The sequence below is a fragment of the Fistularia commersonii genome, chromosome 16 (genome assembly GCF_037954325.1).
Source record: "Fistularia commersonii isolate RoL2024-O1a breed Wild chromosome 16, RoL_Fcom_v1.0, whole genome shotgun sequence".
In the NCBI taxonomy this organism is placed as follows: Eukaryota; Metazoa; Chordata; class Actinopteri; order Syngnathiformes; family Fistulariidae; genus Fistularia; species Fistularia commersonii.
Genome location: NC_141299.1, coordinates 261,345 through 496,916, shown reverse-complemented (window position 1 = coordinate 496,916; position 235,572 = coordinate 261,345). Strand labels below are relative to the sequence as shown.

General features: G+C 45.1%; 1 protein-coding gene and 1 long non-coding RNA gene across 4 annotated transcripts; both read right to left on the bottom strand.

Moving 5' to 3' along the window:
- Positions 1-3,713: 3,713 nt before the first annotated feature.
- On the bottom strand, positions 3,714-130,763 carry pde4ba (phosphodiesterase 4B, cAMP-specific a). Of its 3 annotated transcripts, XM_086161397.1 has the most exons (15): positions 112,969-114,549; positions 106,250-106,367; positions 75,095-75,289; positions 74,471-74,507; positions 73,988-74,058; positions 71,730-71,782; positions 20,498-20,610; positions 13,467-13,560; positions 8,713-8,996; positions 8,432-8,596; positions 8,189-8,288; positions 7,940-8,094; positions 7,722-7,844; positions 7,251-7,433; positions 3,714-7,173 (listed from the first exon to the last, which is right to left on the bottom strand). In XM_086161397.1, exons 3-15 carry the CDS (start codon positions 75,124-75,126, stop codon positions 6,727-6,729), a joined length of 1,857 nt encoding a protein of 618 aa, XP_086017523.1. In that variant the 5' UTR covers positions 75,127-75,289; positions 106,250-106,367; positions 112,969-114,549; the 3' UTR covers positions 3,714-6,726. The 3 variants fall into 3 exon arrangements, with proteins under 3 accessions (XP_086017523.1, XP_086017522.1, XP_086017521.1); XM_086161396.1 differs by lacking the exons at positions 106,250-106,367; positions 112,969-114,549 and adding an exon at positions 130,640-130,763; XM_086161395.1 differs by lacking the exons at positions 106,250-106,367; positions 112,969-114,549 and adding an exon at positions 82,631-83,162.
- An 8,678-nt stretch (positions 130,764-139,441) lies between these two features.
- LOC147225465 (uncharacterized) lies at positions 139,442-193,447 on the bottom strand. The gene is made up of 4 exons (XR_015107255.1): positions 193,230-193,447; positions 176,455-176,549; positions 148,000-148,238; positions 139,442-139,921 (listed from the first exon to the last, which is right to left on the bottom strand). It is a non-coding gene; the product is annotated as an uncharacterized LOC147225465 (long non-coding RNA).
- Between the last annotated feature and the right edge of the window lie 42,125 nt (positions 193,448-235,572).

Here is a 235,572-nt window from a genome sequence, read left to right as displayed (position 1 = left end):
TGTCGTCAAATCCTAATTCATTCATTCATCCATCCATGACGTTTATCACACCCATTGCTCTAATTGTCTCTGACCCCTCAGGGCGGCATGGGAGGGATCTTAAGTGGTGTCATTTATCTCGATCTCATGGGAAATGCTTGGCTCTGTTTTTAGTATTATCAGATAACCGCTACCCCAAACGCCCCCCCCCTCACCCCTCACTCTTCATGCCCATCTATCTTTCTTTCGTCATTTGCACGCAAGTAGCTCCGTCCAGCCTGCTGCCTTTTTGTGGGTTACATTAGCGTGAGACGAGACGAGGCCCCCATGAGTGGGAAACTCAAGGATAGAAGGCGAGAGCTAGAAATGGAAAAGAAGAGGAGGCTGAAGAGAGGATGGATGGGGAATGAAAGACATAATATAATTGTGATATAAATGTGATATAATTCACCCATGATTTGGTTCTCAAGCAAAAGATTAAGTGGATCTGAAGACCTTGCGCCTCAGGGCTCCTCTCGGGGGTCAGTGCCGAATTAGTAATGAAGGGTCCTGGTTTGGATTTACTCTCGGCATGTGGTGTTTTTATATCGGGTTTAAGTTGGAGCTCCACTAACAGAAGTTTGAAAATAGGACAAGAAAAACGGCCTTCAGGGCCTGGTCGTCCGGGCTTGGTCGTTTGCCTGCACTTTGGTTTTTAGATTCGGAAAAAAGATGTGTCCGCTTGCAGGGCCGGCAATAACTCATTTGTTTTCACGGGATGGGATCACCAGTGAACTGAGGGGATAATTGTAAAATTGCCCCCTCTCCAAAAAAAGCAAAATAAATGTGGAAAAGTCCATAAACCCTTCAGTTATTTGTGCGAAACGACGGTCTAATGGCGCATTCCTGGAAACATGACTTCAGCCTCTCACACCGCTGGCATGTATACATCCCCAAATGTTGAATAAAACTTAATAATGCGGCTGTAAAACGCTAACAATCCACATCCTCTATCTAAAGATGTGGGGGGGAGGTCTACAGAGTCGGGCGTTAAATTCTTTATTAAGGATTAAAAGGTTACGGGGGGATATATGAATGTTACGAGGCAGAAAGGAGCCAGATATCAGCATGGAGTCCCAAGGAAACCTGGAAAGCGTGCAGAAAAGCCAAAAACCAGAGGAACACATTTCCTTTCCTTGTGTTTCTAATCACCAAGATTTTGGTTTACAGACCCAAGCTGGGACGTACGGGCTCACTTTTTCCACACTACATGCTCGTCAAAGGCGTCTGGTGTCCATGCTGCAGGGCCCAATGTCATGTCAGGACAATGCTGTCAAACGGCGTGTGGGCTGCAGCGTTGAGCTGCTGTCAGGTTGTGTTGTGGTCCGACCTCGACCAGGACATCCATCCATCCATCCATCCATCCATCCATCCATCCATCCATCCATCCATCTATCCGTCCATCTGTCCTTCTGCCTATCTGACCATCCGTCCATCCGTCCATCCGTCCATCTGTGTCTGTCTATCCATCAATCCATGGCTTTTTTGTACGGGGCAGAATCAGCAGGTGACACACACCTTGCTCCAGCTGCAATGTCAACCTCAACGTAGATTGCACAATGACGACTGACTGCTGGCATGCTCTACACTAAGACCATATTGCTGTCTCTGTATGATGCTGTTAAAATGTTGAAACACTTTGCTATATGAACAACATTTTGTCAACAACTGCATGTGTGTAGCTAGTGTCTTGTGCTGAGCTATCCCGAGCAATCGTAAAATGGTTGCAAAGAGACACGCAGTTCTCCTGCCTCATGGTAGGGGGCGCTCGTGATTCCAGGGATTCTTCTTGTGAATCCTGCAGAATACATTGCCTCAACAGCCATGAACCTCGCCGCATGTCACTGATTTCTTGTGACCCCTGTCAGGGTACCGTAGTGCCCTTGGGTAAGGCAGCAAGCCCAACTCTTAATTGTTAGCGGCTTGTATCGTTACGCGAATGGGTGAACATGACAACCGACCATTAGCAGTGCTGTAAAAAGAACAATGAGAGTTCATGGCTATCAATTTGCTTCACTGTGGATGACAAATCAAGACTTCCATTATATGTATGATGAAACGTGTTTCAAGACTTTACATATGACAATGAACTTGTAGAATCTTGAATGGATGCCCCATCAGACTCAACATAAGATGAGAGTTGAAATGTCTTCAAGTCGAGAAATTCAAGTCCAATTGCCAAGACAATAAGATTTTCACAAGAATTCCCCATGACCTGGATGACCAAGAACCTCCACAGATGTGTTGCTGCACAATTTGGGATTGCCACCCTTTACCTTCCCACATTCCAATCCAGATGAACCCACTAAATTGCTCTTTTGTTCCAATGAACACTACCATCAGCATAACAACCCCCTTAGACCTAGTTTCTGCCCATCAACTCCACCATTTACCTTATCTTTCAGATCAGACTTGGCTCCGGATTATAAATCTCAACAGACAAAATTGCATAACAAAGAACAAAAAAAAGTCGCACTGGGGCATAAGTCGCATTTTTGGGGAAATTTATTTGATAAAGTCCAACACCAAGAATAGACATTCCATCTTAAAGGCAATTTGAAATAAAAATAGAATGGAGAACAACAGGCTGAAGAAGTATAGCCTAGTATGGCCTTTATGATGCATAAACAATGAACTGAGCACATGCCTGGTAGGCTATGTTAATGTAACATATTACGGTGACAGTCATTCAAATAACTATAGCATATAGCACATGCTACAACCAAATAATCAGTGTCACACTTAATCACTAAATCCCACAAAATCTTCCTATTTGGTGTCAGTTCTGAACAACTCCGCCAACTTTGACGGCAGGCAATGCGCCGCTTCCTCTTCTACCGGTACGTCGTTTACGTCAGTCATTGTCAGTTGCAGTTCCAATTATTCCAGCCTTTCTGAATCCTGACAGGATGGTGTCCTTGCTCTGACAGAGAGGCAATTGCGTTGCATGAAGCGGTAACACCAGGAAGGTCCTCCCGCAAAGTCATTTATATTTATCTCCTTGGCAGCTACCTGGGTGTGAAGATGCAACTGTACTTTTGACAAGCCTCTCCTGGCAGCACGTTGTTCAAGCACCCATGTGTGAACTCGTTCCTCTCGCTGTGGCCACTGAGCTTTTAGCCCGCAAGTAGCTTTTTTAGTTTTCTTCATTTCTGTAAGAGTAAGCTTGGCTTTTCGCCAGTTTCTCCCTAACTTCAAACTTTCTTTCTGCTGCTCGATTGCTATTTTCGGCTGTATATTTCACTACTTCCTGCTTGTAACCTGCAGAATATGATTTTCTTTTTGGTGCCATTTTTGTTCAGCCCTTCTCAATTGTTTTTACAGCGAATGTTAAAATGATCAATTTTCATAGGTACAGAAGTGGCAGGCAGCCTCTTTTTTTCACGACGCACTTCTTCCATGACCCACCCCTGCTGAATTTTGATTGGTTGCCGTATGTGTGTGTGTGTGTGTGTGTGTGTGTGTGTGTGTGAGACAATCACTGATATATTAAAAACACACACGCAGACACAGAGAGACACACATTGAGCAAGAGAGCTCAATAATTTCACACTTCAGCCGCTCCAGAGTATAAGTCGCACCCCCGGCCAAACTATGAAAAAAACTGTGATTTATAATCCGAAAAATACAGTTATTATGTGACCCTCCACGCACCCCTCAACCTGAAGGAAAAAAGAGCAAGCAGATGAAATATATCCATGCTTTGCATTTAATCACGTCATAGAAAAAGTATCTCAGTTGTATGTTTGAACACAATATACAATATAATACCATACATTGTGTGAAACATTTATGAACCCAACTGCAGTGACCAGTGGACATGAACATATTGACAGTTGAAGGAAAAAAAAAAAGAACCCATCGCTCATGCAGATAGTGCTAAATCAGGCTATTTAACTATTAGGACACAACTAGGACCAAAAGAAGAGATCATGTTAATACCGACACGTTTGAATTTCAAAACTGCTAATAAGTTTTGGTCAGAAATAATTCACAAATTAGCACAATCAGCTACGTGGGATGTTCCGTGGGACGTCAGTGCCGGCGGGAGGGATGGAAAGGATGTATTGCATGCTACCAATTCTGGCCCCCCTCCAACCCTTTGTCGTCTACTTTTACATGAAGTGCCAAAGTGCTCATCACCTGGTGTCAGGCCTCGCATATCAGCAATCTGCATTCAAGTGCCTGATGTCGGAGCTGCTGAGAGAAAACAAGCTCTACATGTGTATGTGTGGGTGTGTGTGTGTGTCGCTCACATATATGTGTGAGTGTGTCCAGGTCGCTCACATGTATCCTGTAATCCGAGCCTGTGGAGTCCTCAACGTTGCCTCTGGGTCGCGAAATAGCTGCTGTCAGATGGAAACCTTGTACCTTTCATAAGACTTTACTTGGTCTAGTTTAGTTTGGATAATGATGCCCCCTCCCCCTCGAAAAAATCTTAATAAACGAGGAAAACATGCAGCAAGTAATTTGATTAATGCAAATCTATAAAAGAAAAACAAAAAATCTCTTACATCAATTCATATTTCAAAGCAACGCCACAACCACTTTTTGGTTTATATATCCATGCATAAGATAAAGTGTGCCGTTTCCTCCAATGTGGTGTTGCACCAATATTTTGGAGCCGCAAGGTTTCTCATGTGACAACATGTTTCTTTAGCCGCTTCTCCGCAGGACACTCAAAACATTGTGCGTGTACGCACACAACATTATATTGTGTGTTGTGTGTTTATATATATCTATATATAACAATATATAATACATATATAAAAAGACTCGAACCCCAGCCTCCTACACATTAAACACCACCACTTTCAGGTAATGCGAGTGCATATAAATTAAATTTTACACTGAACCAGTATTTCTTATTTACAGGCTTATAGAATAAATACACACTGTTATAAACAGCAAAAAGGACCGACTTGAGCTCCTAGCAACAAACAGTGAGGGAGACAAAGGTGTGGAGTGGGGTGGAGTTGGGGGGAATAAGGCCTGCTGGCAAAAGTCTACCCATCCAGACACACACACACAAACCTTCCATGCCCCACATACACACTGCGCAAAAGTGATTGCCATGTCATTTGGATAAGCGCAGGCAGACTGAAGAAGTATCTTTCTGAGCGTATCTGAGAATGGAGAAGGTGTGACCACAAGGTTTGGAAGTCACGGGAGGAGAAAGGCGAGGTCTGCAACCTCCCTCCTAAAAAAGTCAGATACGTTACGATGTTTTCCACTCGCAGTCTGCCATCTTGTTTACTGCAATCCCATCTGTGCCAAATCCTAATAACCCAACTGTCCTGGAAACGCGATGCTGGAGAGGGGGAGGAAATTCAATTGACGTCAAAGAGAAGAAGCGGCCCTTCTGGGATTTTTTTCCTTTTTTTTTTTCTCTCATCGTGAGGAAGAAATAGCTGGCCTGATTGTTTTTGGGGTCGTGTCCGTGACTTCCTGGAGGGGTTTGTAAACCCGGTGAATGGCGGCACTGATGAGGGTCTGAGAACGCCTTTCACATGGGCAGTTGCAAGGGCACCTTTAATCATCTGGTCTGGGCCTGATTGCGGCGGGTTCGGAGGGATTCGGGGGGGGTCACATCATACGAGCCGGGGTCAGGTCTGGTTCTGGCTAATGGGATTATTTGGACTTTGACATGCAAGACCAAATCACAATCGCTGCCGCCGTGCATTTTCCATCTCTGATTTTAAGGAGCAGATTGGATGCTGGCAATATGGTTTGTTTTCCCTGAAAAAAATGGCATGATTTCAGCTCACCTTACATTTGCACGAAAGGGGGCTGTGATGTCAGCCGGCGGAGAACCAAGGAGGAGCCATGAGCCAATGGGGGCTGGAATCCAGCATTTATGCTCAGAGTGGGGAAAAAGTGAAAGTGACAAACAAGTGTGTGTGTGTTTGTGTGGGTGTGTGTGTGTGTGTGTGTGTGAATGTGTGTGTGTGTGTGTGTGTGTGTGTGTGTGTGTGTGTGTGTGCGTTGGCATTTCCCCCGTCTTCTGACCGCTTTGTTCACAGGGGCTTTTTGTCGACGCTTGTTTGGATTTCTCTATTGCCCATTACATGGAAGACCGTTCTGTTTTTTTTTTTTTAAACATACAAATATGATTTTTACTCTCTCAGATTAGAAAAAAAACATTTGACAGACATACTAGCGTGTTCAATAAATAAAAAACTATATAAAGACATTAGTAAAAAAGGCACACAAAGTCATTTGACAAATGGTACAGGAAAAAAGTAAACACTTTCTCTTGCTATACAAATGTGTCTCCATCAGTAGATCTTACTCTATGCTACTTCTAGATCAGATATTTGTAAAAAAGTCTGAAGGTACAAAACTTCTCTCAGTAGTGTTGATGTCCATTTAATGCAAGTCCAGAAAAAGTAAAGCAACCATTCCTCTACCTTCCGCCAATCAAAAAAAAAAACTGGCCTTATCCTTCCAAAGTTCCACCTCGAGTCTCGCCCGTTCTGCCAGGACCGGAACATTTGCAGAAAAAATGATTTCCTGAGAACTCTGAAGCTGCGTCGCCACACAAAAAACCCTTCTCTGATCCGTCTTCTCCAGCTCCAAACATCCAAGTGCAAGACGCCCTACGTGCGGGCAAAAAAGCGAGCCCCTGCTTCTGTGGGCTTGTTAAAAAGCACAGCTGCAAGAGGATCTCCCCTCTTTCGAAATCATGTGAGCCAGATGGTGGAAGCCCTATGTGTCCGTCGGCGACGCCTCGTGTGTCACAATCTCTATTGCCGACGTCGGCTCCATCGCGCCCCCGTCCTCATTCTCCCGATCATCCGAATAGTCCAGGGGAGGAGAACGGGAGTCCCCGAAACTGTCCTCCTCTTCTTCTAATGCGTCCTCCTCGTCTTCGTCATCCTCCTCGCCATCTGCGTCTTTCTCTATTCCATCCAAGTCCTCCTCCTCCAGCGTCAGCTCAAACTGAAACTTCTCCCCGCCTCCCTGCCCCCCAGTGCCTCCACTGTGTCCATGGCTGCCCTGGTCATAGAAGGGTGGGGAGGGACTCTGCGGGATCATGCTCTGGTACCAGTTTCTGTTGTCCTCTAGCGTGTCCAGGATGTCCTGGGCGTCGGGGTGGACCAGATCGGCCCAGGTCTCCCACAGCGGGTGCACAATGTAGTCGATGAAACCAACCTGGAGAAGACAAGCCAAGATCAGAAAAGAACAAAAGCTTTTCTGTTGACGACTTTTTGTGGACACTTGGGGTCTACCTGGCTCTTCTCCACTGAGGCAGTGTGTTTGTCGCACATGGGGCTGATCTCCATTCCCCTCTCACGTTCCCGGTCACCCTGGTGGAAGAACTCCTCCATGATCCTGTCGGTCCACTGCCGATACAGCTCCAGGGACTTGGTGGGGTTGCTCAGGTCGGCGCAGTGCACCATGTTCCGCAGCACCTGCACATCATTGGGGAATGTTGAATTTTTGGGGCCACTAAAATCACCCGTCCAAAGAAATTACGTCAGGCCCAATGATGGAATTTGTTCTTTTGGTCCTTTTCTGAACATCACATTGCAGGTATGTGGGAGATTTGCTAGCTATTGTTAGCCGAGTAGCCTTCACCAACACTAGCTACTGGTTGGAGCCTCTTCGAGGTCGAGGTCTTCAAGGGTGTTCAACCCCACGGTTTGTGAAGACACCACCTCTTATTTTAGACCCTAATCGACATAAACCTCTATTCTCACTTGTATTCTGTCCGTGTAGTTGTCCAGGAGGAGCACGCCGGAGCTTGTCACCTTCTTGGTTTCTACCATTGTCTTCAAATCCGCCAGCAGACTCATGTGTTTGGACATGTCAGTCGCCAAAACCTGGAAGGAGGACGTTGGCATCAGGACAATTTTATACAGCTTGATTGATTTACACCAGGAGGGGTTGCAGAAGAATGCCGTTCCAGGTTCCTCACCATGTCGATGACCATCTTGCGCAGGGACTGCCGCTGCTTTTTCGTGAGGTTCTGGAAGATGTCGCAGCTGTCCTCCTGGAGGAGCTTGAACCCCACGGCCAAGTGATGGTTCTCCAGCACGGACTCATCATTGTACATCAGGGCAAGCTCGGAGTCTGGGCGGAAATCATATGCGAGGACGTTAATCACATCCGTTTTTTGCTTTGCTGAGCCAATCAATCTGTCCCCTGATGAAATATCTCCACTCACTTGTATTGATTAAGAACTGATTTGACACGCCAGGATGGTCGACATCATGGATGGCCGCAGCGAAGATGGCTGCAAGGATCTCGAGGTCTGTGAAGACCGCCTGTAGAATGATGAGAAGAAATGAATACCTAAAACCCAAGTGGTTCAGGAAGAACTCGGGGATGAGAAGATGACGCAAGAGCACACTGGCATGTATGGATATTATCGAACTATCTATGGACCGACGATTCTCTGGTGGCTTACATCCAGGGCAGGAGTGGAGAGGAGGATGTGCGTGGACTGGGCAACGTCAGCAGCATGCAAGCTATTATGGTAGGCCACGTCTGAATGGTAGTGATCTTCAAGCGTCATCATGTAGGCCACAAACGTATCCACTGGGATCTTGAATGTCTTCAACAGGTCTCGTTCCTAAGAAGAGAACATTGGGACACGGTGAGGAGCTGAAGTTGTACCTCCATGGAGTATGCAAGCAAAACCATTAAAAAACAAATAAAAAATAAAAAACAAAAACAAACCCTCTGTACCTGAAAGATGGCGTACATAATACAAGTAAGCGGTCGGTTGTTGGAATACTCCGACACCGTGAAGATGTTCAGCCCCCACTTGTTGAGGTCCTCCAGCTCCTTGGACAGCATTTCCTCCTTATCGGTCTTCACACCGAAGCGATAGATGCTGCTGCTGGAGACCGAGGATCCATGTGACACCTTCTTGACCCCACTGATCTGTGTCATCAGCTGCTGCTTCTGCTGCTTCTTCTTCTCCCGCGTCTTGGTGGTCGGCGACGGGATCTCCACCTCATTCTGCTTGTCTGAAGGTTGGAGAGAAGAGATAGTGAGTGAACTGTGCGCCAGAGAGAAACGGCTAAAATGATGGTTTAACCTCACACAGAGAGCCTTTGTCCGAATGGACTCGCAGGTGCGCCGCAGAAGCACCGTCCATTCATTTGGTGCCCCCAACCCTCCTCCAGCTGCAGCTTCTCTGAGCTCCTACTGTTCATTCATCTCCGCCCCACTTCCTCCCCTCGCAGCGCCTTCTTTCTTCACGTCTAGGCAGGTGGCTCATATTCTATCCTTTGTTCTTTTTGCTCCCACAGGTCGGAGTATTGACCAACGACAGCTTGGGGATTCTGTGCAGCTGATGCCGATCAGCGTCACATCTCTCACAACTTCCTTCAGGATTACTGAAAAAATTCTTGAAATCCTGGGCATATGTACGATGTCCACCCATGTGTGTGTTCCTGGTCTGAACTCTAGTGGAACTCCAAAGTCTGACTGAAGTCTAGTTTTTTGGTTGAGATACCTCGAAATCTAGTTGTATGCTCATCTATGACATGAATGAGTGAATGTGGCCCTGTGATTGATTGGAAATGGGTCCAGGATGGAGTGTATGATGAGAGCACCTGGATAGATAACGAATGAATTAATTAATGTACAACATTATATATAATTATTATATACTCGGTGTTTATGTATGATCCAAAAAAAAAAAAAACTGGAATCTTAAAATTAATGTTAAAAATTTGCTGTGGAGACCCCAAAGTAGCCAACTTTAATAAATCATCCCTTTGGCTCCCGTGGAAAAAACAAGAAAGAAAAAAAGCAAGTGATCCCCAAATAAACACACGAAACACAGTTTTTGTGCTTTTTTTTCCACTTCTCACTTAAAACAAGTAGCAGTTGTGAGCATGCAGAGGGCAAGCAGGTCCTCGCCTTTGCAAGAAAATCCCTGGACGGGAGCCACGCAGCCCGGACCATGGCCTTCACCTGCGGGGGTTATTATATTACCAGCAGTAATTCAAATAATCACTTTCAGTACCATGCTCTCCTTCTCCTCACTGTTTTCCTGTCCTGTCTCTCCTTTTTTTCTCTCTCTCTTCAGTCCTTCCAGTGGTAATTGATAATGGGCAATGACGCTCTCTCAGAAATGTGCTGAGTGGGAAATGAGAGGAAGAGCCATATATCCGTCTTTAATTTATTTATTTAATCTATTTAATTTATTATCATTATCACTGCTGGCATTTGTTTGGGGCTTGAATATGAGTGTGTGTGTGTGTGGAGATCAGATTGTTAGGTCGATGAGAGTCCTTGTTAACAGCCATTTCTGGTGATGCCATGCACTTGGCGCCGTGATAAAACTAATAAACTGCTCCAGAGGTTTTCAGATCCCACAGCTCTGCAGACAATAATATGCAGAGGTGTCATGTGAGCTGTGGTTTTAATATAAAACAGTAACGCGCGACAAACTCACCACCCGACATTATTGGAGGTATGATGATGCTGGGATTTAAAACAGGGTCAAAATTAATACAAAAACATACTCTGGGGAGACAGGGAGATACAGTCTGATCACTGATCGATAAGACAAAGGGAAGCAGAGCCTTTACTAGTTGTCATTGGACGAGAGGCAGCGTTCACCCTGGACTGGGCGATCAGAGGGCTACGTATAGACGTGCAACCTTTCACCCTCTCATTCACAAGTCAAATAAAGACAGCAGCAATTCACCCTCTCATGCACGCGTCATACAGAGACATACAACCCTTCCCTCACCCATTCACAAGTCAGGTAGAGGCATCCAGTCTTGTACTGACTCACTCACTCACTCATTCACATGTTATAATAAAGACAATAAAGACAAGCACAAATTCACCCTTTCATTCACGAGTCATACAGAGACATGCAACATTTGCCCTCTCATTCACATTACACACGAGACATACAACCATTCACTCATTCACAAGTCATATATAAACAAACAGCAATTCACCCTCTCATTCAGGTGTCATATAGACATCAAGCCATTTACTCACTCACTTATTCACATGTCAAATAAAGACAAGCACCAATTCACCCTTTCATCCACAAGTCATAGAGACATACAACCATTCCTTTACTCATTCACAGATCAGGTAGAGATATCCAGCCATTCACTTACTCATTCACATATCATCTAGTGACATAAAACTGTTCACTCTCTCATTCACTCAGTCATCTGGACATTTCATGGTCTCCAATCAGGGATCGTAGAAGGTTGCACTGTGCTGCTTGGAAACCAGGAAAGGCCTGATTCTTTCCCTCGTTCCAGTTTCTTTTCTCTTTTTTTCATCAAACCGGTTGCCTGGTCGGCGGGTTCTCCAGGGCGCAAAGGAACCCCGCAGGAGAAGAGGTGGGGATACAATAATTCTGACCTCAGGTAGGGCGGCTGCCCCGTGCACTTTGCAATCTAGTGATTAGCATGAATGGATAATGAATATATTTTGGTTTTAACTGCTACGATTACGGTTCCTGTTTTTAATCCTAGGAGGCCAATGTTTGTTTTTTTTTTGTCTTCTGCGTTTTCAGCAGATATCTCCAGATATTGTTGCATCTCCTCTACCAGCTCTCCCCTCAATCAACTCCATGTTTCCTCTGATCTTGTCTATTTTCCTTTTTTCCTCCGCTGGGTGATGCAGATGCAGAGGGGAAAGAAGGAAGGGAAGAGGGCTTTTTCTTTTTTACTGGCAACTTCTTTCACCCCTATGGTGCACATCCAGGACGGTGCACGTTGGCAGTCCCCCTCCACTTCCCCCTTGCAACGATGCTGATGGTAAAGTCAGAAATTGCTCAGGGATGAGCGACTCTCGGGTTTTTGTATCTATCCGGGGAATTATCTAGATTCCATGTGCGCATTTTTGTTGGTTTCGCCAACAGGCTGCCCTGAATTGCAGCTAGAAATGTCCAGTTGCACTGGCTACCAGTAGCTGCTAGGATCAAGCACAAGGCCCTGACCCTGGCATTCAAAACCACCTCAGGAACAGGTCCAGCATATCTGACCGAAATGATAAGACCTTATGTTCCCGGCAGAGAGCTGCGTTCCTCTAATTCAAACCTATTAGCAGTACCTTTTGCTCGCTGTAAGCGATCTCAGGCAAAACTGTTCTCAGTTCTACTACCTCAGTGGTGGAACAAACTCCCAGAAGCAACAAGACTAGCATCATCTCTCTCAACCTTCAAGAGACAGGTAAAAACGTTTCTCTTTCAGGACTTTTTACTGCACTGATGCCCCAGATCACGTTGGCAGCAAGTTAGGCTATGCAGTGTGTGTGTACGTTTGTACACACAAAACCCTCACTAACCCAAGCTTACTGTTCTGTATATTTCCTGTGCATCGTGTATTTGCAAGTGTATTTGCAGTCCCTATGTCCTCTATTGTAAGTCGCTTTGGATAAAAGCGTCTGCCAAATGTAATGTAATGTAATGTAATGTAATGTTAAAAAAAAACAGTAAACAAACACACAGGCCACAATAAAGTAATGGGGCTTTGGGGTGGGGGTGTGACCTCCGGCGGTGGAATGTCGGTTTTCAGACAAAATAAATGCTTTCATTAAGATTAAAAATAACAGAGATGTGAGGATTATGGACACGAAGCTTATCTAGTCAAGAACCTGAGCTGATGCAGACATTTTCTGCTCCAAACTGAAGACCCCGACCATCTCTCCAGGCATCTCTGCTGGGATTCACTGGGCAACAGAGGTGTCCCGTCAACCCACACCCCGCCAACAGCGGCACAATGAAGATGGAGATGAGTCACCCATATGGTGGATGCCGTTGAAGTGGGGGGGTTCCTCTGTATCACTATTCCCTCTCTCCCTGATGCTCCCTCGCTCTGCATGCCACCCTGGATCAAGTAGTCAATTGATCAGCGGCGGCAGATGCAGCTATAAATAGCCCCTGCCGCCGCACTGTGAATTCCGTCTTGCACCTCGTGAAAGCTTTCCTTACATCAGAGTTCCCCCATTACCACCTTGACTTCATGCAGGAGCATTCACTTTGGACGCCTGGACCGGGAAAGCGTCCTCATCCAGGTCGTCCACATAACACGCCGCCCGCCCAGATACATGTTTTTTCCTCCTCCCAAATTAATATTTTAAATGAAATTATTTGAGCCAGGTGTGTGGACAAACCTTAATGGCGCTGTGTTTTATGGAACGCCCCCGCAGAAAAGCCTGCCGGAGCCCCCTGCAGAACTTAGCATGGTGCAGCAGAATACGTCTGTGTACGACCGCTGCAAAATGCCCTCACGGAAGCGTTCATGTAAATATTTTTGGGCTCGTTTTCAAGAGGGGAAGCATTGGTTTAGAGGAAACCAACATGGAGGACGGGGAATCAGATGCACATATGTGTGTGTGTGTGTGTGTGTGTGTGAGAGAGAGAGAGAGAGAGAGAGAGAGAGAGAGAGAGAGAGAGAGAGAGAGAGAGAGAGAGAGAGAGAGAGAGAGAGAGAGAGAGACTCCTTTTTTACCTAGGAAGGTGTTGGAGATGAACTCGGACACTTGGTTCCCGGACCGGCTCATCTCAGATAGGTGCGTCAACTCCCGATTCAACATTCTCTTGAACTGCAAAAAAAAAGATAGGGGGAGAGAGTTAAGGAGAAAACAACGTCATCAGTTTCCAGGGAAAGCCCCCGGGGGAAATAATGCTGCAACATTCCACGGAAAATCCGGCACAACTTTTTATTCCACAAGTATATTATCTAATTAAAGAATTATAAGGAACCCCCTTCCGCTCAGCCCCCCTTTCCCTGCAGGTTTTCATTCCTGCCACCACCCTTGGAGACCGAAGCAATGTCTCCGTTTGCACGTCAGTGCCAAAGAATCCCGGCGACATTTTTTGAGGGGAAAATCCGCTCGGACGATATCCATGCGCTCGTGTCATTAACAACAGTTTGTTATGGGCGGATCAGGCGGGGGGGGGTTGCATCTGACAAGCACACGGACACCCAGGCACTGCAGCAGCAGCTGTTGTCAGACTGATGCACGCGCGTGCATGAGCGCGCACACACACACACATACACACATTGCTCTGCAGATGGGACTCAAGATGGAGCCTGGACCACATAAAAACATCCTCCTCCTCCTTCCACCAATATGATATCGTCTCATGGTGAATGTACACGTGAAAATGTGAAATCAGGCGGTGAGCAGGATGCATCAGAAGCGACACACACCTTGATGTAACCCCAAGACACGGACAGCAGGTAATTGGCTTCAGGCATTTTGGACCCCGTTTTCTCGTTCCTGCACAAAGCCAGAACTGTAATCCAGGAGGGAAAAAAATCAAAAAAATCTCTCGCTGTCAGCGCAGAACAACAACAAAAAAAAAAATAAATAAAATCCCCTCCTTAGCGGCGAAGGGAGCAGCTCGACGACGGCCCGGCCTCGCTTCCGGCAGCGCAAAGGGGCCAGCTCTCGGTCTCCATGTCCGAGGCAGGGGGGGCAAAGAAGATAGATGGAGGGATGGAAAAATACAAGCGAGAAGGCGAGGAGATCCGAGGAGATTCCGCGGATTGGCCAGAGCGGCGAGCTGGAGGAGGAGGAGGGGGGCTCGGCGTGCTGATGAATAACAGAGAAGACGAAGGAGGAGGAGGCAATGGAGACAAGAGGAGAAGGAGGGAGCGATGCTCATCTGACTGGAGGGGGGGGGGGGGGTTCCTCCGCTGGATTTGTCTTGCTTCGCTGCTCTCGCTGCTGTAGCGCCCCCCCCCCGGCTCCTCGCTTCAAGCTTCCTCCCTTCCTCCCGTGGTCTGCCAGCCCCAGCAACACCGTCTATTCAGAACACATAACTCCATGGGGTGAGTGGGTTGGGAGGTAATTAGGCTACAGCTCGGTAAATATGGGCCCCATAAGGACTGACTGACATTGCAATCCAGATGTTTACAACAGCAGCCCCCCATCTCTCGGTGCATAGCTTTAAATCGCATTAAACGCCTCCTCACAACTTCGTTTTTGGATTGTGAGGCTCTCTGGAAGAGGAAACCGGAGTTCCGCACTTTACCTGGCATGCAGCGAAAGATCCGGCTGTATTCTTTAAATCAGTCCTGGGTCTAATATTTTACCATAAGGTTATTCAATTTCTTACATTATAATTATTGCCATCATTATCAAAACAAACTAATATCATCATCATCATTATTAAAATGATTTCTTCTTCTTCTTCTTCTTCTTCTTCTTCTTCTTCTTCTTCTTCTTCTTCTTCTTATTATTATTATTATTATTATTATTATTATTATTATTATCACCACATCATCACAATATCATTATTATTATTAATAATTTATTATTATTTATTTTTATATTTATTTCTATTCATATTTATTATTATTATCATTATTGTCATTTTATTATACGGGTAAATACGTTTCCACACTATATATATGACAATAAATGCTTTGAATCTTGAATTACATTTAGTTTTTTTATTCTTATTATGTAACCATGCTCCTCCATTGTTGAGCACTGCATTGCATTTGAGCCTCTTCAGAAAAGGGGGGGGATTCCCTCATCGCTGATTCAGCTTTTCCTTCATTTTCTCTATGCGTCTGCAGATGGTCACCACCAAATTCCCTCTGCAACAGCTTGTCCACTGTGACGGAATGTCGCCTCCCCGTCTCTATCCAGGCTCGGGTTTTGTCTTCTGCCATCTGAAAAATGCAGCATCGGCTTCAGAGAACCCTCCACCCCTGTCATTGTCTGCATCCACCATATTGGGTGTTCTCAGGGTGTCTGAGAGGGGGGCAGGACTACTTTTATTGGGAGATAGATAATTGTATCCTTTGTTTGTGTTTTAGTCGATGGTCTTCGTCCATTCGCCTGAGAGCGAGTTCCCGTACCCTGAGAACAACCCAACGCAATGGCAACAGCATCCGGCAGGGAGGGAAGAGGAGGAGGAGGAGAGGCGAGGCGAGGTATCCCTGCCCAGTGGGATCAGTGGGCTGTAAAGGGAGAACCACTTGGCAGATTCAGGAGCATCTGCCTCACTGAGAGGATTCCTGGATTATCCTCCCACCGATGGAGTCGACTGGAGGCAGGGAGGAATGGAGTCAGCCCTTTATGTAACAGCTTGCCGCATCATATACAAAGAAAGCATGAATAGGAGCTGGGACATGTCCCTGCAATGTGCGGAGGAGCCGAGCTTCCCCCACCTTGGAGGTGTGGGGAAAACACCAGAGATAACACGGTTATCTGCGCAGTCCACGAGGCCAACCGCGTGTTTTCCGGATAGCAGGGAAGCCTCCTCGCCTCCCACCGCTGGAGGAAGACGAGCCTCTCCTGGTTGTTCCTCACACACTCCTCTCCTACGGTTTCCACATTTTTGCATTTCAATCATCTTGCTGTGAGGCCCGCATCTACACGTCCACCCTCCCTCTCTCCGTCCTGATTCAACAGAGTGGCTGAGAAGCTGAATGGAGCCCGTGGCATTTCATTGTGAGAGGGAAGAGGGAGGAGGAGGAGGGAGGACATAACGTTGCAGCTCTCCATTCAGATGTGATCCCCTCAGGCGCAGACAGGTAGGCAGGCCGTGATGGGTCCTCCTGTCCTATTTCAGTCCAAATTGGACTGAATTTGGACTGAATTTGGTGAGTAAAATAATAAAGTAATACGCCATCAGGGCCTTTTGTTGCAGCTGTCCTCCATTCATACTCACAACTAAACATCTTTTGCGTAATTTAATCTTATGTGCTTCTACTTGTAGTGGCCCTCTTGGGCCACTGGTGGGGGCTGTGTGCTCAAACTACTGCACAGCAGCCCCAAACTGCGTTTTTTTCACGGAACAAGGCCTTTCACCCTTGCAGCGGTGCATCTTTGAACCCACTAAAAGTGAGAGAAGGTGAAAAATCAGTGAAGAAATCCTGGATTTTATGCTTTTCCAGGTTTTCCCCTCCATGCCATAAACTCTCCAGCTTATGGCTGTTCAGCTCTCAGCTGAACAGCCAGTCCAACAGCAAGCACCTGCGCAGGGATGCCGCACATCAAAACCCAACAAATACAAGCCTTTGGTGGACGACCCTTCAGGTCGCTCTGGTTCACACACTCTTATCTGAAGAAAGGCATCCATATGCACAGAGATGTTAACTAGATGTTCAGCGGGGAAGCAGCCAAGCTCCGAAAGGTAGAGAGCAACAGATATCTGAGTCTGAGGCCAGTGCAATGGAGTACACAAACACAAACACAAACACAAACACACACACACACACACACACACACACACACACACAGACACACACATACACACACACATACACACGCACTGCAATGACGAAACTGTCAACACAAAAACCCCTCCAGAAAAACTTTTCTGCAAGATGCTCTCGCCTCCTGATAATTTCCTTCTATCCAGAGGCAGGAGCCCATGATTTTAATCATCTCCGGAGGTCAGATCTTCTCCAGCAACCAGTGGAGAGAAGTCCAAGCCTGACCCCCCTAACAGCTGGAGCCCGAGCATTCAGTCTCGGAGCCGGTCCCTGAAACCCATCTCCAGGTAAAAGGTTGTCTGATTCGGCATCTGAGGGACATGATCTATAACATCTGATCTCTCTTCACAAGCAGCTCACGCCTTAACAGCATGGAAATCCAGCAAAACTGCAGCAGAATGAAATGCTTCTCCTAAAGTCATAAAGTGTGAGCGCGCTCACCTTCCTCCAGCCGTTCAGCTTCCCCAGTTTCTTCTCTCTCTTGTTGAAGCAGCAGGCTCCCATGGTGCCACCAAGTGCTGAGCACAGTGAGGCTGGCGTCCGTCAAAACCCCGCGTGTCAGTCTGCCGCAGCGTTAGCCAGAGGACCGAGTGCCGGCTCTCTGACACTGGGAAACGCCACAGCTCTGGTGACTCACTCGGGTCTGACGAGGCTCTACCTCACACCCTGTGTGAGTGTGTGTATGAGTGAGTGTGTGTGACAGAGACAGACCTCTGGCCTATACACACTCCCTCATGGGGGCAGTCCCGCCTCTAATCATTTGCTTGTCTTCCTGCACAGTTCTCCCGCCCTGCAGCCAGGAGCCACAGCTGCAAGAAGCTCTGCTGCTATTCTAGCCGGCCCGGGACCTTTTCTGGGTTTTTGCGGACTCTGGATACGAAGCCCTGAGTTTCGGGCCTGCGATGGGAATGAAAGCACTGAGCTGTACAGTTGAAAAGTAAATCCAAAGTGAAAAAAAAATCTTGCTCCAGCATTTCCAGCAAAACGAAATCAGAGAAACTGAAGGTAGCAATGAGACGATCCTGACAGGGGGAATGGTTGCTAGCACTTTCTGACTGACTTTGTGAGGAATGAATGGATGAATGTCACTAAATGAGGTGTGGATGAGAGGGTGAATGGTAACATTCCTCTATATGGCATGTAAATGTGAGGGAGAATGGTTGCTTGTCTCTATATGAGGTGTAAATGGCTATATGTCTCTATGGGTTGTAAATGAGAGGGTGAATGTTAGTACATCAGTTTCTGATGTGAGAATGAGAGAGTGAATGGTTTTATGTCTCAAGATGAAGTGTGAATGAAAGGGTCATGGTTGTTTAGCACTTTCTGATGTGTTAATGAGAGAGTGACTGATTTGTGAGGTGTGAATGAAAGGGGGAATGTCAGTGTATCACTTTCTGATGTGAGAATAAGAGACTGACTGGATGTATGGCTCTGGATGAGAGGGTGAATGGTTACATACTTCTAAATGGCATGTAATTGAAAGGGTGAACAGCTATTTGTCTCTATAGGATGCAGTAATGATAGGATGAATGTTTGCATATCACTGTGTGATGTGAGAATTTGAGTGAATGGTTGTATGTCTCAATAAGACATGACAATGAGTGAGTGAATGGTTGTATGGCGACGTGACGCGTGAATGAGGGTGAATGTTTGTCCCTATATGACGTGTGACTGAAGGGGAAATGCTCTGAACATGATTCCCTGTGATCGATCCAGCTGAACTCCGGGTCTCGCCCAGGCTAAGCGGTGTAGGCAAGGAGTGAATCAATGAATCCAGTAGGATACAACATCTGATGGAATTAAGAAAAATATTCAAACAGCCTACAACCACCAGCTGACGTCCTGCGAGGGCTTGGAGCCCCCCCCCCCCCCCGCTTGACCGTAGATCTCCTCAAACTCAAAACTCAAGGCAGGTAGCCGGGGACCACGCCTCTTCATCAAGCTGGCTCAGACACAACACAAAACCCGACCAAGTTGTGTCATGCTTGAGTTGTTACTCAAAAAAAAACATCCTCCCGGCCTCTGCGGGTTTTACACCAAAAAGGCTTCTTATCGGCCGTCTGCCGGGCACGAGGTACGTCGTTCTTGAAAGTGTTCCTGGTATTTTCTGGCCGCAGCGGTATTTCCTGACGCAAACGGCCGCTGACACTTGAGTGGCAGGCTCGGGGAAATGAAGCCCGAGCCTGGCCGTGTTTCTCCCCACTGTTGCAAAAGTGGAGTTACATATATGGGAACATATTGAATATCCAATATTCAATATGTTGAAACATGTTGAATACGTCAGATTTTTCCCCCCTTTTGTATGAATTTGGAAGAAACAGAAATTGTGGTGCGGACCAAGCATGAGGCTGCAGCGACACAGTGTGAACTTCCTCTGATCCAGACTTTTCTAAATGTGTTGTCAGTCTCTTTGGCGAGTGATTTACAATTCCAATTGCCAATTTACTGAGAGCCGTACACGCCAATTGCGTGTCTCAGTGATGGCGACGGTAAATAAACACAGCTTTTAACCATGCAAGCGCCCTTGATGGGACGCCTATTGTCGTCTGGAGGAGAAGGAGGAGGAGAAGGAGGGGGTCAGGAAGGAGACAGGAAGAGAGAGTCACACTGCCTGGGGTTGATGTATGTGTGTGTGTGTGTGTGTGTGTGTGTGTATGCTCAAACATCACAAAAACACACACAAAAAGCACCCTCTTTCTCTCCTTCGTTCGCTGAGCAGCAGGAATCCCCTGCGTCCCGTTGTCCCATTTTATGAGGAGGAACAGCAAGTGTTCTTAGCGCCGCCTGGGCTTGGTGGCTACAGGTTTCTGACCCTTCCTGGTTTTTAAGAACCCTCTGGAGCTCAGGAAGGGTTCGAAGTCTTCATGCCCCCGAAGTCCACGCGTGTGCAAAGCGTGGTTTCAAATATTATTGGAAGCACAAGGACAACCAAGATCATACTCCTTGAATCTTGAAGCAGGAGCCTTCAAACGTCTGAGGAGCCATCTTCCCATCGCTAGCCGGGAGGATGAACAACCTCTCCTGTTTAAGACCAGGCTTCAAATGTTTCTTTTTGAGAAAAGCTTATAAGTAGCGCCATGCTAGCCACTAGCTATGCTCCCATGGGCTTACTCTGCAAAGGGGCATCCCGCTCTCCTCGTTTCCTGTCTGCACTCATTTCTCATGACCAATGCACATCTTCTGGACATGGGTTGATCTTGCCAGGCGTCCATCGTATCTATCTTTTATGAATATTGGAGCTTGGAGCTAACAAACAGAGCGGGGGAAAGCATGGAAACAGGAGGAAGACACAGCTGCCGTACCTTTGTGGAGGCCATGTCGCTGACAGAACGGTAGGTCTGGATCGTCTCCAGCTGGTCCAGACACCAGTCCAGCTCCTCCATCGTCTCTGTGGCCAGCTTCTGGTAGGCCTCATCTGTCGACAAGCAGCCAGAAAAAGAGTCAGGAGAGCTGAATCACGCCGAGGGCGTCAGGAGAGCATCTAGGCAAAGCTTGGATGACAAACGTGTGTATGTGTGTGTGTGTGTGTGTGTGTGTGTGTGTGTGTGTTTGTGTGTGTGTCTGAGAAGGTCCAGATGTGAACCCCAAGACCCTCATGTGAAAGTGTGGGTTTTTAAATTGAGCAAACCAGTTAGATGCATTTCAATATAACCATCAGCATGCTGTCCGGCCTGGTACTACGACTACCTCTACTACTAGTGCTACTTCCACTACTAGTATTATTCATATGCAGGGTTAAGCTGATGAAAAATTCAATCACAGACTGAAACCCTTGGACAACAACGAAGGGGAAGCAGAACTTCCTCTGTCACCCTGCGCACATGTGGTGACTCGCTCCAAACTCATTGCTCAACGACAGAGTGATGGCTGCCAGCCACTGCTCATGTCCGATCCAACACATCATCCGAGAGTGTCCAGCCGGCCGGACGCTTCCCTACACAATGAGCTGGCAGGTTTGCGGAAGCCTGAGTGGGGAGAAAACAAAATAGAGGCACGGCCCCCTTGTTAAGACACTTTCGCAGTTCTAAAACAGACCGAATGCTGAAACCACAGCACAGGGGACAAATTCCAGGAACCGCCGTATTAATTTACCAGAACTGGGATGTATTTTGGTCACACGGCAACAGCCCGCCTTTGTTAGATTCACAGATTTTCCAATTGTTTTTTCTTAATAAATAAATCAAATAATAAAGATTTGGAGGTGGGTCTGTTAGCCATGGATATGATGATTACGACTTTTGCGTTTTTCTGATCCATCGGGAGATGGTGGATCGCAGGACTTTTGAAGGCTGTGGAGTCGCCTGCTGCGGTCCACAGCCACAAGTCCCAACCTGTTATTATCAAGTCCCAAACGAGTGGAGACTTTCTCCTGTAAACTTTAATAAACAGAGCGCTAAAAATATGAGCCCCGATGTCGGAATACATGGCTTTTGCTATTTTGCCACTCTCACTAAATTGTAGCTGTATGGAAAAGGTTGAAGTGAGGCTGCCCATAAAGTGGAAGGGGTGCGATATGCACACGCAGACAAACACACAAGTGCACTTGTCGGACCGCCCATGCATTGCGTATACCCTGGGTATCCTAGCTACAGAACACAACATGGTCGTGAGGCGTACACCGCGGCGACCTTAGCGCCACCACGTAGAATGCGTACCGCCTCTGATCTCCTCACCATCAAAGACGGGAGGCTGTTTACGCTCCCCAAACACGAGAGGCACCCGCCACCTGGCCCAGAGCTGGAAACAGAGGGAGGCTGTGTGTGTTTAGCTCAACCCTTCCAGGCGTCTGAAGTCCAACCAAAACTCCCTGGCGTTTCCGACACGTGAGTCGGTCGCTGGTTTTAAGAGCAATAAGACACCTTCCTCATTTGAACTTTTAAACTCCTCCATGATGCTGGTGTTGGTTTGGCAAGGGAAAAAACTCCCTCTGAAGCCAGAGCAGGAGGGACAAATTCTGGGAATTTCGGCACCCTGGACCTTCTAGGAGGGTTGCTTTTATGCTGACTAAAGACTCATTTATGCTCAGGTTATGTACGACCATTTCAAACGCTGTCAAACGTCACACGTCGCATCTACTAGGGGGCAGTACAGAGTTCAGTTCTATTTTAGACAAAACCAAACATGGTGACAACGATGGAGCTAATGATACTGTACACTCTAATCTTCTCCCTGGTTATACCGACACAGTGTTGTCTATTTCTTCTTTGTTCCTTTCACTAGTCGCACATGAGCATGCCGCACAACACCACTCCATCATGATTTCCTGGTGCTGCTGCTTTGTTCACTGGCTACACATCCACGACCTTGCTGAAAACGCACAGGATTATGCCAAGGACAGACAGACGGCTCCAACTGTATGTGGGTTTAACACAGAAATTAGCCCGAAGACCAACTTTTAGTGAAGTTTGAGAACCCTGCTCCTTTCGATTGAGGTCCGCCTCGGTGGGTGGTTGGCTGTTGAAAGCCTGATCAGGGAACCTCTGACAATGCAGTTCCTTCAATAATCCGGTTACGTTTCTAACGAGTTAAAGGACGGTTTAAAGCCGTGAGGAAATTTGTTCAAACGTTCCTTTGTCTCTGCTGTATCCATAACCACCTGGGTTGGGATGAACCACTGGGCACCGCAGGGTGCGCACATGTTACATGCATTCCCAAGTAAACATTTTCTTTACTTCTGCATTTCTTGTGGAACAAGGTCAGCGCAAAACAGCACATTTGCAACTGTCAGTGATGAGTTGCGCGTCTCCAGCTTTGGGCGGGTAGAACCGCTAAAGGGCACGTATGGAAAGAAGGCCACCCATGCCAACCTCGGTCGCTGCTGTGACATTATGTACATTGTCAAGGTCTATCTTGGTCTTTGGTATGACCCAAGGGGATTGATGAGGCTGCAGAGAGTGGAGATAAAGAAGATGAGAAGGTTTAAGTGCAGAGGGTAAGCAGTCCTGGGCAATGGAGAATGTGAAGAAGACGTGAAGAAATGTGTGCAAGCAAGTTGGGACGGTTGGAGAAAAGTATCAGGGGTGATAAAAGAGCATCAGCCAGAATGAAAGGAAAGGTGGACAAGACCAACCATGTTGGTTTGGAGACACTGAGGAGAAGAGAGATGAGGAATTGGAGGTTGTCATTTGGAGTGAGGACGATGGTGAGCATCAGAGGGACAGCACATATATAGATGTTTGGGAGACGTAATCAGATAGATGGTTTTGACATGGACGGAGGAGAGGTGGTGAAGATCTGGGTAGAATGAAGTCAAGTGGGGGTCCAGTGGAGGTTTTGTAGATGAGAGAGGACATGAAGTTAGTTGGTGTGAGAGGTGAGGATGCAGAGGAAGCTAAAAAAAAGGCTAAATGGAGGAAGATGATCTGCTGTGGTGACCTTGCAAATGCCTGGTTCTCTTTGAAGGAGGGAGGGTTATGAAGACATATGTCCAAAAGAAATCTTAACTTTGCCTTGTAATCTCACCCTAAATCTGAACACAGACACATGTGTTTTACCCTGTGCTTCATCAAAACACATGGATCGAATTTGAGGTCTTTTAGCACGTCCTTCTGTGGGTTGTGATACCGAGAGCTGCTCCACACTCGGCTGCAGCTTCTTTGATACTGGAAGCCTGTGGACAGCCGCTCATGGTCATGTGACAATTTTGCACGGATTGGCAACAAGTGTCTGACGCGCTCCAAAGCCAGACGGTTCTCCTGAGGGGCTCGGCTCGGAGCCATTAGCTACAGCTAACCGGGGAATTCAATGCCTTCACAGCTCTCATGTAGCAAGGACACTAATCCATTTGAGGGTCCGGAGCCTGTTGCCCTGGCACCAAGCGGGGATTGTGACGACCTCATCACCAGCTGATACTCATCTCAAATGTCCTGTAACCAGAGGCCGGCAGAGGCAACTAAAAACCATGCTGGGACCTATGAGCTTGAGTGCAGTCACAGAAACACTGTGACTGTGACTGTGACAACACTCCTGACCACTTTTTCAATTTTGAACTCTCCAAGCACACACACACGCATGCACGCATGCATGCACGTATGCACGCACGCACACACACACACACACACACACACACACACACACACACACACACACACACACACACACATAGTCAGTCACAGTGAGGCAGAGACCAAAATCTGGTCACAAGGCCAAAGTCTTGTGGATGCCCGCATGCTGTTTCCATTCCGCAGGCAGGTGCCAGATCCAGTTCGCTAAAACGCTTGTATAAGAGATTTGTGCTGATCCCCCACCCGGTTGGCACACCACACCTACGCAAACCTCCGCTCCCGCACTGACCCACTTCATCGGATGTCAAAGTGTGGCCTCTGTGTTCGAAATGAAATCCTGGAGAACAGCAGGCCGGCCAGAGCAATGTCTGGATGACCTCGGCCACTCCTATCGATTGGATAATAGGATGAAATAAAAAGCAGACCGAGCTCCTGGTTTGCATCCTCCAGCATCCGGGAAGTTGATCGGTCAAGGAAATCCACATCAACGCATCCATTTGTGTCTCCAAAGGGACCTTGGGTTACACGGTTACACCGATATATGGATTAAAAGATCACAATGAAAGAGTAAAAAAAAAAAAAAATACAGAGAGCTCACAGATGTAGACAAACTACATTGCAGACCCCCAAAATATTGTTTTTCACAGTTTTTAATCGAGATATTCTTGATTGAACTGTCTCGCATGCAGAAAATAAGATGCACTTGGTCCCCGCTTTCAAACAGAAAAATTTGAAGAACCCAGTTCTGAGAGCCTACCAGATCAAGCTCCCCCAGGGGAACCTTTTAGTTTTGCGTTCCCGCAAGCAGCTAGGTACCACGATAACTTAAGGTCCACATTTGAAAACAAACCACTGAAGAAGGAGAAGAAGAAGAAGAAGAAGAAGAAGAAGAAGGAGAAGAAGAAGACAACAAGGACAACATGGAGGTGGAAACTGCCACAATGTTAATGGAATAATAAGTGTGGACTATCAGATGGTCGGGGTGTTTTTATCTTCTCCCAGCACTGCTTTGCCGTGAGAAGAACCCCAGTAGCCGTTAGCTAACTCGGCCAAAATGTAGATGTCTGCAAGTCCTGGCAAGGTGAAGCAGGCCAGAGGAGCTCAGACCTTTTCGTCGCTCCCTTTCTTCAGTCCACTTTGTCCCAAGAAAACATCTGAGCAGTGACCAGGATAATTTTTAATAATGGTACAGTCTTTATAATGCAGCAGTCTGCAAGAAGTATCTGCTAATGGGCGTAGCTTAGGTCTTCCACCAATCTCCAATCCACTAAGCACCATCCAAAGACCCTGCCATGACGCTTCCAGGAGCTGAGGTCCACGGTTCTTGGTTCCTCTTCTGTCCCTCCGCACGATAAAGAAAATGCCCAGTACCTTGAATGCTGTAGGAGCTGCTAAAAGTTCAGCGTGAAAGCGGCTAATGTCATAACGAAATACAATTTGTGTTAAGAAATAGCAACGACAACCATAATAACCTTCTTCTAATAACCTTTGGACTCTTCCTTTCAGGGGTCGCCACAGTGACTCAACCTTCTCCATCTAACCCTATTCTCCGTATTCTCCTCTCTCACACCAACTAACTTCATATCCTTTCTCACTGCGTCCATAAATCTTTTCTTTGGTCTTCCTCTAGATGTCCAATTCCAGCATCCGTTTATCAATATATTCACCATCCCCTCTTCTGTACATGACCCAACCATCTCCCAACTGTCTGGCTTCTTGGACCTTTCTCTCTGAAACATCTACCATGTGCTGTCCCTCTGATGGACATGCGCTGTCCCTCTGATCCTATCCTGATCCTATCCTTTCTTGTCACACTCAACGAGAACCTCGACATCTTCATCCCTGTGACCTCCAACTCTGCTTCCTGTCTTTTCTTCAATGTCGCTTTCTCCAAACCATAAAGCACTGCTGGTCTAACCACTGTCATTCAAACCTTTCCTTTCATTCTGGCTGATATTTTTTTATCTCATAGAAGCTCTGACCCTTTTCATCACCCCTTCCAACCTGCTTGATCCCATTTCTTTACTTCAACAACAACCATATTAATACAAGTTATTATTGCTAATAGCATAACTATCGCTATTACATAACATCAATATGATGACTAGAAATGGATCGCACTCTTAAATTGAGTTAATGTTTTATCAGAACAGCCTGGACCCAAGATGGGCTGGAAACAAATGAAAAGAAATTAAATAAAAAAATAAAAACGGGTGCTGAAACACCAGTTGCAGACGCTCGCAAACACACTAACGGCACAATACAAGAGGGGATTTCCAGTGCCTCCGGCCTGACACAAGGACGTTCTGATCAGAAGCCGGCGCAGCAGACATGAAGACACATTCACACGCATGTGTACGTTCACAGTCTGACCCACACGTCAGTGCGCCGTGAGTACATGAACCTTGGTATTGTGCTCCTGCGCATGCGCGCGCGCACACACACACACACAAACACACACACACACACACACACACACACACACACACACACACACAGGGTTTACTTTCCATCTGATGCTGCCAACAGGCTGATGGGGAGGCTGCATACATGTGTGTGTGTGTCTGTGCGGGGGGTAATAATTGGTCCGCAGACCGAGGGTATTTCTGACTTTGACTAATGCACATTTTAGATTATGCGTTTTAGTTTTATTTTCTTCAAACTGATACATTTGTTTAAAAGCTTCTGTGTGAATATTCAATTTTAAATCTGCATTTTCTATGCAAAAGCCCACGCTTAGCATGGGCTATTACCTCCAATATGCTTTCCCGGACAGACTCTGCTGTCATATCATTTGTAAGCTGCACAGCTGTGGTGCGTTATCAGTTGCTGCCATCTATATGGTATGGTGATAGTTTGACCATCAGTGCGCACACACACACACACACACACACACACACACACAAACACACACACATAAACACATGATAAGGTGGAAATTGAAGGTCTTTCCTCTCATATTATTTGAAATTTAGTCATCAAGTGTTCCTGATACTATGAAGATCTTGAGAGAGTGACATGCTGGATTTCAAGTGAAGCAGCATGGCACAGACCACACAGATACTGGATACAACAAAAGAAAAAAAATAAGAGAAAAAAAAAACAACCACAAGCAAACCCCGGCCTGCATCACTGCCAGGCTCGGCACAGAAAAGAAAGAGAGACAGAGACGGAAGCTTCTGGTTTACAAGGAAAGGAGTGGGAGATGAACTCAGCCCTGATGAGCGGTTACACAACCATCCCTAACAGAGAGCAGACATGGCACGGTAACCCGCCGCTGCTCTTCCTCTTCTCATAAGCCCAGTTATGGCTGCGCCTTGAGCAGTGTCGCAAAAATCCATGATGCGAGACGATGTGTGAATGACAGGGTGAGTGGAGGTCATGTGAACAAGTGAGTGTCTCTACATGAAATGTGAGTGACAGGGTGAGGGGTTGTTTACATTAATTGCCGTGTGAATGAGAGGGTGAATGGCTCAATGTCTCCATATGAGATGTGAATGAGAGCGAATGGCTGAATTTCTATGATGAGTGAATAAGAGGGTGAATGGGTTTAGATCTCTATAGGACCTGTGAATGTGTGACGGTCCCTAAATGTAATGTGAATGAGAGGGTGAATGGTAGTATATCTCCACACCACATACATATAAGACGAGTTAATGTCTCTTTATGATATATGAGATTTGAATGTAAGAGTGAATGTGTGACGGTCCCTAAATGTAATGTGAATGAGAGGGTGAATGGTAGTATATCTCCACACCACATACATATAAGACGAGTTAATGTCTCTTTATGATATATGAGATTTGAATGTAAGCGTGAATGTTTGAGTCTTCATGTGAAGTGTGAATCAGAGGGTGAGTGGTATTATGTCTCTCTATGTGATGTGAATGAAAGAGTGAATGGCTGAATGTGTATAATGTGTGAATGAGGGAGAATGATTATAGACTTCTATAGGACATCTAAAAGAGTGAAGGTCTACATGAGATGTGAATGAGAGGGTGAATGTTTGTATGTCACCAATGACGTGAATGACAGGATGAATGGTTTCATGTTTCTCTATGTGAATGAAGGAGTCAATGGCTGAATGTCTCTGACGGGTGAAAAAGGGAATGTCTATATGAGATGTGAATGAGAGAGGGAAAGTCTCCATATACTGTATGTGTGAATGAAGGTGTGAATGACGGGGTGAACGGTTGTATGTCTCTCTATGTGATGTCAATGAGGGGGCGAACGGTTGACTGTCTCTAACCACAGGTGAATAAGTGAATGCGTCTATTTGTGGCCCTGCAAACAACTGTCGACCTACCTGGGGTGAACCTCTCACCCAATGACAGCTGGGATTATCTCCATCCCATCATGACCCTGAGTGCGGGATCAGTGCCATAGATGATGAATGAATGAATGAAAAATAATAACTATCTGCGCTCACATTTGGTCTTTTTCCTTTGGTGTTCTTTGTAAACCAGACAGTGATGAGGTCTGGAAACTGACTCACAGACCAACCCAGTAATGTGTTTCACAGTTCTAGCGACAAAAAGCAGAAGCTCAAGTTTTCAGACTTTGTCATCTGCAAGCTCCAAGACGTCAATGACACATGAAGAAATGGGAAACAGGATCTTTGTGTTTTTAACAGTGGGAAATGAAAAATTTGAAACTAATAACTGAAGTCGTATTCAAAGCTGCTGTGAATAATGCGATTTGGTGTCCTTTACTTAAATCTGTCCACAAGGGTCATGTTTTTAATTGAGTTGGTCTTTTTATATAATGTATTGTCCGTATCTTCCAAACTCTGCAAGAATGCCAAGAGGATATTGTCCAACAGTTTGTGAATGTGCAAAATAGCTTCCTCTTTGGATAAAAGGAGAAAAAAATGGCCCTGAGGCAGAAGAATAGCTAGAAACGAAAGGATCTGGTGTTGGATGGGATCCGTCCAGGAAACAAGGAATACGAGACCTTTACCTATGAATTACAGGGATGATCTCCCTATGTCTGTGTGGGGTTCCTCCGGGTTCCTCCCACTATCCACATGCAGGAGCTTTACTGGCGATTGCACATTGCCCACACTTGCGAATCACAGAGTGAATGGTTGTTTCTATACGACGGCGTGAACGAAATAAATTAATGATTGTGGTTGCCTGGCAACCGGTCCAGGGCGAACCCCAGCCAATGACAGTTCGCGGACACTGGCCTGTGAAGGAATAGTTCTTCAAGGAGGACACCAACAGATATAGTATCTTACATTATGATTACTTACTCAGTGATTATGAACCTGCAAAAAAATAACTGGAATCTTAAAATAAATTTAGAAAGTCACTTATACTGTGCAAAGCCCAAATTAATGAATGACAAACCCGTCTGTGTGTCACAGGCACGGACTCGGGCAGGGAACCACACCTTGGAGCAGGAATCTGGGTTGAAGCACTTTATTTGGGTAGAACGGCAGGTAGGGTGTCGCTGGTAAGTCCCTGGCCCCAAGACAGAGTCGCACAGGGCTGGGTCTCACCAGGACGGGCCCCAGGCAGGATCTCAGACAGGGTCAAGGCTGGGTGGGTTGGTGGGTTGGTGGGTTGGTGGGTTGGTGGGTATCCGCGGTGGGTTGGTGGGTATCCGCGGTGGGTTGGTACAAACCCCCAGAGCGTGCCGCTGCCCTTTATAGGGCTCTTGATTAGCGGCCGCTGCTGCAGCTGCCGCCGATTACGAATTGATCCCAGCCGTGTCTCCTCTCGGCTGCCGAGAGGAGATCCTGACACTGTGTGGTTCTCTGTTATCAAGGTCATGGTGAATTCTTGGCGAAATCTTCTGATTGTGGCAACTGGACCTGAATTTCTTCACTTGAAGACATTTCAATGCTCATCCGAGAGGCTTCTTCAGTTCTAATGACCCGTGGGAAATTTCCCGATATAACTGCCAGTGTTTAGACGGGTCTAGGTTATGGTGGCTTGCTGTGTACATGGAAGAGTTGATCGGCAGAAACTTGGTCTAAAGGGGTCGTTATGCTAAGGCGGCTGTCGGTCATTGGGATAACAAGCAACTTTTCTGGGATCACCTGGATCCCAGTCATCGTCAGTTGCAGTTCCAATTATTCCAGCGTTTCTGAATCCCGACAGGATGGTTTGCATTGAATGAAGCGGTAACACCAGGAAGGTCCTCCCGCAAAGTCATTCATATTCATCTCGTTGGCAACTACCTGGGTGTGAAGACGCAACTGTACTGTTGACAAGCCTCTCCTGGCAGCACGTTGTTCGAGCACCCATGTGTGAACTCCTTCCTCTACCTGTGGCAACTTAGCTTTTAGCCCGCAATTAGCTTTTTCAGTTTTCTTCATTTCAGTAAGAGTAACCTCCGCTTTTCGCCACTCCCTTACAAGTTTCTCCCTAACTTCAAACTTTCTTTCTGCTGCCCAATTGCTGTTTTCGGACGCATATTTCACTACTTCCAGCTTGTAACCTGCAGAATATGATTTTCTTTTCTGTGCCATTTTTGCTCAGCCCTTCTCAGTTTTTTTTTATAAGTAACCGCTGATGTTGAAATGATCAATTTTCATAGGTACAGAAGTAGCAGGTAGCCTCTTTTTTTCACACGAACTTCTGCCATGACCCGCCCCCGCTGAATTTTGTTCGGTTGCAGTGGGTGTGTGTGTGATGATCACGGATATATTAAAGACACACATGCAGACACAGACAGACACACATCAGAGCAAGAGAGCTCAATAATTTCACACATAAGTCGCTCCAGAGTATAAGTCGCATCCTCGGTCAAACTATGAAAAACTGCGACTTATAATCCAAAAAATACGGTACATCACAAGCCACCATAACCTAAACCCACCCAAAACCCTGGCAGTTACTATAGGCAACGCCCCACTGGTCATTAGAACTGAAGAATCCTTTCGGACAAGGGCTAAAAACATCAATATGAAGGTTTCGACAAGAATGATAGACCCCATCTCCATCAATTCCACTGTCGCAGCATCACCAAGACAGAGTAGGCCTAACAGACCCAATAGCAACAAAGCCCTCTGTAAAAACTGCCACCGTTTAAAGCAAGTTTCCATTCATTTCCCACAAAGTCTGTCACTACTCTGCTTTCTCATCGGCTCCAAAGTCCTGGAAATAAAAAAAAAACAAAACAATTACATGACTTCATATTGTGTTTTAAGAACCGAAAATAATCAAATATAAGTCACTTTAGGTCTGATCACAAATCCCTTGGCTTTTGTTTCACCTGCCTTTGGTTCCAGCCCAGTCAAACTGCTTGGACGTGGTGTTCTAACACACAGTCCGATCAGATGTATGAGTGAACACAGAAGGAAACCCAATCTTCTCGTGAGGTGAGGATTTCAATCTCCAAGGCAATTTGGGAGGGATTTCTCTCCAGGAGTTGATTTTTGGCGCTTCTGTTCATGATACCCCTCATTAGATCTTGAACATTTTTGCAAATTAATCGATGTGATATGTCACTGTAGTTTAATGTCTCCACCGTGTCTCAGAAAAATCAGCTGACCGCACAAGTGGAGTGAATCTTTTTCTGTAATTTATGCGATATTCCAACATGCTGCATTTAATCTCCTCTTATCCAAATGCGGCCAAAGCACAAAATTGCAAAAAAAAAAAAAAAAAAAAATTCCATTGTGATCTTTCTTATCTTGCGGAGCCGGAGAAAATGTCCACATCAATGTTTTCCACCGAGTCATGCCTTGCAAGTCTGACTGCACCCACACACACACTAGACACACACAAAGACACACACAGACACACACACAATTTCCACATGTGTATGTTATATGCTAACACAAAGGGTGATTTACGTCAGTGTGAGAGCTCGGAATCTTACATTGAGTATTTCCCTCTATCTGACTGGCAGTGATGTTCTGCTGCTCCAAAAAAAGATGTTTTGTTTCTCTCTCACACTGATAAGGCGGCAGACATCAATGTGGCTGCCTATTCGTCCTATCAGCTCCTGTTTCTTGGTGGACCGGTGAGTTCAACGGCATCCCGTCCTTGAGCTTGCCACTCCCGTCCTCCCCGCCTTCACTCTCCTCAACTGTTTTGAGTCCCGCTTGGCTTTTCCCTTTTTTCTTTTCTCACCGCCTGGGCCCGACTTGCGTGCTCGCGCAAACACATGTGCGCTGGTGACAGACCGGGCTTTGTCCGTGTTACCTGAGCTGAACTCACACATCGGGAGGTGATCACCCCACTGAATGGGCTTCATTGTGGCGCTGACTGGCATTTGCCCCTTGAATTGATAAGCATGGATCACGGAACCATGAACCCCTTGCCAACCCCCCCGCTAGAGTTGTAATCACAGCAGTCCAAATTTTGGGAGTAAGCGAATGAATCTTACATCATGATGCTGTGCTGGATATGCTTTTTAAACAGATTTGGCCCCTGATGTGATCACGCTGAAATATGGGTCAGCCGTCCACTCGCAGCCGAGTCAAGTAAGATTTTATTTAAATGGCATCCAAAGCAAAACCCAGTTGATGTTTACGGACAGCAGGTCTAAGACGATCTGCAAAAACACGATGTTCCCCTGGGAGTGAAGACCTCGGCGAGGAAACTCTAGGGTCAGTAGGAGCGGCCTTCTGCCTCAACCTGTTAGAGTAGACTAGGGTGGGTATGTGATCTGGTGACCCATGCTAATCACAACAGTAGCACTAATGGCTACATTCCAACAACTGATAACAATGATAGCTTTAACCCTCTCCAGGCAGATGTTGCAGATTTGCGACAGCTAAATGCTACTTAGCTAATTACGCCACAACTTAATTTGAGCCTGAGAGGGTTAACATGAAGAAATAAAGGTTATAGATTATGTATTGAAGACACGAGTGTAATCTAGAGTGACAGAACCATCTCACAGAGAGAGAGATGTAACCAAAAGCGCCATAATTTGTCTTTAAAAGTCAAAAGTGAAAAGTCAGCTTTATTGTCAATTTCTCTGCATGTACTGGACATGTTTCTCACAATCCCACCGTGACATGAAATTAGAAATAATTATAATTATAGAGTACAAATTAGCATTAAAGCGCACTGTTGCATTAAACAGCAAACATTAAACTATGAGGCATGAAGTATAAAGTGTAAATACAGTGTAAATACAGACTGATATTTGACAGCATGAGAGAGTAGCAGCAGAGATCTTTTTTTGTCCAGTTTCATACAAAAAAAAGTGAGGTGCACGTGTGATCATTATTTAGCAAAATATATAGATATATATTTTATCTGGTTTGGTTGAACGTTAACTCCTGTGACTTTTATAGCACCCTCATTCTTATAATGAGGAAGTAAAACACTTCTGGCGTGTCGATGTGAAACGTGACAAGCCTCCGTTTGAGAGTCACAGTCCTTCTTCTCCCCCGTCTCTGATCGCGAAATAAAACTTTTTATGGCTGCCTAACAAGTGCATTCCCAGCTGACGCAGCTGAAATGTCACCAAGAAACACACAACGGTCTTATTAATGTTATCTTGACTTACTGGTGGACAGACCTTGAGTGCAAGCCAAGCCAGTTTAGGTGCGGAGGGAGCAGATGGAGCAGGGGCGAGAAAAGAAACGGGGGGTTTGGCAGACGGATGGGTTTGCGTGCAACGAGGGATCAGTGTCTCCAGTCACATATTAAGACCAGCTGAGTCAAACCTCAAATGACCTCAAACTGCATGACTCCTTATGATGGTGCATGGAACTCCAAGTCACCCCCCCCCCCCCCGCATCCATGTGTGTGTGTTTGCGTGCATGCACATGTCTGGGACATGCACACAAAAGCACTCCTCAAAATTGAATTGGGCCAATAAAGTTGATGTCACCATGATTGATTGCGTTTGCCAACCTTGGCTTAAGTGAAACTTCCTGATTCAATCAAGGCTGAATAGAGGTAACAACTAAATGGGCATGTGGTGTTGTTAAAACAAAAAAAAAAAAAGCACAAATATCTGGAAATGATGGCTCTTCCCTCTTCCAAGGAATAATTGCTCTGCAGGGTTATGGTTGATCATCAAACCTTGATGAGGTCATTTGGATATTAATCAAAATGGTATAAACTGAAGTTGTGGTTCAGTTTTTTTTTTTTGGAAAGGAGGCTTTCTGTTGCAGTGACCCCCCCAGCGCCCCTTCCATGCCCCCACCCCCCACTCCACTCTCCGGGGGGACAGGTCCAAATGCTTCTCAAATACCCAAACAAAAGGGCCTGTCTGTGAAGCATAGAGTGTTTGAATCCATCTGCACTGAGCTGAACAGGCCCGCTGGCAAGGGAATACTTCTGGGGAAGGGCAGCCGTCTACTTTATGACTGTGCTGACGTCAATGGCATAATTCAAATACTTTCAGAGTACATGCTTTCAGCTTTCTAAACCTGCTCTCTCTCTCTGTGTGGCAGGCAGCAGTGAAAACCTGACATGGATTTGGACTCAAGCACAAAAAATAAAAAGGGAGAGGGGGGAAAGAAGCAAAACAACTGGAGCGGAGTCAGGTCTGGCTGGAACAAAACAAAACCACATGGATTGACTTTGCAGAGGCTTCAGTTGTCGCATCGGCCATTGAAAGGTTGACGTTTGCTCAGAAATCGACCATACATTTGCAAGCATATGGACATACATTTAAAGGTGACAGGTTCGGGAATTAGTCATTCTGGCGGCTCTCGGCTCTCAGGACCGTCCCAACACTCAAGGTGCCAAAGTCACCACCTCCTCCTCTGTGGCGAGAGGAACAAAAACATGCCTGTGTGTTTGCAATCATTCACAGGCTTATCTAATCCCATTCATACCCAGCTACTATTTCTATCAAACCCTAAACAAAAGTTGCGCTGAAGGCAAAACATGTTGAGAAGCAGACGGACTGATGCGGAAGTAGAAGTGCAAATGTTGCACTGATACACCGCAACAGCTGTCGGTTGGGCGAAGCCTAGTTTCGTTAAACCTATATTTTGATTTCTATAAAACATGCCAAAGCCGTGTTGGTCTCTTCCTTACACTATCAGTCACCACCAGTGACGTGCGCTGAGGTTTATGGCTGGCGAAGCACCGAATTCATCACAATCAGATTTACAGAATCGGATTGCCAGCAGTCAGCTGTCATTGCGCAATCCATGTTGAGGCTTGACTGCAGCCTCACCGCACATCTTTTTTTTTTTTTTTTTGAACATTTATTAGAACAGGTTCCTTAACAGAGTCATACACATTCTTACAAAACCTCATAACAAGATACACATTATACAATATTCTTTATGGGTCACTTATTTCCTCAATAGCAAGCGAAAAATAAAATAAAACTGAAAAAAAAAAACATCTAACTCAGTCAAATAGAGATAATATCTTCAACTCTCCAAATATTTTTTAATGGGTGCCCATTTGTCAAGATGTAGGTCTGTCTGAAGTCGTACGTTTGCTGTTATGCATTCCATGCAGTTTACATCCTTAAGTCTATGACGCCACTGGTCCAGGGTAGGTGGGTGGGGTTTGAGCCAGTTTACTGGGATCATTTTATGTGCAGTTAATAGAAGAACTCTAAGCAAAAACACCTGGTTTTTCCTTAGGTCGCTTGTTGATGCTATACCCATAATAAATTGCTGTGGATCAATTGGTCCGTTTAATTTTAAAATCTCACTTATTTGATTTTTTACCTCTTCCCAGGATTTCATCAGTTTAGGGCAGTCCCAAAAAATATGGGAAAAGTCCCCTGTTATGCCACAGCCCCTCCAACACAGGGGAGAACAGTTATTATCATAAGAAGCTATTATCAAGGGAGTTTTAAAATACCTTATTCTTAACTTCCAGCTGAACTCCCTCCATGTTGGGCTGCTTAAACATTTTTGCCAGGGCAACCAAGAACTCTCCCATTCTCCATCAGCAATCACGGCATTAGATTCCAGTTCCCACCTAGCTGTCACATCCAGTGTGTCTACTGAAGTGTCCATACGTATCCTGCCATATATATTTGATATTGTATTTTTAATGTTCATTTTGTTCTCAACTATCTCAATCCAATATTGTTCAAAATTAGTTGAAGCTTCTTTAATATTGTTCCATTCTTTGTGTGTCATCAAATAATGTCGAATTTGAAAATATCTAAATAAATCCTTAGAGTCAATGTCGTATTTTGCCTGAAGTTGTGAAAAAGCCCTCAGAGTTCTTCCTTCAAATAACTGATTTATTGTGATTAAACCTTTCCCTGCCCATCTAATGAAACCACCGTCCATCTTTGCTGGCAGAAAGTCACCTGCTGCTGTTATTTTTGCTGCCCTTGATAGAGATAGAGGTAGATTCAGGAATCGTCTTGTCTTTTCCCAAACCTTAAGTGTATGGTTGACATATTCATTTTGTATCTTAAGTCCACGTCTTGCTTTTGAATTTAGAAAGGGAAGAGTTGAAAGCGACACATTTTTAACTGAACCTTGCTCTATATGCACCCATCTTGTGTCCATATCTAGTTTTATCCATGAGACCAATTTTACAAGTTGTGCTGCCAGGTAGTAACTTCGGAAGTGTGGCAAGGCCAATCCGCCCTTATCTCTGGGTGCGCAGAGTATTTTCAATCTCACTCTGGGCCTCTTGTTCTGCCATATATATTTGGAAATGAGCTTATCCAGTGATGTAAAGGTAGATACAGGAACAGTGATAGGCAGAGCATTGAACAGAAACAGCATTCTAGGTAGGACATTCATCCTGATACTTTCTATCCTCCCAACTAAGGACAAAGGAAGCACCTCCCATCTTTCCATGTCATTTTTGATCTGAGAAATTAGTTTACCATAATTTGCCTTATATAGCTGACTTGTGTCGTGTGTGAGAATGATTCCCAGGTATCTAAAGCCCCCTTTTGACCACTTGAATTTCACCTCTCCATCCAAGCATGTCGGCCAGCATCCTGTTATCATCATTGCTTCTGATTTCCCCTCATTCACCTTGTACCCTGACACCTCCCCATAGTCCCTCAGGCATTGCATAAGAGCCGGTATAGATGACTATGGGGTTTCTTATAAACAAAAGAACGTCATCCGCGAACAACGAAATTTTGTGTATCTCCCCTCCTTCATCTACTATTCCCTCGATCTGATCGTTTGTCCTTATCAATTCAGCAAGCGGTTCAATACACAATGCGAACAAAATAGGCGAGATTGGGTTCCCCTGCCCAACTCCTTTTTTAAGGTGAAAAAATTGGGAGCAGTACCCATTCACCCTGACCCTTGATATTGGGTCTCTATTCAGTGCTTCAATCCATTTTATAAATGTCAAATTAAATCCCATTTGTTCCATAGTAAATTTCAGATATGTCCAGTCCACCCTGTCAAACGCCTTCTCAGCATCTAGACTGAGAAGCATTGACGGGTGAACTGAATGTCTTGCCAATGATTGTACATTTAATGCTCTTCTAATATTGTTTGCTCCTTGTCGACCTGGTATGAAACCGGTCTGGTCTGGATTAATCAATTTACCTAAGTATTTCTGCATTCTGGTTGATAATATGGCACTAATAATCTTTACGTCATTCCCCAACAAACTGATCGGCCTATAGGCACCACAATCTAATGGATCTTTCACCTCTTTGTGTATAACCGTTATTACTGCCTCAGACCAGCTCTGAGGTGGGTCATTTTCCTGTAAGGCATAATTAAAGATCTGGCAAAGTTTTGGCACGAGCTCCTCTCCAAAGGCCTTATAAAATTCACCTGGTAGACCATCTGTGCCAGGGGATTTGTTGTTTTTTAATGATTTTATAACGTCTTGTATCTCGTTTTCTCGGATAGGAGCTATTAATTTGTCCGCCTCAGATGCAGAGAGTTTTCTTCTGTTAAGATTTTTGAATATATCTTCTAATTTCCTTTTGTCTTGTGTTTCTCCTGATGTATCATAAAGATTTTTATAGTAAGTACGGAATGCCTCAGCTATCTCCTCTGGGTGGGAGACCTCGGTCAGAGAGGAGAGGTGTTTTATCTTAGGGACAATACGGCTTGATTGTTGTTTCCTCAGTTGAAAGGCAAGTCGCCGGCTCGCCCGATTTCCCTTTTCATAGTACCTTTGGCTTGTGTATCGAAGTGCTCCCTCTGCTTTTTGTGTGAGAAGTTCATCCAAGGGGGTTTTACTTTCTTGTATTTGTTTAAAGACATTTTTGTCCCTTGTCATTTTGTGTTCATGTACTAGTCTTTTTATGTCACTTTCCAGCTGTTTTTCCTTTTCCATTCTCTGTCTGTTTAATCTAACCGCAATTTCAATACATTTCCCTCTCAGCACCGCCTTTGCCCCCTCCCAAAGAGTCGAGGGGGATACTGATCCATTATCATTAATTTTGAAGTACTCATCAATTGTTTTTTTTATGTTTTCCTTTATATTTGGATCTGTCAACAATGAAATATTTAGTCTCCAGTATTTGAAGTGCCAACCAAAGCCTAAATTTAATTTCATATATACAGGACCATGATCAGATAGGGTACCAGGTTCAATAACACATTCTCTGATATATATAAGCTTTGTTTTGAGATGCAAATCAAATCAATTCTTGAATATGACCCATGTACCATGGACAGAAAGGTGAAATCTCTCGTGGTTGGGTTCTTAGCCCTCCAAACATCCACAAATCCTAATTCTTCCAACATATGTTTTGCTGCCCTGGATTTGCTGCTAATGGGCCCATAATCAGAAGGAGTTTTATCCAATTTTACATTTAAAACACAATTGAAATCTCCTCCTAAAATTATAGTACCTCTTGCTTCTCTTGCCAGTACAGTTGCCACTTCTTTAAAGAAATTGGGGTCATCTTCATTGGGGGCATAGATATTCATGATAGTTAGCTCTACTCCACCTACTGTTCCCATAAGTATGTATCTCCCCGCTTTATCCTTCACTTCTCTCTGAATTGCAAAACTAATTGAATGACTAATTAAAATTGCTACTCCCCTCTTTCTGCTGTTTGAACAAAAAGCATAGAATACCTGTGCAACCCAGTCTCTCTTCAATTTCTTATGTTCTACCTCATTTAAGTGAGTTTCCTGTAGTAACGCTATTGAGCAATTAAATTTCTTCAACTGAGTCAGCATTTTCTTTCTTTTTATAGGATTATTTAATCCTTTGACATTATAACTGATAATCCCTACCTCTGACATAAATCGGCATTTCCTATTTTCATTTTACTCTCCCCAGATTCACCTTTGCATAAAGTAACTATCCTTGCCCTACTAGTAACAAAAATCACTTGTGCCGACCTAACCGACATGTCAAGGAAATAAGAACTCTTAAAACACAAAACAGAAAAAATAAAGTAAACATATGTGACTTCCAATAGTCCAGCTGAGTACAGAGATCTGTCCAGCTCCTGTTGTAATGCAGGCAGAGGGTTGTGATTTAAGATTCCCTCTGGGAAAAGTGCACTAAGTGCTGTCCCAACCACAGACCAAAGAAAAAAACAAAATCTTTGGTGAGGCGGTGATCCCAACACGGGTCTCATTGTAAAAAAATATTAATTGAAAATAATAGGAGAGTTAACTCTCCTCTCAGTAACTTTACAATATGATTCACTTAACTTCAGCATATTTGGCTGTTCAAACTATGAACAGTAATACACATAGAACTTTAAGATTGACAGTAATAACGTTATCTAATTATTTTAACATTACCCGGGCACAGTACTCCTCATCATTTTAGTCCAGCAAAACAGCCCGCAGGTCTGCGGTGGACAGTGATATGTCCTTTCTTTCTCTCTTCCCACCATCCTGTCTTTGCCATGTGTCTTTTGAGAGTTCCCATTCCAGTCTCTCTCTCTCACTAACCTGCAACTCAATGCCCAGCTTCTTCAACGTTGGCACAGCATCCACCAGCGTAGGAAATGTTTTCACTCCCGACTCCAAGTTGATTCTCAGCTGCGCCGGATAGCGGCACATTGCCCGAATCTCCTTCTCCTTCAGCTGCTTGATCACTCCTCGGACCTGTGTTCTCTTCCTCTGTATTTCTGGAGAGTAATCCTGGTTGAAGTAAATCACTCCTTTTTGGAACTTCACTCTTTTTTGGGCCCATGCTTGTCGCAGCACTGCTTCCTTTACTGTATAATCCAGAAACCTCACGATAATGGAGCGCGGAGGCGCTGAACTCGCAGGCTTTAGCCCCAGTGATCTGTGTGCCCTCTCGAGTTTTATTTTTAGCTCGGGCGGGAGTTGTAGTGCCGTCTCAATTAAGTTCCTCACAAAACCAATAATGTCACCTTTCTCACTTTCCTCGGGGACTTGATAAATTCTCAGATTGTTGCGGCGCATCCGGTTCTGTAGATCTTCGCACATGTTCGTCAGGGCCGCCTCCCATTTCAACAGGTGCCTCAGCATCCTCTCATGGCGCTGGCCTGTGTCTTCCACCTGGCATATCCTGGTCTCCGCTTCCTCAGTTCTCCGCTCTAGCTTCTCCATCCTTTGAATCAAGTCCGTGACCGACACCTCCAGTCTAGTTAATTGTTCCTTAGTGTCTGCAAATACCTGCTTATTTTCTTTCCTCAACTCTTTCAACTCGCAAAAATGTTCTCCATGTTCTGTTCATCCGTTTTTCCGCTCACCTGGCTTGGGGAAGATGGCGGACGATTTTTTCCTTTCGCTTCTTCTTGTTGTTTTTGCTGTTTTGCTGCGTTCCGTGTGTCTCTGGCCGTGCTTATCTTAATCTGCAATGCTTCAGACTCACTGTTCCACCATTAAACTGTCAAGTATTTTTTCATAAACTGCCGAATACTACCAATTTTCGGGAGAGCTCAACTCCGTGCGTATGTCTCAGTACATTGCGTCACCGGAAGTCCACCGCACATCTTTTCTTAGTATTTGAACAGTAAATGTGAAAATTGAGCGATTTTGACTTAAAATCAATCTAAAACTGGTGAAGTTAAATTAAAAATACAATTATAGTGCAAATCACTGATAAATACAACAATTTCATTCATTTTTTCATTTTACATTTTTTTTCTTTTCATTCTGTTTTCCAATTTCCATTTTACTCTTTATTTTTTGTGGACGTCTTGTGCTATCTTTTCATCGTCTTGCCAACAGTTCAAAACATGCAGTAGGTTCATTAGAGAGCCTGAATTGCCCAGATGTGAGCGGTTACCAATCAGACCTGGTATGCTGAAACAGAATCTACATTTCTGAGAAAAGACCGTCAAACACTGAACATCAACAAGGTAGACACAGCAACTTGATACCAACAGTGACGGACATATTGGGGGTAATCTTGATATTATGTTGTAAAGCAACATTGAATTTTGATTCGGTTTTGCATCAGTCTGGCAGCCAGATGCCTGCGTGTCACTTTTGTGATTCCAGTCACTACCAGCAATCAAGGAAAGGCTACAGGGTGTTTTGATAGGAGGACTGGCTAGAGGCAACTGTGGACAGGAAATGGCCCGTTCAGATGGAGGTTGCTATCATCAGGGCAGACTATGTCAGTGGCCCCCAACCCCTGATCCCTGGACCGGTAACGGTCTGCAAAGAAAACATCTGTTTTCGCCTTCGCCTTACTCCTGCACTTCACTCTGTCATGTCATTTCACACATCAGCTGCCACAAGCTAGCCCTTGAAAAAAATGAGCCAAAAACAAAAGTGACCAGACAGCTTTTTTCGGGAGGGAACGAGCAAACAATGAGACCCGAGACGTGTCGCAGACTGCTAGCAAAAAGAAAGCTGCATTTAAAAGAAAATATCAAGATTCTTACCTAAGCTGCGGGTTCATCGCATCAGCTGATACACAAGCTCTGTGCAGACTATGCATTATTTGCGGCGAACAGCTATCTAATGAAGCTCTGAGTATAGAGTGTAATCTGTGTATTCAGATTAAATACTGCGCACTGACAAAGGTTTTTATTATTTGAATCCCCATGCCTCTAACTGGTACCCAGAAACATTTTCATGCACAAGACTGGTCCCTGGTACAAAAAAGATTGGGGACCACTGGACTAAGGTAAAGGTTGGCGATGGTATTCAGTCCAAAAATGTAATCTGTGTATGTCTGACCATCTCAGATGGGCGCTTCGTCCTGTTTGATCTGTACACGTCACTAACCCAAACCCTAAAATGAGTCTAGCGGAACCGGCCCGGCTTTGCACGGCTTGTTGGGCAAAGCCAACAAGTAATAGCTGTAAGCAAAACAAGACAAAGTGACTGTGCTCCCAAATAACACAGTCATCAATCAAGAGGATCATTGCCTGTCGTAAACATGACAACGAGATATCTAGGTGGACAGAGAAGAAGTGCAGTTGCTGTTTCAAGCTCAAAGACTTGCAGTTAAGATTAATCCTTTGCTGTTTTGAGACGAGTCAGCTCCTCCGAAGCCCGCGGCCCACCAGAACAAGGCCCCTTTACAGAGCTGGGCTGTTTGCACTTGACCCGACACACTACCAGGGTGAGTTCGAGTGACATCATCCCTCATATTTAGTTAAAGCGGCCTGTGACATAACAGGACCGAAACCAGGGAGGACAGCTATCACGGCAAAAAACAGCCCCGGATTCAGTTTGCTGTCAGACGAGCGAGAAAAATGGAACGACACCGAAACCCAGTCTTGATCCTGCAGCGAACATCCTTTTTAAAAACTGTAAAGACAGCAAGCACAATTCATTGGCCTCCAGTTGATACTGACCATGAAAAGAAAGGAAGTCATTGTTAAGAATTTAAAACCTGAAGCGATACCCGCGTTCTTCAGGGTTTCATATCCACCCATGCATTCTCCATGGGAAGAAAGAGGACCCACTGGAGGTCTTAGACCGGGGGGGGGGGGGGGGGGGGGGGCAACTAATTTCTCATCGTGGGCCACATACGGCCTAGGTAGATGTGAAGTGGGCCGGACCATTAAAATAATAGCATACTCAACAATGAATAACCAAAATATCATGTCTGTCCTCTGTTTTGGTGTAAAGAAGTACAAGGACATTAGAAAATCTTGGAATTTAATGACCAATCCTTTAACAAAACATTTCATGAAACACCTCATATTTCCTTAGACAAAAGTGCAATTTACTTCTATCATTCACATGTATACATTGCAATCATGTGATCATGCGATCCACTGATCGTACAAAGGCACAAAACTTTAACAAATAATTGGTATTGAAAAATATAGTAATGCAGTTTAAGATTAAATGAGACTTATAAAGAAAGGGATTTTTAAACCATTTACACGTGTGAATATAAAATCTAAATTGAATCCCTGCCTACACCCTCCAAACTAAAAAGGGTGCTATTAAATGTGTAAGGATTGGAGTATTCACCTGTCCTGTAAATGTGTAAACATCATCCATGAAACATGCATACACATGCAATACATACTGAAAATGTATGGAGTTGCATGAACAGTAGAATTCCATTATACTCGTTTGTAGTGAAGCTGGTGACTAACATTAAATTGCACATATTCGCTAGCAATTAGCTAGCTGGCTTTTACGGCTGCTTCACTCATTTCTCGGCTATGAGTGAAAGTGGACCACTGTTTCCTCAGTAATTCGTTGATCTTATCTCTTCTCAGTTGTCTTTGCAAGCTGTCATATTTTTCGCTCTGATGAGACTCGTAGTGGAATATAATATAATATAATTTTCCGAATATAATATTCCTACGAATATAATATACGGCGCGTATATTATATTCCCTAAATACCGAAACTTGTTGAAAACACGCTGAAAATTCTACACTCTTGAACTACTTTTCTCTGTTTTGGTAATGACATTTTGGCTAGTGAGGGAGAGGCGGAGAGGTAGAGAACAAGGCAGAAACAACGTCATAACAAGCAGCAGGTGGTACATTGATAATGTCTGCTGATTGGTCCATCTCAGTGATGCAGATTGTCGTCTACTCTGACCAAAATAATGCGCCCCTAGCGGAAAATTCATGAATTGCATTTAATCGAAAAAAATAAATCCTTGTCTTTCATGCATTTTTTCACTTTCAAATTATCCTGTGGGCTTGGTCGAATCCCCTTGCGGGCCGGTTCCGGCCCACGGGCCGTATGTTTGACACCTCTGTCTTAGACTGATGGAAAATGGACCAAGCAATAATGGACAAGCGCACAAATAATGGGCCACAGATGACATCTTAATTGAAATGACTAGCATTGTGTTGACTCAGCCAACTGTTGCACGCAGATCAACAAATACACACACACACACACACACACAACTCCACTTGAGGAATTGGGTGTTTTCCCAAAACATCACTATGGATCTCCCTCGTTGGCCAGGAGCTGCTGGGGTCGGCGCCAGTGTGTATAGAGGGCTTTGAATAGGGTAAATATTTGGCACGCTGGCTTGTTTATGATACCGGAGAGCCACGGAATGAGGGTGGGGGTGGGGGGTGGGGGGGGCGCTTCTGGCCCTGTCTCAACTCTATGAACTCATCTCCACTGCCAAAGCAGGCATATTTCTGCCTGTCTCTCAAAGTAAAGAGACATAAAACATAGCAGGGGCGGCTGCATGCTCAACTGGTAGAGCCCGCATTCCTCCAACTGGAAGATCGATTCCCGACTCCTCCTCTCTGTGGACTGGAGTGTCCTTGGGCAAGACACTGCTCCCCCTCCGATGGCCTGGTTAGCGGCTTGCATGGCAGCTCTGCCTCCAGCAGTGCATGTGAATGACTGAATGCAATCCAGAGTAAAGTACTTAAGTGTAAACGCTCATAAAAGTGCTCTGTAAGCTGAGACCGTTTAAGACTCAGGATTTTTTATTGTCATTTTGCAAACGTAATGAAATTTTGTGGGGACTCCTGGCAAGAGGCATGCATTGAAAAGAGGCAAGCGTTCAAAAGACAAAGTATGTAAAGACCATAATAAAAATGGATGATAGCGTCATAAAAACAGATAATAGTAAAAAAAAAAAAAAAAAAAAAAATGACCATTACTTGTAGAATCAGATCGCCTGAGCCAATTCCAGCTGTCCAAGTTTCGGGTCACCAGTAACACAAACTCCCATTCACTCTCATTCATTTACCTCGTTGGATTACTTTAATTATCATTACCATTATTATTTTTATCTATTTATGTTCTTTCCTGCTGAGATCTTGTGATTGGTTGTATGTATACAGGTGTGTGCAATACGTGTATGCTGCTAGACACCTTAATTTCCTTCAGGAAGAATAAAGTATCTCTACTCTACATTCACATGGTCTGGACAATTTAGGGTCTCTGATGAAACTCCTACATGTTTTTGGACTGTGGGAGGAACCCAGAGAATGCTGAGGAACCCTACAGAAACACAAGGAGAACATAGAGACTCCAAACGGAAAGGCCCCTTGTGGGAAACTACCAAGGACCTACTGGCTGTGAGGAGGAAGAGCTCCACCTACCACCACCTACGCCTATGTTAGAGAAGTGGCAGCTTTTAATATAGGGGCTTCAGTTTAGGCCCTGTCTATAAAGCAGATGACTTTATCCATGACAATGTTTTGTACTTTGTACTGTGCTAAGCTACCATATTTTGCAAACCATAAGGCGCACCGCATTATAGGCCCGATATAAATGAAGGGGTCTATTTTCATACATATGCGCACCGTGTTATAAGGCACATGATAAAACATATGGTATATAAAACCAAACAAAACAGTCTGTATAGTCAAACTTTATTCATCTCATTCATCTCACTTGGTTCCCTCGGAAACTCTGTTTTGTCTTCTTTACTTGGTGCACTTCATCTGCTTGCTTCCTCCAGTTCCGTACCATTAATTCATTCATGTTGAATTCTTTCACAGCTTCTCTATTCCCATGATCTACTGTACGACTCATAGCCTTGAATTTGAATTTTGCTTCGTAAGCATGTCTCTTAACAGGTACCATTTTTGGGGGTCCTCAGTAATATCATGTTGAAGCGCAGTACGTATTGCTATTACAAAATATGACGGAGGTAAGCGTGCAACATACTATTCTCTGATTGGTTTATCGTTGCCAGCGACAGCGACACCTGAAGTTAGTTATCTAACATTATTAAAAGAAAAAAAAAAGGGGGCGGCATGGCGCAGGAGGTAGTCAATCGGTGATTCCCGGCTCCTCCGAGTGTGTCGAAGTGTTCTTGAGCAAGATACTGAACCCCTAACTGCTCCCCTGGCACTGGTGGATGACATCCAACTGCCCATGGTTCATCTATGATGGGTTAATTGCAGAGAACGAATTTCCCCATGAGGGATTAATAAAGGATACATTATTCCTATTATTATTATAACACTGTCTGACATTGCTATCCATAATGCAGCCTCAGGGCGGCACTGGCCCGTGTCTCTCCAAGCTTGCCTTGGGGGGGAACGGAGCAGTGTCTCCCTGTGCCGGTCCCAAACCCGGATAAATGCAGAGGGTTGCGTCAGGAAGGGCATCTTTTTGGGCATCCAAAAACTTTTGCCAAAACCAAACATGCGAGTGAACCATAACCATATCCTACCGGATCGGTTGTGGACCGGGTTGACAACGACCGCCATTGGTACTGATGACCTACAGCAAGGGTCGGCAACCCGTAACATCCAAAGAGCCATTTGGACCCGATTTCCTCGGACAAGAAAACACTGGGAGCCGCAATTACTTTTTGACGTCTAAAATAAAGGTACCGCTGTATATATTGCTTTTTATTACCTTTACACTTTGTATAAACAAGTGTGTAGTGTGTTGCTTCTGAAATTCATAAAGTATTACAGAGAAAATTAAATTTTATTTATGTAACAAACTCATTTTGAGCTTTGGGCTTTCAGAGCGTGTAGCGGAGCCTTGACCTGATTTTTAAAAATAAATCAGGAAAAAATCACGGTGTCAGTAAACAATGAAAAATAATAGCCGCATGCGGCTCCGGGGCCGCGGGTTGCCGACCCCTGACCTACAGGGTACTAATGGAAATTGGGCTACTGTGGGTCGAAGAACAAGAACAAGAGGAGGGCGTGTTCGGAAGCTGAGAGAGAGGAGGAAAGGAAAAAGCCTGGGACTGAGAGTAGGGACTTTGAATATCGGGACTATGACAGGAAAAGATAGAGAGTTGGTCGACATGATGCAGAGAAGGAAGGTGGATATACTGTGTGTCCAGGAGACCAGGTGGAAAGGTAGTAAGGCCAGAAACTTAGGAGCAGGCTTTAAGTTGTACTATTATGGTACTGACAAGAAGAGAAATGGAGTAGGAGTTATCTTGAGGGAGGAGTTTGTTAGGAACGTCCTAGAGGTGAAAAGAATGTCAGATAGACTTATGAGTCTGATACTGGAAATTGAAGTGTGTGTCACGACTCCTCGGGTCCCCGGGCCAGCTGAAGAGCAATCACTGCAATTATCCTCCGCACCCGGAGGCCACGCCTCACCAGCAAACAATCACGCCAGACTATAAGGCCGGACCCAATGATTTAGTCGTCATCTGGTCTCGTTAGAAGAAGAAGCTTATGTTGTCTTCAACTCGGCTTTGTATAGCGACGTTCCAGATTGCCAACACAATAAACCCACCTGCATTCCTACTCGCCTGTGTCTGTGCTCCTTGGGGAAACCGTAACAGTGTGATGCTCAGTGTTGTTAGTGGCTATGCCCCGCAGGTGGGATCTGAATTTGAAGAGAAGGAGAAGTTCTGGAATGAGTTAGAAGAAGTGATGCAGAATATTCCCAGAAATGAGAGAGTGGTAATTGGTGCAGACTCCAATGGACATGTTGGTGAAGGTAAGGGAGGGGATGAAGAAGTGATGGGCAGATTTGGTATAAAGGATAGGAATGCAGATGGTGGTAGATTTTTTAAAAGGATGAAAATGGCTGTAGTGAACACTTCTTTCCAGAAAAAAACAGGAATATAGGGTAACTTATAAGAGCGGAGGTAGGAGCACGCAGGTAGACTACATCTTGTATAGACGGGGTAACCTGAAAGAGATCAGTGACTGCAAAGTAGTTGTAGGTGAGAGTGTAGCCAGACAGCATAGGATGGTCGTTTGTAGGATAAGTCTGGTGACAAGGAAGATGAAGAGGACAAAGGCAGAGCAGAGGACAAAGTGGTGGAAGCTGAAAAGGGAGGAGTGTTGCATGATTTTCAGGGAGGAGTTGAGAAAGGGTCTGGAGGGTCAAGGTGAGCTTCCAGATGATTGGAAAAGAACAGCTTGTGTTATCAGGGAAACAGGTAGAAAGTTGATAAGGAGGCTTGGTGGTGAAATGAGGAAGTGCAGGAGTGTATACAGAGAAAGCGGTTAGCGAAGAAGAAGTGGGATAGTGAGAGGACTGAAGAGAACAGACAGGAGTTCAGGGATATGCGGCGAAAGGTAAAGAGGTCTACAAAAACACAAACCAGCTCCAAAGGGACCTAGAAAAGGCATATGACAGGCTGCCAAGAGAGGAGCTCTGGCATTGTATGAGGAAGTCTGGAGTGGCAGAGAAGTATGTTAGACTGGTGCAGGACATGTATGCTGGCTGTGAGACACTGGTGTGCTGTAGGGGTAACAGAGAAGTTCAAGGTGGAGGTGGGACTCCATCAGGGATCAGCTCTGAGCCCCTTCTTGTTTGCAATGGTGATGGATAGGCTGACAGATGAGGTTAGACAGGAATCCCAATGGACCATGATGTTTGCGGATGACATTGTGATCTGTAGTGAGAGCAGACAACAGGTAGAGGAAAATCTAGAGAGGTGGAGGTATGCTCTGCAAAGGAGAGGAATGACAGTTAGTCGCAGCAAGACAGAATATATGTGTGTGAATGAGGGGAACTCGGGTGGAACGGTGAGGCTACAGGGAGAGCAGATCAAGAAGCAGGAGGATTTCAGGTACTTAGGGTCAACAGTCCAGAGCAACGGAGAGTGTGGAAAAGAGGTGAAGAGACGGGTCCAAGCAGGTTGGAATGGGTGGAGAAAAGTGTCAGGGGTACTATCTGATAGAAGACTATCGTCCAGAATAAGAGGAAAGGTGTACAAGACATTGGTGAGACCAGCGATGATGTATGGCCAAGAAACTGTTACAATGACCAAAAGACAGCAGGCAGAACTAGAGGTTGCAGAGATGAAGATGTTGAGGTTCTCTTTGGGAGTGACCAGGATGGACAGGATCAGGAATGAGTCTATCAGAGGAACAGCATATGTTAGATGTTTTGGAGAGAAGGTCAGAGAAGTCAGACTGAGATGTTCGGTCATGTACAGAGGAGGGATAGAGAATATATTGGTAGACGGATGCTGGAATTGGAGCTGCCAGGCAAGAGGTCTCAAGGAAGACCAAAGAGAAGATTTATGGAGGTAGTTAGAGAGGATATGAAGGTAGTCGGTGTGAGAGAGGAGGATACGGAGAATAGGGTTAGATGGAGAAAGTTGATTCGCTGTGGCGACCCCTGAAGGGAAAAGCCGAAAGAAGAAGAAGAAGAAGTCTGACGTTGCAATATTCAACAAGGACCAACTTTTATACAACGTCCTTATGTCAGGTGAGAATGGTCAGACAATCAATCAAGCGGAGCAGCTTCGTCGCTTACCAAGGTCGCACAAAAACATTTTGACAGATTTTTGAGCAAAGTGTACTACAAAAATTGGTTGCAGGTCAGTCAGCACAAGATTTCATACATAAGGCGCACTGAATTATAAGGCACATTTTTTTTGCAAATTCAAGGATTTTAAGTGCCCCCTATACTGTGAAGAATATGATATTTGACCCATGGCCGTCTCGTCTTTATTAAATATATTGTCAGCCAATAGGGGCTGGGCTCTGGAAGGCTCCAGGAGGCCAATGGGCTGCAACCAGGAGTACGCCTGTTTCACATTCATTACATCCCAGGAAACCCTTGGTGATGAAGGTGAAGGTGAAGGTTTGCGATGGACGCAAGTATAATACTTATGTGTCATGAGGTGTCATATGTGGAAGCAACATTTGCAATGTGCAAATGTGAGTGGTAAACAAATGTCCTTTTCCAGCGAACTCTATGTGACGCACATGCAAAAGTGTACCCTGTGCAACCATCGCGAAGCACTTATAAAAGACGGCTCGCTGATGAAACGCCAGAACCAGGTCAAAGGTCAGAGCAGGTGTGCGCGGTGTTGGAATATAAATTATCCTTTCCATCAGCATGTGGTAGCGAGTTAGGCTTACGTAACGCGTTTTCAGTGTATAAACAGGCACAGAGATACCGCCCCGCTCCGTTCTTCCACTGTCCCAGAGCTCCTAAAAAGCAGCCAACTCATCAATCAACAGTTACAAGGAAGAGACAAAGGAGTAGATTCCTGGAAAGGAGCAGGAGAGGGGATGGAGCTTCATTTAGAAGATGCTTGCATAACCCCTTTCAGCCGGACAAAGAGAATTTATGGATGTAAATGACTCCTTCTGGTGCAAATGAAGATAAATTGGTTACCTACCACGAATGACAATTATTCAAATGACAATTAAATTAGCACATGCTTTGTGTTTGAAACTGTGCCGCCCTTTTATTTCTTCAGGCAGTCTTTAATTTGCCTCATTTTTTCAACCGCATTGAAAAGCATTGCCTGAATTTCTTGCATTTTTCTACCTTTCTGTATTTTTAGCCACAGGTCCAAAAAGAAAGCAACACATCCATGGTAAGAGGAAGAGAAGCATCACGAGAGTCAGTTTCCCAATGAGCACCAAAGGTCCAGATATGAGCAGATATCAGACTTCTGGCCTGCTAACCTGCTAAGTGCTAACCAGACCAATGGCAGCAGCTTGGAGCATAGCCTCAACATCCTGACAGGAGTAGCCGCCAATGTTCTGACTGGACGGACGCCCAGGACTTTGAATCCAAATATCTAACAGAATGTCCAAGTACCTTTTGAACGGGTGCCACCAACCTTTTGATCATGAGTAAACATGGACTTGTGGTGAAGCAATAAACATGATGTGGAATTAGTGAAGCAATGCAGGTAATGAAGCACTTAATGTTTATTCATACAAGGAGACTACCGTATTTTCTGGACTATAAGTCGCACCTTCTTTCTTGGTTTGACTAGTCCTGCGAATTATGCTCAGGGGCGACTTACACAATGTAGCGAGAAATTTAGAGGAATGTTCGGAGTTCTGTGTTTTCCTACTGACTGTGAATGTGTTTTGGGATGAGAGCGAGCGAGGGGGAGACGAAGAAAATTAAGTGGAGCTGCTGCTGCTCAATTGTTATACTTGTTCTAATAAAGATAAGGTCTGTTAACCAGCAAATTGTCATCGTTGGCCACATCCACTTGGAAATTACACTATCAAAAAAGACAATTTTGCATGTTCCTTTTCACACTGACAGCTGCGTAAGTGCAGTCTATTGCCAGTATCTGTCAGCACTTCTATTACTCCTGTTCCACGGCAAATTTAAAAACTGAGACAGACTGAACACAAATGCCCCCAAAAAGAAAATCATATTCTGCAGATTACAAACTGCTGGTAGTGAAATATGTAGCCAAAAATGGTAATTGAGCAACGGAAAGAAAGTTTGAGTAAGAAACTTGTGAGGGACTGGCGAAAAGCGAAGAATACTCTAACTGCAATGAAGAAAACAAAAAAAACTAATGGTGGGCCAAAAGCTAATGGTCACAGCTAGAGGAATGAGTTCACAAATGGATGTTTGAACCACATGCTGCTGGGAGAGGCTTGTCAACAGTGCAGTTACATCTTCACTCCATGGCGACGCATATAAATGACTTCACGGGAGGAACTTCTTAGTGTTTTTGCTTCATGCAACGCAACCGCCTTTCTATCACAGCACGGAGAATGATGCCCCAAAAACAGCCACGTAGATGAAGATGCGACATGCCGTCTATCTCTGAAGTTGGCGGGGTTGCTCAGAACTGACACAGAGGATTAAAAGAATAGGAATAAGAATAATAAGAATAAGAAAAACTTTATTCATCCCGAAGGAAATTGTGAAATTCAATGGCTTTAGTGATTTGGAGTGAGATGGAGAGTTTGGTAAACTTGCTATGTTATAGTTATTTGAATACCTTTTAATGTCACCTTAACATACCAGAAACCTTTTCAGTCTGTTGTTCTCTGTTGTTGTCATTACTTCTTTGTTCTTCTTCATTTTGCATTTTTTGAGTGGAGCAACTTATACTCCTGAGCGATTTATAGACTGGAAAATACAGTACGTGTGGCACCACTTCATCCAGCCGTCCCTTCCTGGCATCATCCATAAATCCTTATTTGGATTTATGGATGATGCATTTGGAAGCCCCTCTAAAAATCCAAAGCCTCACCACATCTAGTTCTGTAACACATGCTGACAGGAGTGGAAAGCTGATGTTAAAGAGTTGCAACCATCAGTTGACTAACGCAGATAAAAATTGCTCTGATTGCTTTCACAGCCATTTTCACAAGTATGGTTTGTGATTTTTTTTATCTGGAGAGAATCCGTATCAGCCGGCGCCACCGACGTGTTTCGAATTGAGACCATTCCAGGGCTGAAATGCAAATGTGCCCTTTTAAAGAGATTTTCAAATCTCAGTGTGTGAACTTTGGGTTTAATCATTTTCCCGTTCATCACTTGCGCATTTCTAAACTACCTTATGACTTTCAAAACAAAAGCAATTGCTTTTATGGTTGATTTTCCAAAGCATTAATAATTTTTAATGTTTTATATATATATATATGTATATATATATATATATATATATATATATATATATATATATATATATATATATTTATATATTTTTTTAATTATGTTATTAATGATTATGATAATAAATCATTATTACTTTAATTTGTGCAAAGGGAAAAAAAGGAGACAACAGCATGTGACCTGCTGATGGAATGGCTAGAGCTCACATGCTCGGCGGTGCCAGCACCCCTGTGTGCCAGTTTGCATTTCCGACCTTTTCCCGTCATCGTCTCCACAACGACAGAAAACAAGCTCAGACTAACAGACCAGTGATGAGGAGATCAGCGTGAATAAGTCAACTGATATTGCTGTGACATTACACAGTTAGTCATTTTGCAGACAAATGCATACTGTAGTCTGCACGATGAAGACCCTCTGGTAGAAAACACCGGTGACGTCAGCGTGTCGTAAAGGGTCAGAACATATCAATGACCACAGCATCTGAGAGGAGCGGGAGGGCGGGCCATATAAAGTAGGGTCGAGATATTCCTCACCTACGCTGGGAGAGTAAACATACACCCGTCCACAATGGTCAATGCTGCACTAACATACAGTACGTACACAACGTACCACCATAGGCAAGGGGCCGCTTGAAAAGGAGATGAAAACTAAACTGACACACACACACACACACACACACACACACACACACACACACACACACACACACACACACAATTCCAGTATTATGAGATGCAGATATTGTGTGAGACAACCACGTTGATGACCACCAGATTGCATTTGTGGACACGTACGCACGTATACACTATAGTAGCAACACATACAAAGGGTACATACAAAGTGTGCCTTCAGAACTTGTTGATGTGCGGCGTCATTTTAAAAATGAAAAATGAAAGATGCACACACACACACACACACACACACACACACACACACACACACACACACACACACACACACACACACACACACACACACATAGCTTCTTTATTAGCAATTACAAATATTCTGCAGGAGCACCGCACCAATGGCCTTACCACAATAACAATTAATACATAATGGTCGTACATACCCAAGTATGCTCATAACTTGGTGATGTGAGATGAAAAAAATGAAAAATGAAAAAGATAATGAACACAGGCAGACACACACACAACACACACACAACACACACTACTTCTTTATTGTCTTCTTCTCCTTACAGCTTTCCCTCTCAGGGGTCGCCACAGCGAATCAAGCTTCTCCATCTAACCCTATTCTCTAGTCTCTATCCTGGTCACTCCCAGAGAGAACCTTAGCATTGCCATCTCTGTGAACTCTAGCTCTGTCTCCTGTCTTTTCGTCATTGTAACTGGTTGTAGGCTACACAGCTTCGCTGGTCTCACCACTGTTTTGTTCAACTTATCTTTCATTCTGGTTGATATTCTTTTATCACATAGTACCCCTGAAACTTTTCTCCACCCATTCCAGCCTGTTTGAACCCGTCTCTGCACCTCTTTTCCTCACTCTCCACTGCCAGCCAGAGCCTTTCTCAACTCCTTCCCTAAAACCATACAACACTCCTCCCTTTTCAGATCCTACCACTTTGTCCTCTGCTCTGCCTTTGTCCTCTTGATCTTTCTTGACACCAGTGTTATCCTACAAACTGTCATCCTATGCTGTTTGGGCACATTCTCACTTACAACTACCGTATTTTCCGGAATAAAAGTTGCGTCTTTTTTCATAGTTTGGCAGGGCGTGCGAATTATACTCTGGAGCGACTTATGTGTGAAATAATTGAGCTCTCTTGCTCTGATGTGTGTGTGTCTGTGTCTGCGTGTGTGTCTTTGATATAACAGCGATTGTCACACGCACACACGCCAACCAATCAAAATTCAGCGGGGGTGGGTCATGGCAGAAGTGTGTTGTGAAAAAAGAAACTACCGGCGACTCCTGTACCTATGAAAATTGATCATTTCAACATTCGCGCTAACTTATAAAAACAACTGAGAAGGGCTGAACAAAAATGGCACCGAAAAGAAAATCATATTCTGCAGGTTACAAGCTGGAAGTAGTGAAATATGCAGACGAAAATGGCGATCGCGCCGCAGAGAGAAATTTTGAAGTTAGTGAGAAACTTGTAACGGACTGGCAAAAAGCGGAGGTTAGTCTTACTGAAATGAAGAAAACTAAAAAAGCTAATCGCGGGCTAAAAGCTAGCTGGCCACGGCTAGAGGAACGAGTTTACACATGGGGGCTTCAAATACGTGCTGGACAGTTGCGTCTGCCAAGGAGATGAATATAAATGACTTTGCGGGAGGACCTTCCTGGTGTTACCGCTTCATGCAACGCAATCGTCTCTCGATCAGAGCAAGGACGCCATTCTGTTGGGATTCAGAAAGGCTGGAATAATTGGAACTGCAAGTGACAATGACTCTGACGTAAGCGACGTACTGGTAGACGAGGAAGCGGCACACTGTCTACCTTTGGAGTTGGTGGAGTTGTTCAGACGTGACACCAAAGAAGATTTCTTTGGATTTAGTGATTAAGAGTGACACAGATTGTTTGGTTGTAGCATGTGCTATATGCTATCGTTATTTGAATGTCTCTTACTGTAATATGTTACGTGAAAACAGAGCCTACCAGGCACGTTCTCAGTTCGCTGTTTATGCGGCATATAGGCTATACTTGTTCAGCCTGTTGTTCTCTATTCTATTTTAATTTTAAATTGCCTTTCAAGATGAAATGTCTATTCTTGGTGTTGGATTTTATTGAATAACCCCCCCCCCCCCAAAAAAAAATGCGACTTATACCCCAGTGCGACTTATATGCTTTTCCTTCTTTATTACGCATTTTAAGGCTGGTGCGACGTGTACTCCAGAGTGACGTATAGTCTGGAAAATATGTACTTTGCAGTCACTGATCTCTTTCAGGTTACCTCGTCTATACAAGATGTAGTCAACCTGCGTGCTCCGACCTCCACTCTTATAAGTTACCCTATGTTCCTCTCTTTTCTGGAAAAAAGGTTTCTCTACAGCCATTTTCATCTTTTTTGCGAAGTCTACCACCATCTGTCTGGGTTCCTATCCTGTTGACCAAATCTGCCCATCACTTCTTCATCCCCTCTATTGCCTGTATCAACATATCCATTGAAGTTTGCACCAATTACCACTCTCATCTCTGGGGATATTCTGCATCACTTCACCTAGCACATTCCAGAACTTCTCCTCAAATTCACATCCCACCTGTAGGGCACAGCTACTAATAACATTGAGCATCACAGCTTAAATCTACTCACCAGTCTATCTGACATTCTTTTCACCTCCAGAATGTTCCTAATAAATTCCTGCTTCAAGATAACTCCTACTCAATTTCTCTTCTTGTCAGTACCATGATAGAACAACTTTAAGCCTCCTCCTAAGCTTCTAGTCTTAATACCTTTCCATGTGGTCTCCTAGACACACAGTGTATCAACTCTTCAATCTCTGCATCATTTCGACCAACTCTCTACTGTCATAGTCCCGATATTCAAAGCCCCTACTCTCAGTCCCAGACTCTTGCCTTTCCTCTCCTATTTGCTTCCAATAATATGGTAGTGCATACCAAAATACGCTCACAACTCACTGATGTGAGGTGGCATTTGAATAAGGGGCACACTCACAGACACAGACTCACCATATCTCTCTTATCAATAACAGATGTTCTGCAAACGCAACAGCTTTAATGCCTTTATCACAACAAGACTTAATTTCCGTCCTTTCTCTCTCTCTCTCTCTCTCTCTCTCTCTCTCTCACGCACACACACACACACACATACAATATATTATATCTATAATCAATAACAAATATTCAGCAAGACCACTACCTTTATGCATTCATCACAAGACTGTATTTGTACGCTCATACACACACACAAACACACACACACACACACACACACACACACACACACACACACACACACAAACACACACACTCACACACACACACACACACACACACACACACACACACACACACACACACAGTGGTAACAACGCATTGAAATACAGTGCATATGCAAGTATCTGCATAACTTAGTGACGCCACTTGAAAAAAGAGATGAACACACACACACAAACAAACTATCATCAATAACAGAAATTCTGCACCTCTTTTGGTGCATTTATCACAATAAAACTTAATTTGCGCGCGCGCACACACACACACACACACACACACACACGCACGCAGCTAGTGACCTAAAGAGACACACACATTTCCTTTATCATCAATTATAGACATTCAGCAAGAACATAACCTTTGATGAACTCACCAGACTAAGACTTGATTTGCGCTTGCACACACTTTCACACACACACACATACACAAACAAATATAAAACTGTACCGATCTTGTAATTACATTACATTTCAAATTAATGTGTCAATGTTACTGGCGAGAAGTAGGCGGCGTGTAGGCAGAATAAAGGGACGGCAAGCTGTGGTTCTCGTTCTTCCTCTGAACTCGTCATGTTTCCAGTGCGCCGCTCGCTGCAACGCCAGCATGACGGTAATAATGTTTGGACAATCGACGGTGTCTGGAAATAAACAGAAGACGTCTGGAGCTAGATGTCGTGTCTATCACAGCCGGCAGAGCCAGACAGTTCTTACAGGAAGACAAAGAAATAGATAAATAAGTGTGAATTAGATGTTTTTTTTTGTCCCCTGGATGTCATGCTCTTACTCCTCTCCTGTCTGTGGCATTACCTGATGTTGATTTTCAATTTTCTCTGTCTTAGAGATCTCCCATTCATCCTGGATAGTCCTGCTTTTTACATGAGATCTTTATATTTATCCTAAAAATTTCTGATATGCATGTGAGGTGAAGGACGTTCCACTCCAGATGGCCCGGTTAGCGCCTTACACAGCGGCCCTTCTGCCATCAGCGTGTGTGGTGGTGTGTGTGTGAATGGATGAATGTGATCCAGTGTTGAAATTGCAAGGTTACTAAAGCAGCATGAAACTAGCAGTGACGTGCAGTCAGTAGAGGCAGGGGAGGCCGGGCCTCACCTGTCATCACGGAAAGAAAAAAATGCAAAATGAAAAAATAGATTAAATGGTTATACAAGTCCTTCTCAAAAAATTAGCATATTGTGATAAAGTTCATTATTTTCCAAAATGTAATGATAAAAATTAAACTTTCATATATTTGAGATCCATTGCACAAATTGAAATATTTCAGGTCTTATTTTCTTAATACTGATGATTTTGGCAGCTAATGACAGCTCATGAAAACCCCAAATTCCTATCTCAAAAAATTAGCATATCATGAAAAGGTACTCTAAATGAGCTATTAACCTAATCATCTGAATCAACAAATTAACTCTAAACACCTGCTTCTGAGGCTTTTAAAAACTCCCAGCCTGGTTCATTACTCAAAACCGCAATCATGGGTAAGACTGCCGACCTGACTGCTGTCAAGAAAGCTATCATTGACACACTCAAGCAAGAGGGTGAGACACAGAAAGAAACCTCTGATTGAATAGGCTGTTCCCTGAGTGCTGTATCAAGGCACCTCAGTGGGATGTCTGTGGGATGGAAAAAGTGTAGCAAAAAAAAGCTGCACAACCAGAAGAGGTGACCGGACCCTAAGGAAGATTGTGGAGAAAGGCCGATTCCAGACCTTGGGGGAGCTGTGGAAGCAGTGGACTGAGTCTGGAGAAGAAACATCCAAAGCCACCATGCACAGGCGTGTGTAGGAAACGGGCTACAGTTCCACATTCCCTAGGTCAAGCCACTTTTGAAACGAGAAACAGGGGCAGAAGCGCCTGACTTGGGCTACAGAGAAGCAGCACTGGACTGTTGCTCAGTGGTCCAAAGTATTTTTTTCCGATGAAAGCAAATTTTGCATGTCATTCGGAAATCAAGGGGCCAGAGTCGGGAGGAAGACAGGTGAGAAGGAAATGCCAAAATGGGTAACTGTTTACAAGCATACAACTATAACCTTTAAGCAATTTTTCCCACCATGCAATTTTTTTCAGTAGATATCTGCAGAGCCTCTGCTATTTCACTCCATGGCATCTCCATCTCCACTTGGTTGGAGAATCGGCATGGTCCAAGCCGAGCTTCGCCTTCTCACCGATCGGGACATCCTTCGCTATTCCCCGTTTATCCATTCCGCTGACAAATACAGTCTCTGTACCACTCTGGGGATTATTTGACTTCAAGGTTTGCGGTTTCCGGTTTAGTTAGAGCTCATCTTTTGGCTATTGATTGTGTTACTTGACCTTAAAGACTGAAAGTCTTGCGATAAGATCATACATCTACATACTAGTCGTGAGCCTAAGACTAAGAAAAGACTTATCTAAGCCAGCTGAGATTACCGCCTTATACTTGAGTGATGACAGGAGTGCGCTGCAACTCCAGTGAGACCCCTAAAATTTCCTTCCGACTATCAGTTTTAAGTCTGCGGCTGTGGAAATGGTTAGGTTTAAGCCCAGCAGTTGTACCGTCATTTCCGGACTATAAGCCATTACTTTTTCACACGCTATGAACACTAAGGTTCAAACTACGATGTAGCTACTTTGTGGATTTTTTGGGCGAACGAGCTTCATGCCACCAAAACATTTAGCCTCATCACATCGGACCAATGAATATTACCATCAAAATTCTGAGGCTTTCAATTCCCACACTGAAGAAGACGACTTTACTGGTTTTAGTGCGCAGGAGGAAGACCGAGATAGTGATCAGCTGGAGTAGGACAAAGTGAGGAAAGAAAATGGATGGATGGGCTTTTCCTTGTGTTATTTATGATTAATCTTTTTTATCACCCTTGTTACAGGCACTGTTTGGAAAAAAGCTTCTCCGTTATGTACTTGTGACTGTTTCCGGTATGTATTTTATTAAAACTGTAAATTAAATCTCATGTTACAACATGGACACCTGTGGCTTATGGAAAAGTGTGTTCTACAGATGCACACATTGATTTATTTCATTATTTTTAGCCTGTGTGGCTTATACTCGGGTGCACTAAATAGTCCAGAAATTACGATAGTATTGAAGTGGTAGTAGTACTAGTGGTGGTAGTGATAGTAGTAGTAGTAGTAGCGTTGGTGGTAGTGGAAGTAGTAGTAGTAGTAGTAGTTGTCGTAGCAGTAGTAGTGGTAATAGGTCTGGTAGTAGTAGTGGTAGTAGTGGTAATGGTAGTGTCTCTTGGCAAGTTGCTCATGAAGGTGTGTGTGTGTGTGTGTGTGTGTGTGTGTGTGTGTGTGTGTGTGTGTGTGTGTGTGTGTGTGTGATCCATCATAAAGCGCTCTATAATAGGAGACCATAGACACACTCACTGGTTCACAGGATGTGCAAACCATTCACCCTCTCATGCACATGACATCAGACAGGAGGAGCCAGGAAATAAAATGTATTGTCTGTCTGTCTGTCTGTCTGTCTGTCTGTCTGTCTGTCTGTCTGTCTGTCTGTCTGTCTGTCTGTCTGTCTGTCTGTCTGTCTAGAGTTTGTGCAGCGCTGCACAGACACACACACATTACAAACCCTCTTTTCCAGTATGATTTGACCCTGGCTGTTTGAAAGCAGACACTAGCTTGGTGTCCTTTATTTTCTGCAGACGGGAACCGACGGCAAACAATCTTATCAGCGACAGTGAAGAACAGATTATTCTCCCGCAGTGACCATCCCCCCCACCTCCCGACAGGCCGTGCACAAAAGGTGTATTTGTACAAGTCTGGGCACGGCACTTACACTCAGGCTGTTTAAACTGCAGCGATGGAGTGTTTACCCATGTATCGTCCCCGTTACTCCAGGCAGGATCAGCGCGCACACACTGTACAGGACTTTATGTGCCAGTTCGCATCAAAAGCCTTTCATCATGCCATGCGAGCACCATGTCAAATGCTCATCTAAATATTTATCATCTCATTTGTTAGGTGAAATGTTGTGTAAATATTTGATGGACTCATTTGCGCTAAAAGGATGGGGTTGTGAAGTTGATGCAGCTAAAAGCATTTTTGTCCTTACTTTCACACAAAAGCGCATTATGACATCTGATTTCTGTGGCAAGGGCTAACATCATGTCATCCCACCTCTAAACACAGCATGCCTACTAACACACACTGCCTGCCATGACTGTAGATTAGACAATCAAAATGAAATGTAGGAGTGTGCTCAAAAGTACATCGTCAGTTGGTTTCAGACAGAAAAGTTTGAAGAACTGTCGAGTGTGAATTTGGTTGCAGGAAGTAGCCTCCTTTTTTAGTTTTGCATTCCCATACTAGAAATGTAATTCATGTAGCAAAAGTTTTTCAACATTTGAATTGTGAAATACAGAGAAACAGCAATACTGTCTGAGTGCAGAGCATGCTAGCAGTCAACTGGCAGTGCATGATCTATGTTGTGTTGCAGTCGCCAGCCTCACCGCACATCTCTTCTCCCTATTTGAACAGTAAATGTGAAAATCCAGGGACTTTGAATAAAAAACAATGTAAAACTGGTGAAGTTAAATGAAAAATACCATTATATTGCAAATCACTGATAAATAGAAGCATTTAATTATTTTTTCCATTCAACATTTTTTTTCGTCCAATATTGGCAAGTGAGGCATGGCTTCTCCAACCTCCCCTGACAGCATGACACTCATGGACTATCAAATGTGTGTTTTTATCTTCTCCCTGCAAGCTTCGCCATGTGAAGAATCCCATTAGCCATTAGCTAACTCCCCACTAATCTTGGTCCCATAGCATGGACCTCTAAGTTGGGCCATTTCTCGCTACTTCTGTTCATTGTGTGGCAAGAAAACATCTTACAGGTGCTATGCAAAGAATATCAGGTCATGGAAAGTGGCTTATGACTTCCACCAAGCATCCACGAGTTCCTACGAAACTGTGGAAAGGCCCTGCTTCAGAGTAGGAGCTAAAATGATTATCTGAGCAGAGGAAAAAAAAGGCCTGGCTCCTGAAAAGGTTCTCTCAGAACTGCAAAAAGTTCCCACAGTGTGAAAGGGGCTAAAGATATTTGTTTTCCTTCAGTGAGACGAGTATGGGACAATCTAAAGACTTTCAGATGAGTTATATTCACAGCGTGCGATCAGGCTCTTTCCCAAAGTTCATCAATACGAGGGAAAAACAAGCCGTTTTCCCGTGGAGAGCGAACTGAGAATGGGGCATTACGGCGTTTTTGGTCGTATGTCTGTGTGTGACGCAGGTCGTACGTGGCCCGCTTTGTGTATCCGTCACAACAGAGGAACCCATCTGTCCCGGGAGGAAGATGAATGAACGGGTGTAGAAAAGTGCCGACGGGGGGTTTAGAACACCTGTGGGATATTGTATGTTTGTTTGTGACTACGAATGTGTGTGTGTCTGCATGCGTAAGGAAGCCGACCCAGTCCCGCCGGCCTGTTTCCTCATTAGTTGCCCGGTGATGACTTCCTTACACAGAGAAAGATGTGTCAAATACGCACACACTCAGTCCACTCACCGCTAATGGGACATTCTTGCAAAATTGTTTTTCACAACACATCAATCCACAAGTGTTTCACGGAAATTAATAAAGTATTTTTTTTCTCACACTTTGACTTGAAAAACTCCCATAACGAAATAAAACTGATTAAAAAGTCAGATTGTCTCCCATGCAAATAGAAACCCAACATTCCCCCTAGACAGTGCTTCTCAATTATTTTGTTACACCCCCCTTGGAAGAAGATAACTTTGAAAAATTCTGCACACCTCCCCATCCTCCCTCCTCTCCACTGCAACTATAAATAGAATCACTTTTCTATACAATTGTTTTTGTACACCTTGCACAACACTGCATCCTTATTAACATTAAAGAAAAGAAAAAATAAAGAAATATAGATCATCTTGCAACAAAGAATAGTAGTAATAGTAACAGAAAACCTAGAAGTAGCAAAGTGGGATGAATGTCGGCAATATTCAGCACATTTTTCATTGGGAAAAAACTGGCTTATCAGCATAATAGAGGTGTGATGTCTTTAAGTGACACCTTAATTTATTTATCCGCTGCCAACATTTTTAGACACAGTAAACACACCGTCTTTCCTCATCTCCCACCCTAGTCAGGGTGAGGCCAAGCGCTACATATGCGTCATCATATTTAGCTTTCGGGTGACTTTCGTTTGTCTCATTATCTCCGTCTCTCACCGCCACTCTCCGTCTAACCGTCTCACTGTCTCACCGTCTCACCGTCTCACCGTCTCACCGTCTCACCGTCTCACCGTCTCACCGTCTCACCGTCTCACCATCTCTCACCGTTGAATATTTGTCCATGGTGTCTCTTGAGGATTCGTTTACTGCACTTCATATCTTCTGCTTTGTGTTGTGTGTGTGCATGCTCGGTGCAAAAAACCCCTACACCATAGAGCTAATACTGCACCGTAAGCATGTTCTCCAGGGTCACACACACATACGGCATCGCTCCACTGTTTGAGAAGCAATGCCTCAAGAGCAAGCACTTTACTTTTACTGAGCAGAAGCCTCAGACAGACCTGAGGTCAATGTGGGCGAGATTCAGTCTCGACCAGAGAAAGAAAGCGGATGAACGGGGTGTGTGGAGACATGGGAGGTAAGATGGTTGGGAGGACCAAGCACAAACGATCCATTTCTACTAATACCACTAGTGCTAACATTGTACGGTAATAGCTGAAATGCAACATCCAAAATTGGATGTCCAATCAAAAGCTGAGTTCTCAAAGATACAAAAATTATATGTCGTTGTTTTTATTAAGGAGAATAAAAATAAATAGTTGTGTCAGAGATGAAGATAATGAGGTTCTCTTTGGGAATGATGAGGATGGATAGGATCAGGAATGAGCCCATCAGAGGAGCGGCACATGTCATATGTTATAGAGAGGTCAGAGAAGCCAGACTGAGATGGTTGGGTCATGGACAGAGGAGGGATAGGGAAGTGATAGATGGATGCTAGAAGTGGAGGTCTAGAGGAAGACCAAAGAGAAGATTTATGGACTTAGTGAGAGAGATTGAAGTTGGTTGGTGTGAGAGAGGGGGATCCAGAGAATAAGGGTTGATGGAGAACGTGGATTCGCTGTGGTGACCCCTGAAGGGAAAAGCTGAGAGGAAAAGAAGAGGAAGAAGAAAAATAAATAATTGTGTAAATGTTGGAGGTTTAAGGCAGTTGATAGGATAACTTGAAGTCTCATCCAGTACTGGCGTCCAGATTGGTCAGAGCTTTGGCATTTGAACAGCCGACACTTTCAAAATGTAAGCCAGTCGAAAGCATGTTGTGATAATTAAACGGTTTACCACTATGTCGGATCCAAAGCCCAACGTATATCCTTGAGTTTATCTTAACTCCTTAAAATAGATTTATTTTCCCAGACTGCACATTCCAAGATTATCTGACACTGTTGCCGGGAACATAAGACTAGATATCCAAGCCTTGTTTCCAATAAACAAAAATAAATAGTACACAAGATCAAGTCCACTGATGGTGGAGCTTACCCAAATTTATAGACACACAGAGCCAATGCTAGGCAGATTTTTAAATCAGATGTGCAATGGAAAAGACAAAGATTGTCAGAGGAAACATACGAGGACACAAAATACAATGTCTGTTTGATGCCAACGTGCATCAGATATGGCCTTTTTCACACGCAGGGTGTCCCTGACACCACACTAGAAAGGCTGTTTTTTTTTGGTAAATCAGGTCAGCTGCAGAGGTAATGCCAGTAAAAGGAAATCTGAACACTCATTATATCTCTTGAGTTTCACGCCGGCTGCCCACTGACCTGGAGACTGCTTGGTTACCGAAAAAAGAATCTCTTTTCTGTCGAAGAATGAGGAACCCTGTAGAACTTTGCCCTTGCCCAATAAGCTGGAGATGCAGACTCACAAGGAGCACAGTTGTCCAATCTCCAGTCAAAGGATCCTGTTGCCCTTAATATGGGAAAGGAGTACCTTTTTAACCTAACGTTACTTTTTTGTATGGTAGCAGTCTGCTCAACTGTCTATTTGAAGACCCCTGAAGTCGTCACGAGCGGGAAGTGATGGTGAGTACAGGTAACCCAAGACCCACCAGCAACTGGCAGGAAGGTGGAAAATGATACTGCTTCCTCAAGACTCAGGACACCTGGACAAACAGGAGTGACAAGAAAGTCGAGGGAGATTTTGGAGGAGGGGTAGGGGGGTAAAGTGAGCGTTAACCAGAATAGCATGGGGATTGGCAAGGGAGAGCTGCTGCCATGGCAGCCATCCGTGTTGGCATCGTGTGGATGGAGATGCAGAATGTTGGGGGAGCGACAGAATGGAGAGGGGTTGGATACAGTATCAGTGACATTTAGCTATGCAAGCACCCCCACTACAACATCCACTGGCAGGGCTCCGGTATGAGCTCACCCATCCAAATTGTTTGTAGCCACTGAGGGGGAACGCAGACCTGACCTAAATTCCAGGTGTCAGCTTAGCAGTCACCTCCAAGACCCCCCCAAACGTAAACTACTTTCAAGGTTATGGAAATGACTGGACACGCAATGCCTGCAACCCAAAAAGGGAGACATTGAGAATGCCACAAATATCACTGGCTCAGCCATCAGCTAAACCTCATAGTAATTGGTAATCAACCAATCCATCAAGTGCTGATTAAAAATAAATGGAATTGTCTGTTAGCGGTAGCATCTCCCCAACTTTTGACAATGATGCCTGGGGTTGATGTGCTCATCGCTATTGCCTTATTATCGCCTCCATGAGGTTGCACCATCTTTGGCACCTTCTCCTTCCCCTTCCCAATCATCTCCTGCTCCAAGCACCACCACCACCACCACTCTACCTCCTGTCCTCCTTTCAGAGCATTCCAGCATTGCTTGTTGCAGAGTGTGCAATGCTCGCCAAATTTATGGAGACGGATGAGGTCTTCTTTGATCTATTTGGTTGATTCTACAGGAAGCTACGCAACTTTGAGTTGGCAGTGGAAGGACATCCACATTCCTATACCTTAAAAGAGTCTGGGGTGGAATTCGTGTTTTTCAAAACAAGAGGGTGAGAATTCCTCCCATGGCATGATTAAAACTGCAAATAACTCGCTATTTTGTGTCTCCACCAGGCTCTCCTTGCTGGATTTAAGCAAAGACCTTGGGTAGATCCGTCATCCCCTAGTGCTTACAATACATACGAACCGCACCATAATCTGCATATGTGTGTTTTCTTTTACTATTACATAACCTCTCCACAATGTCCAATCATATTTCACCCAATCAGCCGATGCACACATATTATTGCGCGCTGGGCAAACACCAGCCATCTCTGAAATCGCACAAACAGCTTACTTTCAAGGGGGGTAAAAATGCCACAGGGGCTGGCTGGCCTGGTATGAAAACAGACACACAATGGAAATGAACAATGGGATTTAAAACACTGACTCTTTGAGACCTTTTCACTCCGCTGGGGCGCGCATACACACACGCAAATAGGTTCAGGAAAGTTCAAGACCCCTTACCTCACATATATCCTGTATGATAGTGCTTAACTACAAAGGTAGACCTAATCAGGAAGTGAGGTCACGGCTCTGCGAGGTTCTCATAGCTAAGTACCTCGCAGATGGGACATAATATTTCCTGCGTCCACTATATCATGGAGGCTTAGTGAATTTGCCACGGGTCAGTGGACCTCTGACAGTGGCGACGTGGAAAATTTCAACCTACGTGACCCGTTAGCTGAGCTGTTAGGATGAGAGAATAGAGGAAACAGAGGAAGGAGGCAGCTTTGGAAACTCCCCATAGGTCATCAGAACTGAAGAGGACTGTGATGAGGGGTGAAATGTCTTTAAGTGAAGAAATTTAAGTCCAGTTGCCATGACAAGAAGATTTCCACAAGAATGCTCCCCAATGTTCAAATGAAACACAGTGGAACTTTGAGTAAATCAACTCAAGTTGTCCGAGAGCCAAGCCGTCGCTCGGTGGATGTTTTGCTTTGTGATTTGAGCCCAGGTCTGAGTTGGCAGTGAGCGGGATGAGGGTTTGACACCCATGTGGCCGCCACTGTCCATGAAGTGGCATTTATAGACGGTGGGACGCGCCACTCACTACTAGCTAGCCCAAAGAAAATAACGGAAAGACACAAGCGAAGTGTGCGTGTTGTGGACTTGTCCTTGAATAGATGGAGAGGTTGTTGTCTGTGAGGTAGGGTGACGGAGAGCATTGTCTGTGAGAAGGCAGGAGACATATACGGGGATTTGTTGTGGCGGACGGCAGGAATGTGGACAGATGGCGTCGGAGGACTTTTTCAAAGCCTGGTTGGGGACGGCTTGATGGTTTCAGAAAGAGGAGCGGCTTTACTCCATCCACAAATGGAGGTTAGACTTAAAGTGTAGCAAGTTACATTCAGCACATTGTAGCATTAATGGTGGAGCCACAAAATTAAGGATAAAGTAACAAATGAAAGACTCCCCCAACCTCCTCCACCCATATCCTCCACAGCCGCCGGCATCTTCATCTGATCTTCAAGGTGAACACACTTAATAAATCACACTTAATAAATCCAGTAAATTTCTTTAAAATCGCTTTTTTTCTCACAAAAACATGTAAGAAAACCGGGGGTCTGGAACAGATTGATCGCGTTTTGATTCATTTCAAAATGTATATTTAATTTGATATATGAACAAATTCATTTATGATCTCGGCTACGGACCCTAAATAAGGTTCCGCTGTACATTTTCTTTTTATTTGTCAGATTTTTTAATTTTATCTTTTTTTGTACATTATTTGTTATTTACGAAACACGCTTTTCTTATTTAAAACACACATTAAAACCAGGGGCTGGAACGTATTAATAGTTTTTTAATTAATTTCAACAGGAAAATTTAATTTGATATACAAACGAATGTTCCACATGTTTCTATTCTCATTCTGAATCTTTGCTTTGGATCTATTTAGCACAGGACATCCGTCTTGTTTCCGAAGTGACAGGGGATCACGGACACAGCAGTGATCGCATGAATAACTGAAAAAAAAAAGAATTTCAACTTGAAGCAGAGTGTCAGAAAATTCAAACATCCCTGACAAACTTGTTTGCGAGTACAGAGGAGGCAAATGCTCTCTGGGTACCATGTGTTGTGTTTACGTCAGCACTTTCATTTTTGTGCTTTTTTTTTTCTGACAGTTTCATTTTTGTCACTTTTTTGTATTATAATTGGGTTCCGCCTTTCGATTATCCATAGCCTGGTTCAGTTTCTTGAAAAAGACGTGTGACTTCAAAGAAAGCTGGGTAAGTGACTTGTAGCTCTGACTTGCATTGAAAAGCCTGAAGAAGTTGAGGACAATGTTCCCTCTAAGCCGCGCAATTGCGCACTGCTGCAACGTTCTCTGTGCACAGAAAATCTGTGCAAACGCGCGGCTTGGAGAGAACAGTGGTTGAGGACCCCTGTAGATAGTCTCCAGGTATATAGCGCTTTCATAGTGCTATTACTCAAGTAAGCATTGCTCTGCAAAATGGGGATGTTCCGATTCAATGGACGCCTTCCTTACCGGCCGAGCCACAGCTGGCCTCTATCGTTCTCTGGCAGCAGAAGTTGTATGCTTGCTAAAGTGAAGGAAATCAGCAACACTCAGTGGCAAGCAGAGAACCAAGACACTGTCAGTTGCTTGTTTTGCAAAGCAATCCTTTTCCAACCATAAGCTCCTAATATATTTGGATTTATCCTGGTCTCAGAATGTCAGGAGTGCTGGAGGTTAACTTCACTCACATATCTTTTAGAGACACACAACCATTCACCCTCTCATTCACACATCAAAAGGAGGAGACACTCACTTGTTCACATGTCATTGGGAGACATTCAACCATTCGCTCTTTCATTCACATTAATATAGACAATCACTCATTCACATGTCTCCTTTTGCTTTTCCCTTCGGGAGTTACGACAGTGAATAAACCTTTTCCATCTAACCCTATTTTCTGTATCCACCTCTCTCACACCAACTAAGTTCATATCCTCTCTCATGTCCATAAATCTTCTCTTTGTTCTTCCTCGAGACCTCCTACCTGCAGATCACAATGTCATCTACAAACATCATGGTCCATGGAGATTCCTGTCTAACCTTATCTGTCAGCTGTCCATCCCCACTGCAAACAAGAAGGGGCTCAGAGCTGAGCGCTGGTGGAGTCCCACCACCACCTTGGACTTCTATAAGCTGCACAGGCTAAAACTAACTAAACAATTCTATATGTGCATATATAGGCTGCACTTGTCTATAAGCCACAGGTGTCCATGTTGTAAAATGAGATATTAACACAAAGTATATATTTTCAAAATAAGTAATTACATTTTAATTGAATACATATCGGCAACATTGATAGTAGGTACGAAATACATACTGGAAATGCTTTTTTTTTTCCAGCAATGCCTGTAACACAGCTGATGAAATAAACTACTACTACTACTACTACAACTACCACTACTACTACTACTTCAATAATACCATAATTTCCGAACTATAATAATAATAATAATAATAATAATAATAATAATAATAATAATAATAATAATAATAATAATGATGATAAATAACACTAGGAAAAGTCTATCCATCCTCCCATTCTCTATCTCCGCTTTGTTCTACTCAAGCTGATCACTATCTTCGTCTTCCTTCTACACAGAATTTCACGGTAATGGCATGGGTCTGATGTGACGCGGCTAAATATTTCGGTGGCATGAGAAAAATAAAGTAGTTGCATCATTGTTTAAGCCACAGCCTTCAAAGTGTGGGAAAAAGTAGAGGCTTATAATGCGGACATTGTGGGACCTATGGGAGCAATCGGTAGATCACGATCAACTATCGTGCACCCCCCCACCTGTATGTTAGAAATACACACAGCCAGATGAAATGAGTGGCCTCGGAGGGCCAACCTGATTCACCTGTGTGCAACACAACAAGTGTTTACGTGTTATATCATTGTGTCGATGTGTGCATATGTGGGTGCGCACAATGGGCCTTTGTCTCTCCGCATCCTATTTTTTGTCCTTCGGGCTGACACAGGCGTTCACACGCGCCGACACACAAAATACCATCATCTACGCACAGTTCCTCCCTGCTTCCGGCCAATTACAACAGCCAGAGACAGCAAAACAGGAACAGTCTGATCTTCTCTTCCTGCCTCGCACTTCCTGCCCTCCCTCTCCTCCAATATGCAAAGAGAAGAGGCAGAATGAAGGGGAGACAGATGCGTCCGTGGGTCAGGATGTTGGATGGGGGTTGCCGCTGTCTTCCATTCAATGACATCTTTCAAATCCTCTCCATTGGTGTTCGCACACAAAAAAGTGGGGAGTTGAAACCTATAAAATGTAATAAATTGAGCAAAATAGACGATTTGCAATGGTTGTGTCTGGCAAAATGCTTCTAGATTATTTATTTTTGATAAAACTTTTGAAGTCAGCTCCTCATGCTAATGGAATAACTGCTATTCACTGACGTACTCTCAGAGAGATCAAAACACTTAATTGTGAGATAGCGGTGAATGCTGGGGGAAAACAGTTGACGGGACGCGCGTAGTTTTACGGCAACCTTTTTTACCCTTAAATTAAAGGTCATGACACACACACACACACACACACACACACACACACACACACACACACACACACAACACACACACACACACCACACACACACACCACACACACACACACACACACACACACACACACCACACACACACACCACACACACACACACACACACACACACACACACACACACACATACACACATAAACTCACAGATACGCAGCCACACTCAAACACCAACTTCAAGCACCTGATGAACTGGGGTTCTGGAGGAGGAAGTGAAAACTCGGTCCATCTGCTTTGACAGGAAGTCAACAGAAGCCACATAGAGGCATGCTGACGTCAATCAGAGCCACAGGAACACCTCCCCACACCACACACACACACACACACACACACACACACACACACACATACGCCTGTTGCTCGATGATGCATGTGTCACCAAAAACACTCATTCAAATCACACACCTTGTCAATCTGGTTGCAGAACTGCAGAGGATCTTAAACACCAGCTACTAAATTAGTACGTAAACGTAGCCTACTGAGTGGCTAGAAGTGCTCACACTCACACACACACACACACACATGCACACACAGAAATAAATGCCATTTAACAGCCCTGGGTTGAAAACAGCCCTGGTTATTCTGATTCACTGAATTTACCAAACTCGTCTGCACCACGCCCTGTCAGGTGCAAGCTGTTTCCATATAACATAGCGGCGTAGGTCAACAGCTGACATTGTTTTCAATGTTTTCAGGTTTCCTCTCCCTCCCCTCTGCTGTTGTCACTCCACTTACAGATGTTTTTTTTTTTTTGTTTTTTTCTGTGAAATTTAAACAAACAGCATCGATATCGAAAATCTGACATGTAGCTCACTAGCACAAAACAACCGGAAACAGCCGATGCTGCAACGAGCATTGAACCCATGACACATTTTGGAACCCACACCCCTGCCTGCATGCGAGGTTGGGTCGATGTGACTTTTTTAAATTTCACAAAGTAGTGCAGATCCGCCATGCTGCTTTGTTTTGGGTGATGAAGACGATGAGGAGGGTCGTACTTGTCGGTTTGTTGTGGTTACCATTGAGGGAGCTGCTGATGGAGGGCAGAAACGGATCCCACCAGCGCAGACACACGGAGGAAGAGGAGGATGTGGAAGTGGAGTAAACTGACATCTTTATATGCATGCTAACACAAACACAAACACAAGCACAACACACACACACACACACACACACACACACACACACACAGCTGCTTAAAATCAACTGTGATGAAAGTAAGCAGATAACTGTGTGTGTGTGTGTGTGTGTGTGTGTGTGTGTGTGTGTGTGTGTGTGTGTGTGTGTGTGTGTGTGTGTGTGCCCGACCAGTTCAACTGTGTTTCAGCAAAGCTAATGAGCTTGATGACAGCAAGGACTGGGGTGGCCCGGCTCCAACCGGTGCTCTGGTAAAATTGGTCACGTACGCCAAATTTCAGGCGGGGTTTCAGGTCAGTGCCGGAGGAGCCGGACTTGTCTCCAGCTCGCAGAAGATGTTGGGTATGAGAGGACGGCATCCCGAGACTCTTACCTGGCAGACACACTCTGGTGATGGGAGGCTGAGTGGTTGCAGCAGGGGACCTCCTGGAGGAGAGAAATATGACAAAGTGTCATCTCGAGCTGTCAAAGACCCTGATCGCAAAAGTCATGGCTGGTATGCAGCAGAGGCGAGTCATTCCCCAGATCCTGGCATCCAAAGAGGAGACAAGAGTTGGTCCCTTGTCCCACGGTAAACCTGCCTCGCCATGCCAAAGTTACAGAACCTCCGCATTTTTTGTTTCACACCAGAGAACCACCAGAGAACCATTCATTCATTCATCAATACTGTGGGGTGATCACAGAACCACATATAGACATACAAGGATTTGGGACAATCAAGACCAAAACAGAAACACACAGTTTGAAAAAAAGTTTTTACCCCAGAACGGTCATCGCACTTATTTTGGCACAACCCTGAACACTTGAACTTCATATACAGTAGGGTGCAATAAATCCTTTTCTGTCCAGTTTTCTCTTTTTTTACTTCTTTACTTTTAACTTTTTTCCTTTCTACATATTTATCTCTTTATTCTTCTACTTCTTATTTATATTGTCTCTCTCTACATATTTTATTTTATTTGTGAATTTATCAATTTAAGATATTTGGTTTTATATTTTTTCTGTCTTATATCTCTAATACAGAGATGCTGTTATTGTTGTATTGTTATGCTGTGTCCTGCTTTTTAAGCTTGTTTTTGTCTGTTTTGATTCTACTGAACTTGAGAGCTGCCATCAAGAAATTTTGTTGCATTCTGTGAAATTACAATAACTTGAATACAATCATCCACCCTCTCATTCCCACATATATAGGGGAATGTTCACTCTTTCATTCACACGTCTGCACCATGGAGGGTCTCCAATGAACATCCGGCATGTTTTTGGACTGTGGGAGGACCCCAGAGAATCCAAAGGGAACCCATGCAGAGACATAGAATCAAAACAGGGACCTTCTTGCTTTCAGGCCGCCTACATATGTAAAGATATGTAAACATATGTAGGTTCACACATTCCCCCCCTAGACATACATGATGGGAGCAGATAAAGGCAGAAAACAGCTGATTGGGCTCTGTGAAGAGCGTTGTAGAAAGCAGGGCGCGTCACTTTCACAGTCATATGGCTCTGCTTTTCGTGAGCTTTGACGACAGAGTGGCGTTGTATATTAGTCTCGATAAGCTAAGATAACCGGCTAACAGCTGTTCATCTGCATGGATTCCCATCGCGCCACTCTCGGTATAAGCGAGCCTTGTGGTACAGTAAACTATGTGTAGGTAAAGGGCGTGTTTTTTCAGCCTCTGGTCGAAACCAACCGTTATTCTCAATTATTGTCCTTGAAATCTGTAAAATCTATGTATCTGTCCCTCGTGCATGTGGGCAAATGTAGATCGGGAAGTTTTAACACAGTCGATGCAGACAATGGATCGCTGCAGCCTGTGAGCGCGAAGCCGTCTCCCTGCTTGATGGCGAAGAAAAGGAGGGAAGGTGCACCACATCCACGTTTCTGAGTCTCTGCATCGGGAGAATCACCTGTGACCCGAGGTGTTTCTCTTCTCTTAATCTCTATTTCTGTTACTTTTGTGTGTGTTTCCGGCCGTGCTCTGCCTACACACCACTGAGGAGGGAGATGATTCTTTGTGAGGCCTTGTCAGTGTCTACTTCCACACGGCTGCACTCTTGGTGTAATCCAAAAAGAATAATCTCAAAATAAAAAAAATATGATCAAAATGTAAATATATATCTATCTATATATACATATATATATAGATAGCTATATAAGCGTTGTGTGTGAAAGCAATCCGAAATGATGTGTGTGTGCATTGATGGGCCGGTGTCTGAGAACGCACTTCCCCTCTTTTGCAGCTCTATACCATCATCTAGTGGTGGTATTGGGAATTTTGGGCTCAGAGCACCCCAGTGTTTTTAAGTATTCAAGAAAAAGGACCTCCAAAACAATATCCTGCAGCGACAGGATGGTTTTCGATGAGGACACGCATCAGACAAAGTCATTAAGTACAAGGTTATTATATAGAATTTTCAACATTTGGTTTTGAGCTTACTCCCAAATATGTCCCTCTGGAGCTGGAGCCAAGTATCATCTGACGCATATGTGGGGGGGATGTGGCAATGAAAGGTGAAAGGCCTGTGGGCTGATGCCAAACTAAAAATATGACCATTTATTGTCCCCTAATGCAGCTGCAGCCTCAGCAGTGTTACAATGAGAAAAAAAAAAATGGCTTATTAGAGAATACTTACTTGCTGGAGGCACAGTGGACGTTGGTCAGCACAGTGAAATTGTTCCGTACACTTCTAAGACTTGCCAGGACCTTGACAAGTGGAAATAGAGATAACCATTAGTTCGTTGTGTGTGTGTGTATTTAGTGATATTTGTACTTGAACATGGAAATGCACACAACATCTGTTTGGCATGAGAACATGCCTTGAGAGCATTCTGTAAATATCTATGTGCCATAAAGTCAGAGGTTGGCTTCAGTGAGGTGACTGTGAGGTGACTGTCCACTGTTATTTCCCTGTTTTTGGACTGAAATTAAATAAACATGAAAGGGGAATTAAATTTTAGAAATTAAAAAAGAAAAATGACTCCTTCCTGGGTATTAAAACGACAGGGCACACCGCTCTCTTAAGGCTGAGACAAGTACTACAGCTAATTCCACTTCATTGGTCCTGACTTTCTGATTCTAAACAATATTCTTCACACAAAAGATGAGGCATATTTACCTGAGCAAAAGGCGTCACAATCAGGTCATCTCCATGTCTGCGGGGGGGGAACATAGCTGTGAGGTTTGTCTGCCGATAGCAGCCTTCTTAGCAGACAAACGTGGCTCTGCAATTGTTATCACTTAGAGTGCATACTTCTATTAAGACATCTAGGTTAAAAAGTGAAGTATGTGCAATTTGGAGCTGTGTGGGGCTCTGTTTGGACGTTTTTAGCCTTTTCCCCTCAAAGTGTCAATCATCACTGCATCCAGGCTGCAGCAGTTTCAAAAAATTTATATAGTTATATAGTTTATATTTTCTACTATTTGTTGTGCTGTCTGTTATTCGGTTGTGTGCAATCACATGGCTTTGTGCTGCACTGGATTAGATTTAAGAAAAAAAAACATGATAATCATTTTTATTGCAACCAACATCATCCTGAGATATTGTGTGATTCAGGCAAAGTCACTTCCTGGGTGGATTAAATGTTTTTAAAATAATGTTAGATGTGTTTATATAAATATGCCTTATGAAAGGGTCACCATGACCGGCGATCTGCCTCCTTCCAACCCTCCTCGTCAACTAACTTCCTGTCTGCTTCACCTCCATCCATAACCCTCCTCTCTGCTCCTCCTTTCTACTCACAGTTCTGAGGCGATGGAGGAGTTCCGCGACATCGACTTGGGTGACAGGTCGTAGTCGCTGTCGGATCGATACAGGAAGGACTCCCTGCGTTGGTTGTGGCCGGGGAAGTTGGTGTGGAGGACCAGACCGGAGCCCGGGGAGGCCTGGGGGTCCAGGGGGCTGCAGCTGGCAGAAGGGCCATTTTCCACATCGAAACTGAAAGAGCAAACGCATTGATTATTAGGATGGTTTTACTCATGTCGGCTCTAAAACTCTAAGAAATGACCATCCTCATTGCTGTGGGAATGTTAAACAGCACCCAAGCAGGTTCTTCGCTTTACTGTCAACTCCTTAAGACTTGAGCTGTTGTCAAACACACACTTCTAGAAGACAACACATGACGTTGCAAGACAAATAGGTCGCCAGGGGAACCAGAGAAGCCTGGAAGTCGAGTTGGCAATGTGTGTTTTGACATCGAAGATTAGATGACCAAACAAAGCCGGCGTGTGACTTGTCTTTCCGCCGAGCCTTGTGTTTCCCTGTGCAGGGTGCAGGGCCCTCACAGCCCTGTGTCTACAGTAAACACACTGTAGAGCAAGGCGCTACAATAAATTGGCAAAACCAAAAGCACTGCATTTTTAGTAGTGATAATAATATTTAGTTGTAGTAAGCATCTTGAATTGCACACACACACACACACACACACACACACACACACACACACACACACACACACACACACACACACACACACACAAACACACCAGTGTGTGTATGTGTGTATGTGTGAGAGAGATCCAGTGCAAAACGCTTTGATATTCATTGGTGTGAAAGGGTTATATTTGTGTTGAGTTGTCAGCCCGGTGCTACCGTCCATTCTTTTGTAAAAATATTGAAAAGTACCTATAATGAGTGAATATATAAAAGTATTAGATGTGTATCTGAGCGTATTTTGCACACATGCATGCACATACACACACAGACATATACATGTATGCATGCCTGCATTATACACTGAATGGTCGACTGCCTTCGCCCTTGGGCCAGCTGGCTGCTTTTGCTGTTGTGCTCACATGCAGAGACGACAAACCCCGGATCCAGCTGGGCATTGTTACCCTACACACACACAGACACGAACATGCACACACACACACACACACACACACACACACACACACACACACACACACACACACACACACACACACACACCAACACACACACTTGTTTTCTTTTTTCCACAGTACAATAGTGAGCCTTTCTTTACCCTCATAAAGTCTCTCTGATTCCACAGGAATGAATGAAAGGAGTGATGTATCATCCCCGGACATTTCCATCCAAAATGGCCAAACTCGTATATAAAATCTAAAAATGTTTTCATTTCTTTAAAGCGCAATGCGAGACGAGATAAACAGACCAACTATACGAAGTACGTGTCACCGGTGCCACGCCCTCCCCCCGCGCTGACCATGACCTGAGTCATGTCCTAATGACGTTGTCTTTACGGTCATGTGAGCTATGCACAGAGTCTGAAAGAGAGTGTGTTATTCCAAACCCCCCCCCCCCCCCACACACACACACACACACACTTCCCCGCAGCCATTGTGTGAAGTACATTCCCCACCTGCTCCAAGAAGTGATGTTTCACATGTGTCAAGTGTTGTTTTTTACCTCAGACAATGAGGTCCCTTGGCCTGTGTGTCGAACTTTCACGTTCCCTGAAGGAGAAGTCTCTCCTTGACTTTCTTGACATTTTTCTACTGCTTCTGGTCGAAGGTCAGCTCACTGTACGTCTGCATGTACAAGCACGATCCTCCAAGTATAGGTATCGGTGGACATCCTTACAACAGCACCTGCTACAGATCATGTGGAGTCTTACCTTCAGGCAACATCAGCCAGAGCAGGTCCATCCTGCAAAAGGCCCTTCGACGGGCCCTCAGAATAGGATTAAAACCTTCCAAGAACCTGGTTCTAACAACTGCTAAGCTTGAATTTGGCTCCAGGAAGTAGTCTCCCCTAAAGAGGATCCTATTGGTTTTGTATTCCCACAGGCAGCGAGGGACCATGGTAGGGACGGGTTTGACGTACACAGTGAGCACCTCACCTCAAAAACCAACCACCAAAGAGGAAGAGGAAGGTGACATGGACCACATGGAGGTGGATGCTGCCACACCATTCATGGAGTAATAACCAGGGACAATCAGATGGCTGGAGTGTTTTCATCTTGTATTTTTATCTCCCGGCGCTGGTTCGCCGTGTGAAGAACCCCGTTAGCTAACTCCAGACTCATTTTAGCTAAAATATAGATGTTCCTCTGCAAGCCCTAGAAACCTCTCTGAGGCCTTACAGGCCAGAAGAGCGCAGACCTCTTGGTTGGTTCATCTCTTGCTGCTTCTGTCCATTTTGTTCCAAGAAAACATCTAAGCAGTGACCAGGAAAATTCTTAAATATGGTGCTATGTAGTCTGCAAGACGAATCTGGTAATGGCCGTGGCTTATGAGCTCTACCGATCACCGATGAGTTCCCGTGGAACCATAGAGAGCGTGCTGAAGACCGCAGGCTGGAGGTTGGAGTGAAAATCCCGGGTGTAGAGGCTTCATGACGCACTTCACGTGTTTATGTTTTTAATCCTGTAGCAGCCATCATGTCAAAAAAAATCATTTTTTTTCCCCAAATGGCTGTGTTTTCGTCATCCTGTTACACTGAGCCAATCAAGAAGTGATCCCTGTGACCCAAAAGCTATTCGCTAGGATGACACGACATTCTGTTCCAATGTCGCCTCTGAGCGCTGGAAGAACTGTGACTGACTGATGGTAAGGCGGAGGAGGCCGCCTGATGGACAGCCCGTCATTTCAGAGGCTCTCCAGATGGCGGGTTCGAGGGGTTTACGGCTTGCCACCGCATCGTCAGCCGTTTCTGCTGATCCGTCGTTTCTGGGATTGGCCCACATCGGCATGCAGTATCAACAAACAGCTAAGTGCTATGGCAACTTCCCTGCTGGTTTTATATATATTTATATATGTGTGGTCAGCGCTTCACAGCGAGAAGGTCTGGTTGGATTCCCACTGGGGGGATTTGAGTCTGTGTGGGGTTCCTCCGGATTCCTACAACAAAAGGAGGAGGTTTTTTTTTTATTAACTTTTTTAAATTTCATTTTATTCTTGATGTTCACAATTTTGATGCTGCTACCACATGTGCTCCCTAATTGCACCCATGGGACAAATAAGGTTTTTTTGATTCTGATTCTCATCTACAGAGGAGGGATAGTGAATATATTGGCTGACAGATGCTGGAATTGGAGGTCTAGAAGAAGACCGAAGAAAAGATTTATGGACGTTAATCCCCTGAACCCCTTCTTGTTCGCAGTGGTGATGGACAGCTGACAGATGAGGTTAGACAGGAATCTCCATGGACCATGATGTTTGTAGATGACATTGTGGTCTGCAGGTAGGAGGTCTCGAGGAAGAACAAAGAGAAGATTTATGGACATGAGAGAGGATATGAACTTAGTGTGAGAGAGGAAGATACAGAGCATTGGGTTAGACGGAAAAGGTTGATTCACTGTGACAACCCGTGAAGAGAAAACCCCAAAGAAGAAGAAGAAGAAGAAGAAGAAGAAGAAGATGAAAAGAAGAGGAAGAAGAAGAAGACTTTGAATGAATGACGGAATATAGAGTTTATATTTATGTGGATAGCTGTACCCAGACTGCTGCAGGAATAGTATCCTGGCACCAGATAAAGGGAAGGAAGAGTTTAGGCAGGAAACTGTTGGCTGACGCTCCTCACTGTGTTTACTGAGTGAATGAAAAGAAAATGAATTTAATGAAACATGAAAGATGGTATGGTCCTGTGTGGTCGTGGCAAGGAGGGCCAGGGAGATATATCTCCAGACCTCCCGAAGTAGAAGACAGGGTGGAGTTGTGGAGACCATCCACAGAGCTTTTTGTGACGGGATGAAATTTACCAGAGTGCTGGAGTTCCCCTGGTGACAGAGCCGTCCCATCAGAGACGGCTGTCTTACAAGATTTCTCCACATGGAGGTTCTGGAAATACAATGAGAGCAACACCTGGGCCTGCAGGTCCGTGGTGAAGCACCACCACATATGGAGACGTACAACCATTCACTCTCTCATTCACGTTGCACAGACGTACAGCCGTCACACCTTTGGTCAATTCAAAGTCTCTAATGAATGTGGTTGGATAGTGGGAGAAAACTGGAGAACCTGGAGGAACCCCACGCAGACATGGGGAGAATATGGACACTCCACAGCACAAGGAATGAGAAGTGAACTGCCAGTTAATGACTCACACACTGCACTTCTGGTTTCTTACCCGCCATCAAAACAAACCACTGCAAACACCAGAGTCTGAACAGGAAAGACGAGCTGCCATGCACATGTGCATGCGCGTGCAAACACACAAACACACATACACACAAACACACATACACACACACACACACACACACACACACACACACACACACACACACACACACACACACACACACCTATGCCAAGGAGGGTGGTCCAGGATTGCATGGCCTGGATCTCAATATTTACTCAGGTTTGTATGAAAACCAAAGAGCCAAACGGCGAGACAAAAGGGGAAGAACACTCAGGGGTTCGACTCCAAAACCATGCTTATTAATAGAAATTAGGCACCAAGTTGTCACTCCTGAACGCTGGGGCCTTGGATTCATCTGGCAGATGCTCTCAATTAGCGAAGAGAAGGTCTCGTGCAGCACTTTCAGGAAACATGAAAGTAGAGCGGGAGGGACTGCAGACACTGGCATGAGGCTAATGTATGTGTGTGTGTGTGTCTGTAACATCGGGAAGCAAGGAAACTTTTCTGAGATGTTCGAATCACACATCGTAAGCTGGTGGGTTTTCAGAGCTGCTTTTTTTCCATTACGCCCCAGCCTGAGGACGCTCTGGCTTCTCGGGGTCACACAGCTGCTTCTCCCCACAGTTGTCTCGTCCTCCAAGAGTTTCCCGAGAGGAGATCAGGACACTCACATCATCCCTTTCATGATCCATCAGCTATTTCAATATAAATGTTTGTAGAAACTGGATGGATTACAAATGAGTCAGTCACGTTTTCAGTCACGTTTTAGTCATTTTTCAGCCAAAAACGTTCATTCACACGACATTATAGCTGATTCAGAAAAGATGTCAGCCACGAAGATGGATGGATGGATGGATGGATGGATGGATGGATGGATGGATGGATGGATAGATAGATAGATAGATAGATAGATAGATAGATAGATAGATAGATAGATAGATAGATAGATAGATAGATAGATAATACATTTTACGTATGGATGCATTTTTTGCGTTTTCGTCATCCTCCCTCCACTCCCAGGTTCTGAGCCTCCATTTTATCACAAATTGACTCTGCTACAATGTTCGTCCGTCCGCAGCCTGTGTCGACGTCAGAGGTGACCATGTTTGACCTCAGTGAGCCACCACGAACCTTCAGCTTGTCCACGCTCTCTTCTATTTCCATTACGACACACTAAGCAAAGTGCAAGGCAAACATAATACTGTAAAGACCACAAACCCGGCGCGGCGCGGTGCCCCACCCAGGCCTGTGGACGGGAAAATAGTGGACGCTGTTTGCTGAGACTCTCGTCCTGAAAAAAAGTCCACCAAAAGTTTTTTTGAAGGTGTAATGGAATCTAAGATGCGTTGGCTGCTGTGTGAGAGAAAAAGGGTCTGGGATCACTGGAACAGAAGCAGGGACAAACAAAATGCCTCATTTAAACCACATTGTTCTTGGTCTACTGACCAATTAAAATCTCTGTTACATACACCGCTGTTCCTCTTTTCCTTTTTTTGGCCTAAAAAAGCTCTTTTGTATCATCTGCCATCATAACCAAAACGCTGGAACTGGCGTGTGTGGATTTTTTTCCCAGCAAGTTTCCCCACCAAAAACACAATTCGGGCCTTTTACAGATATCAAAATGTTTTGGGTCATATGACAGCCCCCCCCCCCCAACACATATGGGGTTTGCATGGGGCTTTTATACTCTACTGCCTTCACTGTCACAAACTACAAATATGGCATCTCCACTTACAGAGCATGTTCACCCATTCACACAGACGTTGGCAGAGACCATTAACGTCAACACAGGGGGTTCGTTGTCTTGCATAAGGATGCTTTGAAGTGGAGCTGGGAATCGAACCGTCAACCTTGAGAGTCGCCATGTGTGTCCAAGCAACAACTTCTACACCTTGCATGGTCTGCCAGGCGCTCATCCCCGCAGAGTACACAGTCTGGTTTGTTTTTTTTCCAGTTAAGTCTCGTACTTTCCACAGGAAAGCCTCCATCACGAGTTATAATGAATTAATGAATGCATATATGAGAGTATCAAAGTTCCTACCCTTTCCAAGGTTACTCCAAATTTTTTTTCTCAAATTTTTTTCAGAATTCATGGGACGGCTCACGTTCAGCTCACGTTTCTCCTCCTCACGTTCAGCAGGAGAAACCAATATTGATGGTTGCACTGCTCTCAACCAGGTGACAGACTGGCTGTGGAACCACGCTCGTCACTTCTTTCACAAATCCAACAGTAAGAAACAAACCCAAAAGCAGAGCTCCATGTCTGCAAGCTGAAGACTCTGACAGGATTTGAAATGCCAACCACCAAAAATTCAGAAACAACCTTCTACAACATTCTGATGGCTTCCGGTTGGCCAGGAGTTAAACAGCTGTGGCGCCGCCTCCCCCTCTGCCAACTTGGATCATCAGTAAAACGAAAAAAAGGTCACTTTGGCATTCTTGAAGGAGAGATAGGCTCATTTTCATAAGATAAAATAAGAAGCAGTGTGCTAAACATGAAGCCGAGTCGTTTTATTGTACATGCCGATGCAATTGCACAGGCAGAGTATGCAAAGGCAACGGATGGGGCTTATTGATGACTAAAACTCGGAAGAGGAAATACCAGGATGATAATAATACATTGTTTCTGTGTGTCGTTGTGATAAATGTCTGCTTTACTGATAAAATCCCACACATCCGTACGCAGACGATGATGACATGGAGTCTAGAGACTAGAGACCCAGAAACCTCCTCAAGGATACAGCCTGGATACAAGATGGCCACTGCAAGTGCGGTTCAAACTTGTTGGTATAGTTGATGAAGTTGAAATTACAAATCTGGAACAAGTTGTGAACGCGTCTGCTGTTCTTCACCTTTGGGTTACTCCCATCAGTCCCATGTCCAAAATCGTCTCAGTCTGACTTTATCCCAGAACATCTAACCTGTGCCATCCCAGATAAAGTGTCCACAATTGGGATATTCTGGACTGGTGTGACGGGGAACTCGGAAAAAATCAGTTGGTAAACTGTTGAGATGATCAGAGAGGCAATGGTGGAAGGCAGATCATTTGCCTGGACTGATAGGACCCATGCAGTGGACCTCCAGAAACAATGGAGGTGATTGAAATTCGATTTATTATTGATCCTGTCTGAGGACAGCAAACAATTAGGATATAGAAAATGTGTGTGTGTGTGTGTGTGTGTGTGTGTGTGTGTGTGTGTGTGTCCGAACCTGTGAGCGTGGCTGTGGTTGGCGGCATGCAGTCTCCTGATGACTTCCTCGCTGAAGTCAAAGTGAACCCTTCCTCTGGCACAGGGCGAACGCCGGTACATTGCCCCGACAAACAAACGCGCGCGCACACACACACAATTACTCATGCACACACTACCTGCCACATACTGACACACATCAACTAACGCACACTCGGGGTTACCATTAAAGAGACTCCATGTCATATACAGTGACCTGAAATGTGTGTGTCACAGACTAAAATAGCCATAACTGATTCTCCGTGACTATTACTAACAAACAAAAGTACCAAACTCACTGAGTACACACATTCTGAAGTACACTGAGTACATACACTTCATGAAAAAAAAAACACTGTGCATTCATGATAATGACAATATTACTATATTATATCTAAAATAACCCTTAACAGCCAAAAGGTTACCCGGCAACCTGGAACAAATAAATTAACCTGGAATCCAAACACACTCGGCCTCATGTCACCCAGCGCGACCAAAGAGCACCAAAACGTCACACTCCCAGCGCCCGTTCACTCTCTGATACTATGTGGACTCCTCTCTCTGGTAGGGGCTATAGTTCCTCTCCATTGTGTATGTGAGTGTGTGTGTGTGTGTGTGTGTGTGTGTGTGTGTGTGTGCATTGAATGTGTGTGTGAGGATCTCTGTTCCCTTCAGTGCAGCCCAGCGGAGTAAAGAGGTGCGTTCAAATCCCGGACTGGAACAGGCGGAACGGCACAATCTGCCGCTGCCCTTGATAGCATACGTTGAGTGCGTGTGTGTAAAAAAGGGGCCGTATAACATCTTCTCCATGTAGGATGGGGGGGGGGTTCCCTCCAGCAGTGTGCATCGGTGATCTTTATCGAGCAAACTACATTTCTATGCATGTTTACTTGACCAAGCTTGTCGGCATCGTGCGAGAGAGAGGGTGGCATCTGGTACGGAGGCGGGGGATTGCAGCCAGATGGTGCACTGTACAATAATAATAATAATAACATATATATTATTATTTTAATCAAATACTATATTATTGAGGTTAAGCGGTACAAGTATCTCAAGTGTGATACTATGAATTATTCCAGGATTTGCTCGAATGCTAAGAGAAATATATACTAATACATACTAATAAATACCCATTATCATGTCTATCTGACATTTATCTTTCCCAAAAGAGAAAAAAAAACGTTTGCATTGATAATCTACATCTGATTATTCTTGGGCAAGTATATTTGCCAGTCTCCGGTGGTTGAGTTTCTATTTCTAAACAGGTGATTTGATTGATTTCTTGAAATGATGGGAACATGTAACAAAGACACGACTTTGAAATCTGTCAGCTACCCAAATCTAAGAGCTTGAAAGGAACTATTGCTATCGGTTTGTACTGCAATTCATTTCATTCACTCTTGCATCCTGCTATCAGGGTTGTCAGGGTGCTGGAGGTGACCACTCAGCCATTATGCGAGAGGTGGCGGCGACAGAGACCATCCCATAAAGAAATATACAACATTCACCCTCGCATTGACACATCATTTATACAATCATTCATACACTCATTCACACGTCATGTAGAGACATACAACCATACAACCAATTCAACCTTTAATATCATTCATACAGCAAAACGAGACATACAGCCATACACCCCCTCATTATATAGACATAAAACCAAGCATTCAGTAATTCACAAATTGATAGATAAAGTCACCCATTCACCCTTGCATGCGCACGTCATATACATATATGCAATAATTCACTCAATCAATTGACGAGTTAAAAAGACACATGCTACCATTCACCCTCTCATTCACACATCATATATATATAAAATTGCTCAGTCCTTCATTCACACATTATATAGACATACAACCATTCACCCTCTCATTCACATATCATAAAGAGACATACAACCATTCGCACTCTCATTCACATAACATATATTCAAACAACTGTTCACCCTGTCATTCACATATCAGAAAGATACAAGCATTCATTCATGCATTATATGGAAATAAAACCATGCATTCCCTCATTCACAAATCATATAGATACATATATCCATTCACCTTTGCATTGACACATAATATATGTACATACATACATATGTATATTATATTATATTATACAATCATTCACTTACTCAGTCACACATCATCTCATCATATAGGCATACAACTATGCATTCAGCCATTCACCAATCATATAGATAAATTCACCCTCACATTGACACATCACATTGATTTATACAATCATTAACCCCGTCATTCACATGTCATATACGTCAAAGAATGAAATCCAGAAAGGTTCCCTTTTGGGAACTGACCAGGAAGCTTCTGGCTGTGAGGCTGAAGCTCTGACCTCTGCACCCCTGTTGTGCTCTTTAAACTGATCCATAATATTTTTAACTCCATCCTCCGAGAAACACAAATCTGCAGTTACAGCTTTCATTTATGATGATTTCAATTCTTTGAATCCAGTCAGTTTAGAATGCCGTTGAATGAGGTGCGTTTTCATCCAATGAAAGGTAATGTTACACAAATCCTAACGACTCCCCAGGCATTGTGAACAAAGTGCTACAAAGAAATGTCTTTACTGTAAAAACCTGTTGATGCTTGTGAAACCACAGCCAAATGACTTCCTCCCAGGGCAGGCCTTCAAAGCCAGGTCACGCCTTCCGCCATCTTTTCCCCTGCAGTGTCACACCGTCATAGCCCGAAGGACACTTCCTTATCGTCTCTGCGCTGTAAACCCAAAATCAGGTCAGGGAGCTTCCTTGGGAGAAACTGGCGCTTCATAACCACACCCACCGGGGGGCAGCGTTTACCCATCTCCCACGTCACCAGAGGACTGTACACGGCATGCGAGATGGTCCACCGGGCGAATCGTTGTCTCTGTTTAGAAAGGACTGAGCCGTGGCTAACAGAGGATGTGAACTGAGAGGGTGACTGGCGAGGCAATGGCATCGAGCATCCTAAATATCATGCTGTGGACGACGCCTCCCAAGAAGATGGGCTATATCATAAATCCACAGGGTGCAGATAAAAGTCTATTAGACCTGACTGGGTTGGGGGTGCCAAGCTTGGACATGAAAAGGAAAACACTCACAGGGTTTAACATCGATAAACGGTCACATCACAACACCTCGCAGATTCAAAATGCTTTCCACTCAATTTTGTTCAATTCATTAATTCATTCATTTGTTCCCATTCCAGCACTCCCACCATTTGCCCTCTCATTCACTCGTCTGGACAATTTTAAGGTGAACCTCCTGCATGTGTATGGACTTCTGGAGGAACCTGGAGAACCCTGAAGAACCCCACGCAGGCATATGGAGAATATGGAGACTTCACAGAGAAAGGGAATCCAAACAGGAACCTTCTGGCTGTGAGGTGGAAGAGCTAGACACAGCGTCAAAGTTTTGTGTTGTAATAGCGAAACATTGTCTGGATGGGGTAAAATTATCAAATGTTGCTTTAACACAGCGACACCTTCTTCTGGCCCTGGTCAAACTCAAATGTTAGTGTGTGTGTGTGCAGATAAGATAGAAGACCTGCTGCCACACTGGATGTTCTAAGAGCAGGAGATGCAGAATATCTGTCTTGCTGCCATCCCTATCTTCTACCACTTCGCTGTGTATAACCAAACATTTATCAGAAAGAGGGCTGTGTGTTTGGTTATCTTTTGGCTGTAGAGTCAGCACAATCCAATGCTCCAATGCACACACACACACACACACACACACACACACACACACACACACACATACACACACACACACACGCGCACAGTTCCACCAGGGTGTGTGTGATGGGATTTCACCCAACCATGCTGAGTTATAGCATACAAACCAGGTGTAGTCAGTGTTTGAGAAGCGTAGGGGCGTGCAGCCCCTGCCTCCCCCCTGATATTCAGCCCGACCGGTCAAAACTTTCTTTTCTTTAGTGTGCTGGTGGGGCGGTGCCTGGACTGGTGAGGTCAACAAGCTCAACAAGCTAGTGAGGAAAGCCCGGTAGGTGGTGGGACTGAACCTGACCCATCTTCAATCAGTGGCTGTGGAGACGGTGAAGGACAAACTGGAAGCTATCCTGGACAATCCTTCCAACCCCCTGCATGATGAGCTGTGGCTGATGGGCAGCTCATTCAGCCAAGGGCTCATCCCACCTTGGTGCAGGACTGAACGCTTCAGACAATTCTTTATACCCACAGCCATCAGACTGTATAACAGCAGTCTGGACCGCACACAACTCTGACCAGCCAGAGGGGCATCTGTGCTACCACCACCTCACTACCTTACCCATTCACACGTGTCATGCCCTAACTCTGTTGTCTATTTTTATCCCTGTTGGTCTCAGCCCATCCTGGTTATTTTTGTTTATTTTTGTCATTGTAATTGTCACTCTGTTTATGTTCCTATAGTTATTGTTGTCATTTTGGTTGTCTATTCTCACCCTTGCTGTTTTTTTTATTTTTTTATTTTATCCTGTTGTCTATTTCTTATCCTTGAAATTGTTGTTGTTGTTCACAGCTATCTATTTATTTGTGTATGCCTTTTGCTATCTTTTAAATGTCTTCTAATTGTCTCTCTATTTATATTTATATTGTTATTTATTTATTCTACAACTGTTAAGCTGCTGTAGCCAAAGAAATTCCCCCTATGGGTATCAATAAAGTTTATCTTATCTTAAAAACACCAGTGTGATGGCGCCTCCCATCTACAACCACGGTGCCGAGGAAACCAAGGGGAAAGTACACAGCGGCATGCAGGCACCCAAGTATGAATTGTTTTGCCCACAATTCATGCTTGGGTGAGGAGGAGAAAGAATTAGAGTTGGAGGCAGCTCAAGAAGATGTGGAGTTTCATCTTTGGGGAGGGAGTGGAATGGCGGGGATCATGAATGAGTCCATCAAAGGGAAAGGATGCAAAGCTGTTCGGGAGATAAAGTCAGACTGATGGAAGGATTGGTGAAGATCTGGGTAGAAGGATGCTGAGGTTGGAACTGCCAGGCAGGAGGTCTAGAGGAAGACCTTAGATGGAGGCAGATGATTGACAGTGAAAGGAGCAGCAAGAAGGAGGATCAGGTGACGAGACTGGGATCCTCTAACTTGTCTTGAATCCTCAGCGTGTTTCCACTCGCCAGGCCTTCAAAAATTAAAAAAGCCCCCAGAGTGACTCAAAACAAGGATTCACTTCCTCACTGTGGGTCGCAAGGAGACTACACCCAGGTTGACACTTCCCCCACTCAGACTTGGTCTGACATTGTGTCCCTGTCGGGGCTCACCAGTGAGATGACTGATAGTCCACCAAGATCTCCGTGGGGTTGACCTGCAGGCACCAACACCTGACCCAGAGGGACACAATGAGAACTTAGAAGACGTATGTTTAGGACAAACAATGCCATATATGGATTCTTCTTGAAATCTTCTTGTTGTTGCAACTGGACTTGAAGAAGTTCTGAGGAACTGAAGAGATGTCTCGAATGGTGGCTGAAATGTCTCCAAGTGAAGAAATCCAAGTCCAGTTGCCACAACAAGAAAATTGAGATCATGAGAACCTCCACAGAAACGGCATATACGGGATTTCCAGCGGCCAGAATTGATGTACAGTGGATATTTAGGAGTTTAACGGATAACTAATAACTAATTTTTAAATGAATCGATATGTTATCAATTTGTTACAGACTTCAAGTTTTGTTACTTGTTTTTTAATAACAAAAAATGTATGAAAATAATAATACATGATAAAAGAGAATGCAAAGAAATTTACTGGATTTAAGTGTGTTCACCTTGAAGGTCGGATGAAGATGAGGAGGAGATGGGTGGAAGAGGTTTGGGGAGTTTTTCATTTGATGCTCCATCCTTGAACATAAACTGAATATGAACATGAACTGAAACCCTAATGATCTGTTCCAGACCCCTGTGTTTGATATGTTTTAAATAAAAATAAAAAAGATCTAAAAATATTACCCATTAATTTTATAAAAAATTCTAAATATATTTTATAAAAATGTTAAATATATTAAAAAAAAAAAAAAAATATATATATATATATATATACATACATTTTATAAATTAATAATAATACATCAATTACCTTTAAGATCAGATAAAAATACATTTTTCATGTTGTGCTCAATCACTTAACGTACTGGCTCTACCCTTAATGCTACAATGTTCTTCTTCTTGCTACTAATAAATTCTGCATGCTTCTAACCTGTCCCAATGGAAGTCCAGTCTTTGAAGGGGGTTATTTAGTGAGATAAGATTCAGGGCAAATAAGATTGGACTTAAAACCAGAGGCAAAACACCGACCAAAGGAGCCTAAATTCTGCAATCCTGAAAGAATCCTGACCGTGATGAACAAAAACGAACACTGATGAACACTTATAAACTCTAAAGAGAGCCTGAGTGCATCATATGCTGCAGCGCACACACACACACACACACACACACACACAGACGGTAGCAGAAATCGATTTCAAAATCAAAAGTTGATTTTGGGTTCCTGTTCGTCATTTTCCAACTTGATGACTTACGTGAGCGAATTCATGGAGGAGGAAAGAGCCCAACTGGTATTATTGAGCTGAGCGGCAGAAGGGTGGTGCGTCCTGGAGTACCATCGACAAACAGCGTTCTCAACAACTTGCCTACCCGGCCACCGGTCAGCAAAAATGCGTTATAGCCTATTCAGTCCTAAATCCACATTTCCAAAAAACAAGACAGGATGTTTCCCTCTTAGCGTCTGAAGCGTTGTTGTGTGTCCTCTCCTGGCGGCCTCCCCTAAGGTCTGAGGGGCCTCACACACAGGTCACGTTTCACAGGTGATCTCTGATCCCGGGGCCTCGAGTAACAAAAGCATTTCGGATGCTTTGCATGAGTACAGTTAAACTAAAACAAACAAGAGGAACTGAACTGTAGCTTTATCAAGTCCTGCTATTTGGACAAAGACAATTTTCAATTCATTTTGGAGCAAGGCACCAGAGGAAGGCTTTCTGCTTCACAGGCAGCTTAAGATGGTTCCATGGTGTCATTTCTGTGTTCACTCTTGCCGTAAATCCAACTGCAAGGTTTCCACCGGGACATGACAAGAAATCGTCTGTTGCTTCTATCTGCCCGATAACACCGACACTCCCTTTGTGTCCTATCTCATTGGCCTAGCCGTGTGGCTAATGGTATCATTAGCCTCATCATCGTCTGAAATAGTCATAAAAATAAGTATAAAAATAAGATTCCCACTGTCACTCCCACTGTCTCCTTTGTGTTTGTCTGCTGCCTTGGGAAGGAAATTATATTTTCAACACGGCCGAGTGCAAAGTGTTTGAAGTGGCACAGCAACCTCTTTCATTTTCTCCGAGTTCCATTTTCCTGTTACCCGGGTTACCTCCTTCAGGCACCTTTGGTCCTTCAGGCACCTGCTGATGGTACCTAGATGGGGTCCTATTACATGCCGCTGATAACAGGATACACGATCCTGCCGTTTGAGGGCAACAGATGAAGATAAATGTGCTTTTTCACCTCCGTCAAACGCCGTGTGGAGCTGCCAATAACAAGTCTGTGTGGTTGGCCATTGTTTCGGCTGGGAGCCCTTTTCGCTGCAGGTATGGGCTCGGAAATAAAAGGGGAGGGTGATGGACAGATGGGCTGGAGGGACTGGATCTAATGGACTTCAGAAAGAGTGTAATCCTGGCAGAGCGGGCTGCATGCTAACATAGTCCTAATATCTATGGTGCTGACGCTTACCTGGTAAAAGCTGAAATGACACAATAATGGCATAAATATTCACTGTAAAATCTGAACCAGGACACAAGTGGAAGCGGGAGGAATGAGGGAGGTGCTTCCTGGGCTATCACTCAGCAGAGAGAGCGAGCCTCGCGCTAAATGTAAGTCTTCTCAAACAGGAAGGTTTGAAAGTTATTCTTAAACAGAGAACCTGTCCGTTCCCTCAAAAGCAATGCGACTATAACTCTGGAGTGATTTTAAAAGGTGTTAAGTTCAAGTACCACCAACACATAAAAACCCTTGGCTAAATTGGCATCAACAGATGGGAAATTTAATTCCAAGAAATCACATGGCTATCAGAGCGAAGTGGCCTTTACTTTCTATTTTCTATTAGAGTTGAATGAGGTGTGAAAAAAAAACAACAGATCACAACATACACTTGCCTAGAGTGATTCAGAGTTCAGCTGCGTCACACTTGAAGACACACCCCTTGAAGACACACACACACACACACACACACACACACACACACACACACTACTAACTCCAAACGCAGGACATAAAAGAAACTGTGAGTCAGCCGGAAACTTCTACAACCATCAAAACACACTAACAAAGACACACTCAGCCGGGGATTTCTTCCAAAATGCTAACGTGGTGGTGGTGATGGGGGTGAGGCGGTGGGGGGAGGGGGTAGTGGGGTCCTGAAATTAATAATTGAGGTAAAAGACATATCCATGGCAACCAGATCTGTGCACCCTCTAGTACAGAGAAGAATCGAAGGGAAGAGATGACAGCCGTGCAAACGCTCCTCCCCAAGAACGGGAGGACCATCGCCAGGTGGAGGAGTGAGATCTGCGTGGCTTGATGTCAACGCCATTGTCTCGGCTGCCGGTGCATGTCACGCCCCCACAACATCCACGTGCGGGTCATGTCGGCATTGATCTTGCGATGCTCTAATTTTTGCTTACTGCTTATTTTTGTTTATTTTTGTCATTGCTATTGTCACTCTGTTTATGTTCCTATCCTGATATTGTTGTTGTTTACCCTGCTGTCTATTTATTTGTGGATACCTTTTGCTGTCTTCATTGTCCTCCGATTGTCTCACTGTTTATAGTTATATTCATATTTATTGATACTATAACTTTTACATTGCTGTGACAAAAGAATTTCTCCAATGGGGATCATTAAATTTTATCTTATCTCATTTACAACATCTTTAAATCCCACCTAGCAGGGAGTGGGAGCAGAATCCGTCATGACAAATGTTTGCAAGATTAGCAACTAATTTGTGCATAATTGGTGATGAAGCAGCTTACAGCAATGGTCTCTGAGCAGCGCCGCATATCTTCCGTCGTGCATGGGGACACATCCAGCCCAGTGGAGGCGAATGACGTGGATGCGCTGCGTGTCTCAGAGCAAACATCCTGACCCAGTTGCCATGGCGGGCTGTTTCAGCAAAGCATCCAGGTCGTCTTCTCCATCTCCATCTCCATCATTTTCTCCTCCCCTTGTCTACTGTGCAGCCTCTTCTATCCATCCCATTCCTTCTGTCAACAACTAATTGTTACACTTGAAAGCCACATGCACCTCCTTTCTACTTTTGCACACTCAGTTGTTTCATCAACGCCGCCACTCCTTCGGATTTCATCAGACTTTCTATTTCTGGATGCTGTTCTTGAATGTTTCATGTGCGGCCCCACCTGTGTGTGCGTCTATCTCTATCCCTGCCTCCACGAGGTGAACAGTGCAACCTGTTTTTACAACCCCTCTGAGTTCATCTCTGCAAACAACAGCCACTAAGAGGGGCGCTTTAATCCGTTGCCTTCCTCCTTTGAGCTGCTCTTTAATTAGTTTTTTTTTGCAAACAAATGTAATTAATTCCTTAGAAAACACTCTTTCACCCAAAACAACTATTTCTGTGCTAGGTGTTGGGTGTGTCTGTGTGAGTTCAAGGGTTTTCGTGTGAGAACTTTGTGCTGAGTAAAGCAGACCGGAGATGCACTTTCATTACAATGTATTGCATTCTGTTCTTTTCTGTTCCATCCTATTTATTCATTCATTGAGTGATCCTCACTGTCATTGGTCAAGATGCGGGGTTCAACCTGGAACGGTGGATCACAGGGTGACACATAGTCATAGAAACGTTCACCCTCTCATCATCACATCACAGACACAACCATTCACACATCATATGGCACCATCCACTATATCAGTGTTTCCCAAGCTTATTTGAGCCACGGCACATATATAGTAGAAAAATCAGAGGTCAAGCCACCATAAATCAGTCAAACGCGTATTTAATGAAATAGAATGAAAGAATGTAGTCTCAATTGACTTAGTGTGAAATCTGGCCCTGTTTGGTTGAAAACAAAGCTGATATTCTTGCAGGAACTAAGGAGAGACACAGTGTAGATCTCCTTCAAATACTCTGAGTCGCTCTCTTTTTAGTCTTTATTACAGTCATGCTTGAAAAGCCCAGGGTCAACAGTCCAGAGTGTTGGAGAGTGTGGAAAAGAGGTAAAGAAGCAGATTCAAGCAGGTTGGAATGGGTGGAAAAAAGTGTCAGAGGTACTATGAGATAGAAGACTATCAGCCAGAATGAAAGAAAAGGTGGACAAGACAGTGGTGAGTCCAGCGATGCTGTATGGTCTAGAAACAGTGACAGTGACCAAAAGACAGGAGGCAGAGTTAAGGTTGCAGACATTGTTGAAAATCTCTTAGGATCAGGAATTAGTCCATCAGAGGGACAGCACATTTTGGTGTTTTTTTGAGAGACGGTCAGAGAAGCCAGACTGAGATGGTTGGGTCACAGAGGAGGGGTAGTGAATACATTGGTTGACAAAGGTTTGTGTTGCAAACACACACACACACACATACACACACACACACACACACACACACACACACACACACACACACACACACACACACACACACACACACACACACACACACACACAAGCTGTGGATTTGTATGATAAGAGCAAAGCAGGCTGGGCTCTTGAGGAGAGGGAGACAGAGGGTTATCGGAGGGCTGCTGACATCAGCGGTGATGAGCGTAAAGGGAGTCTGCGTCCACTTCCTGTGTGCACACGTCTTTCTGTAAGTGCATTGTGTTGCTCGGTCTCACACAGCCTTTAGGGGAGATAGCACGCGCAAACACATACATGCAAGCTGCAACTTGAGTCAGGGAATCAGATTCCAGCCCCTCTCCTGCACAACACTCACAGACCTTATTGCTCTTGTCTCATGCAAACACACACACATACACACACACACACACACACACACACACACACACACACACACACACACACACACACACACACACACACACAGGGGCCTCTATCTCACAAAAGCCCCAAGACATGCCAATAGCAAACCGCATAAATCATATGACACCGAGCAGTGGCAGACGAAAGTCACTCCAGTCCGGAGACGACAAAGACAGGCCAGTCCATCCACAGCCTCAATCGCCGGACAACGGCTTCTTTCAACGGCAGGTGGTAATTGATGGTTTCCAGCCTGTATGCACAGCTGTATTGTTTTGCCTCCTGGTGGCTCAGTGGCAACAGCCGGCCCCCGGTTAGCCCCGGGGTCATGCACGGCAGGGGATTCAGTAGTCTCGGGGGGGAAAGGGAAAATGCATACAGGGATGAAGAAACAAGAGATAATTAAATCAGGTGGACAGCAGCGTGGCGGCACATGTTAGAAATGTTAGAAATCCAACGTGTGCTGAAATAATGCATCCGCTTTGTCCCGTGTGAGCGTGACATCTGTCCGTCCATCTGGCTGAGTCCCATAGCGTGTCGAAAAGCCCTGGGCTACCAGCACGGACCGTGATGGATAATCAAACGAGTACACCACAGTCACGGACATCGTAGCGGCTGAGAGGCTGACACCAACGCCGTCGACCTGGAGGCCAACGGGAACTAGACGGGTGTGTGATGCTGTAGCTGCATGGACAGGTGGCAGAACCCTATGCTCACATGGTTTTATTTTACTGATAGTCAAATAGTCATACTTTGACCTGGTTTACCTGGTTCCGTGGCTGAGCTCAGAAGTGGATTTACTGGTATGGCAAATTAAATTTCACCATTAAAATTAACTGTAGCCCTATTACTCTGTTCCAGACCCCTGGTTTTCATGTGTTTTAAATAAAGGAGAAAAATAAATCTAAAAATATTACAAATTAATTTTATTAAAAAAAAAAAATGAAATACACTTTGTAAAAATCACTTTATAAAAGTTTTATAACATAAGAAATACATGTTTTATTTATTAATAATAATTTCATACATTTACCTTGAAGATTGGACAAAAATGCATTATTCATGTTGTACTTAGTGGCTCTACCCTTAATGCTACAATGTGTCGCTAAATGAAACACTTTATGTCTAAACTTCATTTCTGGACGGAGTGAAGCTGCTCTTTTTTCTTAAACCATCAAACCGTCTCCATCCAGCTTTGAACGATTCATCAGACAGCTCGTTCCCCGTGTGTAATGTCTCAGTGTCCGCCGCACCAAATCCCCATGAACGTCTCGTGCCTTCTCACAGACGATACTGTCCATCACCATATCTCACCGACAATAACTTCTCCATCTTTTCACAGACAAGTCCAGAACAAGCACACCTCGCTCGTGTTTTTCCCTTGCTCATGCCCAGAGAAAATCTTATTCTCACACACACAGAGAAAATCTTTTTTCCTGGGAGAGAAAGATTTTAGACTGACAGGGCTGGGGACGTTCAATTGCAGCTGATGGACCTTACCTTTGTTTTTTTATGCACATCTTCTTCCTCGTCTTGCGACCGATAAAATTGTGCTCACTTCCAACCTTCCCCTATGGAAGTACAGTCTACACACACACTTTAACGAGCTTAGATTCACGGCAAATAAGATAGGACCAAAACCTCTGTCGACGTTCCTGCCGTCTGCTGCACCAAGATGTCTCCTGCCTTCTCACAATTGATGCCACGTCGGAGTCAAACGCTCATCCCACTCATCTGGAACTCAGATCCGAACTCAGATCACAATGAAAAAAACATCTACTGAGCTAGGGGAATAACTCCTGTTGAAGAAAATAAAACAATTCACATGACATCTGTTTTGTGTGTTTGTGTGCGTTCAGGTAACCTTGAAATTGAACAAAATAAATCAGCGGCCCTGTATTTTTCTCTGAAACGCAGTTGAGTTGCAGCTGACCGCTAAAATCGATTGGAAATACTTGAGCGGCACAGAACGCTACTTCAGCCCTCTTTTGCACTGAGAGGTGCTTGAAGGGGCACTTGGTTGTATAACTGAATCAAGCACAATGTCCCAAAAAGCAAATAATCCCAAAATATACATTGAAAAACAAAAAAAGGGTGGGTCTGTTCCATCAGGTACGGAAGCTTCATCCAACGCTTCAGGGCAAATTAGCAGTCCTCAAAGAGTATTGTTTTTTATTGGATGTTGGAAAGAGGTTATGGCAACTGCAAGACGGTATGGAGTTCTACCGGGAGCCATTCATTCATCCATTCAGTCAGTCAGGGGGGCAGGAGTTCAATCTGGACCGGTGACAGGGATGCATGTAAAGACACACAACCGAATATGTGTGGATATCTTTTTGTCTTGGCAACTGGACTGGAGTTTCTTCACTTGAAGACGTTTCACCCCTCAACTGAGAGGCATCAGAACTGAAGAAGCCCAGAAGCCTCTCTGATGAGGGGTACGTATGACACCCCTGGTCTACAACATGTGAGTTGACACACACACACACACACACAAACACACACACACACACACACACACACACACACACACACACACACACACACACACACACACACACACAATAGCTTGGCAATGGTGTGAAGACAGCATACCTTTATAAGGAAGTGGTCCAGGGCGCCTGTAACTCCCGTCATGCAAGTATGACACGGCTGTCATATCAAGAATAAACCAGCGGGACGTCATGACGCAGGCGGGCAGTTGTCTAGCTGCAGAACGCCCACGTTACTGCACACGGACAAAACTTTTTTGGAGGAGTCCGGCAGAGGCCTCACACATCCTGCTATGCATCCAAGCTGGATTTTGTTCCTCATTAAACTGCTATCTGGTGCCGCCTAGACAGCGGCGCCCGGCCGAGTGGTTGGCAATGACAGGAGGGAAGCCGAGAGGCCCCCCAAGACACATTTGGGTGATAGAAAGGACAACAGTAAACAAGCTTGTAATTAAAAGCTCATCTCTCTGTCTCTCACACTTGCTTCCTCCACTGCACACCGCAGAATAATTCATTCACCCTGGGAGACAGAAGCTCTCCATTCGCCGCTTTTCATTACAAATTGAAAGAAGTCTTTGTTTTTGGCTTCTTCAGCACTACATGTGTCCCCTCCATCTCATAATGGTTCTTCTGAGCCTCCATACCGAGAATTAGCTTTCGTTCCCTTCACCGAATTTGGGGTACATGGTGGGTAGCGCTCCTGCATCACAGCAAGAAGCTCCCTGAATTCTTGTTAAAATCTACTTGCGGTGGCAACTGGACTTGAATTTCTTGAATTTGAATTTGAATTTGATGACCTGTTATGGCTTTTTATAAAATTGGTAGACTTATGGAAGTGATAATGAGCCACCATAGCCTGGACCCGGAACCCTCGCAGTTATATTCACAAACTCCCCACAGGTCATCAGAAGTAAGGAGGCCTCTGGGATGAGGAATGAGATGTCTTCAACTGAAGAAGTTCAAGTCCAGTTGCCATGACAAGTAGATTTCGACCAGAATTCCCTGTGACTTGTATGACTGAGAACCTCCACAGATGAGAAGGTCCCTGGTTTGATTCTACCAGTGTGAATGGTCTTCATGAGGTGTGAATCATTGTATGTCTCTGTATGACACGTGAATGAGAGGATGAATCATTATACTTCAATCTGCTGCCATCAGGAAGGAGACTGCAGAGTCTCAGGGCGAAGACCAGCAGACTAAAGGACCACTAGGCAGTCAGGAACCTCAGCTCCCTCCCTGCTCTGCCTCCTCTACCCTTTCAGCCCCCTCCCACACCCATATACTACGGATTCTGAGACCCCCCCCACCCACACAGATCGAGTCACCAAGTACCTGCCATAAGAACTCCTTCATAGACTAACTTGCTCATTCACTTAAATGAAAAAAATGCACTTTAAAACTGTATGCATCTGCACTTTCATACTGCTATTGCTTTCTTTTTTTCTTGCAACTGCACCTTCGCACTCCTGTCACTTTCAAAATCAAACCTAACCATATCTACCTCACCATAACTCATGATTGTTAGTCTCTCTCTGTGACGAATTATTCATAATTTTTGTAATTTTGCACCGTGGGTCTTTGGGTAACACTATTTCAATGCTCTGTATGTATGAACATATGGCAGGAAGTATTGACAGTGAAGTTGGCTTTTGCTATATGCCGTCTGAATGTGAGAGTGAATCCCCATGTCTGTACATGAGGTATAAATGAGTGAGTGAATGTTGAATGAGAGGGTGAATGGTTGTATGTTTTTATATGAGGTGAGAATGAGAACGTGAATGTTTATGTCTACATGAGATGTGAAATAGTAAGTGAATGGTTGTTGTCTCTGTGACGGGATGGGTGAGCCGCTAGGGGATGGTGGATCAGGCCAAAAATGTAGGGGAGGAGGAGAGATTCCTGTAAAATGTTTTATTACTGGAAACCCAGGTCAAGCTTCCATCGTATCCCAAAAATAAAACTTGCTACGTCTCCGATATAAACAGAGAGCAACTATGCAGCAACTGTCCAGACAAAATCAAATACTCAAAAATAACTTGCTCAGTCTCTAATGAAAGCAGAGAACAAAAAGGCAGCAAGGACAAACGCACAGAACAAACCTTCTCTTCATGACATGCAACTAGACAAACCTACACATAGGAGGTGGTCAGTGCCATAACCACATGAAGGGGAGAACACATCATCAACAAATACAAACAATGACATAAAAGGCTATGAAGTCTTAATTGGACATTTCAATAACACTTAAACTGCAGCCTTCCAGCAAGTATATTAAAATGTAACACATTTGAAATATGTATAAAGGGATTTTTTACCCATGACGCACAACATGTTGGACCAGACCATCTAAGGCGGGAACACAACAAATAGTCCCTTTTTCTTTGATGGCACCTTTTTGCCTCTGAAGGGACCTGTCAAAGCCAATGAACATTAGAAAAAGCTTAGCAACTCCACCCATCTGCCCAGTACTGCCTTCGGCACGTGAAACAAATTGTCTGGAATGCCGGCGCATGCTCAGAAACGTGAGAGTGGCTATGCAATGTGCCACCCCACAGCTGCAAAGATATGGAATATGTGCAGTCCTTCCATGACTGTCAAAATCTCTGTGAGACATGAATGAGAGGGTGAATCTTTATGTCTATTCATGAGAGGGTGAATGGCGCATGTCTCTATAAGATGTATGAAGAATGAATGGCCTCTCAGCCAATGACAGCTGGCTGCTCCAGCAGCCTTGCAAGTGCTGGATAAGCACTATAGGTCTTCTTTTCCTTCCTTTTCCTTCAGGGGTCTCCACAGCAAATCAACCTTCTCCATCTAACCCAATTCTCTGTATCGTTCTCTCTCACACCAACTAAGTTCATATCCTCTTTCATTACCTCCATATATTATTCTCTTTGGTCTAGACCTCCAATTCCAGCATCTGTCTACCAATATATTCACAATCCCTTCACTGTACATGACCTGGCCATCTCAGTCTGACTTCTCTAACCTTCTCTCCAAAACATATACCGGTACTTTCCCTCTGATGGACTCATTCCTATCCTATCCATCCTCGGCGCTCCCCAAGAGAACCTCAACATCTTCACCTCTGCGACCTCCTGCTCTGCCCCCTGCCTTTTGGTCACTGTTTCTTGACCATATAGCATCGCTGGTCTCACCATTGTCTTTTCTACCTTTGCTTTCATTCTGGCTGATAGTCTTCTATCTCATGGCAGCCCTGACACTTTTCTCCACAGATTCCAACCTGCTTGAACCTGTTTCTTTACCTCTTTTCCACACTCTCTGTTGCTCTGGACTGTTGACCCTAAGTACTTGAAAACCTCCAACTTCTTGATCTCCAATCCCTGTGCCACACGGTTCCACTTGGGTTCCTCACATTCACATTTATATATTCTGTTTTTATGCAACTAACCTTCATCCCTCTACGTTACAGAGTATAAGATAAGATAAGATAAGATAAGATAAGATAAGATAAGATAAGATAAGATAAGATAAGATAAGATAAGATAAGATAAGATAAGAATAAGAATAACTTTATTTATCCCGAAGGAAATTGTTGTGCCAGAGTTTCAAGCAAAAACATAACAATCATAGATAATAGTAGGAAGGAGGGAGAATAAGAAATACAGTAAAAAAGTGTCAAGGTTAAGGCTATCAAGTGTTTTAAGGTCTTAAATAAAGGTCTTAAGTACAAAGATTTGAAGATTCCCTGCGGCTGAGAGAAGAGGAATTAAAAAGTCTGATAGCCTCAGGTAGGAAAGACTTCCTGTGGCGTTCAGTGGAGCTCCTTGGTGGTATCAATCTACGACTGAAAGAGCTCTGACAGGATGTCAGTGTGGCATGCAGAGGGTGATGGATGTTGGCCATGATGCTGAGGAGCATCCTCAGCATCCTCCTCTCTGACACCTGCACAACAGACTCAAGCTCCACTCCCAGGACAGATCCAGCTCTCCTGATGAGCTTGTCGAGTCTGTTGGTGTCAGCTGTCTTGAGCCTGCTGCCCCAGCACACAACAGCGTAGAAGATGACGCTGGACACCACCGAGTGGTAAAACATCTGCAGCATGGTCCTGCAGAAGTTGAAAGATCTGAGCCTCCTGAGGAAGAACAGGTGGCTCTGACTCTTCTTGAAGATGGCATTGGTGTTCAAGGTCCAGTCCAGTTTATTGTCCAAGTGGACACCCAGGTACTTGTAGGTGTCCACAATGTCCACTTCTGTACCCCTGATGGTGACCGGATTCAGGTGGGTCCTTTGTTTTCCTGAATACTCCTTCCGCTCTAGATTTTCCTCCACCTGTTCTCTGCTACCTATCTCTGTTCTCACTGCAGCTCACAATGTCATCTGAAAACATCATGGTCCATGGAGAGCCTGTCCATCACCATTGCAAACAAGAAGGGGCTCAGAGCTGACCCCTGATGAAGTCCCTGCTCCACCTACAGCGCACCTCACCACTGTCTGACAGCTAGCATACATGTCCTGCACCAGTCTAACATACTTATCTGCCACTCCAGACTTCCTCATACAATTCCAGAGTTCCTCTCTTGGCACCCTGTCATATGCTTTTTCTCGGTCTACAAAAACACAATGCAGCTCCATCTGGCCTTCTTTGTACTTCTCTACTAGCATTTTCTTTTTCTAGGTCTTGGATAAGCGCTATAGGTAATGGAAGAAAAATTAATGAACGAGCAGGAACATAAGACAGTATGTTTAAAACTTGGAAACCTCCATGGAAAGCTCCAACGTCACACGCCAACAATCTCTAATTCTTCCTTTCATCCCATCACCATCGGAGTAGAGGAAGCTCTAAGCTGCTCGCGTTCCTCCTGATCCCTTGCCATTTCCATCACATTCAGAAGTCACTTCATGTTGATGAGCGAGAGGTGTGAGAAGAGATGAACGTGTTAGTGTGATCCGGTGTGTGATGTCTCAGTGTACCAGAGGGATCTGTTGTTTTTCGCGCCAGGGCTCGTCACAAAAAGCCCAATGAGGATGCTGGCAGCCGGCGAGTTGCGGCCAGGACTCGGATCCCACTGCCTTACAACAGACGTGGCAAGGCATTTTAGGTCACAAACACTTGACAGAAGGTGCTGGCAGACAGGTCAGCATTAACCACACAGGGGACATCAACGGTCTGGATTGCGCGGTGGCCAAGATGCACCATGTTGTTATTCATTTCAGGACATTTCTGGTGCAGGCGACGGAACTAGGAGGGACAGCGAGGAAAGAAGTTCTTCCAAAAACAATTACAGATTACTGTACATGTGCTGTTAATCAGGGTTGCATGTCACTCTTGTAATCATTTCAGAGTGAACGTCAAACTTGAACAAGGGTTTAACGGATAAAAACTGTAACTGCTGCTGATTTGTTCAAAATGCAAAGCCATCACTATTTCATTGAGTTGTTGCAAGAGACCAAAGGCCTTCTTGTCGGAGAGTTGAACACACGCCGGAGATGACGACTCAGGTCATTCCCGAGAAAGGGCTGGACTACACTGTGGAGATCCACCCATTGCAAGCAAGTGAGGCATTCGACTTGGTACAAGAGCTCAGATACTGGTTGGAGCTTCCGACTCACAGTATTAAGTGGGTGAATGGTTACATGTCTCTACATCAGGCATGTCCAAAGTCTGGCCTGCGGGCAAAATGTGCCCCGTGTTCAAATTGACATTAGCCCACAGGCTCCGTCACAAAATCATTAATATGTGGCCACCAGCACTGTTGACCACAGTATAAAACCCAGTGTACAAAAAGCTATCTTATATTTCACCAGAAGATAACAGTAGACCTGTGGCCAAACTCGCCGTAGGAAACCTTGACCATTGTCACAAAGGTCAACGGGCATTGTGTGATCTTTACCAGCCCATTTCAAAGATTGCAACTGTAACTAAAAAAAGAAAGTTGATGTTGAGTATTTTTTTCTCCAAAATACAAAACAACTGTGTCTACCTAATATGCCAGGAGACTGTGGCTGGTTTCAAGGAATTCAACTTGAAGAGGCACACGCTAGCTACAACAAACTAACTGGGAACAAACCTGGTGAAAAATGTAACCAACTGTAGCTCTGTTTTACAAGAGCGCGCAAATCAAATTACAATGCCAAAAAGGCAAGTAACGAGGTAGCAACGCTGATTACCGAGCACTGCAAACTTTTTGCTGAGGATGAATTTATTAAATACTGCGTGATGGAAATGGTGGACAAAATCTGTCCTGAGAAGAAGCAAGAGGTTGCTAATGTTTTCCTGGGTGGTAATACTGTGGTACAGAGAATAGAAGATGCTTTATCTGACATTAAGAGACAATTAGAGGCAAAAGGAAGAGGGTCTGACTTTTTTTCACTAGCTTGCAACAAAAGCACACATGCTTCAAAGAATGTCAGGCTGAATGGTCGGCCCTCACACATTTTCACCTCGCCAAATATCGCCATAACACACACTGCCTTAGGAGATCCCACAACATCCTCAGAGATCCATCCCACCCCGGCCACTAACCTTCATTCCTCTCCTTTCCAGAGCATACCTCCACCTCTCTAGATTTTCCCCCACCTGCTCCCTGCTTTCACTACAGATCACGATATCATCAACAAACATCATGGTCCAGGGAGAACCTGTCCTTCACCATTGCAAATGAGAAGGGGCTCAGAGATGACCCCTGATGAAGTCCCCGCTCCACTTTGAGCTTCTCTGTTACACCTACAGCAAACCTCACCACTGTCTTACAGTTAGACTGCGTCAGTCTATCATACTTCTCTGCCCACTTTAACTGTAGCTATCCAGAGGGAGGTTTAGGACAATCAAGGCTAAAACAAACAGTTTGAAAAACTGTTTTTACCCCAGAGTGGTCATCGCACTAAATTTGGCACAAGCCTGAACACTTGAACACTATATACTATACACTTGAACACTATACACTATAAAATATAAGACCAAAAATATAAATATATATATATGTATATATGTATACATACATACATATATATATATATATATATATATATATATATATATATATATATATATATATATATATATATACACGTATATGTGTATACATGTATACACACACACACACACACACACACACATACACACACACAGGTGGGGGGAGGGGGGGTTTCGCTCGAAGAAACCCACAACCTCCTCGCTGTGGGGCTAAGGCGCTAACTATTGCACCTGTGAGACACCCACGGAGGGGCACGTAACCCACTCAGTGTTGGAACTTGACACTTGTAAATTGTCCTGAGGCTGTTTGGGAAATGGGAGGGTTCATGGCCCGTATTCAGTCAGAAATCTAGAGATCTCGCCTTTTGGAGAAACACAATCCGACCCTCAGCGGATGGATCAGTCGATCAATCATCACCGGGGTCTAATTGATTTGACAAGTCGTCATAAACATCACTACAGATGGAAGATTTGAGGAGAAGTGGCAGAGGGGTCCGATGAGGGAGGAGAAAATGAGGAGGTGTTGCCACAATATGGCTCCCGTTCTATCTCACCCATTCACACAGGTCATGCCCGAATTCAGTGATCTATTTTATTTATCCTTGTTGGTCTTATCCCATTTGATTCCTGCTTATTTCTGTTTAATTTATTTGTTTTTGTCATTGCTATCATTTCTCTGTTTATGCTGTTTAGTTTAGGTTGTCTATTTTTCACCCTTACTGCCCCCCCCCCCCCCCATTCTTTTGTCTATTCATATTCTTGATGATGTTGTTGTTCTCTCTGTCTATTTATTTGTGAATGTATTTTGCTATTTTCTAACTGTCTTCTAATTGTCTCTCTATTTATATTTATATATTTATTTATTCATCCTTTCATTTATCTCCATCCATCAACCACCTCTCAAGTCTTCCTCCAGACCCCTGCCTGGCAGCTCCAACCTTCCAGATGTCCTACTACCCAGATCTTCACCATTACCTCGTCCACCCATGTCCAAACCATCAGAGTCTGACTTTATCTCCAGAACATGTAACACATGCCATCCCTCTGGCCTTCCTCCTTGCTCCCAAAGAGGAAACTCCACATGTTCAAATTCTACCTCCTGTTTTCTCCTCAGTGTCTCCAAACCAGACACTATGTCTTTTCTCGCCTTCGTCTTCACCACCTTTCATTTCAGTCTCCTTTTGAATCACTTTTTCCCAACTATTCCAACCTGCTTGCACATGTTCCTTCACCTCCTCTCCACCCTCTCTGTAGTTCTGGACTTAAATTCCCCTGCGTGTTTTGATGTGTGTTAGATGAAGAACATCCAAATTTACTCAAAGAGGTTAGCCTGACTTCACACTCCTGTGTCATCTGTCAAAAAGCAGGGTTTACTGCATAACCAGGATGCGAGCAGTTGACGAGGCTTACCTGCTTGCACAAAATAGTGCACACAAAACCAACGCACAACAGACACCAATATGTGACTTCCTGTTATAGGCCAAACCCCTGGCAGTAGATAATTTCTGCAGAGAGTAGAGGACATTTATGGGGAAGAGGGGGATTCCTGCAACTACCTCATTGTTGTGGCGCTCTTTCCTTTCCCATTTTAAGATTATACAACTGTTAGCATGGATGCTAACAGGGCAACACTGTTCACACACCATAAACCTTGGGTGTCCAATCGTCTTGCAAAGGGGGCCATATTTGGTGAGGTGAAAATGTGTGCAGGCCGACCATTCAGCCTGACCCAAACAGCCGAAGAAAGCCAGGGACATAGTCACAGCAGCCAAGTCCAGCTCAAGATGGCTATAGTTGAAGAGAGCCCACAGTCGGATCCCTTCTGCAAGTGAAGGCTAGTCTGTCTTTGCTGCCCACTCTGGTGAGGTGTTCAGGTTAAGGGGCAAAACACCTGAGACTCAGAGATCCCTGCTGACGATGTGGAAGTGTTCCAATAATGTGGATGCTAAGAGGAATTCCATCTTGGAACAGGATCTGCATCATTGTATTTAGCGTAGATCCTAGTTATAGCTCGTGGCAACGCATCTCTGATGGTTGCTTTACCTGACCAAAGTAATCACTCTTTCATCTTTGAATACCAACAAGGAAAAAGTCTGCCTGGAAAAACAAAACTTTCAGGAAGACTAAACATATCGAGATTCATTTGAAGCATCACATATCATTCACTATTAAACGGTTAATATGAATTTCTAAATTCAAAACATGTGAACAGGGAAATAACACTAACAGTGACAGAAGTACAAAACATTTAGGGCCATATGAATCCTTGTGTTGTACCATACTGTTCTGGCAGCCGGATATAATTGATTTTATGACAGAGGCTGTGGGCTGGTCTAAATTGAAATGCGGGCCGTATTTGGCCCGCAAGCCAGATTTTGGACATGCCTGCTATACACTAGCCATGTTCTCTATACAAGTCTTTGTTATTTGCCTTCACTCCCTGCCGCTAAAACGTACATTAACCGATTCCATCAAGGGAAAGGCCACATGTGAAGATATTATCTTCTCTCCAGATGCCACCCTGCAGAGCCATAACGCTCAACCATAAAGTCTATGCAGCGACCTTGGGCATCTCTTCTGTTGGTCCTGACAAATATTTTCATAATATTGACCAACATGTGCCTCGAAGGTGGGGTTGCTTTTGTGGTTTTCATGCAGTGAAGCCGTGGCTGATTCCAGATCCTGTGTTTAGACCTGGTTGGAGGGAGGATTGAAGATGAGGGTGCTCAGGCGGGATAAGGAGGACGCTCACAAGTGAAGTGATACTCCTCGCTAGTGACATCCAGTTAGGGGGGGAAATTTTTTTTCCATGTCTCGCGTGTGTGTGTGTGTGTGTGTGTGTGTGTGTGTGTGTGTGTGTGTGTGTGTGTGTGTGTGTGTGTGTGTGTGTGTGTGTGTTTGTTGACAGGTTTCCTGTATGTGTGCTCAGCCACCAGAGAAAAGATATGAATAACACAGTAACCTGAGGAAGCTCTCTGGATGGTCCAATGTGCATTTTCTCTGCTTTTTAGAATGCGCCATGGCCCGTTGGACAAAGAATCCCCCTTTCTAGGATGGGTGCTAACGGCGATCGAAAATAATTGCGTTTCTCCGATGGGTATTTGTGTCCACACGGGTCAGAGCGCTTTATTTCGACGGGGATATGCTGCCAAGGCGCTTCATCATTCACGCGTTTGCGGTTATCTCACCTCTATCTTGCAGCGTTATCTGGAACGCCATCCGTAGCGGCCCGATGAGTCAGGCCCATGCCGCAGCCAGCGCCGATCTGGCGTGCAAACTTTGCCACATGCCGCTGCCCGTCTGGTGCTTCAGTCGCCAGGGAACAGAAAAACAGGCGCCAATCAGCCATCAACAACCTTCTCTTCACACACAGACAGGAGGAATGGGTACTGGAAGTTTCCCGGTTGACTCTCCTTCCTGGCCACATTCAATTCTACATCCCTCTATTGATTTTAATTAAGGCAACGGTTAATGGGCGGCATCCCGACACAAAGTCTATGAACCGTTGCAGGCGAAGGTAAGAATGGTGATGGATGGATGGAACAGAGGGAAAAGAAAGAATCCCACTGTGGCTGGTGGAGAGGGCAATAAAAGCGATTACATTAAATGCCCTCTGAGCTCCAAAGGGAGAAGCAGGAGAGGGAGCAGCGGTCGAGGACGCCAGGAGAAGGAGGCGATACACCCCCATGCGTTAATTTAAAACATCTGATGGCGAGTCCTCATGTGAGACGAGAGCAACGGGTGAATTATGGATGCGAGGGGGAAAATGGAGGCACGGGTTTCGTTTGCATTAGTGATGAAGTTAAGGCCCTGTCTAGAAAAAGGGCTGAGAGAGAATGCAGGGACGGAGGGCGGAAAGCAGGGAGAGAATATTTAATTACCCCGGTCAGCTGGAGCTGAGTAAACACACAATCACGGGTCTGGATCGGTGTCTGGGCAAACATTGTATCACATGGCCATGATTTTGTGAGTCTCTCAGATACCGTCAAATTTCCATACTCTGTGATGCGTGGATGAGAAATCGAAAAAAAAATTCACATGAAAAGGATTACGAGTGAAGACACAGACGTTCCCCTCGAGTTTGAACACCAGCCATCTGCTCCAGCAGGTAACGGACTTTTACTCTGTAAAACGATATTCGCCGGGGCATCGGCAGATTTTGGGGCGGACAGGGTTCGGCCGGCAGAGCGAGCGTCACGCCAAGGTTGGTGGTTCTATTCCCAACTCCTCCTGTCTGCACTGCGAACACCCATTGTCTAGTTAGAGTTCATTCATTCATTCATTAATTCATTCTCCACCAGCGACTGCACCTCCAGTCACCAGTCTGTGAAGCTCCTGAAGATCACAGACAACACCACCCTCATTGGACTCATCTCTTGTGGGTATGAGCCTGCCTACAGATGGGAGATCGAACATCGAGTGACCTGGCGCAGTCAGAATAACTTGGAGCTAAATTAGGAGTGTCAAACAGCCCGTGGGCTGATACCAGCCCACCAGGGAGTCCAATCCAACCTGTGGAATAAATCTACATTTTGAAAAAATACATAAAAATCATGAACTACTTTTTTAAAATAAAAATGCAGTCCCTATATTGTCTGCTGGGGGCGCACTGTTTTAGTCTGTGTTAGCAATATGGCACAACACGATGTGTCTCAGAATTTACAGCAGATGGCAGCAATGCATTTTCCGGGTCTGTAAATCAGATTTTTGTCTTATTGTTAGAAATTTACCTGCTTTTCCATTGGCCCCAACACCCTCATCAGCAAGATGTCGTTGTCAAAAAAGAGAAAAGTGGACATTGAGTATAGAGTTTTCCAAGAAAAATTGACCACTTCTCATCTGTTCATTGAGGTTAGTTTTGGTGCCACTATGAGACGTGCCATGGCAAACATACAACAAAAGACATGAAGAAGTGTATGGACAGAACTGGGGCATAGTGTTGTTGAAACTGCACTTACTTTTCTCAGGTTGTTGGCCATGCATTTTTAAAGGGACAGTTCATTACATTTCAAGATTTTTATAATGTACTTGTTTTCCTTTACACTAAAACAAAGGAAAAAATTGGACTTATAAGATGAGATGAGAGATGAGAACAACTTTATCTCATCTCATAAGTCCAAATTTAGAAGACTTAGTGTTACTTCTAGGTAATAACGCTATGATTTTAGTCCGGCCCCTTTGACATCATATGAGGCCATATGTGGCCCTCGGACCAAAATGAGTTTGACACCTCTGAGCTAAATGCTCTGAAGACTGAGATGGTGGTCGATTTAAGGAAGAACCCAGCCCTACTCTCCCTACCCTAGTAATCCTGAGGGACTCTCTAGCTGCCACTTCCCGGGAACAATCATCTCCCAGGACCTCAAGTGGGAGCTGAACATCAGCTCCCTCACAAGCAAAGTGAAGCAGAGGATGTTTTTCCTGATACAGTTAAAGAAGTTTAACCTGTCCTTGTCTCTGATGGTGCACTTCTGCACCTCCATCATTGAGTCATCCTCATTTCTGGTACCATTTGGTATGCCGCCACCATCAGAGACAAGGGCAGACTACAGTGTATCATCCAGTCTGCAGAGAGGATGATTGGATGGAATCTATCTATAGGACCTGTACACCTCCAGGACCCAGAGGCGCACAGCAAGATCCCGGGCAGCCCCTCTCACCCAAGATATGGACTTTTCCAACCACTCCCAACTCATGCATCATCAATAATACCCCGGACCCCTTCTGACACTGTCCCAACCCCTCTAATGCACTACCTTGCACTTCTTTGCACAACTTGCCATTTTGCAAAAACAACCTTAATCGCCCTGATCTTACTTTATTTTTGACTTATTTAATGCCTGTTATATGTTGTCTGTTTAGCACCATCAACCAAAGTAAATTCCTTGTAGATACAAAATTAACAGGTGAATAAAGCAATTCTGATTCATTCATTCATTATCTATCCTGCTTATCCTGCAGTCAGGGATGCAGTGCTGATGGAGTGAATCCCAGCTGTCACTGGCAAAGAGGTGGGTCTTGCCCTGGAATTGTTCACAGAGTCACTTATGGAGACAAATTCACCCTTTCAACCAAGCAGGCCTTATACAGAGACATAAAACATTAACCCTCTCATTCACACATCTGGACTATTTAAGCCTCCATGAACCTCCTATATATTTCTGGGCGGTGGGATGAACTCTGCAGTCACATTGGAGATCCTCTCTGTCCCTTCTCTGACCTTCTCAGCAGTGGTCCTTGTCTTTCAGGTCCAGCGCAAGGTCCTGACCTGAGGATGACACAGGTAACCAGTCTCACCTCCTTCCTGTGGTGCCAGCTGAACATCAGGCCACAAAGCTCTCTCTTCTCTCTTCATCTATTTTTAGTCAGTAGCTGCACGATCAGTTCGTGGATATGAACATGAATCTTGCAGCAAATATGAGCCACTGATCTGCTCCGAGAATGGCAGCCTTTCGTCCTCCAGCTTAGTGGTGGGAACCCTGGAGTCTCTCCAATCCTGACAAATTCCAAAGCTGATCTTTTGCTCTTTTTTTGCTGTCATTTCTACACGGACCCAAAAGAATCTCGGATCATTGTGACAGTATAAAGGAGCTGTGCTTGGAGAACACAACCTTCCTCATGGCAAGAAGGTTTCTTTGGCATCTCCATGTTCTCTACATTTCTGCGTGAGGTTCCTCAGGGTTCTCTGGGTTAATCCCACTGCCCAAACACATGCAGGAGGTTCATTGGAGACCTTACATTGCCTCTAAATGAGAGGCTAAATGGTTGCAGGACTCTATATGACACCTAAATAAGATAAGATAGACTTTATTGATCCAACAATGGGGATTCAATTGTTGCAGCAGCATTGCAATTAGTGCAAATACTGTAATTTCCAGACAATTGAGTGCACCTGAATGTAAGCTGCTGCGGCTAAAAATAACTAAATAAATCTATGTGTACATATATAGGCCACATCTAAGCAGCAGGTATCCATGTTGTAACATGAGATATTTACACAGAAACATTTTTTTAAACATTGAATTAATTACACACCAGTAACATCTACAATACATACTGGAAATGCTTATTTCTGAACAGTGATGAAAAAGATGAATAACACAAGGAAAAATCTCAAGGAAAAACTCATTGTTGTCATTTTGATTATCATTTTGATTATTATTATTATCCTTGTTGTTGTCATTCTGTTATCTATTTTTATTCTTGTTGTTGTCACTTGTCTCTTCTATTTATATTTCTCTTCAAGTCCTGCACACTAAAAACATTAAGTCTTCTTCGGTGTCAGAATTAAACAGCCTCAGAATTTCACGGTAATTTAATTGTTCCAATGCAACGAGGCTAAACGTTTTGGCAGCATGAAGCTTGTTAGCCCCTCAAAATTCCATAAATTAGCCACATCATTATTTAAGCCGCAGTGTTCAAAGCATTGGAAAAAAAAAATAATGTCTTATAGTCCAGAAATAATAGCAGTAAAAAAAAAGAATAACAAAAAAAGTACAAACAGAAAATGAAAGGGTGAAGGGTTGTATGTCTGCATATGTGGCATGAATGGGGGGGTGAAACCCAATTGGTTTTATCCTGCAATGTCCCAGTGCTCATCCCTCAGCAGAGTTATTACGCTCTGAGTGAAAGCTCAGCTGGGTAACGGGAAACTTTCCCCAGATGTTCCTCACCAGCCGAGAACCCTTGCTAACAGCTCAGCCTTATCTGGGGGGGCTACTCCTCGCAGCACATTTTACACCTAGGCCTTCAGTAGTAATCCAAATCAATCCACCCCCCCCAATAATTAGTCTATGGCTATAAAATAACATCTTATTATCCAGAAATGCAGTATAAAGAGAGGTGCATCGCAGATAGATAACCCCTGTGGTGTTAAAATTAGCTCGTGTGAGCGCATCACGTGGCGACAACAGGATGCCCAACTGTGTACTCTTCCACTGTGTACTCCCTCACGCGTAATCTTTACTATGTCCAGCTTTTCTTCAAAAAGAAGACCGTTTTAACAATATATTAGTAACTAAATCCGTTTCTTCTCCTCCTACAGCCATTGTGGGTTGAAAAAAAACAATATTAAACAAACACAACTATATATTTTTTTCACAGTTTGCTAGTATGCTTCTCCTCGCTAATACAGTTGTCCACTCTGTGACTATGCAATCAGAGGGTGTGAATACACTGACGTTGCTCAAACCTGCTAGAGGGCTTTGATGTTGCCAACTCAAAATCTGATTGGTTGAAGCGACAGCGTCATCAACACTTATTCTTACACTTATCTGAAGGGCTTGCAGAACCGATTGTGCAGCTACACACACTGCTAAACGACAGACGTGGCGATTTGATTTAGCTTTAATTTTTTTTCCCCGGGGCCATTTGTTATGTTGATTAAAGAGATGGCATTGGAGGGTTTTCCACAAGCCACTGGGAATATTCTTTATATCGTACACCTATTTATTTATCCCTGTGTGTGTCTGTGTGTGTGTGTCTGTGTGTGTGTTTCCTTAGGCCTCTGGGAGATTTTTTTTCCTGTCTACATCAAGCCTCACCCACACTCCTCTGAGTTACAAAGTTTCCAGCATTTTAAAAGATGATTTTCATTTTGCCGCAATCCACAGTTCTCAGGCTCAAATTATTATAAAACATGAAAAAAAAGTATAAATAATAATAATAATAATACTAACAGTAATAATAATAATAATTTTAATAATACTGTAATAATCATAATTATAGATAATAATAATAAATGAAAAAATAATAAATGAATTAAATTAAATACAATTTCTAAACTTAAATCAGTAAATACAAAATAAATAGAATGCATCATGAAAAAGGAACACACTGATGGTGTGTATTTATTGTGTGGTTTTATAATAATATTCAAGTTTTTTTTTTTTTTTAGAATTTCATTTCTCCAGTGTCACAGAGCAAAATAATGTCAGCTGGATTACAGGAGATATCTGTACTTGTATGAAAAAAATAAATAAAATAAAAAAGTATACAAATACACAGTGCCCAGAGCACTGGGAAAAGTGGGAAAGTGTACTGCTGCCGCTGCTCGCATTGTGGATTTCTGCAGCTGCGTCACAGAGTTACCCAGACTAGTGCATGAAGAGCCCCCTCTCACAGCTTTCATGTGCATAAATCAATGTGACGCTAACTAAACAAGCGCTGCCGGAAAGCCGCGCTAATGAATGGAAAATGGAGCGAAGGCAAACAGGGGCCTTAATCACAGGATGAGCTCGATGGAAAAGATGGGCGACAGGCAGGTGGAAAAAGCCAAATGAGAAAGTAATGCAATCAGCGCCGGGGGGCAGACATCCACCAGGGTTAAACGATGTCGCCGCCACTTATGTGATGAGACCCATTAAAACGCCATACTTGTTCTCACCAGCAGTTAGTATGGCAGGTGTCCCAGCCTCGGAGGCCACAAGGACCAGTGGCGTGCCTTGAGATTCATGGCTGGTGAGGCACTGACTTTCTTTGAAATGATATTTATTATTGTAAGAAGTTGAAAGAGTTAATTGTTACCTATAGTCTCATCTAATTTTTCTAAATAAAACTTTTTCTTTATAAAACTAAAAACAATTTGTGGTCTTGTCTTTATATCTATTTTGTATGAAGTCCACGCACACACACTTCTCCACGAAAAACTGTTACTTTGCTGTGAGCTCCTTCTTGTTTCCTTTAATATATCTTATTATTTTATTCTACATTGCTTATAGAAGGAGGACAGCTGTAACCTGCAACCCCCCTCAGATGAGGCACAGTAGTGCAATTGTCTGCCTCATGACTTTTCTCTGCAGTTTATTTTCTGATCAGCAAGAATAATTGTATCATACGCTTACGCTAACAACATTACACAGCTTGTAGAGGGTTGTGGTATATATAATGACATTATGAATCTACAAACATTCTATAGGCAACATGCTTCTTCTTCTTCTTCTTCTTCTTCTTCTTCTTCTTCTTCTTCTTCTTCTTCTTCTTTCGGCTTTTCCCTTCAGGGGTCGCCACAGCGAGTCAACTTTCTCCATCTAACCCTATTCTCTGTATCTTCCTCTCTCACACCAACTACCTTCATATCCTCTCTCACTACGTCCATAAATCTTCTCTTTGGTCTTCCTCGAGACCTCTTGTCTGGCAGCTCCAATTCCAGCATCCGTCTACCAATATATTCACTATCCCTTCTCTGTACATGACCGAACCATCTTAGTCTTGCTTCTCTGACCTTCTCTCCAAAACATCAAACATGTGCCGTCCCTCTGACAGACTCATTCCTGATCCTATCCATCCTGGTCACTCCCAAAGAAAACCTCAACATCTTCATCTCTGCAACCTCTAGTTCTGCCTGCTGTCTTTTGGTCATTGTAACAGTTTCTAGTCCATACATCATCGCTGGTCTCACCACTGTCTTGTAAACCTTTCCTTTTATTCTGGCTGAAAGTCTTCTATCACATAGTACCCCTGACACTTTTCTCCACCCATTCCAACTTGCTTGGACCTGTCTCTTCACCTCTTTTCCGCACTCTCCGTTGCTCTGGACTGTTGACCCTAGGTACCTGAAATCCTCCAGCTTCTTGATCTCCACTCCCTGTAGCCTCACCGTTCCACCCGAGTTCCCCTCATTCAGAGCTCCTCTCTTGGCACCCTGTCATATGCCTTTTCTAGGTCTACAAAAACACAATACAGCTCCCTCTGGCCTTCTCTGTACTTTTCTATTAGCATTCTCAACGCAAATACTGCATCTGTAGTACTCTTTCTAGGCATAAAGCCATACTGCTGTTCACAGATGCTGACTTCTGCTCTCAGTCTTGTTTGCACTACTCTTTCCCATAACTTCATTGTATGGCTTATCAACTTTATCCCTCTATAGTTGCCACAATTCTGCACATCCCCTTTATTCTTAAAAGTAGGCACCATCACACTTCTTCTCCATTCTTCAGGCATCTTCTCACTCTCTAAGATCCTGTTGAATAATATAGTCAGAAAATCTACCGCTGCCTCTCCTTGACACTTCCACACCTCCACAGGTATATCATCAGGACCAACTGCCTTTCCACTCTTCACCCTCTTCAATGCCTTCCTCACTTCACTTTTACTAATTTTTGCAACTTTGTGGTCTACAATAGTCACCTCTTCTACCCTTGCCTCGCTTTCATTTTCCACATTCATCAGCTCTTCAAAGTACTCTTTCCATCTTCCCGTCACTCTTCTAGCATCCGTCAATACATTTCCCTCTCTGTCCTTAATCACCCGGACCTGTTGTACATCCTTTCCATCTTCATCTCTCTGTTTCGCCAACCTGTATAGATCAGTCTCTCCCTCCTTACTATCCAACCGAGCATACAAATCATCATAAGCCCTTTGTTTTGCCTTCGCTACCTCTATCTTTACCATTCGCCACATCTCCCTGAACTCCTGTTCGTTCTCTTCGGTCCTCTCAGTATCCCACTTCTTCTTCGCAAACCTCTTTCTCTGTATACACTCCTGCACTTCCTCATTCCATCACCAAGTCTCCATATCTACTTTCCTTCCAGATGACACACCAAGTACTCTTCTACCTGTCTCCCTGATAACACTAGCTGTTGTTGTCCAATCATCTGGAAGCTCACCCTGACCACCCAGACCCTTTCTCAATTCCTCCCTGAAAACCATGCAACACTCCTCCCTTTTCAGCTTCCCCCACTTTGTCCTCTGCTCTACCTTTGTCCTCTTCATCTTCCTTGTCACCAGAGTCATCCTACAAACCACCATCCTATGCTGTCTGGCTACACTCTCACCTACAACTACTTTGCAGTCACTGATCTCTTTCAGGTTACCTCGTCTATACAAGATGTAGTCTACCTGCGTGCTCCTACCTCCGCTCTTATAAGTTACCCTATGTTCCTGTTTTTTCTGGAAAAAGGTATTCACTACAGCCATTTCCATCCTTTTTGCAAAATCTACCACCATCTGTCCCTCTGCATTCCTATCCTGGATACCAAATCTGCCCATCACTTCTTCATCCCCTCTATTGCCTTCACCGACATGCCCATTGAAGTCTGCACCAATGACCACTCTCTCATTTCTGGGAATATTCTGCATCACTTCATCTAACTCATTCCAGAACTTCTCCTTCTCTTCAGATTCACATCCCACCTGCGGGGCATAGCCACTAACAACATTCTGCATGACACCTTCAATTTCCAGTTTCAGACTCATAATTCTATCTGACATTCTTTTCACCTCTAGGACGTTCCTTACGAACTCCTCCTTCAAGATAACTCCTACTCCATTTTTCTTCTTGTCAGTACCATAATAGTACAACTTAAAGCCTGCTCCTAAGCTTCTAGCCTTACTACCTTTCCACCTGGTCTCCTGGACACACAGTATATCCATCTTCCTTCTCTGCATCATGTCAACCAACTCTACCTTTTCCTGTCATAGTCCCGATATTCAAAGTCCCTACTCTCAGTCCCAGACTCTTTCCTTTCCTCCTCTCTCTCTGCTTCCGAACACGCACTCCTCCTCTTCTTCTTGTTCTTGTTCTTCGACCCACAGTAGCCCAATTTCCATTAGTACCCTGTAGGTCATCAGTACCAATGGCGGTCGTTGTTAACCCGGTCCGCGACCGATCCGGTATGGTGTAGTTTTGGTTGACTCGCATGTTTGGTTTTGGCAAAAGTTTTACGCCGGATGCCCTTCCCGACGCAACCCTCTGCATTTATCCGGGCTTGGGACCGGCACAGGGAGACACTGCTCCGTGCCCCCCAAGGCAGGCTTGGAGAGACATAGGCCAGTGCCGCGCTGTGGCTGCATCTCTATAGGCAACATGCTGAGAAACAGAAATGATCACGCGCAATGCAGGGCAGTTCGTGAGGGACAACAAGTGCAGAGGTGAGCTCGGCTGCAGCACCTTGGCTTAAATTTCATCAGGAAATTCAGCGATTTTGTACCTTTAACTTTAAAAAAAAAGGATTGGAAACGTACAGATAATACAATTATGAATCAGATCAGTTGAAAAAAAGTTAATATTTGTCTTACATTACTGTTTTTTTTTGGTCATTATGACAGGTGAGGCTCTAACTCCCCTGACCGTGTGTCACCGCGAGGATGCACATCCAGGTGTTTTTTTTCCCACCTGGTGTAGTCAGGATCGGCCATGGAAACGCAGGGTAGAGAACGGGCCACCATGAAGAGGATGGCAAATTTTGAGAGAAGTGGAGCAGAAAGCAAACAAAGTGGTAAAACCTCTTGGCGCCACGGACAAGCGACGGCCCATGTATTAAAAACAGCAGACGGAACAGAACACAAAATGACATTTAGATATGAGGGCGGCGCCAGGATTTCACAGCCAACATCCCAGCGTGGATAAACACTGGCCACATGGCTCGCTGTGACCCAGCGGTCACCCGTTATTAAACACACACCCACACGCACACACATACACAGGGCCTAAATGAAACACTGCACATAAAATCATATTATTCCTGAGCACAAACCAAGAGAAACCCATTCAGCCACTCTCCAAGTCCAATTTTATCGCTTGATGTGTGCGTGCGCACACACACACACACACGGACACACAACATCTGAATATTAGAAAGTGTGTGGGTGGCAGTTTCCCCACTGGCCTGTGGTGACAGTGAGTCAAGGAGACAGAACGTGTGCCTGCACACACACACTCACACACATACACAGACACACAACAATCTCAGGCACAGATGGATGCACGGGCGCCATCTTTCAAGTAGCTAAAACACACATATATACGCATGCACTGCTGGTGTACAATCAGAGAGCGCCAATGCGATGTATGCAATCACAACGACGCACACGCATCCCTGACAGCGACCATGACAATGACAGGTTTGACAGATTTGCATGTTGTGGCACTGGCATCACCACGATGCCAGCGCCACAACATGCAAATCTGTTGCCAGCATCTTGTTTATCTGCAAGGAGCATTGAGAATGCTGTCGTGCCACGAGATGATTTGGACAGTCTACGAAATCCTGAACTTCTTGAAAGTTTGACCCGTCTATGATGAAGCCATGGAGGAAAACTTCATTGTTACTTTGGAACCCTCTATTTGAGATTTTTAAGGAGAAATGTCTGAGAGAAATTTAGGAAAGCCTAAAATCACACCTTTGACTGTATGTCTGTACACTCAGTCATTCATGCGTCATATAGATGCATGACATTTATTCACTCATTCACATGTCTCATAGACAAACTATTCACTCACTCATTCACACATCTCATAAAGACAAGCTATTCACCCACTCATTCACACGTCATATAGAAATAACATTCATTCACTCATTCACACATTTTAGAAAGATATACAACCATTCACTCTCAGTCATATAGAGACAAATGACATTCACTCACTCATTCACACATATAGACGGATAACATTCACCGATTTATTCACTCACTGTCACATTTCATATAGACATAAAAAATTAATTCAAACGTCTCCAAAAGACATTAAACCAATAACTCAGTCATTCACATACCATCTAGACCAGGGGTGTCAACCTCATTTTCACCGAGGGCCACATCAGCACAACAGTTGCCCTCAAAGGGCCACATGTAACGCTAACAGTAAAAATACATACCAAATGAATATAAAATAAATGTAACTCCTTAATGTTGAATAACTCTGCATTTGTTACTTATTCAAAACTAGAATGTTACATATGCATTCCCATCTTTCTTGAAACAGCGTTCCATCTGCATCAACTTTTCTCTTCCTGGACATTTAGGGATACCGTATTTTCTGGACTATAAGTCGCGTTTTTTTCATAGTTTGGCGGTGGTTGCGACTTATACTCTGGAGCGACTTATGTGTGAAATAATTGAGCTCTCTTGCTCTGATATGTGTGTGTCTGTGTCTGCGTGTGTGTCTTCAATATAACAACAATCGTCACACACACATGCCAACCAATCAAAATTTAGCGGGGGCGGGTCATGGCAGAAGTGGGTTGTGAAAAAAGAAGTTGCCAGCAACTTCTGTACTTATGAAAATTGATCATTTCAACATTCACGCTAACTTATAAAAACAACTGAGAAGGGCAGAACAAAAATGGCACCGAAAAGAAAATCATATTCTGCAGGTTACAAGCTGGATGTAGTGAAATATGCAGCCGAAAATGGCGATCGAGCAGCAGAAAGTTTGAAGTTAGTGAGAAACTTGTAAGGGAGTGGTGAAAAGCGGAGGTTACTCTTACTGAAATGAAGAAAACTAAAAAGCTTATCGCGGGCAAAAAGCTAGCTGGTCACGGCCAGAGGAACGAGTTAACACTTGGGTGCTTGAACAACGTGCTGCCGGGAGAGGCTTGTCAACAGGACAGTTGCGTCTGCCAAGGAGATGAATATAAATGACTGTGGGAGGACCTTCCTGGTGTTACCGCCTCATGCAACGCAATTGCCTCTCTATCAGAGCAAGGACACCATCCTGTCGGGATCCAAAAAGGCTGGAATAACAGGAACTGCAAGTGTGACTCTGACGTAAGCGACGTACCAGTAGATGAGGAAGCGGCGCACTGTCGACCTTCGGAGTTGGCGGAGTTGTTCAGAAGTGACACAGAAGAAGAAGATTTCGTTTGATTTTATGATTAAGAGTGACAGAGATTGTTTGGTTGTAGCATGTGCTATATGCTATCGTTATTTGAATGACTCTTACCGTAATATGTTACGTTAACATAGCCTACCAGGCATGTTCTCAGTTCGTTGTTTATGCGTCATATGGCTATACTTTTTCAGGCTGTTGTTCTCTGTTCTATTTTCATTTTAAATTGCCTTTCAAGATGAAATGTCTAATCTTGGTGTTGGTTTTTATTAAATAAATTCCCCCCCCCCCCCCCCCCCCCCAAAAAAAAATGCGACTTATACTCCAGTGCGACTTATATATGTTTTTTCCTTCTTTATTACGCATTTTATGGCTGGTGCGACTTGTACTCCGGAGCGACGTATAGTCCAGAAAATACGGTAATTGGTATTTCTCAATTCCACTTGTTGAAAATTGCATTGATGTGGATATACTGGAATCTAATGGCGGGATGCTGTCACCTCGCGGGTAACATGTTCGGCATGAATTGTGGGAAATATAGTTTATGGTCAATGCACGTGTTTGGTTTATTTTTAGATGATCAGACCTTTTAAGATGTTCTCCTTGAGCCTTTGGTTTGATAAGTGATCTGGAGAGATAAAATAATTCACCCTCTCATTCACACATCTGGAGAATGAGGTGTCTCCAGTGGACCTCCTGCATGTGTTTGGACTGTGGGAGGAACCCGGAGAACTTTGAGGAACCCCACCCAGACACATGGAGAACATGGAGTCTCCACACAGGCCCCACTGTGGGAATCCAACCAGGGACCTTCTGGTTGTGGAAAACCAACTTATATGCCACCATGCTTTGGATAACAAAACAAGCACAAATGCAGTGTCTTCATCTATTCCAACAAAGCTCAGAAAACATTGGAAGATCTCCGGCGGCAAGAAAAAAAACCCTGACTACAGTTCTGTCTCAATTCTGCATTGCTGCCCATTGTCCGCTGCACAAATAGGGAAAAAAAGAAATGAAAACAGGGTGATGCTGCAAATCCTCTCAGTCAATGTGACAGATAGCAATCAAAGGGAGAATAATTGCTATTTCTCTGTGATGGCGGGCCGAGGGGGAAACGCACGATTACAGAGTGCTCATGCAAAGGAGAAGCTCTTGTTATTATCGTTATGCTATTAGCGAATGCTTTTCACCGCACTGGGTGATTTGTATATAAAACACAGCTGACAGTTCACACACACACACACACACCAACACACACACACACACACACACACACACACACACACACACACACACACACACACGAACACACACACACACACACGTGCATTTGCACACACACTGTTGTGATTGCCAGTAATGGCACAGCTGAACCCTTTGGAAGAGACGATTCATGAGTTTGCCCTGAGGTGTACATGCATGTCGGAAACACATGGATTTGCTAATTAGGTAGCTTCATGTAGCTTCATTAAAATGCAGCCTCAGGGCGGCACTGGCCCGTGCCTCTCCAAGCCTGCCTTGGGGGGACACGGAGCAGTGTCTCCCTGTGCCAGTCCCAAGCCCGGATAAATGCAGAGGGTTGCGTCAGGAAGGGCATCCGGCGTAAAACTTTTGCCAAAACCAAATATGCGAGACAACCAAAACTATACCATACCGGACCGATCGCGGACCGGGTTAACAACGACCGCCATTGGTACTGATGACCTACAGGGTACTAATGGAAATTGGGCTACTGTGGTTCGAAGAACAAGAACAAGAAGAAGAGGAGGAGTGCGTGTTCGGAAGCAGAGAGAGAGGAGGAGAGGAAAGAGACTGGGCCTGAGAGTAGGGACTTTGAATATTGGGACTATGACAGGAAAAGATAGAGAGTTGGTGGACATGATGCAGACAAGGAAAGTGGATATACTGTGTGTCCAGGAGACCAGGTGGAAAGGTAGTAAGGCTAGAAGCTTAGGAGCAGGCTTTAAGTTGTACTATTATGGTACTGACAAGAAGAGAAATGGAGTAGGAGTTATCTTGAAGGAGGAGTTTGTTTGGAACGTCCTAGAGGTGAAAAGAATGTCAGATAGACTTATGAGTCTGAAACTGGAAATCGAAGGTGTGATGCTCAATGTTGTTAGTGGCTATGCCCCGCAGGTGGGATGTGAATCTGAAGAGAAGGAGAAGTTCTGGAATGAGTTAGATGACGTGATGCAGAATATTCCCAGAAATGAGAGAGTGGTCATTGGTGCAGACTTCAATGGGCATGTCGGTGAAGGCAATAGAGGGGATGAAGAAGTGATGGGCAGATTTGGTATCAAGGATAGGAATGCAGAGGGACAGATGGTGGTAGATTTTTCCAGAAAAAACGGGAACATAGGGTAACTTATAAGAGCGGAGGTAGGAGCACGCAGGTAGACTACATCTTGTATAGACGAGGTAACCTGAAAGAGATCAGTGACTGCAAAGTAGTTGTAGGTGAGAGTGTAGCCAGACAGCATAGGATGGTGGTTTGTAGGATGACTCTGGTGACAAGGAAGATGAAGAGGACAAAGGCAGAGCAGAGGACAAAATGGTGGAAGCTGAAAAGGGAGGAGTGTTGCATGGTTTTCAGGGAGGAATTGAGAAAGGGTCTGGGTGGTCAGGGTGAGCTTCCAGATGATTGGACAACAACAGCTAGTGTTATCAGGGAGACAGGTAGAAGAGTACTTGGTGTGTCATCTGGAAGGAAAGTGGATAAGGAGACTTGGTGGTGGAATGAGGAAGTGCAGGAGTGTATACAGAGAAAGCGGTTAGCGATAAAGAAGTGGGATACTGAGAGGACTGAAGAGAACAGACAGGAGTTCAGGGAGGTGCGGCGAAAGGTTAAGATAGAGGTAGCAAAGGCAAAACAAAGGGCTTATGATGACTTGTATGCTCGGTTGGATAGTAAGAAGGGTGAGAATGATCTATACAGGTTGGCGAAACAGAGAGATAAAGATGGAAAGGATGTACAACAGGTCCGGGTGATAAAGGACAGAGAGGGAAATGTATTGACAGATGCTAGAAGAGTGACGGGAAGATGGAAAGAGTACTTTGAAGAACTGATGAATGTGGAAAATGAAAGAGAGGCAAGGGTAGAAGAGGTGATTATTGTAGACCACAAAGTAGAAAAAATGAGTAAAGTGAAGTGAGGAAGGCATTGAAGAGGATGAAGAGTGGAAAAGCAGTTGGTCCTGATGATATACCTGTGGAGGTGTGGAAGTGTCTAGGAGAGGCAGCGGTAGATTTTCTGACTAGATTATTCAACAGGATCTTAGAGAGTGAGAAGATGCCTGAAGAATGGAGACAAAGTGTGATGGTGCCTATTTTTAAGAATAAAGGGGATGTGCAGAATTGTGGCAACTATAGAGGGATAAAGTTGATGAGCCATACAATGAAGTTATGGGAAAGAGTAGTGGAAACTAGACTGAGAGCAGAAGTCAGCATTTGTGAACAGCAGTATGGCTTCATGCCTAGGAAGAGTACTACAGATGCAGTATTTGCGTTGAGAATGCCAATAGAAAAGTACAGAGAAGGCCAGAGGGAGTTACATTGCGTTTTTGTAGACCTAGAAAAAGCATATGACAGGGTGCCAAGAGAGGAGCTCTGGTATTGTATGAGGAAGTCTGGAGTGGCAGAGAAGTATGTTAGACTGGTGCAGGACATGTATGCTAGCTGTGAGACACTGGTGCGGTGTGCTGTAGGGGTAACAGAGAAGTTCAAGGTGGAGGTGGGACTCCATCAGGGATCAGCTCTGAGCCCCTTCTTGTTCGCAATGGTGATGGATAGGCTGACAGATGAGGTTAGACAGGAATCCCCATGGACCATGATGTTTGCAGATGACATTGTGATCTGTAGTGAGAGCAGACAACAGGTAGAGGAAAAACCTAGAGAGGTGGAGGTATGCTCTGGAAAGGAGAGGAATGAAAGTTAGTCGCAGCAAGACAGAATATATGTGTGTGAACGAGAGGAACTCGGGTGGAGCGGTGAGGCTACAGGGAGTGGAGATTGAGAAGCTGGAGGATTTCAGGTACTTAGGGTCAACAGTCCAGAGCAACGGAGAGTGCGGAAAAGAGGTGAAGAGACGGGTCCAAGCAGGTTTGAATGGGTGGAGAAAAGTGTCAGGGGTACTATGTGATAGAAGACTATCGGCCAGAATAAAAGGAAAGGTGTACAAGACAGTGGTGAGACCAGCGATGATGTATGGACTAGAAACTGTTACAATGACCAAAAGACAGCAGGCAGAACTAGAGGTTGCAGAGATGAAGATGTTGAGGTTCTCTTTGGGAGTGACCAGGATGGATAGGATCAGGAATGAGTCTATCAGAGGGACGGCACATGTTCGATGTTTTGGAGAGAAGGTCAGAGAAGCCAGACTGAGATGGTTCGGTCATGTACAGAGAAGAGATAGTGAATCTATTGGTATTGGTAGACGGATGCTGGAATTGGAGCTGCCAGGCAAGAGGTCTCGAGGAAGACCAAAGAGAAGATTTATGGATGTAGTGAGAGAGGATATGAAAGTAGTTGGTGTGAGAGAGGAAGATACAGAGAATAGGGTTAGATGGAGAAAGTTGACTCGCTGTGGCGACCCCTAACGGGAAAAGCCGAAAGAAGAAGAAGAAGATTTTATATTATTTTATTTTATTATTACATATATATATATATATATATATATATATATATATATAATATCTGCTCCAACTTGTCTTGATGGATCAAGCACTGCCTCTCCTTCATTGTGTGACTGGCGGGCACCCTGATGCAGAGCTGGATAACAATACACCTTACAACAGACTGAACACACACATTCACAAGGCACAAACTCACACCCTGCAGACATTTTTATTTTTCTGAATCAGTGAACCACATTATCCCTAATAATGTCTTCTATTATAACCTTCTGTTGCAAAAATGAATGAACTTTGCATTTCAGAACAGAGAAGAGTCGGGTGTATCCCAGTCGTCTCAGGGCAATATTTAAACAAAGGCACTAAGCCACTTTGCTCATTGCAAATCAGAACAGAGAAGAGTCCAGGACACTAGCATTCAGCACTCCAGTAAGTATTCCCCTAATTAAACTAACTATCAAGAAACTTGTTGCAGCATACCTTGTCAAGAAGTTAATTATTGTGAGTAGAAGTTAATTTACTTTAGTATACAGTTTGAAACTAGCTTGTTGCTGTTGTTGTTGCTGTTGCTGTTGTTGTGGTTCTAGTCCTTGTTGTGATTGGTTTCGGTTTCTGATTGGCCTATCAACTTCGGGTGTGTCCGGGCGTATTGCGGTTGTGTTGGCAATATTCAAACAAAGGCACTAAGCCATTTTGCTCATTGCAATTCAGAACAGCAAAGAATCCAGGAGACTAGCATTCGGCATTCCAGTAAGTAACTCCCCAAACTAAATAACTATCGAGAAGCTTCTTGCAGCATATCTTGTCTAGAAGTTCATTACTATGAGTAGAAGTTAATTTACTATAGTAAACAGTTTGAAACTAGCTTGTTGCTGTTGTCGTTGTTGTTGCTGTTGTTGTTGTGGTTCTAGTCCTTGTCGTGATTGGTTTCAGTTTCTGTTTGGCCCATCAACTTCGGGTGTGTCCGGGCGTATCCCAGTCTCCCGCCTGTAGGCGATTGACCGACAATGAGTGCTCCTCAAGTTCCAGCCGCACTTGAAAGCTGGCCTTTCACAGTTGGCCTTTCGTAGCGTAGGGTAACGCAAATGAAGGCAAACACGAAACAAGGCAGTAAACATTTTAAAGGCAAAAACTTCTTCAAGCGAAAATGCAGTCAAGTAAAACTGACAAAACCCAGTTACACCCACCCATCAACCGTTTCCCTAGTTTAGACCATGTGCTTCCTTCCCATCCCCAGTGTCGCACCCACCCGCAGACGTTGGGTCGCACCTATACGTCGCAACCCTTCCAACCTCATATGTCCAATCGTATCAAACTACACTAAACAGGATGTATCTGGGGCTCTCTGGAACTGCCGGTCAGCAGTGAAAGAAAAGACAACAGATTTCATTGCGGCCTGTATATCCACTTGCACACTAAACTTTCTAGCTCTAACAGATACATGGATTACACCAGAAAACACAGCCACATCAGCTGCCCTGTCCGATATATACACATTCACTCACACCCCCAGAGCAAATGAGCGTGGCGGTGGAACCAGCTTGTTAATCTGCCCGGAATAGAAATCCTCTCCTGTTTCTGTCCAACACTTTCTTCCATCCTCCTTTGAGTTCCATACCGTCCTTGTCACTCACCTAGTGAGACTCACTATTATAGTTGTGTACCGTCCACCTAGGGCCTTCGGGTTATTTCTGGAGGAACTTGATGCACTCATATCACACTTCCACATTGACGATTCCGCTCTTACTCTTCTTGGTGACTTCAACTGTGGGGAAAAGGACAAGCTAGAAGCACTAGTTCCTTTGACTTTCACCTCTCTCCCTCCCCTCCCACCCATGTGGCCGGTCGTCAGCTTGACCTGATTTTCACCAGACGCTGCCCTCCTAACATCTCGGTCATGCCTGTTGATAAAAAAGAGCTCTCAGATCACCATTTCATCACCTGCACCCTAGCCCTTTACCGCTCTCCCTCAACTCCCCCCGCTGCCCATCTGGTCTCTACATGCAGACACCTCCGTTGACTGAATCCCATGGATCTTGCCTCATCCACTACTGCTTCTCTCCCCTCGATCAATTCATTTTCCCACCTCCCCGCTGACGAAGCTATTGTCACATTGATTTCCACCCTCTCCTCCTCAATAGAACAACTCTGCCCCCTAACCTCCAGACCTGTTTACTCAACCACACCAGCTCCTTGGCTATCTGACACTGTGCGTAGTGAGAGACGGACCCTCAGAGCGGCTGAACGCAAATGGAAGAAGTCCTTACTCCCTGATGACCTCCAAACCTTCCAATCGCTCCTATCCACCTTCTCCTCTATTCTCTAAGGCAAAAGCCACCTTCTATCGCTACAAAATTCAATCGTCTGCATCTAATCCGAAGAAACTCTTTGAAACCTTCACTACACTTCTCCAACCCCCCCCCACCTCTTCCCTCCTGCCCAATGATTTCACAAACTTCTTTGAAAAGAAAGTAAATGACATCAGATCCTCTTTCTCTCACAATCCAACGCGCTCCACAGCCAACCACCCCTCCTCTCCCTTCCCACCCATTGCACCAGTCACTACCCTCCCCCCTCCCCCAACCCGTCCTCTTCATCTACTCCTTACCCACCTCAGCCTACCCTACCCCTCTTCATCCCTCTCTATCCCCTCGAGGTCCTCAAACCCATAACATCCAGCCGGCCGACCACCTGCTCCCTCGACGCGGTCCCCTCCCCCTTTTGCAATCCATAGCACCAGACCCTCTCCCCTTCCTATCTCACCTCATCAATGCGTCCCTCCAGACAGGCTGCTTTCCATCTGCCATCAAGTCTGCAAGGGTCACCCCTCTGCTCAAGAAACCAGCACTTGACTCATCTGACGTCAAAAACTATAGACACGTCTCCCTACTACCCTTACTCTCAAAAACACTTGAGCATGCAGTCTTTAACCAACTCTCTCACTACCTTCAGCAAAACAACCTCCTGGACCCTCTTCAGTCAGGGTTCAAAGTTGGTCACTCGGCAGAGATAGCCCTCCTTGCAGAGTCACAATCAATGCAGGAAGTGAGAGCGGTCTCTCTCTCGTCTGTGCTTATACTTGTTGACCTGTCAGCCGTGTTCGACAGAGTCAACCACCAGATGCTTGTCTCCCCACTCAAGGGTCTTGGTGTCACATGATCTGCACTCTCCCTGTTGACATCCTACCTGACAGGTCACTTCTACTAGGTGACATGGGGGGGGGCTGTGTCTGATCCATGCAGACTGTCTACTGGTGTTCCACAAGGTTCGGTTTTAGGCCCTCTCCTCTTCTCCCTGTACACGACATCGCTTGGTTCTGTCATTCGCCCCAATGGCTTCTCTTACCACTGCTATGCTGACGACACACAGCTGATCCTGTCCTTCCCTCCGTCAGACACACAGGTAGGAACCCGAATTACAGCTGATCTCAGATTGGATGGCAACTAACCACCTGAAGCTCAACATATACAACACTGAGCTGCTCTTTCTCCCACAGAAAGAGATCTGGCCATCACCATCGACAACACTGTGGCAAGGCCAACCAGAACTGCGAGAAACCTGGATGTGGTGCTAGACAACCAACTGTCGTTCTCAGCGAATGCCGCAGCAGTCGCACTTTCCTGCAGATTCCTCCCTCACAGCATCAGGAAGATTCAAAGATTCACTCATCCAGGCTCTAGTCATCTCTCGTCTGGATTACTGCAACTCCCTCCTTGATGGTGCCCCAGCGGTGACCATCAGGCCTCTGGAGCTTATTCAGAAAGCGGCAGCCCTTCTGATGTTCAACTGTCCCAAATTCTCCCACACAACTCCCCTTCTTATGTCCCTTCACTGGCTCCCGGTAGCCGCCCGCATCAAGTTCAAGACCCTGGTGCTCGCTTACCGGGCAGTGAATGGGACTGTCCCGTCATATCTTTAAGATAAGGTCTAGTCACATGTCTCTACCCGTCCCCTCCGATCTGCCACCTCTCGGGGACTGTCCACCCCATCACTCAGAGCCCCTGGCTGCTGAACGAACCGATCTCGGCTCTTCTCGGTCTTGGCTCCTCAGTATTGGAACGAACTCCCGGAAAATGTCAGAACAGCGGGGTCGCTGCGGGGTTGCTGCCCATCTTCCCCTGTGAGCTGAAAACGTAGCACTACCCCACTAATCACACTTAGCCCACCCCAGCAATGCAGGGAGAAGATAAAAACACTCCAATCATCTGATAGCCCATGGGACGGTGTGGCTGCTTCCATCTCCATGTCGCCTTTGTGGTCTTCATCTTCGTCTTCGTCTTCATCTTCTTCTTCTTCTTCTTCTCCTTCTTCTTCTTTTTCGGTGGTTTGTTGTCAAGTGTGGACCTTCAGGTGCAAGTTGCATGGCCTGTGGGAACACAAAATTAATGGTTCCACAGGGGTGAGGCTACTTCCTAGAACCGAATTGAAGCTCAGAACTTTTCTGTCTGAAAGCTGCTATTGGCTGTACATTATGGATGGCACCTGACATCAATGGTTTCCATAGCAACCGTTGAATACTCTTTATACCAGGCTGCACATGGAACGAAGCTGGGCTGTGATAATAAGTCAATACATAGCCATTTTGCACCAGAGGTTACAATAGTTGTGGCCCGGTCCGAAATTATTTACCCTCTGCATCCCTTTGCCCGCAAACCGACACAAGCAACAGGCGGCTAGCAGGGAGTACTCACTCCAGGACTTTGATGTTTGCCAGTGAGTGAGACAGAAGCGAATCAATAGTGGCAGGGAGGATATTTGGTTTGACATTTAAGCAAAAGGAAAATAACCATCTGTGTGTCGCTACCTCTGCTTGCTTTTCCGGGGACTACTACAACGTGGTGAAGCGCTGCCCTGGTTATTTTTTTTTGTGTCTGACGCACATCTCCCCACAGCAGGGGGTCGTCATTTTGATGGCACTTTACCGTGGAGACATCGGCTACTCATCAGCCTCAAAAAGGAAAAGACATCTTTAACTTTCATCTCCTTCCACTCACATCAAACATTTACACCGTGTGGCAAGCACAAAAAGAAATAAAAAAAAGACGTGGCATAAAGGAATGTCTGCAAAGACCGATAGAGGACAATAAAACCGACTATACTGCGAGAAGAATGTTGCAGACAGCGAGCGCAAAATGCAAGAAAAGACAAAGAGGGGAGGGGGCAGCTGACCGGCTGGAACAGAGGAGGCATTGTCCTACGGGAAGGGGGTGAAGAGTTCACCAGTCGGCACCACTGCCATGAGCAAGAGAAGGGAGAAGGTGCATTGTTGATCCGTGAGACGCAGCCAACCTGCAGGGATGACTTTCACAAAAGAGAGTGTGAGGAGGAAGGGGACGTGGGCATTGCGCACATGCAAGGCGGGGTGGGGTCTTTCGAGAGAATCCTGACTGAGTCATACATGTGATGTCAAACGCTCAGCTGGAAAATTAAGGGAAGGGGGTTGTGGTCTGGGAGGAGGCCAGACGTCTCTTTGTGCGACAGGCTCGGACTTCAAAAGCACCAGGGACAGGAACCCAAAGCCCTGCAGAGAAACCCCTCCCTTCCTAACACAGTCCAAAAAAATAAAAAAATGAAGACGCAAATGTTTCCAGACTTAACGAAAGGGTGAATGGATACAGGTCCATGCAGCATGAGAACGGTTGTACGCTCCTATATGTGGCCTTTCACTGCCTCTCCAGTGCTCCTGTAGCCCTGAGTGCATGAATGAATTACTAATAAAATGTTACCAGGCTGTGCTACAAACGAAAAGTAATTTGCCAACTCTGCAAATTAGTGCACAGAACTTAGGACTTACGATGCAAAGTGTGTGTGCATGTATCCACATTTCCTCCAACTGTTCAGATCAGCACACAGACACACAGACACACACACAGACACACACACTTATCGTGTTACTCCTCCAATTTCCCCTTGCAGGTGTCCTCCCTCACCTCTCAGAGGATTACGCTGAGTGTGTTGGAGTCCTGCCGCCATGGCAAAGGACACTTTACCACGGAGATAGCCTGACAAGGAGTTAATGGGCACTAACGTCCATTCTCGGGTCTTTGCGTCACACCAATGTGACAGATGAGAGAAAAGGCAGCGCGGATAAATTCAGCCCGAAACAAAGCTGTTCCCATGTGCTTTTTTGCCCTTGCACCTAACCCCCCCTCCCCCCCTCCCCCCCGCCTCCCCACCCTCAACCTCCAAGGATTGGCTTTACCGCCACAGAGCAGATGAGCAGCTCTGCTCTGGCTGCGGCTGCCGTGAAGCGACACGAACACCAATTACATTTTCAAAGGCAATGCATCCAAAAATACTTGGATGCGTTCGAATACACACACACAAACACACACGGACACACACACACACAAACACACACACACACACACGCATGCACGCACGCAGACTCACATAGGACATGGGCGTACTAATCCAACACACACACAGCAGAATGAAGACATCATCTCGTTTTTTTTTCCATCACACAAACAGAGCAGCGAGGACACGCAACACGCAGGAGCAGATTTATATCTGGACTCATATCCTCCTAACCCCCACAGCCCAAAATAGCCCCCCTCCCAACCCTAACCTCCAGCCTAATGAGCAGGACTTTTGGTCAAATTACTGTGGATAGTCAACATGACCTCCTCTGGGATAAACATGAGGATGCACTGTATGTTGATTCCTGATTTGGTTGATGACTCTTGTCATGGGGGAGGTTTAAGGGTGGGTGGAGAATCTCCATCTCCTTCAGTGCACCATGTTTATCGTGATAAACCAAGTCACCTTCTGGCTCTGGAGTCAAACTCCAAGCACCATCACATCCCAACCACTAATCCATACGTTATTGCATGGCATTAACCTGGCATCAACTGCTGAAAAAAGACTTATATGTGACGTTGCTGAGGCCAAGGTTCACCAGTCCAGAAGCACATGTGGAATCAACGTCAGCGCTCCGCTGTGATGTGAGTTTTTTGACTTGCGAGAGCAAAGATAGAGCATCGGCATCGGGTCATGGTGACAACACACACAGAAAAATGTTTACCTGGCAGAGACACACCAGAGCAAAATGGAGGACAGAGGTTGGGAGGGGGCTATGCAGACACTTTTTTTAATCATTATGTAATCCCTGAACCCGGTCACAGATCACCGGGAGGCTGCCTGCCCCCCGTTCATCATGAACAGCCTTTAAACGTTCTTTTCAAGTCGAACCCTGGCTTCTTCCTCTCGCTCCCCAGGGATTAATGTCTTTTGTTCTGTCCCATATTTTTGCCGTCTCACCACCATCAGTGACCCACTAGTGCACGGCAACACTTCCTCCGCACACATACGCTGCTGGTTTCAACCAACAATATTTTTGACCTCACTACGTCCTTCTTCTCTCTCTAACCCCCATTGGTAATCCCGCCAAGCCTTACCAGGTGTGAGCCACAGTGAAGCGGCGCCTCTGCCTGATGCTCTTGTTGACCATTAGCTTGCGGAAGAGACGCGGTGAGCTCCGCGGGGAAAGTTTCGGGGAGGTGGCGCCCCGCTTCCCCCCCACCACGCCAGGCACCTTGGGGGGCTCCAGCTCCAGGTGCATGTGCTCCTTGAATGTCCGGATGCAGGAATCCATTTCGTTAGCGGACATCCCCACGGACCTTCGAAACGTTTGTCTTCCAATCGGCCGAAACTCAGTCGCTTTGGCCCCTCATGTATTTCAGAAGACCTCCTGTCCGAGGACACTCCGGCTGGAGACGTCTTGAGGTGAGGAACCGAGGAGGGGGAGGGTTGGGTGTCACACAAGTATCTCAGAAAGGCTGGTAAACACGTACCGTCTTGGCTGCGAGGTTAAATTGTCACTATTTGGGGAGAAGCCATGCAGCAGACGCTCTCTTTGTGTTTCTGCTGGATCATCAGCAGAAGCTCCAAACCCCCACCACACACTCACACACATACACAACTCCTCTGACGAGACGCAGTTTCACCGTTCCTCTCCGGGTCTTGCAGACTGACAAATGTCCCTCCTGCTAGATGTGCATCTCAGCTCTGGAGACCTTCTCCCCAAAACCCCCCACCCCCAGTGCATCTCTGAACTGGAGATCGACTTTATGAAAGATTCAGAAGGGCTGGAGAACTGCGCCCCGAGTCCTCCTGTCTCATTCTCCTTCCATCAGCCGCTGTGTGGTTGACCTCCCTGCTGAAAGCAGCCCCCGGCTCTGCAAAAGCAACTTCAAGTGTGGAGTGACTCCCAGTTGGACCTCCTCCTCTTCTTCCTCTTCCTCCCGGCTTCACTCTCCTTAACACGGAAACAGAGCGCAGGAGGAAACGCTTCACTTGCTCTTTCATTCAGAATAAACACAAGGAGCCAGAGAGCAGACACGCAGTGGGTGCAAGCCACGCCCCCCGCGGGAGACGATTGGCCGGCCGCCGCTGTGACGATGGGCAGGCAGGCACAGTAACAGGTCGCGGGATTTATTATTTATTTTCATGTTTAGCCGGGATTTGCGGTAACGCTGATGATGTTGTGACCTTTAGCGAGGTGGGCAAACCGATGAGTGCAGGCCAAGGGAGGGAGGATGAAAAAAAGGCAATTTGGATGGGAGATTAAAACAAACAGCTTAATGGGTATCACTCTCTCTCTCACACACACACACACACACACACACACACACACACACACACACACACACACACACACAAACACACACACACACACACACAAGCCACAGCTCATAGCCGACCTGCTTCTCATAAACACGCTCACACATGGATTTAAGCGCCGCAGGGATGTGACCACGTATTTACTAAGTGTTTATGGCAAATGCAAACACAACCCCAACCCCCCCAGCCTGGAGACAAAACCTCAACCCATCCCTTCTTTTTTTTTTTTTTTTATTTCCCTGCATCCTGCAAGCCTTTTGTAGACACACGACCGCAGAGTAAGAGCTGGTGTGAACCCATTTGTTTCGGTTGTGAGTCACTGACTGTTGTGAATGCCAGGGGAAGAGCCCCCCTCCCACCTCCGCCCCAGTCAGGAGAAGATCATGAGACATTACAAAGGTCATCTCCAGCCTAACAAACAGCACAAATGCACCTGTCAGGATCCTGCAGGCTCACAGTAGATTTTAATTGTCCCATTTAGGGCCCTGCTTTTCCTGTCAGTCCCCTGAGGCTGCAACCGCCGACAGACAGGAGAAAAATAAATCCAGTATATATTAATTGATATAATTATATACTTCAAGTGAATGTTGTAAAAATACGTAAAAATACGTATAAAAGCCTTTATATATTATCAATCCATTGTGTGTGTGTGTGTGTGTGTGTGTGTGTGTGTGTGTGTGTGTGTTTTATCCATCCATTCTTACACACAAACATGTGTAAGAATACATGTATATATGTAAAAGCATAGTTGGGTGAATACAGTTCTTGACAGAACTAAATCCAGCCACCGGTTAAGGACAATAAAGGCCTAAAACACCAGCTGCAGTAAAGAGATGGATTCAGATCTACTGGCCACAGGGTTGGAAATCGGCCCTTATAAAAAGGAAGCTGGGTTTCTGCACAGGAAATGGGCTATTTAGGCTTCACCATTTGAAAAAGATGATAATGCCTGAGGAGCCATGAGGTGCGGAGATTGAAACCCATACGGTCAAGTCAGAGGATGATTGAGCCATTGTCATTTCTCACTGGTTCCCATGTGGAGCCTGAAAGGAGGAAATGCAAATTGACCGCCAATTTAGAATGAATGAATGAATTCAGAACGTATGTGAACTTGAGCAAAAGAAAAAAAATGCTGTCATTTTGTGTATTAAAATGCCACCTGTGACATGAAACACAGAAAAAACGCAAAACCTCTTCCCGCTCTTTTCTTCAATTTTGCATATCTTGACTTTATCTATGCTTTGAATCATTTACCAACAGAATTCATTATCATCAATCGCTAGTCTGCTGGACTGTATTGTGCAGATGATCCCTTAAGGGTTCACCACAGTGAATCAACCTCCTCTATCCAACCTTATTCAGTACATCCTCTTCTATCATAGCTACTAACTTCATGTTTTTTACAGTCATTTGGCAGATGCTTTTATCCAAAGTGACTTACAAAAAGTATGGTATATCCTCTTTCACTACATCCATCCATCCTGTAGACTCCCTGCTTTTCCAGTCTCAGCATCCTTCTACCAACATCTTCTCTGTCCCTCCTCTCCACATGACCAGACCATCTCAGTCTGACTTCAACAACCTATTTCCAAAACATGTGCTGTCCCTCTGATGGTCTTGTTCCTGACCTTATCCATCCTTATCACTCCTAGAGAACCTCAGCATCTTCATCTCTGCGACCTTCAGCTCTGCTTCCTGTCTTTTCTTCAATACCTCCTGGCCCCTGATGTAGTCCCACCACCACCTTGAACTTCTCTGTCACACCTACAGGACACCTCACCACTATCGCAGAGCTAGCATACATGTCCTGCTTCAGTCTAGCATACTTCTCCGCCACTCCAGACTTCCTCATAACATACCAAAGGCCCCCCTACTGCACCCTATTGTATGTTTTTTTCGTGGTCTACAAAGACACAATGAAGTTGCCTATGACCTTCTCTGTTGTTCTGTACCAGTATTCTTAAAGCAACCACTTTATCCGTAGGGTTTGAGGCATGGAACCATACAGCTGAACAAAAGTTCTAACCTCTGGTCTCAGTCTAGTTCCCTCTACTCTTCCCCATAACTTAATTGTATGACTCATCATCTTCATTCCTCTATAGTTACCGCTATTCTGCACATGCTCCTTATTCTTAAAAATGGGCACCATCAAATTTCTTCTCCATTCCATTCCTATGGCATCATCTCACTTTCTCAGGGCCTGTTGAATAATCAAACCAGGAACACTAGTGCTGCCTCTCCTAGACATTTAAATGGTCCACAATAGTCACCTCTTCACACTCTTTCATTTTCCTTGTTCATCAGCTCTTCAAAGTGCTCCTTCCATCTTCCCATCACTCATCGGGCTCCTTTCAATACATTTCCCTCTCTATCTTTAATGATCTGAACTTGTTGCATGTGCTGTATGTGATAGAGAATCTCTATCTCTGTTTGCAAACCTTTACAGATTATTCTCTCCTTCCATAGTTTCCAACATAGCATACAAGTCATCGTATGCTCTTTGCTACCTCTACCATTAACCATATGCTGTATATCGGCTCTCTCAGTCCCCTCAATGTAGCACTTCTTTCCAGACGGCACACCAGGTCCTCTCCTACCTATCTCCCTAATCACATTAGCTGTTGCTATCCAGTCATCTAGAATACTTCCTGACCACCCAGAGCCTTTCTCAACTCCTCCCTGAAAGCTACTTTTTCAGCTTCCGCCACTTTGCCCTCTGCACCACCCTTGTCGCTTCATCTTTTTTGTCACCAGAGTCAACCAAACCCCTACCCTATGCTGTTTGGCTGCACTCACACCAACCACGACTTTGCAGTGACTGATCTCCTTCAGATTGCATCGCCTATACAAGATGTAGTCTACATTATGCTCTTACTTACACTTTTATAAGTTCCCCTATGGTCCTGCCTCTTCTGGAAAAAAATATTCACTATAGCCATTTCCATCCTTTTTTGCAAAGTCTACCAGCATCTGTCACCCTGTGTTCCTATCCTGGAGACCAAAGCTTCCGTTCACTTCTTCATCACCACTATTTCCTGCAACAATATGTCCACTGAAGTCTGTACTAATTACTACTCTCACCTATGGGGAAATTCTGCATCACTTCATCTAACTTAATCCAGATTTTCTTCTCTTCTAACTCACATCCCACCTGTGGGGCATAGCAACTAACAACGAGTATCACACCTTCAATTTCCAGCTTCAGACTCATCAGTCTATCGACACTCTTTGCACCTCCAGATCATTCAGAGCAAACGCCTCCTTCAGGATAACTCCAGCTGCATTTCTCCTCCTATCTGGAGACCCATTATTCCAGTATCAAGTGACATTTCTTATTCTTCCATCCATTTATTCATTATCTCGCAAAAAGCACTGTGTCAGGATACACTGAGAGTCATCCCAGACTGGTCACTGGTTGACTGTGGGTTCATTGCGGTTAACCAGCACTTCCACGAGAGGGCAGTGCACAGTTCACATCCAAGTTCAGAATGTACATTTATTAAAATATGAAGGTTGCTGAGAATTACGCTCTCACAGATCAATGGGCTCTTTGAAACATAACATATTAATCAGCTATTATCAGCCAGACCTCTGATATCCATATTTCTGAATAAGGCAGATGTCAGTAGAGAATCCTTTGACGATTGAATCAGCTCATCGGCTTTGTGTGTGTACTCGCATCCTAACCCTGCCGACCAATAATAGGGTTAATAACTCCATAAATATATAAGTCCCCCTGAACCAACCCCCACCCCCAGGAGCCCCCGGTCCCATCTGTCATTCTCCATCATCTTGACAAACGGGAAAGATGCCCGGGTCTGCTTGGCGTTCCCTGGGCCTCCCACAGAGAACACCAGAGAACGCCGGGAGTCTGTGTGGCTGCAGGGAGGGAAGGGGATCTCGCATGTCTATCTGCGTTTATCACAAGTCCACAGGCCAGGTTTGTGTGTGTGTGTGTGATAGTCAGGGGTGCGTGCGATGGGCTTGTCTTCGGACAAGAACACTTAATGTAGCATCTATGGTTACGTAAAAATCTTCTCCCTTTCTTTCCTCTTTCGCCCGCCGTCTCGCTCAGATGACTGAAATGACCGAAAAACGATACAGCATTGTGGGTCGGATTAGAAGACCTGCAGGAATTTAGACAGGTTCCCAGGGGGAGAGGCTGAGGGAGACCAATGACTGTATTTTCCACACAATAAGGCGCATCTAAAAGCCTTAAATCTTCTCAAAAACCGACAGTGCACCTTATAATCCAGTGCGCCTTATTCATGGATCAATATTGAGTCGCAAGAGGTCTTGCAACTACGGGAAGCAGCTGCCGACTCCATTTTCTCCCGTAAAAGAAGTAGCGCGTGGTGCATGCTGGAATATATGACTGTGCAAAGCGTGCATTTTCATTTCCATTTGTGTGTGTGTGCGCGCGTGGCCGAAGTAGCGGCTGTAAAAACGGTAAAGGGGAATTCCAGTCCCAAACCACCTGTGTGTGTATAAAGAACCCAAAATGGCAGCTTTCAAGACAAACGCTTACGATGCAGAGTTTTAACTCAAGGCAATCAGTCACACAGTAGAACATGGGATAAAGCAGCAGCAACAGAATTCAACATTAACTAATCAATGGTGCAGAAGTAGAGGAAGCAAAAAGATGACCTGGGCCAAGTAAAGAAGACTAAAAAGAGTTTCAGAGGGAACAAAGCGAGATGGCTTGAGTTAAAGGACATACTTGAACAGTGGGTTGTTGAATAGAGGGCAGCAAGTAAAGGCGTCTCTACAGTTACTATTCAAATGAAGGCGCTAGCTAGCAACATCAACATCAATGAATTTAGAGGTCCTTCGTTTTATGAAACACTTTGAAAAAATTGACAACAACTTTGAACAAATAGATTATGAAATATATTGTTTTCAACGAAGGCGGCGCAAATACCGGTATGAGCTACCGGAACGTATGGTACCGTATTGTGAATGCACTTACTTGTTTTGGGAGTGAACGGAGTTGTCAGAATGTTTGTATTCTATTAATCAAGTTTGACTGACTTATCTGACTATTTTGTTGACATTCCCTTTAGTGCAGCTCCATTTAGTGTATGCGCCTTGTAATGCGGTCCCCCTTATATATGAATTTTTTTGAAAAATAGGCCAGTATATCCACTCGTCTTCAAAAAAGACGAATGGATTATTGCAACATTCAGAAAAGGTATTAAAAGAAAAACCAAAACATCCCCATCAGCTGCAGACACATTGGGGTGAATCCAAGCTCATGCAACACGCCTGGCGTGAAACAGGAAGTGAGAAGCGGAAGAGAAAATCACGGTGAGTGTTTTGCAGGAACCCACATTCCATTCTGCTCCCTGGATGTAGTCGCAGATCACTGAACGCCAACAGCAGCAGACCAGCTTCCACCCACGAGTCATATCTCTGACAAACCCATAAATCCCCAGAATGCCTCACACACAATGTCACACATCGATGAGAACACCTGCACGTCTCAAAGGATGTATATACATTGTACACAAACAGTATATAAATATATATACACATGGCACACACTGTGGGACACACCCCTGCTGTACAGAGGGCATATACACTGCACACAATGTATATATACACTGTACACACTGCATATATTCACTTTACATAGTGCACATGTCATTGTACACATATTTGTACATTGTACACATTGCAAATATACACTGTGCATACTGCATAAGTACAGTGTGCATACTGCATATATACACTGTATACACTTTATATATTCACTGTACATATACATTGTACACACTGCATATGTACACTGTACATACACTATGTACATACTGTATATATACATTGTAAACACTGCATATATATACTGTACACACTATTTATATCCACTGTACACACTTTATATATACATTGTGAATACTGTGAGACACAACACTACAGCAAAGAATACACATGCTGTATGTATATGCTATACATTTTGTATTTATGCATTTTATAGAATAATTATGCACTATAGATACCGTTTATATATATACAGTGTTCATACTGTGAGACACAACCCTGCTGGAGATAATGTGTATGTATACATATATATGTGTATACACACACACACACACACACACACACACACAGATTAATTTGCACCACCTCTCTGATCGCACTTTACTCATGCGGAATATTCCTTAGTTACTTCACTCCTTGTCCTCTCTAATCTGTATTCTGTGTGGTTTTCGTTTACCTCCAGGTGTAACTGTGCGCAGCGACCGAATCCCCAGTATGTGTGAACACACTCGTTCTATAATTTTGATTAAATTCATTTACATTGACAGTCAGTGCTGAATGTGTTTTACACTGCGTGGCTGTGAAACTGGATGCTGGAAGACACCTTAATATTTGGTGACTCATGCTGGAATACCTGCAGGACTGTGCAACGAAGGGCTACGAGGTATTATTTGTGTGCGCGACAAATCTCTCTTTGCACAGCTGATGTGAGGAAAAGCTGGAACGCGTCACTAAGTCATATAACAGGTACAAATAATCACTCATTTTTGATAATGTCGGAATGAATCACTTTGGAGTGAAGCCGTTCTCTGTCAGGAAAACACAGCAGCGGCGTCAGAGATATTTAACCACCCAGAGGCCATTAGTCTCGGTTGGACAGTTATTTACTCTCCTCGGCGTCAGCGGCAAGATGTGACGACAGGCGTGTTGATTCAAAACAGAAGCGGCGTGGAAATAGCATCACGCCAAAAATCCTGTTCCCGCGTGGGCTGTTTATCTGGACTTCAAAGCACTGCTCGGTGGATTCTCCTTGTAGTGCAGATGCAGAGCGCGCATGAATAAAACATGTCAGCGGGAAAATCTGGGGAAGAAGGCACCAATATAGGGAACTGGTAAAACTGCATTAAATGGCTGATGCACAGCCCTCAATGGACCCCCTTACTTCTGCCTGCTCTGACAATATATTTGCAATAAAAAAAAGAAAAAGGAAGCGTTTGTAGGATATATATCACCACGGACAGCTGTCTGGAATTCAACCTCAGCAACTTGGGCTTTACTCACACACACACACACATACACTCATTTACAAGGCACTCCAAAGTGTGTAACAATTGTGTTCATCAGTTGGAAAAATAATAGAATCTCAAAATAACTCCCTCCCACACACTCACCCTCCACAACACAGACGGAGCACTTAAAGAAGAACAGAGGGATTTGAGAGGAGAGTCAAGGAGATGTGCTGATGACTGGCTTCAAAATCACAGACACACACACACACACACACGGAAAATAGGACCTACAGGGTGGTCCATTGGGCCGTAACCCCCATCAGCAGTAGGAGAAACATCTTGATAGCTTTTAGGAGAAGAAGCAGGGGGTGGTCAACAGTAACTGACACACACCTCACCTTCAAGAAAGTCTGCGATGTCCTGAGTGGGATGTGAGGCCGCCGATGAATGCAATGTTAACAGTGAATTTATAAATGAGGAGATGATGGACAAATGAACCTCCGATCAGGATCCATGTGTGGATGACGGTTCTTTAATAGCCCGCCACAGGAAAAAGCTCTCGGCAATTCAAACTACTTTGCACCGAGCTAAACAAAACCTTCACGCTGAAAAGGACCATTTTTAATGTATAGGTACATCGAGCATGCTCACCATGTTCAGAAGATATGACCCATTTTGAAATGAATAACATTTATGGCAGAGCCTTTCTTGAATAATCTCACAACCCATCCAGACAAATACAACTGTTTGGCTGAAATACAAAAATGCATTAATTCATGCTCCCGATTTATTCACACAGACAGCGTGGAATGTCTGCACGAACACCGTCATCACAACCCTCCAGAGCATATCCTGCACACTCACGTCCTCTAAATGAAATAGTGTCAAGCAATATGCGAGGCTCCTCACAGTGGCTCCCCTGCGGTGTGATTATGAGTTCCTCCCGCTGCTCTCTCCTGGTGAAAGCAAGCATTGCAACTCAGACCAACAGCTCCTCCAGGCCACTTCAGGTGGACGGTTGCAGCAGCATGTGGTGGCTTTTGCAGAATCCTCCGGCAGGCACACTCTCTGGTTGAAGGTAAAAATGATTACCTCCACGTTATAAGCCCATCATTGCATAATGAGCTTCAGCAGTCAGATCATATTGTGACATTATTTCATTTTGTGAGAAGCAGGTGTCACGTTGAGCCCTCGTGGTTTTATTATGATTACACCCCGAAGAGGTATAGCTTGGATATAAGGTGACTTTTAAGTCAGTGACTTCCTAAACACCCATTTTTGTATCAAATGCCCAACCCACCCCCCTCCCTCCATGCACGAACAACCAGCTGGGAAAGCAAATGGAGAGTAAAAATAGGCTTCACTGGAGTCACTTAAATGGAATATATTGTGAATTGAAAGCTTCTGAGGTGTATCCAAACATTGTAATTCCTGCTGAAATGGACTGACTGTGAAGTTACTGAGCACAGAAAAACCTTGTAAAACAAAGTCTGCAGGTTCATTGCTCTTAAAGATCTAGGTGATGGTTATAACATGTGCCTACTTTGTGCATAAACATTCATTCATTCATTATTTATTAGTCCACCCATGGACCAGTGAATCGGAGGGCAGCATGTGGAGACATTAACTCTCTCATTCACATCATACAGAGACATACCCCTAGTCACTCATTCATTCACATGTCATTCAACCATTCACTCTCAATGCCACATCATATAGCAGGGGCGGGCCGTGCATTTGACATCTAGGGCTTCAGTAGTGCTACGAATCAATCCACCCCCCAATAATTAGTTTATGACTATGATAAAAACAAACATCTAATGCAGTATAAAGAGAGGTGCATTGCAGATAGATAACCCGTGAAGTGTTAAAATTTGCTCATGGAAGCGCATCACGCATCACGTGACGACAAAGGGATATCCAACTCTGTACTCTTCCACTGACACCCCCCGTGCGTAATCGATCACGTACCCCGCAGCTTTGTCCGGGGCGTGGCCTGGCACCTCAAGTGCCCAAATTCCAAGAGTGTGTAAAACAAGTCCTTATTAGCAAATAAACCCAACCGCTGAGGCGATGGTATAAAATGGCCGTGCCTCCAGAACCACCTCACCTGCACATCCACTGGATGCATCTCAGCGGGTGTGCAGAGAGGGTGAACGATCCTCTCGGGATGACATTCATTCTATCCCGGGAATATCTCTGGCCCAGGATATTTCGTAAGTGTATTTCCTGACCGTGAATAAACCATTCTTGCTTGATCAGCTCCTGAACACACCGGGACAACAAAAGTCCGGTCCCATGGCTGGAGCCACACAAATGGACAGTAGCCACAATAAATGCCTTTATAGCAAACAGCAACACATAAAAAGCACCAATAATAACTGGCTAAACTTGCAGTATTATTTAGGAAAATAGCAGCATTTTACTCACCAAAATTCTGATCATTTGTAGACAAAATCCATCCTCCTTTCTTTCTCAAACAGAGTTCAATTATTCTGTCGTACAGATTATCCGTGTGCTTTGGCTCCAAGCACTGCCAGCAATACAATTTGCCTCGGAGCCTGTGAGCCAGGGGTACCGGTCGTAGTTCGTGGCTTGAAAATGTCGGACAAATCCTTTTCCTGGTTGTGATAGGCTCGCTAGCTTAGGAGTTGCCCGACCCCTCTTTACTATGTCCAGCTCCTCATCAAAAAGATTCACTTTAACCATTCACTCTGTCACCTATTTACGCATCATATAGAAAAATGACACTTACCCTCTCATTCACATATCATGCATACAAATAGCACTTTTAACTCATTCATTCACATGTCATTCAACCGTTCACTTTCTTAATGCCACGTCATATGGAAACATTCAACCATTCACTCTTTCACTCATTTACGTGTCGTATAGAGACATGCAACCATTCACCCACTCATTCATGTGTCATGTAAAGAAATGACATTCACCTTCTCATTCACACATCATGCAGAGACAAAGCACTATTTACTCATTCATTCACATGTCATTCAACCATTCACTCTCTCAATGCCACATCATATAGAATTAATTCACTCTTTCACTCATTCACTTGTCAAATAGAGACATGCTACTATTCACTCACTCAAAATTCATACGTAGACATACAACCATTCACTCTCTCATTCACATGTCATGTAGACGTGCAACCATCCACCCTCTCATTTGTACATTATATAGAACATGCAACTATTTACTTATTCAAAACTCATTTGGAGACTGCCATTCTGCCATTCACTCATTCACATGTTAAATAGACATGCAACCATTAACCCATTCAAAGGTCAGATGTAGAAAGGCAACCATTCACTCACTCATTCCCATGTCATACAGATGCAACTATTCAGTCATTCAAAAGTCACACAGAGTTGTACTATCATTTAGTCATAAAGAAATTTCAAACCATTCACTAACACTTGTTCGTGTGTCAAATAGAGACATTTGACACTATTCACTCATTCATATGTCACATGGAGACGTACAACCCTTCAGTCATATAGGTATTTCAAACTATTCACCCTCTCATTCAAAAGTCTGGACAATTTAGGGTCTCCAATGTGGAAGGAACCCGGAGAACTGTGAGAACCATGAGGAACCCCATTCAGAGAACATGGAGGCAATTTATGGAGAATCCAACCAGGGACCTTTGGGTGTGAGCGCTAACCGCTGCTCCGCCTGTACATTAACACTCTGCCTTTGAGTGCTAAGCCAATCAGAAGTGATGAATGCTAACCTTTATTGGGGCCCTTCATCAGGTAGAGACCGAAACGGTGAAGTACCCCTACAGCGTTTGCATCCGTGCACATATCTCCCTTAGACAAATGTGTACACCGTGCTTGAGAACATGGCCAAACAGGGCTGATTATCTGAACATGTCGAAGCAGGCTTGAATTTGTCACAAGTGGAAAACAGGTTGCTTGCCACCTGCTCGCCGACGTTTGGCGTGTATGCTGCTGCGGGTGTGTGACCTGTTTGTGACCTGGCACAGGCGGACCGGTTTGGGCGCCTGTTGGATAAGGAAAAATGCAATGGCGGCAGTGACAAGCTGAATATGATGTGACCTGGTTTTCCAAAGCCACGACAGCAATATGAGGTGTTTACAAGGAACGTTGCAAGACTTTCCAGTCACAGACATCTCACCTTCAAAAGCTGCCCGACAGGCAAGCAAAGGGAGAGAGAAGACAGATCTTAAAGTCTGATTTCTGGAGGTTTTAGTTTCTTGGGGAACCAGAAGCTGAAGCTGCCGCTCCTGGCATCCAGTCCAGAGCCTTTGGTGTGTTTACCAGCACATTGTGAGCATATGTGCGTTAGGGTGATTGTAAATTAAATATCAGGGTTGATGGACTTGGATTGAGAAACAAGTTTAACTGGAAATCGTACTGTGATGAGCTGACGGCACTCATTTCCCAATGATAAATGATGGTTTGTTCATTCATTCTGTCAGAAAGCCCACATTGTTTCTGTTTATTTAACTGTTGTTGAAATGATACCGTTCAGTTGGTGTTTGTTGGTAAATTCTCATAGATCCTACGCTCCTGATGCATCACACCTGTGCACGATGCAGAAGAAACTATTTTTTTCCTTTTTAGCGCAGCAGAGATTCTTGGGTTTTTCACCTTTCTTGATGCTCACCTTGGCTTATTTCTGTGTGTGAATGACAGAAGGTGAGTTTAATTATGTTTGATGTCAAAATTGGATGCTAACTGATGCTAACTCAGCCAGGGTGAACTAATGGTGGACCCGAGAAGGACCAAGGAGTCGATGACCCTTGTTTTCATCAAGGAGGTCAATGTGGACACTGTGACCGACTACAAGTATCTGGGGGTAAAAAACTGGACTGAGGAAAGTGATAAGGACCACAGTGCCTCTATCTGCTGAGGCAACTGAGGCCCTTTAACATCCGCAGGACTATGCTTGAAATGTTCTATCTTCTATCCTCTGTGCTGTGGTGTGCTGGGGGAAGCACGGAGAGGATAGCGGATGCCAATTGACTGAACAGGCTGATCCGCGAGGCCAGTAACATCGTGGGAGTGAAGCTAGATCCTCTGACGTCGGCGTCAGATATGCCTCACAAGGTGAAGGTCATCCTGGAAACTCTGACCAACCCACTCAACAACGTTCAAGTCAGGTACAGGTGTTCTTTCAGCTCTAAACTGATCACATCACCGAGCAACATAGGAAATCATTCCTGCCAGCTGCCATCAGACTGTATAACTCTGTGTCTGACACTGTGAGCATCAGACAGTGTCAACTGGCAGTCAGTGGAGTCATCATGTACCAACGCCCATCACCCCTGCATGCCATACTGACATCCAGTCAGAGCTCTTTCGGTCGTAGACTGATACACCAAGGAGCTCCACTGAACGCCACAGGAGGTCTTTCCTACCTGAGGCTATCGGACTTTTTAATTCCTCTTCCTTCAGCCCAAGGGAATATTCAAATCTTTGTACTTAAGACCTTAAAACACTTTATAGCCTTGACTTTGACACTTTATAGTTTTATTTGTATTTCTTACTCTCCCTCCTTTTTTTTTACTGTTTATACAATTTCCTACTATTATTTATTATTGTTATGTTCTACTTGAAACTCTGGCACAACAATTTCCTTCCGGATAAATAAAGTTGTTCTTATTCCTATTCTTATTCTTATTCTTATTCTTATTCTTATTCTTATTCTTATTCTTATTCTTATTCTTATTCTTATTCTTATTCTTATTCTTATTCTTATTCTTACAATATTTCTCCGTACGTGCAATAGTTCCATTGTCTTCCGTGCAATAAATGTTTTGCTGTACAACTGTGTAAATACATATACTAATGCACATGGACACATCCTCAGTGATGTTCCTGGGATCTTTGGGTGTTTCAGGTCTTTCAACATCATACACCCTCATCCAGGTGACCCAGCCAGGGCTGATCAGACCCCGGCTTGTGTCCAGTTGGCACGCTAGCAACCATGACTCCATGGCTCTCCTCTCTTGAGCCACAGCCATCTGGAGGCCCTCTCTGCCACTTCGGTGGTTTTGCGGATGGCTCTTCTCCTATCCTGCCGGACGATGCCCAGACAACCCAGAGCGCTGGCATAGGACCAGGCCGCAAAGCCCCTGCAGCCCATTTCCACTGGAAGGCATTTTGCCCTCAATCCTGCTTGCTGGCACTCATTGACCAGTCCTATGTCCTTGGAGAGCTTCCTCTCAAAAGCCTCTTCCAAGCGGTCTTCCCACAAGACGGTCAACTCCAACATTATCACTTGCTTGGTGGCCTCTGATACAAGGACAATGTCAGGACGGAGGGTGGTGGTTGTAATATGGCTAGGGAACTTAAGCTGTTTTTCAATGTCCACTAGCAGCTGCCAGTCTTGCAGATGTCAGGATGCCTGCTGGTGTTCTTTTAGCTGTGGCCGCCTGCTCCCCAGTCTTGACAAAGCCAATGGAGTTCTTAGCAGGGCGGAACTGCTTTGCCCAAAGCAACCCTGTGCTGAGTGTCTCAGCGATGGTCTTCAGGACTTGGTCATGCCTCCATTGGTAGCTCCCTCCTCCTAATGCTGTGGTGCAGCAGCTTAGGACCTGTTCTAAGGTGCCTCTCTTGGAACACAATGGGCAGGCTGGTGACTCTGCTAAGCCCCAAGTATGCAGGTTCGATGGACCGGGCAACACATCGTACACTGCCTGGACAAGTAATTTGATGTGATGAGGCTCAGCTTTCCAGATCTCCGTCCAGGTAACTTTCCTCTCAAGCGCATTTTCCCATCTTGTCCAGGCTACCTGCTGTCTCATGCGCACCGCCTTGCAAGATCTCGATTCCTCCACAGCCGCTCTCGCCTCCTCTTGGACCAGGCGCCTCTCCTTCCCCCTGATGATCATTTGGGGGTTTGGGAAGGCACCTAGGCCAACTCGGCCCCATGTGACGACTCCCACCAGAGTCCTATGGCGCAGCCTAGCTTCAGCTGTTTGTACGGCCTCTTCTACCTTCCACTTTCTGCCCGTCCTTACCTGGATTCCAGCATTAGCCACCTTCGGATCGCTGGAATCCCTGTACAGCACCACCTCTCTGGCTCTGGGTACCTTGAACTCCTCCTCCAAGGACTTGAAGGGCAGCTGCAGTTTGTTGTTGCGCCCATAGAGAGCAATGCTGCTCAGGCTCTTTGGTATACCCAGCCATCTCCAGTAGTGGCTACTGACTTTCCTCTCCAGGGTTTCTACTGTGGAGAGTGGGATGGCATAGATGAGGAGCGGCCACAGGATCCTGGGGAGGATGCCGTGCTGGTAGACCCAAGCCCTGAATTTTCCAGGTAGACTGGACTTGTCCACAGACTTCAAACAGACAGCTGCATCTTTGAGAGAGCTGTCAAACATCTTGCCCAGACTCTTGTGCCCACTCCGGGTTGGGAAAGAGGTCCTGTACCAAGTGGGGGAGTTCAAGTCTCTCAGTGTCTTCTTCATGAGTGAGGGAAAGATGGCGCAGGAGATCAACGGGCAAATCGATGCGGGGTCTGCAGTGATGCGGACTCTGTACTGGTCTTTCATGGTGAAGGAGCTGAGTCAAAAGGCCAAACTCTCAATTTACCGGTTGATCTACGTTCCCCCCCTCACCTACGGTTACGAACTATGGATAGTGACAGAAAGAACGAGATTGCGGATACAAGCAGACAAAATGAGTTTCCTCCGCAGGGTGGCCGGACTCTCCCTTAGAGATAGTTTGAGAAGTTCAGTCATCCAGGAGGACCTTAGAGTAGAGCCGCTACTCCTCCACATTGAGAAAAGTCAAATAGGGTGGCTCGGGCGTCTGGTCAGGATGCCTCCTGGGGGAGGTATTCCAGGGATGTCCATCTTGGAGGAGACCACGGGGAAGACCCAGGAAACGCTGGAGAAACTATGTCTCCTGGCTGGCCTAGGAACACCTTGGGGTCCCCCCAGAGGACCTGGACCATGTGACAAGGAAGAGGGAGTGTCTGGGCCTCACTCCTCCGGCTGCTGCCCCCGCGACCTGAGTCCGGATATGTGGGGGAAGATGGATGGATGGATGGATGGATGGATTTGTTTGGGTATAATGTACAGGGTTATGGTTTTGTTGTATTGCTATTCAGATTGCAGCAATAAATCCTTCTGAAAGGAAACATCTGCATACCTGGTGCTCTGTTACAAGAACACCAACCCCCCATACCTTGCCACCCTCCTGTTTTCATTCATTATCTATACAGCTTACCCTGCAGTCAAGGTCATGGGAGGGCTGGAGCCTATCTCAGTTAGTATACAGCCATTAGCTCTCTCTGGTCAAAATCTTCTTCTGCAAGAAGCCTGAAGAAGCCTCTGGGATGAGGGTTGAACCGTCTTCGAGTGAGGAAATTCACGTCCAGATGCCACGTCAAGAAGATTTGGACAAGAATTCACCTTGATATGGATGACTGAGAACCTCTGCAGACATGCTGGTGTAAAATTTGGGATGACCGTCCTTCAACTTGTCCAGGAGTTGAAAAGACAGCCAGGAGACTCGCAGACAATGGGAACCACCTGCGCTTGAACCTATGATGTAGACAACAGATGATCACCCCAAACAGCTCAAATCTACTTTCCTTGGTTAAGGGGCAGCGAGCAGACGGCATCCTTCAGAGAACCCAACGACAGCTTCTGAATGAAATGCAATTTCGTGAAAGGAAGAAACATCGCTTTTTCCGGGTTTGGTCATGGTGGAAATTAACAAGATTTTAGAGAAGGCACAGACAGCCCAACACAACATTAGCAAGGAAAAACAAACACGGATATCCTGTTCCCTTCAGATGAATCAGAAGTGAAGGAGCCTTTGGGATGAGGGGTGAAATATCTTCAATGAAGAAATTCAAGGCCACAACAAGAATATTTTGACAATAATTCAACGTGACCTGAATGACTGAGAACATCCACAGACAGTAGTCCGCTCATTCACATCATAATAAGACCAAACAATTCACCCTGTTGTCCAAATGTCCAAATAAGATACAACCATTCACTCTCTCTTCATGAAGAATAACCCCGTGTTGGGGTTTAACCAGCAAAAAGCACTAACCACTGATATCAGGAACTGGGGGCTTCTTGCTAATGCAACTGTCTGACAACACGACCCCAGATATTGATGATGGACTTGACTCACCAATCAGGATCCACCGGCGTGATGTCAATTCTGGGAGGGGCTCCGAATGGTAGGGACGTCGGCCTGGCGATGACCTCGTCTTCAGGGGTGCGCACCCTCTCCCCTTGGCGCCATGATAATGGAGGCAGCTGCAGGGTGCCCGAGAACCGGCGGCGGCCTCTACGCAGGTTGACTCCTAAGGTGCATGACGGCGATGTGAAGGACTCACTGAGGCAGCAGTCTGGGGGCTCTTTACTATCCTGGAAACACAAATACAAATTCATGAAGAAGTGATAGCATGAATCTAGAGCGAGCTCTCCAGTCAGCTGAAAGATGCATAGGTTCCATTCATCCACTGTTTCACCCAAAACACCAGCAGCAGGTAATCAGCATGGCCACTAGAGTGAGCCATAGCCCTAGTTCTGGCTGGATTACAGTGGCACGCCGAGGTTCACTGACGGATGGATGGATGGATGGATGGATGGATGGATGGATGGATGGATGGATGGATGGATGGATGGATGGATGGAATATACAGTAAATAAGCCAGAAAAAAGGGAACACAGTACACACATTAAAATAGAAAAGGGGCTCACTTAAAATAACACTTCAGATTATCTGACTACTTTAGAATTGTGAGACAAAAGAAAAAAAATGTTGGATAAAAATAGAAGCATGAAAAGAAAAGATAAAACGTGAAATGAAAAAATAAGGTATGTAAAGGAATACAAAGTAAAAACAAGTATAGAATATGATGATAATTCGAGGTTATTGCACTACTGGAATTTGGCACTATTGGAATTTGGCATACGACATACAACATACATATACATACATACGAAAAAATGTTGACAGCCAACATATACACGCGCACACCACACACACACACACACACACACACACACACACACACATATATGTAATGCGGCCTCAGGGCACCACTTGCCAGTGTCCTCCTGAGCTAGCCCCAAACCCGGATAAGGAAGGGCATCCGGGGTAAAATTTTTGCCAAAACCAAGCATGTATATCAACCATGATAATCAGATCATACCGGATCAGTCAAGGTCCCGGTTAACAACGATTGCAATTGATACAAATGACCTACAGGGAACCAATGGAAACTGGGCTACTGTAGGTCAAAGAAGGAGAGGATGAAGGCGTGTTCGGAAGCAGAGAGAGAAGAGGAAAGGCAAGAGTCTGGGACTGAGAGTAGGAACTTGAATATTGGGACTATGACAGGAAAAGGTAGAGTTGGTCAACGTGATGCAGAGAAGGAAAGTGGATATACTGTGTGTCCAGGAGACAAGGTGGAAAGGTAGTAAGGAGTAGAAGCTGAGGAGTTGGCTTTAAGTTGTACTATCATTTAACTGACAAGAAGAGAAATGTATTAGGAATTATCTTGAATGAGGAGTTTGTTGGGGATGTTCTGGAGGTGAAAAGAATGTCAGATAGATTTATAAGTCTGAAACTGGATATTGAAGGTGTGATGCTCAGTGTTGTTAGTGGCTATGCCCCGCAGGTGGGATTTGAATTTGAGAAAGAGAAGTTCTAGAATTAGTTAGATGAAGTGATACAGAATATCCCCAGAGATGAGAGAGTGATAATTGGTGCAGACTTCAATGGACATGTTGGTGAAGGCAATAGAGGGGATGAAGAAGTGATGGGCAGATTTGGTATGCAGGATAGGAATGGTGGTGGACAGATGGTGGTAGATTTTTTAAAAAGGATGGAAATGGCTGTAGTGAACACTTCTTTCCAGAAAAAACAGGAACATAGGGTAACTTATAAGAGCAGAGGTAGGAGAACGCAGGTAGACTGCATCTTGTATAGACGAGGTAACCTGAAAGAGATCAGTGACTGCAAAGTAGTTGTACAAGAGAGTGTAGCCAGACAGCATAGGATGGTGATTTGTAGGATGACTCTGGTGACAAGGAAGATGAAGAGGACAAAGGTAGAGCAGAGGACAAAGTGGGGGAAGCTGAAAAGGAAGGAGGGTTGCATGGTTTTCAGGGAGGAGTTGAGAAAAGCTATGGGTGGTCAGGGGGGGCTTTAGATGATTGGACAACAACAGCTAGCATTATCAGGGAGACAAAAAGAAGAGAACTTGGTGTGTCATCTGGAAGGAAAGTAGATAAGGAGACTTGGTGGCGGAATGAGGAAGTGCAAGAGTATATACAGAGAAAGCGGTTAGCAAAGAAGAAGCGGGACACTGAGAGTACTGAAGAGAACAGACAGGAGTACAGAGAGATACAACGTAAGGTAAAGATAGAGTTAGAAAAAGGCAAAACAAAGGGCGTACAATGACCTGTATGTTTGGTTGGATATTATGGACGGTGAGATTGATCTATACAGGTTAAAGATGTATAGATAAACAGAGATAAAGATGGAAAAGGATGTACAACAGGTCTGGGTGATTAAGGATAGAGAGGGAAATGTATTGACAGATGCTAGAAGAGTGATGGGAAGATGGAAACAGTGCTTAGAAGAGCTGATGAGCGTGGAAAATGAAAGAGAGGCAAGGGTAAAAGACCACAAAGTAGCAGAGATTGGTAAAAGTAAAGTGAGGAAGGCACTGAAGAGGATGAAGAGTGGAAAAGTAGTTGGTCCTGATGATATACCCTTGGAAGGGTGGAAGTGTCTAGACTGTTTTCTAACTCTTATCTAACAGGATCTTAGAGAGTGAGAAGAGGCCTGAAGGAATGGAGACTAAGTGTGATGGTGGATGGGGATGTGCAGAATTGTAGCAACTATAGAAGGATAAAGTTGATGAGCCATACAATGAAATTATGGGAAAGAGTAGTGAAAACCAGACTGAGAGCAGAAGTAAGCATTTGTGAACAGAAGCATGGCTTCATGCCTAGAAAGAGAACCACAGATGCAGTATTTGTTTAGGGAAGGCAATAGAGAAATATAGAGAAGGCCAGAAGGAGCTGCATTGTGTTTTTGTAGACCTAGAAAAAGCGTATGACAGGGTGCCAAGTGAGGAGCTCTGGTATTGTTTGAGGAAGTCTGGAGTGGCAGAGAAGTATGTCAGACTGGTGTACTAGCTGTGAGACACCGGTGCGGTGTGCTGTAGGGGTAACAGAGATGTTCATGGCAGAGGTGGGACTCTTGTTTGCAGTGGTGATGGAAAGGCTGAGAGATGAGGTTAGACAGGAATCTCCATGGACCATGATGTTTGCACATGACATTGTGATTTGTAGTGAGAGCAGAGAACAGATTTAGGAAAATCTAGAGAGGTGGAGGTATGCACTGGAAAGGAGAGGAATGCAAGTTAGTCACAGCAAGACAGAGTATATGTGTGTGAATGAGAGGATTTCAGGAGGAATGGTGAGGCTCCAGGGAGTGGAGATCAGGAAGTTGGAGGATTACAGGTACTTGGGGTCAACAGTCCAGAGCAACGGACAGTGTGGAAAAGAGGTGAAAACGTTGCCTGGTCTGATGAGTCTCGATTTCTGCTGCGACATTCGGATGGTAGGGTCAGAATATGGCGTCAACAACATGAAAGCATGGATCCATCCTGCCTTGTATCAACACACACATATATATATATATATATATATATAGTAAGGTGCAGATAGTGGGATAAGGGCAATTAATTATTGTTGTAAAGCTATAGTTATATTTAACGTAATTAAATACAATTTATACTTGATACTACAATAACTTTAATATTTATATCAGACATAACAATCTTGGCCGCTGCAGTAGATGAAGCGTCCAGGGCCAGAGTAGAGACGTGGCCTTGAAGGACCTCGTTCAGAAGGGTTTTCATTGACCGACCCAACGTCTTTTCATGTTAATTTAATCGCCAATCCACTCAGTACAAACATTTCAAACATCAAGATTTCTCTGAAGAAAAAACTCTCTCCAAAAAAAACCAAAATCAAATACAGAAGAACCTGGGCTTACAGACGCTGCTGATTATCAACATGTTGGGCTACAAACAGAATTTTCCATCAAATTTTGAATTGACCTGTGAACAAACTCTGTGCACAAACACACAAACAAACTCACAGGCTTTCCGTGTTGTAGCGTAGCGTCAGTCGTGCTACTCCGCGTTGTTTACATCCTTTATCGTTGTGCTCTACCATTAAAACTTTTTGTGTTTTTTTCAGTAAGCTTGCCTCATTGTGCTTCCAAAAAGATTGAGCAGGCTAGAGGTAGTGGAGTTAAGAAGAAGAAGTTCAGTCGATCTGAACAGGGAAATAATTGCTAAATGTGTGAGTGGTCTTGGTGTTACAGATCTCATTAAGCACTACAACACGGCTAAGTCAACCATCTGTACAATCCTGAGGAACAAAGACGTACTAAAGATGGCTGATGTGGCCAATGGGGCAACTATGATTACGAAGCAAAGGTCTCAAGTCTTAGGAGTAGAAAAGTGATTGTTAGTTTGGATTAATGGTGGAAAACTAGCTGGAGATAGCGTTAGCGAGGGTCTCATATGCAAGAAGGCTATACTTTTGCTGATTTAGTGAAGGAAACGCAGACTACAAGTGCTGGCAAGAAGACATCAGGAAACACAGCAATAATTAAGGTTAGCTTTAATTCCTTTCTGTATTTTTGCCACAAATAAGCCCATAAACAAATTTCTTAAGAGTGCTTCTCGTTTTTAAAGCTGGAGAATGGATCAATGGGGTTTACATGGATTTCAACGGAAAACATTGATTCGGTTCACAAAGTCAAAGGACAAATAAAATCTGTTTGCCGAGGTTCCACTGCAATCTTTGACGAGATGAGGCCTTCGCTGCCCTGTAGGATCCCAGACATTGGAGAACCGCTTCATTTCTCATCACCGTTGTGATGCAAGGCTAAAACAAGTGATGGGAACAGAACAAAGGAAACCATAACAAATGGAATTTAACTTACACTCACCGGCCACTTTATTAGGTACACCTGTCCAACTGCTGGTTAACAATTTCTAATCAGCCAATCAAATGGTGGCAACTCAGTGCATTTAGGCATGTAGACATGGTCAAGACAATCTCCTGCAGTTCAAACCGAGCATCAGTATGGGGAAGAAAGGTGATTTGAGTGACTTTGAACGTGGCATGGTTGTTGGTGCCAGAAGGGCTGGTCTGAGTATTTCAGAAACTGCTGATCTACTGGGATTTTCACGCACAACCATCTCTAGGGTTTACATAGAATGGTCCGAAAAAGAAAAAATATCCAGTGAGCAGCAGTTCTGTGGGCGGAAATGCCTTGTTGATGCCAGAGGTCAGAGGAGAATGGCCAGACTGGTTCGAGCTGATAGAAAGGCCACAGTGACTCAAATAACCACCCGTTACAACCAAGGTAGGCAGAGGAGCATCTCTGAACACACAGTACGTCCAACTTTGAGGCAGATGGGCTACAGCAGCAGAAGACCACGCCAGGTGCCACTCCTTTCAGCTAAGAACAGGAAACTGAGGCTACAATTTGCACAAGCTCATCGAAATTGGACAATTGAGGTTTGGAAAAACGTTGCCTGGTCTGATGAGTCTCGATTTCTGCTGCGACATTCGGATGGTAGGGTCAGAATTTGGCGTCAACAACATGAAAGCTTGGATCCATCCTGCCTTGTATCAACAGTTCAGGCTGGTGATGGTGGTGTAATGGTGTGGGGAATATTTTCTTGGCACTCTTTGGGCCCCTTGGTATCAATTGAGCATCGTTGCAACGCCACAGCCTACCTGAGTATTGTTGCTGACCATGTCCATCCCTTTATGACCACAATGTACCCAACTTCTGATGGCTACTTTCAGCAGGATAGGGCGCCATGTCATAAAGCTGGAATCATCTCAGACTGGTTTCTTGAACATGACAATCAGTTCACTGTACTCAAATGGCCTCCGCCGTCACCAGATCTCAATCCAATAGAGAATCTTTGGGATGTGGTGGAACAGGAGATTCGCATCATGGATGTGCAGCCGACAAATCTGCGCCAACTGTGTGATGCCATCATGTCAATATGGACCAAACTCTCTGAGGAATGCTTCCAGCACCTTGTTGAATCTATGCCACGAAGAATTGAGGCAGTTCTGATGGCAAAAGGGGGTCCAACCCGTTACTAGCATGGTGTACCTAATAAAGTGTCCGGTGAGTGTGTGTTCCGCAGTGTGTCCAAGGAACAAGGAGGAAGTGGAGCACTAAGCAAAGGAGGATGAAGAACGTCATCCTGGAGTGAACTGAGGGACGAGCACAGCTCACTGTCAGTTCCAGTAAACAAAAAGACATCGGAAATAGTGATGGGAATTCCGTCTCTTTTTAGAGAACCGTTTCTTACAGCTCGGCTCACTAAAAAAGCCGGCTCTTTCGGCTCCAAAACGGCTCCCAAACGGCTCATCAGATTTTTTTTGTTGCTTTAATCGACATATTACCAATAATAATGTTTACATTATGCACAAAATGATTTAATAATTAATAAAAAAATGTATTATGCTACTATAATATAATAGCCTTTATTTTTTCGCTCACAGTGAACTTTTAACTCATTTAAACTTTTAACTTTTTTAATACTAAGCAACTTTAAAGTCAAGCAACACGGAATCCCTGAAAAACACACCACTCAACACAATGTAAATTAATAATATTTACTTTTCAGTGCAACAACAAATAAACTCTGAAATACAAGAATAAACTTTTAGCTTTTTTATACGTAACAAATTCAAAGTGAAACACAGGATCCCTGAAAAACACACAAAATATAAATTAAAATGTTTACAGATCTACAAAAATAAGTTATAAAATACAAAACAATTTTAGCTTTTTATACACTCAACAAGTTTAAAGTCAAACAACAACACAGAATCCCTGAAAAAAATGCAAAACAACAAAATAAAATAGTTAAAAATTAAAAATAAATTAAAAATATCAACTCTTCAGTGCTATAAATAAACTCTAAAATACAAGAACTTTTAACATTTACCAATCAACTTTTAACCAATTCAGACTGAAACAGCACAGAACTCCTGAAAAACACACAAAAATATAAATTAAAATTTATAAAACAAAAAGAAAAAGATCAGCAGTCTCTACTGAAGATTGGGATTTAGAAACGCCAAGTGCAGACACAGAGACGACACCACGCATATTGACCAATCACGTGTGCCTTCAAGAGAAAAAAAAGCGTCTCGGGAGCCGGCTCCCCACCAATCAGGGGCCAGCTCCCATCATTCACTTCAAAGAGCCGGCTCATAGGGCCGTTAAGTTCGCGAATGACACATCACTACCGCACAACATCTGTTCGGTCGCGGACCGGGTTAACAACGACCGCCATTGGTACTGATGACCTACAGGGTACTAATGGAAATTGGGCTACTGTGGGTCGAAGAACAAGAACAGGAAGAAGAGGAGGAGTGCGTGTTCGGAAGCAGAGAGAGAGGAGGAAAGGAAAGAGTCTGGGACTGAGAGTAGGGACTCTGAATATAGGGACTATGACAGGAAAAGGTAGACAGTTGGTCGACATGATGTAGAGAAGGAAGGTGGATATACTGTGTGTCCAGGAGACCAGGTGGAAAGGTAGTAAGGCTAGAAGCTTAGGAGCAGGCTTTAAGTTGTACTATTATGGTACTGACAAGAAGAGAAATGGAGTAGGAGTTATCTTGAAGGAGGAGTTCGTAAGGAACGTCCTCGAGGTGAAAAGAATGTCAGATAGACTTATGAGTCTGAAACTGGAAATTGAAGGTGTGATGCTCAATGTTGTTAGTGGCTATGACCCACAGGTGAGATGTGAATCTGAAGAGAAGGAGAAGATCTGGAATGAGTTAGATGAAGTGATGCAGAATATTCCCAGAAATGAGAGTGATAATTGGTGCAGACTTCAATGGGCATGTTGGTGAAGGCAATAGAGGGGATGAAGAAGTTCTGTTCCAACAGAACTGTTACCAATGTCGTAATTCTTCTCAGCAGAGGACAGGCGTCGAGAGAAGAAGGCACAGGGATGGAGTTTTTGGTCAGTGCCAGAGCGCTGAGACAAAACGGCCCCTACCCCAACATCTGAAGCCTCGACCACAAACTGTCGTTCAGGGTCAGGCACCTGGAGGATGGGTGACGAGGTGAATCGACCCTTGAGAGTCTGGAAGGCCGCTGCAGCCGGAGGTGACCACTGGAAAGGCACCTTGGAGGAGGTCAGGGCGGTGAGAGGGGCTGCCACCGAACTGTAATTACGGATGAAGCGGCATTTAGGCGGTAGAAATTGGCGAACCCCAAGAAACGCTGAAGCTGTTTGCGGTTTTCAGGAACGGGCCAGGAGGTGACAGCTGCGACCTTGGCTGGGTCCATCTGGATGTTGCCTTGTGCCACAATGTTACCCAGAAAAGACACTGAAGGGACATGGAACTCGCACTTTTTAGCTTTTACATATAGGGAGTTCTCTAGGAGGCGCTGGAGGACAGACTGTACATGGTGAATGTGTTGCTCTTTGGACCGGTAGAAGATGAATATATCATCTAGATACACAAAGACATATCTGTTGAGCATGTCATGGAGCACATCGTTTACCAATGCCTGGAAGACGGCAGGGGCATTAATGGGGCCAAATGGCATTACGAGATACTCAAAATGTCCGGTAGGGGTGTTGAATGCCGTGTTCCACTCGTCGCCTTCTCTGATTCGGACGAGGTGGTAGGCGTTGCGCAGGTCACGCTTGGAGAAAATGGTGGCCCCCTGGAGCAGTTCGAAGGCAGTGGAGATGAGTGGCAGTGGGTAACGGTTCTTTACTGTGATCTCATTCAGTCCTCGGTAGTCTATGCAGGGCCTCAATGTCTTGTCCTTCTTCTCAATGAAGAAAAAGCCTGCTCCTGCAGGAGACGAAGACGGACGAATGATACCTGCGGCCAGAGAGTCATTGATGTACGTCTCCATGGCTCTTCTCTCGAGCTCTGGCAGGGAGTACAGGCGCCCCTTGGGAGGTGACGTACCAGGCAGGAGATCTATGGCGCAGTCGTAGGGGCGGTATGGGGGAAGAGACGTAGCTCTGGCCTTGCTGAAGACCTGGCGGAAATCATGGTACACTGGTGGCACCCCAATGAGGTCAGGCAAAAGGCTGGAGCAGTGAAGCGGAGCTGAGGCTTGCTGCAGGCACCTCTGATGACAGGAGCAGCTCCATTCCAGAATGGCCACAGTGGCCCAGTCAATGTGAGGGTTGTGAAGACGGAGCAATGGATATCCCAGGATGAGAGGCTGACAGGAGGAGCTCAGAATGTGAAACTGGACTGTTTTGTGATTATCACCAGAGAGCAGCAGGTGAACAGGAGAGGTCTGATGTGTGACGGTGCCCAAGATGTGTCATCTAAGGCTCTAGCAGGAACCAGATGAGGCAAAGGAACCTGCTCGAGCCCCAACTGCAGGACCACCTCCTCATCAATGATACAGGCATCAGCCCCAGAGTCAATGAAGATGGCCAAGGTGTGGGGCCCATCTGGAAGGAGGCGGCAGCCTTGGAACAAAGGTCTCAAGCTTTGGGGAGGTGGCAGGGCAGTTGAGCTCACCAGGGTCTCCCCGGCTACTGGTGAGTTCTGGCTTTTTGCTGGACAGCTGGAAATATAGTGTCCAGCTACCCCACAATAGAGGCAGAGGTTGGACTTACGGCGGCGCTCCTTCTCTTCCAGTGAGAGGGAGGTGCGACCCAGCTGCATGGGTTCGGGATCCCCAGGCTGCTGACCCATTGAGGTGAAGTTGCTTGTAGAACCACCCCCATGGGAGCAGGGTGGAAGAGTGCGTTGGGTTCCCCCTTGACGCTTCTCTCGTCGACGAGCCTGGATTTGAAGATCGATTCGGACGGCTAAATTAATCACCCCGTCCAAGGTGATGGGGGTGTCATGCGAAACCAGTTCACCTTTGATGTAGTCAGCCAAGCCATGGAGGAAGGCATCACAGAGGGCTGAGCTGTTCCAACTGCTATGGCTGGCCCTCGTGCGGAACTCGATGCAGTAATCTGCTACTGTTCTCGCCCCTTGTCTCAGTCCCCTTGCAGACTCAGAACCACACTTCTCAAAGCCAAAAACCTTGCGAAGCTCAGCAGCAAACAGGTTGAAGGAAGCACAAGCTGGAGGCTGCCTCTCCTACTCAGCTGTTCCCCATAGCCGAGCTCTGCCCATCAGGTGGTTAATGACAAAAGCAACCTTCGCTTGTGCAGTGGCTAAGGTGCGGGGTTGCAGGGCGAACAGAAGAGAACAGTTGGTGATGAAGGGCCCACAAATCTCTCGATCACTGTTGTAACACTCCAGGTTACCCACCCGGAGCTCAGGAGCATCTCTGGGCAGTGAACAGGCTGGTACAGGTACAGGAGCTCATGCTTCAGAGGAGGAGGCAGATCCAGTGGAAAAGGAGAGCTGGGAAAGTTGAGCTGCTCGCAGTTGCATCTGTCCAGCTAAAGCTGCTAGCACCTGTCCCTGCGCCTCAGCAGCAGACAGTCTGGCTTTAGCAGCAGTCATCATGGATCATGTTGCTGCAGGAAGCCCTCAACAGTCTCAGGGTGACTAAGTGGTGTGGGATTGTGTGCTGGGTCCATAGCTGGCCAGATTGTACTGTAACGGGTGTAGGATGGACCCAATTGCAGCACAAATGAATCAGGTCTGCAGTGAAGCAGTTTTATTTCAGCGGGCACACAGAAGCGTTAGTGGGTATGGCTGGATTTGAACCCAGGTCTCCCATGTGGCAGGCAGGAACGGTTCCACAAGACTGAAGTTGGATTGGGTCGGCTGACGGTACCAGCGGTGAGGAGCTGACGGGGTGAAGCTGACGCAGTAGGTCAGGGATGAGACGAGAAGCAGAGGTCAGAGATGAGTCGGGTCGATACCAGGAAAGCAATCCGGAAATAAACACTGGAGAGTCAGGCATGAGAGCAAAGACTGAGTAGAGTGAGGTTGCATATAAGCTGGCTTGATTGGAGATGGTGAGCAGGTGACAACAGCAGGTGAAAGCAGAGAAGCTGATGAGGGGTGTGGCTGAGCAACAGAGCAGGGGAGAGGGAGAGCAGACTGTGACATACATACCATATTTTTCACACTATAAGGCGCACTTAAAATCCTTAATTTTTTTTCAAAAAGTCTGCCTCGCGCCTTATAATCCAGTGTGTCTTATGTATTAATTCTTGTTGTGCTTACTGGCCTCCAACCATTTTTATGTGGTACACTACACTCAAAAATCGGTTGAAATGTATTAGTATGACTTTGGTAAGTGACTGAGCCACTCCGCTTGATTGATTGTCAGACTGTTCCTACCTGACACAGGGACATTACATTAAAGTCAGTCCTCGGTTGAATATGAGTTGCAACGTCAGACAACATTAGATAACTAATTATCTAACACTGGAATACAATTTTGTTCCAACCTTACACTAACTTTGGGTGCCCACGATCGCTGGCAACGATAAACCAATCAAGAACAGTACGTAGTATGTTTACCTCGGCCACATTTTGTAATAGCAGTACGTACTGTGCTTCAACATAATATTACTGTGCATTTGTATTTATGAGAACCCCCAAAAATGGCATCTGTTGAGAGATTCAAACTCAAGGCTATTAGTCACAGATTAGATCATGAGAATAGAGCACCTGCAAAAGAATTCAACATTAATGAATCAATGATATAGAAGTGGAGAAAGGAAGCAGATGAACTGTGGCAAGTAAAGAAGACTTAACAGAGTTTCCGAGGGAACAAAGCAAGATGGCCACACAAAATTGAGCAGTGGGTTACTGAATTAGATAATTCCTTGAAAAAAGTTTGATTAAACTATTTTATTTAGCTATGTATACCGTATGTTTTGTCACACGCTTTATAACGCAGTGCGCCTTATTCATTGATTCATCGATTTTGCACCTTATAATGCGGTGTACCTTATGGTCTGCAAGATATGGTACCTACTGTATTTTTCCCACTTTTCACTTGTTTTCCTTCTTTACTTTCTACATGTTTATCTATTAATTCTTCTCAATGTTATTTTATATTTTTGTCTTCTTTTTTTTTTCTTATATCTCTAACCCAGAAATGCTGCTGTGGTTGTACTGTTGTGTTGTTTCCTGCCTTTTAAAGTCAGTTTGTGTCTGTTTTTGATGACAGTGAACCTGAGAGCTACTTTCTCCAAATTTCGTTGCACTCTGTGAAACAACAATAAAAGTCTTGAATCCTTGAATGCATGAGTCAAATGGAGGCTAACAACACATAACCTTTCTTTGTGTGGACAATGTTGGGTCTCCACTGAGCTTCCAGCATGTGTTTGGACTGTGGAGCCCAGAGAACTGAGAAACCCCACGCAGACATGGGTAGAACATGGAGACCCCCTACAGGGATCCAGCCAGGGACCTTCTGGCTGTGAGGAAGATATAATATTATTTCCAGAAACACAATGTTCCCCCACAAGCAGGCACCTGGCAATTGAGACCTTGCACAGAGCCTGACTTCTGCCGGGTGGCTGTCTGCCTCAAGCAGAAAGAACAATACAGGTCTCACACAAAGATAAATACCCTAGGGAGAGTGTGTGTTGGGTGACAGCAGGGCATTTTACAGGTGGGATCATGTCCTTCAGCCACAGACCTAAGGACCCAGAGATCAGCTAAATGCCCATTTGTCCCACAGCGCTCGAATACTGTATCCCCTCCTCCCCCCATATTCATCACGTGGTCACAGCTTCAGCCACTTTGCTTTTCGACAAATCATAGTCTGAGAGGATTGGCATTGGATACCGCTGTCACTGTTTCCTTTTCTTGTGAAAAACCCAAAGCCTTACGGAGCTTTGACTTAACGCTGGGGTTGGATTTGCAGTATAATAAGCGCCCCGCTCAGACATCTAGAGTCAAACTTGAGATGAAGATCCTCCCGGTTTTCAGAGGCGTGACCTTTCAAAGCTGCATGACCAGATTGTCTGAGAGGCAAAGAAAAAAAAAAACTCTCTTTCGACATGAAGCTCAGCTGGTGGAGCAGGCAACTCCAGTCAGAGGGTTGGCGGAGATGGGCTCCTCCAGTCCACATCCCCGAAAATAACAGAGCTGTTGCGTAATGCACCACCCCAACCATTGGCGATCGTCATCTCGCAAAAGGAGAAAGGAGTCAGGAATCAAACCGGCACGTGAGGTCCTGACGTCTCCTGGATGGTAAAATCAAAGCTCTTCGGAAGCAGGTGGCGCCATTTCCTGGGATTCCTCAGCATCAGCTGCATCCCCCCCACTACCGTCGGTGAGGGATGGCTTTCCACCCCGGGGAGTAATCGTGTCTCGGGAGAGTCTGAGGAGATTCTCGTAGGACTCTATAAATCCCGATTCTCGATTTATGAGCTAATTTATTTGACGGATTAATCCAATCCGCATCAGTAGATGAAACAAACTGTTTAATTTCCATGATGAATTCGTGTTTTGGAAAAACCGAGCGAGCGGATGTTTAGCAAAGGCTGTTTGTCTCATGGCTTATCTGTTATTTCCATCCATCCTCCTCCTGTTTTTTCCCCTGCCCGTTAATCTTCCGGCGTTGGCCCCTCACTTTTTGCTCATGGCACCCGCAGCCAGCTCCCTCTCATTTAGCTGGAGTTTACAGGGCGGAGGGGTCAGAGCCAACAGCTGTTCCTTCTCCATTTAGAGTTCTCACGAGCTGCATGTTGAGTCTTTGGTAGTGGAAGCCTCCGTTTGACATTTTCTCTCCTCATCATCTCTACTGAGGGCTGTTTCCCTTCCTCCTGAGCTCCCTGGAGTCAGATGAGAGGCGGTTGCCACTGCAACAGTAACTCTCATGTGGAACCACGGGGATTTGATGATCTGACCTTCACCTCGGGCTTCACTCTCTTGGAATGCAGCCCATATCACGCAGCCGCAGCCACCATTTAGGTGCTGTCGGTAAAACCTGGTTATTTTCATCCATCAGAGGAAAAGCTTTTCTGCCAAAGTGAAGCATCAAAACACAGCCAGTCGATACAACTGGCCACGAATATTAGAGGAAATCTGAAAAAACATTAAATGCAAATCTATTGAAGACAGCGCGGGTGGATTCAGTGACGACAAGATGTCACTTTAAATGACAGGTGAATGGTTTTATAGTCCAGAGTTAACCCTGCTTTTTGCCCCATGAAAGCATCCAGCCCCAGCGTGCCTCTTACTGCAGGTTTAAATGTATAGATAATGAATAATGAGTGAATGTAGTCATTCATTAACTGAATAAAATATGTGGCTTATCTGAGTTGAGCTTCCTAATAAACCACATATATGAATGCAAACACTAGCATATCTGCTCAATAGCTACAAATATCTTAGCACAGTTTTGGAAACCAGAGAAAAGGCAAACTCAGACCAGTAACTCTTACTGTCATCAGCTAATAGGATGTTTGTTTATAGTACAAATGTAAATAGTACAAAGAAAGAAATATATATATGAATGCCAACTATGCCAACTAATTCAGCTAAGCTAATAAGGACAGTCCACCATATTCCTTCTCTCCAATGCTTAATTCAAATATAGACTAATCCTCCTTTTTAATGGGTAAATCAGACCCTTTTCGTCGTGCTGTGATGAGATTAAGCTCCAAGTTTCCCTGCATGAATGACACTCAGAAAAAAAAATGCACAGCTTGCAGAAATATGATGATTTTGAACCGGCAAAACACACAGCTGGGGAAAAATCAATAAGTTGTCTAGATATCTCTATGTTGTGCCACCGCTGCCACAAATAAATCAATCAACGGCTGTGCTGGAGAGAAGTGGAGCAAACTGGAGGCTAACCCCGGTGGACTGGCTGAGAGGAAGAGCAGCCAAGACACTGGGCCACAGCATTTCTTCAGATACAGTATGTAAACTGTTAAGGCCCCCAATTCTTTTTACTTAAAGTACTTCCGGCGCTGTCGCGGGCAGCTGCCTGCCAGAGTTTCTCCTCACCTTAGTGTCTCTTTTTCCTAAATTCTCTACTTCTATTTTTCTATTTACTTCTTCTTGCTTTAGTAACAATTTAGTTAAGAATTTACCAAAACAGGAGATATTGCTCCATTCGCTATTTCCTGTTTTTGCGGTGCTTGGAGCACTTTTTTAGAGCCACATCCCGGTCCTGGCGGAGCAGCGCAACAGCTCCATCATTTACACCTGGGATCAGCAGATGGAGCTGAGATGCAGCGTCTGCCGTTGCACCGCGGGCTAATGACGTTATCAGCTCAACAGTCGCAAGACTCCAGACTCAGCACCCCAGTGCCTTCATAGCCATCTCTGGGGATTTTAACCACGCCACACTGTCATCTTCTTTGCCCACTTTCAAACAATTTGTGGACTGCAAGACTAGAGACAATAAAACCCTGGACCTGCTATATGCAAATGCCACAGATGCATACACCTGCACAGCTCTCCCTGCTCTGGGCAGGGCAGACCACAACCTGGTCCATCTAAAGCCTCGCTATGTTCCTGAAGTCCAGCGGCAACCTGTGATCACCAGAACTGCCCAAAGGTGGTCACAGGAGGCAGAACTGACTCTTCAGGGATGCTTTGAGACGACTGACTGGGATGTGCTCTGCGAAGATCAGGGAGAGGACATTGAAAAACTTTCTGCCTGCATTACGGACTATGTGAACTTCTGCACTGACAACATCATCCCCACCAAGAGGGTTGGTTAGGCGCTGTTTCACAAATAACAAACCCTGGGTGACTAAGGACATAACGGACACGCTGAACAGGAAGAAGGCGGCATTCAGGAGCGGAGATAAGGAGGAGATGAAGTAGGTGCAGACTGAGCTGAGGGAGAAGATCGCAGAGGGCAAGGACAGTTATAGGAGAAAGCTGGAGAGCAAACTCTAGCAGAACAACATGAGGGAGGTGTGGAGTGGGTTGAAAACCATCACTGGCCATGGAAAACAAGCAAGCCAGATGATGGTAGGAGAACTGCATGAGGCCAACAAACTAAACCTGTTTTTCAACAGATTTGATTAAGAAGCCTCTGCCCACCCTCCCCTTAGCTACGCTCAGGACTTTCCTTCCCCTGTGCCCTCACCCCTCACCTCTAAGACTTTCCCCCCTCCCCAACGCACCTCTTCTGCTTCCCTGTACGATGTCTCGTCAACACCTCAGCCCTCCTGCCCCCCAATGGGACTCTCTCCACCCCCTCCTGTCACCTTCACCACTGAGGAGATGAGAAGAGAGTTCAGTCGCCTTTGTCCCAGGAAAGCTGCTGGCCCTGATGGACTTAGCCCCAGAGTGCTGAAAGGATGTGCCTCTCAGCTGTGTGGGATCTTCACATATCTCTTTAACCTGAGCCTGATCCAGATAGTTGTCCCTGAATGGTGGAAACCTCATGCCTGGTCCCAGGGCCCAAGAAAAAGCATCCCAGCACACACAGCAACTACAGACCAGTGGCCCTGACATCACACGTCATGAAGTCGCTGAAGAGGCTCGTCCTAAGGCACCTCCTTACTGTTGTCTGACCTTCGCTGGACCCCCTGCAATTTGCATATCAGCTCCGGATAGGAGTGGAAGACGCCATCATCTTCCTCCTGCCCAGAGTCTATACCCACCTTGAGGAGGCAGGAGGCATTGTGAGAGTCATGTTCTTTGACTTCTCCAGTGCTTTCAACACCATTACGCCCCAGTACGTGAGGCTGGGGAACGTCACATCGGACACCATTGTGAGCACGGGGGCGCAACAGGGGACGGTCCTGTCTCCCTTCCTGTTTACGCTCTGCACCTCAGACTTCAGGTTCTCCTCGCAGTCCTGCCACCTGCAGAAATTCTCAGATGACTCTGCCATCGTGGGCTGCATCAACAGAGGCCAGGAGGAGGAGTACAGGAGCGTGGTGGACAGGTTTCTGGAGAGGTGTGGACTGAACCACCTGCAGCTCAATGTGTCTAAGACAAAGGAGCTGGTGGTGGATTTCAGGAAACAAAGGACCCACCTGAATCCGGTCACCATCAGGGGTACACAAGTGGACATTGTGGACACCTACAAATACCTGGGTGTCCACTTGGACAATAAACTGGACTGGACCTTGAACACCAATGCCATCTTCAAAAAGGGTTAGAGCCGCCTGTTCTTCCTCGGGAGGCTCAGATCTTTCAACGTCTGCAGGACCATGCTGCAGATGTTTTACCACTCGGTGGTGTCCAGTGTCATCTTCTACGCTATTGTGTGCTGGGGCAGCAGGCTCAAGACAGCTTACACCAACAGACTCAACAAGCTCATCAGGAGAGCTGGGTCTGTCCTGGGAGTGGAGCCGGAGTCTGTTGTGCAGGTGTCAGAGAGGAGGATGCTGAGGAAGCTCCTCAGCATCATGGACAACGTCCATCACCCCCTGCATGCCACACTGACATCCTGTGAGAGCTCTTCCAGTCGTAGATTGATACCACTAAGGAGCTCCACTGAACGCCACAGGAGGTCTTTCCTCCCTGAGGCTATCAGAGTTTTTAATTCCTCTTCCTTCAGCCGAAGGGAATCTTCAAATCTTTGTACTTTTTTAAGAACTTAAAACACTTGATAGCTTTAACACTTTATATTTTATTGTATTTCTTATTCTCCCTCCTTCCTACTATTATCTATTATTGTCATGTTTTGCTTGAAACAATTTCCTTTGGGATAAATAAAGTTGTTCTTATCTTATCTTTTGGGGAGAAGGGACGGCTCCAAATTTAAATCAGGGGATAAGCCTCCCCCTAACAATCCCTCCGTAATGCAGCATGATTATGTCGGGCTCAAGACTCTCTGGAAAATCAAACTTGCAAACAAATTCCTCTGCAATGACAGGTATTCATTCATTTATTATCTATGGCAGCAGCTGTTTGGTACCGAGGTGCAAAGAAAGAATAAATAACCGACATTATTTCTGTATTATTTATTATCAGAGTCTGAACAATGATTTATTTTATTTATTTGTTTGTTTGTGTTTTCTTATTATTTTATTTATATTATTTATTTTCCCTATCTGGATCAATAAAGTAAATCTCATCTTATTTTAAGAAATGACCAAATTCTCTCTGTTATGTCCATCTATGACTCACTCTTGACGCAGGTCAAGATGGTTGTCTCGGTCACGTGATACAGTAGCGCAAATATTAAACCCACAAGCTGGCAAAATCAGTAAAAATCAGACGTCTTTAGAATATTTCTTTGAAAAGGGGAAATGGGCCAATGAGGAGACAGAAGAAGGGCCTATGACCACAAAGAAAAAAAAACCTGCACTTAACAGACAATACCAGATTTATTGCCACAGGTGATTCCAACACACCAAGCCCACTCTGCATAATATACGGCGACCGGCTCTTCAGTGAGGTAATAGGGCCTTCAAAACTGCTTCGCCACTTAGAAACCAAGTACTCTGGATTCAAACAAGCCTTTAGAGTATCTTGAAAAAATATCTGAATATTTATATTTTGATATTAATATATTCATTACATGTTTATATATATATTTAAAATATTTATCAACCACACCTTAAAGGCGGGTCCGTGAAAATATTATCTGACATTAAACTGGTCCACTGCTGATCCATAGCATTAAGCGTTGATTGCAGGACACATATGGATACAATTCACTCATGCATCAGACAGAGAAACAAAGATTCACTCCGTCATTCCTACTTTCATATAGAGACATGCAACCATTCACTCATTCATACATCACTCATTCACGCATCCACACCGCAATAACTACTGCACCTCTGCTTGGCATCTGGTCTGGTCTGAAAAAAAAAAAAAAACAACAATACACACACTATAAATACATACATACATATATTGTGGCGTTTCAACGGTGAAACAATGGCGGAGGCATAGAGGAGCTTGATCCTTTAATTTGAAAAACCAACGAAATACAACTAGAACTTGAACATCCGGGATCATCTATATATATCCAGCTTAACCACGCCCCCCGACCATTAGTCCCATGGGGTGAGAGACCACGCCCCTTCGTGTCAACCATACAGCCTCCCCCGAACACCCAGAGGGTACTCAAGAAACACACCTAGCCCCGCACGGGAGTCCTGATGAGTCTATCGAAATGGCTCCGACGTCCCTCGGGCATGACAATAGAAGGCGCCGGATGCTTGGTTTGCAGGACGGTCGCCGCAGACCTGGACAGGGGGCGGCCATGGCGGGGTACCTGGAAAGGGGACACATCTTCCCCTGCCACCCTGTGTGCCGGTTTCAACTGATCTAGTGTGACGCACTCCCTACGCCCGCCCATGTCAAAAAAAAACTCTTGGTGCCTGCCTCAAGCACCCAGAATGGCCCATGATATGGGGGTTGCAGTTGCGTGCGGTGAGCGTCATGCCTAATGAACATGAAACGAGCCGACATGAGCTCGGCTGGCATGAAAGACCGCGGGAAACAATGGTGGGACGGGCCCAGAAAACGCAAACGTAGGGGTGCAAACGGCCAGGAAAGTGGAGCAGACCTCTCGGGTAAAAATTCCTCTGGCACACGCAATGGCTGACCGAACACCAGCTCAGCGGGGGAGCCATCAAGGTCATCCTTAGGAGCCGAGTGTAACCCTTGCAAGACCCACGGCAAACGGTCCACCCAATTGTCGCCTGGGAGCGCAGCCCGCAACGCTGCCTTCAGGGACCGGTGAACCCGCTCGCACAACCCGTTAGCTTGAGGGTGGTATGCCATCATACAGTGCACCGTCGTCCCCAAAGACCCAGCCAACACCGACCAGAGCGACGACATGAACTGGGGACCCCTGTCTGAAGTAATATCTGATGGTATACCAAAACGGGGAACCCAAGAAGACAGAAATGCTCGAGACACGTCTGCAGCAGCCGTGGAGGACAACGAGACCACCTCCGGCCACCTAGTAGTCCTATCCACAATTGTGAGTAGGTGGGTAAAACCCTGCAAAGGGGGTAGAGAGCCGACTAGGTTGACATGGACATGGTCAAAATGCCTGGCCGGAATCAGGAACTGCGCAAGGGGTGCCCTTACTTGCCAATGAACCTTGGTGCGCTTGCATGCCACAAACGCGGCAGCCCAATCCTTCACATCCCTACGAATGCCGGGCCAGACAAACTTGGCGCACATAAGTTTCACTGACACACGGACAGCCACATCATCCAGCACTAGACCTATACTCGATGACCGCAGGACGAGGACAGCCATGTCACTTGGCTGGTGGGCAGCCATAGCTGCAAAATCGATCCCGAGATGCACAGGACAGACAAGAACCCGCGACAAGCAATCTGCTACAGGGTTGAACTTCCTAGCCACATGCCTAATGTCCATAGTGAACTCGGAAATAGCTGCGTGTTGCTGCTGGCGGGCAGACCACAACTCTTGACAGGGCGAAAGTCAACAGCTTGTTATCCAAATACGCCGTGAAGGAGCGACCCTCCAGAAGAAAACGGAAGTGCCGCGTAGCCAGATGCAGGGCCAACAATTCCCTGTCGAAAACACTGTATTTGCGTTCGCTGTCCCTTGGTTTGTGGCTGAAGAAGGCAAGCAGCTGCCAGGTATCTGCCACCCACTGTTTGACCACAGCCCCCACTGCCACATCAGACGCATCAGTTGTCAATGCTATCGGCGCCATGGGCGCGGGATGGGTGAGGAGGGCCGCATTTGCCAGGGCGTGCTTAGCCTCCTCAAAAGCCTGAACCCGTTCCGGAGTCCAGTCAACCTCGTCTTTTGCACATCGGGCACGCAAAGCTTCATACAGCGGTCTAAGGAGGTGAGCAGCATGAGGGAGTGAGCCGAGCCGTAAGAGCTGGTTCTCTAAAAACAGCCCGAATTCCCATCACTAGTGTGTATATACATATACACACACACACTTATATAGCCAATACACATACATATATATATATATATATATATATATATACACATATACATACGCAAAGGCACACACACACACACACACACACACACACACATATATAAATGTATATAGATCAGTAATTTTCATCATAGGTACACTTAAACTATGAGAGACAGAATGAAAAAAAATCCAGAAAATCACTTTGTCTGATTTTTAAAGAATTTATTTGCAAATTATGATGGAAAATAAGTATTTGACCCCCTACAAACAAGTAAGATTTCTGGCTCGCCACAGATTTTTTTTTAATAGGCGCTTTAGTCCACCATACATTACCTGTATTAATGGCACCTGTTTGACCTGGTTATCAGAATAAAAGACACCTGTCCACAACCTCAAACAGTCACACTCAAAACTCCACTATGGCCACGACCAAAGAGCTGTCAAAGGACACTAGAAACAAAATTGTAGACCTGCACCAGGTTGGGAAGACTGAATCAGCTATAGATACGCAGCTTGGTGTGAAGAAATCAACTGTGGGAGCAATTATTAGAAAATGGAAGACATACAAGACCATTGATAATCTCCCTTGATCTGGGGCTCCCCGCAAGATCTCACCTAGTGAGGTCAAAATGATCACAAGAACGTTGAGCCAAAACCCCAGAACCACACGGGTACACCTAGTGAATGACCTGCAGAGAGCTGGGACCAAAGTAACAAAGGCTACCATCAGTAACACACTACGGGGACTCAAATCCTGCAGTTCCAGATGCGTCCCCCTGCTTAAACCAGTGCATGTCCAGGCCCGTCTGAAGTTTGCAAGTATTTGGATGATCCAGAAGAGGATTGGGACAATGTTCTATGGCAGGGGTTTCAAACTCAAATACAGAGTGCGCCAAAATTCAAAACTGGGACAACGTCACTGGCCAACATTGATATTTATTTTAAAAAAATCTTCCTCCAGATATAACAATGAACAAACAAGTTTTGCTTAGAAACAAAATGTCGAACAAGCATAGCTCAATACTATACAATATATAACTTAATATTGCACACATGCAAAATCCTGTTTTCTGCTTCAGTAGCAGGATGCCAGTATTAGCATAAGGTCGCTATGACTACTGTCAACAGAGGAGAGGGCGTTTATGGGTCCTGTTGTGCCAAAACAACAGCAGAAAATTCTGGGATTTGTAGAATTAGCGGTAAATGTACTGTAGACTATACTGGCAGGCCAGCTCTAATAGTCATTTGGTATGGCTTTGCGGGCTAAATATTATGGCAGTGCGGGCCAAATTTGGCCCCTGGGCCAGAGTTTGACACCTATGTCCTATGGTCAGATGAGTTTTAGGTAAAAACTCAACTTGTCGTGTCTGAAGGAGAATGAATGCTGAGTTGCATCCGAATAACACCATACCTACTGTGAAGCATGGGGGTGGAAACATCATGCTTTGGGGCTGTTTTTCTGCAAGAGGACCAGGATGACTGATCCGTGTAAAAGAAAGAATGAACAGGGCCATGTATCGTGAGATTTTAAGTGATAACCTCCTTCCATCAGCAAGGGCATTGAAGATGAATCGTGGCCGGGCAACAAAGGAGTGGATTCGTAAGAAGCATTTCAAGGTCCTGGAGTGGCCTAGCCAGTCTCCAGATGTCCTGCACAATTGGTGAGTGACTAAATACTTTTTTACACAACTGGACTTTACCCCACACACACAAACACACACACCATCACACATACATATGTATATATATAATATATATATATATATATATATATACACACAAACACACACACACACACACACACACATATATATATTTTCTTCTTCTTTCGGCTTTTCCCGTCAGGGGTCGCCACAGCGAGTCAACTTTCTCAATCTAACCTTATTCTCTGTATCTTCCTCTCTCACACCAACTACCTTCATATCCTCTCTCACTACGTCCATAAATCTTCTCTTTGGTCTTCCTCGAGACCTCTTGCCTGGCAGCTCCAATTACAGCATCCGTCTACTAATATATTCTCTATCCCTCCTCTGTACATGACTGAACCATCTTAGTCTGGCTTCTCTGACCTTCTCTCCAAAACATTGAACATGTGCTGTTCCTCTGATAGACGCATTCCTGATCCTATCCATCCTGGTCACTCCCAAAGAGAACCTCAACATCTTCATCTCTGCAACCTCTAGTTCTGCCTGCTGTCTTTTGGTCATTGTAACAGTTTCTAGTCCATACATCATCGCTGGTCTCACCACTGTCTTGTACACCTTTCCTTTTATTCTGGCCGATAGTCTTCTATCTCATAGTACCCCTGACACTTTTTTCTCCGCCCATTCCAACCTGCTTGGACCTGTCTCTTCACCGCTTTTCTACACTGTCCGTTGCTCTGGACTGTTAAACCCAAGTACCTGAAATCCTCCTGCTTCTTGATCTCCACTCCCTGTAGCCCCACCGTTCCACCCGAGTTCCTCTCATTCACACACATATATTCTGTCTTGCTGCAACAAACTTTCATTCCTCTCCTTTCCAGCGCATACCTCCACCTCTCTAGATTTTCCTCTACCTGTTGTCTGCTCTCACTACAGATCACAATGTCATCTGCAAACATCATGGTCCATTGGGATTCCTGTCTAACCTCATCTGTCAGCCTGTCCATCACCATTGCGATCAAGAAGGGGCTCAGAGCTGATCCCTGATGGAGTCCCTCCTCCACCTTGAACTTCTCTGTTACCCCTACAGCACACCGTACCACTGACTCATAGCTAGCATACATGTCCTGCACCAGTCTAACATACTTCTCTGCCACTCCAGACTTCCTCCTACAATACCAGAGCTCCTCTCTTGGCACCCTGTCATATGCCTTTTCTCGGTCTACAAAAACGCAATGCAACTCCCTCTGACCTTCTCTTTACTTTTCTATTAGCATTCTAGATGCAAATACTGCATCTGTAGTACTCTTCCTAGGCATGAAGCCATACTGCTGTTCACAAATGCTGACTTCTGCTCTCAGTCTAGTTTCCACTACTCTTTCCCATAACTTCATTGTATTGCTCATCAACTTCATCCCTCTATAGTTGCCGCAAATTCTGCACATCCCCTTTATTCTTAAAAATAGGCACCATCATACTTCGTCTCCATTCTTCAGGCATCTTCTCACTCTCTAAGATCCTGTTGAATAATCTAGTCAGAAAATCTACCGCTGCCTCTCCTAGACAATTCCACACCGCCACGGGTATAGCATCAGGACCATCTGCTTTTCCACTCTCCATCCTCTTCACTGCCTTCCTCACTTCACTTTTACTAATTTGTGCTACTTTGTGGTCTACAATAGTCACCTCTTCTACCCTTACCTCTCTTTCATTTTCCATATTCATCAGCTCCTCAAAGTACTCTTTCCATCTTCCCATCACTCTTCTAGCATCAGTCAATACATTTCCCTCTCTGTCCTTAATCACCCGGACCTGTTGTACATCCTTTCCATCTTTATCTATCTGTTTCGCCAACCTGTATGGATCATTCTCACCCTCCTTACTATCCAACCGAGCATACAAGTCATCATAAGCCCTTTGTTTTGCCTTTGCTACCTCTATCTTTACCTTTTGCCGCATCTCCCTGAACTCCTGTCTGTTCTCTTCAGTCCTCTCAGTATCCAACTTCTTCTTCGCTAACCGCTTTCTCTGTATATACTCCGGCACTTCCTCATTCCACCACCAAGTCTCCTTATCTACTGTCCTTCCAGATGACACACCAAGTACTCTTCTACCTGTCTCCCTGATAACACTAGCTGTTGTTGTCCAATCATCTGGAAGCTCACCCTGACCACCCAGACCCTTTCTCAACTCCTCCCTGAAAACCATGCAACACTCCTCCCTTTTCAGCTTCCACCACTTTGTTCTCTGCTCTGCCTTTGTCCTCTTCATATTCCTTGTCACCAGAGTCATCCTACAAACCACCATCCTATGCTGTCTGGTTGCACTCTCACCTACAACTACTTTGCAGTCACTGATCTCTTTCAGGTTACCTCATCTATTCAAGATGTAGTCTCCCTGCGTTCTCCTACCTCTGCTCTTATAAGTTACCCTCTGTTCCCGTTTTTTTCTGGAAAAAGGTGTTCACTACAGCCATTTCCATCCTTTTTGCAAAATCTACCACCATCTGTCCCTCTGCATTCCTATCCTGAATACCAAATCTGCCCATCACTTCTTCATCCCCTCTATTGCCTTCACCAACATGCCCATTGAAGTCTGCACCAATTACCACTCTCTCATTTCTGGGAATGTTCTGCATCACTTCATCTAACTCATTCCAGATCTTCTCCTTCTCTTCAGATTCACACCCCACCTGCAGGGCATGGCAACTAACAACATTGAGCATCACATCTTTAATTTCCAGTTTCAGACTCATAAGTCTATCTGACATTCTTTTCACCTCTAGGACGTTCCTAACAAACTCCTCCTTCAAGATAACTCCTACTCCATTTATCTTCTTGTCAGTACCATAATAGTACAACTTAAAGCCTGCTCCTCAGCTTCTAGCCTTACTACCTTTCCACCTGGTCTCCTGGACACACAGTATATCCATCTTCCTTCTCTGCATCATGCCGACCAACTCTCTACCTTTTCCTGTCATAGTCCCAATATTCAAAGTCCCTACTCTCAGTCCCAGGTTCTTTCCTTTCCTCCTCTCTCTCTGCTCCCGAACACGACCCCCTCCTCTTCTTCTTGTTCTTGTTCTTCGACCCACAGTAGCCCAATTTTCATTAGTACCCTGTAGGTCATCAGTACCAATGGCGGTCGTTGTTAACCCGGTCTGCGACCGATCCGGTATGGTAAAGTTTTGGTTGACTTCCATGTTTGGTTTTGGCAAAAGTTTTACGGCGGATGCCCTTCCTGACGCAACCCTCTGCATTTAGAGGCTTGGGACCGGCACACGGAGACACTGCTCCGTGGCCCCCCAAGGCAGGCTTGGAGAGACACGGGCCAGTGCCATATATATATATATATATATATATATATATATATATACACACATTAATATTTTTTATTGTTAGTAGATCATTTTGACTTGGTCATTGTAGGACTATCTCTCAAGCCAAAAAAGTGTGGGCACACATGATTAAGAGCAGGGGTGCCCCCCTTTTTGCCTTGTGAGCTACTTTTCAAACGACCATGTGAAAATGATCTACCTCCACTAAAAATGCTGAAAATATATTTATTTAAATATCTACTGAGTACACTTAACACAATAATGTTTGTGCATCTTGCAAAACTGTCAGGATCTCCTCTTGGCAGCCGAGAGGAGACACCTGATCACAATTAATAATTAGCGCCAGCTGCGGCAGCGGCTAGCTGCCGCTCATCAAGATCTCTTTAAAGAGCAGTGGCATGCTCCGTCTGGTGCCAGAGAATTGCTATTCTCCACCCGACCTTGAGAGACGACCCTGGACCTTGAACCCCGACCCTGCAAAATCCTGATCAAAAAATAAAGAGACTCTATCAAACTCCAGTTCTGGTGGTGTGGTTCCCTGTCCGAGTCCTTCCGTGCCGTGACAAAAACTGCATGAACCCCTATGGCACACTACAACAGAGTATTTTTTTGGGGGGGTAAATAACTTATTCTGATGACTTGAATGGAGTCAGCAGAATGGTTGAAGTTAGCTGTGAGAAAAATGACTGCTGTCCTGACAGCTGGGATTTTAGTTCCTTCACCTTTCTCCTTCTCGGCTCACTTTTCAGAGGGAAGACAGTGTTGTAGTTTTTAAGAACAGTTTGAACATGCCGCTCCACATTTCCCTTTTTCGGCATAACAATGGCAGACTGGCAGATGAGGCAAACGCACTTTGAAAATGACATGGTAAAAAAAAAGTCCACCTCCCATTCCGTATGGAAGGGATACCTGTTAGTCTTTTTACTTGGTTGAGCTCCCCCCCTCATTTTTATACCCATAAGTTTAGAAGGCATAAATCGGAGGCTAACTCGCGAGCTTGCGAGAACGTGCTGTTATGTGCACATGCGCAATGACGCCTGTGTCAGAAAAGGTCAGAGTGGACAGACTGACTGTCACTCAAGTGACAAATTTCATAGTGAAGATGATAGGCTGACGTCTACATTTTAATGCCACGCAATCTACCCACACTACCTTTGTGATCGACTGGTAGATAGATCGATTTATTGAGCACAACTGATTAAGAGTAATCCCTCTTATCACAAGTGCCTAATTTACTCTAAAATTAAAAAAAACTTGGATACAGAGTGAGTCTCAGACTTGGATTTTGCGCTAAAAAGAGATATTCGTGATGAATTCCAAGAAAGCCAAATAATGATAGCATTTCTCTTGCAGCCCTTGAAAAGAAACATGTCCAGCACTGTGAAAACTGCAAGATGGGGCTGTTGGAACGTTAAATCCTGTAGTTTCTGGGATCACACAGGATGGCGAAAAAATCTGATTTCTTTATTTCAATGACAATAAAATATTTTCATGGTCTGAACCTTTAGCATGAAATGGCATCTCGCTCCAGACGTCAAACAGAGCTGGCAAGATTTGGATTCACTGTCATCGCTCACGATACAGCTCCAACAATTTATAGACATTAACGGCAACACAGCTCACACCCCCATCACCATCAGTGGCAGGGATGCTCCTGCGTGCACGTCATGACTGGCAGATCAGCCCCCATTAGGAAATGAATCATGAGACACTGATATTTTCAGATCAAACATGGCAGCCGGAACTATTCCCACGCAAGCAAACAAGGGGCCTCAGTCAGTGGAGCTCTATGACTTCAGGAATTCACCCATCCCAAAGGATATCATTATTCGTGCTAAGCAAATCGGCAGTGAATAGAGTCATCAGCTCCGACATGCATGGAAAAAGGTCGCTTATCCTCGCTAAGCACATACATAGAAGCTGAATGTGCAGACTTTAGCGACTTGTCCACTGTAGGAACTTTTTGCAGCTCTGAGAACCCTTTCAGGAACCAGGGACTGTGGACCTTAGATCCTAGAGCCATCTCTGTCCTATTCCGAGTCAGGGTGTTTTTATGCTTCCATAGGACCTCATAGGCAATGATGGAACACATTCACCAAGCCCATGCACATATACTTCTCAGAGTCTACGGAGCGCTATTTTCAAAAACTATTATGGTCACTGCTCAGATGTTTTCTTGAGTCAAAATGGACAGAATCAGCAAGAGATGGAGTGATCAAGAGGTCCAAGCTCTTCTGGCCTGCTATGACACGGAAGGGTTTCCAGGGCTCACAGAAGAATATCAACATTTTGCCCAAAATAAGTGGAGTTAGCTAACGGCAAATAGAGTTCTTCACACGGCGAAACAGTGCAGGGAGAAGATAAAAACACTTCAACCATTTGATAGTCCACGGTTATTATTCCATGAATGCAGCAGCAGCTTCCACCGCTATGTTTTCAGTGTCATCTTCCTCCTCCTCTTTGGTGGGTTTTTTGGAGTGTGGCATTTAAGGTGAACATTGCAGACGGTTCCTTCCATGGTCCTTCAGTCCTTCACTGCCTACAGGAACACAAAACTAAAAGGTTCCCCTAGGAGGGAAGCTCCTGGAACGTAAATGGAGCTTGATGCTTCTTAGAACTGTTTGTGGCTAAAGTTAGCAGGGAAAATTAGATAATGGGAGTTGGAGGAGAGCAAAGTCAAACCGAATTCACACTCTTTTCAAAATTACCCTCCACATAAAAATGGAGAAAATGGATCAGAAGGCAAAACCCGCACAACATTATCCGCAGACGGAAGAAACAACCAGCATGGCGTGACACAACACGGCGACTCACCTTGTTGGGAGACACTGTGAGGACGCTCCGGCTCTTCCTCATGCTGGCTGGACCCTCGTCCACGATGGACAACTGTTGTCGCTACGCGAGCACACCTGGAAAACACACACGCACAACATGCTATCCGTTGTCGCTTTTTCTGGTGATGAATGTCCAATAAATCATCTCAGTTGGGTGTTTCCCAGGCCGAGCGGCAAATTAAAATCACATTATAAGTGTTTATAGAGGGCTTTCATTACCATATGGTTTCAAAATGCACACACAAACTCACACACACCGATAGCAGCTGTGCTTCCATGCAAGGCGCTAACCAGTCCATTGGGAGCATCTGAGGGGGTTCAATGTCTGGATTTGGCTGGACACCTAGCAATATATCATTAAGGCAAGTGATATATTTTCTTTGGTTAGGACATGCTAATGAATCAGACGGCTAATGAGACCTGATGCCACCTGAATGGATGGCTCCACTTTAATTCCCGCAAACTAATTGTTCAAAAATTACGATGGGTGAAAGGTTCTTACAGAGATGGCAACCCAGGTTTAAGGCAGAGGGAGGGATTCCAAGAAAAAAAAAATATAGAGATAGATGGGAGAAAGTAGGCCAGCAGGGGTCGGCCTGGATTTAATGATAAAACAGAAAAAGGTCCGGGGTTAAATAACAAGGGATTACGGAGGAGAGCCGAGCGAGATTAGAACCTCTGGCTCATGGTGCATACAGGCGAGGAGGGTAGCGTGGACGGAGCACGGGAATAGCTCCTGGAGCAGAACAATAGATATTTCTCCTTGAGCAGGCAGCAGGATCGAGCTCTGAGGAGAGGCCGGCAGCCTGCGAATAGAAGACAGAGCTATTCATCCCGGTGGTATGACCTTCAAATACTCCTATAAGATCACTCTCATCACATGTGTGTCCCGAACTGCTTTCCATGGACTGTTGACCCTCACTGCTTCAAATCCTCCATCTTCTTGTAGCCACCACAATGCATGTTTGCATAACTTTTAGCACCTTGCAGCTTCTGCACCTTCTGTCCGAACATTAAGTCTGGGAAAGCAGACTCTGCGAGGCGACAAAAGTTTTTTTGTTTAAATTGGCACAAAGATCGCATTTGAAGTATTCTGTGTTTGTGTGAATTGGCCGTGAACTTGTTGTGAAAACAGTCCCAGCAGGATGCATTAGCATTACGCCATCCAGCCTCATCAACTTGAGGCTGGCCGCCTGGGATTGGGGAGGCAGTGCCACAGGCATCAAATTACAGTAAAAACATGTGGTGCGCTGTTTTCCGTCCAAACAAATAGCCCAGGAGTAAGTAAATAAAGGGAGTTTGTCATTTACAGTGCGGCATGACTGCAATATATGCTTCCATGTCTCAACCCCCATAATGGTCAACACCCAAACCCCCCCGCAGCGCCATGCAGAGCCCCTGTGCACATTTGCTGTCCACCCCTTTGCTTTAACGTCACCATGAGTGACCCTGAGGCCATAGCTGCTGCAGCCCTCATCCCTAAAAATGCTAATAAAGCCCGTCCGATCCCGATTGAGCGCCCGACAACCAGAGATAATCTTATGTCGACTGTCAGCATAACCGAATAACTGATTGTTGACGTTTGCAAGGAGCAGAGGGGGGAAGCAATACCGATCACAGCAGATGGTCGACAGCTTTATATTTCTCAGGGTTTATACGGTCTGGGCAATATCAACCCCCTGCCCCCGAACGGTTAGCGTCTTTAGCTCCTCATGTGGCAGAAGTACTACAGTATAAGTTCATCCTGAGGTCACCGCATTCAGAGGCGGTAACACCTTCACCGCAGACAGCATCGTGGCCGGAAGCGCTGCAAACAGCGGAGGGAACAAGCAAGGGGTTCAGAGGAGGAAGAGGAGAAGACGGAGGAGGGGGGCAGCTGATCATCAGGAACTACTGTGCCTGGAACCAGCAGGACATTTGGAGAAGGCGGTGCAGATGTGACTCAGAGAAAAAAACAACCTCTTGGGGCTGAAGGGGAGCACTGGGACTCAAAAACACAAATGCCAAATTAGCTTCATAGCGACAGCCGTGTGTTTACAACAGTGAGGTGCAGTCAGTAGAGGTAGGAGAGGCCATGTCTTACTTGCTAATCTTGCGTAAGGAAGGGCATCCGGCGTAAAACTTTTGGCTGTAGTGAACACCTTCAGGAACATAGGGTAACTTATAAGAGCGGAGGTAGGAGCACGCAGATAGACTACATCTTGTATAGATGAGATAATCTGAAAGAGATCAGTGACTGCAAAGTAGTTGTAGGTGAGAGTGTAGCCAGACAGCATAGGATGGTGGTTTGTAGGATGACTCTGGTGACAAGGAAGATGAAGAGGACAAAGGCAGAGCAGAGGACAAAGTGGGGGAAGCTGAAAAGGGAGGAGTGTTGCATGGTTTTCAGGGAGGAGTTGAGAAAGGGTCTGGGTGGTCAGGGGGAGCTTCCAGATGATTGGACAACAACAGCTAGTTTTGTCAGGGAGACAGGTAGAAGAGTACGTGGTGTGTCATCTGGAAGGAAAGTAGATAAGTAGACTTGGTGGTGGAATGAGGAAGTGCCGGAGTATATGCAGAGACAGCCGTTAGCAAAGAAGAAGTGGGATACTGAGAGGACTGAAGAGAACAGACAAGAGTACAGGGAGATACAACGTAAGGTAAAGATAGAGGTAGCAAAGGCAAAGCAAAGGGCGTACGATGACTTGTATGCTCGGTTGGATAGTAAGAAGGGTGGGAATGATCTATCAAGGTTGGCAAAACAGAGAGGTAATGATGGACAGGATGTACAACAGGTCCGGGTGATTAAGGATAGAGTTGAAAATCTATTGGCAGGTGCTAGAAGAGTACTTTCACACACACAGTGGGGTAAAAAGAGCTGATGAAGTGAGAAAATAAAAGAGAGGCAAGGGTAGAAGAGGTGACTATTGTAGACGACAAAGTAGTACAAATTAGTAAAAGTGAAGTGAGGAAGACACTGAAGAGGATGAAGAGTGGACAGGCAGTTGGGGCTGATGATATACCTAAGGAGGTGTGGAAGTGTCTAGGACAGGCAGCGGTAGATTTTCTGACTCTTATCCAACAGAATCTTAGAGAGGGAGAAGATACCTGATTAATGGAGACAAAGTGTGATGGTACCTATTTTTAAGAATAAAGGGGATGTGCAGAATTGCGGCAACTATAGAGGGATGAAGTTGATGAGCAATACAATGGGAAAATTATGGGAAAGAGTAGTGGAAACAAGACAGAGAGCAGATGTCAGCATTTGTGAACAGCCGTGTGGCTTCATACCTAGAAAGAGTATTACAGATGCAGTATTTGCGTTGAGAATGCTAGTAGAAAAGTAAAGAGAAGGTCAGAGGGAGTTGCATTGTGTTTTTGTAGACCTAGAGGAGGAACAGCACATGTTAGATGTTTTGGAGAGAAGGTCAGAGAAGCCAGACTGAGATGCTTTGGTCACGTACAAAGGAGGGATAGAAAATATATTGGTAGACGGATGCTGGAATTGGAGCTGCCAGGGCAAGAGGTCTCAAGGAAGACCAAAGATAAGATTTATGGACGTAGTGAGAGAGGATATGAAGGTAGTTGATATGAGAGAGGAGGATACAGAGAATAAGGTTAGATGGAAAAAGCCGAAAGAAGAAGTGTTTTTTTTTTGTCAACATGTCAACAACTGTAGGTGTGTTACTAGGGGGTGCTCGTGATTCCAGGGATTCCAGTGACTTCTTGGCTGCAAAATACAGTGCATCGCCAGCCATGAACCTCACCTCACATCATCTCACTGGTTTACAATAACCGCTAATTCCAGGTTTGCACCCCCATCAGGTGCCAACCTGACCAGCTTTTTCACGCATCAGGCAATCGCTCTGTCGCAAACAGTAAAACCCGCGTTGCGCACTGAATCCCCCAGCCTCCACCTCACTGTGGTGTTGGGGATTACGCGATGCCGTCATGTCTCGTATCGTACGTTTTTACACTCAAGTTCACGTGCCTCGCTGGACGGAGGCGGTGGATGATGTTGCGCATTTGCTTGACTGAGCAGCAATAACAAGGTCCTCGCCTGCCCGTCAGGCGCAACGCGTCCACGGGACACCTGACAAAAGAAAAAACAGGATTTTAGCAGCCGGTTGTTTATTTTCCGGTCTGTTATCTCTTGGTCAGCCTATCCATGCCTTGAACTTCAATACGCTTTGGTTTTGCTGGAAACCTCTGAGTGTGTATGTCTGTCTCAAAATAAAATCTGTGACCTTTGTATATTATTTCTTTGTTCATTCATTCATTCATTCATTCATTTATTTATTTGATATTGTACACCACCAATCCTGCAGGCAGTGTTGCAGGGGATGCTGGAGTCTATCCTAACTGTCATTGAGCGAGAGCCTGAGTTCCCCCCAGAATTCACACAGTCAGTCACAGGCCACATAGACAGATACAACCATTCACTCGTTCATTCATATGACATATAGACATACAACAATTCATCCTCTCATTGAGATGTAATCCTGACATATGCAACTATTCACTCTCTCATTCATGAGGTCATATAGAGACATACAATTCACTCTCTGTCAGGGTCTGACACGACTGGATCAAATTGGCAATCTGCGCCAGCTGCCGCTAATTACCCGGCCCCATAAAGAGCAGCAGCACGCTCTGCTCAGAGCCGGGGAACTTGTGAGAGATCGAGAAGGCTCGAGGAAGGAGTGACTGGAGGTCCCAGGGCTGAAGGATTGTGGGGCCCTCTCCTGTGACCCTGCCTGTGAGACCCTTCCTGAGATCCTGCCCTGATCTTTCTGGTAACCCTGCCTGTGACCCTGCCCTGCCTGTGAGATCTGTCCTGAGATCCTGCCCTGACCCTTCTGGTAACCCTGCCTGTGACCCTACCCTGCCTGTGAGATCTTTCCTGAGATCCTGATCCTTCCTGCAACCCTGCCTGGGACTCTGCCTGCCTGAGACACCCTGCCTACTTAAATAAAAGAGCTCCAACCCTGATTTAAGCCTTGGTGGTGTGGTTCCCATTCAGAGTCTGTCCCCAGCGGCCCGTGACACTCTCATTCACACATCACATTGAGACATGCAACCATTCATCCTGTCATTCATATGTCATCGGGAGACAGAACAGCCTGTGGTGTGCACAGCGCGATGGAGGCACCGAGCCAGGACATCTTGGCCTTATTTCTGTGGAGGTTCTCAGTCATCCAGGTTATGGTGAATTCATGTTGCATTCTCCTTGTCATGGCAACTGGACTTGAATTTCTTCACTTGAAGACATTTCAGTGCTGAACTGAAAAAGCCTGAGAGGGTGAACACCAGCAATGAGGGACCACAACAAGAAGATTTCGACAAGAATTTGTTCTTATCGCGATCTATATCTTGACACGAGAAGATCATGCAGATCCGCGTCGCCCATGTTTAAGTTATGTGAGAAGACAACCAGGCTGGACACTGGATACTTCCCCAGTCAACCCTCTGAAACGCATTCTATGACACTGGTTGCCATGTTTTAGACCTTCCATCACATCCCAAAAAGGAATTTTTGGAAATCCTTCACACCTACGACGGGTATCTGGTGCAGGCTCCACTTTTTCAGTGGGCCTGAGGAGCCCATGACCCTCTTTTTCTGCTTTATCAACAAGGCTACATGTGGTGAAAAGTTATCACGCACAAATGTGCATCCCAGAGGAACCTCTGCCAATCATGTGGCGATCCACGCTAACCACACACTGTTGGTGCAGTTTAGAGAAGACAACCCATTTCTTTGTTCCAGTTAGCTCCAGCAATAATCCAGGTCACAGATGTCCAGGAAAATGCACTCAAGGGATAACATGACTGTTTTGTAAACCCGCTGCTAAAACCCCTTCTTCGTCAACGAGTTACATAACAGCTAAAAAGGAAATGCTTTCTTTTTTATTGCGGCGGCTGAGAGGATGGATTTAATATCTTTGTTTATTTCCCTTTCTTTCTCTCTAATTGGAAATTGATTACTTTGAAAGACGCCCAGTTCAAGGAGCAGAAGTAGCTTGGCCTTGAACGAGCCACACAGGATTCAGACACACATAAAAGTTCTAAATAATCTTGCAGAAATGCCAGAGCACATTTTACAATTTCCAATGCCCAAAGAAACATTCATGCCTCCAGCCGCATCTACCTGCACTAAGTAGAGCAACCAAAGAGGAGAGTCGGACAAATTTTAGTACATTCCGAAATAAGACAGTCAGTGCCATATTCATCAATGTGAGCCAGGGTGGGGATTATATGTGGAAAGAAGTTGCGATAAATCTAAATCCAAACAATGCAGCATTCAGTCACACTCTCCACAACGGACAAAAGCGAAAGAATCAACGACATAGGACAAATCTGCCAACTCAAATGAAGGCGAGAGAGCGTAAGGAGATGCCGTTCCAGCCCAGACCCTTTAGGAGGATGCCCTTTAGGAGTGACCAAATCTGACTCAGGATATCCAGTTTGAGAGCCCCAGTTAAATCTGTGATTCTGATGGTTTAGCAGATGCCAAAACACTGCACAGGGCTGGATTACGTACCAACGGGAAGGTTTTACAAAGAATCTGGGATTTCAGATCCCCTTAGGGGCATGGCAGTGACAGCCGGGTAATCTGTGAAGGACTACAGCAATGAAAAAAAAGCAAACAAATAGAACAGCATTCCCACCTGTTGACTCTTTTAAGTGCAAATTCCCATTCTTTCTCCTTGAGCGGCAAACAGCTATTGTTGGAAAATGTTTGTTCGACCGAGGATAAAGAAGCGGGTTTAGTTTCCATAAGTGATATTTCTACATGCGGTTATCACGACGAGGAGAATCGACTCTTTGCTAGAGTAACGTGTGATTGGCCAATTCCAAGCCCCGTACTCGACAAGCACTAGTCCGTGCAACAGAAACAGAGAACATGCTCGTGACCTGCGAATGCGCCAGGTTTCATGATGGAGGGTTATGTGTGAAATTAGCGCGTCATCCTGCAGAGCTCCAGAACCCTCCCACATGAGAATAAAGAAGGACTCGGCAGAGCAAGGGAGGTCAGAGCAGTGGAAACACATTCATTCCTCCCACGTTTTTTTTTTTTTTATGTTCCCAAAAGAGGAGCGATCCTTCCTCAAAAGATGACTGATGACTCAACAAGCCCATCAGGAGAGCTGGGTCTGTCCTGGGAGTGGAGCTGGAGTCTGTTGTGCAGGTTTCAGAGAGAAGGATGATGAGGAAGCTCCTCAGCATTATGGACAACATCCATCACCCCCTGCATGCCACGTTGATGTCCTGTCAGAGCTCTTTCAGTCGTAGACTGATACCACCAAAGAGCTCCACTGAACTCCACAGGAGGTCTTTCCTACCTGAGGCTATCAGACTTTTTAATTCCTCTTCCCTCAGCCGCAGGGAATCTTCAATCTTTGTAGTTACAGTTAACAGTTAAAAGAATTCATATTTCATTGTATTTCTTATTCTTCCTCCTTTCAACTATTATCTATTACTGTTATGTTTTTTTCCTTGAAACTCTGGCACAACAATTTCCTTCGGGATTAATAAAGTTGTTCTCATCTCTCATCTCATCTCTAATTACATTTTTATCTAAAACAAAAACAGCACATCTTAGCTGATGAGAAGTCCTCTCAGGTCTTGATCCAATCAGTTAAAAAAAAAAAAAACAAGTTGTTTTTATTTCCAATTAAAACTCTCAATTAGCACTGTGTTCCTGTTTAACCCCTTCTCCGGTGAAGAAGGGCAATCACAATAATAACAGGGGCTGCACTCCACTCAAGCATACACAGAGGAAGCATAAACACTCAAGGACCTACTTAACACCACCTATGTTTGGAGGAGAAAAAAAAGCAAGGTGGAGCCTGGAGAGGAGAACATGTGGCTTGAGATTCTAGACCAGGCTAATGGCAAGCTAATTCATCATACATTCAGATTTCACATCCCCTTCCGCTCTGGCCTTTAGAATTGTTCAGAATGGGGACGTTTCATCAAACAATTATCCCTCTGCGTTTTCCGCAACAGGGACACCCGCTGGTCTGGTGAAAGCTGTCTAGCCTCATGACAGTAAGTGGCCTGCTTAGGGGATAATTGGCCAATCAGTGTTCGGCATCATCGCTCTGCTAAATGCCTCCCAACGCAGGTCTTCGGTCTTCATCACTACGTCCCTTTCTAGGTCTCTGATTGCTATGCATTGATCCACACAAAATTATAGATGGACCTCTATGTGTCCATTCCCATCAATCAGTGACCCATGGCAATGGACTCATTCATGTATCCTGCTTTCATGAACTTGAATTTGAGGGAGTGGCATTGGCAGGAGATCATACCTGTTGATAATGATCTTCTCCACTGCTCCTTTCAGAGGTCACCACAGCCAGTCACCTACCATTGAACCTTCGCTTCAGCATCATCTCCTCTCACACAGCTAACTTCCTCCCTCCATTCATAAACCTCCTCTCTGGTCTTCCTCCAGACCTCCTCCAACCTCAGCATTCTTCTCCCTCCCTCCTCTGGCCATGTCCAAACCATCTCAGCATGACTTTATCTCCAGAAGATCTAACATGTGCTTTCGGTCTGATGGACCCCCTCCTGATCCTCTCCATCCTCCTCACTCCCTCTCCACCTTGCTGCATCTGACCACCATTTCTCTCCTCTCCAGGTCGTACCTCCACCTCTCTAGATGTTCTTCCACTCAATACAGATCACATCATCATCTGCAAACAATCAATCCATGGAGAGTCCAGTCCCATCATAGCCATCAATACAAAATACTAAATAAATAAATGTCTTTTAGAATTATACATATACAAAAAAGTGCCAGCAAAAAATGTATTATATTCTCACTAAATTGATTATATACACAATAAGAAAAATAGAAACTACCTGAAAATACTTTTTTGTTTTATTGTTATGCAAGAAAAGTATCTTGTAACTCAGTTTGATGAGAGACAGTGATGTGATTACTGAGTGCAGAACAGTACGAGTCCTGTAAAAATGCGGCACAGCACCCAGAGGAGTGGATGCTAGCATGCCATGAGACGGACAACCGAGAAGAGTGCTTCTACATTCCATTATTCAAATAATTATCAAAATAATAAAAATGATTAATAATTATTAAAAAAAAGGCGATTTGTGCTGCTGTAAAGAACAAACTCAATTACCGAGGCAGAGCGGAGCTTATTGGAGCCTTGTACTCCAGAACAAGATCATATGATGTGATGAATGCAGCTGAATGTGCACCATTAATTGCTGTGTATGAGAACGTAGCAAGTCAGTATCAACTCAGCAGCCACTTGTGTTAATTCATAAGAAATTTAATTTATATGTTATTCCTTTTATTGTTTCTTTAGAATCTGTATTTTGTGTCTATGTCTGTCCTTGAGTGTCGGGTAAGGCACCTTAAACAAAATGCATTATTATTAATATTATCAAGTGCTGCAGAGTTCCTCTTCTTCCTCCTCTTGCTCTGAATTCAGCTTTGGATAAATTAGGGCTGAATTATCCTCTTGCGTTGTTGTTTTTTCCTGCTCTGCCTTTCATTCAGCATTGGAGTATGGTGACTAGACGTTAATAGGTCATTTCAGTAACCATTTAGAGTAGAGATCCCCAACCCCTGGTCCCTGGATCGGTTCTGGTCTGGTACAAGAAAATCTCTTGGTACAAATAATTGTTTTTTCATTCGACCTTTTTTTTTAAACTGTTTCCACCTTTGCCTTACTGTTGTACTTAACTCCACTTCCCACATCAGCTATCACAACTTGGCCCTTGAAAAAAAATGACCCATAAAGAGGTTGCCGGAGACCTGTTTTAGGAGGGACAACCATGGAAACATTTTCATGCATCGAACTGATCCGTGGTACAAAAAAGTTGGGGACTGCTGATTTACAGCATTGATACAAAGGTCTCACCACTGTCACATTGTTTGTTGCTTTACTTGGAAAATATTAATATTGGCTAAAAATCACTGTAGCGGTCTGGTAAGCACCGTGCACAGCTGCCCCACCATCCAGTGTGCAGCGCTTTGCAACCGCTGGGTGTGAAAAACATTCAGCCAGCGACGCTCTGAGTGCCGTTTCACACGAGGTCTGCATATTTTGACATAGGATTACGTTTGTGCCATCAATCAACATTTGACCCAATCCTGCCTGACTGCCACTGTGGGTTAAGCCCTGCTTTTCTCCATTCACAGGGGACGACGAATGTCCGTGCACACAATTCCTGAAGCTGGGATGCAGACATATAGATTGGATAAAAACCATATATAGTCCATCATGTCGCGGGCGAAGCAGTACAACACTATTGATTTTTTCATGCAACACTGGGCTTAGCCGTCCGCTCTGCAACAAAGGTCCATTTGCTGGACCTCCAGAGGTTTGTAAACCACTGGAGGACAGCACATATGATGTTGATGGTGTTTGGTTTGACCTTCAAACACCAACATAGCCCGTCACAGATCTTTGGATCCGTCCTAAGAATAGCGACAACAAAACTAGCTCCAGCGCCTGAGGCACTGGAAAAAATGTCCAACTCCTTTTACTCATTGGATTGTACATGTACTTCTATTCTATATATGTCATGTAAACACACACAAATACTCCCCTCTGGCAAATTTTAGAACCCATTTCGGCCTGCGGGTCAAAAAGTTTGCCTGCCCCTGACTTACAGACATATATACTTCAAAGGATAGGAAGGAAAATCCTATGATGATTCCCAGTATCCCAGATCTTACTTGTAAATCAGCTCCACTTTGCATTGACCTCCTCAGGCCAACAGTAAATATGTTTTTTTTTCCTCGCTTTACTGCCACAGATGGAAACAGGTTAACGATGTTGACAAAGGTTGTCGACAAATGTACCAGAGCATTGATGACCAAAGTACCACATAAAGTGAGGGAGAAGGCGATTGGCCCCCGAGTCAATTGAACACTTCCTGGATGGATACGCTGAGGACCTTCTTGCCACAGACTTTGCCACCGAAATAAGGCACTGCCCTGATTTATTTCGTCCTCTTCCACGCGCCTCATTTGCATAGCTCATTTACACATAAAAGTAATTTGGGACGTTAAACTTGCACTGTCATCCAAAATGGGAGGAAACTGTCAAATCGGAGGATCATTAGAAGGCATTTTTGTGCGTCTGAAATTAACTGGAGACGGAGCAAAAATACAGCACAAGCTTCACACTGGATTCCATTCACCCCTTCTCTTGCCATGCAAGGCACTAACCAGAGCGTGAGAAGCAATTAGGGGTTAAGTGTCTTGACCAAGGACTTTCTTGGAAAGAAAAAAAGTTAAATGAAAAAAAAGAAAAAAATAATGAAAAAAAGGATGAAATGGTTATATTGATCAGTGAAGTGAGATTTTGGTAAGCAACAAAGCCACTCCGCTTGATTGATTGATTGTCAGACCATTCCCACCTGACACAGGGATGTTTAAAGTTAAAGTTAGTCCTTGGCTGAATATGGGTTGCAACATCGGACAATGTAAGATAACTAATTATGTAGTGCTGGAATACAACGTGGTCCCAAACACACACTAACTTCTGGGTTCCACTTTAACTGGCAACGAGAACAATGTGTAGCACGCTTACCTCCGCCAATTTTTGTAATACGAGTACATACAGTGCTTCGACAGTTTACTGTACATTTGTGCTTATGAGGACCCCCAAAAATGGAACCTGTTAAGAGACATGCTTACGCAGTGGAATTCAAACTCAAGGCTCTCAGTCACGCAGTAGATCATGGGTCGATCAGGAGATCATTAATGAATCAATGGTACGGAAGTGGAGGAAGCAAGCAGACGAACTGCGCCAAGTAAAGAAGACCAAAGAGAGTTTCCAAGAAACAAAGTGAGATGAATGAGATGAATAAAGTTTGACTAAACTGACTGTTTTGTTTTGTGCTATATACCATATGTTTTATCATGAACCTTATAGTGCGGAGTGCCTTATGTATGAAAATAGACCCCTTCATTGACATTGCGCCTCATTATCCGGTGCGCCTTATTGTCTGCAAAATACAATATATACTATTTATTATCTACTGTGAAAATTGAATTTGGTGAGACACCACCAGACAAGAAAATTTTTCCTCCATCTTATCCGTCCATCAGCTCCTTTACCTTGAAGATAGAATATCAGATAAGCAGCAGTCACGACGGTCACCCTCAGTTATTCCACTTATCTTTCCAGGCTTGTCATCGCCGTTGCCCTCGGCTCCGCGAGGGAAAACACCCTATCAGAGTCACTGTTTGAGATCTCAAAGAAACAAAAGTCGCTTGAGAGCTTTATCAGGAGGAAACAACCGGTCCACTGAACCATTTTCATGAATAAAACTGGTCCCTGGTTCAAAATCAAAAGAATCTTATTTTATCCTGGCTTTTTAAAAAGAAACGTTATAAAGCCGAGACTATATCAAAGCCATTAATGGAGTCTTGCGATGGAAAGTAGCACTTTTGTACATATTAGTGAGCAGGAAAGCTCCTGGCACTTGGACCCAAAATTCACCATAATCATTCGTCAAACTGATTATATCACAAAACAAACTGTGGTTAAATGCGACGGGAGCAGTCAAAGCGTGGAGCGCCAGCCAAATCTGGAGGTAGTATGAGGAATCAATTAGCACAAGACGTGCTCTGAGTCCCTTTAACTCAACAACAGCGGTCTGATGACCTCTTGGCAACCATCTCCCAACAAATGCACAGGCGCATTCCAGGCATCAAACTGCCACGCCAGTGCTGAGAACCATTCCATTGATTCACAATTTAATAATTCCCGGGCAGAGATCAGAGAGCGGGGTTTTCAAGGAGGTTCTCAGAAATCCAGGTATATTGTATCCATTAATCTTTGGAGTCTTAACAACTAGTAATTATGATGGATATCAGAGATCTGCCAATAAATCAATCAGCCAACTGATGTGCACATTTTACAGGTTGGCCAATTCATGAACACTGATCGATAAAGGCTTGTGATCACACTGTTCCAGCAGACCACCCGGCTGGGGGGGGGGACTTGGTCCATTTGGACGAGGTGTCTGATGTGAACATTAAAGCCATAATTGAATATCAGCATGTTTACCGATAAATATCATTATATTTGAATGGAATGGAAGAAGGGATGGAAATTATTGACTGTATTAAAAAAAAAGCGAGGAGTCATTATTGCCATTTTCCTAGTAATTGCCCAGCGTACTCCACACCGAATGGCCACAGCCAATCGTCTTCCTCCATTTAACCCTCTCCTCTCACATTACTATCTTCCTGTCATCCCAACTTCAGCGTCCTTCTACTCAGATCTTCACCCACTATCCCTCCTCCGTCCAAATCCAAACAACCTCATTCTGACTTTATCTCCAGAATATCTAAACAGGAGCCGACAGACTCCTTCCCGATCCTCTTCATCCTCCTCGCTCCCAAACAGGAACCTCCACGTCTTGATCTCCATTGCCTCCACCTCCGCCCCTTGGAAACCTAGGTAAATCGATATGTCCTATAGTACAATATGTCTGACAGCAACATCATATTTTGCAAGACCAACTGATACCTTGCCTCCTGCCTCTCCATGAAGGTACCATCTGGTGAAACGGTGGGTTTTACCAGAACAGAACAACAGTGATGCCGAGGAGGTCTTTTTGAAAATGTCTGCAGCTGCTGCTTTGAGGCTGCAACGGTGATGCTCAGCGGGACTGGGATCAGCACTACTCTCAGCATATGATTGATAAACCTATCACTACCAAGTTTATGGTCTGAAGTGTTGGATTGTGTGAAACAAAATTCCTCTCCTGAGAGAAACTGGGGACAGTGAATATTCCGGCTCAATGGACACATGGGGGGACTTGGCAAGGAGCATTGAACCCAATCTTAGGGCAAGGGTGTGGAACCTCTCCGAGAACTGAGGAAAGACTCTCAAAGGGGAAAAAGCCATCATACATGGCAATTACAGACCTGACTATAAGACCATGGCATGGCATAGCATTGGACAGAGACTAGGAGTGCCAACCGGCGGTGACCGGAAGGAGTCCTCTGGTTGGAGGAAACAGGTGCAGACCATGAACAGAATTAGCATTGTGACACTAAGGATCTAAGTAAGAGTAGGACCTTTCTCATGAAAGTTGCGCTTCAACTCCTGGAAAGCAGGCTCAGGTTTAATTTCAAAACCAAAAAAATCCCCTTTGTTCAGATACCCCCTAGTCTTTAGCACACAGTGGCGCTCGTTGTGAGCGCCAGCCGTTAACACCAGATGAATGCAGTGGCCAAAGAGGTAACTTCTTTTGAAAATGGAGGGGGTTTGGTCTGAAGATCTAAAACAAACTGCAGGAGGTGAGAAGAGGAAAGCTTCCCCCAAAACTAAAATTCTGGATGGAAAACGAAACCATCCTTGAAGTGTGCTATCTCTCAATGTCCGAAGTGTGAGAGTACCATTGGAACACTGTTTGGCAGGGGCAGGTTAGCATCATACATAAAACACAGATGGATTTCCTCCTCGGGTGCCTTGCGTATTGAACTTCACCAGCAAAATGGCGCCTGTCAGAGTGACCACGACCACGTTACAGTCAGTCGGGCGTCTTTGCAGATTTCTGTACATGTCTTAATTGTTTTTTGCACTGCCCGCATGTGTCGCTCAGCTTTGTAAGGGCTCTTTGGCCGTCTTTCTAAAGAGGGTCCACCAAAGGGACAGCACATGTTAGATGTTTTGGGTCATGTGCAGAGGAGGGATAGTGAATACATTGGTAGACAGATGCTGGAATAGGAGGTCCAGAGGAAGACCAAAGAGAAGATTTAAGGGCTGAGTGAGAGAGGACATGGAGGTAGTTGGTGTGTGAGAGGAGGATCTAGAGAATAAGGTTAGAAGGAGAAGGTTGAGCTGTGCCGACCCCTGAAGGGACCACCCAAAGGAAAAGAAGATACCATGCAGCATCATAGATAAGGGGTGTCTGGGTAGCCTAGCGGTTACTACTTCCACCTCTTCGCAAGAAGGTCCCTGCTTGGATTCCCACAGGAGGCCTTTCACTCTGTGTAGAGTCTCCATGTTCTTCCCATGTCTGTGTGGGGTTCCTCTGGGTTCCTCCAACAGTCCAAAAACATGCAGGAGATTCACTTGAGACCCTGAATTGTCCATACATGTGGCTGAGAGGGTGTGTCCACCTCTCACCCATCGAAAGCCATCCCAACCCTGAGGGCAGGATAAGCAGAACGACAGATGAACAAAGGAATCTCGAAGAGGAAGGTGATGTGCACTATTCTGTGTTTGCATTCGTGACAAGATAAAACCTTGAATGTCAAGAACATCTTCATTGCTGGTTGAAGCCAACCAGATCAGGCAGGATCTTCTTCTTCAGACTCAGGTGCAGCAAAACCCTGATGCCTGACGACATGCATTAGCCAACAGCTTCTCAGAGGAAAGGAGTGGAGGTTCTTTGAGACTCCTCGCTCGACATCTGAAATAAGACGCTTCCTGGAATGTGAAGTTTGGGGTTGCAAATGAGGCAATATGTCATCCCGGATTTTACGAATGGAAATATAAAGATGAGAGGGAGCCGGGGTCACTGTGAACTCCCGAAACGTGCATTTGTCTCGGCACAAATCAGGACTGATGGTCTGGAGCGATAAAAGATAAATAAATAAATGGGAAAAAAAATCAATTTCTGCAGCGTTTTTAGGGATGAAGTGTTCAACAAAATGAAGAAATCCATTAATTGGTCTATTTGCCATGTGAGCGGCAAATGAGAGCTGTCTTGCTCCAGCTTTTACCGCCTTGCCTCATTGGATGGGTGATTTGTGTTGTTTAGCTGCCGCAGCCCAAACGTTTAGCCCTTGAGAGGAGAGTCAGGAGGGGCTCACTTTAGCTTCTTCAATAATCCGCACTGAAGTCCAGCATAAGTCCATCAACTACCCACACAATGTTTGAACCACTTAGGAGACATCAGGAAAATGTCAGACATAAAAGGCACAGAGGTCTAGAGAAACCAAGAAGACAGGAGGCAGAGATGACGTTGTGGAGGTTCCTCTTTGGGAGTGAGGAGTATGGAGTCTACGTCACGTGTTAGATGTTCCAGAGATTAAGTCAGAATGAGATGGTCTGGACATGGACAGAGGAAGTGATGGTGCAGAGTAGAAGGAGGCAGAGGCTCTCTAAAGACACAGAGGAGAGGAGGAGATTTATAGGTGGAGGGGAAAGAGGACAGGAAGGTAATTGGATAGAGGAGAGGGTGATTGGAGATCCCTGAAGGGAGCAGCCCAAAGCAAGAGAAGAAGAAGATGATGAAGAAGAAGCCTCATTTTAATGCTAATATTCTGCAATGGGTTGAGTGACATGCAAAAAGACAAAAAAACAAATGTCATAACCAGAGGACCATTACCAGAGGACAGCCCATGCTAGCAGACCTGGAACCCCCTCTGGAGCAGCTGCTTCGAACAGCTACCACAAAAATCACAGCTTTGACGCCAGGGCGACCTGCAAACACCTGCGTCCCAAGCCAGGAACCTGGGCACGTGCACCTGCGAGGTCCTCCTAACAGGGACAAAGCTCAGCAGGCGAGAGCAGAAACAAGGGATCCCACCCTCTCCATGAGAGATACTGAGAAAACCATCTTCTAATCTTTAACAGGCCTGCTGGGGTGAATCCACGCAATACCTCAGGGGAAGGGGAGGGGTGGACTGAACTTCCACACAGCCAAAACAAAGCCTGTGCACGTTTCCAAACACACACATACAGGCGCCCGCGCCCAGGGGAGAGGCAGCACAAAGAACAGATCTGAGGCCACAACATGGTGAGACAAAAGCTCCACGGTTACCTCGTGTCTCCGGCACAGTTCATCCACGCACGGAGTGGTAGTGGGGGGTGGGAGGGGACAAAGGGAATCCCGCCGCCCTCCACGCTTCCTTCCTTCCCTCCTTCCTCCTATCCTTCCTTCCTTCCTTCCTTCCTTCCTTCCTTCCTTCTTTCCTTCCCGGGGGAGAGATCCGCTGTCACCGCATTGGAAATCAAATCTAAAATGCAAATTAAAATCTATTTTTTGTTCACTTCCCACCAGCCGCTGTTTCCTCCATCCCCCTTTTTTTTATAAAGAAAATATTATTGTTATTACAGTAGTAATAATCCCTGTTCTTAAGCTGGCGGCTCCGGAGAGAGTGTCTGAAACCCACGCCGCGCAAACCGCTTCCCATCTTCGGCGCTCCGGCTGGCTGAGGGCGGGGGGTGGAAAGGAGAAAGAGGGTGTAGTTTTGTAAGCTTTTGAATGTCGGTGCCGCCTCGCCTCGTCGCTCCGACCGGACGACCAATAAGGAGGCGCCGGGAATGGATGATGTACGGCAGGGGGAGCGGCGGTTCCGGCGGGCAAAGCGCCTCGATCAGACTCCGAGGGGTTGTGGTGGGGGGTTGCCTGGCCCACGGCGCTTTTCATATGCATGAGTCCCATTGAACGCGCGCGCGCGCACACACACACACACACAAACACACACACACAACACACACACACACACACACACACACACACACACACACACACACACACACACACAGTTTTTGTATCTCTAACTCCAAACATGAACATGTGCCTCTCACTACATATTTATATGTCTCATATTCTGGACATGAAAAGCACACACACACACACACACACACACACACACACACACACACATGTTTATTGTATCTCTGAACTCGATCCATTCCAAACATGTGACATTCACAATACATGTACATGTGTCATGTTCTGGACCTGCTGAGCACACACACACACACACACACACACACACACACACATGTTTATTGTATCTCTGAACTCGATCCATTCCAAACATGTGACATTCACAATACATGTACATGTGTCATGTTCTGGACCTGCTGAGCACACACACACACACACACACACACACACACACACATGTTTATTGTATCTCTGAACTCGATCCATTCCAAACATGTGACATTCACAATACATGTACATGTGTCATGTTCTGGACCTGCTGAGCGTACACACACACACACACACACACACACACACACACACACACACACACACACACACATTAAATGATATAACATCAAGCTGGGCCTCGACAGGGCATGTTGAGCCGCATTTTGTAATAACAGTGCATTTTGTGATAAACGTACAAAATGTAATAACTTTTTCGAATCATTTTGTAATAAAGCTGCATTTTGTAATAAACTGCCCCAATGCATTTTGCAATAAATTTTGCCGCATTATGTAATAAGTTATTACATATTGAGAAGATTATTACAAAATGCACTTGCAACTTTTTTATGCTCGAGGAAATGTAATAACATGGTGCATTATGTAATAGCAATTCTAAAGCATAGTTTATTTGTTTGTTAATTGTATTTTATTTTACTTTAAAGTATTTGTAAAAGCTAGGCCTATTATTATGATCACCCTATTAGCCTAGTAGCAGTGCTTATCAATTACTATCAATACACTATTCAAAGGTTGCATTAACAGAGAATATTCTATAAATTCCATGTTATTACATTTCCTAGAGAATAAAAAAGTTGCAAGTGCATTTTGTAATAATCTTCTCAAAATGTTATAACTTATTACATAATAAGCGGCAAAATTTATAATGCGGCAAAATTTATTACAAAATGCGTTGGGGCAGTTTATTACAAAATGTGTCAGTTTATCACAAAATGTGAGAGTTTATTACTAAATGAAATAAAAAAGTTATTACATTTTGGACGTTTATCACAAAATGTGGCTCAACAGGGCACATTGGTGGCATGTCTCTATGTACTTTGTGAAGGAGAGGCTCAATGGTTGTATGTTTGTTTACATGTAGATGAGAGGGTGAATGGTTGCATGTCCCTATATGGGGCCCTGCGATTGGTCCGGGTTGAGCCAATGACGGCTGAGATAAGCTCCAACCCAGAGTGCAGGAAAAGTATCGAAAGTGAACAAATGTATGCCTGATCCTCCTCTGGTGCTTGTGAGAACTTCCCTCTTATCTCCTTCTCCCTGGAGGATTCATATCTCCAAAGCTATTCTTAACTTCTAATAAGATCTCAATGAATTCCCATAATCCATGATTTCGGCCTATTCAACTAGGTTCCCATGTCGAAGGAAATAATCGGAGCTCCGTCCATTGAAAGGAGGAAAAATAATGTGGAAAAAAGGGCAAGGTCCATCTGTTGGCCCATTTCATGGCTGAGAAACCTCTGAATTGATGTGTGTGTGTGTGTGTGTGTGTGTGTGTGTGTGTGTGTGTGTACACTGCTCCTTTTCTCCCAGCAAAAAGGCTTTTGGACTCCCAGGTTTCTTCTTCCCTTCAAGGGTCTCCACAGTCAATCATTTGCCTCCATCTCACCCTAACTTCCTGTCCTCCTCTCCTCCATCCATAAACCTCCTTTTTGGTCTTCCTCTAGACCTCTAACCTCAGCATCTTTCCACCCAGATCTTCATCATCCCCTCCTCTTTCTATATCCAATTATCCAAACCATCTCCAGAGCATCTGAGAAAGGGGTGGGCAAACTTTTTGGCTCAGGGGGAACATTGACTTTTAAAATTTGACAGACGGGCCAGATCACCACAAGATACGATACATATAAAAAAAAAAAACGCATTTGTAAAAGGTACATAGACTCATCTGACATTTTCTTAGAAAATAAAACCAGCTTGGTTTTGAGGGCTCCGGCGTTTGCTTGCATTTCATGGACAAACCAGTTTTTCCCTTGTAGCTTCATGTCTAGCTCATTCATGTGTGTCGGTATGTTCACAGTAAAGGCTAAATCAGTGATTTTCAACCTTTTTTGAGCTGCAGCACAGTTTTTACATTTACAAAATCCTGGGGCACACCACCAACCAAATGACACAGAATGACTCTCTAACACAGAACATATCATACATATAGTTAATAATATGGTTTTTAATGTATTTATACTCAGTGTGAAACCTTGGGCTGTTTCGATGAACACAAAATGGATATCACGGCAGTAATGGTAGAAAGACACACACAAAGCTCTTGCTCAAGCTTTACAAGCTGGCAGTATTAATGTTTCTGCCACAGTGTGGGACTTTTTTATTTATGTGCAAGTTCAGCAACAAGGTGGCTAGCTTTGAGAGCTCTCTGGTTTACCTTTGTGGTTTTTCTCCAAAATATTGCCCCAAGTCCATCGGCTTGTTTTGAACGGAAGGGTTTTTCGTTTGGAGGTGGCGTTTAAGCTTGCTTGGCTCCATGGCACTATTGGATAGCTTCTCGCCACATACCAAGCACAGCGGAATCTGTGCCGTTGCATCCCTGGCGAAAGTGAATCCATAAGAAAGATAGCTTTCACTGTTTTGCCACAAGCTCTCCGTCTTGCCTGTTTCTTTTGTCCATCTTCATCACTGTCACTCGCTCATCTTGCTGTGGTCCCAAACTGCCACTGTCAAGCAGCACTAACTCTAACATTGACCTCTACGTCATCGCGTCACAGACGTGACAGTCAATGATCTCTTAGGGCACACTGGTTGAAAATCATCGGGCTAAATCACAAAGCCAATCTGTGTCAATTCAGCTCAAGAAAATTCTCATGTGTTCTCAAGTAGCTTCAAAAATAAAATAATCTCCTGTTTGAGCTCCCACATTCATTGATCCAAGCATTCAATCATTCACGTCAATTATGAATTCTGTACCGATCTTTTGTGGGCCGGATTAAACAGACCAACGGGCTAGATGTGGCCTGCAGGCCGCAGTTTGCCCACCCCTGATCTAAGACATGCTCTTCCTTTGATGGACTGATCTACCTCATCCTTCTCACTCAAAGAGGAGCACCCACATCTTCATCTCTGCTGCCCCCCGGTCCTCTCCCAGTCCAGTCTTCTCACTCTCCACCCATTCCAACCTGCTAGCACATGTTCCTCCCCCTCTTCTCCACACTCTCCGTTGCTGTGGACTGTTGACCCTCTGTTCTTCAACTCTCTGTGGCTTTGTCGCTCCACTCGGGTCCCTCTCACTCATATGCAGATGCTTGGTGAACAAATCTGTTCCTTGAGTAGACTCTCAGCTAGGGGACCTTCATGTGAACTTCATGTGGGACTTTCCAGTGAGAAGGACAGAGCAGAGCAGAATTGCATGGCGTCCACCCAGTTTCTCCTTGTGGAGGTCTGATCTCCTCTGTGGACCACAAGGCCAGGCTTCTGCTGGGTGAGGATTTAGGAAACAAAGCTGCAGCCTGTGGTCTCAAATTGGTATTTACTGGTTTGTGGTGCCCACGCTGCTGAACTTTTCAACTCCTTTCAACATCAGCTCTTTTTTTACGTGCGGGACACATAGGCATGAATTACATCATGGCAGCCTCGTGTCGGTCTATGTGTTTCTGTTTTTCTGTTTCTTAGACGTCTGGAGCATCTCAGTAAAAGCCTTGGCATATGCTGGGATCTGCCTGGATGGTGCTATCAGTCGGTTCAAAAATCATATCTGTAGAGCTTTATTTCCTTGTGATATTTAACAAGGGTGGTAACTATTAATTAATTTATTCGCAGATTATTATCGTATTGCAGAGTCATTCGTTTTGGTAAGAGGCAGGATTCAACCTGGACTGGGCCGACGGGATCGTAGGACTATGTACAGAGACTTACAGCCATCCACCCTCTCACTGACACATCTTATAGAGGCCTGCAACCATTTACTCATTCATTCACTTGTCATATAGAGATTTGCAACCATTCACTCAATCATCTGCACGTAGAATAGAGACATAAAACTGTTCACCCTCTCATTGGCATCATATAGCGACAAACATTCACTCGATCATTCACACATGTATAGACAAACAATCATTCATTCATTTATTCACACGTCATTCATTTAGACATCAAATAGATATATAACCACGCATTCATTCACACATATAAAGAGAAACAATCAGTCACTCATTCATTCACATGTCATATGTAGACAAGCAATCATTCCCTTCTTCATTCACACATCATATAGAGACATGCAATTCATCTATTCTATCACATCATATAGAGACATGCAGCCATTCAGCCATTCATTCATACATAGAATCAGGACACGTGACCATGCACCCATTCATTCACAAGTAGTATAGAGACATACAACCACTCACTCACACATTCACACGTAGTATCGGTATATGCAGCCATGCACTTATTCATTCATACATTATACAGATATACAATGCACTTGCTCATTAACACATAACATAGACATATAACCATTCATTCATTCATTCATTCATTCATATAAAGACTGAAAATCATTCACTCATTCATTCACACAGCATATTGTGGCATACAATTCACTCATTCTATCAAGCTATATAGAGCCATTCATTTACTCATTCATGCAAATGTCAAATAGAGACTTACAATTGACTCATTCACTCACATATCATTTAAGGTCATACAACCATTCAGTCAGAGTGTCTGTGCTCTGGAAGGGGGAACCTCCAGTGGAGATGCCACTCCACCGACCTCTGTTCTGTTTCTGTTCTGTTGTGAGATCTGATGCAACACGCTGCCCTCTTGTTTTCTTGATCATACCAGTTGGAAGCAATTTAATTTAAATTTACATCCATTCAAAGATTCTCCATCATAATTTTCCTTGGAGCATGCGAGTCGAGGTGACCGATGGCTGACTGCGATGGCTGGAAAACCCCCAAATCGCCATTGGTAAACATAACTCATCTGTTTGGCAAAAACATAACAATTAGGTGGGTTTGGAAATCTTTGCAAATCATGCCGCTGCCAGAGCAGCCAATGGCCGAAAAATCCGTGTGTTCATTCAGGGAGGAGAGAGGATTGGCTGAAACAACCAGCCCTCCAAATACTTATTACTTTTGTTCAGAGTGAATTAATTGAGAAGAATTTGGCAGAGAAAATGGCGAAATGTCTGCGAGTCATCCGCTGTTCCGTTCCCAAAGGACATCCTCCTAAATCGGAGGAAATTGCACAAATTAAAGAAACCCAAGCCTTGATGTGAACGCAGATCCACAGCACTGGAAGGAACAACAACACCGCCTGAATGAGAACTGGTGACAGGATAACTGAGTTAGGTGATCCCTTCCAAAGGAGGATTGTTTACATTGCGGTTGACTTTGAGTTCAGGGTCACGCCACCGGGTTCAAATACTGTCGACCCTAATTTGCATTGATTGGATGGATTTTATTTGAATCTACATGGAAAGCTGGCCAAGATGCAGCATCTGAAACATGCTATGGGACCTCGTAATCTGACATACTCAGAGATTTTAGTTTGACAATGTGGAGCTATGATTCTGCCACGGCCCAAAATGCAAGTGGATAGGAAGTGCTGAAGACCCTGTCTCACTTTGAGGAAGCTCCTAAAACCTTTACAGTGACCATTGGCCAGCAAAGGAAGCAGGGACCATGGACCTCCCTCTGCTTGAACCAGCTTCTCACACTTCCATAGGAGCTCATAGGTGTTTGGTGATTTGTGGAACTCATAACCCATGCTCATTTCCAGATCTGCTGATCACGTTTGGACCTACTGGTGCGTTTCAGGTCATTGTCCAACTCTATTACCCGAGTGTGCAGGTCACCTTCTTCAGGATGTTCCTGTAGAGAGTAGAATCCATGGCCCCTTTCTCACTACAGGAACTGTTTATAGTTCCAAGTACCTTTTCAGGAACAAGGCATGCATTGGTGCATTGGGACAGCAGAGGAACCAGAGACATGGACCTCCAGCTTTTAGAACCAGCTTCTCACAGTTCCACAGGAACTCATGCGTGTTTGGTAATTGGTGGAACTCCTAAGCCACACTCGTTACCAGATACTTCTTGAACCAGAGACATATCTACATTTGAGCCAGAGTAAGTCTTGAGTTAGCAAATGGCCAACAGGGTTCTTCATACGGGGCAGCAGTGCAGGGAGAAGATAAAAACATTCCCACCACCTGATAGTCCTCGGTTATTATTTCATGAACGCTGCAGCAGCTCCCACCTCCATGTTGTCTGTGTCATCTTCCTTCTCTTCTTCTTCGGTGATGGTCACAATGGTCCCTACTGTGGTCCCTCTCTGCCTGTAGGAATGCGAAACCAAAAAAAAAAGTTCTCCTGCGGGGGAAGCTACTTCCTGGAACCCAATCGGAGGCAGACAGTTCTCAAAACGTTTTTTCTGGCTTCGGGATTCAAGAGCCGTTGGTCCAGTCCTTTATTGTTGGGTTCAAGGCTGCGGACAAAACACCACCGTCAGGATGACGGTGCGAAGGATTCTAAGCAAACACTTTGAAGACTCCCATCTGTCACACAGCCACAGTCACAAGCTAAGTATCTGCATGTACATGGGACACACATGAACGCTCATCACCTGCGCGTAACAGCGAGGGACATGAAAGGCTCCTATTCAGGTCAGACTCAGAACCCATGTTTTCTTTGCAATCAAAGGGATGAAGGATGGATTTCATTATGCTAAGGGGAACAAATAAGAAAGGGACATCTCTGCATGCATATCTTTTCATTCCTTTCCCCCCGCAGCGCCGCAGATTGACTCAATCTTGCATTAGACAGTCCTGTATCAATCATAATACATACTTCAGATGTTGACGCAGCACAGACTCAGATTAAAACATCTATTCTGCTGAATTGGAGTCGGCGTTTTGTTTTACGATGCTCCCAGGCACATGACTGTTCATAATTCATGCCGCAATTCCTCCGCTGGAGACAGGATGACATCGCCGCTGATGCAGGGAAAAATGGCGATTAAGAAAGCAAGTATGCAGGGATTCCTTCATCCCGGCACAAAGGACATTTTCAGAGTTAAGCCAACCAGCAAACTGTCTTTTTCAGAAAAGGCCAGCAGGGGAAGCCTAACCCTGATGCACTGGAGGGAAAAATAAATTATTAGTTGTTTTCTTTTATTGCTACCACTACCTCACTCATTTCCATGTGTCCTGCCCTGACTCCGTTGTCATTTTTTTTTTTAGCATTGTTTGTATCATTCCATTCATGTCATTTTTATTCTGTCATTGTAATTGTCACTCTGTTTCTGTTCTTATCCTCGTTTTTGGCGACGCGCGTGCTTATTCTCACCCTAACTTCGGAAGCTTAGGAGCAGGCTTAAGTTGTACAATCATGGTACTGAAGAGAAGAGAAATGGAGTAGGAGTTGAAGGAGGACTTAGTTAGGAATGTTCTGGAGGTGAAAAGAATGTCAGATAGACTTATGAGTCTGAAACTGGAAATTGAAGGTGTTATGCTCAATGTTGTTAGTGGCTATGCCCCGCAGATGGAATGTGAATTTGAGGAGAAGGAGAAGTTCTGTAATGAGCTAGTTGAAGTGATGCAGAACATCCCCAGAGATGAGAGAGTGGTAATTGGGGCAGACGTCAATGGACATGTTGGTGAAGGCAATAGAGGGAATGAAGAAGTGATTGGCAGATTTGGTATACAGGATAGGAATGCAGAGGGACAGATGGTGGTAGAAGGATGGAAATTGCTGTAATGAACACTTTTTTCCAGGAAAAAAGGTATATAGAGTAACTTATAAGAGCAGAGGTAGGAGCACACATATAGACTACATCTTGTATAGACGATGCACGAGGAGTACATGGAGATACAACATAAGTTAAAGATAGAGGTACCAAAGGCAAAACAAAGGCGCACACTATGACCTGTATGCTCGATGGACAGTAAGGAGGGAGGTAATGATCTATACAGCTTGGCAAAACAGAAATAAAGATGGACAGGATGTACAACAGGTCTGGGTGTTTAAGGATAGAGAGGGAAATGTATTGACAGATGCTAGAAGAGTGATGAGAAGATGGAAAGAGTACTTTGAAGAGCTAATGAATGTGGAAAATGAAAGAGAAGCAAGGGTAAAAAAGGTGGCTATTGCAGACCACAAAGCAGCAGAGATTAGTAAAAGTGAAGTGAGGAAGGCACTGAAGAGGATGAAGAGTGGACAGGCAGTTGGGCCTGATGATATACCTGAGGAGGTGTGGAAGAGTCTAGGACAGGCAGCGGTAGATTTTCTCACTTGATTATTGAACAGGATCTTAGAGAGTGAGAAAATGCCTGAAGAATGGAGACAAAGTGTGATGGTGCCTATTTTTAAGAAGAAGGGGGATATGCAGAATTGCGGCAACTATAGAGGGATGAAGTTGATGAGCAATACAACGGGAAAATTATGGGAAAGAGTAGTGGAAACAAGACAGAGAGTAGACGTCAGCATTTGTGAACAGCAGTATGGCTTCATGCCTAGAAAGAGCACTACAGATGCAGTATTTGCTTTGAGAATGCTAATAGAGAAGTGCAGAGAAGGCCAGAGGGAGCTGCATTGTATTTTTGTAGAACATGAGAAAGTATATGACAGGGTGCCAAGAGAGGAGCTCTGGTATTGTATGAGGAAATCTGGAGTGGCAGAGAAGTATGTTACACCGGTGCAGGTCATGTAGGCTGTGAGACAGTGGTGTGGTGGGCTGTAGAGGTAACAGAGAAGTTCAAGGTGGAGGCGGGACTCCATTGGGGATCAGCTCTGAGACCCTTTTTGTTTGTTGTGGTGATGGATAGGCTGACGGATGAGGTTAGACAGGAATCTCCATGGACCATGATGTTTGCAGATGACATTGTGATCTGTTGTGAGAGCAGAGAACAGGTAGAGGAAAATCTAGAGAGGTGGAGGTATGCTCTGGAAAGGAGAGGAATGAAAGTTAGTCGTAGCAAGACAGAGTATATGTGTGTGAATGAGAGGAAGTCAGGTGGAATTGTGAGGCTTCAGGGAGTGGTGATCGGGAAGTTGGAGGATTTCAGGTACTTTGGGTCAACAGTCCAGAGCAACGGAGAATGTAGAAAATAGGTGAAGAGACAGGTTCAAGCAGGTTGGAATGGGCGGAGAAAAGTGTCAGGGGCACTATGTGATAGAAGACTATCGTCCAGAATAAAAGAAAAGGTGTACAAGACAGTGGTGAGACCAGCGATGCTGTATGGACTAGAAAAAGTTACAATGACGAAAAGACAGAAGGCAGAGCGAGAGGTCGCAGAGATGGAGACGTTGATGTTCTCTTTGGGAGTGAGTCTATCAGTGGAACAGCGCATGTTAGGATGTTTTGGAGAGAAGGTCAGAGAAGCGAGACTGAGATTGTTCGGACATGTGCAGAGGAAGGATACTGAATAAATTGGCAGACGGATGCTGGAATTGGAGCTGCCAGGCAGGAGGTCTCGAGGAAGTAGTGAGAGAAGATATGAAGGTAGTTGGTGTGAGAGAGGAAGATACAGAGGATAGGGTTAGATGGAGACAGTTGATTCGCTGTGACGACCCCTGAAGGGAAAAGCAGAAAGGAGAAGAAAAAGACTAATATTTATTGATACTGTCATTGTTGCGTAGTAAAAGAATTAAAAAACCAAAAAAGTATCACAAAAGTATGTCTTATCTTATCTCATCTTATCTCATCTTATCTTATCTTATCTTATCTTATCTTATCTTATCTATTTTTTATCCTCAAGTCAGGGTTGCTGGGGGACGGAGCCTAACCTGGCTGTCATTGGACGAGAGGTTTGTCTCATTTACGTCATAGAGAGAGATACAACCATTCACCATTTCATATTTAACTAGTTTGTATTCAGCGTGGTGTTGTGAGTGGATTGTTCGTGCTCTGCTCTCGGCAGAGGTGCTGTTTTGCATTGCACTTGATGATGTGTAGCTTGGATGCAGCTGCTCGGACATAGAAATCCATTCTATGAAGCTGTCTGTGCGCTATTCTTCAGCTAATCTGAAGGCCACACCTTTATCCCATTATTTGGACGGGTGAGCAACTTTTGCAAGCATACTTTTGGCCATATAGTGTATGTTTGTTCATCCATTCATTCATTCTTTGGGAGGAACCCAGAGAACCCTGAGGAACCTCATGCAGACACGGGGAAAACATGGAGGCTCCAACTTTCTGGCTTTACGGAGGAAGTGACAACCAAAAACGTGTGATGGTCTATTTTGAAGTTGTATGCATCTGTTTGACTCATTTCCCAAGTGTGTATGCACGATTATATATTACTGTGGAGATGCAGAGTGCGACAACCGTCATCAACGAAAACACACAAGATATGCACAAGCAGTGAGGCATGTCGCTTTCTTCACACACACGCCGCCTACAAACACTGATGCTAGCAGGTGTGTAAGCAGACAGGTAGAAATTGTAAATCATTCATTCCCTCCAGGACATCAAGACATGCAGCGATGCCCTTCACCGTCTTCCAGCCTATATCCATAAACAAAATGCCCCTGCACACACACAATCACACATAATAAAACATTCATTGAGCACAATGAATAAATACATTAATGCAGATCCCAGCTTGCCATTAACGTGCTACGGCCTCTCCTATCTTTACACCTGCCAGCAAGAAAGCAATCCACCATCTGCTGGCACAGGTGAAGAGAAAGTCTGAAACCAGTATTCTTAGTTTACAACCACTCCTCTTGTTTCTCATCTTCATCTCCTCTTCACATCTTCAAAACAACTTCATTTCATATCCAGATTAGATTGACCTCAGGAGTGGTGGAGTGTGTTCTACGTGAGTGGAATTTACGGTCAGAATTCCCCTCGCACGGCGTCAGAATGGACGGTGGCTCGAGTCTGACGAAGGTCAGGACAGGAAAGAGTTCTCCCTCTGAGTCAGCGGCTGAGGCAAGGCAGAATTCTCTGGTCTGAGGAACGTCACCGAGATGCTGAACTTAGTCCTCTTTGAATTGATTGCATTCCCACAAGTGACAATAATCATTCATTAATCTGTGTATTCATTCATCTTCTATACTGCTCACAATCCCTGCCGTCATTGGACCAACCTGGACTGGTTGCCGGCCAATCACAGGGCCACAAATAGAGACACACAAGCATTCACCCGCTCATTGACACATCATATAGACATACGACCATTCACTCTTTCTTTCAGAGAACATATTGAGACATACAAGCATTTACCCTCTCACTCCCAATGACAAACAATGATTGTATGCGAGAGTTTATACAGTATGAGTCTATAGGTAGATATAAGAGGTATAGACCAGTGATGTCAAGTCAGGGGAAGCAGATGAGGCTCTACCTCAGCTTTGCACACGCAGTCCCTCTCAAACTGGGCTGCGTGGCGCACGTTTCCCAGCATGTCGCCTATAGAATGTTTGAAGACAGATTTATGTTATTATATACACCACCACTTTCTACAAGCTGTGTAATGTCGTTAGCATAAGTGTGTGATACAATTATTCTCACTAATCGGAAAATCAACCACAGAGAAAAATCATGATATGAGGCAGACAATACTGTGTCTCACCTGAGAGGGGCGTATGTGAGCTGGCAGGGCCTCGTTACTGCTGTCCTTCTATAAGCAATGTAGGATCAAATAAATGAGATGTATTAAAGAAAACAAGGAGGAGTTTACAACAAAGTGATAGAGCTTTTTGTGGAGAAGTGTATGGACTTCATCCAGAAATAAAGAAAAGTTTTCAGTTTTACAAAAAAATAGATGAGACTCTTGGGAACAAAAAACTCTTTTGAGTTCTTACAATTGTAAATATGGTTCCAAAGGAAGTCAGTGCCTCACTGTCCATGAACCTCACTGCATGCCACTGGTATAGACTGAATCTCTAGACAAAGCCGGAACACAGGGTGAGTGCTTGATTATATATATATATATATATATATATATATATATATATATATATATATATATGTACATGATGTGAATAAATGGATGAATGGAAGTTGGAATAATGGCCTGATGTACCATCTCCCCTCTTGTCTTTAGCAGGGCAATGGAGGTGATCATCCAAGCCTCCAAGTCTGTTGTGGGAGGAGAACGGCTGCAATCTGGGCATCATCTACCTCCTATTCCTGCGTACATGGATGATTTGACCACCTTGACCTCAACCATTGCATGCATTAAACAGCCACCCGGAAAACTTCAGGTCAGCATTGACTGGGCATGGCTGAAGTTCAAACCCAGTAAATCCAGGAGCATATCCATTGTTAAGGGAAAACATGTGGAATAGAGGTTCCGCATAAAGGAGGTGCCCATTCCCTTGGTATCAGAGCTGCCAGTCAAGAGCCTAGGGTGCTGGTACAATGTGACCCTCAAAGACTCTGATCAGCGTGATCAGCTGAGGAAAAAAAACATCAAAAGCCTTGTCAGCATAGACAAGATCTTACAAAGGCAGTCTGTTTTTTATTCATATTTATATTCCAAACACATTTATCAATAAATGTTTATCTTGTTTGGCCCGCAGTCTAAAGAGTGTTTTGAATTTTGGCCCCCTGTGCAATTGAGTTTGACACCCCTGCTGTAGAGGATTTGTCTCCACGTCCACAACCAAATTCTTAAGGGAAAAGGAGTGAGAGGACTGCCCTTCCGATAAGCTGTCAAATCACTGTCAGGCGCTGCCTGACAAAGCAGCAACTGGATCTTGATGAAGAGGTAGGACTGCAATTGGGCTACAAAATGACCATTGGGAGGTAAAAGCAGAGAAGGGCACATCTAGGATGCCAGATGTTGTCATTGAGCTGTGTGTCGTGGGCCTTTCAATGAAACACCAATGAAGGAGGGTGCCCACCTGAAGACCCCCGTGAAGTCCTTTACTCCTTTACCCTCAACCCCTCACCAAGTACTGATTTAAGGGATTGTGCTACCTTGGGTGAATAGTCGTATGTCTCTATATGTAGCCCTGTGATTGATCCAGACTGAACCTTGCCTCTTGTCCAATGACAGCAGGGATAGGCTCCACCCCCCACCCCCCCATGACCCCGAGTACAGGATAAGAGGTATAGATAATGAATGAATGAATGGATGAATGGATGAATTAATTAATTAATCCAGCACAATTCAAAAATACAGGAAACTAGCACTATTACAATACGAGTATGGTATGGTATCTATCCTTATTCCATACACAGTTTCATGAAATCACCTCCTTCTATTTATCACACACACACACACACACACACACACACACACACACACACACACACACACACACACACACACACACACACACACACATTTTCATCTCTGAAGTCCATACACTCCCCCTAACATGTGACCATGGCTATACATGTATACAGTATGTCTCATGATCTCGACAAACTGAGCACACAGGCTCACACACACACACACGCACACGCACACACAGAAACACACACACACACTCACAAACACACTCACACACTCAGACCCCTCACATTTACGCTGGTGGTTCTTTCCCATCTCGTCCATGCTGAGCCAGACTCTGGAGAGACTTTGCCCACACAGCGTGGTTGCTCTTGCTCCTCCTTGAGAGTTTTACACGATGTGACTCACCGCCATAACTACCTCTGAAACACACACGCACATACACAAATTAATCACATGCAAGCAATTGCAAACCAGTGTCAAACACACACACACAGAGGTTAGAAAGAACTCATTATGGAATAGACTTCTGGTGATGCAATGTACTGAAACATACGCACGGAGTTGAGCTCTCCTGAAAATTGGTAGTATTCGGCTGTTTATGAAAAAATACTTGACAGTTTAATGGTGGAAGAGTGAGTCTGAAGCATTGCAGATTAAGATGAGCACGGCCAGAGACACACGGAACGCAGCAAAACAGCAAAAACAGCAAGAAGAAGCTAAAGGAAAAAAGCGGACGCCATCTTCCCCAAGCCAGGTGAGCGGAAAAACGGATGAACAGAACATGGAGAACATTCTTCGCGAGTTGAAAGAGTTGAGGAAAGAAAATAAGCAAGCATTTGCATACACGAAGGAACAATTAACTAGACTGGAGGTGTCGGTCACAGACTTGATTCAAAGGATGGAGAAGCCAGAGCGGAGAACTGAGGAAGCGGAGACCAGGGTATGCCAGGTGGAGGACACAGGCCAGCGCCATGAGAGGATGCTGAGGCACCTGTTGAAACGGGAGGCAACCCTGACGAACATCTGCGACGATCTACAGAACCGGATGCGCCGCAACAATCTGAGAATTTATCAAGTCCCCGAGGAAAATGAGACAGGTGACATGATTGGTTTTGTGAGGAACTTAATTGAGACGGTGCTACAACTCCCGCCCAAGCTAAATATAAAAATCGAGAGGGCACACAGATCACTGGGGCTAAAGCCTGTGAGTTCAGCGCCTCCGCGCTCCATTATCGTGAGGTTTCTGGATTATACAGTAAAAAGCAGTGCTGGCGACAAACATGGGCCCAAAAACGAGTGAAGTTCCAAAAAGGAGTGATTTACTTCGACCAGGATTACTCTCCAGAAATACAGAGGAAGAGAACACAGGTCCGAGGAGTGATCAAGCAGCTGAAGGAGAAGGAGATTCGGGCAATGTGCCGCTATCCGGCGCAGCTGAGAATCAACTTGGAGTCGGGAGTGAAAACATTTCCTACGCTGGTGGATGCTGTGCCAACGTTGAAGAAGCTGGGCATTGAGTTGCAGGTTAGTGAGAGAGAGAGACTGGAATGGGAACTCTCAAAAGACACATGGCAAAGACAGGATGGTGGGAAGAGAGAACGAAAGGACATATCACTGTCCACCGCAGACCTGCGGGCTGTTTTGCTGGGCTAAAATGATGAGGAGTACTGTGCCCGGGTAATGTTAAAATAATAAGATAACGTTATTACTGTCAATCTTAAAGTTCTATGTGTATTACTGTTCATAGTTTGAACAGCCAAATATGCTGAAGTTAAGTGAATCATATTGTAAAGTTACTGAGAGGATAGTTAACTCTGCTATTATTTTCAATTAATATTTTTTTACAATGAGACCCGTGTTGGGATCACTGCCTCACCAAAGATTTTGTTTTTTTCTTTGGTCTGTGGTTGGGACAGCACTTAGTGCACTTTGCCCAGAGGAAATCTTAAATCACAACCCTCTGCCTGCATTACAACAGGAGCTGGACAGATCTCTGTACTCAGCTGGACTATTGGAAGTCACATATGTTTACTTTATTTTTTCTGTTCTGTGTTTTAAGAGTTCTTATTTCCTTGACATGTCGGTTAGGTCGGCACAAGTGATTTTTGTTACTAGTAGGGCAAGGATAGTTACTTTATGCAAAGGTGAATCTGGGGAGAGTAAAATGAAAATAGGAAATGCCGATTTATGTCAGAGGTAGGGATTATCAGTTATAATGTCAAAGGATTAAATAATCCTATAAAAAGAAAGAAAATTCTGACTCAGTTGAAGAAATTTAATTGCTCAATAGCGTTACTACAGGAAACTCACTTAAATGAGGTAGAACATAAGAAATTGAGGAGAGACTGGGTTGCACAGGAATTCTATGCTTTTTGTTCAAACAGCAGAAAGAGAGGAGTAGCAATTTTAATTGGTCATTCAATTAGTTTTGCAATTCAGAGAGAAGTGAAGAATAAAGCGGGAAGATATATACTTATTATGGGAACAGTAGGTGGAGTAGAGCTAACTATCATGAATATCTATGCCCCCATTGAAGATGACCCCAATTTCTTTAAAGAAGTGGCAACTGTAATGGCAAGAGAAGCCAGAGGTACTATAATTTTAGAAGGAGATTTCAATTGTGTTTTAAGTGTAAAATTGGATAAAACTCCTTCTGATTATGGGCCCATTAGCAGGAAATCCAGGTCACAAAACATATGTTTGCATGTTCAGGACTTTTTACTGCGCTGATGCCCCAGATCAGGTTGGCAGCAAGTTAGGCTATGCAGTGTGTGTGTGTGTGTGTGTGTACGTTTGTGTGTCTCTGTCAAAAAAAAAAAACCCTCACTAACCCAAGCTTACTGTTCTGTACATTTCCTGTGCATCGTGTATTTGCAAGTGTATTTGCAGTCCCTATGTCCTCTATTGTAAGTCGCTTTGGATAAAATCATCTGCCAAATGCAATGTAATGTAATGTAATGTAGTGCAATATGTTGGAAGAATTAGGACTTGTGGATGTTTGGAGGGCTAAGAACCCAACCACGAGAGATTTCACCTTTCTGTCCATGGTACATGGGTCATACTCAAGAATTGATTTGATTTGCATCTCATAACAAAGCTTATATAAAGTCAGAGAATGTGTTACTGAACCTGGTACCCTATCTGATCATGGTCCTCTATATATGTAATTAAATTTAGGCTTTGGTTGGCACTTCAAATACTGGAGACTAAATATTTCATTGTTGACAGATCCAAATATAAAGGAAAACATAAAAAAAAAACAATTGATGAATACTTCAAAATTAATGATAATGGATCAGTATCCCCCTCGACTCTTTGGGAGGGGGCAAAGGCGGTGCTGAGAGGGAAATGTATTGAAATTGCGGTTAGATTAAACAGACAGAGAATGGAAAAGGAAAAACAGCTGGAAAGTGACATAAAAAGACTAGTACATGAACACAAAATGACAAGGGACAAAAATGTCTTTTAACAAATACAAGAAAGTAAAACCTCCTTGGATGAACTTCTCACACAAAAAGCCGAGGGAGCACTTCGACACAAGCCAAAGGTACTATGAAAAGGGAAATCGGGCAAGCCGGCTACTTGCCTTTCAACTGAGGAAACAACAATCAAGCCGTATTGTCCCTAAGATAAAACACCCTTCCTCTCTGTCCAAGGTCTCCCACCCAGAGGAGATTGTTGAGGCATTCCATACTTACTATAAAAATCTTTGTGATACATCAGGAGAAACACAAGACAAAAGTAAATTAGAAGATATATTAAAAAATCTTAACTTAAGAAAACTCTCTGCATCTGAGGCGGATGAATTAATAGCTCCTATCCGAGAAAACGAGATACAAGACGTTATTAAATCATTAAAAAACAACAAATCCCCTGGCACAGATGGTCTACCAGGTGAATTTTATAAGGCCTTTGGAGAGGAGCTCGTGCCAAAACTTTGCCAGATCTTTAATTATACCTTACAGGAAAATGACCCACCTCAGAGCTGGTCTGAGGCAGTAATAATGGTTATACACAAAGAGGGGAAAGATCCATTAGATTGTGGTGCCTATAGGCCGATCAGTTTGTTGGGGAATGATGTAAAGATTATTAGTGCCATATTAGCAAATAGAATGCAGACGTACTTAGGTAAATTGATTTATCCAGACCAGACCGGTTTCATACCAGGTCGACAAGGAGCAAATAATATTAGAAGAGCATTAAATGAACAATCAGTGGCAAGACATTCAGTTCACCCGTCAATGCTTCATAGTCTAGATGCTGAGAAGGCGTTCGACAGGGTGGACTGGACATATCTGAAATTTACTATGGAACAAATGGGATTTAATTTGACATTTATATATTTGTATCGTATTTGTATATATTATATATTTGTATTGTATTTGTATATTTATATTTGTATCGAACCGCTTGCTGAATTGATAAGGACAAACGAACAGATCGAGGGAATAGTAGATGAAGGAGGAGAGATGCACAAAATTTCGTTGTTCGCGGATGACGTTCTTTTGTTTATAAGAAATCCTCAGTCATCTATACCGGCCCTTATGCAATGCCTGAGGGACTATGGGGAGATGTCAGGGTACAAGGTGAATGAGGAGAAATCAGAAGCAATGATGATAACAGGATGCTGGCCGACATGCTTGGATGGAGAGGTGAAATTCAAGTGGTCAAAAGGGGGCTTTAGATACCTGGGAATCATTCTCACACACGACACAAGTCAGCTATATAAGGCAAATTATGGTAAACTAATTTCTCAGATCAAAAATGACATGGAAAGATGGGAGGTGCTTCCTTTGTCCTTAGTTGGGAGGATAGAAAGTATCAGGATGAATGTCCTACCTAGAATGCTGTTTCTGTTCAATGCTCTGCCTATCACTGTTCCTGTATCTACCTTGACATCACTGGATAAGCTCATTTCCAAGTATACATGGCAGAACAGGAGGCCCAGAGTGAGATTGAAAATACTCTGTGCACCCAGAGATAGGGGCGGATTGGCCTTGCCACACTTCCGAAGTTACTACCTGGCAGCACAACTTGGAAAATTGGTCTCATGGACAAAACTAGATATGGACACAAGATGGGTGCATATAGAGCAAGGTTCAGTTAAAAATGTGTCGCTTTCAACTCTTCCCTTTCTAAATTCAAAAGCAAGACGTGGACTTAAGATACAAAATGAATATGTCAACCATACACTTAAGGTTTGGGAAAAGACAAGACGATTCCTGAATCTACCTCTATCTCTATCAAGGGCAGCAAAAATAACAGCAGCAGGTGACTTTCTGCCAGCAAAGATGGACGGTGGTTTCATTAGATGGGCAGGGAAAGGTTTAATCACAATAAATCAGTTATTTGAAGGAAGAACTCTGAGGGCTTTTTCACAACTTCAGGCAAAATATGACATTGACTCTAAGGATTTATTTAGATATTTTCAAATTCGACATTATTTGATGACACACAAAGAATGGGATAATATTAAAGAAGCTTCAACTAATTTTGAACAATATTGGATTGAGATAGTTGAGAACAAAATGAACATTAAAAATACAATATCATATATATGGCAGGATATGGATGGACACTTTAGTAGACACACTTGATGTGAAAGCTAAGTTGGAACTGGAATCTAATGCCGTGATTGCTGATGGAGAATGGGAGAGTTCTTGGTTGCCCTGGCAAAAATGTTTAAGCAGCCCAACATGGAGGGAGTTCAGCTGGAAGTTAAGAATAAGGTATTTTAAAACTCCCTTGATAATAGCTTCTTATGATAATAACTGTTCTCCCCTGTGTTGGAGGGGCTGTGGTATAACGGGGGACTTTTCCCACATTTTTTGGGACTGCCCTAAACTGATGAAATTCTGGGAAGAGGTAAAAAATCAAATAAGTGAGATTTTAAAATTAAATGGACCAATTGATCCACAGCAATTTATTATGGGTACAGCGATTTAAGGAAAAACCAGGTGTTTTCGCTTAGAGTTCTTCTATTAATTGCACATAAAATGATCACAGTAAACTGGCTCAAACCCCACCCACCTGCCCTGGACCAGTGGCGTCAGAGGCTTAAGGATGTAAACTGCATGGAACGCATAACAGCAAACTTACGACTTCAGACAGACCTATATCTTGACAAATGGGCATTCATTAAAAAATATTTGGAGAGTTGAAGATATTATCTCTATTTGACTGAGTTAGATGTTTTTTGTGTTTTTTTTTTTTTTTTAGTTTTATTTTATTTTTCGCTTGCTATTGAGGAAATAAGTGACCTATAAAGAATATTGTACAATGTGTATCTTGTTATGAGGTTTTGTAAGAATGTGTATGACTCTGTTAAGGAGTCATTTCTAATAAATGTTCAAAAAAAAAAAAAAAAAGAAAGAACTCATTGGTAAGAACTTATAAATTTGAATGCACAGTTGATATTTCACTAGGGTCCGATGACAGCAAGTGAAAAGCAGATAAAAGCAGATAAAAGCATTCTCCCACATTTTTCACCATCATCCTGTTCACTCTATCATCTCAGACAAGTGTAGCCTGCAGATGCCTGTTTTTTCCCCAATCATGAATAACACATATCAGTGAGAGGGGATAGAATAGGTAAAATGCGCTTTTTGCAAGGAGAGAAATGTTCAGAGCCGTCTCACAGTGAAGACGAGCAGACAGACGGATGAAATCTGCAAGGAAGATGGAGAGAATGGGTTGCAGATGAGGGGAATTAAAGTCCTCACATAGACACGGTGGATATACGGAAACAAATGGATGATTGAAACTACTCCGCTGCAAAGTAACAATGTTTATCACCGTTCAGCATTAATAAACACACACCTTTATGATGTACCCCAGCAGGCCCCTTCTCCCACGCAGCCAGGTACATTTTCTGTCGATGCGTTTAGACATGATCGTGATCGTGGCATTCCCCGGAAAGCACATAGAAAAGTGCTTGACCCCAACCTCAACTCACTGTGTTCCCGCGCCCCTGTTGAATAGCACTGACCGGAGGGTCGGGAAGCTGAATGGCAGAAGCCGAATGCGGTGAAATAGGTTCATTCAGTCACACTAATCCTGAAGCCAGGGGAGGGGCTGCAGCTAATCCTGGCTGAGGTGAGTGGGGGAGAGAGGGGCAGGACAGGGTACGCCAGTCAATCACAGGGCGACGTAAAGAACCTCTCAACCTCATTCACATGTTGCATAGTCACGCACTGCCATTCACTCATTCATTCACATGTCATGTGAGGCAGGGGTGTCAAACTCATTTTTACTGAGGGCCACATCAGCATAATGGTTGCCCTCAATGGGCCACATGGAACATTAACAGTATAAATGTAACTAAATGTAACCAAATTTAATGGAAAAGAAATGCGTATCAGGATCTCCTCTCGGCTGCCGAGGTGAGACACTGCTGGGATTAATTCGTAATCGGCACCAGCTGCAGCAGCTGCCGCCAATCAAGAGCCCTATAAAGGGCAGCGGCACGCTCCCCCTCGGGCCGGGGGATTGTGGCTGTCCCAGACTACTGCGGGTCCCTGTCACGACTGGAGCCCCGCCCCGCCCCGCCCCGCCCCGCCCCGCCCCGCCCTGACGAACCACCAGACCCTGCGTGTAGACCGGTACCCCCTGGTGGACCACCGGGCCTTGACCCAGCCCGAGATACTGCCTTGACCCAGCCCGAGATCCTGCCCTGCCTTCACCCTGCCCGGGGCCCGTCCTGGTGAGACCCAGCCTTGTGCGACTCTGTCTAGGGGCCAGGGACTTTCCAGCGACCCCCTTCCTGCCGTTCTACCCAAATAAAGCGCTTCGACCCAGATTCCTGCTCCGAGGTGTGGTTCCCTGCCCGAGTCCACCCCCGTGACAATGTGACTACTTAATGTTAAATTACTGAATTTATCACTCATTCATATCCAAAATGTTACATATATGATGTGATTTATACTTTACAAAGATGTAAGACAAATTGTTTACTTGTTGTTCTGTTACAAAGCCAGCTTTCACTGCTGCAGTCTTTTTGCATGGGGCTTTTGTGAACACATTCTGCTGCCATTGTAGTTTGGCTTTTAATTCTTGGACAGTTTGTATTTTCTTTAAAAAGCTAACTTTGGCATACTTTGCTCCACATTTGGTGTCGAAATTCCAATGTAGATTGTGCTCTTTAACCACTGACAGTGCCTCATAACACAAAAGATATAGTTTTTTTCTTCTTGAAGCACAGATATGTATTCACCTTCCCATCTGTCTTGAAACAGCCCTGAAGCAGTATTTCTCAATTCTACTTATTGAAAATATTGATGTGGATACACGGCAATCTAATGGCAGGAGGATTTCACTTCATGGGTAACGTGATTGGTAAGAATTGTGGGAAATGTATTTTTGTGAACATTGCACCTGTTTGTCTTAAAGAAATAAGTCAATCAGACCTTTTAAGACATTCTTGTGGGCCACATAAAATGATGTGGCAAGGCACAGTTGACCAGAGGTCCTTGCGTTTGACATGTGATGTCAAGACAGGCATTCAGATCATATAGAGACATGCAACCATTCACCCTCTCATTACCGCATGTGGACAATTCACGATCTATTAATTGTCCCCATGCCTGTGTTTGGGTTGTGGGAGGAACCTGGAGAACCTTTTTGAAACCCCTGCAGACACGTGGAGAACATGAGGACTCCACACAAGAAGGGAATCTAACCAGCGACCTTCCGGCTGTGAGAAGAAACAGATTTTTGCAGGACTGCATATTAACGTATTAGTTGTCTTTGGATCTCATTCGATTCCTGTCTTTATTGTGGCAAAATTTAAACCCCAAAAAGGGTTGATGCTTGCAGTAATCTGATAATCTGATGGGGGAGTTGGAGCTCAGCAGAGCTGGGAGCTCTGCGGCCCAAGCCCCGCTCCGTGTTCTCCATGCAGCTCTGAGCCTCTGCGGCTGGATTTCAGCAGATTATCTCTGTGGCACTCAAAGGCAACCCTAACCAAAACCACGATTTACACTAGGGACGCTCTGAGCTCCCGATTGGCGCTGCCTACAACACACCGCATCTTTCTGTTAAGCCGGGTATATCTAGATGATCCCGGATGTTCAAGTTCCAGTTGTATTGTGTTGGTGTTTCAAATTAAAGAACCAAACTCCTCTACGCCTCCGCTATTATTTCATCGTTGAAACACCACGTTGGCGACCCCGAACTGGGCATGTCTGAATCAGGTGAAGTTTGCGATTCAACTTCATCTACTGTGCCCCATTCAGCTAGGCCGGACCCGACTGTCACGGATGTCTGGCTGCCGGGGTTTTGGCAGAGCGCCCTGGCCACTTGGTTCCAAAACGCGGAGGTGATTTTCCAACTGCGGGGAGTTTTGTCAGAGGATGCCAGGTATTTTTTGATTGTCGCAGCGCTGGACCAACAGACCACGAAACGGGCCATGGAGCTGTTGCTTGACCCTCCGCAGCGCGGCAGGTATGCCGCGTTAAAGGAGTTCCTACTCCGGGGGTACTAGCTGTCCACTACGGAGCGGGCGGACAGGCTACTTTCGATGTCCGGCTTGGGAGACGGGTCTGCCGTGGATCTTATGGAGAACATGTTGTTGCTGCTGGGATCCGACGACAGCCTTTTTCTACATGTTTTTCTGCGTCAACTGCTGGCTCCTGAGCACGCGATCCTGGCGAATTCCCGATGTTTAGCCGCCAGCGACGACCGCAGCTTGGCTGAGGAGGCTGACCGCATCTTGCTAACTTCCAGAACATTCTTTGTCTAGAGTGAGACGCCGGAGCCCTCACGGACGGCGTGTGAAGACGAGGACGCAACTGTCGTAGCCTAAGTATCTGCATGGAGGAGATGTAGGACGGGCTTCTGTTTTTTTCCAACTGCAATTCCGCAGCAGAGCATGGCAGTGTGTCCCGCCCTGCTCGTTTACTAAGCCGGGAAATGGCGGAGCCAGCGCTCCGTAGCAGCTGTGGGCGCCGGTGGTCACTGTTCGTCGAGGACTCAAGGTCCAGGCTCAGGTTCCTGGCTGACTCTGGATCGCGGAAGAGCCTGATTCCACTGACAAGGGAGGACATGCGGGCCAGAGGCAGCAGACCCCACTGTGGGGCCACCATTTGTGTGGGCTAGGCGCCTGGACCCTGCCAAACAAGTGACTGCGCGGAAGGAGTTTGCTACCATGGAGTGTTTGGGGATCGTGAGGCGGTCTAACAGTCCATGGGCCTCCCCACTTCACATGGTGCCCAAGGCCGACAGGTCTTGGCATCCATGTTGCGACTATGGCAGGTTGAACAACGTGCGGTTGTCTGTCAGGCCAGACCTTTCAACGGCTCATAGACTCGATGCTGCGTGATTTCCCGTTCATTTTCGTTTACCTTGACCACATTCTGGTAGCCAGCCTGTCGGCCAATGTGTACCTGGAGCACCTAACTCAGGTTTTCCGCTGCCTAGCTGAGCATGGCCTAATTATCAACCTGGCTAAGTGTCAGTTTGGTCTTTCTTCAATTGATTTCTTAGGGAACTGCAGTTCACCACAGGGCGCAGTTCCATTGTCATCGAAGGTGCAGACGGTGACTGATTTCCCACGTCCAGCGTCAGTTGAAGCGCCGCAGGAGTTCTTAGACATGGTCAATTTTTCCTACCGTTTCCTCCCTTGTCCTGCTCGCCTCCTTCGGCCACTGTATGAAGCTTTGCGTTTCCTATGTGCAAAAGACGAGGTTGACTTGACTCCGAAATGGGTTCAGGCTTTTGACAGGGTTGCGTCAGGAAGGGCATCCGGCGTAAAACTTTTGCCAAAACCAAACATGTGAGTCAACCAAAACTATACCATACTGGATCGGTCGCGGACCGGGTTAACAACGACCGCCATTGGTACTGATGACCGACAGGGTACTAATGGAAATTGGGCTACTGTGGGTCGAAGAACAAGAACAAGAAGAAGAGGAGGAGTGCGTGTTCGGAAGCAGAGAGAGAAGAGGAAAGGAAAGAGCCTGGGACTGAGAGTAGGGACTTTGAATATTGGGACTATGACAGGAAAAGGTAGAGATTTGGTCGACTTGATGCAGAGAGGGAAGGTGGATATAATGTGTGTCCAGGAGACCAGGTGGAAAGGTAGTAAGGCTAGAAGCTTAGGAGCAGGCTTTAAGTTGTACTATTATGATACTGACAAGAAGAGAAATGGAGTGGGAGTTATCTTGAAGGAGGAGTTCGTAAGGAACGTCCTAGAGATGAAAAGAATGTCAGATAGACTTATGAGTCTGAAACTGGAAATTGAAGGTGTGATGATCAATGTTGTTAGTGGCTATGCCCGCAGGTGGGATGTGAATCTGAAGAGAAGGAGAAGTTCTGGAATAGGTTGGATGAAGAGATGCAGAATTTTCCCAGAAATGAGAGAGCGGTAATTGGTGCAGACTTCAATGGACATGTTGGTGAAGGCAATAGAGGGGATGAGGAAGTGATAGGCAGATTTGGTATCCAGGATAGAAATGCAGAGAGACAGATGGTGGTAGATTTTGCAAAAGGGATGGAAATGGCTGTAGTGATGTCAGGGTCTGACACGGCTGGATCAAATTGGCAATCTGCGCCAGCTGCCGCTAATTACCCGGCCCCATGAAGAGCAGTGGCACGCTCTGCTCGGGGCCGGGGAACTCGCGAGGGATCGAGAGGGCTCGAAGGAAGGAGCGACTGGAGGTCCCAGGGCTGAAGGATTGTGGGGCCCTTCCAGCAACCCTGCCTGAGACGCCCTTCCAGCAACCCTGCCTGGGGCCCTACTCTGCCTGAGACACCCTGTCTGCCTGAGACACCCTGCCTCTGCATCACCCTGCCTGAGACACCCTGCCTACCTAAATAAAAGAGCTCCAACCCTGATTGCAGCCTTGGTGGTGTGGAACCCCTTCCGCGTCCGCCCCCCGCCCCGTGACAAGTGAACACCTTCCAGAAAAAACAGGAACATAGGGTAACTTATGAGTGGAGGTAGGAGCACGCAGGTAGACTACATCTTGTATAGATGAGGTAACCTGAAAGAGATCAGTGACTGCAAAGTAGTTGTAGGTGAGAGTGTAGCCAGACAGCATAGGATGGTGGTTTGTAGGATGGCTCTGGTGACAAGGAAGATGAAGAGGACAAAGTCAGAGCAGAGGACAAAGTGGGGGAAGCTGAAAAGGGAGGAGTGTTGCATGGTTTTCAGGGAGGAGTTGAGAAAGGGTCTGGGTGGTCAGGATGAGCTTCCACATGATTGAACAACAGCTAGTGTTATCAGGGAGACAGGTAGAAGAGTACTTGGTTTGTCATCTGGAAGGAAAGTAGATAATGAGACTTGGTGGTGGAATGAGGAAGTGCAGGAGTATATATAGATTATATACACACTGCTCAAAAAAATAAAGGGAACACTTAAAAAACACATCCTAGATCTAAATGAATGAAATATTCTTATGAAATACTTTGCTCTTTACACAGTTGAATGTGCTGACAACAAATTCACACAAAAATGATCAATCGAAATCAAATGTACTAACCCATGGAGGTCTGGATTAGGAATCACACTCAAAATTAAAGTGTAAAAACACACTCCAGGCTGATCCAACTTTGATGTAATGCCCTTAAAACAAGTCAAAATGAATCTGTGTTGCTTACTGAGTGGACACTATGATTTCACAGAAGTGTGATTGACTTGGAGTTACATTGTGTTGTTCAAGTGTTCCCTTTATTTTTTTGAGCAGTATATATAGTATATATAGATTATTCAACAGGATCTTAGAGAGTGAGAAGATGCCTGAAGAATGGAGACAACATGTGATGGTACCTATTTTTAAGAATAAAGGGGATGTGCAGAATTGTGGCAACTATAGAGGGATTAAGTTGATGAGCCATACAATGAAGTTATGGGAAAGAGTAGTGCAAACTAGACTGAGAGCAGATGTCAGCATTTGTGAACAGTAGTATGGCTTCATGCCTAGGAAGAGTACTACAGATGCAGTATTTGCGTTGAGAATGCTAATAGAAAAGTACAGAGAAGGCCAGAGGGAGTTGCATTGCGTTTTTGTAGACCTAGAAAAAGCATATGACAGGGTGCCAAGAGAGGAGCTCTGGTATTGTATGAGGAAGTCTGGAGTGGCAGAGAAGTATGTTAGACTGGTGCAGGACATGTATGCTAGCTGTGAGACACTGGTACGGTGTGCTGTAGGGGTAACAGAGAAGTTCAAGGTGGAGGTGGGACTCCATCAGGGATCAGCTCTGAGCCCCTTCTTGTTCGCAATGGTGATGGATAGGCTGACAGATGAGGTTAGACAGGAATCCCCATGGACCATGATGTTTGCGGATGACATTGTGATCTGTAGTGAGAGCAGACAACAGGTAGAGGAAAATCTAGAGAGGTGGAGGTATGCTCTGGAAAGGAGAGGAATGAAAGTTAGTCGCAGCAAGACAGAATATATGTGTGTGAACGAGAGGAACTCGGGTGGAGAGGTGAGGCTACAGGGAATGGAGATCAAGAAGCAGGAGGATTTCAGGTACTTGGGGTCAACAGTCCAGAGCAACGGAGAGTGCGGAAAAGAGGTGAAGAGACGGGTCCAACCAGGTTAGAATGGGTGGAGAAAAGTGTCAGGGGTACTATGTGATAGAAGACTATCGGCCAGAATAAAAGGAAAGGTGTACAAGACAGTGGTGAGACCAGCGATGATGTATGGACTAGAAACTGTTACAATGACCAAAAGACAGCAGGCAGAACTAGAGGTTGCAGAGATGAAGATGTTGAGGTTCTCTTTGGGAGTGACCAGGATGGATAGGATCAGGAATGAGTCTATCAGAGGGACGGCACATGTCCGATGTTTTGGAGAGAAGGTCAGAGAAGCCAGACTGAGATGGTTGGGTCATGTACAGAGAAGAGATAGTGAATATATTGGTAGACGGATGCTGGAATTGGAGCTGCCAGGCAAGAGGTCTCGAGGAAGACCAAAGAGAAGATTTATGGATGTAGTGAGAGAGGATATGAAGGTAGTTGGTGTGAGAGAGGAAGATACAGAGAATAGGGTTAGATGGAGAAAGTTGACTCGCTGTGGCGACCCCTAATGGGAAAAGCCGAAAAAAGAAGAAGAAGAAGAAGACAACCAAGGTAGGCAGAAGAGCATCTTTGAATGCACAGTACGTCCAACTTTGAGGCAGATGGGCTACAGCAGCAGAAGACCACGCCGGGTGCGACTCCTTTCAGCTAAGAACAGGAAACTGAGGCTACAATTTGCACAAGCTCATCGAAATTGGACAATAGAAGATTGGAAAAACGTTGCCTGGTCTGATGAGTCTCGATTTCTGCTGCGACATTCGGATGGAAGGGTCAGAATTTGGCGTCAACAACATGAAAGCATGGATCCATCCTGCCTTGTATCAACGGTTCAGGCTGATGGTGGTGGTGTAATAGTGTGGGGAATATTTTCTTGGCACTCTTTGGGCCCCTTGGTACCAATTGAGCATCGTTGCAACGTCACAGCCTACCTGAGTATTGTAACCATTGTCCATCCCTTTATGACCACAATGTACTCAACTTCTGATGGCTACTTTCAGCAGGATAATGTGCCATGTCATAAAGCTGGAATCATCTCAGACTGGTTTCTTGAACATGACAATGAGTTCACTGTACTCAAATGGCCTCCACAGTCACCAGATCTCAATACAATAGAGCATCTTTGGGATGTGGTGGAATGGGAGATTCGCATCATGGATGTGCAGCCGACAAATCTGCGCCAACTGTGTGATGCCATCATGTCAATATGGACCAAACTCTCTGAGGAATGCTTTCAGCACCTTGTTGAATCTATGCCACGAAGAATTGAGGCAGTTCTGAAGGCAAAAGGGGGTCCAACCCGTTACTAGCATGGTGTACATAATAAAGTGGCTGGTTAGTGTATGTGTGTGAATGAGGGGAACTCGGGTGGAACAGTGAGGCTACAGGGAGTGGAGATCAAGAAGCTGGAGGATTTCAGGTACTTGGGGTCAACAGTCCAGAGCAACGGAGAATGTAGAAAAGAGGTGAAGAGACCAGTTCAAGCAGGTTGGAATGGGTGGAGAAAAGTGTCAGGGGTACTATGTGATAGAATACTTTCAGCCAGAATAAAAGGAAAGGTGTACAAGACAGTGGTGAGACCAGCGATGATGTATGGACTAGAAACTGTTACAATGACCAAAAGACAGAAATGACCAAAAAACATCCTCAACAGATGAGGATTTTGAGGTTCTCTTTGGGAGTGACCAGGATGGATAGGATCAGGAATGAGTCTATCAGAGGAACAGCACATGTCAGATGTTTTGGAGAGAAGGTCAGAGAAGCCAGACTGAGATAGTTCGGTCATGTACAGAGGAGGGATAGAGAATATATTGGTAGACGGATGCTGGAATTGGAGTTGCCAGGCAAGAGGTCTCGAGGAAGACCAAAGAGAAGATTTATGGACGTAGTGAGAGAGGATATGAAGGTAGTTGGTGTGAGAGGAAGATACAGAGAATAGGGTGAGATGGAGAAAGTTGACTCGCTGTGGCGACCCCTGACCCCGGGAAAAGCTGAAGAGGAAGACGAAGAAGAAGCACGCCTTGATGAATGCGGCCCTCCTCGCCCATCCTGCGCCCATGGCGCCTATAGCATTGGCAACTGATGCGTCTGATGTGGCAGTGAGGGGCTGTAGTCGAACAGAGGGTGGCAGATACCTGGCAGCTGCTTGCCTTCTTTAGCTGAAAACCGAGGGACAGAGAACGCTAATACAGTGTTTTCGACAGGGCATGTGGCTGGGAAGTTCAACCCTGTAGCAGAAGACAATTGGATGGACCATTCACTGTGAGTCTTCCTAGGGTTACACTAAGCTCCTAAGGATGGCCTCGGTGCCTCCCCTGCTGAGGTGGTGCTTGGTCAGCCATCATGTGTGCCAGGAGAGTTTTTGCCTGAGAGGTCTGCTCCACTTTCCCGGCCGTTTGCACCCCTAGGTTTGCGTTTTCTGGGCCCGGCCCACCACTGTTTCCCGCGGTCTTTCGTGCCAGTGGAGCTCATGTCGGCTCGTTCGTGTTCATTAGGCACGATGCTCACTGCTCGCCACTGCAACCGCCTTATGATGGGCCGTTCCGGGTGCTCGAGGCAGGCACCAAGAGTTTTGTTTTAGACATGGGCGGGCGTAGGGAGCACGTCACACTAGATCGGTTGAAACCGGCACACAGGGTGGCAGGAGAAGATGTTCCCCCTTTCCAGGTACCTTGCCGGGGCCACCCCATGTCCAAGCCTGCAGCAACGCCCCTGCAAACCCATCATCCAGCACCTCCTGTTGTGTCTGAGGGACATTGGAGTCATTTCTGCAGACTCATCAGGACTCCTGCGCGGGTCTAGTTGTGTTTCCTGAGTCCCTTCTGGGTGTTTGGGGGGGGGGGTAAGTGTTGATGACGCAGTTGCATCAACCAATCAGATTTTGAGTTGGCAACATCGAAGCCTTCCAGCAGGCTTCAGCAACGTCAGCATATTCACACCCTCTGATTACATAGTCACAGAGTGGTCAAGTGTATTTGCGAGGAGAAGTGTACTAGCGAGCTGTGAGCAGAAATATAGTCATGTATGTTTAATATCGTTTTTTTCAACCCACAATGGCTGCAGGAGGAGAAGAAACGGATTTAGTTACTAATATATTGTTAAAGCAATTTTCTTTTTGAAGAAAAGCTGGACATAGTAAAGAAGGGTCGGGCAACTCCTAAGCTAGCGAACCTGTCACAACTAAGAAAAGGACTTGTCTGACATTTTCAAGCCACAAACTATGGCCGGTACCCCTGGCTAACAGGCTCTGAAGCCGATTTTATTGATGAGATGAGATGAGATGAGAACAACTTTATTAATCCCGAAGGAAATTGTTGTGCCAGAGTTTCACGCAAAAAAACATAACAGTAATAGATAATAGCAGAAAGGAGGAAGAATAAGAAATACAATGAAATATGAATTGTCTTAAGTGTTAGCAGTAACTACAAAGATTGAAGATTCCCTGCGGCTGGGGGAAGAGGAATTAAAAAGTCTGATAGCCTCAGGTAGGAAAGACCTCCTGTGGCGTTCAAGTGGAGCTCTTTGGTGGTATCAGTCTACGACTGAAAGAGCTCCGACAGGACATCAACGTGGCATGCAGGGGGTGATGGATGTTGTCCATGATGCTGTGGAGCTTCCTCATCATCCTCCTCTCTGAAACCTGCACAACAGACTCCAGCTCTACTCCCAGGACAGACCCAGCTCTCCTGATGAGCTTGTTGAGTCTGTTGGTGTAAGCTGTCTTGAGCCTGCTGCCCCAGCACACAACAGCGTAGAAGATGGCGCTGGACACCACCGAGTGGTAAAACATCTGCCGCATGGCTGCAGACGTTGAAAGATCTGAGCCTCTTGAGGAAGAACAGACGGCTCTGACCCTTCTTGATGATGGCATTGGTGTTAAGGGTCCAGTCCAGTTTATTGTCCAAGTGGACACCCAGGTATTTATAGGTGTCCACAATGTCCACATCAGTACCCCTGATGGTGACCGGTTCAGGTGTGTCCTTTGTTTCCTGAAATCCACCACCAGCTCCTTTGTCTTAGACACATTGAGCTGCAGGTGGTTCAGTCCACACCACTCCACAAACCTGTCCACCACTCTCCTGTACTCCTCCTCCTGGCCTCCGTTGATGCAGCCCACGATGGCAGTCATCTGAGAATTTCTGCAGGTGGCAGGACTGCGAGGAGAACCTGAAGTCTGAGGTGTAGAGCGTGAACAGGAAGGGAGACAGGACCGTCCCCTGTGGTGCCCCCGTGCTGCTCACAATGGTGTCCGACGTGATGTTTCCCAGCCTCACGTACTGCGGCCAACCTGTGAGGTAGTTGTTGATCCAGGTCGCGAGTTGAGCATCCACCTGCATGTCCAGGAGCTTCCTGTTCAGCAGGGCAGGTCGAATGGTGTTGAAAGCACTGGAGAAGTCAAAGAACATGACTCTCACAATGCTTCTTACCTCCTCAAGGTGGGTGTATACTCTGTGCAGCAGGAAGATGATGGCGTCTTCCACACCAATCCGGGGCTGGTAAGCGAACTGCAGGGGGTCCAGCAAAGGTCCGACAACATTACGAAGTCGCCTCAGGACGAGCCTCTCCAGCGACTTCATGACTTGTGATGTCAGGGCCACTGGTCTGTAGTTGCTGTGTGTGTTAGGATTCCTCTTCTTGGGCATTGGGACCAGACATGAGGTTTTCCACCGGTCAGGGACAACCATCTGGATTAGGCTCAGGTTAAAGAGGTATGTGAAGATCCCACACAGCTGAGTGGCACATCCTTTCAGCACTCTGGGACTAAGTCCGTCAGGGCCGGCGGCTTTCCTTGGATGAAGGCGACTGAACTCTCTCCTCACCTCCTCAGCGGTGAAGGTGACAGGAAGGGATGGTGAGAATCCCATTGGGGGGCAGGAGGGCTGAGGTGTTAACGAGACATCGTCCAGGGAAGCAGAAGAGGTGCGTGGGGGAGGGGTAAAAGTCTTAGAGGTGAGGGTTGAGGGCACAGGGGAAGGAAAGTCCTGAGCGGAGCTGGGGGTAGGGTGGGCAGAGGCTTCTTCATCAAATCTGTTGAAAAACAGGTTTAATTCATTGGCCTCGTGCAGGTCTCCAACCATCATCTGGCTTGCCTGTTTTCCATGGCCAGTGATGGTTTTCAACCCACTCCACACCTCCCTCATGTTGTTCTGCTGGAGTCTGCTCTCCAGCTTTCTCCTATAACTGTCCTTGCCCTCTCCAATCTTCTCCTTCAGCTCCGTCTGCACCTTCTTCAGCTCCTCTTTGTCTCCGCTCCTGAATGCCGCCTTCTTCCTGTTCAGCGTGGCCTTAATGTCCTTAGTCACCCAGGGTTTGTTATTTGTGAAACAACGCACTGTCTTGATGGGGATGATGTTGTCCGTGCAGAAGTTCACATAGTCCATAATGCAGGCAAAGTTTTTCAATGTCCTCTCCCTGATCTTCGCAGAGCACATCCCAGTCAGTTGTCTCAAAGCATCCCTGAAGAGTCAGTTCTGCCTCATGAGACCAACTTTGGACAGTTCTGGTGATCACAGGTTGCCGCTGGACTTCAGGCACATAGCGAGGCTTTAGATGGACCAGGTTGTGGTCTGCCCTGCCCAGGGCAGGGAGAGCTGTGCAGTTGTATGCGTCCTTGGCATTTGCATACCGCAGGTCCAGGGTTTTATTGTCTCTAGTCTTGCAGTCCACAAATTGTTTGAAAGTGGGCAAAGAAGATGACAATGTGGCGTGGTTGAAATCCCCAGAGATGGCTATGAAGGCACTGGGGTGTTGAGTCTGGAGTCTTGCGACCGTTGAGCTGATGACGTCATTAGCCCGCGGTGCAACGGCAGACGGTGGGATATAAACCGTTAAGATGATGGCGTGGGAAAACTCTCTGGGCAGGTAGTACGGCCAGAGGCTCACAGCCAACAGTTCGATGTCCGGGCTGCACACACGCTCCTTTACCGTGATGTGTTCGGGGTTGCACCACTTGTTGTTTACAAACACAGCGACACCTCCTCCTTTCTTTTTGCCACTGCCGGCACAACTACGGTCCCCTTGCACCAACTGAAAGCCAGTAAACTCACCACAGAGTCCGGTATGTTGCTGTTTAGTCAAGTCTCTGTGAAGCACAACACCGAGGCCTCAAGAAACACACCGTCGCTCCGTGTGAGTGCTGTTAACTCCTCCAACTTGTTGCCCAGCGATCTCATGTTTCCCATCACGATGGAGGGGAGATACGGTCTGTATCTCCTCTTCCTCAGCTCCCGTCTCCTCCCCGCTCGGCAGCCCCAGTATTTCCTCCGTAGCTCCTTGGGGATTTCGTGCCTCTCCCCCATCCCGCCGCTGTATCTCAGCTCCATCAGCTGATCCAAGGTGTAAACAATGGAGCCGTTGCGCTGCTCCGCCAGGACCGGGATGTGGCTCGATAAAAGTGCTCCAAGCACCGCGAAAACAAGAAATAGCGAATGGAGCAACATCTCTTGTTTTGGTTAATTCAATTAACTTAATAGTTACTAAAGCAAGAAGAAGTGATAGAAAAATAGAAGTAGAGAATTTAGGAAAAAGAGTCACTAAGGTGAAGAGAAACTCTGGCAGGCAGCCGCCCGAGACAGCGCCAGAAGTAGAAGATAGAAGTAGAAGTATTGCTGGCAGTGCTTGGAGCCGAAGCACATGGACAAATCTGTACGACAGAATAATTGAACTCTGTTTGAGGAAAGAGAAGAGGATGGATTTTGTCTACAAATGATCAAAATTTTGGTGTGTAAAATGCTGCTATTTTCCTAAATGCAGGTGAGGAGGTTCTGGCCCCGAGCCGAGGAGGCGCGGCCATTTTATACCATCGCCTCAACGGTCGGGTTTATTTCATAATGAGGACTTGTTTTACACACTCTTGGAATTTGGGCACTTGGGGTACCGGGCCATGCCCTCGGACAAAGCTGCAGGGCGCACGATCGATTACGCGTGGGGGTGTCAGTGGAAGAGTACAGAGTTGGGCATCCCTTTGTCGTCACGTGATGTGCTCCCGTTAGCGAATTTTAACACTACGCGGGTTATCTCTCTGCGATGCACCTCTCTTTATGATGCATTAGATGTTTTTTTTTTAAAGCCATAAACTAATATTTGGGGGATGGATTGATTCGGAGCACTGCTGAAGGCCTAGGTGCAAAATGCACGGCCCGCCACTGATTAGAGGAGAAGGTTAGATGGTGAAGGATGATTGGCTGTGGTGCCCCCTGAAGAGAAGATACTCAGAACTCCAGGTCTACACACAGGTAAGGCTCCATAAATTCCACCTAAGTCCAGTGGAGACGCACATAGGTTCTTTGTCAGTGTAGAATTAATGCATTCTCCTGCAGACAAAGAGGCCTCCTGCAGGAGACCCTGGCCAACAGCCAAATCTAACTCGGCTGAAGGTCATTGTCATGGCGATGTCAGAGGACGGTGGAATCTGGTTTTTATGATCTAACAGGGGGAGTGTCCATACCAGCCCCAATGCATGGGGACACTCAGAAAGAGGAATAACAAAAGCCCAGGAGGTGTGGAGCTTCAAATGTGGAGGAGGAGAAGGTGCTTTCAGCGCAGAAACTGGACTTTTTGCAAACATAGCCATTAAATCATGCCACAGGCAATCTGTCACCTCTTGCAAACAGCAATGACATCACATCCTAGAGACAGGGGTTGGAGGGGTGGGGGCATCAAGAAGATTAAGACATCCATCTGTTGTGGAACAGTCAGCTCAGATAAAAATGTGGGCCAGTATGAGTTTCTCCAAAGCGTGTAGGTCCACAAAGAGATCAAAATCAAGCCACTGATTCCAAAAGAGCAAGCAAATGAGTCAGGGGAGAGCTGCTCGATGAACCGCAGCCTCGTGGAGAATATGTGACATACGGCTGGATTTGGACCTTGACTTCTTCTTCTTCTTCTGCTCTCATCAGGGGGCGCCACAGCCAATCATCTGCCTCCAACTCACCCTAACATCCTGTCCTCTTTCCCCTCCATCCATAGACCTTCTCCCTGGTCTTCCTCTAGACCCCAAACTCCAGATCTTCACCATCTCGCCTCTGAGCATGTCCAAACATCGCATTTCCAGAACATCTCACATGTGCTTTCCCTCTGATTCTCCCCAACCTCCTTGTTCCCAAAGCGGAACCTTCACATCTTCTTTTCTGCTGCATCCACCTCATCATCCCGGACTGGAGCTCAGGGTGGCCTCTCTGCTTCTTCCAAGTGAGATGGTCCTCCAAACGGTGGACTTCAGGTGTTTTTTCATAGAGGAAATTGTGAAGATTCTGGTAGAAAGACGCTCAGGTTGGAGATCTGGAGGAAGACCAGAGAGGAGATTCACCCTCAAATCTTCATCTCTGCTGCCTCCAGTCTTCTCTGTGATATTTGAACCAGCTCGAGGTGAAAAGACACCTGAAGTCCACCGTTTTGGAGGACCATCTCCCTGGGAAGAGGCGAAAAGGCAGGATGGATCTTGACAAGATGGCCTTTCGGAGGCTGTCTGGAGATCAACGATAAGCACCTTGAAGATGAAGTCCCACTGTCCCTTCACAAATGCACACCAAGCCATATTGGCTTAGCTTTATCTTCTGGGTAGTGCTTGGGGCCTTGGGACTGACAGGTATTTTTTTTCGGTCCCCTAGAAACAGTTATAGCTGGGCTTTGTCTTCCTTTTTGATTTTTTTCTGCCCAAATATCAAGACATGAGTTTGGGCAGAGTTAATGGAGGACAATAGTAAATCCAACTGTTAACCTGTTTGTCAAACAGGAAGACCATCATCTCCTCCACCACCCTGTCATCTTATACTGTTTTCTTGTATTAGGGAGACAAAGCGCAGCTCAGCAGCACTTAACCTGCATCTGTGTGACTGAATTAGATTTGTTGAGAGAGCTGAGGAAACATGCTCAGCAGCTGCCAACTCTGTTCTCCACAGGCTCTGCTGCGTTGTTCTTCAGTGTGAGGCGTATCGTGTTTGTTTGCTACCTAGGCAGCATCTCAGGTGGGGCAAATAATGTTTTGCAGTAGCATTATCATTTATTTTCAAACTTTTCAGAATATTCAAATGGTTGTGTGTCTGTATATGTTGTGAGGGGGTGAATGGTTCGGTGGTCAATTAGTGCCCGATCTGGGGTGAACTGTCCTCTCGCCCAGTAACAGCTGGTATGGGCTCCAGGAGTGCTGATGATGGACAAATGAATGATTTTCTTCAGTGACGCCGCAACTCTCTCATTCAGCGACAGTGGTCCCTTTAGATATGAATCACTTTTTATACAATTTTTTTAAGATCCTAAGCGTGATTGGAGCAAATTTTATCTTTGAAATACAAAAAAAAAGACCAAGAGGGCTCCCACGACTCAAATATGCTTAATGACACCACCGCATCTTCTGAATTGCTTGCTGCTCTCACCTTGAAGAATGCCTTGCAGCTTCCAGCATCCCTCAGCCACTTTGTCTGGATAGTTGATACAGTACGCATATCTTGTGTTCTGTTCGTACCTCTTGTGCTGCATCATTTTATGTCTTTGTGTTTATTTTGTTTATTTTTTTAATAATTATCATAGGCCCTGAGCCCAGAAAGAAGATGCTTTCTATGGAAATTAAGCACAGCAAAACACAAACGTATTACAAGTGAATATAGTAGCAAAACATCCATGATATGTACTTTTTAATGTAGTTTTGAAAAAATTCATTTGTTTTCCGTTATTTTAAATGGGAAAAATTAATTTGAGATATGAAAAAAAAATCAGAAATGGAAAACACAGATAAATTACATTTTAAATTCATGATGAAAAGTAATATATTACCAAATAGTATTGAGAAATCATGAAGCTAAGCTTTCGTCAGCGTCAGCTCTGACCTGTTTGGAGTTTGTTCGCAAAATACAATTAGCGACAACATACAGTAATACATCCTAGTCATATGTTAGAAATCATAATATATTTCCCAGTAACATTTATTTGAAATCCGTGTTTTCACGGAAACCGTTGACTGTCATTTGTGAGCCTGAATACAACTTTGCTGTATGAGAGCATGGCTGGAGAGAATCCTCCTCCTGGGCTAAGAGGAGAACCTCCGAGTAGAAGCCGCCGTTACGACACACAGGGCTAATTATCATTTTTCTAAAGGTCAGCTGCCTCACAGGCCTGACAATGCTAATCATGGCATCTCTACGTGTTGTATGGAAGTGCCATGGCTGCATGATGAGTGGAGGACCTGCTGGACAATGGTCACCTCCTCCCCTCCGTGACAGGAAGGAGGCTCTGCTGAAGTGCTCCTCAGCACATCCACAAAACTCCACATGGCTCCTGGCGATTATGTGCTGGTCAACCTTTGATGAGGTCAAAAATAAATAGAAAAATAAGAAAAAGCAATATAGAGAATGCTAGCACATGGCTTCCTCTTGTGGCCTCATCCAGCTACTGCAGCTGGGATTTAAAATCAACGGTTTCTCTACGGCATTTTTATCCTAATTAAGTCAGATTTTCTCCTGGATTTGATTTATCTATTTTAGCTCTGCGGGATCTCAAGAACTTCTGATAGCAGGCACAAACAGTGGGGCCATTATCGGTGAGAGAGGGATTTGAAACAGACTCAAATTAATTTTCTTTCCAACTGAGTTACTGTGCTACTTCACATAGCCACTTTGCTACTATTTATTTCTGTATATTGGTATATAGGAGACTTTTTTTAAGATTATACGTGAAACTTTTACACTTCAGAGCTTATCTTATTTATTTTTACATGTATTTTTAGCTTGTCTTGTCCTTGTATGTTTTGCTGCTGCGAGACAATTGCCCAAACATGGGATCATTGAAATAAATATCTGAATATAAGATAGATTAACATAAACTTTATTGAACCCATCAGGGGAAATTCTTCTGTCACAGTAGCATATCAGTTATAGTGTGGCGGACACAAAGGGGCGTGGTCTCGCACCCCACAGGAGTAACGGTCGGGGCGTGTGGTTAAGCCGGGTATATTTAGATGATCCCCGATGTTCAAGTTCCAGTTGTATTTTGTTGGTGTTTCAAACTAAAGAACCGAACTCCTCTACGCCTCCGCCATTATTTCATCGTTGAAACACCACATTGGTGACCCCGAACTGGGCATGTCTGAAACAGGTGAAGTTTGCGATTCAACTTCATCTACTGTGCCCCATCCAGCTAGGCCGGACCCGACTGTCACAGATGTCTGGCTGCCGGGGTTTTGGCAGAGCGCCCCGGCCACTTGGTTCCAAAACGCGGAGGCAATTTTCCAACTGCGGGGAGTTTTGTCAGAGGATGCCAGGTATTTTTTGATCGTCGCAGCGCCGGACCAACAGACCACGAAACAGGCCATGGAGCTGTTGTGTGACCCTCCGCGGCGCGGCAGGTATGCCGCGTTAAAGGAGTTCCTACTCCGGAGGTACTAGCTGTCCGCAACGGAGCGGGCGGACAGGCTACTTTCGATGTCCGGCTTGGGAGATGGGTCTGCTGTGGATCTTATGGAGGACATGTTGTTGCTGCTGGGATCCAACGACAGCGGGTTCCTTTTTCTAAGCGATCCCGGCGAACTCCCGATGTTTAGCCACCAGAGACAAACCAAAGCTTGGCGGAGGAGGCTGACCGCATCTTGCTAACTTCCAGAACATTCGTTGTCCAGAGTGCGACACCGGAGCCCTCACGGACGGCGCGTGAAGAAGAGGACGCAACTGTCGTAGCCTAAGTATCTGCATGGAGGAGATGTAGGACGGGCTTTTGTTTTTTCCACCTGCGATTCGGCAGCAGAGCATGGCGGTGTGTCCTGCCCTGCTCGTTTGCAAAGCCGGGTAGCAGCTGTGGGCGCCGGCGGTCGCTGTTCGTCGAGGACTCAAGGTCCGGGCTCAGGTTCCTGGTTGACTCTGGATCGCAGAAGAGCCTGATTCCACCGACAAGGGAGGACATGCGGGCCAGAGGCGGCGGACCACTTTTGAGTGCTGCGAACGGGTCCGCCATAGACACCTTCAGTTCGCGGTTGTTATCAGTTTGCTTTGATGGCCGCCATTTTGAGTGGGAGTCTGTGATCGCCGTGAGCACGACCCCATTATCGGCACGGACTTTCTGTGCGCCAACGGCCTGTTAGTGGACATCACAAACCATCGCCTTATGGATGCATTGTCTTTTGCCACCTATCCCTGCAAGCAGTTTGGGCCACGTGCACACGCCAATTTTTTGGTTTCAGGGGATGTTTATCATCGCTTGTTGGTGGATTTTCCGTCACTGACAACGCCCACATTTTCCACCGGTTCATTGAGACACAGAGTGGAGCATTTTATCCCCTCAGCGGGGCCGCCGGTTTTTGTGCGGGCTAGGCACCCGGACGCTGCCAAACAAGCGACTGCTGGGGAGGAGTTTGCTGCCATGAAGCATTTGGGGATTGTGAGGCGGTCTAACAGTCCATGGGCCTCCCCACTTCACATGGTGCCCAAGGCCGACAGGTCGTGGCGTCCGTGTGGTGACTATGGCGGGTTGAACAACATAACCATGGGCGACCCCATACCCCACATACAGGATTTCTCTGTGAGGGTGTTGGGCACCACCATCTTTTCCAAGGTCGACCTGGTGCACGGTTATCACCAGGTACCCGTACACGCGGAGGATATGCCCAAGACTGCGGTGATCACCCCGTTTGGTCTGTTCGAATTTCTTCATATGCCCTTCAGGTTGAAGGGGGCCACCCAGACCTTTCAACGGTTCATGGACTCGATGCTGCGTGATTTCCCGTTCGTTTTCGTTTACCTTGATGACATTCTGGTAGCCAGCCCATCGGCCAATGTGTACCTGGAGCACCTAACTCAGGTTTTCCGCTGCCTAGCCAAGCATGGCCTAATTATCAACCCGGCTAAGTGTCAGTTTGGTCTTTCTTCAATTGATTTCTTCAGGCACCGCATTTCACCGCAGGGCGCAGTTCAGTTGTCATTGAAGGTGCCCTGCGGTGACTGATTTCCCACGTCCAGCGTCAGTCGAAGCGCTGCAGGAGTTTATAATTTAACTGTTCTCCTTTACACTAAAACAAAGGGAAAATTTGGACTTAGTGTTATCTCTAGGTAATTATGCTATGATTTTACTGGGTCGGCCCCCTTGACATCAAATTAGGCCGTATGTGGCCCCTGGACAAAAATCAGTTGGACACCCCTGGTATTAATCGTCGAAATAGTATTTTTATCATTTAAGATTGTCCATCCATCCATCTTCTCCTGCTTATCCGGACTCAGGTCGCGGGGGCAGCAGCCGGAGGGGTGAGGCCCAGAAACTCCCTCTTCCTTGTCATGTGGTCCAGCTCCTCAAGGGGGCCCCGAGGCGTTTCCCGGCCAGCCTGGAGACATAGTCTTTCCAGCGTGTACTGGGTATTCTCCGTGGTCTCCTACCCAGAAGGGATGGACATGCCCATAATACTTCCCCTGGGAGGTGTCCAGGAGGCATCCTGACCAGATGCCCAAGCAACCTCATCGGACTCCTCTCTATGCGGAGGAGCAGTGGCTCCAATCCGAGCTCCTCCCGGATGACTGAACTTCTAACCCTATTTCTGAGGGAGAGTTCCTCCACAATGCGGAGGAAACTCATTTCAGACACTTGTATCCAAGTTCTCGTTCTTTTCGTTCACTATCCAGTTAACTTGTGATTCCATTCCGCCCGTTTCCAGTTGAGCACCATGGTCTCGAATTTGGAGGTAATGATCCTCATCCTGGCCGCTTCACACTCGGCTGCGAACCACTCCTGTGAGAGCTGGATATCATGGCCTGATGAAGACAACAGAACCACATCATCTACAAAAAGCAGAGACTCTAGCCACCAAACTGGGTCCCCTTGACACCTTGGCTGCGCCTAGAAAATCTGTCCATAAAAGTTGTGAACAGAATTGGTGACAAAGGGCAGCCCTGGCAGAGTCAAACTCTCACCGGAAACAGCTCTGACTTACAACTGGCAATGCAGACCAAGGTCTGACACTAATCATACAGAGACCACAGCCCTTACAATGGGGTTTAGTACCCCATACCTCCGGAGCCCCTCCACAGGATTTCCAGCAGGACACGGTCTTGCCTTCTCCAGGTCCACAAAACAGATGTAGACTGGGTGGGAAAACTCCCTTCCCCCATCGAGGACCCTGCTGAGGGTATAAAGCTGGTCCACTGTTCCATGACCAGGACGAAAACCACACTGCTCCTCCTGGATCCCAGGTTCAATGACCCGATGGACCCTCTTCTCCAGAACTGCTGAATAGAAATTACAAGGGAGGCTGAGTAGTGTGATTTCCCTGTGGTTGAAGCACAATCTCCAATTCCCCTTTTTAAAAGGGGGGATCACCACCCCGGTCTGCCAGTCTAGCGGCACTGTCCCCGACATTCACCCAATGCGGCAGAGCTATGTCAGCCAGGACAGCCCTACAGCATCCAGAGCCTTGAGGAACACAGGGCGGACCTCATCCACCCCTGGAGCCCTACTACTGAAGAGTATTTTGAATGCTTGAGCAACTTCAGCCCAAGACATAGGTGTGTCCACTCCAGTGCTCCCCCGCTCTGCTTCCTCATTGGAAAGCATTTCAACAGGGTTGAGGAGGTCTTAGAAGTATTCCTGCCATCGATCCACAATGTCTCAAGTTGAAGTCAGCAGCGCCCCACTCCCACTGTACACAGTGTTGACTGGGCACTGCTTCCCCCTTCTGAGTTGCCGGATGGTGGACCGGAATCTCCTTGACGCCCACCGGATGTTGTTCTCCATGGTCACCCTGAAATCCTCTCACGCTCGAGTTTTTGCCTTGGCAACCACCAAAGCCAC

What these genes read in the sequence shown, in the direction of transcription:
- pde4ba (XM_086161395.1), bottom strand. Translation starts at nt 82,854, where the DNA reads ATGACATGGAGTCTCTTTAATGGTAACCCCGAGTGTGCGTTAGTTGAT. An exon ending in TCAGTTCTTAATCAATACAA is followed by an intron (nt 8,095 to 8,188) that starts GTGAGTGGAGAT and finishes ATTTCCGCCCAG; the next exon opens with ACTCCGAGCTTGCCCTGATG. An exon ending in CCTCAGTGGAGAAGAGCCAG is followed by an intron (nt 7,174 to 7,250) that starts GTAGACCCCAAG and finishes TGTCTTCTCCAG; the next exon opens with GTTGGTTTCATCGACTACAT.